Genomic DNA, 275,646 nt, shown 5'->3' on the forward strand with positions numbered 1-275,646 from the left:
ATTTGAAAACATCTAAGATTATCTAGTACAATTTTTTTTACATATTCTCCTACTTATGGCCCCCTATATGTTTGCCGTATAAAAAACGTTACTGTTAAAAGGAGTTGGAAATTACAATCTACAACCATAAATTTTACGCTCATACTCAACTTTGAAATTTCAAAATCTTGTTATTATTATTATGGCCATCTCATATATGAAATCATGCTTCCGTCCCTGGGCATCATATCTCTTATTCTTGGAAGTTTACACACTTTTTTTTTTGACATTCTAAAAACTGAAGAGTGGAGAAGCTGTATGGCATGAAAGAGAGTGATATTATCAAATCAAAAGGAGTTTGTGATCTGGAGTTCGTAATTCATCCACAAATAATCCGGTTCGGTTAATATTCCTATCGCGAGGTAATCCGAGCCATCGCTTCCGCATTCGTTATTGAAAGTTTACATTACCAAACCAAAAGGCACAATTGATAAAGGTCGGTTTGAGATTCTCATCTAACATGTAACACATATACAGTAAAGAGCACTACATTTTTGCTTTAGAGCACTACATCACGTTGTCCATCATGGTCCACAGATTTGGTGTGTTGTAGCTATATATATAATGAACAGTTCTTATCTTATGAGGGATTTCTTACTTTGTTAAAATGCGGACCTTTCATTTTTCAATCAAATTTCGATGATCCAAACCGTTTAATGTGTTCAGTATGTGATTTTAAGGGTTTTCGCAAAAAATCAGTTTCCTCTTAGTGTGGCAACCCTTCTCCACCACTTCCATTGGATCGCTTGATGCATATATACGTTAAAGGATAAGCAAAAAAATTCAATTAAAATACCCCCAAAGTGATACTCCGTACTACTAAAGTGTGTTGCTTGTGGCCGGTCAAATATTTATTTATTTAGCCTCATCCACAAAGCTTTATCTCTCATAATTAAATAATTAGCTCCCCAATATATACCATGATAGGCGTACAACGTTTGTAAGTACTTAATTTCTTAATAATTTATTGTACGACATGCAAGGCTAGCTAGAAGGGATCAATATTAGAAAAGAAGGAAAATTAGTGTTGTAATACAAACTTCACATTTAGATTTATGGTACGAATACTCAATACGAAATGGAATTTTAATTACCTTAGTTTGTACGTGATCATTGTCTCAAAAATATATATAAATCGCCACTTCTTTTTTTCTTTTCAAAACGATAACATATGATATTATAGACCAAAAAAACAATACTTCCATCCCTAAATAAGGATCAAGAAACCAAACAGGAGGAGACTCAGTCCAAAGACTACTCCCAACTCCAACTAAACCCATCTCTCCAAAAAGATGGAGCACTGCAGAAAACAATCAAAATCATCCACACAAGGGCAAAAGAAGCCCCACAAATGGGGAGAATCCCACATAAGGGACACCAAAAAAGATAACTAGAAAAAAAGAAAAACCGGTACCACTACAAGAAATTACACAATTGCCGACTAAAATTCCCGACTAAACTAAATTTAGTCGCCAATTATTGAACAATTGCCGACTAAAATTATTTAGTCGGGAAATAATTACGTTTGCCGACTAAAATTAGTTTTAGTCGGGAAATAATAATGTTTGCCGACTAGTAAATAAATTTAGTCGGAGAATATCAATTTTCTCCCCGAATTTAAAAACCAATTCATGAAAACAATTTCCCGACTAAACCATTTAGTAGGGAATATTAATATTTGCCGACTAACATTATATTTAGTCGGCGAATATCTATTTTTTTCTAAAATTTAAAAATTTAAAGAACGAAAAACATTTGCCGACTAAATTATTTAGTAGGGAATATTAATATTTACCGACTAAAATACATTTAGTCGGCGAATATCTATTTTTTCCTAAATTTAAAAAATTAATGAATGAAAAAACATTTCCCGACTAAATAATTTAGTAGGGAATATTAATATTTGCCGACTAAAATTACATTTAGTCGGCGAATATCTATTTTTTTTGCAAATTTTAAAAATTAATAAATGAAAAACATTTTCAAACTAAATAATTTAAATAATTTAGTAGGGAATAGAAATATTTGCTGACTAAAATCACATTTGGTTGGGGAACATCAATTTTTCCTCTCTTTGAAACAAAATTTCAAGAAAATCAATATTTGTTTCGACGACATCGATCACACGATGAAACCTTCCCGATCGAAACCGTTCAATTTTTTTTCCTTCTTAATCATAAGATTTCTGTAAATTTTTTGCTCGATTGGGTTAAGGAAAGCTGTTTATCGGCACACAAATTGTTAATTAAAAAGAATATTATTGTCTGATCAAATATCTATTCAAATAGAGTTAACTTCATTCTTGGTATGAATGATTAACTTCATTCTTGGTACAAATGATCTAATTTGTATTACGTAAAAGATAGATGATTTGGATTGCCAAATAAGGCCTCAGGCGGGGCTCGGTTAGTGCACTATAACACTTAAACGTCTCCGAACGCATTAAATATGTTTTTGATTATGTGGTCGCTAATATCGAATGGTCTTTGATTTTGGTGACAATGCTATAATTGGTAAGACGTGAAATCCTAACGGTTCAGATCGAGTATTACAAAAAATTACTCGGCAGTTATGTTTACAATCTATGCTTTTTTTTATTTACTTGATGATAGTCAACTAAGTCTTATAGAAAAAGAAAAAAAACTCTTTATTGAGACACGAACTCATTAGAATAAATAGTATTTTCATGCAATCAATTGTCTAATAAAAAACAATCAACTATAATCTCGGTAAGAATTATCGTTTAAACCATATTTAATAAAAACAAAAGATAAGATGGTTTTAACCGGGGAAAAAAAGACCTCAAAGTGGGGTTTGGGTGATAATGTTCAAATTTGTGCATTGAAGAAATAGGTTCTGTTTGTGAATGTGTGATTGAAATAATTCTCTTTTAGTGTGTGTAAGTTTTAAAAAAGATTATGAACTGCAGTAATGAGTTTTTTTTTTTTGTAAGAAAGTAAATTTAAAGAAAAGATAAAAAAAAAAGTAAATTTAAAAGCTTATCAAAGAAAAAAAATAAAGGTAAAACAGACGAAATCAAATAGTATAAATATTTTTATTATTGAAAAGTAAACCAAGTATAGCAGTGGTCGAGTGGTCAGGCGCGTGTGTGATGAAGGCGGAGGTCTCAGGTTCGTGACCTGGAAGTGCCATATTCCCCATCAAATGAATTGGGTGGGAAAGGCAAATACATCTCAGAAATGGAAATGAAAATTTTCCACTTTGGTCCCCTCCCTGATTTTTTCGTAATGACATTTGATGCCACAATAATTATTATTGCCGACTAAATATTTAGTCGGCAAAAGTTAATTATAATTGCCAACTAAATATTTAGTCGGCAAAAAGTTAACTTTTGCCGACTAAAATAGAAACCCCGACCAAGTTTTTTAGTCGCTAAAACCATACATTAGCCGACTAAACCTTATTTAGTCGGCAATTACATTTGCCGACTGTCATTCTCCGACTAATTTGCCGACTAAATTATTTAGTCGGGAAAACCCTTTGGCGACTAAAAAGTGGACATTTGGCGACTAAAACGTTAGTCGGGAATGGTGTAATTTGTTGAAGTGACACTAACAAAACTGGACGAAGTCTGACGTGTCGGAGTAGACTTCATCCACCAACTTAGATCTCCCACTTTGGCAGGAGGAGGACGCCTCCAACGACCACGATCTACAATGCACTACCTTGAACAGCCATCGGACGCACGATGGAAGAGGTTGAGGAGGAGCGGTAGATGGTGGTTAATTTGAGACAACCGGATTGAATCGCCACCTTGTATGACTTAAAAATTGGAAATGTTATTACAGGTGGATTAATTTGTTGCTGTATAAAAAGTCGATGCATTGGGCCAGACACGAAATTATTCTTAAGAAAAAGAGACCAACTTCTTGTTTTTATGCTTCAAATTGCTGAAAACAACTTAAATTATCGAATTATTAATGCAACAAGATGTGTATGGCTTTTGAGATTGTGGAGAGGAAATATCAGTACTGGAGTAGCTAGTGTCTTCCACTAGTCGTGGTGGTGGCGGCCGCGGCCCCATTACACGTGCTGGCCCATTGTCCGTAAATAGTTGGCAGTATAGAAATTTAAGGAAAAATTAAAGTACTCCAATATGGTATGGTACGAAAGAGTGGAGAAAAGAGAAAACAATTTAATTACCCAGCTCATCCCCATTTACCTTTTTTTTACCGAGCCAGCACTAATCCCTACAGTCTCTTCCACAGCCGTTTCACACGCTTACGCGTGGGGTGAGGTGGCCCCAAAAGTTGCTGGCAAAGAAAATCGAACAGGAGATTTTAGGATGGAGCAGACACGTAAGTCCCAAGTCAAGACCACCAGGCCAACCCCTCTTGGGGTTCCCCCATTTACAACATATTACCTGACTCAAATGAATATAGGAAAAATTATTGTTAATAGAGAGATGTGGATCAGATTAAAAAAAATAAAAAATACTATTCAAATGTTTATTATCTATCGAACCCCATCCTAATCATCCAATCCCAACACATAAGACATTAATATATGCCGGAAAGGCAAATCACAAAACAGTTTTTAGGTTTGCAAAAGTCTACACTGGCAAATGGTTCCAATCTTAAGGCTGCGCCTATTGTTATATTGTATACCATACTCGCTTTTGAGGTCAGGATTAAATGATTAATTGATATGTGTCGGATGGAAAGATGGTATGTAACCGAAAGATTAGTCAGGACGAAGTTTCGAACGTTGTTATGAAATAAGTTACTATTACGTACAAACACGTGCAATGTTGAAAATTAATACACTTTGGTTTGATTTAGGGGCTGTTTGATAAAACTGAAAACTGAAACTGAAAGCTGAAAAATTAAGTACTGGAAACTGAATGCTGAAATTTTTAAGCTGAAAAGCTGTTTGATAAATATATTAAGTACTGAATTAAAAAAATGATGAATTAATTTTGTTCCAATTCTATCTTAATTTATTAACGGTCACAATATACTTTTGGTAATGGTGGTGGAGTGGTGGTGGGGGAGTGGTGGAGGTAGTAGGAGTGCTGGTAGTGGTGGTGGTGGAGTGGTGGTGGTGGTGTAGTGATGGTAGTGGTGGTGGAGTGGCGGTGGTGGTGATGGTGGTGGAGGTGGTGGTAGGAGCAGTGGTGTGTGGTGGTGTAATGATGGTAGTGGTGGAGTGGTGGTGGTGGTGGTGATGTGGTGGTGGTGGTGGTGGTGGTGGTGGTGGTAGTGGAGGAAGTGGTGGTGGTGGTGGTGGAGTGGTGGAGCGGTGGTGGTGGTGGCAGGAGCGGTGGAGGCGGTGGTGTAGTGATGGTAGTGGTGGTGGAGTTGTGGTGGTGGTGGAGTGGTGGAGCTGGTGGTGGTGATGTGGTGGTGGTGGTGGTGGTGGTGGTAGTGGAGTTGGTGGTGGTGATGTGGTGGTGGTGGTGGTGGTGGTAGTGGGGGGAGTGGTGGTGGTGGTGATATGGTGGAGGAGGAGTGGTGGTAGTGGAGGTGGTGGAGGAGTGGTGGAGGTGTTGGTGGAAGTGGTTGTGGTGGTGGTATGACATAAGTACACAAAAATTCAGCCAGAATTAAGTAGCTCAAAGCTACTTAATTTTTTTCAACTTTTTAGCCTATATTTTAAGTGGTACTTAATTTGTTAAGTAATATGAAATGTGGTTATCAAACCTACTGAATCACTTATTACTTAATTGATTCAGTATTAAGTGCTGAATTTAGGTTATCAAACAAGCCCTTACTATACCACAAAGAAAATTAAGTTGTTAAAAAGTGTCGGATGAAAACTTACGAGGTATGAGATTTGAGAATGGATATTTAAAAACTCCTTGTTCTTAGCTAGAGAAATTAAGCATCTCTACTTCATTAAGCAAGTTTGTCATTTGTTTATTTTTCGATCTCTTTTGTTCGAAGCTGGCTATTATGCTTTAAGAGATATGTATTAACCTTAACCACATTAGACTTCCAGGGTTACAGCTAATTTATGTCATTTGTAATATCAGTTAGGGCAATAATTTTGGTACTCTATTTTTTTGCTAACTGGGCGCACTCCACTCTTTGTTTTTTTCGTGCCCTTGTTATATGTATTTTAAACACTAAAAAATAGGAAATATTTGAGTGTGATTATTAAAAAATAACGTGCCAAAATGTCGTCATTTCTGACCAAGCGCTTATAAAAATGTCCAAAAGAATAACACAACCAAAGTTACTGTTGATTCAAACCTTAAATAGTACTAGTAGTATAATCTGACAGTTTAACTTCCCCTCCCTTCCGCTTCTGATTCCCCATGCGTACATTGTTGATCTATATACTACACATACTCCAGTAGTACGGAGCATTATTTGGTGAAGAGTCATAATTTTGATTCCTAGTAACTTGGAATGCTAAAACGGTCAGATTTGACATGCATAAAAGAAGCACAAATATACGGGCTAGTTATTGACTACTCTTCGAGTACCACGTCGATGACAGAACATAGAAACAGCCACAAGCAGCAACCAAAATACAATTTAACCCAACAAATCAAAACAAAAACCCAACGAAATAGAACCAAACAAACAAGGCTAAACAAAACATCTCCCAAAATCAAAAAAAAAAAACCCAAGCGCACCCTCAACGCCGATCCTCTTAGCCTGCAAATTCCTAGCGCCATAGAAATCTCCTCCAAACTGTCTCACATCCTATTTGACGAAGACTCAACATTGCTAAGCTAATGATGTTTAGGTGTTGGTGGAGCAGACTCACAAACCGACAACAGGTTGGGAGGAATCACATGCATCTTCCATTTGGGAAGGAGTAAGACCGTACGAGGTTCAGGCGAACCATCCATAAAGACGTCAACTACCTAACATTAGGACTAACCTCTCGAGGCATATAGCTATCAGGTTGCTCACCGATGTAACAACAGAACATGGATTCTTGACCTTAACCACCACAGACAAAAAACTAACTAGGCCTATGAAAAAATTGAAAATTCCTACTGAAGTCCTAGGCTTATAATGTACTCCTTCTGTTACTAATTTGAAAGATCATTATTTCATTTTGGGTTGTTTCAATATGATGGTCCTTTTTCAAAAAAAGGAGAAATTTGGGGATTTTCCAAAATGTCCCTCACAAGTGAATATAAGTGTTATAAAGTAGGTAAAATATAAGAGTAATGATGGAAATAATAGGCATTAAATTTGAATGTAGGTGCAATCATTGCATATCCCCTTAAATAGTTGAAATTTTCAAAATGGACTCGCAATTAGGAACTGAGGGAGTAAGTTATTCCTTATTTCTCAAACACTCAATAAAAGTGAATAATAGTATCCTTACCGCATAAATCATAACATGTCGCTACGTAAATGGTTGAGAGTACCACATAGACAACGATGCCATGTGGTACTCGGCCAGAAACGTTGAATATTAGTATTCGTACCACTTTAATCATAATTGTCGCTATGTAAATGGATGGCAATACCACATAGGCAACGATGCCGCGTGGTACTAGGCCCGGATCGATCCGCTTTTATGAGACAGTTTTATGAGACGATTTTTCTGCAATTTCCTATTTTTAATTTGAATTTAGTATAACCAACTCTTTTTTTTCTTTCTAATATTGTATATATTAGCAGGAGTTAACAAGAAATGTTAGAACTAGCACAAGGAGATTCAGAGATTATCTAGAGCACTAGCAGTGGTTTGTGTTAACCGACCCTTGATATATACTCCCAAAAATAGGTACTATCCAATTAATTGATGGTTGGCCTTTGGAGCAATGGAAAGCTAAAGCCGGTCGAAGAAGATATTTTTGCCTCCTCCTCGTCCAACTAAATGGACCCCATCAAAGGGGGAAGGTGTAAACTACGAGGCAGTGTCAAAGACTCCACAATTGGAATAATACTATGTTGCCACCCCTTCCTTCTCCTCGATCTTTCTTAGCAATAAAGTCTCGAGATCGATCTATCGGGTAGCTTTTAAGAGACTGACGCACGGCACCTCTATAATTAACCAACATGTGATTTGTTGACCTTAGGGCATCCGCATTTGCCTCGCTGAGCCCCTTGTTAAACGGTGTAAATAAAGAGTAAAATTGAAAAATTCACCTGCATCAGCCTCACTTCAACTCTCGCCACTTTGCAATTGGTTAACATTGGCTACGGTGGCTCGTTTGTTACCACGAGTCACTATTCATCACATTACAATTATTTTACTATTTTATCTGTACCCAGTATTTTGCAATTCTATTATTATATTTTCATAAACGGATGTTAATAACTAAATATATGCTCTCCATTTGGTTTTATGATTCTCCTATTGAAAGCTCTAGAGGCAAAAATTAACTATGACCATTTAGAATAAAATATTTAGAAAAATAAGTTTTTCACACCAGTTCAGACAGATTGAAAATTGAAGGACTTAATTTTTAACTATTTTTTAATCCGTCTAAAAAATATATACTCCAATTTTTAATCTGTTTGAACCGGTGCGAAGAACTTATTTTTTTGATAATTTTATCCTAAATGACCGTAATTAATATTTGATTCTAGGGCTCTCATAATCAAGTTTCTGCTCTACATGGTTCCAAATAAAGATCAAATACTTAATTATGAGGGCACTAGAGACAAAATTTAATTATTACCCTTTAGAATAATATGATCAGAAAAATAAAATTTCTACAGTATTTGAAATTGATTAAAAATTGGAAGAAAATTGCTTGTGAACAGTTGTTCGTCATTAAATAACGATTAAAAAATAAAAAATAATATTTAAATTGAAAAGTATAAGTATAAAAGAAGAGTAGTTTAATAAAATAAAGTTAGAATAAAGAGTCTAATACAGTGTGCTTTTAAAAAAATGAGTAGTTAAAATAGAAAAGTGACTTTTAAGATGTAATATATTTGGTCCAAAATTTGTTGAGTCTGATGCGGTTGCTCTAATATAACACCCCCTCCCTCTCTCCCATTGATACGTAATGCATGTCCATACAACTACAAGTACCGGAGGGTGCCACGCACAACCTGGCTTACCATTTTTTCATTTTTCATTTTTTGTAGAACGCAGGAGATAATCTAGAGACACAATTAGTCCAATCCATTCCATAAGACAATCAGAATATATTGTATAATGAGAAAACAGCATTTATTTTGGATGAGATTCATTTGGGTCAGCAACGACCGTGGTGTCGGTTCAGGTTATATTCGCAAACAAATGCACACACAACTGCACAAATACATTCACACTGCATATTATGAGAGTAGTGTACTATACGTACGTTGTGTGTGCGCAAGAATTTGTGGTTCTATACTATTCTAATGGTATTTTTGTATAAAGTACTGCTATGTGTATATATGCAATGTACATACAATGTACATATAGGTTTTGTGGGATCCACCTCCGGTCCCTCAAAGATGATTCAAACCGTCAATTATTTTTAAAACATTTTTTATGGATTCCTGTAAAAAAAATCAACTCAACCCAATATTGGTAAGGATTTTTTCTGAATTTGTAGGCGCGAAACTGAGCAGTTAAGTAGTTTTGCCCCACAAATTCAGAAAAAATCCTTACCGATATCGGGTTGAGCTAATTTTTTACAGAGCTTTATAATAAAATGTTTTAAAAATAATGGGCGGTTCGAATCATCTTTTTGGGATTCAAAGTGGGCCACACAAAACTCATATGTACATGGTATGTACAAGTGTCATATGTACACAGTACACATAGCTTTTTCCTTTTGTATAATATTCTTATCGTGTAATCTCGTATGTAAATACACTTATACAAGGCCCTCTAACTAAACGTATCGCGTTCATATTCACATTTTGCTCGCACAACCTGACCTATTAATAACCTTGTCAAGCACAAAAAATACGTTGAATCTTGCAAGGAAGGATAATTTATGAACGTTGAATCTTGCAAGGAAGGATAATTTATGCACATGCATGGAAGAGCCGATATAGGCCCAATAAGACGGACTGGATATTTCAGTTCTTTTTGAACGACCGGACAATAAAGGTTGATAAACAAGCCGAGCAACTAATAGGTCCGATACGAAAATGAAGAGCAAGCCTTTAGAGTTACTACTATTATGTAGGATCTTATATATCTTATTTTTTATTGAGAGGTAGGGGTCATTTGTTTGAACTCATGACCTCTAAGTTGGTAATTGCTAGATAACGCTACACCGCGCAAAACAATTAAATGATCTATCAAATCTAAGTGAAGTATAGCATACATACATGTAGAACTAATAATCGATTAAGAAAATGCAGTAACATAGAAATAGGTCTTCTCATAATCTCAAATTGCGCAGATCACTAACCGAAAAGATAGGGAAGAAGAAACAAGCCGATCGAATCATCGAAAGCTAGCTAGCATGTAGAAGTACGTATATCCAAAACCAGCTCTCCGGCCCAGATCTCTGATTTGATCCCACAAATCTCACACATGGGTAGGTTTTAATTAATCCCACTTGACCAATCATGGATGGGAAAATTGCAGCCGCGCGCGGACTGGGGGGGGACATGGAAACACTTCCTCGAGAGAATGCTTTCAATCCAGCATGCATAGTTACACAAAGTGATCACCCACTTGGTTTTATTTATTTTAAAGCCAAACTTAGTAGTACTTCGCAAATATATATATATACATTGGCATGGCATGTATTTCTCTACCATGCACATATAGCAGCAGACGCCACTCACCATGTTTAGGCATGGTTCAGACAGGAAATGACAATTAGATTGAGCAATGGGTCCACTGCTCAATACCCATGCCAATTTGCGCACTCAGCGACTCATTTATTCAGTAGGTAGATCCAGCTAGAATCAATACCAAAAGCTTCAGACATAAGAACATGACATATCACCTCTTATACATAAACATATTGCAAACTAGTACCTCAAAATCGAATTACCAGCTGCCACATGCATCATGTTTTCCACATGGGTGCAAAGGCAGCGAAACCAAAAAGAAATTAACGCGGGCCGGATTGCTCTCCTGGAATCTTGGAAATCATATATGTGTTGGGTGGTTCCTCTCGATTGGATGTGGCCGGCATGCTTTGTGTAGTCCTTCCACAATGGTGGTGTTTTTCTGTCTTGTTTGCTAATTACCCTTGTTTCCATCGGTTTGTATTGTTTGTCTCTGATCGGGTTCCTACTCCAGGCCGGGGCGGCTAGTGGATAAATTGTTGGCCCCTCGTGTCCCGATCCTTTGTGGTGGTGAGTCGTGCTTAGGTCTAGACACTAGTTTTGCGATTCTTTGTCGTTGTCCCTTTGTCACTTGTTATCTTGTTTTTCCTTTGGTGATAGTTTGCTACAGGTTCCCTTTCTCTATTCTTGGATGGATTCGTTGTATTAGACTATTTTGGCTTTTATAAAATGGGTTTTGGATAAAAAGGAAAAATCCTTGTATTAAGGAAATGTAGTCTCATATTACTTGGGAGTGAAATATTGGGTGATCTCTTACATCTGTGTGGAACCGGAAACACAACGAACTCACATGAATACTTGATCAAATCGAGATATATATATATATATATATATATATATATATATATATATATGTATATATATATATATATATGATTTTTGTTACGGCCTAGAATTTTTATTTATTTAATTAATTATGTTGCCATTTATTAATTGAGTATATTGGTTGAGTCCTAATTAATTATTTTGTGAGCACTATGGGTATTGTTGTCACGATTGTAATCTTTGGAGTATGAGATTGATTTTGGATTAAATAGTGGTACCGGATGGTAACTTTATAAATTGTCTTACATTCTATCTAATTCTAATTAACTAATTAGCTATAATTTAGGAGAGAACGTGGGTTTTACATATATACCTGTACGTAGAAATATAAGCTAGGGTTCTGGGTCTTGGAGGAGAGAGAGAGAGAGAGAGAGAGAGAGAGAGAGAGAGAGAGAGAGAGAGAGAGAGAGAGAGAGAGAGAGAGAGAGAGAGAGAGACGTAGTCAAGGATTCGGTTCATTGGTGATCAATCGGGTAAGCGATTCTTGTCCCCTTTATTCCTGTTTCTCTTTCCATTCGTTACATGGGGTGGAGTAAAGTTAGACTTTTACTTGGTGGTATATAAAAGTGGAGTTACTGAGAGGTTATGTGGGTTCCCATTCTTTTGGCACCGATTGTTTTCTTTTAATGCCATTGATATATGAGGAGTGGAGGTGATTTGTGTGATGTGGGTGTGGGACCAAGTGTCAAGATTTGTGCACGGTGGTGTGCGTGTGTGAGTTTGATGTCACGAGGTTTATAACGGTGATTTTCCTTGAGGTGTGAGCAAGGGTCGCATATCCTTTGGCAATTGTATTTTATGATTAGTATTGGAAGTTTGGAGGGTTGTGCTTTTCGATAGTTTGGGTATGGTTTTACTCAATTGGGATTATTCTCGGAGGAGATTTTGTTGGCTACTGATGAGTTGGTAAATTAGGCTAGCATTGGGTATTTTAATAGTAAATGTTATTTCCTAGTTTACTTAGTTTATATCTGAACTAGTTAGTTATTTTGCATGTTGTATTTTGGTACATGCTAGTCTCTTTTGTGCGATTGATTGCATTATCCTCGGATCCAGGTGAGTGGTTAAGCATGTTACGTATTTGCGAACTTCCCCGTATCCCTTAAATTATTGTTTTAGAAAATTAATGATTGAAATTGGGAACATTTATTTGTTTTATTTGGTTCTTGAAATTGGCATGCGGACTGTAACAACCCAAATCCTCAAGCACCATAATTGTAACACAATCACCCTCAAGTCAAATTTAAATCCTTAAGACAAAACCCAATACCAAAATATTGTGATTAACACCCGAATAATTATGTTGAGTAAAACCCCCAACAAAATTACCAACACCTCAACCCCGTATAATTCCCCTGAAACTTCCTCTCAACCATCGATCCCTTTGTTCCACAATAAACAAATTTGGAAAAGAGTTTTCAAAACTCACTTCTGACTCTCAGATAAAAAGAAAACTGAGATAGGGAGCCTCCCTTTTAGTTTGGTACACTAAATTCCCATTTCCCTTTTTCCAGTCTTTCCCTTCTGTCTCTCCTAGACAGCCCCCGAGCCACCACTAATTCCCCCTTCATAAGTTCTCCCTTTTTTTTCCCCCCAAAATTAAGACCATATATACCTATGATATATAAGATACCTGTGCATGTACTCCACATATGCACACACCTCACACCATCACGTGCACACACCTTCAAATAAAGACACGCCACACTTGCATGCAAATTTCATTATTTTTAATATACGGGGTATTACAATATCTCCTCCTTTGAAAATTTCGTCCCCGAAATTTATCTATTAAAAGTATGTAATTTAATTCCACGCTTTCGCTGTGCACTCTGATTGCATCTCCCAATTTCACTATACCTCCATCCTCCCATTTCTAGTGTACTTGAACATCACAAGTGTCATCATACTAAAACATCATAAGTGTCATCAAACATAGACAACTTTGGCGATAATTTTTTTTATCCCTTCCACGTGCTCACTACAGGCCATCTCCATAATTTTCTTGCCACAAACAACTCTATATAAAGAGTATTTTCATCACAAAATTCTATACCGGTGTAAATCTGAGTTATAAAAGCAACATCAATAACACATAAATTCCCTACTACAAAGATTACATCTATACGCGCGGCATAAGAAAAGAAAGTATCACACCACTAACGCATAAGAACATCGTCATTAAGGCATATATATATCACCACACATGCATAGATATATCGCCACACAGGCCGCGCCACAAAGGCATAAGTATATCGCCACACAGGCCACACCACACAAGCACAAGTATATCGCCACACAGGCCACGCCACACGGGCACAAGTATATCGCCACACAGGCTGTAAACCACGCCACTAAGGCAATAATCATACCGCTACTAAGGCTAAATCCATAACGCCACTAAGGCAATAATCATACCGCCACTAAGGCCACACCACTAAGGCTAAATCCATAACGCCACTAAGGCAATAATCATACCGCCACTAAGGCCACGCCACTAAGGCTAAATCCATAACGCCACTAAGGCTAAATAAATAAATTGGCACCAAGCCAAGCACAATATCGCTACTTATCACAACTTCCCACTTTCGTCATAGTAATCACAAACCACCCTGGAATCGTGCCATTGTCCCTTAATGATCGATACATTCCATAGTACAACAAAATCATAGGAAAACAAAATTAGAAGTGCAGAGAATTCCCACTTTTCCCTCTTCTCCTTAAGCTGTGAGTAATAGTCCACCCATTGCAATGCCATGGTAATAACACAAGATTATGCTAACCCACAAGTCATTAACTGTCCTGCTAAGAATGTACAAGCATTAGTGTAAAACAATTCATAGAAGAACAATAACCACACTACCACCTAACAAAAAGCCAACACAAGTCTTTCTGATACTTGAATACACATAACTAATCTCAAGCATAAACCGTCAATTTTAATTTGCTTTGCACTAGAAATTATATCAGCTAAAAGGGAGAAATGTCTCTGGTCGCAAGAGAAATCAACACCGACCAACCACCCCAAACTCAATTGAGAAACAGAATAGCTACTACCATACACATAATTAGGAATCTCTACAAAAATATCCTTCATAGCTAGTATTATACGTGGATCACACACACCATTTTCTTCTTCTTTTTTTGTTATATATCCTCCAAAACAGCTATCGCACAACAAAACATATTTTGTATATAACAAAAACATCAACTTGTCAATAGAATTCCAAACCCACTTACCAATTCTCCTGACCCACACAATCCCATGTAAGACTTACCGCCTGTGCTCTGATACCAACTGTAACAACCCAAATCCTCAAGCACCATAATTGTAACACAATCACCCTCAAGTCAAATTTAAATCCTTAAGACAGAACCCAATACCAAAATATTGTGATTAACACCCGAATAATTATGTTGAGTAAAACCCCCAACAAAATTACCAACACCTCAACCCCGTATAATTCCCTTGAAACTTCCTCTCAACCATCGATCCCTTTGTTCCACAATAAACAAATTTGGAAAAGAGTTTTCAAAACTCACTTCTGACTCTCAGATAAAACGAAAACTGAGATAGGGAGCCTCCCTCTTAGTTTGGTACACTAAATTCCCATTTCCCTTTTTCCAGTCTTTCCCTTCTGTCTCTCCTAGACAGCCCCCGAGCCACCACTAATTCCCCCTTCATAAGTTCTCCCTTTTTTTTCCCCCCAAAATTTAGACCATATATACCTATGATATATAAGATACCTGTGCATGTACTCCACATATGCACACACCTCACACCATCACGTGCACACACCTTCAAATAAAGACACGCCACACTTGCATGCAAATTTCATTATTTTTAATATACGGGGTATTACATGCGGATTGGTGAAACCATTTGTTGATCGAATAATCTTTTGGTGAGAACTTTGTGGATATTGATGGGAACATATTTTGGAAGTCCAGGGAAATTAATCCTCTGTGTGCGGGTGACTCTGGCCATTAGGGAAGAATCCGAATTAGGCCGGTGACCCTAATGCTCAACGGTTGTTATTGACCGGATCATTCTTAGGGAAAAGTTCTACGGGTTGCCTACTCGTGGTGACTCTAAGTTTTGATATTGGATCCAATTTTGAGATATTTGTTCACTGGCACTTGGTACTATTGATTTTGGTTGTGGTTCCCCATTGTTATTGGAGATTGGATTGTGATCGCCATTGAGACTTATTTCAGATGAATCGTTAATTGGATTAATTGATTATTTTGTTGTTCACCTGTATGCCAAATTTATATTGACATGGTAAATTATTTTGATCCCTATTTCAGAACTTTATTCTAATATACATGCTTTGCCATTCACTGAGCTCGTCAGCTGACGGATTTATTCCAACTTCTTTTTTAGACTAGTCGAGGATTTAGACAAAGACTCTGGCAGTATCTCGGGGACTTCTTTTAGTTTGATCTCCTTAGAGTGTCTCATTATATTTTTATTTTATTAATCGCTTCCGCATTTGAAACATTTTGTCAGATGTTTGGATCTTTTTGAGATTGTATGGTTCTTGGGATGTTTGTGTCCCATGCTTATGATTGGGATTTATTTAATAACAAAAAAAATATTTATTGTTCAATGACTTATTTTATATTAGGTTGCGTGTTCCATGAGTTGGCCTTGTGGTTCATGGCCGGTCACTTCTCATTTTGAGGTCTGACAATTTTAGTGCATGCAACAGAATAATTAATATTGGATTGGTGGTAAGAAATGACTACATTATGGTCTATTTGGCTAGTAAGAAATGATTACATTTTCAACAACTCTACAACATAGGCGTGGGAGGTGGGGGAATTGGTCAAAACTAGGGTCGCGATGTGGATGAAGGCGAAGTTCGACATTAAAGTCTACTTAGTGGAGGATTTTAAGCTTTTTCTTGATGGTATTCGAAAAGTAAGATTGTAATGTAGTTGTGTTTTCTTGATAGTATTCAAAAAGTAAGATTGTAATGTAGTTGAGGTGTGTTATCCAATTGTCTATTGGATGCATTTTCTTTCTATTGCATCTAAGCGCCTTGTTGATAAGCACCCAATTGTGTAGATATTTGGTGCACCTAGTCCCGTCTTACGTCATTTAATCTATGTTTATTTACTGTTTTAAGTGATTTTGCGCGTAAGGTTTTCTGTTGAGCGTTTTAGGCAATACGCATTTAAGGGCCATGTTTTGATGTGTTGAACAATCTTTGAGAGGAACCAAGTGGCGATGCCTTATGAAGCGTAGCCGTCGGCCTACGGGAATGAACAAACGGAAGGTCGGGAAGATTAAAGGGCCATCGGGTGTTGAGTCGGGGCATGAGGGGTTTGATTCTACCAGCAAACAGCACGGTATCGATACGGTTATTGGAGTATCGATACTTCATTAGAACAAAAGGAAATCCAACTCTTAGCGTATCGATACGGGTATCTGCGTATCGATACGGTTCCTTTACGGGAAATTTTGGAATTAAAGCAAGGCTGCACGGTATCGATACGGTATTAGAGTATCGATACGGATGACTCACCGACATGCTTTTTGGTCAGATTTTAACTTTCCATTTGTGGCATGTTTCCACTTTTTGGATATTTTCTGATATTTTTTGAAGAGAGAGAGTGTATTCTTGTATAAATTCTTGTATACATAGCCATCACACTCTCTCCCTCCTTGATCACCTAGGTCTTTAGACTTTTAGTTTTTACCCCATTAATATTTTTGGAGCTTTCTTAAGTTATTTCCCAAGAACACATTAAGGTATTTACGTTACGTTAATTTCTCGTGTATTAAAGTTGTTCGTATGCTTTGGATCCTTTATTATATCAAGTTTATTTCCGGTTCTATTGGTAAAAATGTTTGTCAAGTCTAGCATGCTTTCTAGTCTTCTTAATATGCATGAGTAGTTGATTAGGCTTGGCCACGGAGTGATTAACGTCATGCGACTTATGTCAATCTTACCTTTCTCAACTAAATACTTGAGGTTCGGTAGGGAAAATGAGCGTGGTTCACTTTTTAAGTAACAAAACTTGTCGATGTTAACCTCCGGTGACCATATGCTTGCACATATGGTTCCGAGAGCTATGTCTCGCCCCGTGTTTGCCAAGAGAATAAAAGATCTCGCTTGTTCTCCATACTTAATTTCTAGTCTTTAATGGTTTCATAGCAAAATCTTCCGGTTGATAGCCTATGTCGTGCGATTCAACCGTGTTTTCGTTGAGAATGGTTAGTTGGCCTAAGTTACGGGCGTTTTGAACTCCAACGCCTTGCCGCTTGTTTAATCTAGTTAAAACTCTTTTCTAGTCTTTTTCATAAGAGCATTTTTCACCTTTCAAAGAAAAACCAAAAGTTGGCCGTCTAAACGCCGCAAACCCTTACATCTAAAATCCTAGTAAGCTATAAAGACCATCTCTGTGGGAACGATTCTGGACTTCTGGTTATTATGCTGACAATGACCTAGCCCTACGCTCGGGGTAATTTAACCTATTTCGTCGGTTAGGTTGGGATGAAGCATATTTTGGCGCCGTTACCGGGGATCTTTCTTATATAGCTTATTAGGAGGTTCGACAAACTATTGTAAGTATTCCATTAAATTTTCCTTTGTGCATTGTATACTAATTCTAGTGGATACCTCTAACCGATCACACTATCAACTTGAGGTGTAACGAAGCTAGTGTTGGTATCTATTGCCCTTTGTTTTCTTTTCTTGCATACATATATATATATATATATATATATATATATATATATATATATATATATATATATATATATATATATATATATATTGAAGAGGCGGCATAGCCCCTCAGATTTGTCTTGAGAGAGAGGCGGCGGTATAGCCCCTCCAGTCTGTTTTTCTTATTGCAGAGCGGTTCCATAGCTCTTAATCGGTCAAAGAGAAGGTTCATGCTTGTGGTTTATCGTAGTCCTCGCTCAAACCGACTGCATCGCTCTAGCTCGCCACCTCGCGTAAGAAACAGAAATCTCCGAGCTTACTCTCCACCAAGTAGATATTCTCGGCCGTATTCTCCATTAAGAACATCAATGGCAGATGAGGAAGCTGCTCCGGTTAGGACTCTTCAGGACTATTTGAATCCGGAACGGGTCACTCAATTGTCACCGATAGTTTTTCCACGGCCCACAACTGTTGCAAACACATTCGTGTTAAAATCAGACTATCATCGTTGCATTCCATTCTTCCACGGTATGGAGCCCGAGAATCCGTACCAACATATTCGGGAATTTGAGGAAGTTCTCCAATCGTTCGTTAGCGGGGAGGTGCTTCTCAACCAAGCAAGATTGAGGCTTTTCCCTTTCACTTTGAAGGATAAGGCTAAGACATGGTTTCACTCTTTGAAGCCTCAATCTTTGAACACATGGGGGGAAGTGCAAGATGTTTTTCACAAGAAATTCTTCCCAGCGAGCCGAACAAAGCTCTTGATGGATCAAATCCAGGGTTTCAAGCAACGTGAGGGAGAAGCTTTCCACCAGTATTGGGAGCGTTACAAGGATTTGCTTTCTGCGGTTCCTCACCACAACTTTGCCTTGTATCAACTGATTCACTACTTCCATATGGGCTGCACGCAACAAAGCAAGCAACTGCTCGACACCATGTGCTCCGGAGGATTCATGAATAAATCACCCGATGATGGTTGGGATTACTTAGATGAGTTGGCCAAGAAGTTTTTGACTTGGAATTATGAGGATGCTGGTGATAGAGCTATGGCTAGCCAAGGTCCTGGTGGCTCCGGAAAGTTCTCCATAAATGAGCACAATGCTATCGAAACACGGATGGAGCAACTAGCACAAAAGTTGGAGAAGTTGGAGTTGAAAGGGATAGAGGAAGTTAAGGCAGTGCGAGCGGTAGAGGAGATGTGTGCTATATGTGAAACATCGGGCCATTCCACCAACAATTGCTTGTCTATTCCCACTCTCAGGCAACATTACAGTAACCTCAACCTCCCGCTCGAAGAAGTTAGTGCGGTGAACCAACGATTTGAATCTTTTCCCCAAAACTTCAACCAAAGTCAACAACAACATCCGGGATTCCGTTTGAACAATCAGATTGAAGGCGGACCATCTCAAGCACCTCCCGGGTCTCAAATGCAACCATGGCGGCCTACTCAAGGCCAAGTGCAGCCTCGTTTTCCACAAGGACCGCCAGGTTTCGCACCGTCCGGCCCTTTTCAAGGATCTAACCAATATCAACCCCTGCCAAGGCGATCTTTGGAGGATACTCTCCAATCCTTCATGCAAGCTCAATCGAATTACAACGAGAATAACACTCAAATGATGGGGGAGTTGAAGAACCAAATAGGAAAGATAACCACATCTATAGGGCTTCTTCAGCAAGAAAGGGGCAAGTTTCCTACTCAGCCACAAGCTAACCCACAAGGCCAACTCCTCATTGGTAGTTCTTCCATACCACCGCTCGAGCAAGCTCAAGCAATTATCACTTTAAGGAGTGGCAAGGCGGTTGACAATCTCGTTGTCAATCCGTCGGCTACACATATCTTAGAACCAGCTTCGACATCAACAAGTTCTACAACGCTTGGAGAATCTCCCAAGTCATCTTCGGAAGAAGACGGGGAATCTCCCGTGCAAGGTTCAAAGGAAGCTGAGGCCACTCCAAGCCCACAGGATTCTCCCGTTCCGGCACCCTATCCTTCTCGACTAAAAAAGCCGGCTCACCCATCCAAGGATGCCGATATACTTGACGTGTTCAAAAAGGTCAATATGAACATTCCTTTAATGGATGCCATTAAGCAAATTCCTTTATACGCTAAGTTCTTGAAGGATTTGTGCACCCAAAAACGCAAGCTTAATGTGCACAAGAAGGTGCTTCTTACTGAGCAAGTTAGCCAAATTTTCCAAACGAATCTTGCACCTAAATACAAAGACCCCGGATGTCTTACAATTTCAATTACTATTGGGGGTAAGAGAGTAGAGCAAGCTCTTTTGGATTTGGGTGCGAGTGTAAATTTGCTACCTTATTCGGTGTATCAAGAGTTGGGTTTGGGGGAGATGAAGCCTACGCGGGTTACTCTTCAATTGGCGGATATGAGTTTCCAAATTCCTCGTGGTATGGTGGAAGATGTATTGGTCCAAGTTGATCAATTTGTATATCCGGTGGATTTTGTTGTCTTGGATACTTGTCCGTCGTCGTCTTCATCACCATTGTCTACTCCCGTTATCCTTGGACGGCCGTTTCTAGCAACCTCGGATGCCGTAATCAACTGTCGGAATGGACTATTGAACATGTCTTTTGGTAACATGAAGATGGAGGTTAATATGTTCAACGTTGGAGTTCAAATGGGTGACGATGATGATTGCCAGAATGTCCATCTTGTGGATACCTTGGTTCAAGAGCATGTAGATGAATTCTTTTTTAAAGACTCTTTGGAGGTGGCTCTTACCTCCGAAGAGACCGCTTTTCTTGAATCCGATGGGATGGAATCCCTCTTTTCCTTACTGAACGAAGAAGATGGCGATGAGGAAATTTGTGGAGCTGCACCGTGGTTCCCAAAGTTTGAGGAGTTACCCCCCTCTTGAGCGGAAAATAGTTTCGTCCAGTGTTGAGCCGCCTACTCTTGAGTTGAAAGCACTACCGGACACTATGAAATATGCGTTCCTTTGCAAGAGCAATACCTTTCCGGTGGTAATATCGTCTTCCCTTGAGACTCTAAGAAGAGAAATTGTTGGTAGTTTTGCGGAGGCATACAAAGGCAATAGGTTGGACTGTCGCGGATATTCAAGGCATCTTTCCTTCTCTATGCTCTCATCACATTTACTTGGAGGAGGATGTCAAACCATCGCGCCAACCTCAACGCCGGCTCAATCCAATTATGAAAGATGTTGTCAGGGCGGAGATTCTTAAATTGCTTGACGTTGGGATTATCTATCCCATCGCCGATTCTAAATGGGTGAGCCCCATTCAAGTTGTTCCTAAAAAGGCGGGGGTGACCGTGGTGCCGAATGACAAAGGTGAACTCGTTCCGACCCGTGTCACTACCGGGTGGCGAGTGTGCATAGACTACCGCAAGTTAAATGCAAGCACACGCAAGGATCACTTTCCTCTTCCCTTCATTGATCAAATCTTGGAGAGAATCGCCGGTCATGCCTTTTACTGCTTCCTTGATGGTTATTCAGGCTATAACCAAATAGAAGTGGCCTTGTCCGACCAAGAGAAAACGACGTTCACATGCCCATTCGGGACCTTTGCTTATAGACGCATGCCATTCGGCTTGTGTAATGCTCCCGGCACCTTTTCAAGATGTATGATGGGAATTTTCAGCGATATGGTTGAGAAAATTGTTGAAGTCTTCATGGATGACTTCTCCGTGTTTGGCGACTCTTTTGAGTCATGTCTTGCCAACTTGGAGAAGGTCTTAAAAAGATGCGAGGAGAAAATTTTGGTTCTCAACTGGGAGAAGTGCCATTTTATGGTCACTCAGGGGATTGTGCTCGGGCATATCGTATCGGCCAAGGGTATCGAGGTAGACAAAGCCAAGATTGACCTTATTTCCAATCTCCCTACTCCAAAGTGCATTAAAGACATTCGCTCCTTCCTTGGCCATGCCGGTTTCTATCGGCGCTTCATCAAAGACTTTAGCGCAATCTCAAGACCGCTTTGCCACCTTTTATCCAAAGATGTTCCCTTTGAATGGACTACTGCATGTGAGCTAGCGTTCAATAAGCTCAAAGCTAGTCTCACCACGCCGCCCATTGTTCAAACGCCCGATTGGAATCTTCCATTTGAATTGATGTGCGACGTAAGTGATTATGCCGTCGGGGCCGTTCTTGGCCAAAGGAAGGACAAGCATCCGTGGGTGATTTATTATGCAAGCAAGACACTGAATGATGCTCAAATGAACTACTCCACTACGGAGAAGGAACTTCTTGCCATAGTGTTTGCCTTGGATAAATTCCATTCTTACTTAGTTGGTGGCCCAATCACAATTTACACTGACCACTTGGCACTGAAATACTTGTTCACTAAGCAGGATGCAAAGGCACGTTTGATTCGATGGATCCTTTTTTTGCAAGAATTTGACATCACCATTAAAGATAAGAAAGGGGTAGAAAACGTGGTGGCCGATCATTTGTCACGCTTGGATTTTGAAGACCGTACTTCTCACATACCCATTGGAGACACTTTTCCTGATGAGCAACTTTTCAGTGTATCCCAAGCCCCGTGGTTTGCTGACATTGTCAATTACTTGGTTACGGGTTTGATTCCACCCCATTGGTCCTCTCATGAGCGCCGACGATTCCTTGCCCAAGTGAAACACTTTTCTTATGATGATCCATATTTGTTCAAGTACTGTCCCGACCAGATCATCCGCTAGTGTGTTCCTGATTCTGACCAACGTGGAATCCTACAATTTTGCCATACCGAAGCATGTGGAGGGCATTTCTCTGCAAGGAAGACCACCGCCAAGATCCAACATTGTGGTTTTTACTGGCCAACTTTGAACCAAGATGATTATGCCTTCTGCAAATTGTGTGACCGTTGCCAAATGCCCCAAGCCAAGTTTCTTGTTGTAGAGGTATTTGACTGTTGGGGTATCGACTTCATGGGGCCGTTTCCGATGTCTTTTGGCCACTTGTATATTCTCTTGGCGGTGGATTATGTGTCACGATGGGTTGAGGCCATTGCAACTCGTACCAATGATCACAAAGTAGTGCTTGAGTTTCTTAAGGAGCATATCCTGTCTCGGTTTAGGGTCCCTCGTGCCATTATTAGCGACCAAGGTTCTCATTTTTGCAACCGGCCATTCGCCGCCTTGATGATGAAATATGATATAACGCACAAGGTCTCCCTCACATATCACCCTCAAACCAACGGTCAAGCCGAGCTCGCCAACCGTGAGGTAAAACGTATTCTTGAGAAAACGGTAAATCCCAATCGGAAGGATTGGTCTTTAAGATTGACTGATGCTCTTTGGGCGTACCGTACCGCATACAAGACTGTTTTGGGCGCTTCGCCCTATCGGCTTGTATATGGTAAGGCATGCCACCTTCCGGTGGAATTAGAGCATAAGGTATATTGGGCAATTAAGCAATTAAATTATCGTTTGCCCGACGCCGGAGTTCACCGTAAACTCCAATTGAATGAGCTTGAGGAAATCCGTAGAGATGCATATGATAACACTAATGTTTACAAGTCTAAGGTAAAGGATTTTCATGATAAGCACATTCAACGGAAAAATTTTGAAGTTGGCCAAAAAGTCCTTTTGTATAATTCAAAACTTCATCTTTTTCCGGGCAAGTTGCGTTCCCGTTGGATTGGCCCGTACATTGTGCATCACATTTTTCCGCATGGGGCCATTGAAGTTGTTAATCCCGTGAATGGGAATATTTTTAAGGTCAATGGGCAAAGGCTTAAGCCATTTTTGGAAAACTTTCCGGTGGCGGAAATTGAGGAAGAATTGGTCGCACCGGTGTATCCGGTTGACCTTGTTGTTTGATTTGGCTGTTTTATTTATGTTTGCACGGGGAGCGAAAACGTAACCGCTGAACTTAACTGTTTGTCGGACCCGGCCCCCAGGTAGGGGGTACCCTCCATTGACTTGGGTATATGTAGCTTTGCACGCCGCTACTGAAAAAAGGATCGTATGCCCAGCTCCGGTTAGTAAGGGCAATGTTTCGTTTGTTGTACATATTTGCATGCTTGTTTAGTTTTGGGATTTTCACACCAAGAGATTTCACTAATGCATCATTGTATCGGGCTTTCGTTAGTTCTTCTTTGTTGTAGTTCGCCGTTAATGATCCATGCTCACCAGATATGTCTCTATCGGGGGCAATTTAGGTCTTTGGGTGGGGCTTGATATTCCCGTACTTTGGCGCTAGGCTCTGTCTTGTCTCACTTTGTTTCGATCATAGGGAACGCTGGGCTTAATTGCTTGGCGAGGTCAGGCGGTGAATTTTACTTCGGGCATGATGTAACAAGTTTCGACGGTCTAGTATAGCCACTTGTGTTTTGTCTACTCGGTGAGACACGGGAAGAAAAGTATGACTCGTGAGATTGCGTGAAAATCGGGTGGTGTTCTCTGTTTGCTTTCCTTTGTTTACCTGTTATTGGCGCCCGGATAACACGAGCCGGGCGGTTCTAATGTCATTTGTTCCTTAGTAGGTAGTTCGAACTTCAGTCTTTTACAGGGTGTACGTGCTACCACACCAGCCTTGGTGGTTTGGATCTAACGTCGGAGTGATTGAGGCATTCAGGAGCCCTAAGCAGGGGTGCGTTACGCGTCGCGGTTGTTAGTCCAATAAAGCTTTGGCCATGATCCTGTGTGACTAGCTATGGTTCCGTTGGAAGAGCCGAAGGAGTTGACCTTGGAAGTAGTTCGGATGACGAAAGGAGGCAGTGACGCAAAAGCCTCCAACTTGGTTGAGGTATAAGGGGGTTGACATTCCCCCGTTGGTACACTCTTTTGTTCCTTTTTCCCTGTTGTTGCTCTCTATGCTATGAGGGCATAGCATATTTCAAGTTGGGGGAGGGATGTATATTTATATATATATTTTTCGGTTAAAATTTTCATTTTTAGTAGTGCAATCCTTCCGTTATTACAGCATTAGTGGATTAAACCAACTTGGCTCATGCTCATGAATATTATTCGTAAGAGTTCGTTAACACAAATTTTGTATACTGCAACTTGCATGAATGGACTAAGGTGGAATTCACGACGTTTGAGTATGTTTTGGTCAAGTTTTACCCACATCCCGCTTTTGCTCTCTTTACATTCGTAGATGTGGAGATCGCCATACTTATCAGCCAGGGTTTTGGTCACCTTGTATGACCCTCCATAATGACCCACATCTTCACCCACTACACACACGGTGGGATCTCTTTCCATTTCTTCCTCCAGGCCTTCAAGGAGGGCTTCATACAATAAAAGCTCATGCCTGAAGATATAAGGTTAATAAATTAACTGTATCCTTAACTAACAAGCAATAGCAATAGCAATAGCAATAACAGATAGTAACGCAGAAACCAGGGTGTAGTTCATTGCTATTACTTTGGCTGCCTTTTAGCCATGTACATGTACTAAGAACCAAAACAAGGTATTTATAGCATTCATCTGTAGTAGATTTAAACGAAAAGACAAATGCAGACAAATGATACAGATTTGGTATTATACAATGCAGCATATACTCTAATAAAGACAGTAGAGCATTACTATTACACAGATGCGGCACACAGCATGTATGCTTACAATAGAGATACTAGTGCACAAAAGGTAACTCCCAGATTAAGAGTCATCACATGTAGACAAACAAGAACATGCGGGTGTGAAAGCACATTGTACTCGAAGTATGTGTACTGCAACAAACCCCTGAGGTAGCACATCCATGTCATTGTAAGGGGGTTTCGATAAAATAAGTACCTCTTACTCTTTTCTTTTTTTTGTCAACACAAATTTCACTCAAAAAAAGTTTAGTGGCACTGACAAAAAGATTTCATCACAAATATTGTAAATAATACAAACCACCATCTCCTAGATGTGAGCCTGATGCTCTATTAACACATTCTACTAAGAAGACCGAAATCAAGTTCGGGGGTAGAGCCATTCAAAGGTGAGATGGTAGAGAACCCCAAAAATGGAAAGCTCAAACCACAAAAATACAATACAAGGCATTACTTTGTTTTTTGGATGGCCATCAAAGAAGGCTTAAGAACCAAAAGATAAGCTCATGAAGTGGGGCTTCCATCCTCCCCTATTTGCTCCCTACGCAATCAAGCTAATGAAACTCTCTCACATTTACTTGAAGTACCCTTTCTCAAGAACAGTTTGGAAGCAAGTGTGTGCAATTTCTAAAGCCAACCATACCTGGGACACTAAAATTAATTGGATCACAAGGAAACTTTTCTAGGAAGACTTTCCCCACCATAAGTAGGAAGATTGCCAGAGCAGCTATGGTTTACTAAATTTGGCTAGAAACGAATCGCAGGATTTTCCAAGCTAGGTGTCCGAAGACCAACTTCAACAGTCCTTTACAAGATCAGGAATGATGTTAGAAACAAAGGTTCCCATATGGATAATGTCAAGCCCTGTCCCATTATGTTGTTTGCCAATCTTGGCAGATTCCTATAAGATGTCTCGCTAATTCTTTGTATTTGGAGGGTATGAACTTCTTGTTCTTCTAATGTTTTCTCTTTCAATAGAATTCTCAATTACCAAAAAAGAAAAATATAGTACAAATTGGTATTTATCATGTGGCTTAGCTGTCTCAGGAAGCTCTGTACAGAGGATAGATTAAGGCAGTGGCACTTGCAGTCAATCCTATCTGTGTTGTCTACAATCGTGCCACTGATACGAATGATCACTTGATCATTAAATAGCTTTCTCGTACTTGGGCTACCCTTCTGAGAAATAGGCAAATTTGAAATTACTAGTTACGTTGGTTCTTGGAACAATGAATTGGACCGGGCTATTACTAGTGATATGAGAGACAATCAGCTCTTAGAAGAATGTAGATGATTCATAGGTGAATTGGATTCTCTTACCCTCTTGGAACATATCAACTACATAGGGGTGGGGTGGAGGTTTGTCGCTGTAATATGTTGTTTGCTGACTGCTAAGTCCTTTTGTGGTTATTTCTTGTTTTACACTCCCTCAGTTGGGTACATAGTGGTGGTGTTTCCTGCGGGTATTCCCCCTTGGCTTTTTTATATTGTGTTGTTGGTTTTGCTAAACAAAACAGAAACCCAAGAACAGAAGTAAAAAATTCAACCAAGACTCCATTAACACCCTATGTGATTGCCAAGGACTTGGTTGAAAAGAGGCATTTCAAACCCACATTTTCTATTTTGGGGGGAGGGGAAGATCTACAGAGTACTTATTTATTTGGCCACCACAAATCCACAATTAGCCACATTAAGATTTCTTTTTGCCCAGTGATTTTGTTCAATGAGTATTTTTGTGTGTGTGTGTGTTTTTAAATAACACCTCAATATGCAGGCTTGATACTTATGAGTTTTGCCCATTTTAGATCATACCCATGATTCTTATTGTCAGGACCCGTCGAACTTACATTCTACCAAGAAAAACCAATCAAGTGGTTAAATAAATGAAATCTACCGCGAATGACATTGGAGTGTCCCGACGCATCGCTTCAAAATAGTTGCAAATTGAATACAACAAGGATTAATATGAAAATAAGTGTCGTCAATATCTTTAGTGAGTTTTTAGCTGTGTCTTTTCATTCCTCTAGAAGTCTTTTTTTAGTTTCCTAACTGTCTTTTAATTTCATAAGAGTCACCCTAGTTTTTAATAGTCAAAGTCTTGGTCTTATTAATGATCATCTTGGAAATGTTATTTGTTTTCTTTTCCTATTCTTGGAGGGTTGTTCCAAGTAGTCTATAAATTCTATTGTTATGAATGAAATGGAAGTTTAGAGTATGTTTGAAATAAAATAGCCTTTGGCTTGTGAGAAGATAATTCTTCTTGTAACTCTTATCCTTCGGTAGATTCCGATAGGTAGCGAGTTCCCTGTTTCTGTATCTCTTAGGTGGATTTCCTTCGAGTTGTGAGCGGATCCCTACACCCTGTATCCCTAGTTAAATCCTCGGGTGGTGATATCTTATCCCATTGGTTACCTAACTTGGGTGGTGAGCGACTATCCCTTTATCCCTTTTTACCTTACTTCTGTCCCGCTTGAAAAACTGTAGACACCCTGTTTTGGACTGTCCAAACCGGTACACTTACGGGTTTTGATTCCCCAATGTTGATTACGGTCAAGAACACCCCGAGGCTAATAGTGTGTTTGAGCTTTGAGTGTCCTGAACCTCATTCAAAACATTTGTCAAGCCCTGCCCAGACCCTTCAAGCCAGAACCAAAAGGCCTCAGCAAAACCATACTTGCTTACGCCGATACTTTTCTGGCGTGTGCCGGTCAACTGCCACGTGTCAGTCATCGACCGTTGACTCAGTTCTCACCAGCGCACGCAAGTACTGTTTCGGCGTACGCCAGTCAAACCCGGTCAAATATCACTATTCAACCACGTGCTCGAGACTTTTGTGGCCACCTTGACGTAGTCTACAGTCCCTTGATGATTACCCTTGTGCAGCCGGCTCCCTCTCTCTCCTACACCACCTTTCAACCCAAGTCCCATGCATTTAATGCATGGGAGGCTCACTCACTAACCAAACCAGCCCTTAACCCAACTGATCAGCCCTCTCCTCAGTCCACTCCTGGCCTATAAATACCCCCCTTGCATTTATATACAAGGGGTTCACAAGGTTAAGACTCTTAAAGAGCATTCAAGCCCTCTCTCTCCTTCTTCTTGCACTCTTTCTTCTCCCATCAGTTGAAAGAGAAAGCCAACCCTCTTCCATACACTCATCACACCCCCATACTCATCATCCATCCTTCAAACATCAAGTTCAAAGCTCAAACCTTCCATCAAAGGCCCATAAAAAGGTATATCACATTTTGTTTTGTAACCTGTTCTAACCCCTGAGGGGTACCAGCAGGGTCAAGACTGGTAATCAATACCAGTCCTGACCCTAAAGTTGGTAGCATTTCAAGGATCGCGTATGGTAGTCAATGGCACACGCTGGTAGTGATAAGCCGTACGCCAGTAATGGTGATACGTGCAGCACTGGCGTGGGGATCATCGATCATCCATCTTTCTATTTTCATTTTACTTTATCACCTTTCAGCATGATAAGAACCAGTCTATTGCTTTCTATATCTTAGAACTGTGTAGCTTCTTATCTGTTATTTCTATTTTAAGGCCTATGGGATCCTTCTGGTTATGCTCCAGAGCCCAGATCATGTAAAGCCAAGCACTGACCAAGTAGTGTAACTGGCGTACGGGGTCTATGGACTGGCGTACGACAATTTCAACGAATCCAGTGGCTGGCCCTTGCATGGCAGTTAAGCCTTGGCCTTTGTTTATGTTCCCCACGCTGTTTATGGGGTGTTCTATTCATTTCGTTGCTCTAAAAGTCATCTCTGCTGTCTGTAACTATATTTATTCTGCCATATTGACTGCGTGGTTTGTCCTAGGTGTGCACTGGTCCTTCCAGAGCCCAAAGGGTTGAGAAATAGGAGCTGTGAGTTTAGATTTACCGGCGCACGCAAGTCGTCTTTGCATGCAGTGGCCTGGCCAATGCATACAGCTTCCTCTTACGTGCCTCGTTCTGGGACAGCATGTTCTAGTTTGTTTAAAATGCTCACAGGTACTTGTTCTCAATCTATTATACCTGTTTAGATCAAGCATCCATCACATGTTGTCACATAAATGCGACTTGTTACAGTTTCAATCCCCTTTAACTGTTCCCCCGCCCTAACTGGCTAAAAAATGATTAAAGAGAGAAAAACGCAAATGTTTTACAAAAATGTCCGAGTAGAGACCGATCTCTGGATTGGGCGAGAGGGATGCCATAAAACCCTCCCCCTCTCGTAACCTGGCTCCCGAACCTCAGATATCGAAGGTGATGACGGACCGGTCTACGCCTTTTCAAAATCAAACAACGTGGCAAGCATTTCAAGTTCGGTTCCTTGGGTGTTTCACCGCTAAAAACCCAAGTGGCAACTCTGAATTGTAAGCGTTTCGCCGCGCTTCCCAAAAAGGACGCACCCAATTTTTCTAAAGACGGAAATTGAAAATTTTGGGGTGTGTGCCCACAGTGGCGACTCCGCTGGGGACTCTTTGCATTGATTATCATTTGGCAATTAATACATAAATGAACAATTTTTCAAAAGTCTGTCAAAATAGTACGCTCTGCGCTGCTGAAAAACGGAATGGTAACGTAACAGGATCTCAGTATCCGAGCAATCCGAACTGGGGCTTTTACTATTGTTTACTTGTGTAGTTTTTCTCCAAGTGTTAATCAATAAAAGTGAGCCAAACTTCAAAAGTCATTTGTTCGAACGTTGCATTTCTCTCTCCTTAGATCATCCTTTGGCATTCTTCCATTCGTATCGATGTTAGTCAGCCCCGTTGAGGTGTTTTGGGTAACCGGCACAATTTATTGGAGCCCGAGGTCCTCGAACGCCTAACAACCTTGGACGATGATGAGTCGTACTACCGTTCGACCATTGCTTTGCTCCACGCATTGCAATGGGAGGTATATCGCGGCTCTAGTCAGAGGAACCCCTTTAAGCCAAAATCGGCCTCTACATGCGTACAAAGCACTAGAACCTTTCAACATAGGATAGGAACCCGTAGGGTAGGATTGTTTGCATCTAACCCGCATATACTGTCTATGTGTTACTGCTTTCCCTATCGCATGCCTGTACATACATTCATACCGTCTCGAGTAGGAGCATGCTAGGGCGGCTTTTTAGGATGTCTTTTGTCGAGTCTGTCTTGTGCCTGTTTGACGTTGCCTTGGACCGATGACGAGTCATGCATCCCGATGTTACATGTTACCAGTTCTTCTAAGTCCTTGGGTCGGCAAGGCTTTGGGAAATCAAAATCTTCTAAGTCCTTGTCTAAAAGCACAATCGAATTTTCAAACAGGAAACTAGGAACAACGGAGACGATGTCATGATACTTACACCGTCCAGGTTAGAAGTGCTAATCATTTACACCGCTCAGGCTCTGGCACAATGCTGCTTACGCCACGTCAGTTAAAAGTATCACGTCATCTGTACCAAGTTGTGCCAATTCCAGAAGTTAAAACTTTGAAAACGGAATCGTCGAAAGCTTAGTCTATTTTTGACATCTCTTAGCACGAGTCAATTCAAATAAGGACACATTATCAAAAAAGATTATCCGAGGATTCTCGGCAACGTCAGAATGTCATGAGATGGACTCTCTTTAGTTATAGGGTTTAGGAGGACACCGACGACGTTGACACGAGCATTTTCCATTCCGTCAATTCTTTTGAGATAAATTGCTGCCGGCTATCACTGAGCTCTTATACTTTGCTGTCTAGCCATGCCGATGTCAAAGCAAAGGTCCGAAATCAAGAGCCAAACCTACTTGGGATCGTCCGCCGGGTCCGTTTGAAGGTTCGATTTGGGGTTCGTCTCTCAATCAGTCACAACGGAAGCTTTGGTTTGCACTTTGTCAAGGGAGGATTTGCCACTGACTACTCCACACAAGTCCCTCCCCCCCATTTATTCCATCTCTGCCGGCATCACCGAAACTTGTCAAGACAGAAGCTCTAGCCATGGCTGATGTTCCGCCTCCGAATCTCGCTACTATATTGGCTGATCTCCAGCACAACCTAGCCATCATGCAGCAAAGGGCCGACCAGGCCGATGCCTCTATGGCCAATCTTCGCACCCTAATGCAAGATTGCCCGAAAGGTTTAAAATGCTCGACTTCGCGAAGTTCGACGTGACCGGAGATCCGAAAACTCACCTGCTGGCTTATCATGGTGCAATGAAACTACATGGTGTCAAGGAAGACGCAATGGCTCAGTTGTTCCCACAAACTCTTGCCAGTCCCGCTTTCCAATGGTTCTTATCACTCGACATTGCCAAAAGAAGGACATGGGAAGATATTGGCACTGCTTTCAACGCTCAGTATAGCTACAATACCCAGCTCAAGATGACCACCCGGAATTGGAATCAACTAAGATGAGTGCAAAGGAGTCTTTTACGGACTTTATCTAGAGGTGGAGGGCCAAGGCAGCTCTCAAGTCCGATCGCTCGAGCGAGAAGGACCAAATCCGCATCATTTCCTGCAACCTGCAGCCGGACTTTGCTAAGAACCTTGTGTTGGTTCAAGGAGCGAACTTCGAGACTTTCTATGATTCCGGCCTAGCCATCGAAGAGGCTCTCCAAACGGGTGTTCTACCCAGAAGTGACGCCTCCTCCTCTACCTCGGCCTCAAAGTCGAAACCCCGTTCCTACACTGGAAACAGCACTGCTCTGTTTGGAGATAACAATTATGCCAACGCAACTTTTGCCAACAACGCCACAACGGAAGCTTTGGTTTGCACTTTGTCAAGGGAGGATTGCCACCGACTACTCCACACGAGTCCCCCCCGTCTATTCCATCTCCGCCGACATCACCGAAACTTGTCAAGACAGAAGCTCTAGCCATGGCCGATGTTCCGCCTCAGAATCTCGCTATTGTATTGGCAGATCTCCAGCACAACCTAGCCATCATGCAGCAAAGGGCCGACCAGGCCGATGCCTCTATGGCCAATCTTCGCACCCTAATCGAGGAGCGATTTCCTCTTGCAGCAGGAGGGGAAGGCGATGAAAGGCGAGAGTGGGAAGCCGTTGCTGAAGAGATCCCTTTGGTCGAAAACCCAGCTCCGAGCCCAGAAATGGCTGAGTTGATTGCCAAAATGTCAAAATTGGAAGAAGCAGTCTCTAAATCCGAAAGGAGGAGCAGAAGTGCTAGACATGGATCGCCTTTGCCCATTCCCTAAGGAAAGATTGCCCGAAAGGTTAAAATGCCCGACTTCGCGAAGTTCGACGTTACCGGAGATCCGAAAACTCACCTGCTGGCTTATCATGGTGCAATGAAACTACATGGTGTCAAGGAAGACGCAATGGCTCAGTTGTTCCCACAAACTCTTGCCAGTCCCACTTTCCAATGGTTCTTATCACTCGACATTGCCAAAAGAAGGACATGGGAAGATATTGGCACTGCTTTCAACGCTCAGTATAGCTACAATGCCCAGCTCAAGATGACCACCCGGAATTGGAATCAACTAAGATGAGTGCAAATGAATCTTTTACGGACTTTATCTAGAGGTGGAGGGCCAAGGCAGCTCTCAAGTCCAATCGCTCGAGCGAGAAGGACCAAATCCGCATCATTTCCCGCAACCTGCAGCCGGACTTTGCTAAGAACCTTGTGTTGGTTCAAGGAGCGAACTTCGAGACTTTCTATGATTCCGGCCTAGCCATCGAAGAGGCTCTTCAAACGGGTGTTCTACCCAGAAGTGACGCCTCCTCCTCTACCTCAGCCTCAAAGTCAAAACCCCGTTTGTACACTGGAAACAGCACTACTCTGTTTGGAGATAACAATTATGCCAACGCAACTTCTGCCAACAACGCCACAACGGAAGCTTTGGTTTGCACTTTGTCAAGGGAGGATTTGCCACCGACTACTCCACACGAGTCCCACCCGTCTATTCCATCTCCGCCGGCATCACTGAAACATGTCAAGACAGAAGCTCTAGCCATGGCCGATGTTCCGCCTCAGAATCTCGCTACTGTATTGGCAGATCTTCAGCACAACCTAGCCATCATGCAGCAAAGGGCCGACCAGGCCGATGCCTCTATGGCCAATCTTCGCACCCTAATCGAGGAGCGACTTCCTCTTGCAGCAGGAGGGGAAGGCAATGAAAGGCGAGAGTGGGAAGTCGCTGCCGAAGAGATCCCTCTGGTCGAAAACCCAGCTCCGAGCCCAAAAATGGCTGAGTTGATCGCCAAAATGTCAAAACTGGAAGAAGCAGTCTCTAAATCCGAAAGGAAAGGAGCAGGAGTGCTAGACATGGATCGCCTTTGCCCATTCCCTAATGCAAGATTGCCCAAAAGGTTTAAAATGCCCGACTTCGCGAAGTTCGACGTTACCGGAGATCCGAAAACTCACCTGCTGGCTTATCATGGTGCAATGAAACTACATGGTGTCAAGGAAGACGCAATGGCTCAGTTGTTCCCAGAAACTCTTGCCAGTCCCGTTTTCCAATGGTTCTTATCACTCGACATTGCCAAAAGAAGGACATGGGAAGATATTTGCACTGCCTTCAACGCTCAGTATAGCTACAATGCCCAGCTCAAGATGACCACCCGGAATTGGAATCAACTAAGATGAGTGCAAAGGAATCTTTTACGGACTTTATCTAGAGGTGGAGGGCCAAGGCAGCTCTCAAGTCCGATCGCTCGAGCGAGAAGGACCAAATCCGCATCATTTCCCGCAACCTGCAGCCGGACTTTGCTAAGAACCTTGTGTTGGTTCAAGGAGCGAACTTCGAGACTTTCTATGATTCCGGCCTAGCCATCGAAGAGGCTCTTCAAACGGGTGTTCTACCCAGAAGTGACGCCTCCTCCTCTACCTCAGCCTCAAAGTCGAAACCCCGTTCCTACACTGGAAACAGCACTGCTCTGTTTGGAGATAACAATTATGCCAACGCAACTTTTGCCAACAACGCCACAACGGAAGCTTTGGTTTGCACTTTGTCAAGGGAGGATTTGCCACCGACTACTCCACACGAGTCCCCCCCATCTATTCCATCTCCGCCGGCAACACCGAAACTTGTCAAGACAGAAGCTCTAGCCATGGCCGATGTTCCGCCTCAGAATCTCGCTACTGTATTGGCAGATCTCCAGCACAACCTAGCCATCATGCAGCAAAGGGCCGACCAGGCCTATGCCTCTATGGCCAATCTTCGCACCCTAATCGAGGAGCGACTTCCTCTTGCAGCAGGAGGGGAAGGCGATGAAAGGTGCGAGTGAGAAGTCGCTGCCGAAGAGATCCCTCTGGTCGAAAACCCAGCTCCGAGCCCAGAAATGGCTGAGTTGATCGCCAAAATGTCAAAACTGGAAGAAGCAGTCTCTAAATCCGAAAGGAAAGGAGCAGAAGTGCTAGACATGGATCGCCTTTGCCCATTCCCTAATGCAAGATTGCCCGAAAGGTTTAAAATGCCCGACTTCGCGAAGTTCGACGTTACCGGAAATCCGAAAACTCACCTGCTGGCTTATCATGGTGCTATGAAACTACATGGTGTCAAGGAAGACACAATGGCTCAGTTGTTCCCACAAACTCTTGCCAGTCCCGCTTTCTAATTGTTCTTATCACTCGACATTGCCAAAAGAAGGACATGGGAAGATATTGACACTGCTTTCAACGCTTATTATAGCTACAATGCCCAGCTCAAGATGACCACCCGGAATTGGAATCAACTAAGATGAGTGCAAAGGAGTTTTTTACGGACTTTATCTAGAGGAGGAGGGCCAAGGCAGCTCTCAAGTTCGATCGCCCGAGCGAGAAGGACCAAATCCGCATCATTTCCCGCAACCTGCAGCCGGACTTTGCTAAGAACCTTGTGTTGGTTCAAGGAGCGAACTTCGAGACTTTCTATGATTCCGGCCTAGCCATCGAAGAGGCTCTCCAAACGGGTGTTCTACCCAGAAGTGACGCCTCCTCCTCTACCTCAGCCTCAAAGTCGAAACCCCGTGCATACACTGGAAACAGCACTGCTCTGTTTGGCGATAACAATTATGCCAACGCAACTTCTGCCAACAACGCCTCTGCCCAAAGCTCCAATCACATCGCCGATGTCAACCAAGTTCAAACCCCTCAAAGACCCCGAAACCGCAACTAACCCCGTAGCTTCGCCAATTTCGAGGCACCGCTCTCCTCAGTGTTAGAGAAGTTAGTCAAGACCGGTCACCTCAGGCCTCTGGCCCCAACTCCACTTCCTCAAAATCCACCCCCCAGCCATAACCCCAATGATTTCTGTGCATATCACCAGATGCCCGACCATTACACTGATTCTTGCTACCACCTCCGACATGCGATACAAAATTTGGTGGACAATGGTACCCTTCCAACTCCACCTACTAAACCCAATGTCATTACCAACTCCTTGCCCAAACACGACTCCAACCCTCAAGTAAACCAGATAACTCTCAGTTCCACCATATTCAACCCCACCGACCATATTACCTCAGCCAACAACCCTAGACCAGTCGTACCCTTTCCTTCTGAGCCAAGTGTGAACATGATGGCAGCCGGATGGGCCATGGAGGACAAGGCTAAGGAATGGGAGGAACTTTGTACAGATTGGATCGAGCAATACAGCATGGGATTTCTCGCACACCCTCAGGTCAATCAGATATGGCTAAACCAGTGGGAAAGTGAATGGAATGCGACGTAGGTTGACCCTCTGGACGGACTCTCTTTATTCGCACTCTTCTACCAGCCTGAACTAGACCAAGTCGAGTCAGAAGATGAAGAATATGTATGGGATCCACAATCTGATGGATGGCAAATAGGTCAAGGGCTCAAGGCTGATTTGGACCAGAGTGATATCAGTGAAGAGTTTTGGGGATACTATCAAGAAGGGGAAGTCGTGCCCAACGTCTGTCGCCCGCTCGATGCCATGCTACCTCTGGTAAATTCAATTGCAGGCACGGTTGATCGCCGCATCCATGAATTTGACCCTACTCTCGACATCATTTCTATGGAACAACCTCGCCCTGTCGTTTCTGCTCCTGGGCATAACTGCTCGATCATGGTCTTGGATGCACTTCCCATCGACCTTTGGGATGCAAATGAAACCGTCAAAACTCTGCCGCCTGCTGATATTTGGGATGTGGGCAACATTGTCGATTTGAACATGGGAAGCGAAATGTGGACTGTCAACACCGCCCTTGTCGATGGAGGATTTTGGGACATTCCGTTTGTCACCAATCCAAAGGCACCCTTTGAGGAAGATGCTGCACAAGATCCCGTTTTTTGGGAAGGATTAGTGATGAAGGATTTGGAATGGGACTCAGCTCTAGGACCAGACTCGACCGCAACAGTTGCATCAATGGACAAAGGAAAGCGCAAGTTGGAAGATGTGCCGGCTGATCTATGGGATTTTGTTGACTCGTCTTCCTGGTGGGATGTTGCCAACGTCACAAGGAGCTGCCGAGTGTTCCAGCCGTCTAATCTGCAGGCCGGAAGCTCGTCCAACCCGCTTGCTCAGAAGACCACCGCTCCCGCCGCTCAGAGGAATGATCTGGTTGTTCCAAGTGGGATTCTCGCAGAAGACGCTATTCTGAAACAGCTCGAACAGATCCCTGCCGCTGTGTCTATCTGGGGTTTGTTATCGTCATCAAAGGAGTATCGCGAAAAGCTGTCCTCGGCATTGGCCCGGCTCACGGTACCAACTGACATTATCCCCAAAGCCATGATCGCCCTTGTACTGCCGCTTCTCTCTAAACACTCCGTCACGTTTATCGAGAAAGACCTGCCCGTCGAAGGAACCGCTCATAACCGCCCGTTGCACATCAATGTCAAGTGCCGGGGACATTGGGTGCCAAATGTGCTAATCGACAATGGTTCTGCCATTAATGTTTGCCCAATGAGGGTTGCCTTCCGCTTAGGGCTCACAAAGAATGACTTAATGCCTTCCAATCTGGCCGTCAAAGCATATGACAGCACTCGCCGTGTGGTGGAAAGAACTCTGATTCTGAAACTAGATGCTAAAGGTTTTGAAATGGATGTAGAATTCCACGTGGTCGATGTCCCTGCTACCTTCAACCTACTGCTGGGCAGGCCATGGCTTCATAGGGCTGATATCATGGCGGTACCTTCGACTCTACATCAAAAGGTTATGCTAGAGCTCCTTACCAGAACTTTGACGATTTGTGGGAATTCTGGGATCCGCCCGCTCACGGATGATGGGACGCCTGTTTTGGGGATCATGCACGGGGAAGAAGACTTGGATTTTGGAGGTTTCTCTATTGACACATCGGGCTCAGTCCTCGCCATTGCCATGGATGATGATTTTATCATAAGTTCAACTGTTCTCGAGATGATGAGAAAAATGTCATTCATGCCTGGCCTAGGACTCGAGATCAACCAACAAGGGATCGCTGAGTTCCCTGTCTTTCCTTTCACCGAAGGCCACTTTGGTTTGGGTTACACTCCACCGGCCAAAGATGCCAAAAAGAGGAAAGATACGAGAAAACCCCGAACCCTTTTTGGTAACCCTGACAGCTATTTTGTTCGAGAAGGAGGAGGCTCTGCTTACTCGGGACAGATAGAGCCTTTTTGGGATCCAGAGACGTGCACTTGGCTACCAGGTTTCGAAATCTTTGCTGCAGACACCTGGTCTGATGATGAGGAAGAGATAGCCAAAAAGGAGCTCGCTAAAAGGGAATTCGATAAGCAGCTGGCTCAGATCAAGGAAAAGGCTGATGTAAGAGGAAAAAATCCGCTTATTATTCTTTCAACATCTCCTGAGATCAACGTGCATGCCTTCTTGCCGGAATCCTAGTTCGTCGTCGGAACCCTAATCTACAAAACAGGCAATGGGTGAGTACACATTTGCCTCTCGTGGCAAAGGCCCTCCGATGCTTAAGTTAGTATCACTTACTAGCAGAGAAACCCTAATTATCAGTTGGAAATATCGAATAATGCAACGTATTGCGTACCTCGCTTCGTGGGTGTTACTTCTTATTTATAGATGTAGACTTACTTGTCCTCCAAGTCTCCTTTTCTGCCTAAGATTCCAACATCATTAGGAACCCTGGCCCATATGGAATTCCCTCCCATATGGTAACTCAATTATAATCCCTTTATTCATGGGACACTTGCCTATCACGTAGGATTTCCTTTCTAGATCCTTCTGGAACAGCGATCTAGATAGAGTTGGTCCAATGTACATCGGCGGTGTACAATTACTATGGTGCACCTGTACCACGTGTTAGGCTAACTCATTGAACAATATCATGTGTTCGGCCATACCAACAAGCACCTTTATGTGGTGCAGCCGACACTATTCTGTGTCACTGCCTAGCAACCTCAGGTGTTGCGCACCTGTTCGGCATCATTGCCGAACACCCTCTGCCTACCAGCGCACCTGTTAGGCATTATTACCAAGCACCTTCACATGGGGCCGCCTACCAGCGCACCTGTTAGGCATTATCACCTAGCACCTTCACATGGTGCCACCTACCAGCACACCTGTTAGGCATCATTGCCGAACACCCTCTGCCTACCAGTGCACCTGTTAGGCATTATTACCAAGCACCTTCATATGGGGCTGCCTACCAGCGCACTTGTTAGGCATTATCACCTAGCACCTTCACATGGTGCCGCCTACCAGCACACCTGTTAGGCATCATTGCCGAACACCCTCTGCCTACCAGCGCACCTGTTAGGCATTATTACCAAGCACCTTCACATGGGGCCGCCTACCAGCGCACCTGTTAGGCATCATTGCCGAACAGACTACCTGGACCAGGGACTTCACATGTCACTGGTCCCTGTCAATCACTTGGACCAATGGCTTCACATATCACTGGTCCATATCGCCGAACAGAATACTTGGACCAGTAACTCCGTGTGTTACTGCTCCTTTAACAATCTCCTGGTCCAATAACTTCTCATGTTTTACTGAATCTTGACTCTATACAGTCTTTCTGGACCAATGGCTTCTCATGTCATTGGTCCATATTGCCGACCACCGTCTTGCACGGCGACTGTCTCTATTGTACTTATACCATGGTCCTACGTACCACGTGTTCAAGCCTGTACGGGAAGAACCCCCTACAGCTGACTAGCTGAAGACTTTCGATCAGGGAAATCTGGAGATGCTGTTCTCCCAAGTGGGTTTGGTTGGCAAGAGCGAAGAAGCTGAAGTGCTGATGCTTGGGCCTGACTCATCGAATATTCTCGAGGATCCTACCTCTCTCATCGTGGAGGCGAAGGGAAGTATTAATAACTGCATTTTCACCCCATGCCTGACATGCATTGACGATGTATCTGAATCTGACACAGAGTCTGTCAAGTCTAGGTCTAGCTCAGAGTCGGAGTTTGTGCCTCTCGGCCCTTCACGTCGTAGCTTTTACTTTGAGTTCGAGTCATTTGTACTTGGCAACCCTGTTGGGCTTTATGAAATGCATGATCCTGCTTCTGATTACTTTGCTAGCTTCTATATAAACTGTGTCGACCCTGACGATGAAAGAACAAACTTCGACGGGAACATCCCGGCTGAGTTGCGTTCCCTCATCAAAAGGGAAGACGAAAGGCGTGCTCAGCCTCTAAAAGAAGAAGTAATTTTTATAAACTTGAAAGACGAGGATGACCCCCGCATGATGCAAATTGGTGCAAATCTGTCTCCGAAAAATCACGCTGGAACAATCGAGCTACTCAAAGAATTTCTCGAGGTGTTCACATGATATCACAAGGATATGCCCGGCATCAATCCCGAAATAGTACAAGATCGAATCCCGTTAGAGCCCGGGGCTGTCCCTGTCAAGCAGAAACTTCGTAGGATGAGGTCAAATTGGGTTCAAAAAATCAAAGAAGAGGTCACCAAGCAGATTGACGCAGAATTCTTAAGGGTTGTAGAGTACCCCAAGTGGGTCGCCAACATCGTGCCCGTTCCTAAAAAGGATGGAAGAATCCGAGTCTGCATCAACTTCAGGGATTTGAACAAGGTAAGCCCCAAAGACAGTTTTCCCTTGCCACATATCGACGTGCTTGTGGACAACACGGCAGGGCATGCCTTGCTCTCTTTCGTCGACGGATTCTCAAGATACAACTAGATCTCTGTGGCAATCGAGGATCAAGAGAAAACGACGTTTGTCACAGAATGGGGCACTTATTGCTATGTGAAGAAGCCAGTTGGGCTAAAGAACACCGGTTGTACTTTTCAAAGGGCCCAGACGACCTTATTTCATGACTTTATCCATAAGACCGTTGAGATCTACGTCGACAACATGATTGTGAAGGAAAAGGAGGAAAAGGACTATCTTCTTTCACTCAGGCAGTTTCTTGAAAGGCTTCACAAGTACAACGTGCGTTTGAACCGGCAAAAGTGCACATTTAGGGTCATGGCAGGTAAAATGTTGGGATTTCTGATCACTACGAGGGGAATCGAAGTGGATCCTTCCAAAATCAAGGCGATTCTTGAGATGGAGCCACCGAATTTCGAGAAAGGTGTGCGAAGCTTTCTGGGGAAGGTCCAGTTTATCAGCAGATTCATCGCCAAGCTAACCTTAACTTGCGAACTGCTTTTTCGCTTGCTCAAAAAGGGGGTCCCGTTCGAATGGACAGATAAATGCCAAGCCGCCTTCGAATCTATTCAGAGGTATTTGCAGAACCCGCCAGTATTGATGCCGCCTACACCGGGTCAACCGTTGATTCTTTACCTGTCGGTCACTCCAACGGCCATGGGATGTCTACTGGCGCAAGAAGGGAGCAATGGGGTCAAAAAAGCTATTTACTATCTGAGCAAGAAAATGGTGGGGTCTGAAGAGCGCTATACCCCTCTGGAAAAGACATGTTGGGCGCTGGTTTGGGCAACTAAAAAGCTTAGACACTACATGCTAGCCTATTCGGTGAGACTGATTTCTCAGATGGATCCTATCAAGTATTTGTTCGAGAAGCCCGCACTCACCCATAAGCTAGCACGTTGGTTGCTTCTGCTGGCTGAGTTCGAACTCCAACACGTCACGAGAAAGTCTGTAAAAGGGCGTGCTGTGGCCAAATTCTTGGCTGATCACCCAATCGACGGCCCGGAAGATATGGACTTCACTTTCCCTGATGAGGAGGTGCTGACAGTGGTCGAAGAAGTATGGACGCTCTATTTCGATGGAGCTGCTAACCAAAAGGGGTTCGGGATTGGAGTGTTATTGATCACACCCGCCGGCGCTCACATTCCGCTTATTATTTACTGATCACACCAAACTGGCGCACGCCAGTTATTTACTGGCGTATTCGTGTCCCTCGATCTTGGCGTACGCCATTCCAATCGTGGCGCATGCCAGTCAAAGTACCAGAAACAGGTTCTGCAGCTGCTACTGTTGTCGAGTGTGCATTTTCGATCTCGTAGCCTGTTTTGCAAGTTTGGTGGTTCACACAAGTCATAAAAGGTATATGGGACTGTGTCAAAGCGCCGGATACCAATCGTCGCACTTAACGAAGATTTCGGACGTTCGATGGCTCGTTTTAAGTTCAAATCAAGGTTTCGGGAGTCAAAATCCGTTCCATGGACTTTTACCAAGTTTTGTCATACCGTGCACGTCATGTGAGCCTAATGTGACTGTACAGGTGTGTCGGTTTTGGTCCGGGACTAAATCGAGTCATCCTTTGTGTCTTATGTCCGTTTTTGTGACATTTTTAGCATTTTTTGGTGTATTCCTCGCCTCGGAGCGTCTTTGCCGGTTTTGTCAATTCGTACAAATCATGGAGCACCTATGGGGTCTTGTCAAAGTGTCAGTTGCCCTCGTTCAGGAGAATTTTGAGTTTTTGCCTATCTATGCCCAAAATTTCATTATTTTTCCGCGTGTCTTAGGGCACGTATCGTATCCTGGGGCTCTCCTACTTTTCTATCGAGCTAGGTCAGTCGTGCACATATGAGAATGTCTATTTGTCGATTCAGATCATTTATCAATGCATGTTAGGTATTAGTGGGTGGTTTATTCTTTTTCTACTACCAAATGCCCATCAAGAGAAGATCAATAAGCGGAAAATGTAATTATTATATACTAGTAAGTCGATGTCTATAAAGCAAATGGTGGGAACTAAAGCGGTACAACGGTCCGAGCAAAGCAAGACTAATATGTACTAGGCACATCCGTCCAAAAGTCAAAAGGCATATAGGCCCCCATCTCCAAAATAAAGTATCAAAATATCAAAGTCAAAAGACAGCAAAGTAACTGAAGCTCAGTGGTAGCCCTCAGTCGTCAAAAAGGTCCTCGTCGTCGTCGTCCTCCTCGTCGTCATCTCTCTCCCTCGGGTCTATCCTAAACCTAGGATCGTCGGCGGTGTCGGCGGAGCCGCTGCTGAAGGGCAACTGTACCTCCTCCTTTTCCTCTTTCTCCTCCTCTTCCTCCTCTTCTCTTCTCTTCTTCTAAGATGGCCCCTCAGCTGGCCTCTTCTCTGCATGCCTCTTCCTCAGCTCTCTGTGGAACTGTGGCTCGTCGCTCCCGGAAGCGATCTCGACTCCTCTAGTCCCTGGCCGTGTAGAGCTGGCCTGCCTCAGTGCAGTGGCCGAAGCGTAAGAGGGTCCAGCTGTCTTCTTCTGTGGAAGAGGCCGCACGCTCTTTCTCCTAGGAGCCACCCTAGCCTGTCCCCGCATGGCCATAGTCATTAAATGTTTAGCATACTTTGTGCATATTGTATATACTGGAATGCTGAACGCAGGAAATGTCAAAAAAAGTTATATCAAGCATGTTATCTATCTAAGTATTGAAAGCCATACAAAGCTGAATTTGGGATATACCATGGGCTGTACAGCAGGAGCCGGATCCGCCGGTGGGTAGTGCAGCTGCAGAGAAGCGCCGCCTGCTATCTTGTGGAATTCCTTCTCCATGGCCAGCATCAGGCGAACGGCCTCTCACACCCATTCCATTGGCGCCTGTGTTTCATTTTTAGGGATCAAGATCAAGTCGGTTTCAAAAGCAGTTCAAGCATAGTATGAGGATAATAAGCATAACAGAAAGCAAATCATACCGGTCCTGTGATAGCCGCTGGCTCTGTCCTGGCAGGCTCAAACTGAACTGTGGCAGCTTCCCCCTGCACGTCCCGCACTGCTAGGGTCCAAGAAAGCTGAGGTAGCCCAGTCGCTATGGCGTAGCCGCTCCTCTCTCTCGAGCGAGCTGCCCTGCTCCCCTATCTCCGCCTCTCCTCGCCAGCCTCCAGCGCCTCGCCCTGCACGGCAATGTGCTCTAACACCCCAAGTGGCCTCGTTAGGCGTTGCCTCCGGCAAATGGTGTAGTCACGCTTAGGCCTCAAGAAAGCAGCAAGGCCATCCGAAACAGTGAAGCGTCGCAGCTCAGCCAGAGTGTACCTGTCCGTATGTGAAGCATGGGGCCGAAGTGGCCCAGGAACCTGAACTCAAGAAAGCCAAGTGACTGTCGCGTCACCCGGTCACCTAAGTACCACCGCCACCCAAAGGTCGACTCTAGTAGCACCCAGCTTGCTGTCACCACCCTGCTCCTCGCTAAGTACTCAGGCTTAGGTTCTGCATTACTCCATGGGTCCCACTCCACCTGTGAAACAAACACAAAGGTTCAGAGTCAGATGGGCATCAGCGACGGCATTAAAGCAATTCTAAAGGCAAGGTGATTGATTGAAGTGTTGTTTACCTGAGCACCCAACAGCTCGTTGAGGTACGACCTGAAAGCTAGGAGGCTCTCTCTCGACTTCTTCTTTCCTCTATGCAAAGGCCCCTAAATCTTGGCACGCGGGAGCATCCTCAAGTTCGGACACTTATTCTCCGGTGGGTACATCTTCAGCACTTCGTAGGCCCACAGCTGCAAGTGTTCAGACAATCAAAGCATCAAAATACAATTCATATGCAAATCAAGGACAAGCGCAAGAAAGGAAATAGGGAACGAATTACAAAGTCTTATTTCTCACCTCCCACACTCTCCAAAAACCAGCAGTCGCCTTCTTCCCTCGTGAGAACTACCCCATAAAGCTGAAACAGGTTCCCAGAGCTGCTCCTCCCCAGTCAAAGCGCAAAGCTGCGCGTAGGTCGCGCAGAGCCGGCAGTAGGACAGGTGCACTGTAGCTCGCTTGTTCGGGTACAGTGTAGCCCCAAACAAGTACAACAAGTAGGCCCTCGCCATCTGCTCCACCTCCTGCTCTGAGTCTGGCACCCTCCCCTGCAAATACCTCCTAAATTGGTCGTAGTGAATGGTCTCCGCTTCACCTGCCGGTGCCTGCCCCAAGAACCACTCCAGTGCCCCGGTATCTCTATGGATCTCTGAGTCAAAAGGGATAGGCTCTCCTCCTACCCTCAAATCAGTGAGAGCTGCAAAGTCTGACGGAGTCACCGTCATTTCCCCGATCGAAAAGTGGAAGGTATTTAAGGAATCCCACCACCTCTCAGCCAGTGCAATAGGTAGGGCATGGTCACTCTTCACTGCCATCAAAGTGAGGGTGAACAGCCGGAACCCCGCAGCGTCCACCAAAGCCCTGACTCGCTCCGATAGCCCTCTGTACAACTCAAGCGAGCTCGCAGGACCGCCGTGACCCCAAATGCTGACTGCTCTTCTCTGCATACAAAGACAAGCAACAAAAAGAGGTTCATCAGCAAACGCAATTCAAGTCCAATAGTCAGTCGAATTCAGAATCCTAAAAGTAGTTCTACGGTCGAGACAAGCATTATAGGAGTCGATCAAAGCTACAAGGTGCTCATGTTATTTTATCCAATTCTGTTATCGATCGAATCAAATCAAAGGCATCTCTCAGGCAGGTTCTGAACTACAAGGCATTATTTTCATCAGGGTACCCTTTTCAGTCGATTTCAAAGGTGTTTCGTTCATCACGTCATGGCAATCTACCTAGTCGAATTCAAGTTCAAAGGATTATGTCATTGGTCGAGGCAGCCTACGATTGGTTCAAGCTTGGCCTTAGCAATTTTCGTCGAAGTTATTAATGCTCTATGCTCTAAATTCACTATACGACAAGTGTTTTATCAGTCGAATCAAGTTCCAAGGTCGAGGTATACTATCAAATTCTACTTACTAAGTCGAGCTATAGTTCAAGGTTTTAACCTACATGCATCGCAAGCTATGCTACGCCAACTCAAGCTACGAATATCAAAGCAAGTCCAAAAATATACCTGAGCCCAAGCCACGGATAGGTGCTTCTCCGAATCCTTCAGTATGAGCTCTGCGTCATAACTATCCCGCAGAGGCGTGAAGCTCTCAACCCTAGACAGTATGAACAAGTGTGGCTTTGGCAAAACATACGTGTTTGCAACGAACCTAGCACAGGGTGCCTACCGTAAGGACTCAACAAGTGTCACTACGCGCTCGAACGACCATACCTCCCCCTGAGCCTCCTCGGCTAACTCGGTCTCATGCGCAAAGGCCTCTTCCTCGGCCCTGGCTCTCTCAGTCTCTGCTCTCAAGCGCTCCTCCTCCCGAGCTCTCTCAACCTGCCTTTGCCGATCCTCCCGCGCTGCTATCACTGCAGCCACCACCATAAGGTTCTCTCGAAGCAATCGGCCAAGCTCCTCCTCTGTCACGAACTCAGCAAAGTCTCCGTGCATAATAGGAACATGCGCCAAAGACCCCACTGCAGGCCTAAACTCAACCTCCTCTACAGGTACCTCCTCGGATACCCCCTCCTCAACCATCGGATCTTTACCCCTTGCCGGGTCTCTCGATGGCATTTTCGGTCGATCATTACCACCCCCACTGCTGCTGCCGCTGCCGTCGGCTCCAACCAAGCCCAGGCTGGTGATCACTAACCATTCTACACCACTCCTTGAATCTAGCCGACGGACCCGAGGACCCCCTGCACCAATCGTCACAAGCGTATGCCCCATACCTCCTGGCGTACGCCCATCATCACCGCAACCTACCTCCGTTGCATGGCCACCATCGCCGCCGCCGCTGCCTGAAACCCCTGCACCAGCGATCGACGACACTCTTAGAGTCGTTTGATCGTCGATTTGAGACCCCAAAGCCTCGATTTCACCCCTCGGATGGTTCTCCTTGTCTCCGACGCTGCCATTGCCGCTACCACTACCGGGTTCAACCATGGATAAATTGGTTGAGTAGATATTGGGAGAAAATGGAAGAACGAGAGTGGGATTGAAGGATTTGAGAGAGTTTTTAGAGTATTTGGAGTTCAAAAACCGAAGGAATGGCGGTTTTACGTTGCCTACAGAAGTTTAAACGACATGGAGTAGCATTAGGCCGGGTTTGGGCCGGATTTGGGCTGGGTCTGTTGAGATTTCCGGCATATGCCAGTGTTATGGTACCGTACACCAGTATAACCTGGGCCTTAGGCCCAAATCACTCCCCGAGTTGAAATCCGTTCACAACTGGAAGCCCAGGTGGCCCTATGTCACACTGAAGCTCGAAGCAAAATTTTCCCCGAGCAAAGACCCGTCCAATTTCAAATCAACGACGATCCATTCGTCCGATTTCAAGTCAACGACGATCCATCCATCCAATTTCAAATCAACGACGATCCATCCGTCCAATTTCAACTCAACGACGATCCATCCGTCCAATTTCAAATCAACGACGATCCATCCGTCCAATTTCAACTCAACGACGATCCATCTGTCCAATTTCAACTCAACGACGATCCATCCGTCCAATTTCAAATCAACGACGATCCATCCGTCCAATTATCTTCCTTCCCCCCCCCCCCCCCCCCCCCCCCCTCCCAACAGAGTCAGTGCTTTTGTAGAAGGTCATTCCCCAGTATAACCTGGGCCTTAAGCCCAAATCACTCCCCGAGTTGAAATCCGATAACAACTGAAAGCCCAGGTGGCCCTATGTCACACTGAAGCCTGAAGCAAAATTTTCCCCGAGCAAAGACCCGTCCAATTTCAAATCAATGACGATCCATTCGTCCGATTTCAAGTCAACGACGATCCATTCGTCCAATTTCAAATCAACGACGATCCATCCGTCCAATTTCAACTCAACGACGATCCATCCATCCAATTTCAAATCAACGACGATCCATCCGTCCAATTTCAAATCAACGACGATCCATCCGTCCAATTATCTTCCTTTCCCCCCCCCCCCCCCCCCAACAGCGTCAGTGCTTTTGCAGAAGGTCATTCCCTAGGAGAGTCCGCCTCTTTATGGCACCCTGTACTGCCTTCCCAACACAATCCAGCGGCGGTCTACCCGTCTATATTATCCAGCAACGGCGATTTTTCTCAATGATTCGCTCGGCCGGTATTAATCACTCAGGTTCTTTAAAGTTCATGTCTTCTTTGGCTTATGTTCTGGATAGCCTAGAAGGGGTGTTTAGAAAACGTTTGACGTTACTTATACCAAATCAATGGTGTTTCAAGTGTCATCAAAGGGGGGCTACTGTAGACACCCTGTTTTGAACTGTCCAAACCGGTACACTTAAACTGTCCAAACCGGTACACTTACGGGTTTTGATTCCCCAATGATGATTACGGTCAAGAATACCCCGAGGCTAATGGTGTGTTTGAGCTTTGAGCATCCTGAACCTCATTCAAAACCTTTGTCAAGCCCTGCCCAGACCCTTCAAGCCAGAACCAAAAGGCCTCAGCAAAATCATACTTACTTATGCCAGTACTTTTCTAACGTGCGCCGGTCGACTGCCACGTGTCAGTCATTGACCACTGACTCAGTTCTCACCAGCGCACGCAAGTACTGTTTCGGCGTACGCCAGTCAAACCCGGTCAAATATCACTATTCAACCACATGCTTGAGACTTTTGTGGCCACCCTGACGTAGTCTACAGTCCCCTGATGATTACCCTTGTGTAGCCGGCTCCCCCTCTCTCCTACACCACCTTTCAACCCAAGTCCCATGCATTTAATGCATGGGAGGCTCACTCACTAACCAAACCAGCCCTTAACCCAACTAATCAGCCCTCTCCTCAGTCCACTCCTGGCCTATAAATACCCCCCTTGCATTTATATGCAAGGGGTTCACAAGGTTAAGACTCTTAAAGAGCATTCAAGCCCTCTCTCTCCTTCTTCTTGCTCTCTTTCTTCTCCCATCAGTTGAAAGAGAAAGCCAACCCTCTTCCATAAACTCATCACACCCCCATACTTATCATCCATCCTTCAAACATCAAGTTCAAAGCTCAAACTTTCCATCAAAGGCCCATAAAAAGGTATATCACATTTTGTTTTGTAACCTGTTCTGACCCCTGAGGGGTACCACCAGGGTCAAGGCTGGTAATCAATACCAGTCCTGACCCTAAAGTTGGTAGCATTTCAAGGATCGCGTATGGTAGTCAATGGCGCATGCTGGTAGTGATAAGCCGTACGCCAGTAATGGTGATACGTGCAGCACTGGCGTAGGGATCATCGATCATCCATCTTTTTGTTTTCATTTTACTTTATCACCTTTCAGCATGATAAGAACCAGTCTATTGCTTTCTATATCTTAGAACTGTGTAACTTCTTATCTGTTATTTCTATTTTAAGGCCTCTGGGATCTTTCTGGTTATGCTCCAGAGCCCAGATCATGTAAAGCCAAGCACTGACCAAGTAGTGTAACTGGCGTACGGGGTCTATAGACTGGCGTACGACAGTTTCAACGGATCCAGTGGCTGGCCCTTGCATGGCAGTTAAGCCTTGGCCTTTGTTTATGTTCCCCACACTGTTTATGGGGTGTTCTATTCATTTCATTGCTCTAAAAGTCATCTCTGCTGTCTGTAACTGTATTTATTCTGTCATATTGACTGCGTGGTTTGTTCTGGGTGTGCACTGGTCCTTCTAGAGCCCAGAGGGTTGAGAAATAGGAGCTGTGAGTTTAGATTTACCGGCGCACGCCAGTATACCGGTGGCGCACGCAAGTCATCTTTGCATGCAATGGCCTGGCCAATGCATACAGCTTCCTTTTACGTGCCTCGTTCTGGGACAGCGTGTTCCAGTTTATTTAAAATGCTCACAAGTGCTTGTTCTCAATCTATTATACCTGTTTAGATCAAACATCCATCACATGTGTCACGTAAATGCGACTTGTTACAGTTTCAATCCCCTTTAACTGTTCCCCCGCCCTAACTGGCTAAAAATTGATTAAAGAGAGAAAAACTCAAATATTTTACAAAAATGTCTGAGTAGAGACCGATTTATGGATTGGGCGAGAGGGGTGCCATAAAACCCCTCCCCCTCTCGTAACCTTGCTCCCGAACCTCAGATATTGAAGGTGACGACGGACCGGTCTACGCCTTTTCGAAATCAAACAACGTGGCAAGCGTTTCAAGTTCGGTTCCTTGGGTGTTCTACCGCTAAAAACCCGAGTGGCGACTCTGAATTGTAAGCGTTTTGTCGCGCTTCCCAAAAAGGGTGCACCCGATTTTTCTAAAGACGAAAATTGAAAATTTTGAGGCGTGTGCCCACAAAATTCGCCGTCAATTTGGTATCAGAGATCTTGGGTTGTCATGGCCGGAGTGTTTCAACATCAGCAACAAGAACAACAACGATCATTTTAGAATCCACATCGTGGGAAGGACAAGGATAGTTTCAAAGTGGACGATGCTACTCTTGAATGGCCTTTTACAACAAAAATTATTCCAGATCCAATTGTGGATTGGGGTAAGCCGCCAATCTACGATGAATATACCGAAGATGGGCTCCTGATTGTTCCAAAGAAGAATGGTTCTATCAATAATTCTCACAACCCAATGGACATTGTTTCTGTATCAGGAGGGATCTTTGAGAAAGAGTATGCATTCCTAGATTCAATACTAAATGTCTCTTGATTCAGGTTACAAATGAAGATATTGGCAACGTTTGGGATGATGAAGGATGCGGCAAGAATGACATAATGGCAATAGTTGAGTGTTTTAAACCTCTTATCTATGATGAATATCCAGAAGAGGATGTTGTATCGGAGGACTTGAAGTTGTTAATTGCTCGCAACGTCCCCCAATTTCACCCATCAAACCCAACTGTGAACTCAAATAAACGGAAGATTGATGACTGGGACTGGCTCGATGAATTGGTCCAAAAACAGCGCACAAAAATTTTTGAGACTTACGGAGTCATTCGAGAATCTGAATGTAGCTTTGTCATGGACTCGGGAAGTGCAACTAATTAAGTGTCCGAAAATCTGGTTTCAATTTTTAATCTCCCAACGAAAGATCTTGCTAGTCCTTATCATGTGCATTTGGTGAATCACGAGGCAAGAACTATGGTGACTAAGCGATATTTAGTTGAATTCTCTATTGGGCACCAATATGAGGACAAGATCTGGTGCGATATGATGCGAATGGACTCATGTCATATTTTGTTGGGGCGACCATGGCAATGGGACCGCAATGTTTATTATCGTGACCGCGAGAATGTGTATGAGTTAAAGGTGAACAGAAAACCTATAAAATTATTTCCAAAAGTTGAGAAAATGAAACGAGAGAGATTTTTGCTGATCGAGGAGAAAGCATTTGCAAGAAAGAAGAGGGGAAATTTTGAAGTCAGTGCTAAAGATTCGAGGGCGAATCTTTTCCAACCAGTGGAGTATGACACTGGAGTGTCCCCACGCATCGCTTCAAAATAGTTGCAAATTGAATACAACAAGAATTAATATGAAAATAAGTGTCGTCAATATCGTTTATGAGTTTTTAGCTGTGTGTTTTCATTCCTCTAGAAGTCTTTTTTTAGTTTCCTAACTGTCTTTTAATTTCATAAGAGTCACCCTAGTTTTTAGTAGTCAAAGTCTTAGTTTATTAATGATCATCTTGGAAATGTTATTTGTTTTCTTTTCCTATTCTTGGAGGGTTGTTCCAAGTAGTCTATAAATTCTTTTGTTATGAATGAAATGGAAGTTTAGAGTGTGTTTGAATTAAAATAGCCTTTGGCTTGTGGCAAGATAATTTTTCTTGTAACTCTTATCCTACGGTGGATTTTGATAGAAGGCGAGTTCCCCGTTTCTGTATCTCTTAAGTGGATTCCTTCGATTGGTGACCGGATCCCCACACCCCGTATCCCTAGTTAAATCCTCGGGTGATGATATCTTATCCCGTTGGTTACCTAACTTTGGTGGTGAGCGACTATCCCTTTTTACCTTACTTCTGTCGCGCTTGAAAAATCCACCGTCAATTTGGTATCAGAGCTCTTGGGTTGTCACGGCTGGAGTGTTTCAACATCAGCAACAATAACAACAACGATCATTTCAGAATCCACATTGTGGGAAGAACAAGGATAGTTTCAAAGTGGACGATGCTACTCTTGAATGGCACTTTACAACAAAAATTATTCCAGATCCAATTGTGGATTGGACTAAGCCGCCAATCTACAATGAATATACCGAAGATGGGCTCCTGATTGTTCCAAAGAAGAATGGTTCTATCAATAATTCTCACAAGCCAATGGACATTGTTTCTGTATAAGGAGAGATTTTTGAGAAAGAGGTATGCATTCCTAGTTTCAATACTAAATGTCTCCCGATTCAGCATGTCATGGTTCCAAATGAAGATATTGGCAATGTTTGGGATGATGAAGGATGCGGCAAGAATGACATGACAATAGTTGAGTGTTTTAAACCTTCTATCTATGATGAATATCCAGAAGAGGACGTTGTCTCGGAAGAACTAAAATTGTTAATTGCTCGCAACGTCCCCCAATTTCACCCATCAAACTCAACTGTGAACTCAAATAAACGGAAGATTGATGACTGGGATTGGCTCGATGAATCAGTCCTAAAATAGCGCACTAAAATTTTTGAGACTTACGGAGTCAATCGAGGATCTGAATGTAGATTTGTCATGGACTCGGGAAGTGCAAGTAATTAAGTGTCCGAAAATCTGGTTTCAATTTTTATCTCCCAACGGAAGATCTTGCTAGTCCTTATCATGTGCGTTGGGTGAATCACGAGGCCAGAACATTGGTGACTAAGCGATGTTTAGTTGAATTCTCTATTGGGCACCAGTATGAGGACAAAATCTGGTGCGATGTGATGCGAATGGACTCATGTCATATTTTGTTGGGGCGACCATGGCAATGGGACCGCAATGTTTATTATCGTGGGCGCGAGAATGTGTATGAGTTAAAGGTGAACGGAGAACCTCTAAAATTATTTCCAAAAGTTGAGAAAATGAAACGAGAGAGATTTTCGCTGATCGAGGAGAAAGCATTTGCAAGAAAGAAGAGGGGAAATTTTGAAGTCAGTGCTGAAGATTCGAGGGCGAATCTTTTCCGACCAGTGGAGTATGACACCGGAGTGTCCCGACGCATCGCTTCAAAATAGTTGCAAGTTGAATACAACAAGGATTAATATGAAAATAAGTGTCATCAATATCTTTTAAGAGTTTTCCGCTGTGTCTTTTCATTCCTCTAGAAGTCTTTTTTTAGTTTCCTAACTGTCTTTTAATTTCATAAGAGTCACCCTAGTTGTTAGTAGTCAAAGTCTTAGTTTATTAATGATAATCTTGGAAATGTTATTTGTTTTCTTTTCCTATTCTTGGATGGTTGTTCCAAGTAGTCTATAAATTCTATTGTTATGAATGAAATGGAAGTTTAGAGTGTGTTTGAATTTTAAATAGCCTTTGGCTTGTGATAAGATAATTTTTCTTGTAACTCTTATCCTGCGGTGAATTCCGATACAAGGCGAGTTCCCCGTTTCTATATTTCTTAAGTGGATTCCTTCGAGTGGTGAGCGGATCCCTATGCCCTGTATTCCTAGTTAAATCCTCGGGTGGTGATATCTTATCTCGTTGGTTACCTAACTTGGGTGCTGAGCGACTATCCCATTATCCCTTTTTACCTTACTTCCGTCCCGTTTGAAAAATCCATCGTCAATTTGGTATCAGAGCTCTTAGGTTGTCACAGCTGGAGTGTTTCAACATCAGCAATAAGTACAACAATGATCATTTCAAAATCCACATCGTGGGAAGGACAAGGTTACTTTCAAAGTTGACGATGCTACTTTTGAATGGCCCTTTACAACAAAAATTATTCCAGATCCAATTGTGGATTGGACTAAGCCGCCAATCTACGATGAATATACCGAAGATGGGCTCCTGATTGTTCCAAAGAAGAATGGTTCTATCAATAATTCTCACAAGCCAATGGACATTGTTTCTGTATCTGGAGGGATCTTTGATAAAGAGGTATCCATTCCTAGTATCAATACTAAATGTCTCCCGATTCAGCATGTCATGGTTACAAATGAAGATATTGGCAATGTTTGGGATGATGAAGGATGCGGCAAGAATGACATGACAATAGTTGAGTGTTTTAAACCTTCTATCTATGATGAATATCCAGAAGAGGACGTTGTCTCGGAAGAACTAAAATTGTTAATTGCTCGCAACGTCCCCCAATTTCACCCATCAAACCCAACTGTGAACTCAAATAAACAAAAGATTGATGACTGGGATTGGCTCGATGAATCGGTCCTAAAACAGCGCACTAAAATTTTTGAGACTTACGGAGTCATTCGAGGATCTGAATGTAGCTTTGTCATGGACTCGGGAAGTGCAAGTAATTATGTGTCCGAAAATCTGGTTTCATTTTTTAATCTCCCAATGGAAGATCTTGCTAGTCCTTATCATGTGCGTTGGGTGAATCACGAGGCCAGAACATTGGTGACTAAGCGATGTTTAGTTGAATTCTCTATTGGGCACCAATATGAGGACAAGATCTGGTGCGATGTGATGCGAATGGACTCATGTCATATTTTGTTAGAGCAACCATGGCAATGGGACCGCAATGTTTATTATTGTGGGCGTGAGAATGTGTATGAGTTAAAGGTGAACGGAGAACCTATAAAATTATTTCCAAAAGTTTAGAAAATGAAACGAGAGAGATTTTTGCTGATCAAGGAGAAAGCATTTGCAAGAAAGAAGAGGGGAAATTTTGAAGTCAGTGCTGAAGATTCGAGGGCGAATCTTTTCCGACCAGTGGAGTATGACATCAGAGTGTCCCGACCCATCGCTTCAAAATAGTTGCAAATTGAATACAACAAGGATTAATATGAAAATAAGTGTCGTCAATATCTTTTAAGAGTTTTTAGCTGTGTCTTTTCATTCCTCTAGAAGTCTTTTTTTAGTTTCCTAACTGTCTTTTAATTTCATAAGAGTCACCCTAGTTTTTAGTAGTCAAAGTCTTAGTTTATTAATGATCTCTTGGAAATGTTATTTGTTTTCTTTTCCTATTCTTGGATGGTTGTTCCAAGTAGTCTATAAATTCTATTGTTATGAATGAAATGAAAGTTTAGAGTGTGTTTGAATTAATATAGCATTTGGCTTGTGATAAGATAATTTTTCTTGTAACTCTTATCTTGCGGTGTATTCCGATAGAAGGCGAGTTCCCCGTTTCTGTATCTCTTAAGTGGATTCCTTCGAGTGGTGAGCGGATCTCTATGCCCTGTATCCCTAGTTAAATCCTAGGGTGGTGATATCTTATCCCGTTGGTTACCTAACTTGGGTGGTGAGTGACTATCCCATTATCCCTTTTTACCTTACTTCCATCCCGCTTGAAAAATTCGCCGTCAATTTGGTATCAGAGCTCTTGGGTTGTCACGGCTTGAGTGTTTCAACATTAGCAACAAGAACGACATCGATCATTTCAGAATCCACATCGTGGGAAGGACAAGGATAGTTTCAAAGTGGACGATGCTACTCTTGAATGGCCCTTTACAACAAAAATTATTCTAGATCCAATTGTAGATTGGAGTAAGCCTCCAATCTACGATGAATATACCGAAGATGGGCTCCTGATTGTTCTAAAGAAGAATGGTTCTATCAATAATTCTCACAAGCCTATGGACATTGTTTTTGTATCAGGAAGGATCTTTGAGAAAGAGGTATGCATTCCTAGTTTCAATACTAAATGTCTCCCGATTCAGCATGTCATGGTTACAAATGAAGACATTGGCAATGTTTGGGACGATGAAGGATGCGGCAAGAGTGACATGACAATAGTTGAGTGTTTTAAACCTTCTATCTATGATGAATATCCAGAAGAGGACGTTGTCTCGGAAGAACTAAAATTGTTAATTGCTCGCAACGTCCTCCAATTTCACCCATCAAACCCAACTGTGAACTCAAATAAACGGAAGATTGATGACTGGGATTGGCTCGATGAATCGGTCCTAAAACAGCGCACTAAAATTTTTGAGACTTACGGAGTCATTCGAGGATCTGAATGTAGCTTTGTCATGGACTCGGGAAGTGCAAGTAATTATGTGTCCGAAATTCTGGTTTCATTTTTTAATCTCCCAACGGAAGATCTTGCTAGTCCTTATCATGTGCATTGGGTGAATCACGAGGCCAAAACATTGGTGACTAAGCGATGTTTAGTTGAATTCTCTATTGGGCACCAATATGAGTACAAGATCTGGTGCGATGTGATGCGAATGGACTCATGTCATATTTTGTTGGGGTGACCATGGCAATGGGACTGCAATGTTTATTATCGTTGGCGCGAGAATGTGTATGAGTTAAAGGTGAACGGAGAACCTATAAAATTATTTCCAAAAGGTGAGAAAATGAAACGAGAGAGATTTTTGCTGATCGAGGAGAAAGCATTTGCAAGAAAGAAGAGGGGAAATTTTGAAGTCAGTGCTGAAGATTCAAGGGCGAATCTTTTCCAACCAGTGGAGTATGACACCAGAGTGTCCCGAAGCATCGCTTCAAAATAGTTGCAAATTGAATACAATAAGGATTAATATGAAGAAAGTGTCGTCAATATCTTTTAAGATTTTTCAGCTGTGTCTTTTCATTCCTCTAGAAGTCTTTTTTTAGTTTCCTAACCGTCTTTTAATTTCATAAGAGTCACCCTTGTTTTTAGTAGTCAAAGTCTTAGTCTTATTAATGATCATCTTGGAAATGTTATTTGTTTTCTTTTCCTATTCTTGGAGGGTTGTTCCAAGTAGTCTATAAAATTCTATTGTTATGAATGAAATGGAAGTTTAGAGTGTGTTTGAATTAAAATAGCATTTGGCTTGTGAGAAGATAATTCTTCTTGTAACTCTTATCCTTCGGTGGATTCCGATAGGTGGCGAGTTTCCCGTTTCTGTATCTCTTTGGTGGATTCCTTCGAGTGGTGAGTGGATCCTGCGCCCTGTATCCCTAGTTAAATCCTCAGGTGGTGATATTTTATTCCGTTGGTTACCTAACTTGGGTGGTGAGCGACTATCCCTTTATCTCTTTTTACCTTACTTCCATCCCGCTTGAAAAATCCACCATCAGCGGACCTTTTTTTTTTTGGAGATGTATTATTGTAAATTCTTTGGAAATTCATTTTGAAAGGAGCCCGCACTATTTCAGATGAATTTGGTGATAACAACACTGCAATCTTCAATTCATATTGTCACTTGTTCATTATCCGCGTAAATTTTTATTTAACTTATTAAAGAGATAATAAGAAAAGGAATACTAGGCTCAAATGAAAACACATTGAGCTAAACAGCAAGACATGATAAAAGTTGCATATGAACCCACAAAATTAAGTGGAAAAAAAAAATTGAGCACACCCAGGTTTGGATGCCGCTAACGCCGTTGAACTCTCAGCTTTTGTCTACAAAATTTTCGGAACTAATCAAATTCCAGCATAAAAAGAACAATAAAACTTTGGGTACGCCATTTGGGTGTACACCAAATGCACACAGGTTGTGTGGGATCCATTTCGAGTCCCAAACAAATGATCGGAACCGCTCAGTTTATTTAGAATGTTTTTTAAGGATCCCTATAATAACACAGCATAAAAAACCACTCTTATGATGAGCCTTTACACAACGATTTACAAATGTTTGTAATCGACTTACTGCAATAGCATTGGCAATCAATGGCTCGGCTTTCCGACCTCTGGGACTCGAAACAGAGTACAACCTCCCATCAGATCTTATAGCACAACAGATTGTCTTCCTCTCTGCGGAAACCAAAACCGATAAATCAGAACAAGAAACGAAAAATCCCCGAAATTGAAGCCGATTCATTCAGAATCTGTCAAACGAATAAAGAACCGGAGTGAATGAGACAACCAAATGCACCGAACCCGATAGGGAGTACTTAACTGTGTACCTTTTGAGAGTACAAATATACATATAAGTCATATTTTTCTATTGTCAAATGTGAAGAACGGGTAGTGACCAAAAAAATGGCGCAGGACTAAATGCATTTACAACCCACCTTTCCCTATATTTCATTCCCATTACTTGAGGGGGCTGCTCACAATATTATTTTTGTAACCAATATTTTCGCCTATTCAATTATTAATAGGAAAATCGAAGGCAAGGAGAAATGACACAACAAAGACAAAGAGCAACCACAAAGGGAAAGGAAAACGAGCAGCCAAGTGGTTCCAATGGAAAAGAAAAAAACAAAGTATGATGCTTATAACTTCTTTTTTCTTTCCCTTCGACATTTTAAAGATAATTTGTTTATACGCATGCAAGTTGGTGTTCTTTTTTTAAAAAAAAAAAATCTTGAAATGCAAGATATGATTTATGAAGAGGCTGAACCAGAACGTGATTATGAACACCTTCTCTTTTACCCCTACAGAGATTCTAAATAAGTTTTTAAACTTGCATAGGTCGTAAATTGTTTCGCTTGAGAACTTTTAGGTTCAAACAATTGTATATATAACATTTTATGCAGGTTTTCATGAGGCCTCCTCCATGTTTGCGTCGTAGTGATCATTTAGATGTGTTGAATGCAGTATACGATTTTGAAACTAAACGTCAGAGGTAGGGCTTTCCAGTTGAAAATTTTGTTCGACGAAAAATAGAGGCATGTCGAGCCTTGCAAAATTTTGGAGAAAATATAAGTGAACAATACCTTATAGGAAAAATAGTAGACCTTCTATCACCAAGCTGGATGCATGTGAAGCGAACAATATTTCAAAGACATGTTATAGAAAATGCTACACATTTGATGAATGCTTTGATGGAAGACGAGCATAATGTCCACTATTTGTGGATGGAATTTGAGCAAGGGCCAATGATGCCAAACTCAACTATGAGAGAACACATTCTAAATAAAGAAAACCAATTTCATAGTCTAAGGAAAAAAGGCTGCAAGGCAAACATTGAGAATTTAGTTCAGGCTATAGTTAATAACCTCTCACCCACATGGCCTAAAGCAACAATCTTCAAAAAGTTGAAACTAAATTTCATGGATATGAGAGCATTGGAAGCTATGCTTGAGGAGATCGAGACTGATATCATATGTTCGGAAGCTTTGGACGAAGTGGAGCAATAATTTACCAAACAAGAGAAGAAGCAGGTAAAAAAATCTCGGCAAAAGGTAATAATATATATTTTTTAAGAAAAAATTATTTGTTACCCATTCAGTTAATTTTTACTTCAATACAAATCATATACTAACAAACGATTAAATGCTCTTATGTGTTCCTTTTGCAAGTAGTGAATCGAAGATTGGAATTTGATGAACTATAGCTCTACAATATTTGGAGTAATTGCATGCTATCCAAGTATTTGAATTTGTCAATTTATTTTGCTTTAGGAGTTCATCATGCTTTAATAGTTTAGATATGAGTATGAGCCTGTCATCATAACTCATTTTCAAAATTTAGTATTATCGTACCAAAAGTTGTTTCTTTTTTTGTTACTATTCAGGTTTGGATATTTTTTTTCCATATTTATTGCTACCATTATGTATGTTTTCTTTTAGTTATGTTGATAGATTATGTTAATTTCACCGGTGCATAATAAGAAAAACTAATTACAAGACATGATAATTAAGGCAAAACCGTTGTTTAATGAAGGCAAAATATTAGTGTACAATCTTTAAATCGTTGAACCTGTTCTTACTTTGGAATGATGTCTTCTACCTAACGTGCGTATTTGCTAATAACAAATACTAGAGGCCGGGGCACATACAATGCGTGTGCATGTCGGATTTTCACAACGTTTGTGAAAATTTTATCAAACAATAAGTGAAAAGCATTTTTACCAAAACGTTGGGAAATTCCGACTTGCACACGCATCGCGTGTGCCCCGGCCTCTAGTCCCTATAATAACACAGCATAAGAAAACACTCTTATGATGAGCCTTTACACAACGATTTACAAATGTTTGTAATCGACTTACTGCAATAGCATTGGCAATCAATGGCTCGGCTTTTCGACCTCTGGGACTCGAAACAGAGTACAACCTCCCATCAGATCTTATAGCACAACAGATTGTCTTCCTCTCTGCAGAAACCAAAACCGATAAATTAGAACAAGAAACGAAAAATCCCCGAAATTGAAGCCGATTCATTCAGAATCTGTCAAACGAATAAAGAACCGGAGTGAATGAGACAACCAAATGCACCGAACCCAATAGGGATCTGAGATGTGAGAACTCAATCCGCTTCGAATCGAAGATTGTTGTAGATGAGGGAGCCGTAGCTGCTCCGGTTGCTTGGAAAACCACGGCCATCGCGCCAAAAAGAAAAGGCTGTGATTGCGAATGGGTAAGGTAGAGAGAGAGAGAGAGAAGAGTCATACCTAGGGAGGAAAGGAGGTTGGGGGTTGTAGAGAGAGATTGGACGGAGAGATTCTCGGGAGGGTGATGCTAATGCGACGATACAGCCTACAGGCTTTGAGAGAGAGAAAGAGTGCGCGCGCCATTGCCATGCACACAAGGCCCAACTTTTTCGTTTTCATCTCCCAGGGTGGGTTTGGGTTTTGTGCAACCGTTTCCTCAAGGGGCCGGATCCCGTCCATTTGGTACCTATCAGTTCGGTTCATTTGGTGAATTCGAGCCGTTCAATATACTTTTGAACGGCTCAGATTTAAAGGGGTATTTTTTTACACCCAGATGGACCGAACTGGTCCGAAGCAAATGGACTGAATCCAATCCCTTTTCCTCACCGCTTGATTCTATTGAACAAATGGAAACATGCCACGTTTTTATTGAATGGTCCAATAAAAATTGCTCATATCGAATATTTTTTGGTCATATTTTTTCCTGATTTCTCGCGAAGAGACCCTTAAATCATATTCTGAAAATATTGAACATTTCGGACAATCGATAATGGAGTGGACCATTCAAAATAAGGAATCCCTCTAAGAATAAGGGAAATGATTTTGCCACTCTTTTTTTTGTTAACGCCACTCTGCTGCAAGTGTATTTTTGCACCAAAAATACACTTGCAGGAAAGTGGCATTAACAAAAAAAGAAGTAGCAAAATCAGCAGCTTAGGATAAGGACTATACACACACACACACACACACACACACACACACATATCAAGCTTCTACTAATGGCGCCTTTAACTTGTTAAGTTAAGAATTTTTCCTTTCTCGATCAAATTTTGATTATCTAAACCAAACCAAACCGAGCCTTACGTCCCAATCACTTGGGGTTGGCTGCATGAATCTGTTTTCTCTATTGAGCTCTATCAAGAACCACTTATTCACACAAATCTATTATACTCATATTTTTGCGCACAATAGTATCTAATGTCAATTTAGGTCTACCCCTCCCCTTAGCATTGCTATCTAAAGCTATCATATCCGCTCTCTTAACTACTGAATCTTTTAGTCTATGGTAGACATATCCAAAGCACCTTATCCTATTTTTCCTCAACTTTTCCTCTATAAGTGTTACATTTACCATCTCACGAACTGTTTCATTTCTAATTCTGTCTCGTCTAGTCTTACCACACATCCACCTCAACATTCTTATTTCTACTACACTCATCTTGCTCACATGTTGTTTCTTAATAGTCCAACGTTCTGATAAAGCATCGCTAGTCTTGATGATTCGAATCATTCAATATGTGCAGAACGTGATTTTAAGGGTACGCGCGAGAAATCGGCAAAAAATGCGACCTGAAAGGGTTTGATCCGAACAATTTTTCATAAAAATGCATTTATAGTGTTTTTATGGAAAACTACTCGGATCAAGCCCTTCCCGGTTATATATTTTTGCCGATTTCACACGTGTGCCCTTAAAATCACGTTTTAAACATATTGAATAGTTCGGATCATCAAAATTTGATCGAAAGCAATGTCAAACTCATAAGGTTCTTAACTTAGCAAATTAAGGGCGCCCTTAGTAGAAGGAGACTATTGATAAGTACGTAAATGTTCACATAAAGACCCCTTAATTTATCCTTACTAAGTTCGTTTATATTATTATTCGGAGCTTAATAGTTGATTGTTGTGCTTGTAAGCATTTGGAGGCTTAACATTCGAATGGGCTGTAGTAGTGCAAAGATATATTAATCGACAAGTTTGGAGATTGTTTTGCAACCCACGGCAAATCAACTGGAGTAAATTAAATGGCGGGCCAATTGTATGTTATGGGGCCAATGTTAAATGCTTGAAGAATTTGATTCTCTTTGACTGTGCAGAAGTGCAACGTGTACTGATGAAGTAAAAAGGGAATTGGGTCAAGCCCCAATTGGGTAGAAATTAGTTGTTCAATTATCGAAGGAAATAATCGAAGGAAAATAAGGGGCTGCTATCATAGATACATTGTCGGCTACATGGCTTATAAAAGGAAAGCAGCACGAAAGAAAGGACTGAGGCGAAACAGAATAGGAAGAACGGGGGCTACCGACTGCGTGACGAAGAACGGGCTGCCATCAGGAAAATTCTTTCGTTCTGAATATTGTTAAGTTTTCTTTTGAGTTCTTTTTTTATTTTCCTTCAAATTTTGAAGTTTTGTTCAATTACTTGCACTCCGGTAACTTATTTTAATTTCTATTCTTAATTTAAGTTGTTCATTGATATTCAATTAGTTGTTATCTCTTATTTATTTTTCATCTCGCGCAATGGAAGTAAAATTCAAACTAGGGTTTATTCTGTCTGTCACTTGATAATAAGTAAGTAGTTGTTTAGGTAGGGTCGCGGGGTGATTAGTACTCCGTGATCAGTTCGGGCATTGCTTCTATTTTCAAATAATAAAAAAAGGCAATTTTAGGTTAATAAAGAACATCCGTTAGACGAATCCGGACATCGTCGGAGCCCATGTGAATGGGGGACCAAAATTCATTCTTTGCTGCACATGAGTAAACGGCGACCATAAAAGTTCACATCTTTCGGGGTATCTTTTTCTCTCTAAAATCGAACATTTTCAAGAACAACGAATAGAACAGATAAGTCCGGACTGGTTGTGAGCACTATGAACCCTACGACCGTACCTTCTTTTTAATTATTTTAAAAATCAAACAATTTCTAGTTTGAGTTAATCGCAGCATCAAATTATAAGAGATGGATACTTAAGAGCCTGTTTAAATTTTAACAACTCAAGTTTTTAAGTCAGCACACATCATTGTCTTTATGGATTCGATTTTGGTCTTACCGGATATTGTGCTACGTCGGTCTCCACCCAACTCTTGGGGCAACCCATTAATTTAGGATTAGAAAATCGTCAAGCAACTCTATGTGTGTGTGTGTGTGTGTGTGTGTATATATATATATATATAATCATCTTCAAATAAGGAGGTCCTTATTTTAGTTAAAATAATGACCTCTCCATTTCTCCCATTTTCTGTTCGAATTTCGATGATCCGAGCCGCTCAATGTATTCGGAACGTGATTTTAAGAGTACCTTGAAGGAATTAGCAAAAAAAAATGACCGGGAAGGGTTTTATCCGAGCAGTTTTTATTTGAACCATTTGATAAAAAACAAACAAAAACTACTCAGATGAAGCCTTTCCGGTCATTTTTTTTTTTTTGCTGATTTCTCGTGAGTACCCTTAAAATGATGTTCTGAACACATTGAGCGGCTTGGATCATCGAAATTCTATCAGAAAAAGGGAGGTCCTCATTTTATTAAGTTGAGGTGGTTCTTAGGAGAAGGAAACTATATATATATATATATATATTGTAAAATAAAATACAGCGGTTTTCTTTAAAAATGTATGGGCATACAAATATAGATTCTTCTACAGCCGTTCAATCGTACTTAGTGATAAGGTTATAGCAGTTGGATCGAAAGAATGAAGTGCTCTCTCTCTCTCTCTCTCTCTCTCTCTCTCTCTCTCTCTCTCTCTCTCTCTCTCTCTCTCTCTCTCTCTCTCTCTCTCTCATAAATTACTCTCATTGAGGCATTGTATTCAAAACCACCCATTAAGGTATTATTCAAATGAAAACCAAAATCATATATAACATTTGTACAAAATTGAAATCAAAGCTGATCACCGAAATCAAAACCAACATTCCTTTTCCTATTCGAAAACTCTATGGATACCGACCCGAGCACACCGACCATGGCCACCGACGATACACGGTGCCCACTTCGGGCCCCGCACGGATGATTTGACCTGTTCAATAATTTAAAAAAATAACAACTAGTGGGCCCGTAAAAAATTAGCTTCATCCAATATGTTTAAGTGTTTGATCAAATCTTTCAATTTTTGAAAAATTGAAAAAAAAAATGGAAAGATTGGATGAAAAATGAGAAGATTGGATTGAGCACTTATACATATCTGATGGAGCTGATTTTTTACATACCCACTTGGTTTTTATTTTAAAATTATTGAACGGCTCGGATCATCCATGCGAGTCCAGAGTGGGCCCCGCGAATGGTCGGTACATAAGATTTGTGTATTTGGGTCAGTATCCGTAGCATTCTTCTTTCTTATTTCTAGGCTATCAAACATACATCATGGGAAATCACCGAAAATAAAATTTTCTATACATCGGTTATATGATTTTCACATTCTTCTTCTTTACTTTCCTCTCTCTCTCTCTCTCGGGAAGTTCAATACCACCAAAATCTACTTCACCGAAACCACCGAGGTGAGTTCTTCCATTATTTTTTGTATATCTACTACCCATTTCATTTTCATTAAGATTATGATGTTTATCAATGGATATGTTGCATTATTGTTTATAGCATAGTTAAATTTGTTGGACACGGGTTGGTATATTGCACGCAAGTTTAGTATTAATTTGCGTGTTGTGATTGTTTGAGCCGTATATTGCACGTGAGTTCAGTATTTATTTTTCTGATTGTTCGAATCGTGCCTTTAAGCACGGACATACGCTAGTGTGTGTGTGTGTATATATAGTCATCTTCAAATGAGGAGGTCTTTATTTTAGTTAAAATAAGGACCTTCCATTTCTCTCATTTTTCGTTTGAATTTCGATGATCCGAGCCGCTCAATGTGTTCAGAACGTGATTTTAAGAGTACCCGTGAGGAATCAGCAAAAAAAATGACCGGAAAGGATTTCACCCGAGCAGTTTTTATTTGAACCGTTCGATAAAAAACAAATAAAAACTGCTCGGATGAAGCCTTTCCGGACATTTTTTTTTGCTGATTTCTCGCGAGTAACCTTAATTTCACGTTCTGAACACATTGAGCGGCTTGGATCATCGAAATTCTATCGAAAAAGGAAGGTCCTCATTTTATTAAGTTAAGGTGGTCCTTAGGAGAAGGGGACTCTATATATATATATATATATATATATATATATATATATATATATATATCGAAAAAGTTTCAAATGAGAACCTTTTAAAATGCAGACTATCCTTTCCTGATCGAATTTCGATGATACGAGCTGCTCAATATGTTTCAGAATGTGATTTTAAGAGTACCTGTGAGAAATTGGCAAAAAAAAAAATGACCGGGAAGAGTTTGATTTGAACATTTTTTTTAAACAGTTTAATAAAAAACTTTTCGGATGAAGCCCTTCTCGGTCATTTTTTTTGCTAATTTCTTATAGATACCCTTAAAATCACGTTCTGATCACATTGAGTGGCTCGGATCATCGAAGTTCGATTGGAAATGGGGAGAAATGGGGAGGTTTGCATTTTAACTAAAATGATGACCCCCTTAGGAGAGAATATATATATATATATATATATATATATATATATATATATATATGCATACATACACACACACACACACTCATACAACAATTCAAACACAACTTCTCACATACATGTGGGCCCCACACACATACTTTGTGTGGTCCCACATGTATGTGAGAGTTGTGTTTGGATTGTTGGAATTGAGGGATGGTGCTGTGTAGTGGTGTATGCAGCACCGTGCTGCGCACCACCAAGCCATCGAACCATGCATCTCACGGTTCGGAACTCATCTCGGTAATGAACGGCTCTCAATCGTTGGTTGCTAAGATGAGATCCAAGCCGTCGGATACACGATCCAACGGCTCGAAGATGCGCAGCACAGTGTTGTGTAGCTCACTGCACAACACCAACCCGAAGTCCAGATTGCTGTGTGTGTAGCATTGTTGATATATATACATGTATAGAGTAAACTTCCACTAGGAGATCCATTAACTTAGTTAAATGCGGACTTTTAACATGAGCCGTTGGATTGTGTTTTCAATGGTCTGCATCCGCTCAAAGATTGTGTTAGCCCCAAGGTTCTTGATTTTGATGATAACAAACACGACCTCGTTAGAAGTACATTAGTCAAATTGGGTTTCATTGGAATAGTATATTATTGTTGGGCTAATTTGGTTACTAATTATCAATGTAGGGACTTATAAGTAGAGGTGTAATATGGGCCGTGTCGGCACGGGCACGGCACGGCACGGCACGTTTGAAGGCGGCACGGCACGGGCACGGGCACGGAATAATCCTGGCACGGCACGGGAACGGCACGGTTTTAGTGGGCACGTGGCACGGCACGGGCACGGAAGTGAGCAGGAACGACACGGGCACGGCACGGAAGTTGATTTGGCACGGCACGGCACGGCACGGTCTTAGACGGGCACGACACTGGCACGGCACAGAAGTGGGATGGGGCACGAGTCACGACATGGCACGACACGGTTCTAGCACGGCACGGCACGGCACGGCACGGGCACGCGACACGGCACGGACACGGAAAGTTGACTTGGCACGGCACGGCACGGCACGACACGGGCACGCGACACGGCACGGGCACGAAAAGTTGACTTGGCACGGCACGGCACGGCACGGGCATGCGACACGGCACGGGCATGGAAAGTTTGACTTGGCAGGGCACGGCACGGCACGATCTTAGACAGGCACGACACTAGCACGACACGGAAGTGGAATAGGGCACGAGTCACGACACGGCACGACACGGTTCTAGCCAGACACGGGGCACGGCACGGGCACGCGGCACGGTTTGGGCACGGAAGTGAGGAAAAACGACACGGGCACGATACGAAAGTTGGCTTGGCACGGGACGGCACGACACGGGCACGGGCACGCAGGGCCGATCTTGAGATTTTCGAGGCATAAAGCGAATTTAAAAAATGAGGCTCTATATTTTTAACAAAAAAAATCAATGTATGTCAGTATGTGTCTAATATGAGGAAATGAGGTTAAGAGATTAAACTTTTAGCTTCATAATTTAACTAAAATAAAATTTTAAAACGATTTATACCATTAGAAAAAAAAATGAATCAAACGTATCAGTATCGCTCGATTATGTTTTTTTTTTTACTAATGAACTTTAATTGTAAGAATGTTATTTTTAATAATAAGAGAATTAATTGTTTTAAACAACTTTTATCAAATTTTGTTGAGTTCGAAGTAAATATTATGCTTTTATATAGTCAAAAGTATTTTTTTTTCCCTGTGATGTGAACTACATATTAAAAGTTAAAAATTAAATTAAAAAGAAAACTTATCCAAACAATTATATTAATATTATATAATTCTATTTTTAAAAAATGGCCTCTTGTACGCTAGGTCGCTAGCCACATGATTGCAATACAAATATGACGATCCATACCGTTCATTTCGTTGCTTTTGGTGGTTTAATCGCTCTCGCACATTTTCGGGTCTATCGGGTTTTTGAAACCCTTTTATCGGGACGTAGATTTATTGATAGTGGATTTTTTTTTATGTGCGATCGAGTATATAACGATAACCTTTTTTTTTTTTTTTTGCACAAATGATATAAATAGTCCCACATAAAAGGTAGACAGTTCCGATTTTCAAAAAACAACTCGGGCGGGCCTAAAGTGGTGCATTATAGGACTTTTACGTCGTTGGAAGCACCGAATATGTTCTGATCACATGTTCTCCGATATCCAATTATCTCCTATTTTGGGGAGGATGATAAATCTGATAAGATCTTAAATCGTAACGGTTTAGATCGAATATTTGAAATAATGAGTCTGCAGCTACCGTTTAAATCTATACATCTAACTTATCTAGTTCTAAACTAATGTATTCCGCTATAGTCCAATGTACGCTAGCCACACGATTGCGACACAAGTATGATGATCCATACCGTTCATTTCGTTGTTATTGGTGTTTTAATCACTTTGGCAAAAATTCGGGTCTATCGGGTTTTGGACACCCTTTCATCGAAACATAGATTCATTAATAGGAATTTTTTGTCATGTGCGATGTAACATATAACGATAGCCAATTTGCTTCATTTTTTGCATGAATGATATAGTCACTCTCACATAAAAGGTAGACGGTTCGGATTTTCAATAACCAGCTCAAGATGCCCTCGAGTGATGCATTATAGGACTCTACGAGAATTTTCGATAAGTTGGTGCACATGCATTATGGTGTATCGTATGCACATGATCACACACATCATATAAAAGGAATGAGATGCTGCCCTAGCAGACATCTCATTCAGTCATTCTCCGATCTCACTCTCTCAGACTTCTGTCACTCCTCTCAACTCTCAAGTTCTCAACGTCTCTCTGTCTCTCTCCAGTCTCAACGTCTCTCTGTGAGCAACGTTCGGATTCTGGGCCTCTTGCACGCCTTATTTCTTTGGATCCATTCACCGAGTGATTCACCTCTCTCTGTCTCTCACTCTCTCAGAGACTCGGACTCACATACACAGATACACTCTCTCTCTCTCTCTCTCTCTCTCTCTCTCTCTCTCTCTCTCTCTCTCTTTCTCTCTCTCTCTCGCTGCTCACGGTCAGACTCTCTCATCACCTCAGGCTCAGCCGCTCAGGTACTGAGCAGTGAGCTCACCGACTCACTCACGTGACTCACCAGTCACCGTATCTCTCTGAGCACAGTTGCACAGGTACCTCTCTCACTTCCCTCTTCAGTTTCCCCTTATCTACTGTAAATAGGGTTTCTGAAAATAGGGTTTAACCTGGTTTCCCCTTATCTACTGACGAAGTTTCACTTTTGTTACGAAATTAGGGTTTTTGTTTCTAATTTCTCAAATTTGTAACAACAAATTAGGGCTTTTCAATTTTGTTACTAATTTCTGAAATTAGGGTTACGGAATTAGGATTTTTGTTGCTAATTTCTGAAATTAGGGTTACGTAATTAGGGTTTTTGTTGCTAATTTCTGAAATTAGTAACAAGAAATTAGGGCTTTTGTTACTAACTTGAGTGATTTCGTATATTAGTATATTTTCGACAAATTTGTCGAAACTGATTTTGTACACACACGGACACGGGACACACCTACACTAATTTCGTATATTAGTACACACATGCACAGATGCACTGTTGATATTTTGTATATTCTAGAAATGACCAGATCTGTGGATTTTGTTATAGATATGCACTGTTGTCTGTTGATACTTCATACTTGATATGGATTAGTTTATTTTTGCATTACTTGAATATTGCATTTGGGGTTACAAAATTAGGGCTTTCGTGTTTCCCACTAACCCCTGTTATATTATTTTTTTTGTAGATGGATGCTGGAAATGGGGAGGATCGTGACCCCCACTCAGGTTCTGAAGAACTACCACGAAACCCTATTGGACCACAGCGTGTGGGTTCTATAGGTGAGGAGGCTGCTTCAAACATTGTTGGTGGTGGAAGTGGTCCAAGTGGAACAGGCCTTCTAGGTTCCACTGGTACTCCGACAAATTCTACTCATGCAGCTGCAAATTCAGGCCTTAGTGGTTCAAAAAGGTCACGACGCCACTCATGGGTATGGAATCATTTCTCTATAAATGAAAACTTCAAAAATGAAAATGGTGTTGACATAGGAGCTAGGGCAGTATGCCATTATTGTGACACATATTATAAATGCAAAAGTAATAACGGTGTAGGGCCACATGGTAGACATCTAAGGAGTAAACATGCTGATAAAATTGGTGATGCATCTGATAGTAGTAATTTTGTTTATTCAAAAGAAAAAATGAGACATGGACTGGCCCTTTATGTAGCTGCAGCAGAACAACCATTTACTTTTGGTGATGATATTAGATTTGAATATTTTGTCAAAAATTGTCTGAATCCTTCATTTGCTAAAGTTTCTAGAAATTCAACCCGTAGTGATACGAAGAAAGCTTATAGTGAAGTTAAAAAAGATTTGATTAGTGAACTTGCAACTGTTGGTGCTATAGGTTTTACTTCTGATATGTGCTCTGGTATAAATAATCGTGGTTATATTTGTGTGACTGCTCATTATATAGACTCTAGTTGGACTTTGCAAAAAAAAATTATTGCTTTCCGTTTAGTGGAGTTTCCTCATGATGCTGAACAGATTTATGAAAGTATTATGGGTGTTTTTAGGGATTTTGAAGTTGTTGATAGAGTTTATAGCATTACTTTTGACAACCATAGTGCTAATAGTGCTACACTTCCATTGTTTATAAGAAATTTGATGACTCCTTATTTTGGTGAATTATTGCATTTGCGATGTGTATGTCATGTCATTAATTTAGTTGTGCAAGATGGTTTAAAACATATAGCACCACAGATTAAAAAAATTAGAGATGCTGTTCTTTTTATTGCTACTTCCCCATCTAGGCAACAAGAATTTGATAAATTGTGCACATCACTTTACAGTCTTAAACCCAAAAATATGAACTCTGATGTTCAAAATCGTTGGAATTCGACCTACCTTATGTTAAAGTCTTGTCAAAAATATAGTGATGCAATATCTGCTTATGTTAATCAGAGGTATCGACCGTGTCGTGGTAATCCTTTAACTATAGCTGATTGGGAAATTGGTTTTGAGTTCATGAAATTTTTGAAAGTGTTTTATGCTGCTACCGTAGCTTGTTCGGGTGTTCGTTATCCTACTTCTTGTATTGTGCTTCATCATCTTTTCAATATCAGTGTCAATTTTCGTAAACATAGGGAACATCCAAATTTTGCACATGCTTGTATAGATATGGAAGGAAAATTCAGAAAATATTATGAGGAAATGCCACCAATATTTATGTTAGCTGCAATAATGGACCCTAGGATGAAGTTACAAGGTGTTAGCTTGCTCTTAAGAGAGATTGGTACGAATTTGGGGATTACCGCTTTACCTTCTTCTGCTAATGTGAATGATTTACTGAATATCATGTATGCCAAATATGAATCTAAGTTTCGTTCTAATGCTTCATGTACTACTGCTCCTTTAACATCTTCTACAAGTACCAATGATGAATTTTGGGATTTTGTTAGTTCAAATTTAGGAATAGGAAGTAGCACTGGAACTTCACGCATTGAACTCGAGAAATATTTGGACCTAGAATCTATTAACGTGAATGACAGGCGTGATTTTGATGTCTTAGCTTGGTGGAAAAAAAATGAAGATAAATATCACGTTCTTTCAATCATGGCACGTGATCTACTTACCCCTCCTGTGTCTACAGTGGCATCCGAATCTGCTTTTAGTGCAGGTAAAAGAGTGTTGGATGAGAGGAGGAGCAGACTTGCTCCAGACATTTTGGATTGTCTCATATGTTTGAAAGATTGGGAGGATGCATGCCTTGGAATTCAAAAAAGATCGGCTAAAGATGAATTCAGAGGCTATTTTGCAGATTCTGATATAGACAGTGATTAGGGGGACCTGCTGTCATTTGGTTTGAATCTATTATTCATTTTATGTTGGGGTTGTGTCTGTGGCTTATTCATTTCAGCATTGTGTATGGCTTATTCATTTCAGTAAGTGGGCTGAAGTGGATATTGTGGCAACTTATGAAGGCCTTAAATGGTAACATGATGTTGCCCCCGCTTCAATTTTTGGCTATGATGTATTTTGTTAACTAACATGCTGAGCCTAAGGCCCTAAGTTATGCTGCATGCCTTGTGGTCTGTTTAGCTTCACTTAACTGAAGTGGATGTTGCCTGCATGCGTTGTGGTGTGTGTGGACAGTGTGGCAGTGTGGGGTGTGTGTGTGTGTGTGTCTCCTTTTAGTCTGAAATGAATAAGCCACAGACATAACCCCAGTTTTTGGCAAAGCGAAGTGTGATTGTGTTGCAACTTATGAAGGCCTTTAAGGCAACTTAACGTTGCCGCATCCATTTCAGTTTCCGGCTATGATGATAAAAAAACACTTATGTCTGAGCCGTAGTTGTGTTGTTATGAACTATGAAGTGGTGTTGCAACTTATGAAGGCCATAATGGCAACTTAACGTTGCATCCATTTCAATTTTCTGCTATGATGATAAAAGGAACTAATATCTGAGCAGAATTCAATTTTCTTATTCAATTTCCTTGTTCATTTGGCTTTTATATACCTGTTTTCTGCTGCTGCTGCTGCTGGTTCTTGTTTTGTAGGACCAATGTAGACCATAGACGCCAAGAACCAAACCACGTGAAGGCTGGAGCAAATTAATACCAACAAAATGTTGAAGGTGGATTTTCTTACTTATTTTTGTATCTATAGTTGTTTTATGATTTCCTCAATTAAAGTAAATGGTGCTTACTGCTTAGTCTGCTTATGTGTTGGAAATAGTGCATACAACATATGCAGTTTGATCTGTTTGAATACCAAAAGTAAATACGTTAAATAGTAAGGATTGGAGCATTTTCAATCTCTAGACTCTAGTAGTTTATGTGTTAGTATCTCATATTTAGCTTGGTGGATACCTCTAACCTGTTTTTATGCTAACCTGAGGTGTAACGAAGCCAGGCTAAATATTGAGTTGTTTTTAGTTAGTATAGTTACTTTTATTTGATTGCATTTCTTAGCCGAGGTGGTGGCATAACCCCTCGCATATTCTGTTTGCTGAGTTGAGGTGGCGGCCTAGCCCCTCCAGTCTGTTAGTTTGTTAGTCTGTTAGCTGTTTATTTGATTGCATGCCTTGTGGTCTGTTTAGCTTCACTTAACTGAAGTGGATGATGCCTGCATGCGTTCTGGACAATGTGGGGTGTGTGTGTCTCCTTTTAGTCTGAAATGAATAAGCCACGGACAAAACCATGCATATTCATGTCATGAGCTTACCAGCATATTTTGGCTTGGCTTAGTAAGTCTAAGAATTGCTTTGAAACTGTAATCAGGAGTTGTTAATACCAGTTTAGTGCGAAACAAAACCTTGAAACAGTAGTTTGTCTTCTCCTTTTGGAATGTTATTGTATGTACTTGACAGAGTCAAATGGTTTAATGAACAGCCAAGAAGTTTAGAAAATCACAAACATACATCATATGCTAATTTTTGAAACACAACCTGCTGAGAATAGAACTGTTCTGGTTCAGTTCTTTTATTATACGAGCTATTAAATGAAGCTCGGGCTTAGCTCATCGAATAACAAATGACCCTGCTAATTTTTGAAACACAACCTGCTGAGAATAGGACTGTTCTGGTTCAGTTCTCTGGAACAATTCTGTTGAGTTGAGTCCTAAATGGTGGATGACGATTCCATTTGCATTCTGTTCTCTTCGAATGGTAAGAAAAAGCATTGCAAGAGATTGCCCAATATATTCCTGCATTCATTCCAATAACCAACAACTACTTTGCCTAGAATTGAACCTTGAGGTTTTTTTTTTTACCATTCAGCTTTCAGCCGTAGTTGAGTTAACACTAAATATGTATATGTATGAATCGAATTGAATCTATTCGAAAACGAAAAGCCCTAAACTTATGTGTATGTATGCATCTGTACATATGTACGTCTGTTGATAGCCCTAACTTATGTGTAGTTTTTTTTCAGATCACTGTTTGCCCTAACTTGTGGTTGTTTGGACTTGTAAATCAATTGATTTGCTGCTTGTATTCTATTACTAAAAAGGGATCAATTGGTTGCTTCCCCTTTCCATTTGCTAATGGCTCTTTCTTGTCTGATTTTAGTGTTCAACACAAATTGAGCTCTTTCCCGTAGTCTCTCCTTTGTCTTTCTGACTTTCCTGGAGTAGGACTCAAAGTATATACACTATGCCTTGCCATTAGTTAGCTTCTTATCATTTAGCCGAGACGTTGATTTAAGTTCCTTTGGCTAATGAATGGTTGGATTATCAAGACTTCGTTTGAATTTTGTTTGGACACTTATTTTTCTGTTTTTTCATGTCTCCCACATTTTAACAGGCTCTTTATATTTTATTTGATGCAAGCTTTTTTTGGTCAGAGTAGTAGCTGCTTCAACTGTTATGATTGTTTTATTTTCTTAATCTTGTAGTCCGTTCTGTCCTTGAGCTTAATTGAACAAGAGTTGTTACATAAACTAGGATGATTTTGGTTGTATCATGTTTTCAAAGATTGATTGATTTAATAATATAAGACTTGAACTTGCGTCTCACGCAGCCTGTTTTTGTTTTTAGAAATAGTGGAAGCTCAGTTTTGCTACTTCTCCAATTTTCAAAATTTTTTAAAGTCATTCTCTCTTTTTGCAAATGAAAATAGACATGCAAACATACTTCCAAGTGGACCATGTCCAGTTTTTTAAAATTCAGGTAAAAAAAACAGAAAACTGAAAGTGAAAGCGCTACCAAACATAGCCGTAGTGTTCCAACTTCCAAACACATGTATGAACCAGATTGATTATCTAGAACTTGTATGGATGCGGTTTTTTTGAGTGAGAATGGTTTTCCATGGAGAGGAAACGGAGGTGGTAGGATAGAAGGTTTGCCTCCTGTTTGGTGAAATTGTATAATTTGTATGTCTGCAATTTTTTTATTTGGAGAACTTTAATTTTACGTATCAAAGAAGATATCCTTCTTTTTTTCACCATATAATTGATAATTATTCCCAATTGTTTGATGGATATGAACAAAATATAGTTTGAAGGAAGGAGATGAGCTATTCATAAACTAATCCAAACTCTCCGCCGATCTTGTACACAAGTGGTTCGTCTTCTCTTGTTAAACTATACCATAAGTTGCCTTCTCCTGATTATTTAAGCATTTGCCAGTGCCTGATGTTACTGGATGACCCAGAGGGTGTTTTCAGCATCTTGGAAAAACTTCTACCATCTGAAAATAAGGAATCAGCTTTGCTCGCATTTCAAATAGCTTTTGATCTGGTCGAGAATGAGCACCAAGCTTTTCTATTGAATGTCAAAAATCTGTGTTTTTTGGGCACCAGAATGTGTTTTATAGGAAGATTTTTTTTTAGACGAAAATCAATTGCCGGTTGGCAATGTGTATATGAAAATCGATGGCACAACATGGCACGGCACGACACACGATTAAGGGCCGCACGGGATGACACGAACCGACAAAAAAGGCACGGCATGACACGAGTCACACGACCCGACAAAAAAAAAGCACGGCACGACACACACAACCCGACAAAAAAAGGCACGGCACGACACGACCCGACAAAAAAAAGGCACGGCACGGCACGACCCGACACGACCCGACAAAAAAAAGTACGGCACGATCCAGCACGATTAATTAATCGGGTACGGCACGACATGACACGATTTAAAAAGGCACGGCCCGACACGGCCCGACAAAGCAAAATGGCCCACCACGGCACGGCACGGGCACGGTATGGCTCGGCACGCCATGGCACAATGAAGTAAACGGGTACGGTACGGCACGACACGAAGCACGGTTGGCACAGAAGAAAATGGCACGGCACGGCACGACTGGCACGTTTGACACCTCTACTTATAAGCAAGTTCTCTTAAGCCTAAGAAAAAATCTGAAATTCTCTTAAAAGTCCTAATTTCTACATCAGGTGTTGGGTACACGATATTATTTTTCCTAAACCTAAAAGAGCAACTTCTGACGATGAAAACAAGAGATGCAGTGGAAGCCATGAAAGGAAAGAGAAATTGCTGGTAAAGAATCTAGGGGTTCTTCGGCTTAATCAAAGATTCAATTGAAATGGGATTTTCGAAATTGAAGAATCGAATAAGGCAACGGCTGATCAATTCATTCTGACCATGGAAATCAACCTTTCAATGACAGGAAAGAATATTTGACGGGATTAATTTGAAGATCCAAATAGTAGAGTTCAACATATATATGAAGCAAGAGAAATATATCTTCCTCCATGGAAAAGGACCTTCCTGTGAGGGAAAGATCCATTATCTCCAATAGTCAAAGAGCTTTCACATACAAATTCAAGATTATGGAAATACGGACCAGATTCTATTTTGGTAAGCCTCTGTCTCTATATTCACTAACGGTAGAAAGGGCTTCATTAAGGAAAGAAGAAATTTAATTGCTGGGAGATTGAAGGAGGAAGCAAGGCAAGGGCTGATTTTTTGCAACGGCTAGAAGAAATCCTTCACCGTTCGATTGGGTTTCAAGAATATAAAGCAGAGAAGAACAAGTGCAGAATACTACTCCGACTGTTGAAGAAAAATCCAGTGAGCTTTTACTTGAAAAATCAGTCAGTCATCTCTACGCTTACATCTTGATTATTTTACACTAGCTTAAGTGTTATCTTTGAACCATATTGTAAAAGGGATTTCACACCCTTGTCTGAGATTGAACCGTTTTTATGAGTGGTTTTTGGGTAGACAAATCATTTGGGATTTAGGTGTGACTAGCGCCGAAGTCTTAGCTAGTTGGGAGTGGATTCGGAGTAATCGCTCGTTGCAAGGTTCTCTAGCACCCGCAAAGCTAGAGGTTTGTAACAACTATTGGAGATAGTGCAGCAATTTCCGAGTACGATACTTGGGGAGTGGAGTAGGTCATGAAATTGCAGACCGAACCACTATAATATCCTCGTGTTTGATTTCTCTTTACCTTGCTCTTTTACTTTCCATTTTGCTTATCTTTATTGCTTGAATAAACTGAAAAATCTGTGTAATTAGACTTGGGATAAATTAGCCTGCATAATTAATTGATTTCGTGCTTATATTGCAGTCTTAGAATCTGTTGAATTGCTCTCTCCATCTGTTGTGTTTCTGGTCTTTGAGCTAGCTCAATCTATTAGACTTGTTAGTATACTTACTAGTTGAGTTGACTCAATTGTGTTACTGCATTGATTTATTCACTCACCCCCCAACACCACACCACCCCACCCCCCCCCCCCCCCTTTTGGACCAACAGATCGTACGTGGATCCGAACTATTGAAAGCACAATCCAACAGCTCATGTTAAAAGTTCGCATTTAACTCTTTGTGCGGGATCCCCTAGTGGAAGGGTCGTATACACGTATATATGGTAAAATGGGTCATTTACCTTATTTTTCATGCGGTGTATACATAGATAATCACCTGAATAAATCACATTTGCCTGTATAGAGTTATAAAAAATGTAGAAGTATGAACAATGACCATTTCAATTTGAACGGTCTATTTGTCTCAAGAAAACATAATTCGACAAGACACTTGGTGATATTTGATTAAGCTTGGTGTGGTTGGCACCCACAAAATGAACTTCTAATTATCAAAATGGGAATGTGGTAAGTGTTTATATGAGAAGATCAAATCTATGACACACACACACAAAAAGCATTATTATATTTACTTCTTCCCATAATAACCATGTTCACTTCAGAAGGCTAACTAAAGTACCATGATTGTTCAACTATAAGCACTAACACACTCCGCCATGTATATATACAAAGTAGCATTTTTGCACTTCAGTCGTTGCATCAACACAAATCGCATATCTCTAACATAAGATTAAGATTAGCATTTACACCTGGGTTTGACTCATCATTCAATTTGTGTGATCTAATTAATATATGTAATTCAAAAATTGTTAATGGATCAAATGCGTCTTATAAAAAGAAATTTTTGTTTTTAGGACGGGGGAAACGAGCCTTAACACTTTGTTTGAAAAGAATGGAAAGAAAGGGGGGGGGGGGGGGGGGGGTGAAAGAGAAAAAAATGTAGTTAATTGAGCACTTAAAAATAGGGCATCGCTATTCGCAGCCCTTTATTTTCTCCCATAGCCTACTACATTTCGGTAAATGGTTGTTGAAAATCATAAATAACATTTCGGTAAATTGCTGTTGAAAACAAGATTATATTTCGGTAACTACATGTCGAAAATATGTTCAACTTTCGGTAAACAACTGCCGAACATACATTTTCGGTAAATATCTGTTGAAAAAAATATTATATTTCGGTAATTGGATGCTGAAAATATATCTCAATTTCGGTAACTAACTGTCGAGTATAATTGAAAATTTTTAACGGGCTATGGGAGAAAATAGAAGGCTGCGAATAGCGGCGCCCTAAAAATATTCTATATACACATATTACCCCTTACTATTATGTTTTCCTTTTTATTCCTTCTTTTTTGTTTTCTTAAGGTTCGAAGCAAATTCTTACTTTGTGCTGGATGGTCGATAAGGAATAAGGGCTTCCGTCAACACTGTGCGTGCATGAACTTGAACAGAAGTGAAAACGAGAGATAGCAAAAATTAAGAGTACAAGTCAAGGATCTTGTAGCATTGTAGCTTGCGGATTCAAGACTCAAGCAATGGCAGTGGTAAGTGACTTATGAGCGGTAGAGTTAAGTTATGGCCGGAACAGACAATTTTTTTTGGATTATTGTTGTGATTTATTCAAAAGAAATTATTTCCGATAATAATTTTTAGTTTTTGGATTCATTTTGTCAAGAGAATCAATAATCCAAAAAAAATTAACGCAAAACAAAAAAATGCGAAAAAGATTTGAATAAACTTTATAGAAAAAGAGTAGGGGCTTAATTGATATGCAGTTATAAATCTTACGGGTGATAGTTGTAATTATCCAATCATTTTGACGGAAAGAGGCCACGGAGTTATCGGTAGGGACCTTTTAAACGCAAAATTGAAACGTTGGGGACCAATTTCGCGCAATTGATAGGTTGGGGACTAAAACGGAAGGCGAGTAATACTTTGAGAACCAAAAATGTCAATAAGCTAGAAAATAATGGGTTGATCTCAATCAACCAAATATGAATTTGCAGCTCCCATCATCAGTGCCATGGAAGTAAAACAATTCAACAATCAGAAATTCTGTAGAAGAAAGAAGTTGTAAATTGTCCATACGCCATGCTTAAAACAGCAAAGAACATAGCGTATGTTTGTAAATTGTCCATACGCCATGCTTAAAACAGCAAAGAACATAGCGTATGCAAACATAACAGATATGCATTAGTATACCCACCAAGGTCGAGAGACGTGCACAAGGGCTGAAGCCTGAACAAGACATTCCTGATGCAGAATTATGGAAAATCCTCAAGAAGTGAAAATTACTTCAAATCCTAAGGGACTTAGAGAGAGCAAGAAAATTAAGGGTTCAATATTCACAAATAGACGTGGAATCGGGCAATAGTCAATAGAACACATTAAGATTGTACATATACCAATACAAAACATGCACATCTGACATCTCCGTGGAAGAGGAGCTGATTCTCCTGTACCCAAAGAACAAAACATCTGAAAATTCGATATGGAAACACCAACGATATAAGTTACATAGTACAACACCAACACCAATACAAAACATGCACATCTCCGTGGAAGATGACCTGATTCTCCTGTACCCAAAGAACAAAACGTCTGGAAATTCGATATGGAAACACCAATGATATAAGTTACATAACCATTACACTGAGATACATATTTCCCAATTCTGATTACTTCGACATCAATACAGTGGCAGTTTTGGTTGATACAATCAAGAGGAAGCACGTGCACAAACAAAAAACTAAAAAGGATTCACACCAAAGCTTAACAAATTTTAGAAATGGGATCATTTCCAAGAACATTTCTGCTTATTGGTTACTGTATGGATGGATCACAAATGTAATCCTCGCATCCAACCTGTATTAGATCTCTTAACAAGGTCCCAACCACCACTGGAAATGAAGCAAACAAGATAACACTAACACATCAAATAAACAAACACTTGCCAAGTTCTTTAACTAGAAATCCCCTCTCAAAATCTCGTGGCGGTGCAAGCAAAGCTATAAACTATATAGGAACATGACAGCAATACCAGGATCTGAAATTCCGTCACGACTATTTATGCTGCAACTACCGGCAGAGCTGCTCAACTGCAGCAACAATCTGGGGTGGCTGAACCACTGTCCATTCCTCCAACGTTCCAGCATACGGCGTAGGCACGTCTTGTGATGACAAACACACAATTGGGGCGTCCAAATAATCGTTGAAATTCTCATTAATAGCTGCTGTCAAACTAGCTCCAATCCCACCTGTCCTCATGCACTCCTCAACAATCAGCACCCGATGTGTCTTTTTCACTGAATTCCCAATTGTGTAAAGATCAAATGGCTTTAGAGACCGAATATCAATAACTTCGGGATCATAACCCTTGTTCACCAAAGTCTTTGCAGCCTGCATCACATGATACCTCATCCTGGAGTAGGTTAAAATAGTGACATGCTCCCCAGGCCTTACCATCTCTGCTTCCTCAAGATTACACACATACTCTTCATCTGGAATCCTCTCTTTGAGATTATAAAGCAAAACATGCTCAAAAAGTATCACCGGGTTCTCGCTTCGTATTGCAGCTTTCATTAACCCCTTTGCATTATAAGGGGTTGAGCACGCCACCAATTGGATACCGGGGATCGATTGAAAATAAGACTCCAGGCGTTGTGAGTGCTCAGCCCCGAGCTGGCGGCCGACTCCACCAGGTCCCCTAATAACCACCGGTATTTTGAACTGGCCACCAGATGTGTAGTGGAGCATTCCACAGTTGTTGGATATCTGGTTGAAAGCGAGAAGGAGAAAACCCATATTCATTCCCTCGACAATTGGTCGTAGACCAGTCATGGCAGCTCCAATGGCCATGCCAGTGAAAGAATTCTCAGCAATGGGCGTGTCAAGAACCCTGAGATCGCCATACTTATCAGCCAGGCCTCTGGTCACCTTGTATGACCCTCCATAATGACCCACATCTTCACCCATTACACACACAGTGGCATCTCTTTCCATTTCTTCCTCTAGGCCTTCACGGAGGGCTTCATACAGTAAAAGCTCATGCCTGAAGATATAAGGTTAATAAATTGACTGTATCCTCAACTAACAAGCAATAGCAATAACAGAAATTAACGCAGAAACAAGGGTGTAGTTCATTGCTATTACTTTGGCTGTGTTTTAGCCATGTCCATGTATTAAGAGGAAAAACAAAGAATTTATAGCATTCGTCCTCAGTAGATTTAAACGTAAAGACAAATGCAGACAAAGGATACAGATTTGGTATTATACAATGCAGCATATACTCTAATAAAGATAGTAGAGCATTTACTCTTACAGGGATGCGGCACGCCGCATGTATGCTTACAATAGAGGTAGTAATGCACAAAAGGTAACTCCCAGATTAAGAGTCATCACATGTAGACAAACAATAACAACATAGGTAACTCCCAGATTAAGAGTCATCACATGTAGACAAACAATAACAACATGCGAGTGTGAAAGCACATTGTACCCGAAGTATGTGACCTGCAACAAACCCCTGAGGTAGCACATCCATGTCATTGTAGGGGGTTTTGATGAAATAAGTACCTCTTGGTTCTTACTCTTTTCTTCTTCTTTTTTATCAACAGAAATTTCACTCAAAAAAGTTTAGTGGCACGGACAAAGATTTCATCACAAATATTGAAAATAACCGAAATCACCATGTCCTAGATGTAAGCCTGATGCTCTATTAACACATTCTGCTAAGAAGACCGAAATCAAGTTCAGGGGTAGAGTCATTCAAAGGTAAGACGGTAGAGAACCCAAAAAATGGAAAGCTCAAACCACAAAAATACAATACAAGGCATTGCTATGTTTTTTGGATGGCCATCAAAGCAGGCTTAAGAACCAAAAGATAAGCTCATGAAGTGGGGTCTTCTCTCCTCCCCTATTTTTGCTCCCTATGCAATCAAGCTAATGAAACTCTCTCACATAGTCACATCTATTTGAAGTACCCTTTCTCTAGAGCAGTTTGGAAGCAAGTGTGTGCAATTTCTAAAGCCAACCATACCTGCGACACTAAAATTAATCGGATCACAAGGAAACTTTTCTGGGAAGACTTTTCCCACCATAAGTAGGAATTGCCAGAGCAGCTATGGTTTACTACATTTGGCTAGAAACGAATCGCAGGATTTTCCAAGGTGTCCGAAGACCAACTTCTACAGTCCTTTACAAGATCAGGAATGATGTTAGGATCAAAGGTTCCCATACGGATAATGTCAAGCCCTGTCCCATTATGCTTTTTGCCAATCTTGGCAGATTCCTATAAGATTCTCGCTAATTCTTTGTATTTGGAGGGTATGAAATTCTTGTTCTTGTATTTTTTTCTCTTTCAATGAATTTCTCAATTACCAAAATAGAAAAATATAGTACAAATTGTTATTTATCATGTGGCTGAGCTGTCTCAGGAAGCTCTGTGCAGAGGTTAGATTAAGCAGTGGCACTTTGTGGTCAATCCTATCTGTGTTGTCTGCAATCTTGCCACTGAAACAAATGATCACTTTACATTCAATATAGCTTCCTTGTACTTGGGCTACCCTTCTGAGAAACAAGCAAATTACTAGTTACGTTGGTTCTTGGAACAATAAATTGGACTGGGCTATTACTAGTGATGTGAGAGACAATCAGATCTTAGAAGAAGGTAGATAATTCATAGGCGAATTAGATGCTCTGTCTCTCTTGGAACATATCAACTAGATCCTGATGCCTCACAATCCATGGAGATCTCATGCCAAGAATATGGGAGTGGGGTGGATGACTGCTAAGTCTTTCTTTTCTGGTTATTTCCTGTTGTTTTACACTTACCTCAGTCGGGTACATAGTGGTGGTGTCTCCTGCAGGTGTTCACCCTTGGCTTGTTTATACTGTGTTGCAGGTTTTGCAAGACAAAACAAAAACCCAAGAACAGAAGGAAAAAATTTAACCAAGACTCCATCAACACCCTATGCGATTGCCAAGGACTTGGATGAAAAGAGGCATTCCAAACCCCACATTTTCTATTTTGTGGGGAGGGGAAGATCTATGCGGTACTGATTTATTTGGCCACTACAAATCCGCAAATAGCCACGCTAAGATTTCTTTTTGCCCAGTCATTTGTTCAACTATAGTATTCTTTTTGTGTTTTTAAATAACACCACAATATGCAGGGTTGATACTTATGAAATTTGCACATTTTAGATCATACCCAAGATTCTTATCGTCCTACCCGTTGAACTTACATTCTACAAAGAATAACAAATCAAGTGGTTAGATAAATGAATTATAACACAGACCTTCTTCTTTTTTGGAGATGTATTACAATAATTCTACGGAAATTCATTTTGAAAGGAGCCTACACTATTTCAGATGAATTTAGTGATACCGACACTGGAATCTTCAATTCATGATGTCGTTTGTTCATTATCTGCATAAATTCCCTCCGTCGCATTTTAAGTGTCCACATTTCTATTTTCGGAATCTACCGAGAATAACAAATCAAGTGGTTAAATAAATGAATTCTAACGCGGACCTTTTTTTGTGGAGATGGATTACAGTAATTCTACGGAAATTCATTTTGAAAGGAGCCCACACTATTTCAGATGAATTAAGTGATACCACCACTGTAATCTTCAATTCATGATGTCGTTTGTTCATTATCCACATAAATTCCCTCCGTCCCATTTTAAGTGTCCACATTTCTATTTTGGGATGTCCCAAAATAAGTGTCCACTTTCTAAAAATAACCATCAAAACATATCAAACTTCCAATTTTACCCCTAAAAAGTATCTTCCCTTCCTAATTGATTTGACAGTTTTTGATATTCATGCCATTTTTAAATTGACAATATCTTTCAATTTATAATATTTTTCATGATTTTGAAAACTTTGTATAATAAAACTAATTGAGACGAGATCTATAAACAAGATCCATGGTACATATTTTTTGAGATACGTATTGAAATATATAAGCTATTTAAATACATATAATTCACTTCACAATTTTTAAGATTAATTTTGGAAATTTAGAGTAACAATTTTTGACTTCTTAAAAAGATCAAATTACCGTAGAGGACGCTTAAATTGGGACGAATCCGGAGGGAGTAATAAACTCATTAAAGAGATAGTAAGAAAAGGAATACTAGGCTAGAATGAAAACACATTGAGCTAAACAGCAAGACATGACAAAAGTAGCATATGCACACACAAAATTGAGAAGGAAAAAAAATCTGAGCATACCCAGGTTTGGATGCCGCTGAAGCCGTCGAACTCTCAGCTTTTGTCTACAAAAATTTCGGAACTAATTAAATTCCAGCGTAAAAAGAACAATAAAACTTTGGGTGCACTATTTGGGTGTACACCAAATGCAGCACACCGGGTTGTGTGGAACCCATCTCGGGGTCCCAAACAAATGATATGAGGAGCTCAATTTATTTAGAATGTATTTTTAAGGATCCCTGTATAATAATTCAGCCTAAAAAAACCACTTCATGATTAGCCTTTACACAACGATTTACAAATGCTTGTAATCGACTTACTGCAACAGCATTGGCAATCAATGGCTCGGCTTTGCGACCTCTGGGACTCGAACCAGAGTACAACCTCCCATCAGATTTTACAGCGCAACAGATTGTCTTCCTCCCTGCGGAAACCAAAACCGATAAATCAGAACAAGAAACAAAAAAACCCCGAAATTGAAGCCGATTCATTTAGAATCAGTCAACCCAATACAGAACGGGAGCGAAATGAGACAACAAAATGCACCGAACCCGACAGGGATCTGAGATGTGAGAACTGAATCCGCTTCGAATCGAAGATAATTGTAGACGAGAGAGCTGTAGCTGCTCCGGTTGCTTGGAAAACCACGGCCATCGCGCCAAAAAGAAAAGGCTGTGATTGCAAATGGGTAATGTAGAGAGCGGGGATGAAGAAAGCTAGAGAGAGAGAGAGAGAGAGAGAGAGAGAGAGACGGTGAAGAGTTATATCTAGGGAGGAAAGGAGGTTGGGGGTTGTAGAGAGAGATTGGGCGGAGAGATTGAGGGAGATGCCGATGCGGCGATACAATTGAGAGGCTTCCCGTCAGAGAGAGAGCGAGAGAGAGAGCGCCAGTGCCACACAAGCCCCAACTTCGTTTTCATCGCCCAGGGTGGGTTTGTGCAACCGTTTCCTCACCGCGTGATTTTGTTGAACGAATGGAAACCTGCCACGTATTTGAAAAGGGGTAATTACTACAAGCTTTGTTCGTTTGTCATTTTAGTTTTGTTTTCCAATTATTACCCTACTTTTTTCTCCAATCATTATCCTATTTTTCCAATTATTACTTTCGCATCTCTCTCTATCTCTCTCTAATCATTACCCCTATCTTCAATCATTACTCTATTTCTCTTTCCACCAATTACCTAAACTAAACTAAACTCTCAACCAAATACAACCTTGTGATCTCCTACTCGTGTCGACGTTTTGAGTCGATGAGCTTATATTCATTGGTGTCGTCCGTGATTGGGATTGCTGAAATATAGTATGTGACTAGGCTCGGTTACAGGATATCATAGCTTGGCTGACCACCTCCCTTGATTACCAACCAACACCTCGTTAATGTCGTTTCAAGAGGCAAACTTGTGGGGAAAATTCAATATGTTCATAATCATACACAAACATTTATAAATGTATACACAATCAAAGTGGGCAGCACACAAACAAACATTTGAGGTATGTGGTGTGTGAGGGTCCACCCAATTTTGAGAACGTATGTAAGTACTTTTGTATGGTTACAGCATTGTTGGGGGAAATTATACCACTCGGTCCTCATTTTCAGTATTAACAAATATTCTTAATTTGTTCTTGACGGGTATTAATTATCAAAACATGTACTGGGCCGTCAATTTCCCTTATATTTTGGGAAAATGACGGCTAAGGACGTGTTTTGATAATTAATACCCATCAAGAACATTTTCAGCATTAACAAATGTTCTTAACTTGTTCTTGACAGGTATTAATTATCAAAACATTTACTGGGCCGTCATTTTCCCTTATATTTTTTCATCTTGTAATACTTTTTGGCTAATAATTATGTTACTCTCCTATTTGTTAACACCACTCCTCTTTTGTTTTTATTATGGTGAATTTACTGAAACACCTTTATACTTTATGATGCTAGGCTTTTTTTCATTTTCCAAAATACAGGGGTGTTTTAGTAAATTCACTCTAATAAAAAAATGAGAGTTTCATTAACAAATAGGGGAGTGACAAAATCAGCTGCCTAGCACTTTTATATAATACTAGTAAATGTACACGTGCGATGCACGTGAGTAATTTGTTATGACAATATTTTTGGAATGTACTCAAACATGAAAATTATATCAAATATTGTTTGTGAATATTTTCTTCATAGTCAGGCAAGTCATGTTAGTATTTGATATTTCATCGAGCATATACTTAGCTGTATTGTTCGACTGTTTATATCATTGAACAAAAAATGGAAGGAAATTAGTTAAAGAAGTCCTTTAGCTCTTTGGCATATCTCAATCCTCTATATCCCATGAAATCTGTATTCTTTTTTGCTCAAACCCAAATCTGAAATGACTATTCAAATAGTTTATCTTGTAGCCCTCAAGGCCTCACACTACATTGATAGGTATATGAATTGAATATATATTATTTTTTAATCAAAACTAAAAATGAATATTAGTGCAACGATGTTTTTTCTACAAGACCTTCGAGCACAGTCAAACCATCCTCATGGCCCAAAGAAGTGGGGTCTGATGGCATATGAATAACTTTATCCCTCCAAATAAAATTTCAGATAAAATTTCTACCGTACAAAGCTTTGCTACCCACTCTAGATAAAAAATTTATCATACAAAGCTTTGGTAACTGCGAGCAATGATATTTTACTTGGAAATGTGCACAAGCATGTGACAACACCATTGTCATATAAACTCTTGCCTTGCGTCTATGGTAACCTATCAAAATTAAGAAAAGACATACATCATATGTATCCGAAAAAAAGAATCTTCGATCTAAACAGAAATAGAGTGAAGTACAGGCCATTGTAAGCCGGATATGCAACATGTATCGAGTTAAGCCCTTTCCGAGAAAAGGTCTCCAAGATGCCTGCCAACAAGGTACATAACAAACTAAAAATTCATTAGAGTTATTACCGGTACGATCTCTGGTTTCAGCACGCATGACCAAATAGAGATCTTAATCTGCTCATGTAAATTACATATTCTTATGAATGTCTCTGAGTCTATGGTAAAAAATAATTTCACAACTTCAAATGAAAGATCACAAAACCAAAATAGTAGCAAGTGCTCAAGTCACTTATTTTCTTGTACGCAATTGTAAAAAAAAAAGGACGACAAAATAAACAAGCTCTTGAGGGGCAACACGAGTTATGTCAGCTTCTTACTTAGTTACAATTTCATTTGGTGGCTCTTGCAGGACTCTAATTTCTACAAGGCTTGTGCTTCGAGTTTAGGTAAGTTGTCAGCACATCCAGCAGCTTATCTGAGTATGTCGGTGATGGACCTTTTCAGCTTCAGTTCACAGTCATATATCAAAAATCTATACTTCTGAGTTGCATGACCATTCTTCGTGATTGGCTTGAGACTGTATTGCTGAGTTTAACTCCTTTGAATATACTCACAACGAAATGATAGAAAATTGAACTCCGTTTGGGGCATTTGTGAGTATACTCCAAAGGACACACCTCTCTGGGCAGGGAAAATGATTTGTTCAAGGCCCATCACCGAGATGTATACTCCAAAGGAGTGTCCTATAAATTTAGACATAATTTAGGCAGGGAAAATGGAGAGATTATTCCATGCCCCTGGGACATGGCCATGTGGTGCCCCAGGGGCTCTCTGCACCACACAAACATGTGGCCCGCACATAATTGTGTGGTGCAGAGAGCCCCTGGGGCACCACATGGCCATGCCCCAAGGGCATAGTATAATTTTTCGGGAAAATGAGAGGTGTGTTCTTTGTTCTGTTGCAATCATTTGTCCTTTGGAGTATTCTTCAAGGCCCACGTCTATTTGTGAGTATTCTTCAAGGCCCCAAACACTTGCAATCATTTGTTCTGTTGTTTTGTATCATTTCGTTGCAGCCCTTGTATTGTGTGTCGGTTGGGAAGAGATGTAGGATAAGATAGGTATTAATTGCAAGTGTTTGGGGCATTTGTGGAAAACAAAATGTAGAAAACACCTTCGTACATTTAAAAGATGTAGTATAGATTTTTAAAATCATCTAGAAGATTATCGATTACAAGATATTATCAATTAAAAAGTGGTACGAACTTTTAAAAAAAAAATTACATAATGGGTACTAATCTCATGTAAAAGATGTTTCTATTTGTTTTATTTGATTACTCATGTAAAGGGAAACTAAGTCATTTTATGGTCTCATTTAAAGATTTGAATTGTTAATTTTGTAAATCTTGATTTGTAAGTCACTTGTTAAAAAAACAAGTTTAATATGACATTTGTTAAAATTTGTTAAAAAATAGACGGTTAGACTACTCTTAAGACAAATTTGACTCGTTTAAATGGATTGTCAAACAAGACTGTAATATATTCTAATTTGCGTCACATGATTACACCCACCGCATATTGATGTGACATTGTACTACTTTGGATTTGATACGTATGCTATATCACAATGGTTAGGGTTATCTAAGTAAACTTTTATTGTATAAAATAAAATGATCTTCATTTTGCATAATTGGGGTGAAGTTGACCTAATAAATCAATAGTTTTGTAACCAAATATGTCAACTCGATTCTTGTGGAAATCATATACCAAGAAAATACATTGGATAGTACGCTTATTCATTGGATTAGGAAGTGGTGGAGTGATGGTGTAAGAGGTCATATGGGCCAACTGTTAATTAACACTATTAATTGTGGTGTGAATTTATATGAAAATTAACATTGTTAATTTAGACAAAAAATTAAGACTGTTAATTGTGGTGGTAGTGGTTGCGGCGACGGCGTGGTGGTGATTTTTGTGGTGGCAGCGTTGTGGTGATGGTGGAGTGATGGTGGTGGTTGTGGTGGCGGCATTATGGTGGTGGTGGCGCGTTGTGGTGGTGGTGACATGGTGGTGGCGGCGGCGTGGTGGTGGTGGAGAGGTGGTGGTGGCGGCGTGGTGGTGGTCATTGTGGTGGTGGGAGCGTTGTGGTGGTAATGGCGGCGGCGGCGGTAGTGGTGGCTGTGGTGGCAACTGCTGTGGTGGTGGCGTGGTGGTGGTGGCGGCGGTGAGGGGGGCGTGGTGGTGGTGGTCATGGTGGTGGCGTGATGGTGGTGGTGGTGGCAGCAGCAGTGGTGGTGGCGTGGTGGGGGGTGAGCTGCATTCATTTGAAATCCTAAATGATGGGCTTTGTTCATTTGTTGCTATTTAAAGTAGGGTAAAAAAGTAAAATTACCCTCACAGGACTTAGTGAGCATTGCACTTTTACCCCATAACATTTGGTGGGCTATGGAATCCAATATTAGAACCGACCCAGAATTAACTCTTATTGTGGGGCATGTGATTAGATTGTGAAGCCCATGGGCCACCAATAACTCTGTTTGTTTGCGTTTTCTGAGGTAGGGAATAATAGTACAGGCCCAAAAGAAAAAGTTTCGGCTAGTATTTCAATTGAGCGGTGACCAAATCACCCATGCTATATTAAGAACACTCCCCCCTCCCCAGTGATGGAGCCAGGATTCGGACGTGGGAGTGATACCATTTAATGAAAATCTAGTTACATATTGTGTGAAAAAATATGAGAAAGAAATTAAGTGTAAGGTCATATAATTAGGTTTTGTCGTGAATATTTTTTTTTGAAAAAGATTTATAGGCTTGCTTCAACTCTTATGGTATGTAAATACAAGAAACTACGGTATCAATTTTTCTTGATCTGAACCGACCATTCTCTAAATTGCAATCTATACAGTATTTGTACAAAAGTTTTAATTTTAAAAAAATTGTAAATACCTATTCGAACCACGTAAGTCTATAAATAAATTATGTGTTCGAATGGGTCACGTTAAAATTCAATGTCCAAATGGGTGATATTCCTTTCCAATTAGGAAAAAAATACAAATCTTGAGGAAATTTATGCCAAAATTTAGAGAGAGAAAGAGAGAGAGTGACTCCTACATGGAAATTATTATTATTTTTTTATCAAAAACCTACATAGAAAAAATAAAACGCTCACGCCAAAGGGAATCGAACCTTACATAAAGTATTCTTTATTCTTACACGCTTGACCAACTTGCCAAAGCAGGCTTTTATGCAGACTTCTACACATTTATATATCACCTTTCTATATGTAATTTTTTTTGGGTATTTTTGGAACGGGGGTGGCACGTGCCACCTCCCCCTATACTACCTCCACCCCTGCTCCTCCCTCCTCTCTACACAACCACAATCAGTATTCAGATTAAATAGTTTGATTACTATAGCTAGCTGCTGGAACATCCATGTACGAATGATAGTGGTGAAGAGTTGAATTTCAGTGAATATACTGTATGAGTATGCAAAGATATTCGAGTTCAAATTTCAATGCGGGATTCTATCTTCCACATCCTAATTAAATTTGTTACTTTTCTTAGGAAAGCCAAGAAATTCATTCCTACTATATAAATTTAAATTCACCCGGCAAAGCTTGAGAATATACTTTGGCTTTTCTAAGTATGAGGGAGTATGGGTGTGACTTGTGAGCGTATGATGTAGGTTTTGAGAGGACAGAGAGTGAATTCTTTGGAAGAATTTCCTGTGTATTTGAAGGAGTGAGTTTCTCCTATTAATAGGAGAGGGTGGAGCACGGCTAAAAGGGGCTACCACGCTCTAGGGAATCAATAAGGCCGAAAATGGAAAGGCAATCCAGGATTTCGGGCGCGCGCACCATTATTCTCACGGCCGTGGAATCAAATAGACGGCAGTTGGTTTTGTAACACGTCCGTAGTTATATGATGTGCTTTCTATCTTCAAGATACAGTCGAGGCGCACATGGGAAGAGGAACAGACGGCCATAACACTCATGTTTAAATGATGCAACGGCCACTCGAATGATTGAGAGGCCACGGTTAAGAAAAGACGGTCGAGACTGTATATTTGTATTTGGAAGGAAATCTTGTACCTTAGAGTGGCCTAGCTAGGTCATTCTTTGGCTTTGCTTGAGCGATTTGTTGACTATCAAGGACTAGCTTCGTCATTGGACTCAAGATGGAGACTTAGTTAATTTACATAACCAAATTGGGATGTCTACAGAAAACAATCATACATCTATTGAACTTCAAACCTAAACACAAAACCCACAACTGCAAAACAAAACCAATAAATCTATTGAACTTCAAACCTAAACACAAAACCCACAATTGCAAAACAAAACCAAAACCAAAACAAATAGAAAGGCCAAAATAAACCGAAAAGCTAACAAACAGCACCACCGAAACCTAACAAAACCCGCAAGCATGTACCCACAAAGGACCACGGAAAACACTAGCAGGAATGGCAAGAATCAAAAACACTAAAAAACCTTGGGACAAAACACAGGAAACTAGAACTCTGACGAAAGAGAAAATATCATCCTCCCTATCATAAATTCCTCTCTTCTAACTCCGCATATTTCTTTAAAGCTTCCTCCCTATCAACGATTTCCTCTTCCATTGATTGGTAGGAGTTTTTAGCACAATCTTGCGGCTGAATTGCAAGTAATAGAAACTAGTGACCTGGTGGGAAAAAGGGGTTAACTACTTGTACTTTTTTTGGAATATTAGAGGTAGAGGAGGGGAACTCCTTGAGGGGCGCGCGGACCCGGTGGGGCCTGGGCCCCCAACTTCCCAAAAAAAAAAAAAAAAGGGGGGGCCCGGTGAACTCAAACTCATGTACATGAGTAAGATACACTGAAGTATCCCGTTCTTTCTGAATTTTGGGTCTAGTATTTTCCGTTGTTTTTTTTGTTTTTGTATTTTTTGTCTAGCTTTTCGTCGTACTTTTGAAAATTTATCATTCGTTGCAATGAGAGAAATCAGAAAGTACAAAAATGTGGACCAAAATTGAAAAAAATTCATATAAGACGACACTGAGCTAAAGAAAAATACCAGTTGTTTGATATTTTTTGATCTTTAGTGAACTTTTTTTTTTACTTTCGATCATGATTTTTAATTTGTTAGACTTCTCTTGTCGAGAAGAATGACTAATCCAAAACATACAATTAATAAGAATCTAACAAAAAATTAAAAAATGATGAACAAAAATGCCAAACCCAAAAAGTTAAGAATAACTAGTGTGCCCCTGGAGTTTAAATTATATCCACCTTCGGTGGAAACCCCAAGTTTTCCATCACCACCAATTGTGGGTCCCACCGTGCGTACACTGCAATAATCTGAACGATGCATTCATCTTGTAGAGCTTGCATGGTAGGATAGCTTCACAAAAAATTAGTTTTATCGGACATGGATATGTATATAAAAAATTAGTTCGGTTTATAAAATCGACGGTAGATGAGTTTAAAGTTAAATTATTCATGACTGTCTATTTTGTAAACTAAAATTAAATTTTGGATGTACCTATCGATATCCAATAAATATGATTTTTTGCGTGAATATACTATTCTGCGAGCCCTATAAAATGAATGGTTCAGATTACTGGAAAAAACATATAGTGGACCTGCAATGGGCGGTGGAAACCCCATAATTTCCACCTAAAGTGGAAAGAATTTAAACACAGAAATATCAAAGTTATATCAAACTGGAAATAAGTCCATAATCATTGTCCAACCCATCTAATAAGCCCTTGATCAAGGGGATAAAATAATCTCAACAAATGTGAGGAGACTAACAAAATCTCAACAAGCACATTCGCACTTCTGCTTTTCCAGTGAGAGGAAGGGGTCTTTGACGAACTCAGATAGCCATATCAAAATTTATTGATTACTTGATTGATTGAGAGAGAGAGAGAGAGAGAGAGAGAGAGAGAGAGAGAGATGTAAAAGCAGAAATAATTTTGTTGCGTCCGGCCGTTTACAATTTGCACGAGGAACCACGTTGCGCATCAAGTATATATGGATGATGCATGATTCATGATCGAATAACCTAGAAATAGTTGTACCCCACTTCCTCATTTGTATCAAACAAATTTTCCACATTACACAAGCTATGACATGTGATCATCTTTTTGCTTGACTGGACAGTCTTAGAGAAAAAATTGGCGTGAAACATGTGTTGAATATGTATATATTGAAACCCTAGACGCAATTTTCGTACCGTTGAGGGATGATTAAGCTGACTTGGTGGGGCTAGTTGGATGTAACCATCAGATGTCTGGTTTTGAATTGATGACAAGATGTTACGTTATCGATTGATAAGAGATATAAACAAATTAAAGAATTCAATCGACGAGAATACTGCTATGGTCTTCGTATTTGTGAGTATTATTTAAGCGTCATACGATATGACAACTAGGATAGTCCAACTACATTTATTTATTTAAGCGTCGGGACCATCTGGTGATATATATGATGGGGACAATCCATATGTACATGTGACAGATATATACTTTATTGTGGACAAATGTGATGCAAAGACGTTTCATCTTTTGGAATGTGCAAAAATCCTACTAACCTAGACTAATCCGCATCTTCGCGACCCAAGGCATGAGAAGATCATGCATGAGTAGAGTTGAGCGGGTGAGAGGCGAGTTTTTGCGACAAAATTTGATTGATCGCGTGATAAATTTTTTTTTTTTTTGGGTGCAACGGAAATATTATAAATTAGCTAGCAAAACAGCCGCAAACAAATAGTTCCAAAAGGTAATGCTACCATATTGAAAATGAAAAAAACCAATAGTCCAAGCATTAGCAACATGCTAAATGTGTAAATGTCCAACACCTAGGCGATCTACTATAAATCAAATTCCGTCACAGCAAAGGGAACACAATCCATGACAACTAGAATTTCATCTTGCTCTGCACCCATGCGGGCAAGGCAGTCTGTTGTTTGATTAGCTTGACGATATGTATGTCCGATCGTGGTGTGAGCTCTGATTGCCAACATCTTTGCATCTTCGACCAATTAATGGACCTTGGGGGTGGTCCATGGGAGCTCCTTTGTTGATCATGAGTTTCAATCAGATTCGATTTTGGCGTTTGACATTTCCTTTCTCAAGAATGATCGTCAGCCCTCGATAAATAGCCCAAATTTCAGCCACCACCTGTATAACTCTTTGTTAAAAGTCATAGATGCTAACATACCCTATTGATCCCTGGCCTGTATCTAAATCACAAATAGTATTAGTATTACATGTGTGGCTCGTGATCTCTGGTCCGAGTCCTTCCTCCGTTGGTTCAGTGGCTTCCTAGCCTTCTCCACGCAGCCTGCACAGTGAGCACACGACTAAGACCTGGCCGGGGGTTGCCCGGCAAGGCCCTCCGGCGAGAGGATAAGTATGTGCAGGAAGATAGGGAAGAGACTAGGGTTTGAGTGGGTAATCGCGTATATGAGTGCGTACCTTTCCAGAGGCGTTATCCTTTGGTATTTATAGAGCTCCCTGACTTGCTCTCCAAGCACGGGCACGTGCCAGGCGACGTTACCGTGACGTCACCAGACAGATCTGGTAACCGCTTTTGGGGGTGAGCTGGCACTCCCATGTGTGCTCATGATTATCTTTTGGCATAACCGCCTCCGCACGTGGGTGGAAGTGCAGTCGAGCCCGGAAGGACCTGCCGGTTGCCAAGCTTGAGGGGAAGCCGAGTCTGAAGGGAATTCGGGCTAGGCGACACAATCCATGGGTCCGCCCCCAAAAGGTGGCCGATCTTGGCGTGGATCATCTCCGTCGCCGAACGCAAGGCAAAAGCAGAGCCAACAACTGGTATACCTCGGCTCATGCCGAGCCTAAAAGGAATGGGTAAGCTCCCCTTGCGGCGGTTGGCGGTGGCAGCGGGGTATAGGTGGTTCGTGGTGGAATCACAATTGAGCTCGGCCTGCTACAATAGCCCCTCAATCTCAGCCGTCGCCGAGCGCGTGGTTGGGATTGATTTCAAACTTTGGCCGAGTCTGACGAACGCCGAACATGAATAGCGGCTACTGGGCAAATTTTAGCCGAGCCCAAATCACTTTCAACTATCCGCCACGGACAAGAACCAATGGAGGTGCGACAGGTGTCTATTACTGGTGACAGGGGACGGCTGGCACGCGTGCAGCTCTACAAAGCTAACCTGTCATCGCCACGTGTCGAGCGCTTACTGGCTACTGGTTCGACTGTGTAATGATGGGCGGGAAATTCGAACTCCCAACCCTAGCCTTTTATAAAGGACGACGTGGGGAGAGAGAGAAGTTACAAACTCTCTCTCTCTAGAACTCCATAGCCAAAGCTCCATTTCACGCCCTTTCAACCTCCAGCTTCGATCTAGCTCCAAATTTCCCAAAAACTTCAGGTATATGTTCGTCTCTTATTTCTCTTCACCTTTCTGTAGTTTTTATGCGCTTTCTCCTTCGTTTTTGGGATTTTTTGTGCTGTGTGAATAGTGCCACGCTGGGGATGAACAACCTGTTCATCTTCCAGATTCAACCTGTTCTTCCGAGCTTCAATAGAGGCAATGGTTGGTTTGGCCGACGATAGGATTGGCCGAACCTAAGCCTTGGGCTCAGCCGACGTGGCGTTGGCCGAGCCCCACTTGTTTATAGGTGGGTTTGGCCGACGATGGGGTTGGCCGAACCCTTTATCTTTAGTGTTAGAAATTCCCAAGTTTGAGTTTTTGTAGAGTGATATCAGGTGAGCCAGTAGGGTAGCCGAACGTAGTGAGATCCTTGCCTTTTGCCGACGACGAGGTTCCTCATCAATTTCTTTGTGTTAATAGGTCTGGCTCACCCAATCGTAGTCATTTCTTCCGACTCTGAAAGCTCGGGGGGAGATTCTGGAGATTCGTTTTTCCACGAGTGGTTGGAAAAACATAGACGCCGACACCAAATATCATCCATTGCCTCAAACATGTCTTCCGATTCCAATGACTCGAATGCCGAACGTGTTTTTGAGTACGGTGCCGACGAGTTCGTAACCGAGCCTGAGATCTCATTTACAACATCAACGCACTCTGAGGCCGAGCCTCACCTGGGGCCAGAGGCCGAATCCAGATTCGTCCCTCAGGCCGACGCCCCCACCTCTGTACGTTCCGAGTATAGCGAATCCCAATCCGAGGGTAGAGGACTCGCCGATCTCTATGAGAGGGGCCAAGTTTGCCCTCATGCCCATTTTTTCAGCGGAAACGCTAGGGAGTACCAAGATTTTTGCCGAGAATACAGCATCCCCGATGACGTTGTAATTAGTCAAGTGGCGAGCAACAGAATAAAAGATACGAAGGGGGACCATCCCGAGCACATCACTGTCCCTTTGATGTCGATATGTGAGGCTGGGTTAAGGTTCCCTCTCCATCCCTTCTTGAGGGAACTTCTTGCTCGGTTCAGCATCGTCCCACACTATTTTGCCATCAACAGCTACCGAATAGTAATGTCGGTAATTAAGTTGAAGGAGCTCCACGACCTCGAGTTCACCGTCGCCGACCTTTCCCATACCTACATTATGTCTAGGCACGGCCAGACCGAGCGTCGATACCTGTCGACACGTAGCAAGAAGCAACCCATAGTGGATGGCTTGCCCGATACTAACAAATGGGCCAATTTTTATGTCAAAGTGAGCGATAATTTTGAGTTCGGCAACCAGTCTAACCGTAGATTCATCGTTCCAAAGGTCAAAGAATTCAGAGGTAGCTTGGTCATCTTTGTTGTAGCCGAGCCTGGATATTTGTAAAATTTCTTCGTTTGTTGACTGTTATTATTTTGCAGATCACCGAGCCATCACAAAGACTCAACAATCCCTGTCCGTCGAGGCGCACGTCGATATCCTCTTGTCACAAGCCTGTAGAGACGCGCCGACGCTACTAGGTTACGAGCCATCCTACAAGGGAAAGCTCAGGAGAAAGGGAAGGGAAGCGGCGCCGAGCACAGAAGGTCAAAGCCGAGGAAGAAGGCGGGGCCGTCAGGAGGCAGTAAGCAGCCGAGGGTGAAGTTGCCAATGTTCAGGAAGCCAGCAGAGTTCTGGTTCCAAGAGAGTCGACAAGCCGAGCAGCCTGGTATTCATACCCCGCTTCAAACACTCGTGCCAGAACATCCCAACGAGATGGGTCAACGTAATGTTATCCGTGTGAACATTAGGGACGGCAAAACCGTCCGTCAGGAGTCTGGTTTAGCCGAGCCTGCTGAGAAGAGGCAGAAGCTCACCCATGACTTCTTCCCGATAAAGCCACCGACTCCCCGACCGAGCGTGCAGGAGAAGACAGAGTCGTCGGCTGCCGGTGGCTCAAAGGCAGCTCAGATACCTCTAGGTTCGGCTGACGCCGTCGCCGTTCAGGAGTTCGCTCCCTCTTACGCCTTGGCCAAAGGCAGGGTCGTCACCGTGGAAGATTCCGTTAAGGTTGAGCCAGGGCTTGCCACTACGGTGCTTCAAGGTTTAGCTTTGCCGAAGGATATGGAGAAAATCCCGAAGGCCTTCAGCCGAGCATAGTTCATGCAAGTGCTTACCTTGTTCAGGTTTGATCCGAACCCGGCCCTCTTTATTTTCCATCATTTTGCCGTTAAGTAAACTCACGTTCTTACTTCTTAATAGGCCGGACAAGCCTTGCTCCGCACATCCAAAAATGCCGAGCTTGTCCTTGCCGAGCGCGCTCGCTTTCATGAGGACTTGAAGGTCGAGCGTGAGAAGGTGAGAAGCTACAAAGGAAGCCTCAAAATGGCGAAAACTCAGATCGCCGAGCTGGAGAAGGAGAGAGATGGGATGGAGGAGAGGATGAATAAGGCCAAGCGTGAGGTGGCTAAGGTTCTGAGAAGGGAGAAGCGGAAAATGAAAGAGGTAGACAGTGCAGCGTATCAAGCTGGTTTTGACAGAGCTGGGGCCGAGTACATGCGTGAGGCTTGGTCCATGGTGAACGACGCCATAAGGATGAGGGTGCCCATCGCCTACCGAATGGGGTATAAGGACGGCGTGAAGGCCGCATGTGGAGTTATGCAACTGGATGCCGATATGAATTTGACAAAGTCAATTCCAGCTCCTGTTACACCTGAGCTCGTCCTTCCGTACACCAAAGAAGAGTGCGAACCCCTTCCACCTGAGGAGTTCCCCGAGAGCGAAGATGATGTGGAAGACCTTACTGAAGCCGACGGCATTGCAGAAGACTTGCCAAGCTTGGAGAAAGATGGTGATGGTGGAAAGCAAGCTGCCGCTTATGCCGAGCAGGAGCCCGTGAATGCTGGTAAGGATGCTCGGGCCGAAGATGCCACTGCCAGTGGTGGTGCCGATGCCGACGCAAACGCAGCTGGAACTGGAGTTAATGTGCAAGAGGCTGCCCAAGGTTGAAGAAAGAGGCTGCCCAAGGTTGAAGAAAGTTGTTCGCAAGTGCCGGCTTTGGGGAAGATGGTTGCCGTAGCTAACTACCTTTTATTTTTCGTACTTGTTAATTTTGCGTTTTGTTGAACTTTTGGACTGGGCGGATCCGAGTTCGGATTTTATCGTTCCAGATGTAATAGTCGTCGGCTATGAACTTTTTGCCGAGCTTGCATACTTGATCTCTTTTTAGTGAATGACTTTGGCTTCTGTGTTTGCAATGTATTTTTGCCGAACTTTGATTGATGTTCTGTATGACCTTTGATTTGAATAGGGCTTGTTTGGTTTGAATGGTAGATAGAATAGTGGTTTTTCTTTAGCCCCTTCTTTGGCTTTAGGGTCGGCTGAGTTAGGTTGTCATGGAGCGAAGTAAAAGCTGCTTCATTAAGTTGTTGGGTTTTTGCAACGCATAGTTATATGACAGCCGAGCCTGGGCTGTAATAGAGACGTTGATGTGATAGGTTGCCGAGCCCTGGTTAATGGAATAGTAGTTATCCTGTAGCCCCCACTTTGGTTTGGGTTCGGCCTAGTGGTAGGAATGTTTGTCCAATTGTTGAAGTTGCTAGCTGTAGGTATTGCCGAGCCTGAACCAAAGTAGAGTAGTAGAATGGAGTGGAGATTGTGCCGAGCGTGGTGTTGTGCTCGGTCATTTTGCTTGTTTAGCTGACGATACTTAGGTTAGTCGCCAAAGTTTTTTGTGCTCGGTCGAGGTGCCAGCCTCTAGCCAAGGTTGTGAAGTGTTGTAATGTTTGTGGGTGGTTTGCTCACCAAAATGTGAGTGTAACCAGGCTGTGGCCGACCTCAGAGTTTTGCCAAGCCGAACCGGAGCCCAAATTCCAGCTATATTGTGTGTCTTTGGGCTCGGTGGACCTGATGTCCGTTTTACTTCTTTGGGCAGTAATAGTGGCCGAAGCAGGGGCATAGGAGCCGTTTGTGGGTGTGATCGAGGTCAACGTTTGTGGTTGGCCAATTGAGCCGAGGTTAAACAACAATAAGCCAGTTGAAATATAAAGTAAGAAAAAGGATTTTTGGAATTGCAAATGATAACTGCCATATAATTTCTTTGACTCCTCAAACATGAAGTACAAGTTGAAATGTAAAGACTTGGGCCGAAGCCAACAAAGAAAAATAGGATAGGCAGTGGCCGAACATGAGGCACACTGTAAGGGTTTTGGCTACATGTATGCCTTCTTGAGGTTCTGTGCATTCCATGGGTTAGTTAGAACTTTCCCATTCATGTCCTCCAGCACGTAGGCACCTTCACCAGCAATCTTGACGATACGAAAAGGTCCCTCCCAGTTGGGCTTGAATTTTGTTTTCTTGCTGGCATGCACAACCTTTCGCCAGACCAAATCGTCTGGTTTGAACTTTTTGACTCGCACACTGCGGTTGTATCCCTTGGCCACCTGCTACTGGTATTCAGCGAGGTGCAGGCGAGCGTCATCACGCTTCTCTTCTGCCAAAATTAGCTCTTGTGCCATAGCGTCGTCGTTTGTTTTGGGGTCAAATGTTTCTGTTCTGAGAGTTGGGAATTTTGACTCCAATGGGATCACGGCTTCCATGCCGAACGCCATTGAAAATGGAGTCTGGCCCGTTGAACGCCTTGGTGTAGACCTGTAGGCCCATAGAACGCGTATCAATTCTTCAGCCCATTTTCCTCTTTTTGAGTTTAGCCGACGCTTGATGCCGGCGCAGACGGTTTTGTTTGTGGCCTCTGCCTGGCCATTTCCCTGGGGGTAGGCTGGTGTGGAGTTGAAGAAACGTATCCCAAACTCGACACAAAGGTTGGTGAGGTCCTTGCCGACAAACTGAGTTCCGTTGTCAGAGACAATGGCGTATGGGACGCCGAACCTAGTAACAATGTTTCGCCATACGAATCTTCGGACATCAGCCTCGGTAGTCGTTACGAGGGGTTCAGCTTCAACCCATTTGGAGAAGTAGTCCGTTGCTGTAATCAAAAACTTGAAGCCTCCAGGAGCTGTTGGCAGCTTTCCCACGATATCAAGCCCCCATTGGGCAAAGGGCCAGGGTCTAGTGATGGGGGAAAGGTTCTGGGTAGGCTATTTCGAGATGGGTGAAAACAGCTGGCACGGTCGGCCTTTGCGGACAACTTCTTCGCAGTCTTTCTTCATGTTCTTCCAGAAGTAGCCTTGGCTCATGGCACGTTGGCAAAGGGAGCGCCCGCCAGAGTGGCAGCCGCAGCTGCCTGAATGAAGTTCCGTCAGAATTTCAGGCACTTGGGTGGAGTGGACAACGAGGAGATACGGTCCGGAGATGGATTTCCTGTATAGTTGGTCGCTTTCAGAAAGTCAGTAGTAAGCGGCCTTGTTTCTCACATGGTAAGCCTCCTTCTTGTCTGTGGGCAGGGTATCGTGCTTTAGGAACGCAACGATCTCATCCATCTAGCTGGGACCGAGTTCGATAGTAAGTACCTCTGGAATGGGTTCAAAAGACGGGCGGTCAATGCTGCCGAAGTTGATGGTTCTAAATTCTGAGGCTGTGGATGCTGAGGCGAGGCCTGCAAGTGCATCCGCGTGCTCGTTGTGTTCACGGTTGATCTGTTCGATGCCGAAATTTTTAAACTGAGAGATGAGCTTTGCTGTCGTTGCTTGGTATTTCAACATTCGAGGGTCCCGAGCTTCATAGTCACCGAGTACTTGGTTGACGATGAGTTGAGAGTCGCAGTAGACAACGAGGTTGGTGACTTTCATCGCGATGGCTGAGCGTAAACCTGCAAGGAGGGCTTCATATTCAGCTTTGTTGTTGGTGGCTGGGAAGTCGATGGTGATGGAGCTTTCATGAAGTGTTCCACAGGGTGAGACTAAGACTACTCCCGCTCCTGCTCCGTTGCTATTGGAAGCCCCGTCGACATTAAGTCGCCAAGTCTCGCCTTGAAAAAGGTGCCATGGAATGGTCACGGAGCTATGTTCGGCAACGTCTGGTGGGGTTGGAGTATTGAGTGCCGCTGTGTCTGCTGGAGTGAGTTCCGCTATGAAGTCGGCCAAAACCTGGCCCTTAATTGCCGTTCGTGGCACAAAGCTAATGTCGAAGTTGGCAAGTTCAACGGCCCATTTCGAGACCCGGTTGGAGAGATCTGCTTTCCGAATGAGAGCTTTGAGGAGGTGTTCTGTTAAGACGACGATAGGGTGTGGTTGGAAGTAGAGTAGGAGTGTCCTAGCCGCTGAAACAAGAGCAAAGGCTAACTTTTCAAGCGGTAGGTAGCGAGTTTGAGCTGGGAGGAGTGTCTTGCTTGTGAAATAGATGGGCTTATCATCGGCGCCTTCCCGACGTACAAGTGCAGAACTGGTTGCGTGGGCGGACACGGCGAGATAGAGATATAGAGTTTCAAACTCTTTAGGTTTTACCAGCAGCGGGGATGAATTTAAGTAGTCTTTTAGTTAGGCCAAAGCGGAGTCACAATCCGAGGTCCATTCAAAGCTGCGTCGACTTTTTCCCTTCAAGGCATTGAAGAATGCGTGGCACTTGTCTGAGGATTTGCTAATGAATCGGTTTAGAGCTGCTGCCATCCCAGTGAGCCTTTGTACTTCCTTGATTGTCCTTGGTGGGCGCAAATCTTTAACAGCCTTGATTTGGTTGGGATCGGCCTCAATACCTCTTCGTGTGACCAGGTGTCAGAGGAATTTCCCAGCGCTCACCCCGAACGCGCATTTTTCGGGATTCAGCCGTAGCTTGAGGATTTCAAAAACTTCGGCCCAGTCTCGCAGGTGGTTGGATTCCTTCTTGCTTTTGATGACCAGGTCATCAATGTAAGCCTCCACGGTGTGGCTGATTTGTTCTTCTAACATCTTCAATATTGCTCTGTTGAACGTTGCCCCTGAATTCTTGAGTCCAAAGGGCATGACGCGGTAGCAAAAGATGCCATATGGCGTGATGAAAGCAGTTTTCTCCATGTCGTCGGGGTCCATGGCAATTTGGTGGTAGCCACGGTAGGCGTCCAGAAAGCTTAGCCGAGCATGGCCTGCCGTTGCGTCCACAAGTTGATCAATCTTCGGCAGTGGGAACCAATCCTCTAGACAAGCATCGTTGAGATTGGTATAATCCACACAAACTCGCCATTTGTCGTTTTTCTTTTTAACGACCACAGTGTTGGATAGCCATGTCGAGTATTGTACTTCTTGGATTGCATTGGCCTCCAGCAGACGCTTGACTTCTTCGATGACGGCGTCGGCGTGTTCGGCTGCAGAACGCCGTGCCTTCTGGATGACAAGTTTAGCGTCTTTCTTGATGTTGAGGGAATGACTGATGAAATTGGGATCGACCCCCGGCATTTCGTTGGGGGTCCAGGCAAAGACTTCTATATTTTTCTTGAGGTATTGGAACATTTCTTCGCGGTCAGCCTCGCTGATGGAAGAGCTGATGAGAAAGAATCGGGAGCCATCCTCGTTGATTGGCATTTGGACGAGGTCCTCCTCTGCTTTGTCTTCGGCTTTCTGGCCGACGTCGTCGATTACGGCCATGTCGGGGACTTTAACCCATTGTACTTGTTTGGCTTTGGCGGAGTTGTGGACGGCAGAGACGTAGCATTTTTTGGAGGCCACTTGGTCACCTCGCAAATCTTCCTGTCTTCCTGTGGCACCGATGAAGCGGACGACCTGGTGGTAGGTAGAAGCAATGGCTTGCATTCCGTGGAGCCAAGTTCGGCCAAGGATGGCATTGTATGGGCTTGGTACGTTGACGACGATGAATTCGACGGTCAGAGTTTTTGAGCCGACGACGACTGGTAGGAAGATTCGGCCAAGTGGCTAGACTGGTGCACCGTTGAAGCCGATGAGGGGTACTTCTGTCGGTTGTAGGGCTGACTCTGGTAGATCCAACTTCTTGAAAAAGTCGTAATACATGACCTCTGCTGAACTTCCTTGATCGATGAGGACGCGCTTTACGTCGTGGACGCCGATTTGTATGGTGACGACGAGGGCGTCCGAATGTGGAGTTTGAACATGTTCAAGGTCACGCTCAGTAAAGCTTATCGTCCACTTGGGTACGTCCTGTGGTCGTTGACGCTTGGATCCGCAACCAACTGAGAGTATCTGTTTGGATGTTGAAGCATGATCGATGTCAGCCTTGAGGGCGGTTTCGGATGCCTTCGTCACTGGACTGTGGATGACGTGTATCAGTGGCCGCTGTTCGTTGGGGTTGGGATTTGTCTGCCGGGCGGGCGTTTTTGATCGATCGATGTATTGATCGAGGTGACCTTGAGTTGCGAGTTTTTCCAGGAGGGCTTTGTATGGTGCGCAGGCAGTCGTGTAGTGGCCGAGCTCGTTGTGGTAGGAACACTTTTTCCTCGGGTTCTGATCCGCTTGGCCGTTGTCTGTGCCGAGCTTGCCTTGCGGCCACTCGAACCATGGTTGCCTCATGATTTCTTTTAGGAAGGACCAGATGGGTTCTTTGAAATGGGTGGTTTCGGCCAATTAGTCGTGCTCTTTGGGCTGGCGTTTCTTCCCTTCTTTGATGTTGTTGACGTGTTTCTTTGGCTGGGATTATTGAGTTACGACTGGTGTCTGCAGCTGAGGGGCCGTCGTCGCCGTTGGATTGGATGGATTACATCCAATGACTGTGGAAATAAAAGGGAAATAAAAGGGGATTTCCACTCCAGCCCCATTTCGTCGTTCCGTTCTAGAGTGAGAGAGAGAAAGAGAACGGATGCAACTATATACGAATAACCCACGCTGAGATCGAAGACGACGAACATCAGCGTTAAGCTCTCTCTCTCTCTCTCTCTCTCTCTCTCTCTCTCTCTCTCTCTCTCATGTGATTTTCGAACTGATTTTTGTGATTTTTTTATGGTTTCGATCGATCTCGGTATGGCCGACGATGAATGATCAGAGCTATGATCGGAGCTACGATAAGCCCTAAGGTCTCTCACTCACTCACACTCTCACTCTCACTCTCTCTCTCTCTCTCTCTCTCTCTCTCTCTCTCTCTCTCTCTCTCTCTCTCTCTCTCTCTCTCGTTCTCTATTAGAAACCCTAACAGTATATCTTCGATTTTCGAAACCCTAAATGAAGAATCGGGGTTGATTTTTGTGATTTGTTTGTGTGGTGATTTTTTTCGATCTCGGGATGGCTGATTTCTACTGATTGAATGATTTTCGAAACCCTAACAGTATGATATCCGATTTGGGGCATTTATGGTCCGGATTTGTGTCTGAGCCTTTGGATTTTCTTATGATCAGTTGCTATTTGGATTGGTTTTCGTGTGTGACTTATGTTGATTTTGGCCAGAGAATTTTGAAGTGGGGTTTGGTTGGTGTTATCAATGTATCATTTAGAACTGTGATCTGTATATCAGTTCTTTTCAGGTCCAGTCGCCCGGATTTTGTTGTGGTCTGGATTTTCTATGAGTTTGCCCCTATTTTCAGATTTGTTTGCCCCTATTTGTTGGCTATGATGATTAATTAAATGGAAGGTATACTTAGGCCTGGAAATATTAGATGGTCAATTGGCAACTAATGTTGCCGCCTTTGTGCCTAAAAAATGTGGTATCATGAACATTTCATTTATTTGAGCCACTTTATTTGGCTATGATGAAAATTTTCTGAGCCATTGGGAGAGTTTGCCCCTATTTTCAGATTTGTTTGCCCCTATTTGTTGGCTATGATGATAGATTAACATGGAATGTGTACTTAGGCATGGAAACATTAGATGGTCAATTGGCAACTAATGTTGCCGCCTTTGTGCCTAAAAAATGTGGTGTCGTGAACATTTCATCTATTTGGCTATGATGAAAATTTTCTGAGCCAAAACCACCTATCTAAATTGAAAAAATATGAGTTACTTGTAGTTGTAGCTATGTTGGACATTAGGGCTGATCGTAGCTCTGATTGTTCGTTGTCTTTGTTCTCAGCCTGAGATTGGGTCGTTCGTATACAGTCGCCTCCGTTTCTCTTTCTCCCTCACTCTCTGGCAGTGGAGCGAAACGCAGAAATGGGGCTGGAGGGGTGGGAAATCCCTTTTATTTCCACAGCCGTTGGATCTCCTTCATCCAATCCAACGGCAAAGACACAAATCCGGACCATAAGAAAATCCCGGCGACTGGACCTGAAAAGAACTGTATATATAATGTGTAATAAGGCTTGGAAACATTAGATGGTCAGCTTGGCAACTAATGTTGCCGCCTTAGTGCCTTAAAAAAGTGGTGTCTTGAACATTTGATTTATTTGAGCCACTTTATTTGGCTATGATGAAAATTTTCTGAGCTAAACACTACCTCCCTCAATTTTTTATATTACTTCTAGCTTTTATCTGTATTGGACATTTGTGTGAGTGTGTGTAGACATTATGTGAGTGTCTGTAGTAATCGTTAAAAAATAGTCATGTCCAGTTCAAGCAACAGGAGTACTATTCAATCTCGTCACCCTACATTTCAAAACCAGACATGTTGGTGTGGGTTGAGAGCTGCTGTGCATATTTCAAAGTCAGGAAAGAATCCTGGAAGGCTCTACTATAAGTGTCCAAAGGATAAACAAAAATGCGAGTACTGGGAGTGGTGCTATCAAATTGGGTATCATGAACCCAGGCCACAGGTTGCACCAGAGGAGAAAGTAGCAAAGGATGATGTACGTGTTGAAGTCATGGAAGTCACCGTTGCTAATTTAAAGCACATGCTGCTTGTCTTTCAATTCTTAAGTGGGCTATCCTTGCTAGTGGCTATCATTGCACTTCTTAAATGAATGTAATTTATGTTCGTTCGTATTTGTTGTAACCGGTGGTTTAAAACTGCAGTTCTCAAAATGTATTTACGTTTTGAATGTGATGGCAGATATTGTATTTGTTGTAGTCGTTGGTTTTTTTTTCTTTTTGGGTTGGTAAATGAGTTGCGCGCTGTATTTTTAAATTCAGATATGGCAAGGAATTGACAACATTCTATTTATTCTAACAGAAACATTTGATTTTGTGTTGGCACTATTACAGAATTTTGTAAGTCACCAGCAAAATGACATTACATAATGAAACTACTCCCTCTCTGACCTTTTATACTGTAGATGGTATATTTTTAAACCCAGTTTGAACTCACTCTCTCTCTCTCTCTCTCTCTCTCTCTCTCTCTCTCTCTCTCTCTCTCTCTCAATTTCTTGGTATGAATTTCAGCTTCCTCATTGTACGTGTGTTACTTTTATTGCATCGAACTCTCCAGGTGTTTCAGAATTCCATATACATTTCTTCAACTCATCATAATGTTCCTTATATAAAAGTCCACCCAATTTTTCAGAAAATTTGCTCACAATGTGCCAAATACAATATCAATGAAACGTATTCGGAAGAGCAGAAGCAATTGCTCTTGTCATTGCCGGATCTTGATCAGTTATGATCATTTTGGGTGGTCCACCTGGCATCGCTTTTAACCATTCATTGAAGAGCCACACAAACGAATCAGTTTTTTCGTCACTCAAGAACGCACACCCAAGAAGTGTTGTCTGCCTGTGGTGGTTGACCCCCATATAGGTGCAAATATCAAAGAATATTTGTTTGTATAGTACGTAGTATCAAACACTACCACGTCCCCAAAATATTGATATGACTTTCTAGAGGTCGCATCCGCCCAAAAACAATGAGTCATTCTATCCTTGTCATCTCTCTCGAATGTGAACCTGAAACCTGGATTCTTTTGTTGTTCAATCTCGAAATGCTCATATAATATGTTTGCGTCATGACCATGTACTACATTCTTCCTATCTCTTTTATCATTGTAAAGATCTCATGGTAAAAATCCTACATTTTCAATATCCTCGCTTGCAACTCAAAAATACTCATTTGTTGGTAAGTTGGCACATTAGCAGCAGATAATTGTTGCGTTAAAGCTTTTTGTGCGGCTGACACTCGACGATGAGATTTTAACAAATGCACCTTTCTTGGCGTTGTAAGCTCATGGTTATAACCCTCGACAAATTTTGATACAACAAACACTTCACCTTTTCTCACAACAGCAAGTTTTGCACCACAACGCTCTCTTGTTAAACCCCGACGTAGTGAAGTGCCCTTAGAATTTCTCCTCTCCCCTTCTTTAAAACAAACGTACTCCTTCCTTATTACTTTACCATTCTCAACCAACCTACTATAATTGATTCGCACACTAAATCCACCTTCTCTAGCATAATCGTTGTAAAATTTCATAACGTCGTCTAAGTTGACAAATTCTTGGTCAATTTTCGGTATCACGTCATTTTTAACTTGAGAAGTGTAAATTTCTTGACAAGAATTCACAGATGATTGACACGGTTGGGATGGTGAAGGTGATACTGCTATGTCTTCCAAAGATTGCATTCTAAAAATCAAAATAGAAAACAATTACTAACATGCAAAAAACATTTAAGACAAAAACATTTCAGACAAACATTTAAGGTGATACTACTATAATATGCAACAAATTTTTTAGAAAGGAGGAGAGATACCTCGGTGGTGGTGCTCGAAACAAAGGGGTTGGATCAATGTTGGATCAATCTTGTTCTTCCATTTTATCAAATTGTGAGCTACTTATGGGTAACCTACCAATGGCAGACATTATCTCAGCTTGTTCTTCTTTTCAATCAGAGATTACAAAAAAAAAAAAAAAAAACAGCATAAGTCACACAATATTAAGCTGATTTTATTCATTCCTAACCAATCCATAACAAAGAACTGGTTTTTATAACTATACTTCAGCTTCCGTATTGTCAATCGTGTTGGAAATCAACCAAGAGACAAATGCAGCTGGAATTCCAATGTCAAACAAGAGAACATCAATGCAATGCCACCGCCCAATGACAGACAAAATATGGAAAAACACTCTTCCCGAGTCAAGAAAAACTCACAAATCCATATTAATTGAGAATATCTCGGAAGCAATATCTCAGAAGCAACTGAAACATTTATACAATAGTTGCACTTGAATCACATATCCAGAGTACCAATTTTAAGTATTCAACACATACACTACAGCACTGTTATCAGGAGCTACTAACAAATTTGCAGATGATATTAATTAGACATCCAAGGAAACAGATAAAGCAAAAGCCCACATCCCAGCTCGAAACAACAAAACTATACAACTTGGCAAACATTTTGTTTTCTATTCCATCTTAAACGAACTTTCTTCAACAAAATAAGGGGTAAATAGCCCCACTAAATCTATGCAGATATGGAATTAAACGCCCCAAATCGGACACCCAAGAACGCCCCAAATCGGATATCATAGATACAAGCCCCAAATCAAATATCATAGATACAAGCCCAATATACTGTTAGGGTTTCGAATATCAGTCAATCAGTAGAAATCAGTCATCCCTCGACGAAAACCACACAAAAAAATCACGAAGAACGAGAACGAGAAAGAGAGACCTTGGGGCTGATCGTAGCTCTGATGTTCGTCGTCTTCGATCGCAGCTTTGGTTCTTCGTATATCGTCGCCTCCTCTCTGTGTGTGTGTAGGGATATCGATATCCTCTCTATGTCTGGAATGAAAAAATCAAAGAAATTAACCCCTAAATCACAGTTAGGGTTTCGAAAATCATAGAAAACGAGAGAGAGAGAACGAGAGAGAGAGAGACCTTGGCTTGGATCGTCGTTCGTCGTCTTCGATCGTATCTTGGTCGCCTCCTTTTCTCTCTCTCTCTCTCACTCTCGAGCGGGAACGATTGAATGGGGCTGGAGTGGAAATCCCCTTTTATTTCCCTTTTATTTCCACAGCCATTGGATGTAATCCATCCAATCCAACGGCTCAGACAGAAATCCGGACTACAACAAAATCCGGGCGACTGGATCTGTATATATATATATATATACGGGATGGTTCGAGGGACATCCAAAAAAACACCTAAAAAAACACCCCAAATCTCAATCTCATAATTCCCGATCAAATTTTTATGATCCGAACCGTTCAATGTATGCAGAATGTGATTTTAAGGGTGCCCGCGAGAAATTAGCAAAAAAACTGATCGGGAAAGGCTTGATTTGAGCAGTTTTTATTTAAACCGTTCAATAAAAAACTGTTTGAAACTGTTCGGATCAAGACCTTTCCGGTCATTTTTTTTGCTGATTTCTCGCGGGTACCCTTAAAATCACGTTCTGGTCACATTGAGCGGCTTGGATCATCAAAATTTGATCGGAAACTATGAGGTGTTTTTTTAGATGTTTTTTTGGGTGTCCCTGGAACCGCCCCGATATATAAGCTTAAATTCTAGTTTGTTGAATAAAATTTCCGATTGACAAAAAAAAAAGTATATAAGCTTAAACATACTCCATGGACGAAAAGCAAAAGTGAATTCACTATTAACAAGGAGAGTTTATAAAAACCGGCTATGTCCTCCATTGTCAAAGAAGCAACCAACAATATTAGGGAGAAAACACTACTCGAAACAGAATGGTAACAAAACCCTACTGGAACCCAACAAGAAAATCCAAAACCCTAATATCTCACCTAAAGGACTCAATCTCCACAGTGATACCGAAAGAAAACTCTTCAAAAATAGTGACTTAAAAGGTTCAAAACCTTGGAACTCCCCGAAGCCCCAACTTTTAAGAAAAGCCTAAAAAAGTAGTCAAGGCCGACTTAAAGAAACTTTCTTCTATTGTCTACACGCAAAGTCAGGACGGATCCCGTCCGTTCGCTCGTCACCAAGACAATCTCAACAAAAAATAATAATTCAATCAATAGGAGAACTACATTTAAATATGCACAATAACAGGTCACTACATCAATTATTGAGACCCACAACAATTATACCAAGTTTATAAAAATAAATAAATAATAATAATTGATCAACAACAAAAAAAAAACTCTTATACATGAGACCTAATAATCGAACAATTAAATTTGACCTCTTAATGTTTTAATAACATAACCCAAATGGATTGGCATGATGCGCGGCAGTCCAAGGTTTGGTACTTGTGATTTGTTCTCTATATAAGATCTCTGTAAGTTTGTAACATCTTTCCTAGATATTAATATCAACTTCTATTGGGTTAGTCCATATGCAATTTTGATCCAACTTTAGTTGGGTCCGTGGTAATGAACGATGAAGTTGATCCTCAAATTTAATGGGAAAATGACAACCAATGACGTATTTTGATAAATAATACCTGTCAATGATATTTTTAGCATTAACAAATATTCTTAGCTTGTCATTTGAGGGTATTAATTATCAAAATACGTCATGGACCGTCATTTTTCCAAATTTAATTGAGATGCACGTAAACTGGCACCGGACACCTCAACTATCAACAAATTTGTTTTTTGTAACAAGGGTGCTCATTTAGACATTAATTAGTATAATGAGTGTTGAGTAAACCAAGTAAGTAGACTTTTAAAAAAGCAAGTAGACTTTTATTTCCACGTTAGGTGGTTTAGGGCTGCTCGAGATATTTTTGGGACAACGAAAAACAGGTGGGAAATAAATTGAACAAAGGGATAAGGATGGGGAACATAAAGTGATGGATCACATCATGCGGTCACACAGGCTAGCGAGGCTACTTTCAAAAGTGGTTTTCCAAGTAGGAATTCAGGACAAGTAATTGGCTATGGGAAGAAAAGAAACACGAGTTTAGGAGAATCTGTATGCAGTTTTTGTGTTTTTTTTTTTTATAACTGAGGTGTTCTAATTTAAGCATATCTTGATTAATTCTAAGAATCCTTTTTACCCGTTCATTTGTGGGAACCCCAATTAAAGTCGAACCAAAGTTCCGTATAGAATGATTCTACAAGAGCTTGACCGCACTTGAGAGGTTTCAAATCTAATATCCTTAGAGAAAGCAAATCCTAAGATAGATTTTCCAAATATTAACATCAACAAAAATTGAAAAAATATCGCATATTTTATAAATTTAGAAATGTTATATCTCCCCTTTCAAATTTTAATCTCATCCTTCAATTTGAAGGATGCTACCCACCTTTCAAATCCCAGACTGTACTACTTTCTTGCCTAATCTGTTACTTTTTTGTTTTGCTTTTTGAGTTAATTTTTAATCTTTTTAAAAGCGTTATGAATTCTTATTGAGAAAATTGTGTCTGAAGTGTCATGTTTGAAAGATCAACATGCAACATCAAAAAGTTTACTCTTCGAATTTTAATATGAGGTACAAAAGTACAATTTTGACTTAAAATTGGAAGGATCCTGCTCTAATGTCTTACAATCTTATTCAATAATGATTTCCCCCAAACCAACAATTTGTGAACCACACTTTTTGCTTTTGTATTTGTTCAAAAAAAATTACGCATTTGTTAATTTTACCTCAATTTATGTATTATTATTTCATCTCAACTAGAAGAATCAAAAAAGTAAAAACTTATGACTTTTACACAAGTAATTTTGAAAATATCCATGAAAAAGTCCAAAAATTTGACTTTTCGAGCTTTTGCTTGAATATTTTTCAAAATGCATGTGTAAAGTTCATAATTTTTACTTTTTAAATTTCTCTTGTCGAGACGAACCAATATTACAAAAAAATTTGACACAAAACTTAACAAATGGAACAAATAATAATAATAATAATTAAATGAGAACAAAATAAAAAAGTTGTGCCCCATAACTTGTTGATTAATGGAACAGAAAGTCTATTCACACAAACTACTAGTGCACAGATTTTATTATAGGTTCCACCACGAATTACACACAAATAATTCGAGTCGATTATTAAATATAAAATATTTTTTTAAAAATTCTTGCGAAGAATCAACTCAATATACTTATGTGCATCCTTTGTTCGGAATCCCGAAGCAGGGCTCTTATTTTTATCCTGTTCTTCTACAGTATTTTCTCAGCTTCTTGCCGGACACTTTCTAGAAGTTGGGGCAAGAAAGATCCGTCAAACTCGGATTAAAGAAAGAACTGAAACGTAGTTCACAGCAACATTTGCCAAAAACAAACATGGTACCTATCTTTGACCCATTCTTATGTCCCTGTCCTGTCCCTACGGAAAAAGTAGGGTAAATTTCACTAACCTTCCCTTGAGTTTCTCACAAATGCAGAGACCCTCCCTCAAGTTATCAAAATACGAAAATTCTAACTCCACACTCCCTTACTTTTGAAACCATAACCAATATTTCCTCTACTGTTAACTAATTCACTAATGGTGTTAAATTTGACGATGCCCTTCAAATTACATTATGCTCCAAGTGTTTTGATTATGTCTTCTTTTCTAGTAGTTCTTTTTTATTTTTACTACAAATATTAAGTATTTTCTCATTAGTTGAGTTAGGGATGCTTTAGCCTAGTCCTTTTTTGTGTTGTTTATATAGGAGTATTATATTTACTTGATCTTTTTTTTCAATTGTTTTGAATTACTTAATTGTCTTGATTAGATGATTCTAAAAGGTGCAAAACTATGACGAAAGCTTACACAAATTTTCTAAGAGGATTATTTTTGAAAATTCCTCATCTGACCAAAACACCTTAAATCATGGATTTTTAACACGATTTGAAAAAGAAGCTCAAATTGTACTTTTATGTCACATGATAGAAGAATTCATATTATTCCCAACCCAGTAAGTTAAAAAGTTCCACATCAAAAAATATTAGGTTTGGGTATACAAAATTATAAATTTTCGAGATTTTGGGTTTAAAAAAAATATTAGTTTTGAGATTCTGAAAATTAATATGATACGTAATATGGTATCACTCAATGGTTGGTTCGAAATATAAAAACCAACAAATTAAATTCCAATTTATATGAGCTTTTTATTGTTGAGACAAATGCTTAATCCCAAATAATTTGATCGAAAGCTTAAGAAAAGAAATTACTGACAATTAGAATAAGCCAGTGTTCATGGAATAACTAATTTGGTCCAAATATCTTCTAGTAGTTACCCCTTCGGCCAGCAGGCTCCCCAAATCCATTACGAACACGCTTAATAGGTATATACTGTATACACATTTGATCTCGTGGCAGTTTGTTTTATTTCGACAAATACAATACTTGAACATTTCCCAAAATTATAGTATTGATTTGAAAATATCCTGAAAATTGAACAAGAAATGAAATTAAGAATATATATAGCCAACGAAAGCGAAATCAACTACGTAAAATTCACATTTAACTTCTCTTTTTTGCATCAATCAATAGGAGCGATTATTTACATCATGTGTACATACAAATTACAAACTCGAGAGTCGATAAACTATATCAATTGTGAGAACCCACGAGATAATTAAGCCTAACAATTCAACCAATACAATAAATAAGCGTATCATAGGGAAGAACAAAAAGAATAATTTAAGTTAAAAATTAAACAGTTGTATAATAAAATAGGCTATGAAAAAAAAATTGTAAAAAAAAACTGTTTTTATAAAAGAAAATCAAAAATAGTGTTTTTAAAAAGTTTCTAAAAAAAATAGTTTCTTAAAATTATTTTTTGAAAACATTGTTGAGAGAGAGAGAGAGAGAGAGAGAGAGATAAGATTTTTGTATAATAATGAGTGTACTTGATTGAAAAAATATAGGAATCATTAAATTTGGTTATTGGCAAAAGATTGCTAGTTTTAATTATTCAAAGGCCAAAATTTGATGAGTTGTTAAGTTTAGTTATTCCAATGTGAACACTTTTTTTAACAAACATTGTTAACTTTACCAATCTTTTAATTTTACTTATTCCACTGTGGATGCTCTAAGAGTATCCACAATGCTATAATCAAAAGTAAAATGTTTTTAAAGTTAACAGTATTGGTGCAAAATATGACTTACAATGTTATAATCAAACTTAACAACCTTCTTAAAAATATGTCACGTTAACATTCGATTATCCATTTAGTTCATAATCAAACTTAACACACTTTACCTTCACATTGATTATTTTTGCATCCCTATAAAAAAAACCCCACAATACGCAATACACCTATGTCCAATTGCAAAAGAGTTTTAATCACACACTCGACCACACCAAATTATGCGTCTCGATGAGACGTTTCTAATGTGTGGTGTTTTTTAGTTTTTGAGTTTTGAGTTTGGTTATTGAGTTTTGGTTATTGGTAAAAGTTGTTAAATTTGGTTATAGAATGGATGGAATTTGATTATTTGCTAAAAAACTTGTAACTTTGTTTATGTAACGACCCGGAATTTTTTTCCTAAATATAATATTATTAGAATTATTTTCCTTAATGTAATTCTTTTTTTTAAAATACAATTATGCATGCTGTAACGCCTCGATTTTTGAAAATAAAATCGGAGGTTTTAATATTAATTTCTAAAAATTTATTAAATTAAAATTCGAAATCCAAACCGGATAATTCACCCTAAAGTTTCGTCTATTTCAAATTATCGTAGAAATACTGAAAATAGTCTTTGTGGTAATAAACTAACAAAATAACAGAGCCGTCCTCTAAGTTTGATACGGGTCCCAAGCATATTCTGGCTCGGCTTCCACCTCTGGGTTCTCTTCAGCATAAAATTGTTCACCTTCGGGATTTGGTGTCTCTTCTTGATTATCTGCAAAATCTGGCACGGAAGCCAGGCAATCCGTACCTGAGTGAACAAGTTCACCCCGAAATATAATCCAACCCAACTACCCTTCTTACTTTACAGTTAGCAAGCAGCAGGAATAATAATAGTGCGAAAAAGTAATACAGAGTTTGTTCCACATAAATCAGTTCATTACTATCCATTAACTTGACGTGAAATCTAAGATCTCCTCCGCGGGATCTTTCCTCCCTCAACCGCTAGCCATGCTCGGTCCCATGAGGTCACTTCCCTTTGCTGTCGCAGATGCATCTAAGTTATGTACCGAGTATGCATCCCAATAACTACAACAAGGGGAAAGTTTATCATGCCTGAATCATAACTAGGGTTCGCCTATCTTATATACCACTTCACCATCATCTCTGGACGCACGCCAGTTTATCAAATCATCACTGGACACACGCCAGTTTATCAACTCATCACTGGACACACACCAGTTTCAATCTCATCACAAATCTCAGCATCACGCCTGCAGGCAATCTAGAAATAAAACTTTCCAATTCATCCATTATCTAGTATCGTCTAGGTGAACTCTACTCGCATACCACCCCATGTCTCTAGGGTCCAAATCTATCACTCAAATCGATGCAATATACAACAAATCAATAATAATTAAAACAATTAATAAACAACGTAATCACGCAACTTCTTATGAACGGGCCGTTGCCCTTAATCTTGTATAGTCACAATGTCAACAATAAAGTAAGAGTTTTAAAAGGAATTTAAAAGGAAAATTTTCTAGGCTTTTATTAATTAATTCTAAGATAATAGATTAATTAAAAACTAATTAAATACATTAATTGGATAAAAATATTTAAACATTTATCATGACCTAAATAAGAGTCCTACAGGTCCTATACAACTAGTCGAGTGTCAAAAGTTGGGTCCGGAAGGTCACGGGATTAATTTAAATAAAGACGTTTAAATAAAGTGGCAGAAAGTGAAGTAAATAGATAATAAATAATTTGCAAATTAAAATATGCTACTGTTAACAAGATTTCATCTTCAGAATATAGAGAGTCTAAATAAAATTATTCGGGCATTTATAATAAGGTTATAAGGTCGTAAAGAATTTTTGATTGAAAACGCTATAGAAATAACAATAAATAGTAAATTAAATAAAAAAAATATTATCTTAACAAGATATCATCTTTGAGATGCAAGAAGTCTAAAAAAAATTAGTTTGGGTGTTAAAACGTTGTTTGGAAGGTCGCAAATATTTTTCGTTTGTAAACTTTGATAGATAACGAACAAATAATTTAATAAATAGATAATTAAATAAAAAAAATATGATCTTAACAAGTTATGATCTTTGGAGTGTGAAAAGTCTAGAAAAAATAGTTCGGGGGTCGAAAACGATGTTCGGAAGGTCGAAAAGTCTATTCGAAACGAAATAGGTCAAACCGCAAGGTCTGACCGGTCAAAGGTTGCGGTGGGAAGCCCAGCCGCGAACTCGCGACTGGTTCTTGCGGTCCGCAGGTTGCGGCCGCAAGGTTCGGGTCAGATTCGATTTTTTTGGTTTTTGGTCACGGTTTTAATGCATGGGTTCGTTCGGGCTATTGGGTTACGCATAAAAACAATAAATATACTTAGAGGAGTGTTTGGAATGGATTATAATACCTTGGTTCGGGCCGAATTGATTTTAAAACGAATTTTGAAACTTTGGAGAAGACAACTTCGATTTTGGCGATCGGGGGACCTTGGGCTCGAATTGACCGACGATTGGCGATGTTAGGAGTGGTAGGAACATATTGGAATGGTCGGATTGGGTTTCGATTGGTTTTGGAATGCAAACCCACTTTTCTCTCTCTTTCTTTCTCTCTCTAGAACTCCATGGATTGGAGTTCGATTTTTCTTCGATTTCTCTCTCTCTCTGGACTGGTGGGGCGTGGGGAATTTTGTGTATGCCCTAGGGTCGGATTAATGGGGTATATATAAGAGAATTTTTTTATAAAAGTTGATAAAATTGAGTTTAAAGAGGAATCAAACTCTAGGGCCTGAGATGGACGAAAAATAGGGTTAGGGAGGAAGTAGAGATTGAGTAGGAGAAGGAGAGAGGGAAGGAATTTTGTAATTATGCATGCATGCAATTAAAAGAAATTAAAATAGGATAATTAGAATAGGATAATTATAATAGGAAAATTCTTATTTGTATTAATCTTTAAAAAAAATTAATTCCCTTATTAATAACACTAATTATATGTCATTATTATTAATTAAAATTTTCGGGTTGTTACACATGCAATATATATATATATATATATATATATATGCATTCTTTTTAAATTTTTCCTACATACACATGCTTGCATGCACACTCCTTCTCCTCCCTCACCTCAAACTCCTTCCGTTTCTCCGTCTCCTACTCAGTCTCTACTTTCTTCCTAATCCTAAAACCAAGCCAAATTTGTCCATTCCAAATTTCATGAGCCCAACTCCATTAAATTCACTCTTATCCAACCTCTTCCAAATTCACCTATATAACCCCTCCCCATTGACCCTCGAAATTTACATCACAATATTCCCCACGCCCCACCAGTTCAAAAGAGAGAGAAAACCAAGTTCCAATCCATGGAGTTTTAGAGAGAGAAAGAAAGAGAGAGAAAAGTGGGTTTCGTACCAAGACCCAACCGAAACTCAATCCGACCATTCCAATCTCTTCCTACTACTCCTAGCATCACCAAGCATCGTCCAATTTTGTTCCAAAATCTCCCGATCAAAGAACTCGAAGTTGTCTTCTCCAAATTCTAAGTTTCGGTTTAAAATCAATTCGATCTAATTCAAGGTATTATAATCCTATCCAACCTCTTTTCTAAGTATATTCAGTATTTATATGTTTAACCCTATGTCCCGAACGAAAAAAATATAGTTCAATGTGCGTTTTCTGCCGTATTCACCAATTTGATATTATTTTTGAGTTTGACACTTTATTTGTAATTATTTACTGAGAAGATGACCCTTCTGATATTTATTTTACAACCTGTCTGATATTAATATTATAAAAAACTACTAATGTGATATTATTTTCTTACAATATAATATCATCGTAGTATAAAACGTATTAATTATATCAATTTAATTTATCTGGTAGATTGAGTTGGTTTTAAATGTTTCGAAACAACTTTGCGACCTTCCAAACCTCATTTTTGACTCCCGGAATATTTTTCCTAGACTTTTCACACCTGAAATATCATAACTTGTTAAAATCATATTTTTTTTATTTAATTATCTATTTATTGAATTATTTATTAGTTATCTATCAAGTTACTAACGAAAAATCTTTACGACCTTCCAAACAACGTTTTAACACCCAAACTAATTTTTCCTAGACTCCTTGCATCTCAAAGATGATATCTTGTTAAATTAATATATTTTTATTTAATTTACCATTTATTATTATTTCTATAGCGTTTCCAATCAAAAATTCCTTACGACCTTATAAACATTATTATTAATGCCCGAGTAATTTTATTTAGACTCCCTACATTCCGAAGATGAAACTTTGTTAATCTCAACATATTTTAATTAGTAAATTATTTATTATCTATTTACTTCACTTTCGGCCACTTTATTTACAGAAATCCTATTGGTACCGACGGGTACCATAGGGAAAATGTACCGACGGCCGCCGGACGGCCGTCTCCGGCCACCGGACGGCCGATCCGAGCCGTCCAAAAATTTTAAAAAATAAAATCGAGTGGGCCTACGCGAGAATCAATGGCATCCGAGGTGTGTAGGGTACTTGATCCGAGCACCCATTTTTCGTGTATATTTGTATATACGTGTATATACACGAAAAAGGGGTGCTCGGATCAAGTACTCTACACACCTCGGATGCCATTGATTCCCGCGTAGGCCCACTCGGTTTTATTTTTTAAAATTTTTGGACGGCTCGGATCGGCCGTCCGGTGGCCGGAGACGGCCGTCCGGTGGCCGTCGGTACATTTTCCCTATGGTACCGTCGGTACCAATAGCACTACTCCTTTATTTAACATCTTCATTTAAAATAATCCCACAACCCTCCGAACCCAACTTTTGATACTCAACTGGTTGCATAAAACCTCTCAGACTCTTAATCAGGTCACGTTAATTATTTTAATATTTTTACCTAATTAATGCATTAAATTAGTTTTTAATTAATCTAATTACTTAAAAATAATTAATGAGAGCCTAGAAAAATATTTTTTTTAAAATTCTTTTAAAAAGCTCTTACTTATTATCATCTTGGCCATACGAGACTAAGGGCAACGACCCATTCATAAAAGGTTATGTGATTGTTTTGCTTGTAGTTTGTTTCAATTATTATTCGTTTTAATTGTATATTGCACTATTACTTGATTGGAATGCTAGATTGGACCCTAGAGACATGGGGTGTATTGTGAAATAGAACTCTTCTAGACGATGCTAGATAATGGATAAATTGAAAGTTTTATTTTCAGATTGCCTACAGGCGGGATTTTGAGATGTGATGAGTTGGATGTGATGGTTTGAAACTGGCAAAGTAAGCCCAGTGTTGATTGATGAATTAAAACTGGTGGGTATCCAGTGATAAATTGATACTGGCAAAGTAAGCCCAGTGATGATTGTGGTGATTGTAAAGTGGTGCATAAGATAGGCGAACCCTAGTTATGATTCGGGCATGATAAACTTCCTTTTGTTGTAATAAGAGGGATACACGCTAGGTACATAATTGAGGTGCAATCTATGACAACAAAAGAAAGTGATCTCATGGGACAGGGCATGGCTAGCGGTTGGGGAGGAAAGATCTCGCGGAGAGATCTTAGATTTCACATTAGGTTATGGATAGTAATGAATTGGCTTATGTGGAGAATATTTGTTTGGTTTCTTCGATTCAATATTATCTTGTTACCTGCTAATTGTAAAGTAAGAGGGGTGGTTGGGTTGGATTATTCTACTGGGTGATTTATCACTCACGGATACGTCTGTATCCTGGCAAATCGTTTGCTTCGGCGATCAATTTGCCAGTGGGCGCAGGATTCAATGGAGAGGATTCAAAGATGTTGCAATTCAACACGGAAAGAATATCAGGAACGAAAATCGAGTATGTTTCAGATTTGTATCAAGCCTAGAGTCAGCTCTGAAATTAATGTATTTTGAATCAGTAAATTTATCTTATGACTGTAATAGTTAAACTTTATTTTGAAAAATTATATTTATTTAGCAAATTTTCTTAAGATTTTATTTTATATTGCTTCCGGAAAGTCGGGGCGTTACAGCTTATTACAATGTGGGGTGTTTTTTTAGCATTGTTGTTAAGTTTGCTTATCCATGCCAATTTGCTTATTACAATGTGGATGCTCTTAGTTTTATCGGCTATTCCATAAAATATGTTACCATATAAATTCTTTCTACGGCGTTGAAACTGAACATCTGAATAAAGTCTAGCTAGTTAATCAATTATTTTTATTGTTTCTTGAATTCTTTCGCCAATTATGAATGTTATATCACAACCCATTTAGGATCCATTCTCCCTAACGTTTTTACTTTCCCATTTTGTGTGCTGTGTTTGTTTTTTCTAAAAAAATTTAGATTCGCGTCATATTTTTTGGATTAATTATCTTTCACAACAATAGGAATCTAAAAAATAAAAAAAAATTGACTAAAAGCAAAGTTCACTATAGACGAAAAATACCAAACAATTTTTTTTGGGGTTAATTTTAGAAATAGTCCCTCTAGTTTCCGTGTAATCTCAATTTCATCCCTATAGAATTAATTGTGTCATTTTTAACCCTATAATTTATATTTTATCTCAATTTGGTCCCTCTCACTGACGGCGTTAGTAAAACTAACGGAACTCATGAGTAAAATTGACATTTCGCTCTTAGAGGGACGAAATTGAGACAAAATATAAACAAGAGGGACTATTTTAGAAAATTTACATTTTTTTATTTTGCAAAGACAAACTCACACCTAAAATCTTTCTCTAATTGAATAATCAAAATGTATTGAGGAAATTAAAAAATTTATTTTCAAATATATTATTGATAATATTATAAAATTCGATAACCATCCCTTAGTTAAATATCTTTGCATCGATTTTTTTCCACTGGATTTATCTTAATTTTTACAATCCCGTTACATATGTTATTTTCTATGCGATTACAAAAAAAAAAAAAAAAGTTATGAAACACTTTGTTAATCCCTGTATGAAACATTTTTCTTTCTTTCTAATAGCGAAAATAAAGATTTTTTTTTTTGGTGAATAAGGAAAAAGTTGTGATGAAACATTTTGTTACGAAACATTTTTCTTTTTTCTAATAGAGTGAAAAAGAACATAATGGGATTGTACAAATCAAGATAAATCCATTGAAAGAAAAAACTCAATGTAAAGTTATTTAACTAAGGGATTCTTTTCAAATTTCATAATATTATCTGTTTTATATTTTAAAATAATATTTTTTTATTTCCCCAAATATATTTTGATTATTCAATCAAAGAAAAATAATTAAGGTGAGAAATATATTAAGTACCAGTTTGTCTTTGCAAAATCAAAAATAAAATGTAAAATTTTTAAAACAGTCCCTCTAGCTTACATTTTATCTCAATTTCGTCCCTCTACGAGTGAAATATCAATTTTCCCCAGAGTTCCGTTAGTTCTAATAACACTGTCAATGAGAGGGACCAAATTGAGACAAAATATAAACTACAGGGTTAAAAATGACACAATTAATACTATAGGGACGAAATTGAGATTGCATACAAACTAGAGGGACTATTTCTTAAATTAACCCTTTTTTTGTCTAAAATATTGTCTTATATGAAATTTGTTTAACATCGGTCCACATATTTATATTTTTCTGTTTCCTCTCATCGAGGCGAATAATTGATCCAAAAAATTAAAGTGAAACAATTTTCTAGACGAATTATCAAGAAAAGTATAAAAATACAAAAAAAAAAAAAAATTTGGACGATAATTCCAAAATTTAAATGAAAAGTTATATGATTGAATCGAGCACCGATAGATATCGGATTTATCTGATTTTCTGCGGCAGCCCTTGAAAAAATATTGTACATTTAATGAACGGCTCGCATCATTTGTGTGAGACCCATAGTGAACCCCACACAAAAATCTATGCACAATCTTTTTTTTTTTTAAAATATCTGTGTGAACAAAATTACTGTTTTGCTTATCTGATATATGTAATGTTAACTAAAGCGGGAATTTGGATGTATCTGGACTTGTGAATGATTTGTCAATTCAAATTGCCATGGTTATGTTTTTCTTTCTCTTTTATTAGTGGACATACGTATTATCTTGCACTTAGCAAAATTTATGTGGTTAAAATAATTCTAGACAGATAAACCAATAATATTGGAATTAATGTAATCTCTCACACTGAAACTGTGAGGGAGCAGTTGTATTTATACTTGTAAGGATACAAGATTGTGATATACATGACCACCAATTTGGTGTATCAATACAAACTAATAGATTAGGATCATTATCTAATATAAACGTTTATTTTATCCATTTAAGATTAGGACCATTATATTATCTAATATAAATGTTTATTTTATCCATTTAAGATTCTAATTTCAATGAATGCATCTCTTATTAAAGATTTACTTTAAAAAATAAAAAAAAAGATTTGCTTTGGGCCTGGAAACTTCAAGGCCGGACTTGAAATGATCAGGATAATTGTCGAAATATATGTGGAGTATTTTATTCTCCAACTTGTATGGATCCACGTTACGCTCAATTTTTTTGGCCATCCACAAAAATTATTTTGCAAGAAGAAAACATTTCACATATACATGTTGTTCAACCAAGCAATGGGCTGTTTAAAAAAAAAAACACATTAAGCGGTGAAACAATATGGAGCATATTCCATATTCCTACATACAGTAAGTTTTTGGGTGCCAAGCGTGATGGTATCCATTGACGATCTGGACCTTTCAAACTTGTTTCGAAGAGCCCAAATTTATTCTCTTCTCTCCCCTAGCCTCACCCAACCACTCTCTCTACTCTTTTCCTCTTCCTAAAATTTGAATTATCGAAAACGTATTTAAACGGTCCAGATTGCCGACCAGATATACCGTACCGGCGCGCAAAAATTCCTGGCGAAGTAGAGGCAGTTAAAAAGGGAGCGGTTTTCGTTGGTGGCCAGTGGGGGCGGGTGCGTGGGGAAATCGTGTTCCACGTGCTCTGAATTTCCTCACGTTCCATTCATGTAATTTCCCTTCCCTTGTTGTTTTTCTTGGGTAGGGGGGGCGTTGAACGAACACAATTTCCTTACCCGCCGATTTCTCCTTTTTGCGTGCGTTGCGTACTTCACGAAGGAAAACGTTTTTTTAAAATAAAAAAAAAATCATGAGGGACCCATGTGATCACCGCACAAACCACCTTCCCTATATATATATTAACGGCCAGCAGACGTATACCTATACATCTCTCTCTCTCTCTCTCTCTCTCTCTCTCTCTCATAGCTGTTGGGCTTCTTCATCCACGTCGTCCGTTCGTTTTCAAAACCTCGTTTTTGTTGAATTTCTTTTTTTAATTCCTCGGGTCTTGTTTGAAAAATGAAGAGGAATTGTAACTTGGGCCTCCGCCTCGTACCGCCTTCCGCGGCTCTCCGTTTCCCGGATTCCGACGACAACCGCCACCAGGAGGAGGAGGTGGAGAGAGAAGAACAACGGCCGCTGACTATATTCTATAACGGAAGGGTCTGCGTTTGTGACGTCACAGAGCTTCAGGTATGTCTCTCTCTCTCTCTCTCTCTCTCTCTCTCTCTCTCTCTCTCTGTAGCTAACTTGTCATATTTGAGTCCTAAACTATTCAGGAATCCTTATTGTTTGCTTATTTCTCAAACTAAGGCAAAACACCAAATTAAGTTTGTTTTGTTGTTCTTTAGCTTATTTGCTCATTGTTACGCAGGGTGATGTAAAAATATAAGCAAATCACCATGATGAGTTTTCAGAAAATCATGTTATGTGGTTTTTTTTTTTTTTTAAAGTAAAATGCGATGGATTATCACACGGAACTTTAGTTTAATTGAGCATGTCCAAATACTCTGAAATATTATTCAGTGGTTGTGGAGATCGGATACTGGGACTCCTGTTGGATCTAATCTCGGATCTAGGAGACTGATTCGACTCATTCATTTTGTTTGGCTAATCGAGTTTTTTTCCGTCCATATCAGAAATATGAGATTTTTTTTATTATCAAAGGCAAAAATTATCTTCATTGTGTATCAGTATCAAAACGAACAAAGTATGTTTTGCTTAAAAATAACTGACGGCTATGATTTTAAATTAAAGAACTCGAAGAAAATTATGTTTCGTTCATATGGATGTCCATTGTCCAGTGTCCTATAAATGAACACGCCTATTATTTTTGGCATTTACAACAAACTTGACAAGCAAAACAAAATGAATAATTTAATTAACTCATATATAGGTCCGAGACACGATCCATCCAAAGGGCACACCACCCTACTTGACGCCAAGGAGACCCTCACCTTCCAATATAGCAATTGGGTTGATGCGTAGAGCCCAAGAGTCAGGGAGAGAAAATAAAATCTTTCTTAGCTTTTGAGATCCACCTCTTTCGAGTTTCGATCACATGAGTGTTGACTGTTTTTTTTTTTTTATCTTTGAGCAGCAAAGAAATAGTATTTTTCATTAAAAGAACGATCACATGAGTTTTGGTTGTCTAAACATATCAACAACAATTGTTTAATTTTATTTTTGTCAGCAATATTACCAATAACTTGTTCAATCATAGTATCATTTATGTTTGGGCGCAGGCGAGAGCGATCATGATGCTTGCAAGTCAAGAAATGGAAGAAAAGGTGAAGAGCTTGCTTGGTTCAGAGCTCCCATCACCATTGCTTCAGTCTCCGGTGTGTAGCCCTACCACAGGTCTCTCTATGAAGAGATCACTGCAACGGTTCCTCCAAAAGAGAAGGAACCGATTTCAAGCAACATCTCCTTACTGATCGATCACTTGTTATTATATATATATATTTGCTAGTGATCCACTTTGAGTTGAGAGATCGAGTTTAATTTGATTTAGTAGTAATTTAGGCCAAGAGATCAAGAGCTTTTGTAGAGATTGTTGTTCAGTTCTGGATCCTTGATTAGGAATTAAAGTAAAATCCATGGCCCACGGGGCACGCATGTAATTTTATTTTGTTATCGGAAAAGAAAATTGTCATTAATATTGATGAATGAACAAAATTTGAGGTCTGTAAAAAATGAAAAATACATGAGTCACGAGCTTCAGAAAGAAAATATCAACTACGGTCACTTCCGAAATCTCAACTTAGCCCTCGGCTCAATTTTTTAGTATTTTTTATAAGAAAAAAAAACAACTAACCAATTAACTGCAACAAAACAACAGAAAAAAGCAACAAAAAAAAAAAGGGAGAAAAACAAATCTATTGTAGATTTTTTTGATTGACATGAGTTGTGTTGCCTAGGAGTAGCATATATAATAGAACTCAACTATGGGTACCGAAATATTATGTGTATTGAAAATTTACAACGGCGTGTGCCATGCCACAAGAATAATCTAAACCGTTTATTAATTTTTACATAATTTTTTGAGTGGTCTTGCATAAAATCAGATCAATTGGAAATGTGTGAGTGGTTGATTCAATTTTCCAAACTCTTAAGTTTCGTTGGATCTTAAATTCTAAATGAAAACTTGAAAGATTGTGTCAACCATTTAGATATATCCAATTGAGCTAATTTTTTACAAAGGTCACTCGAAAAATTATTTTAAAGTTAATAAACGGTTTGAATGACCAATCCCACTGTCTACTAATTAGGAGTGTATGGCCCCAAAAGAGCTAATATGACCTAGAAGGTTTCAAACCCAAGATCTTAAGAGGGAGCAAACCTTTTTCCTAATGATAAATCATGCGGCTAGGGTATCTTCGGGGGGAGAGGGATGCCTCCTCCACCGCCCTCCCTCCCCTAGTCCTCCTCCTCCTCCCCTCCCCTCTCCCCTCCTCTGCTTCCCTCCGCTCTCCACTTGGGTTATCTCATCGATCTCCATTTTGGTATTGTCCAAGCGTTGCAAAGCTACAATAAGGTCTCCGACCGTTGGTGGGTGTACTGGTTTGGTTCGTCTCCTCGGCTTCCCAAATTTGGTAGATTGAGGCCGGTGATGAGGTAGTAAAGATGAGGTTGGGTTTGGGGTTTTGTTTTCTTTTCCAATTGTTTTTGTTCGATTTTCTCCCAGCTGGTTTCCTCAGTCCGGCGACTATACTGGTCGGGTCCGGTGGGTGCTAGTGATGGGTGAATAAGTTTTTTCCTTTCGGTTGTGTGGTTTGGGTCTCGAAAATGGAAACCAGTGGCTGCGTATGTCGCCGGCTTTTGCCTTCCCGCGCGCCGGAGCCTGCTGTGATAGTGGGGGCTTGAACCGGAGTGGCGTCCATGCTCGAGACGATGAAGGCTTGCTGGCATTCCGTTGGCACTATTTTCCTCTCAATAGCTGACCGGCATGCATAGCTTTGGTTTGCGTTTCTGTCTGTTGATTCCATCTACGCTACCTGAAAATGGTTTGAGCTAGAGTTCCCTTAGGATCCTCTACGACTAAATAGTGGACGGGACCCTATGCCGACACCTCATGTTGGTCTGCTTTGGAAGTACGCGTCATAGAACATACAAGAGTATTAGTGTTTGGGCTCGTGTCTTTACATTTTGGTAATTTTGATTCACTCCCGTATTTTGTGATAGAATCTTTACTTGCCTACACGTTTTTGTAAGTGCCAGATGGCTTTGATATTGAAAGGAATTTTCCTCCGATCAAAAAATATAAGTATGGATCTTGTCAAACAAACGGGCCTTAGCATATGCACTCAATCCAACCCTGATCCAAGAAATGGGTTGGGAAAACTTTTACTAGCTTTCAGCTCGAGCATCTCTTTCTGTGCGAGAAAGGTTGATATTCATATGAATGCAACAAAGAGGAAGTGGAAAATGATGAGTATGATTTCGCACACCAGTAGATTCAAGTCACATTATCAACTTTAACAACGATCAGTGGAATGCGCTTCAGAATATATTCCCCTTTTATTATTGCCATGTAGTAATAAGAGCCGTGTATCCTACAAAATGTTTCAAATCGACATTTATTACGCAACACAACTGTTTATGGTTCAGAAAGAGTACATACATAAACGGCAGCATCAACCACCGCTCATTCATATCATTCAGTTCTGAGAGGACCATTTCGCAAACCTTGCTTCAGATCAGTGCTGCTTATCTTACAATTTTGGCACAACACGAGGAGCATCCCACGGGGTCACTATGTGATCACGAGTAATGTCCTTGAGCGAACGGCAACCACTTAACGCCATAGTTAGCTCAAACTCATCGCGAAGCATTTGAAGCACTTTTCGCACACCGGCCTCGCCATGAGCTGCCAAGGCAAACAGCACCGGTCTCCCAATCTAGAATTAGTCGTAAGATTAGTAGTAAAAAGACGTGCATAAAAAATACATCTGGAATTGTTACGTGCTCCATCTAGAAACACCATAAAAAGGTTAAGTCATTTAGTAGTGGATGTTAGGGGTGGACACACAACTTTTTGATTTTTTGAACAGCGGGTGGACACATAAAACTAGTGATGAAAAAAAAAAACCTAGACATTGGGAACACTCTTCATTCATGGCTCTTACTAGAATTTCTAGGAGCGTGATTGTGTTCATTCCAACTTATTGTCGAGGATAGGTAACTACATAATTCCATGCTCTGATCATCGGAGCCATTAGTATTGAATTTGCTACGAAGGTGTAAGACATGCTATTCCACTTACAAATATTCCTGACGCTCCAAGAGCCAATGCTTTGAAGACATCTGTACCACGCCGAACCCCACCATCTAGGAAAACGGGAACTCGGCCTTGTGCAGCTTTAACAACCTGTAAATTAACCCCAACAACCACAATATATCAATATGACAAACATGGCGTTGACAAGTTGAATACCAATTACTCTTTTTTCAATGAAGAGAGAAGTATAAGATTTGGAAACCATTCCCAAAAAAAATTGAGGCCATGCTGTTAGAGAGATCAATAGGAAAGTGATTACAACCCTAATGAGAAATAAAAATAGGAACAGAGATAGGATGAAGAGTTAAAGAATGAATAATTCTTCAAAGAAAATCACAGGAAAGAGAAAGGGGTCTCTTTTTTCTTACAGAACTAAACTACTTGGTTACCCACGCCTACTAACAACACCACGTGTAACTCAAAACTCTGGAATTTGTGGTACATTTCAAAGAAAACAGATATACCTCCTCCAAAGCCATAATCGTTGCAGGGACATAATCAAGTTGGCGAGCTCCATGATTTGAAACAATGATTCCTGCTGCTCCAGCTTGCACTGATAGCCTTGCTACATGATTTTCCAAAGAAGTGCATTACATGACAAGAATATTACCAAATTAACAAGAACTTCAAGAGTGTGAAGAAAAAACTTCCATTTTCAACATACTTACCATCCTCTGCGGTCAAGACACCCTTCACTAGGATAGGTAAATGGGTGATTGTTTGAAGCCACTCCACATCCTGTCCAAAACGCAAAGCAAGTTATTTGAATAATAATTTCCAGCTGCGGCACGCAAAATCTCATGCTGTGAAAGCCACCTCACCTTCCAGTTAAGAGACTGGTCCATTTGGCTGGAAACATATGAAGCCAATCCGGAATCATCTGTCTGCATGGTCACCCGGAAAATTATCATGAGAAAACACAGCAGATAAATGAAAACCAGTGGTCAATACGTGAAGTAAATCATTCATGTCATTCACCTTATCTATATTCCCGAGATCCAATCCCTCAAAATTCTTCAGTGTCAAATGTGGTGGCAAAGTAAATCTTCAGACGAATCCACCAAAATATTAGGACATAGGTAACCTCATCCAGTTCAATCAGTTAAGCAATAGCTAATACAGAAGAAAAACTCAACCAAGAAAATTTTAAAAACGCAATTAGAGGTGATTGTTTTTTTGGTGTGTGTGAATAATAAGAGGTGATTGTTGCAATTCACCTATTCTTAATATCAGCTTCTCTACGGCCGAGCCTCGGGGTATCCACAGTTAGTGCAATCGCCTTGAAACCTGCCCTTTCAGCTCTTCTAACAAGCTGGGCAACCACATTCCTGTCTTTGAGCACCTGAAGGATAAGCAGACAGAGAGTTAATAAAGCAATGCAAATAGAGCAAAGATACTGAAAACATCAAACACTAGCTAAGATTCAAGCGTTTAGAATGAGCCTATGGGTACACTGCTGATTGGGTGGCAATGCATGTGTCATTTTAGAATCTGTGGTAGAACCCGTAAATTCACAAATGATTCAGAGTTAAGAGATAAAACTACATTAGAAAGGCCTATAACTTTACAGCCCAATTGGATGTTGCCAAAGGCAGGGGGATAATCTCATCTGGGCGGATGAGGGAACGTTTTTTGCTTGATTTGGCTGAAAACTTTTTACCAGGATATACTCATCCCCCTCCCATTTTAATCCCGCCGAAGCAGGATTTGGGGCCAAAAAATTTGGACTGCTCTCGACCAGGGCATAAGTTATCCGGCCTAATCCCCCTGGTTTTTTTTTTACCTTTTCACCACTCCTCATCCACCCTATTCCATCCAAACCGAGCTAAAAACGTCCCCTCATTTCCTCATCCGCCCAGGTGAGCTTGTCCCCCTACCTTTGGCAGCATCCAATCGGACCATAAAGGGATAAGTTATTAACCAATGGATTACTGCAGCGAATTACTCAACTTTTCCCAGAAGGAATAATAGAAACAAGATCAGAAAAAAGACAAGATGAACTCTCAAACTCACATATAGCTGGAAAAAGCGAATGCCAGGTCCTGTAGAGGCAACCTCTTCAACACTAGAAGTAGCCCATGAGGACAGAGTCTGGACAACCAACCAATCATTAGTAACTTAAGAGGCAAAATCATGTTTAATGCAATTAAACTTTCTGAGCCAAGGTACAACTGGTCCATAAAGAAAAGCCAGTATTATGGAACAAAGTGAAACCGAAACAATGAGGAGAGAAACTGGACCATAATTGTGTCAGCAGCAGATGCTGCTCTTGCAGTGGCATACTCTCCTGCAACAAAGAGTTAAAAGCGCCCCCATCAATCTGCCTTGAATTTCATTCCAATAATGCAATATTAAAACATGCCCTCAGAAGGTGTGTTTGTTGTATTCACTCTGAATATATCTTCATTCATGCAGGACTCTATACATTTATGAGTACCCAATACATTTCCATCCATACTTGTGCGTTAAAAATTTTACTCAGTAAAAGAAGCGCGAGCTTCGGAAATGTTAGATACCTTCGGGATGGGCCATTTTCTGCATAGCTGTTGGAGCAATCATGATGGGCATTGAAATGTTGAAGCCCAGGAAAGTTGTGGTAATGTCTATCTTGCTAACATCAATGAGAATACGAGGTCGAAACCTATTTTTTGAACAAGAAAATAGAGCTTAAATAGAAGCACCATTCAAACCTGAAATACAATGTGCAGGAGTGTGGTAGGAACGTTTCTTGACATGGTTTATTCCTCATCTTTTTGCCAATAGTAAAAACTAATCCCATAAATCACTAGATAAGGAAACAAAGGGAAGAGAGAGAGGGGTTTACATTCATCAAGATAAGAACTTACAAAATCTTTGAGAATGCATTGCGGTTCTCTTGGAGAGTCCATTGGTCCTCTGCACCAGATGCATAATAGTCATAAACCATCTTTGGCAGCTTCTCCTTTGCAATGGCTTGATACTCCATAACATTGGTTATCTGATCCATCTTTCCAGTGCACAATTTATGCTATACAACGAAGTCCTGAAATAATATCAGTAAGGATCAAGCTAAGTTCGTTTCAAACAATTTTGACATTCATAATTTTCAAACACTTAATTCAACAATATACCAATGAATCCACATGTATATCTGCGGCACACAAAAGGAAAGAACATTTTCAGATTAAAATATACCCAAGAAAGAAGTAGTACTTCAAGAGGAAAGCCTGAAGCAACAAAGAAGGTGAAGAATGAAACAGTGGAAGTGCTGCAAGAGCAAACCCTGAAGAAGGTCCCAAAACATACCCAATAAGGCGCCCCAGCCCCGAAATCACATGCTACCCATTTTGGCTCAATCAGGGGCTTGATATGGAATGCAGAGCGCTATTGTGGCTGATATTATCAGCCAAAGTTATTTTACTCCTAAAGTTTTACCCCGAGTATCATGTAGATAAGTGGGAAGCTCATGAACTCCAGATTACACAGTCGAAAAAGCTCTTCGTCAAATGTACTTCTGATAGATATAACCCGCAATTCATCTGTATTGCTTACCACTGAAGATTTTCTTTGTCAGGTATGTTCATTCTCCAGTCCATTAAGAAATCAATCAAACCTTTTTGTTTTCTGACTTAAGGAAGACAGAAAGAACTTATGGAACCATGATTTCAGTTTTTCAATGAATATTGCCAGATTGAATCATAGACTAATACAATCAGTTGAACATCCATCCATATAAACAATAACCACTGAGAAGGACTAACTCTTACACAACTCCAAATCTTGTTTTCCTGCATTTGAAAAGCAATTTTCTGACCTTATTGAGTTTTCTCAATCAAGTATAGCTATTAATCCATTTTTTTCCTAAATACATGTGAATGTTCACCAATTATGATACTTACTAATTCTTTGTTTCCTCCATCAGTCAACATCCAAATTCAAAGAGAGAATTCCTGTGAAACACAACCAGCTGAAACATGCACCTAAATTGTACTAAATTTGGTTAAGACTCAAACTCTTACTCAAATTTTTGTTGGCAAATTTTAAACCTTTAAATTTACAATATTGCCATTAATGGAGTTTTTACTCAAATTTGTGCATATTTGTGCTTGGATTTGAGTTTACCCATTGCAACACACAATACCAAATTAAGTTTTTACTCAAATTTATGTAAAAATCTGAGTAAGGAGTGGAGATACTCTAACGTCTCATGTTCGATTCTCTTAGGCAACAATTCTCGAGGCAACCTCACTCCGCGTGTGAAATGGGTATGGGAGGGGCTACAAGGATTCGTTTGAGGTCCGCGCAAGCTGGCCCAGTATTCATCCGAGGTGGCTGTAAGCATTTGACAGAGATTTTTGAGAATAATAAATAAAGAGAGATACATACACACACAAAAATTAAGGACCGTGTCCAGAGTTTTGAGACCAAAGGTATCAAGGCCCCAACATTAAGAAAAAGAAAGAGTGTATGATGCAGAAGAACAGACCTTGGCCTCCTTTGCGGAACTTAAGTATCTCGTGGAAAGATGACAATGAATCTTGAAATACGGAGTACCTCCCAGAGAAGGTGTGTCGATAACTGTATCTATATATATATAGATGAAAGAACGAAGAAGTTCCGAGGTGATACAGAGCAAAAGCTGTTGCAATTATTTTTTATTAGTTTAAGAAGAGAGAGAATTCGGGAGAAGAGCAGGGACAAAAGATTTGCTTTTTTCAATTTTGTGCAACTAAGAGGGCAAATTTCACTGACCTCCCCTGTGGTTTCTAAAATGACTCTGCCTTCCCTTCCTTTTACTGAAAATATACATGTTCCCCCCTCCATCCAAGTAACGTTAGAAATTTGACGGAAAGTTCCAAGACATGTTGATGTCTTGGTGTCCTTACTTTGAATATACCAACAATGCCCCCAACCCTTCAATAGTCTTCATTCTCATAAGCATAAGTCCTTGTAATAGTAATTCATATATTTTCAACCAACTATGTATAGTACATTAAAAGTAACTCTTCTCTCTAAATTTTTAAGTGTTTTCTGCATGCCAAAATTGAATTTCTCCTTCTTCTTCTTCTTTTTGAAATTGAACCAAATTTAGTTAAAGTTCAATGAAAGATTTGAAAGTTTTATGTTTTTATGTGATCATAACATCAAAAAGAAAGTCTGAATTTTTCACGGAAGTTGGCTCGAAATATTTTGATTTTAGGTGCATTTTCCTCTATGAACCTTGTCAATGATCGAACTTAAAGATTGAACTAAGGGTCATTTGATGAGTAATTGAGACCAAAGGAGAGGAATATGGAAAGAATGAAGTAATGAGAATTTATTCTTCTTTTTGTTTTTTGAAAAATGGCCTTCAACGTAACAATCTGAACCACATAACACTAAAAAGTTTTTTTTTTAACATTGTAGTACATAGACATCTAGCTTACAGTGGTTTTGAATTTTGTTTTATCAACTTTTCTAAGTGAATTTGATTCACATGCTCTCAGATCAAGAAAACTCAATAAAATTAAAATAAAATTAAAAAAATGCATCAATTTTCAAAAGTAAAATCACTAAGGTCTCAGATTTGTGATTTTCATAGTATCGGTAAATTATTTTGATAAATCGGTAAATTATTGATAGAAAAAACACGTTGAAAGAACACCAAGTTTCATTTTTTATAAATTGGTAAATTATTTTTGTTACATGTTGATGGATGATTAACGTTAGAACATGTGAATTACTAGTTTTCATCCCTTTTAGTCCGGGATATTATGGGTTTCAAGAGATGGTTGGGTCTAAAATTTTATTAAAAAAAAATTAGTTTCACGTCAAATTTTTATAGATTATTGATTTATCTCGTCGAGAGAAATAAAAAAATTTAGAAAAACACATGAACCAAAATTGGAAATAGTTAGAAAAGATGATTTTATTTTATTTTTACAGAATGTACATATTTCGAATTGCTTTTGTCATTATTATGTATGAGGCAGCGGCAGCGGCAGCGGCGGCATGATAGCAAAAAAAGAATTTTTAAAAATTAAACCACAAAAGATGGAGCGCCTTCATGCCTTTTTGTAAACAAAGACAATTTAATTCACAAGCACAAATTTTCTTTGCCTTTTTTTGTTTAAAACGACATTGAGAAAAAATGAAGGAAAAGATGTATTAGAATCAACAAAAAGTAGAATCCTAGAAAGCCCAAACAAGCCGAGTAATGTATTTTTTTTTTTTCCATAGTTTTGGCTTTAAGATAAACTTGATTCATTTTTTTTTTAATTTCATTGATCATTTTGTTTGAGAAAAATAGAAGAAACAAAAAAAAAAAAAGACAAAATAACAACAATAACAAGAAGAATACGCCAAATGATTTTCAAGTGGATTCAAATCACAAAATGAAATAGATGGATTGTGATTTCAAGAACCAAGTCGGTGCAATTTATTTACTTTGTTAGAAGGGTATTTGGTAATTTTGTTGCAAATGTTAACGCCATCCATGACAAACTAACAGCAAGAGTGCTTGATGATAATGTCAGTTAAAGTAGAGGAGGACGGTGTTATTTCAGAAACCTCAAAGAAGATATCTGTCTATGTCAGAAACCTCAGGGGAGGTCAGCGAAAATTTTCTCAACAAGAACTTATGATCAATTTTGTACTACTCCAGATTAGTTTTCTCTTTTCCAAGAAGTCGGGCTGCTGCTGAGAAGTCCCGAACTCCCACGTCTGCATAATTAGGGGGAAAATGGCCGCGGGGTTTTGTGGTTGCGTCACATCATCAGAGTGCAGTCCGCGTACGTCTTTCATGTATGGAGTGATCAATCCTTCTACGACCACAACCACTTGTATAAATATTTAAACAAATCTGTTTATATTCACATTGAAGTCCAGACATATTATATCTCAAATCTGTATGGACCCCAGCAAAATATGTAAGTATGTGTAAAGTGTTTTTGTATGTGTTTGTAATTGTATAATGGAGTGATTATCTGGTGCTCTTGGATACCACCTCATAAGGCTTCAAATGGCTCTATCACGATATATTCACTTTAGGTCATTTTCTGCTAACTCAAGTAAGTACTTTGCGTTAATCTATCTATAGCATATAAATATAGATTACCAAGATGATAAAACTAGACAATTCTCTCCTCTACAAATTAATTCTACTTCCTTTAGGCCTCGTTCTACAAACTCAAAATAAGTACATATTGAAAATTAAATACTTATTTTTGAAATTAAAGGTGATGTAAATTCTCTTCAGTACAAATTAATTCTACTTCCTTTAGGCCTTGTACCTAGCATACGTTGATAGGGTTGTTATTAAGTAATTGTTCGCTTGGGGGCTCTAAAATTTCTGCGCACAATTCTCTATATATTTTTTCTATCTATCTATTTCCACTCAAGTCTCTTACAAAACCCAAAAAGAACAACTTTTGATGACAAATACTCCACTAAAATAAAAGGAATATCTTGCTTTGAGGATGACAACATAGAGAGACGTCCAAAGTAGTAGGTTTGGTGGTACTCGCTATTATTAACTCCAAATTACAGTAACTTGGCATCATCCCCTTATTATAATGAGAGATAAATTTGCTACAGTACTATATTTTGTTCTCGTGACTTACGCCGACGAACCATTCAACATGAAAATGGGGAAAAAGATAAGGTTCAGCCTTCAGCAGCGGACTTTAGAATTTTTGTGCAGTGAGGTCATTAAACAAAATTTGTCTACAAGTTATACAAGATCAAATTAAACTCTACTAAACAAAATTTTATGCCAGTTCGGGGGGAAAAAAAGTTGTATGCATATAAATGTTTACTTTTAAATCGACTCTAGTTTTCTGGTTTGTGAATCATCTCCAAAATGGTAGTAAATATTAAGGCGATGTTTGGTTCAATGGAATCAAAGTTGAAATTGAATGGTCACTCTAATGGCATACTTATTCTTATGTTTTGGTTCACCATTAAATGATAAAATGATCATTTCAAATGGAATCATTATTCACCTTAGTCAAAGAATCGTCATTCCACTAAAACAACAAAGAAATTGCCATTTCATTTCATTTCTTTTTTTTGAACCAAACTCAAGAAATTTCAATTACTGAAAATCCGCCCAAAGGGCTACAAACCCCAAACTGGAGCCCGATGATTGGAACAAACCATGATAATCAGGTTATCCATATGGTTTGGATGGGAATACACCGAGTACAGTGTAAAGCTACTCAAAAAGGGTGAGAACAGTTCCACGTGGGGAGAAGACTGAAACGGAGTTGAGGACGGCATCAATAATTTGACCAACCTCACTGTCCTCCCCTCCAAGCAACTCACACCAGGAACGAAAACAGCCACAGAGGGTAGAAAAGGTTCCACGCAAGGAAAGGAAAAACACCAACAAAAAAGAATAAAACTAAACCTTCGCCCACTAGACCTGATGCCGAAGCCGCTGCAACGAATCCGGCCACTTATTCGCTAGAGGGACACCAAACCCCCCCAAACCTTCGCGAGCTCCACAGATCTGACCCTCTTGAAGTGTGGAACTGTTTACACCATATATTCACCGCATGTCGATAATCAACCGAAAAGTGAAGATTATGAAAATGCAACCTATTTTATTATTATTATTAAATATCCATATTAATATAACAACTAGTATTAGTATTTCTTTTATTATTATTATTTGCATATAGGACACTTGGCATACTTATACACCTTTGGAAGGACACTTGGCATATTCCTACACACTTTGAAGTTGAAGGGAAGTTATTTTGACACTTGGAATCAAATTAGAAGAATGAAGAGTAGTGGAAGTTAGGAAGTTATTTTCTACACATTTGTTATTTCCTATAAATAGTTTTTTAAGACTTCATTGTAAATCCTCTCCAACAAATCAAAATCTATCTTTATTTGTCTTAATTTTTGTCTTACTAACCCGTTCTCGGGTTATAATTAGTAGTAGGAGTAGGATTTCATATGCTAAGCTTAACTTAGGATCTCCGATGTATCGCTCACAACGATAGATCTATCGTTGAAGATTGATGGAAGAATCTCTTCCATTCGTCTTCTTTCTTACCGCCAATCTCATATTTGACTCGACTACCATTTCTCTTCCTGTGAAGTCCTGAAATACGGCGTGAAACCACGGACCCATCTTTTGGAGACATGACCGCATTGCCCTTTATTTTGTTGTTAACTTTGTTTCCCGAAATCTCTGTCGAGTTTCAATTAGGAAAAAAATAGGTAAACAGGAACAAAGCCGATGACGGTGGAGCAGGTCCTCCATCGCTGTCAACGATGGAGGTTGGGAGATGGAGGCAACAGAGGGCTTCAAAGCTGCAGAATCGCCACTAGATTTGAAAACGAGAATGGTGAGAGCATCATTCCATTTATTTGTCATACCAAAATTACTAGTGCTACTCTAAGATTCATAAAGTGTCACACTAAAAAATTAATATTACCACTCAAAAAATTACTATTGCCACACCATTCTATTGGTGGATGAGAACAATTATTCCAAAGCACAACCAAATTTGAGAATGAAAATGAATATTCCAATCTCATTTCATCCAATTCTATTCAAATCTCAATTCCATTCCATCAAACTAAACGTACCATGAGTATCTTGTTGTTTCTTTGGTTATTTGACCCATGACCAATAGGTCCAATACATTGGCCTCGCCTTTGTCATCAATTATTGCCTTCCTTCCCAACTTATTGCTTCCCCTTTTTCCTATTGCCCGGTTCTGTGTACTACATTAGTGCAATTTTTTAGTTTCCTAATTCTAAAATATGTTCAGTGAAAAAAAAAATATTCTAAAGTATGTTCCACTGACACTGAGTGGTTAAAATTTTAAAAGAACTTGTTCCATCATAACTAAAGAACGTTCAACTGATCAACTAAAAAAAACTTTTTTCTAGTTAAAATATTAGTTGTATATGACAAATTGTGAATACTAATTTGGTAAGAATGAATCAGATTGAAGCTCTAGTGTCGTCGTTCGCTGATATCAAATTTAACAAAACCCATAATTTTCTTTTGCATTCTCTGTGAGAGCATAATTTGTTTTCGGGTCCACCTGGAGGATGAGTTTATGTTTCTATTCCGTTAAAATTAGGGCCTAGGGGGACTTGGAGACCAAGTTGATAGCACTCAGCAGGATCGGTGAGGCGAGTCCTCATGCATGGGCCTTAGCCCGGCGTGTTGTAAAGCTAAATCCAGCCCATTATTCCAGGCGAGTCCTCAATCCTCATGCATTAGTATTGTTTTAATTTTTTTTTTTGTGAATTATTAATTTGTCTTGATGAGAGGAAACGAAAAAGTAAAAAATTATATTCAAGACTAATTATTTTAATAAAAAAATTAATCCAAAAATCAATCTGTTTGACCAAAAAAATTTACATATAGATTTCTTTTGTTGAGATGAACCAATAATCCAAAAAACATTGACGTAAATTTAACAAATGCAAAATGTTTATAAATTAATAATGCGAAAAAAAATAATCCTGGAGAATTATTTAGCCAAAATAGTCTTGAATTTTTTATAATAGCTTATAATAAGTTTTACCAAGCGTCATCAACTTATTTTAAGTTTCTTAAGTGAATAATCAAAATAATCATAATCTAATAGTTTAACCTATGCGTGATAAGTGTGTGGCCCGTGATCCTCAATCCTTCTCCTCCGTTGGTGGCTTGATGGTTGGGTCTTCTCCTAGCCTGCACAGTGAGCGCACGACTAAAGACCAGGCCGGGGGTTGTCCCGGCAAGGCCCTCCGGCGTGAGGATAAGTAATGTGCAGAGCAAGTAGGCAGAAGATTATGAGAGTGAGTATGTAGTAGCATGTACCTCTTTAGGGTTTCCATTGCTAGGTATTTATAGAGCTCCTTCACTTGCTCTCCAAGCACCAGCACGTGCCTTGCGCGGGTCAGGCAGTGTCATCATGACGTCACCAAATAGATCTGGTAACCGTTTTTAGGGCTGAGCTGGCACACCCATGTGCGCTCATGATCATCTTCTGTTATAACCGCTTTTACACGTGGAATGACATGCAAATCAGCGGCTAGCCGTGGTCGGCAGTGGCCTTGCTCTGCGGGTGGCCGAACACGCCTTTGCCGATCGGGCACATGATTGACAGGAGAGGACAGTCACAAGTGACCCGCCGTGGAAGGTGGCCGAGAACGAGCTGACCTGCCGACGAGTCCGTGGCAAAAGAAATGGTCGACGTAGAACAGGGACGGGAGCCGTGCTCAAGGTTCGAGCTCGGCACGGTACGGGCTCGGTCGTTACATAGAGAACTCACGTTCGGCCTGCTACAATAAGAAAATGGGCCATAGGAGGAGTTAGAGAAAATGACGGCCAATGACGTGTTTTGATAATTAATACCTGCCAAAGACATTTTCAACATTAACAAATATTCTTAGCATGTCCTTGGCAGATATTAATTATCAAAACACGTCATGGGCCGACATTTTCCTGAGGAGTTAGGCTAGCTCCAAGAGAAAAAGATTAATGGTAGACCTAAAATTGCCATTTTTGTGAATCTTACACAGTGTTTGGTAGTAGTGACACAGTATGTTTTCAGGCTAGAGCGGTCATAATGCTTGCAAATTGCAAGTCAAGAGAAATGGAAGAAAAAGTGAAGCTCACCATTGCTTCAATCTCCCGAGTGTAGCTAGCCCTGCGACGGGCCTTCCTATGAAGAGATCATTGCAACAATTCGATTTCTTCAACAGAGAAGGAACCGGATTCAAGCAACATCTCCTAGCTAGCAATCAACTTTGAGTTTCAGAGAGTTGGATTGATCAGTTATTGAGATCAAAAGCTTTTGTAGAGATTGTTTTCGTTGATCGTTCGTTAGGATTAATTTAAACCAAAAGTCATGGGGGCATCCGCGTAATTTTATTTTTCTATGGGAATAGGAAAATTCATTAGAACAACAAAAAATGTGACATTGGCTGTGGCTTTTGAACTAATCTTTGGTCTAATGAGAGATAGAAGGCTTGGAACAATTATGAAAGAGTTGGAAGGCCTTCTCATAGCCTCTTTTTTTTTTTTTGAAAATGCCTTCTCATAGCCTTTGAATCGGAAGCGATATAGTTCTCGTGATTGAGTTCTTTGCCAAAACTAACAGTTCTCCTACCTTCTCTTAGTAGTTAGGCCCCGTTCCGCTTTCTTTCTAAACTTTCTTTTTCAAAAATAATATAATTTCAAACTAAAATATAACAAAAATAAAAAATAATATTTCAATTTTTTTTTGCACTGTTTAAAATATCTCAATGAGATCTATCAAACAAGATCCATATTTGTAGAAAAATTATTTACATAAACACATAATTTTTGAACTTAAAATTACTTTCTTTTTCTAAAAGTTCTTTTTTTGGGAAACTGGAACGGGTATAGTATTGTTAAGCTCTAACTGCGCTGTTTTGCAAGTTGTGAAGACTGGGATGAATCTCACTCATTTATAACTGTTATCAAACGAGGCCTTATTTTGTAGCTAACCGTATGTAAATCATCAATGTGAAAATTAGCTCGATTGAACAACCGTATCTATTTAAGAGAACAATTTTTTCTTAAAAAGCAATGCATGTATGGAATCTGACCATCTATTGTTCAAAATTACTAAATATAATTTGACCAAGCCTTTGTATTAAAAAATTGGCATATGGTCCACTATAGCATGTTTCTAACCCAGTAGGTCCACTGATCAAGTTTCTAACTCATTAGGTCCACTAATATGTATTTGATAAGGCATAAAGTCCACTACATTTAAAAAGGGAAATAGTACTTGACAAAATTACCCTTTCCATTCAAATCTCATATTTTTAGCCCATTATCCGTTTTACGTTTGAAATCCCGACAGTTACGTTGGAATAAAGCGACAGAAGATTCTCATTTTCTGATACACTGTATATAACGTTATTGTACATATATAACGTTATATACTCGTTCATCAGTTCACATTTAACTTAAGATACTTACATTTTACGTTATATACTCATTCATCGGCTCGCATTTAACGTTATATGAGTTTCTGAAATCTTTTTTTATTATAATATAAGAACATATAACATTCCACATTTACATCTGAATGTATATATATTAACATAAAATGGTATATGTTCTATAATTTTTTAGGAGTTTCGCTGCACAAAAACTCCCATATAACATTATATTTTTACTTTATTGAATTGGTCCGTGCAGCGGCCTCAATGATTTGCTTCGAGTAACAATATATGTTTTTTTTTTTGTTGTGAGGTACACAAGTCAGGAACTTTCATATAATGTTATATGTTCTATTTTTTTAGAGTTTCACCGCACATAAACTCACATATAACGTTATATGTTCTTGTAACGATCCGGATTTTTGACCCAATTTTTTTCTAAATATAATATTATTAGAATTATTTTTCTTAATGCAATTCTTTTTTTTTAAAATACAATTATGCATGCAATATATACATGCATTCTTTTTAAATTTTTTCTACACACATATGCGTGTATGCACACTCTTTCTCCTCCCTCACCTCAAACTCCTTCCGTCTTTCCGTCTCTTACTCAGTCTCTACTTTCTCCCTAACCCTAAAACCAAGCCCAATTCGTCCATTCAAAATCCCATGAACCCAACCCTATTAAATTCACTCTTATCCTCTTCCACCAAAATTCTTCTATAAATACCCCACCCCATTGACCCACGAAAATAGCACAATATTTTCCACGCCCCACCAGTCCGGAAAAGAAGAGAAAAACAGAAGAAACCCAAGCTTCAATCAATGGAGTTTTAGAGAGAGAAAAGTGGGTTTCATAGCTATGCCCAACCGAAACTCAATTCAACCATCCCGATCACCTCCTACAACCCAGAGCATCCTCAAACAAGCCTCAATCCGATCCCAAAGTCTCCCGATCAAAGAACCCGAAGTTTTCTTTCCCAAAATTCAAGATTTGTTTTTAAATCAATTCGATCAGATTCAAGGTATTATAATCTTATCCAACCTCTTCTCCAAGTATATTAAGTGTTTATATGTTTAATTCTATGTCCCGAACGAAAAAAATATAGTTCACTACGCGTTTTCTGCTGTATTTACCAATTTGATATTATTTTTGAACCCGACACTTTATTTGTAAATATTTACGAAGAAGATTACCCTTATGATATTTATTTTACAATCTTTTTGATATTAATATTATAAAAAACTACTGATCTGATATTATTTTCATACAGTGTAATACCATATTAGTATAAATTATATTAGTTATATCAGTTTAATTTATCTGGTAGATTGAGTTGGTTTTAAACGTTTCGAAACAATTTTGCAACCTTCTGAACATCATTTTTGATACCCGGACTATTTTTTATAGACTTTTCACACCTCAAAGATCATAACTTATTAAGATCATATTTTTTTATTTAATTATCTATTTATTAAATTATTTATTAGTTATCTATCAAAGTTTACAAACGAAAAATCTTTGCGACCTTCCAAACAACGTTTTAACACCCAAAATAATTTTTCCTAGACTCCTTGCATCTCAAAGATGATATCTTTTTAAATTAATATTTTTTATTTAATTTACTATTTATTGTTATTTCTATAGCGTTTCCAATCAAAAATTATTTACGACCTTATAAACCTTATTATTAATGCCCGAGTAATTTTATTTAGACTCCCTATATTCCGAAGATGAAATTTTGTTAACCTCAATATATTTTAATTAGTAAATTATTTATTATCTATTTACTTCACTTTCGGCCACTTTATTTAACGTTTTTATTTAAATTAATTCCGTGACTCTCCGAACCCAACTTTTGACACTCAACTGATTGCATAGGACCTCTAGGACTCTTATTCCAGTCATGTTAAATTATTTTAATATTTTTACCTAATTAACGCATTTAATTTGTTTTTTATTAATATAATTACTTAGAAATAATTAATGAGAACCTAGAAAAATATTTCTTTTAAAATTCTTTTAAAAAGGTTCTTACTTCATATCATCATGGCCATACAAGACTAAGAGCAACGGCCCATTCATAAAAGGTTGAGTGATTGCTTTACTTGTAGTTTGTTTGAATTATTATTCGTTTTAATTGCATATTGCCCGATACTTGATTTGAAATGCTAGATTAGACCCTAGAGACATGGGGTGGTATGCGAATAGAACTCACCTAGTCGATGCTAGGTAATGGATGAATTGGAAAGTTTTATTTTTAAATTGCCTGCAAGCGTGATTTTGAGATGTGATGAGATTGAAACTGGCGGGAGTCCAGTGATGAATTGATAGACTGGCGGGAGTCCAGTGATGATCCTGAAGTGATTGTGAAGTGGTATATAAGATAGGCGAACCCTAGTTGTGATTTAGGCATGATAAGCTTTCCCCTTGTTGTAGCTATTGGGGTGCACACTCGGTATATAATTTAGGTGTATCTGCGACAGCAAAGGAAAGTGACCTCATGGGACCGAGCATGGCTAGCGGTTGGGGGAGGAAAGATCTCGCGGAGGGATCTTAGATTTCACATTAGAATAATGAATAGTTATTAATTGGTGTTTGTAAATCCTTATTCTGCTTCTCTCATTATTATTATCCTGTTGCTTGTTAACTGTAAAGTAAGGGGGATAGTTGGGTTGGATTATTTTACTGGGTGATTTATCACTCACGGAGACGTCTGTATCTTGGCAAATCGTTTGCTTCAGCGATCAATTTGCCAGTGGGCGCAGGATTCAATGGAGAGGATTCAAAGATGTTGTAGTTCAACACGGAAAGAATATTAAGAACGAAGATCGAGTATGCTTCGGATTTGTATCAAGTCTAGAGTCAGCTCTAAAATTAATGTATTTTGAATCAGTAAATTTATCTTGTGACTGTAATAACTAAACTTTATTTTGAAAAATTATATTTATTTAGCAAATTTTCTTAAGATTTTAATTTTATCTTGCTTCCGAAAAATTGGGGCGTTACAGTTCTACTTTATTGAATTGGTCCGCGTAGAGGCCTCATTGACTTGCTTCTAATAACTGTATATGTATGAGCTTCTGGAATCTTTTTTATTATAATGCAAGAACATATAAATAATCTTATATATGTTTACAATGCAAAAACAAACAAAGAACCTTATATGTATTACTTTGCCACATAAATAAATACACAAAAAAAAATGTAATACATGAGATTCTATCCTTTCTAACTCTAAAAAAAAAAGGAAAAAAAAGAAGAGGAGATATCGTAATTTCTTTCCCTTTGTCGCCGTCGCCTTCTTCACAGTCGACTTCACAGGTAACTACCACTTGAACAACTGCACAAATAATAAGTCAGTAAGGCCGCTGCGTGGACCAATTCAATAAAATGAAACATATAATGACCCGAGTTTGATATAACCATATCTACTCGCAATCAAAACCCTAACTTAATCTAGCCAAACCATTCATATAATCATATATGAATTGGTCCGCGTAGCGGCCTAACGGATCTGAGCATATAACCATATATATGTTACCTAACAGCGGCTAACAAAAGTACAAAAAATAAAACCCTAACAAATCTTAACATATAACCATATATGTTTCCAACAGTAGCTAAACAAAAGTACAACATACAAAACCCTAACAGATAGGCAAAGAGTAGACATGGGATTGGACTGCAAATCCTACGAGAGGTCACTTTAACCATTTGAATACAACAATCGGTTGACAGGGTACAACACATCCTTTCGAAGACCCAAAATTCGTATATAACCAACATTGATATAACCATATATACTATCAATAACTTCATATTAGCACATTGAATCCCTAACTTAATTCAACCATACCATACCAGATCAAAAATTGATATAAGTACATACCCATGTCTGTTACACAATCAAAGCCCTAACTTTACCAAACACCAACCTAGCAAATATATATATCCATATATACCCCAAGTTCACTTTTAGTTTTTCTAAGAAACATACCGAATGGATCGAAGCAAACGGAGGAGATTGACGGCAATGGGGATGAACCGAAGGGTACAGAACGACGGAGATGAATTGAAAGAAATCGGAGATTGATTGACGGCGACGAGGATGTGAAACAAAGGTGAACAACTGGGACGAGGATTTGACGGTTACGGCGACTAGGGCGATTGTGGGACGAGGATTTGAAGGCGACGGCGACTGTTGGTGAACGAGCGCCATTGTTGGAGGACGACGGAGATCGGCTGACAACGACGACAAAGAACGCTGACGACAAATGGTAGGCGATCGAGGAATGGAGTCTTGGTTTTTTCTCCCTGGTTCGTTTTGAAAAAGTCTGGTTCGTTTGTTTTTCTCTCTGTTTGGGGGAGGGGGGGGAGGGGTTTTGTAATGGGGAAGAATTTTTCGGATAGGGTTTTTTTGAAATGGCTGAAAAAATGGGGCAAAACATTTTTAAAAAAGCAGGAGTATATTAGACTAATCGGGATAATTATATCCTTACTAATAGGTTAATGGACTTAGGGGGTTATAGCATTTAGAAGTGGACTTGTGGGGTTTGGAAAGTGATACCTTTGTATATGTACCTCGATCATAAACCAGATTTTTGTGTGGAAGCTCTATTTATGTAAATTAAACTACAAGATCGAATGATCGAGATTACGAAAATAGGACCCTAATGAATCACATTTTCACACACATTTTATCGTCACGTTAGAGTAAGATCGAAGATGGATCATCACATGATAAGAATAGAGGATCTGTTTCTCTTCTACTGTTTTATTGGACCTCCATTTTTTTCCCCAGTGATGAAAAAATCAGCACTATATTCCACCCAAGTAAAACCTAGTTTTACCCTCCCCTCCCCCTGCCCAAAACCATGCCATCTGAGCCCGTTCCAAAACACCTTCTTAAAAAATAAGTACTTATTTCACATTTTCAAACTAAAAAATAATGTAAATGAAAATTAATTTTTTGATTTTTTTTACACCGTATTAAAGATCTCAATAAGATCTTTCAAACAATATCCATATTGCATATTTTTAAATTTCAATGAGCTTATCATTTTTGAGCTTCAAATTGCCTTTTTAAAAAATAAGTATTTATTTCACATTCCGGAACGGAGCCTGATTTCTCTCTCTCTCTCTCTCTCTCTCTCTCTCTCTCTCTCTCTCTCTCTCGTTCGAATCTTTTCTCTTGTCAAAGTTGAAACACTCTCCTTTATTAATGTGGGACTTCTGCTTAGAGTCTCTGAAAGGCCTGAAAAAGACAAAAAAAAAAAAACACACACACACACTAGATGGGACAAAAGGTACAGCCTATTCAGTACTGTGTTGAATTCAGAATGGGAAGGAACACCGAATTAGCCAAAGGTAAAAAATTTCCTCCTACTGTACGTTTTCACTTCCGCTTCTGTTGTAGTACAAAAACTTGCTATCGATCAAAATCATCTTCATTGCATGTCCTGAGCAAGAAATTGACCCTTGAATCCTTCCTGACTCTGGTAGATAGTGCATCTATTTCCAAGAAAGTTTCGCCATTTCCAAGACCAAAATGAAGAACGTGGAATTACTACTCTAGTCCCCATAGTCCTAGCACCATTACACGTAACGCACTGAAAATTTTCAAATTTTAAGACATTAATGCCCTCATTAGTACTATTATTACTACTAAATATAATCCACCACACCCCATACAACCCATCTTCTTCTTCCTCCCTCTTCCTACACGCATCCCTCGTCTTCTTTCTCCTAAAACCCTTTCTATGGTGTCACTCGGGAATATTTCTATTTTCAAACGAAACAAAGACATACGCAAAGTTAGAAGTATCCATTTGACCTCTACTTTTGTGTGTGCCTTTGTTCAATTTGAAAATAGAGACTTGGGAGTGGTGCGAGCCCGTAGCCGAGCTACAGACTCTTCCACACCGCGGGGGCTCAGACGAGTCGAATCTGTTGCTTGAAGCAAGGCCCCACTCAAACCATTAATGGTCACGCACGTCCAAGTGGGCTCTTGGTTGGCAGCCAAAGGGCTAGTTCATTTGGTTGGTGAGTTTGTTTCTAACTTGATTAACCATTGATTCAATTCCTAGAGTTAGTCCGCAAGAATGTTATTTTTTTCTAATTTCCCTCGTCCTGGGGTGGATTGCTTTAAGCGACCGAGGAGGGGATTATAGTTGAGGTATGCATAAATTGGTCCGGATCGTCAAACCAAAAAAAGAAAAGTATCAAATGGATCACTAAGAAAATGTAACAGTTTTCTTTCTAAGGTGTAGTCGTGAGAAGATCAATTCACCAAATTGATCATGTTTTATCACTTGAAATACCAAGAAAAAGGTGACAATATTGAAATAGAAACTTAGAAGAGTATACATACCATCTTTACTGGTAAAAAAAACTCTTCAACTTCAATGTAAAATCTCGCTAAAACTACTTGAATCGATCGATGGTGTAATTATCCCAGAAAAGAGTGTGGGGTTTGTCAAGTGACAATCACACAATGAACCAAACGACAAAACAAAGAAAACAAAGATTTTGATCAAGCCCAATTGGATGGCTTGAACTTCCCCTCTCGCCGTCCCAAAATGGCTTCAATGTGCTGCTATCGCCTGGATTATGATCTTCTTCCCAAGTCCTACTACTGTTGATATTTGCACTTGTGCCCAAACATGGTGGGGTTTCTAGATAGGTAGTAGAAACATTTCTGTTCTTGAAGAGCTCTTGACTTAAGCATAGCCCAGTATTGCCCCTAACGTCTAATCTCTTTCCAATCCTAATGATGAACTCTTGTGGGAAGATTAGCTCCCCACTAAACTGATTGTGGCTCAAATTTAGGTGATCCAAATTTGGAAGTGCCCCTAAGTTTGGCGGGACTGTCCCATTGAGGCTGTTGTTGTCTAGAAATAAGGTAGACAGATTTTGCAACGAAGATAAGGTGTTTGACAAAATGCCTCTTAGACCACAACATGAAAAACTCAGCACTATGATCTTCCTTAAGCTCCCTAAAAACAAGGGTATCTCTGAATTCAAAGGGTTGTCTTCAATCATTAAGTACTCTAATTGCTGCAAACCTGATAGGGTTTCTGGGATGGGCCCAATAAGTAAGTTATGACTCAAGTCTAATAAGACCAACCTGTTTAACTGCCCCAAACTCTGAGGCACCTTCCCTTGAAGCTTGTTTGAGCGGAAATCCATCTTTTGAAGAAATTGAAGCTGACCCAATGAAGAAGGAACCTCATTTTCCAGCCCATTCCAACTGAGGTCCAAAATGGTTAAGCTCTTTAAATCTCCTATTTCTTCAGGGACTGAACCACTTAGGTTATTGGAACTGAGGTCAAGTTGCTCCAAACTCACTAACCCACCAAATGTGTTTGGAATTTCTCCTTGTAGATTGTTTTGTGCAAGGCATAAGACCCTTAAGGTACCAACCACTGCCAAACTTGGGGGAATTTCCCCTGTTAGGCTTGGGTTGGACTCAATGGCTAGATGCTCTAAGGAAGACAGTGTCGTGCCAAAGAGAGTCGGAGAGAGAGAGACTGGTGATGAAGTGAAGCAGTTGAAGAGAGAGAGGACCTTGAGGTAAGGGAGTTTGAGTAGGGAATGTGAGAGTTTGGCTGTGGTTTTACAAGGTGGGTTGAGAATATCAGGGCCAATGTGGATCCTTGTGACATGAAAGCGTGGAGGGTTTTCTTGTCCAGTGCTCTCACATTCAACACCAGGCCATGGAGTGTCACTGCATGGTTGTGGGTAGGTTTGGTCCCAAGTGGGGTCCTCAAGAAGTGAACCCATGAACTCAAAGAGACCAGAGAGCTCCTCTTGGTCCATCTCTGTTTCTTGTTGGCAAATCACCTCATGAGCCAACAAGACAAGGAGAAGTACAGAGAGAGGAGAGAGAGAAGCCATGAAAGGGGTGGAAAAAGAGATGCTGGTCCACACAAGAATCCTCTTGGTGAAAGTGTGGACTTGTGACAGAAACCAAGACGGATGTTTTTATATGCATAAATGCTTAATGTTTGGATGATAAGAGACTATGGAGTATCAAAACTCATGGTCGGTGTGCAGAAGCTTATCTCTCTATCCCGTTTGACCAAAAAAAAAAAGGAAGAAGCTCATCTCTAATAGAAGAAAAATATTTGCATGCTATTGGTACCGCTACGTGATACCTGAATTTCCTCCATAATGATACATTTATGGATTGTTAAAGTTTAAATATATAAATCTCACATGAACGTGCGGTAATGGAGGGTGCAATATGACAATGTGAATGTGCACAAAAACCATTGAACAATTACTCTGAGTGGATGGAGCAGTTCTTGTTTGTGGGCTCCATCGTAAATCTTGAGTTCATTTGTCCATGTTTTAGATCTTTTTTAGTAGTAATATATTACTAAAAAAAATCTAAATTATTCCAGGATCATCTCAACAGAAGTTCATCTATAAGGTTTTGAAGAGCCATCCATGCTTTTGAAACAATTAAGTCGAAATTATACGGTTCAATTTTTTTTTTCGAACATTACCGACGAGTCGTGTTTTCACGGTTCAATTATTAAATCAACTTGATTGTTCTAGTGTATTATTTTCAGCTAAGATTATCATAGCAACTTGATTGTTCTAATTATTTTCACATGAATTTTATAAGATCAACAATTGGGTTAATCTTCTCGACAACACTCTCCCGTGCAAGGAAACGAGTCCAACTAATGTGTACACCATGTGTGGGACCCAAGGATTCGTGTATAAAATTAGCTCAGTCGGATATCAGTAAGGTCCTTCGCTCAATTTCTTGTCACAAATTGATCAAAAACTGATTAAACTTCTATCAATATTAGAGTTAGCTTGCCGATCAAAAACTTCTACCAATATCCGAGTTAGCTTGCCGATCAAAAAAATAATTATCCAAGGTAGCTTATTTTTTTACAAGGATCATTAAAAAATATATTTTAAACAAATTGAATGGCTCTAATCATTTGTGTAGAACCTATCTCGGAATCTCACAAAACGGTGTATGCATTTGGTGTGCAACAAATGGTGCATTCATTATTAAAATTGGCAAGGAAACTTGTGTATTCTCCAAGGGGCATATACGTGTATGATCTCAATTGGATGCCTGTACATGGCTTCATTGGAACCTGCCTCCATGTTCGGTTTTTGGTCTCTTAACCCAATTTTTTCTACCCACGCATAGTTCCTAATAAATTTTATTTTCAATTAGGATTTTGATTTTGAGACTCCACTTGTTGAAGCGACGGCACTACATAGTTTCTAATAAATTTTATTTTCAATTAGGATTTTAATTTTGAGACTCCACTTGTTGAAGCGACGGCACTAATTTTGGAGCGCTAAAATTAATATTCTTCTAGTTATTACTTTTATTTCTCTATCTTAACTCTCTCCACTCATTATTTCAAAAAATTTCCTCAAGTCTCAAACCAAACAAGACGACTCGAGTGAGTAGAAAAATTATTCAATACCTAGAAATACCCAAACTCTTTTTTATCACACATTGTGGTTACGCTCGTGACCACTCAAAGCAAAGTGTAGAAATCCCACCTCAAAGGGTGATTGGAGAAGAGGCAAGCTAGCATCCAAAGGGAGGGAGGGAGGGGTGAGGGAAAGGAAAACAATTGCATTAAAACGGAAACATTTGTCAGAAGAGTCAAAATGGGCTTTCATCAAACAGGGATAAAGTAGCCACTCTACTCCACACTGCTACAGTGTGACAGGACGTAACTCTAACGTCAGTCAGTAGGCAGACTCTCTGGAACACTGATGCCGACATTACCAAAGGATTTCAGATATGATCATCTTCGGTTCCAAGAGACTATTCACTGCCACATGCAGGATTCTATCTCTTCCCCCCTAGGAGATTATTTGTGCCCCCACCACCAAAGTGCCCAAGCCTCTTTCTCATCACATACTCATTATAGGACTTGTATATTTAAGGCCTGTTTGGGAGCCAAATTGTGCATTTTTCTGTTAGGGAGCCAAATTGTGAGAATTGATTCTCTCACAATACATTATGAAAACTACATTTTATGGGCATAATTTGAGAATTAATTTTGGATGAGCTTTTATATTCTCATATTGGATTATCTTTCCAAATTCACAATCTATATTGAGCATATCCTCAAAATACTCATTCATATAAATTATTCTGAGCATTATCTCTCAAACACTACTTTGTTACAAAATTTATTATGTCATACTATCTCGCAAACATTCTACCACATTCATAATCTATTCTGGCCACAATTCGAGACCAATAACTCACAATCCAAAATGCAAAAATAATTAGGCTCCCCTACAAGCCCTTAATTTTGGACTTTCATATTTATGTAGAATTCATATACTTTGTTTGGATTCTGTATAAATGCTTGGTGAGGACTGAGGAGGAGGCCTAAGGAACCCGTCTAAGTAAATAATTTTTCCGGTTGGACAAGATGGTCGTATTTGTAAACGTTACATACACCTCTATTCCATTTTTTTCCACGAAAATGAACAAAGAAATGACAATCCAGAAATGAGAATCATAGAGAGACATTGGCGGTCCTTTTAGTTCGGGTCAATTATGATTTAAAAGGTTTTGTACGGTGCCATATTGCATGATTTGTTACATAGCTTTAGTCAACAATTTTTAATTAGTCAAAGAATTAGAAATTACTAAATCATGAAAATCCATTATAAATGAAAAGATGTAGACAATTAAAACATGACACGAATGCCAAAGATGGACAAAAAAAAAATCATGGACGGAGAGAGTAAAATGTCGATCAAATTCAGCCAATTTCTATATGGTATCACAGTCGTACTTATTGATCGACAAACACCTACAGATTGTGATCATCCTAGTCTACTCTCATTTCTTCGTTTGTCTTCCCACATTTCCAAGGTCTATGAATGGCGATTGAAGAAACAGAATCTACATGCATCTACAACAGTGAAACTTCCTTTTTCCCTAGTACACATATTTGATCGATGTGATTCTGGAAATCGGATTGTAAATCCTATATACATACACTTTGGAAAATGTTGATGCACAGTGGCTCGATCTCGTGTATGACTGCTATAAATCTCTGTATCTACTTTTCCTCACATTTTTGGTTTAAATCATATATATATATATATATATATATATATATATATATATATATATATATATATATGCACATCAAGTGCGGATTGCATTGGAACAATTAATCGATCATTTTAGTTCTCTTTCTAGGTAGAACTCATGCATGTGCATGGTCTCAAACATCAACTCTTCAGTCTTGAGAAAATAATTACCTCCATGGAGACATATATTAATTGATCATGCGAGGAGCGGAGTATCTCTTTTACATTAGCTGCTAGGTACTGGTGCAATAGTTGCAAAAGATTGAGTTAGTTTAGTTTCCATACTTTACTCGATCTGCCTTCTAAATATTGTCCTCTGCAAACTGCTAGCTGTTAGGACAAGAGTTGAACAAATGAAATTTGAAGAATCGATTACTCTGTCGAATGCTGAAGAAATAAATCGATCTCTATATATAGAAGAGATCCTCTACTTTGGATACCACATCTAAACCTAGTTCTTCTACATCTCTACAATTGGTTCTACTTCTTCAGTAGGACCTTCTCGGTTTGATAATATTCGACAGCCATTTTGGTGTTTCACAATTTGGAGTACTTCCATAGTTTGGGGTTCACAGTTTGGTGTGTCACATGCAGTTTGGTAGTAATTCTTAGGTTGTTCATCTGGCCACAACCACAGTTCATGAATGTACTTACCACCACAATCTTTTCAATTTGGGCAAATGTTTAATAATGGCAAAGGTTTCGGTACGAAAGACCAAGAAGTGAGTGATAGAAATTCTATCAGAGGTTAATTTAGTGCTATATAGTATAGAATTTCATAAAACCAAACCAGAGAAAGAGGAGAGAGAGAGAGAGAGAGAGAGAGGAAAGTAAACTTGGAATGCCAGCTCATCTTTTACACGATATCTATCAACTAGTTCTGCTTAACAACTCACTAACAAACTAACTAATTAATGACCCTTGCTTACACACCCCTGCAAACTAATGGGTGTGTTAACAACCATTAGTTTGTCTTTAAGAAAAATAAAACGAGCTATAGAAAGGGACTTTGTAAAAATGTCTGCTACTTGGTCCAAAGTTCCAACATGTTGAATGACAATCTGCTTGTTCAGGACCTTTTCTCTGATAAAATGATAGTCAATTTCTACATGCTTGGTCCTAGCATGGAAATGGGATTAGAAGCCAGGGCTATGGCAGAAAGATTATCACACCAGATGATAGGAGGCAATGTAGAAGGCAAACAAAGCTCCACAAGCAATTGTTGAACCCATGTAACATCTGCTGCCGTTTGTGCCAATGATCTGTATCCAGCCTCTGTGGATGACCTTGCAACAGTATGCTGCTTCTTGGCACACCATGATATGAGATTAGATCCAAGAAACAAACAGAAACCTGTAGTTGATCTTCTATCTACTGGATTACCAGCTCAGTCAGCATCCGAGAAGGCAGTTAAATACAATGGACCAGGAGTGAAAGCAAAGCCTTGATTAAGACTACCTTTAATGTACATAGTATACGTTTTACAGCAACAAAATGACTATGTTTTGGGTTATGCATGTGCTGACAAGCAAGGTTAACAGCAAAGGATATCTCAGGTTTGGTAAGAGTGAGATATTGAAGGGACCCCACTATAGTTCTAAACCAACGCACATCATCAAAATCAGCATCAGGAGTAAACTGAGCAGGCTTAGTAGAAGAAGGAGAATTACTTGGTTTACAGTCAAACATTCCTGCCTTAAGTAAGAGATCAGTTGCATACTTAGTTTGAGAAAGGATAATAGAAGATCCATGATACAATACTTCAATACCCAGAAAGTAGCTCAAAGAACCAAGGTCTTTCATCACAAATTTGGAACTTAGAACAGAAATCAAGTCTGCAATGTAGGAAGAGCTGCTACCAGTAATTAAAATGTCATCCACATAGACTAATACCAAAGTAATATCTGCAGCAGTTTTCTTGATAAACAGAGAAGAATCAGCTTTGCTTTGAACAAACTCTTGTTGAAGCAGAAACCCAGAAAATACAGAAAACCATGCCCTAGGGGCTTGCCGTAACCCATAAAGAGCTTTAGTCAGTTTACACACAAAAGAAGGATGAACAGGGTCTTTATAACCTTGTGGTTGTCTCATGTAAACCTCTTCATCAATTACCCCATGTAAAAACGCATTGGACACATCCAATTGTTTGATGGACACTCGAACCGTGGGTTGTTTAATGACAGGACTGAAAGTTTCTGTAAAATCCAACCCCTCAGTCTGTTGATTTCCATTTGCAACTAAATGAGCTTTATATCTGGCCACACTTCCATCAGAATTACGTTTGATTTTATAGATCCACTGACAACCAATAACATTGGCTCCCAGAGGAGGTGGAACAAGTGTCAATGTCCCTTGTTTGACTAAGGCTTGATATTCTTCATTCATGGCTTGATGCCACACTGGATACTTAATGGCTTCAGAGTAATAAACAGGTTCTTTTTTTGGCAAAGTTAAGTCAGAACCAACAACATTCAAACTAAAAACAGTTTTAGGTTTGACAATCCCATGCTTGGCTCTAGTAACCATGGAATGTGTGTTCAGAGAAGAGGAAGAATTGGAAGTTTGAACAGGAGAAAGAGAAGAGGAATGAGGAATATGAGAAGAGGAATGAGGAATATTAGGAACAAAACTTTCAGTGGGAACATCATGAGTGACAGGAGAAGAGGGAGAAGAGACAGGGAAAGGAAAAGAATTGAGATCAGAAACAGAAGGAGACACTGGTGTGACAATAGTTTGATTGGAATCAGCAGAATTAGGAATAACAGACAGAGAGGAAGAGTGAATAGGTATGGCAGAAATCTCATTCATGGTATTATGACCAGAAGGGTGATGATTTGTGAAGACAAAAGTTGCAGAAAAGGGAATAGTAATAGCAAGATCCTCAAATTTAGTTAGAGGAACACTAAAAGAAGTAGGAGAAGAAGATGACAAAATTGAAACAGATTGAACTAAGTCAGGATAAGGAAATTCTGTTTCAACAAACTTAACATGTCTAGAAATGAAAACTTTATTGGTACTGGGATCATAACATCTGTACCCCTTTGTTTGAGGACAATAACCCAAGAAAACACAAGGAGAAGATTTTGGAGACAATTTATTTAAGGTATACGGTTTCAGCCAAGGATAACAACTACAACCAAAAGGCTTGAGAAATAAATAATCAGGTGAAGTCTGAAACAACAAGGTATAAGGAACTTGGAACTTGGAACTTGAGACTAGTATGAGGTAGTCTGTTTGTAAGACACACCGCAGTACTCAAGGCTTCAAGCCAGAAATTGGTAGGTAATCGAGATTGCAAGAGAAGTGTAATAGTAGTTTCAATAAGATGTCTGTGTTTCCTTTCAGCTAGACCATTTTGTTCTGGTGTGTGAGGACATGAGGTTTGATGAATCATACCATTAGTGAGAAAAAGAGTTAAAAGAAAATGATTTATGAACTCACCCCCATTGTTACTTCTCATAGTTTGAATGGTGGTGTGAAACTGAGTTGACACATAGGCTTTAAACTGACTTATAACATGCTTAACTTCTGACTTATAATGAAGTGGAAATAGCCAAGTAAATCTAGAGAAATCATCAATCATCAACAAGTAGTATCTAAAGCCCTTATGAGATGGGAGTATAAAATTAAGAAAACTCCTTGTCAGATTTGTGGCAAAACAAACCATAGAGCCAATTAAGAACTGTTACTACAAGGCTAGCTAATAAGAGTATGAGTTATCATCGACCTTCAATACTTAACCTCAACCAAATTTCCCTCTACTAACGTATGTCCCCTTTTTCCCACGTGGTGCTTCAAGGCACTCTAAGACCGCACATTCTCATTCTTGTTGGCTCTACAACTAAATGTATTGACTCCACACAAATCTAAAGTATTGGAGTACTGCACAACGTGCATGGCCATGCTAGATAACTTATTGGCCTAGTAGAACACACGAATTATATATCCCGATGTTTCTGGAGACTTCCATATCAATCTGAACAAACTTGTCCTGCGCACATCTAGGTCAATTGTTTAGGACACACGTAAGAGAGGGCAGGACACATACGTAATAGATGCTCTGGCGTTCATTCATTGTCTAAAAAGTCCCTATTAGGTGATCGGTTGTCCCTCAATGGCTCACCAATCTGACCCTTCAGGATATTCGTTTCATGGACCCTTATCTGTCTTAATAAAACATGATCTATTTTTCGTTTAAAAAAACAAAAAAATGTACATTCGCTCAGAGCATAACCGTGTGCATCGAGTTTGAACTGTGTTATATTCTAATAGAAACCTACCAAAAACAAATAAATTAAGTGATAAACAAACATGAGAATTGAGACCATAAGAACATAAATAATCAAAAAAAAAAAAAAACAAATGTATAAGAACAAATATCTAACAATTTTATAATCGTAACTAATATGCAGAGGTACTGACTGTGTTTTATTTTATTTTTTCTGAAAGGGATTTTATTGTTTATTTTTTTTGTGAAGTTGAAAGGGATTTAATTGAAATATTAAGTTTGAGCAATTTTTTGTCCCCTAGCATAGTGGCAACATGGTCGGACACTTGAATAGGGAAGAGGGAGGGAAGAGGTGACAAGGGTCCCAATTAGTGTATTAAATTAGAATGGTACATGTGTAAGACCACGTATTAAAAATTAGAGGAAACATTGAATAATTTGGTCTACACCATAATTATTTGCATAAGATCAGGATTGTTGTGCAGAATTTGGAACATAATTATATGGTTCAAAATGCGCTATGACCTCCGGGCCTGGGGATCCTGTAATAAACAAAGTCACTATAAGGTTGTAATGAGTATCTAAGTCATCTATCTCAACAATCAACGGTCTGAATTTAAAAAAAAAAACTCTTTCAAGAAAAAGTTATTTTCTTCCATGGAAGAGTTTTTTTTTTAATCCAAACCATTCAAAAACTTTTGAACGACTAAAATTGCTCACTACAATCTTGTAGTAACTTTGCTCACTATAGGTCTCCGAATCCGAAAGTTCTTATGAGTTATGATAAAAGGGACACTTGTATTTATCAAAAAGTACACGTAGAAGCCATTGTGACCATCTCCCCTTTCCTTCCCACAAAAAATCAAGTGTTTATCGTCCACAAAAAATCAGATAGTGCAACTATGCATTAGAACTTACCGTTCAAACAAAAAGATGCAGTAGAACTTGAGGTGCAATTCTGATAATCCACCGTAGAATGTGTTCGTTTAGGGCTCCGCTTTGATAATCAAATATTGTTCATTTTTTTTTTTTTAAGATTGGAAGGAAAATAAAGAGTTGAAAAGAACGATAGGGATCGGCACAACGGAGAGTGAGAGAGTTGAGAAATCACGAAAAATATTCATTTGGAGTTCAACTACTAGCTTGGAAATAGAAATCACTGAGGAAAGCAGATTGAAAAACTAATTAACCTACGTTCTGAAAATATAATATCTGGAAAAATTAGCAAACAACAAATAAAAAGTCATAGCTCATATTAATAGAGTTTTTTAAGAGTCGTTGGATGTGGTCGTTCATAATATATCTTTTTCGAAAATAGAAAAAAATATATACAATTAAATCTCGAGCTATGCTACTAGCATATACACATACAAAAACACTTGCATGTGCACTCATACAGTGTGTATAGTTTTTACTTTTCTTAAATGACACATTTGTTTTTGTAAGGATATAAGTACATTTCCAAAAGAACAAAAAATTTATGACCACACACAAGCACTTAAATACTTACAGACACGATCATATATATATATATTACATTAACCTTGCACAAAATTGCACACATATATATACATGTACACATTGACTTATAAGATGGGGCCCACAAACAGTGCATGCGAATGTGTTTGTAAGTCTGGTGAATCGTAGCCAACAAACAAGAGAGAGACAGGTGTGAGGTGTTTGATTTGGAAGGCTAATTTTGAATCAACTAATTAATCATGGTTAAAATGGGAATTAGGCGCACAGTATGTACAGTATGAGTTATTGTTGGGGAATGGATAGAGATTCGAGAAGTTCATTGAACAGTACTTGTGCAACGTATCTGCCAGTCTGTAATATATAAAAAGAATAAATAAAGAGGTTAAGGGTTTGGAAAATGCCACTCAAGGGGTTTACAGTCTCGGTGTTTTGTTGAGGTGGCTTTTATTTTGGAGTTGCCTACAACTTTAGCCAAGTTTGCTGGCAGTACTTTACTTCTAAAGTCTGTAAACAAATGATTAGGTTAAGAACTTAAGAGTATGATGTGGCAACCAAAAATTTGGGAAAATTTGAAAATTTTTTTTTTTTGAAGAATTATCACTTTAATTTCTTCATTGGCTAAAGCTATAAAGATTAAAAGAGAAGCAAAATTATCATACTAACTTTGGTGTTATTTTCTAAATCAGTTTCCTCCGTGTGGTTAAGAAAAGAGGGTCTTGGGTGGTTAGGCCGGTGTACCGAAACCCCTATTATCTCTATACTTCGTGTTATGAGTTAATGAAATTTTTTTTGCTGATAAAAAAAAAACTTGGTGTTATTTTTTGTGGCACATAAAATTAAACTTTCTTTTTGCTCGGCATACATAAAATTAAACTTAGTGTTATTAATATGAGGTCTAAAGAGGGAAAATGTTTTTTTTTTTTTCAATCCACATTATCTCTATAATTTTCTGGATGTTAGTATGTATATCATTTAGGGGGGGGAAAAAAACAAGCTAATTGAAAAGTCGTTATATATGATGTCATTTAAACGCGTTTGTCTTGAAGAAAATGCATAAATGTAATTGTAAAGTAAAGTAAGATTTTGTCAATATAAGTCTACTCTTTTGAAGACAACTGTAAAGGAAATCACATGGCTACGATATATAGATGGATCTAATTATTTAAAAATGTATTTCTAAATAATGAAACTGTAATAAAATCATCTTCTTCTTTTTTCTCGGCAAAAGAAACTTTTATAAATCTTGAAAGGTTACATCGAGGGAAACATCGAAAGCACACGACGCTTATAAGATCAGACAAAGAAGAAAAAAGAGAGAAACACCAAAAATAAGCATCCAACAGAGAGTTTGACGGATCACCTGACACACTTCAAACACAAATTACAATTTCACCTTTTTAACTCCATCAAGAAAACCTTTAATCCTCCACAGTGTATACCTTAATATCGAACTTCACTTTAATCCACATCGCGACTCTGATGTTGATCACCTCACCCACTTGCCCTACTCCTGTTGAAGCATTATTGAACACGTAGTCATTCCTCGCCAACCATAATAACCAAATTGTAGCAAAGAATGTCGTTTCCCACAAATGATTCTCCAAAATTCTAAATCTATTGTCAAACCACCAAGTAAAGAGAGCTTCCAAAGATCGAGGACACACCCATCTCACATGCCACCAATCCAGAATCAAAGACCAAACATTCCATGAGAATTTGCAATGTAGAAAAAGGTGTTGGGGTGTCTCCAAATGTAATAAAATCATCTTATAGATGGATTCTACGAAAACTAATTGCGCAATGGAATTCACATAATGGACCTTCAAGTAGTATGATCATATAAGTATTTTCCGAAGCACTCACTATTTTTTTTTTCCAACCGATAACAGATGATATTATATCTCCAATCAAAAAGTACATTAAGATGAAAACTCGTCCTTAGACAAATGATCAAATAATCACGACAGAGAGGATTCATCCAACAAACTATACCCCAAACCAACTAACATTTTCTCGTAGAAACAAGAAACAACCCAAGACAACCATGGGAGAAAATCGTACTAACCACTCTATAGAATTACAGAAAAACTATGAGTACCGACCATTGGGAAGGAAAATCGTACCGACGGCCGTCGGCAGGCCATCTCAGGCCACCGGACGGCCGATCCGAGCCGTCCAAAAATTCTATTAAAAAAAACTGATGGGGCCCCTGCAAAAATAACTGCAGCCGAGGTGTGTAGGGTGCTTAATCTAAGCACCCTTTTTTCGTGTATATATGTATATACGTGTATATACACGAAAAAGGGGTGCTCGGATCAAGCACCCTACACACCTCGGATGCCGTTGATTCCTGCGCCGGCCCCATCGGTTTTTTTTTTTAGAATTTTTGGACGGCTCGGATCGGCCGTCCGGTGGCCGGAGATAGCCCGCCGGCGGCCGGCGGTACGATTTCTCTCCTCCTTGGTCGGTACATATAGCAACTCTCATAGAATTAATTGAGAAACTAAACAGACATTTTTCCTCTGAAAATGATGACAAGGGGGCTCCTTGTAATTTCATGGGCTCAATTATTTGCCAACCCCTGGATGTGGATTCATTCAAGCCGGTCCAGTCCTTTTCAATTCACTCGGAAACGCCTATAAATACCCGGCCTCTTCATTTACAACTTCGACCAACTCAATTTTGAAAACCAAAAGTACTCCCTTCCAAAACTCTCAAACGTACCATTCCCCCAACAATCCCTCCCTCTCAACCTCTATTTTCTCCTCTGAAAAATGGCAATCCACCAGCTAAATCTAGCACATGAAAATCAACTGAAACCCCTCAAACTCCAAGGTTTCAAACAAAAGGATCAAATGGCAAATGGGATATCCTCCTTTTGGGCTTTGCTTTTCTCCATTTTCGTCTTTGTTTCTGTCTTCTACATCTTCAGCCTCTCCCCTTCCTCTCTCCTCAACACAACCAAATTCTGGTTCTTCATTTCCAACACTCTCATTCTCATCATTGCTGTTGATTTTGGTGCATCGAAAAAACGAGCCGAAATCTACGAAGAGTGCGTGGAAGAAAGCATGGGTAATATTAATAGGTTTCCATCGTTCGAGTGTCCATACCCGGAAAAGGAAATTGCTGAGACAAACAATCCACAGCACCCGGAAAAGAAAATTGCCAAGACAAACATTCCAGCCCAAAAGGAAAAGAATTTACAAGAAACTCTAGAAGAAGTAAAAGAAGTTGTCGTTGATGTTGTTAGTAAGAGAGAATCCAGGGAAAATAAAATGCAAGTCGTTGCAAAAGTTGATTTGAAAATGTGTATTGAGGAACCCGAAGAAAAGATGGTAGAATTCCCTCCAAAAGTTGATCATGAGAAAGTTCATGAGGAAGAAAAGGAAAGAGAAACAAGCATTGGAAATGAGCGGCCAAACGAAAAAGAAGAAGAAGGAAGACAAGAAGAAGAAGATGATGACGATGATGATGAGTTTTCAAAAATGTCAAATGAAGAATTGAACAGAAGAGTTGAGGAGTTCATTCAAAGATTTAACAGGCAAATTCGGCTTCAAGCAGCTCAAAACAGAATCCAGCAAACGCAGGGATGTAATTAAAAGTCCACCAAACGTCACTGGAAAATGGAGGGGGGGGGGAAAGCTTGCATATATTCCTTGTGCTTTTGTAAATTGTTACACGTGCTTTGACCCCTTTTTTTGTACCGGGTCGGTTTGGTTAGGGAAATAATGGTAGAAATTGTAAGAAATAGGTAATATAGACCTTTTGATGTTATATAGTAAGAATGTCCTAGAAAGTAATGAAAAGTAAAGATTCCCGCACAATTCTCTTAAGCCATTGAATTTGCCTTACTTTTCTCACAAATGGTACAAGGAAATCTATTTTCTGGTGAGAATCAACAATAACTAACATGATTTTTGTAATTATCTTCCGTCCACTTTTTTTCTTAATTTGGACAACTTTCTTGCAATTTTCTTCCTTTTTAAACAAGACTATTTTGTTTTTTCTACTATTTTCTTCAAAAACTTTCATCCTAAACAAATGGATGCATGCAATTTTCGGATAATTTTGTATAGAGGATTCTCTTCCTTGATAATTTTCCCCTTTGCCTTTTCTATCTTTCTAGAAGTTACAAGACTTGTCCAGATTAAATTTGAGAGCATTGAACAAATGAAACTAAATATGGATGAAGGTTAAGATAAAAAAGTGAATAATTGGCCACTAAAAATTTTCAATTATTATACGACCACAAACACTTTACACATACCTCATACTGGAGGTGTAGTGCGTGTGATCTCTAATGTAAATGTGAGTGAATTTGTTGTTGTAGAATGATTAGCCACCAGACGTGCGTATATGAGAATTGAATGGCAGGAAGCCGGGAAAGCATCTGATGATAGGTGAGTGACTTTCATGTGATGGGCAATTGTAGTATGAAACAAGTGAATTGAATGGCAGGAAGCCGGGAAAGCATCTGATGATAGGTGAGTGACTTTCATGTGATGGGCAATTGTAGTATGAAACAAGTGGAGTAAAACATCTTTTTCTTAGTTCCTCTAGTTTTGCGGAGTTAGTATAATATTCTTGCATTTATCAGAAATTGTTTCTGTTTCCGGATTTCAGGTTGCGAATATACGAAACCGCAAACTTGTGTATGGTGTTTTGTACAAAATTGTCTCTAGCTAGGATATCCTTACACATTTATTTTTGAGTACTGCTAGGTGTACCGACCATTTTTGGACCGAAACCGTACCGACGGCCGCGCGCGGCCGTCTCCGGCCACCGGACGGCCGATCCGAGCCGTCCAAAAATTTTAAAAAAAAAAACCGAGGGGCCCCACGCGGGAATTAACGTCATCCGATGTGTGTAGGGTGCTTGATCTAAACACCCTATTTTTCGTGTATACATATATACACGAAAAATAGGGTGTTTAGATCAAGCACCTTACACACATCGGATGACGTTAATTCCCGCGGGGGGCCCCTCGGTTTTTTTTTTTAAAATTTTTGGACGGCTCGGATCGGCCGTCCAGTGGCCGGAGACGGCCGCGCGCGGCCATCGGTACGGTTTCGGTCCAAAAATGGTCGGTACACATAGGATTTTCGTTTATTTTTTGAGGATTCAAATCCTCCCTCGGTCCAGAGGTTGGAAGTCATTTTTTTGTGGGTCTTAATTTTTTAGTCCCATTTTAATGATTATATTTTATTTTGAGATTTTAGCAAGTGGACGATTGGATTGGTTATCATAATTAATTGAGGTGGACATAAGCTGTTTGGATGCTTGAGTTATAAAAAAAACAAATAAGGTGAGAAAAACAAAACGAGAATTTTAGAGCATAAGAACAAAAACAATGATAGAATAAAAGCCAAATGTATAAGAACAACTACTATCTAACAAATTTATAATCGTAAGTAATATGCAACGGTACCGATCGACGGTGATATATAATTTAGGCGTAAGTCTGTTGACACAGACAAAGCGTGCACAAATTGTGCACAGATCCCAATGTGGGGCCCACTATAGGTCCCATACGAAAAATCCTAGCCGTTCATTAGATTTAAAACATTTTTTCAAAGATTCCCGTGAAAAAAATCATTTTGATTCGATATCTATAAGTACTTGATCTAATCATATAAGTTTTCATTCAGTTCAAAGTTGAATGAAAAGTTAGATGATTAGATCAAGTATTTATAGGTATCGGATTAATCTGATTTTTTGTGGGGACCCTTGAAAAAATATTTCAAATTTAATGAATGACTCGAATTATTTGTGTGGGATCCATAGTGGACCCCACATCAAAATCTGTGCACAATCTGTACCCCCTTTGTCTGTGTGAATAGTAGGGGTGGCAAATTGAACCCAGACCCATTAACAAACCCAGACCCATCAACTAGAAAATAGACCCAACTCAACCCAATCTCTCTCCCTCCCCCGCTGGTCCGAATTAAAAATCAATTGTGACCGGTAACAATTATTTTGACCAGTCAAAATTGAAAACACATCTCATCCATTAATTGCGCGAATGGACCCTTGAAATTGTGCTCCGCCGTCAATAAATTTCTCTCATGGTAGTCCCGCAAAGGATTTGGATTAAAAAATTGACTTATTTTTTTGTCCTTATTCAATTTTTTTTTTCATTTTTTTGGTTTTTTGTCATCTTTTTGTGACTTATTAATTTGTTTTGATGAGAGGAATCGGAAAAGTAAAAAAAATTGATCGAAATTTAAAATTTTTTGAATAAAGACAAAAAAAAATCAATAAGACAAAAAACATTACTTATTCTCGTCTTTTTGAAAAAATTTATGAGTTTCGATCATAATTTTTTTTTACTTTTTTAATTTTCGATCATAATTTTTAGTATATATGTAATTGGGTTAATGAGCGGATCGGGTTTGCTTTAAAATAAATGGGTCGGGTTGGGTATGGGTAATTAGACTCATAGTTAATGGGTCTAAATGGGTCAATGACCCATTAAAGACCCAACCCACTAACAACTTACCCAATTTGACCCAAACCCGCCCGTTTGCCACCCCTAGTGACTAGCACCTCTCAGGGCATCTCCAATCCAATACTCTATTTAGAGTATCAAAATACTCTATTTTATTCATAAAGTGATTTTAGAGGAAATTACTATTCATATTTACTCCAACCACAAACCCTCTATTTATTCATAAAGTAATTTTAGAGGAGATCCTCCATATTTTCTCTCATCCTCTAAATATGGAGGATCAAAATCTCATCCTCTCAAATAGAGGAAGCTTGAGAGGATGGATTGGAAGAATTCCATACTCTCAAATAGAAGAATAGAGTATGGGTTGGAGATGCTCTCATAATTTAGTTCTTGTGAAAGGGATTTAAGTTGAGCAATTTTTTGTCCCCTAGCATCTAGTGGCAGGCAGGATCTGGGAGGAGAGTGAATACGGGGAGTGACAGGACAAGTGGCACAACTACGGTCACATATCAGAGAATTTGGCGGCTTGTGGGTCCCAATAATTAAATTAATTCAAAAATGCTACTAACACAACATCTCTCACACAACAACTCACATAATCGCTGACGTCAGCGTGACCTTGGTACAAAACGACGTCGTTTTGTAAAAAAAAAAAAAAAAACAGGTCGCGAGGAACTATGCACTGAACTCCAACAGCGACAACACAAGTAGTATACGTTCCAACAAATCAAGACCAAAAGATCAGAATGTTAATGGAAGTCCACCAGCATCGAGAAACAAGCATAATAGTGTATCGCTTGAGGGAAAATCGAACTCTTGTTTCTTTTGACTATTGAAGTCAGGTCAGACCTAAATATGTTCATTTGAATTAGGGGTTTCTCAATTTTTTTTTCGAATTAGGTTTTTTTTTTTTTTTTTTTTTCCAGCACATCAGGTTATGGTTTCTCAAATTGAAACCCTCTAATTGATGAGAATGAGGAGTAAATAGTGGAGGTAATCTATGGATCTGAAACAAGGAGAGAGAGAGAGAGAGAGAGAGAGAGAGAGAGAGAGAGAGAGAGAGAGACCTCCAAGAGACAGATGAGAGAGACCTTCGAGAGACAGACGTGGAGGATGTAACAGCGTCGGGGTTGCCGGAGGTGGTAGCGTCCACCGGAGATGGGGGATCGCGGTGTTCGGTTGTGGTGTCACCGATGGTGGCGGGGGCCCTCTCTCGCTCCTCTTGTCTATGTTTTGATGGTGAAAAGGAAAAGGGAAAAGAAGCTGGGTTGGTTTTTGTTTTTTTTGTTTTTTTTTTTACAAAACGACGTCGTTTTGTGACGAGGTCATGATGATGTCAGCGGTTGTGTGAATTGTTGTGTGGGAGATGTTGTGTTAGTAGCATTTTCCAAATTATTATTGTACAGCCGTATAACCATGGATTTAAAATTAGAGGAAAGGAAAAACGTTGAATAATTTGGTCAGCTAGAAACCATTAACCTCCCAATTCCTTGCCTAAAAAGCCGCCAAAAAAAACCTTGCCAAAAAAATGGAAAAAAAATCACCTCCCAATTCTGAAAAATTATTGTGTACTGTGGTGGTAGCCCACTACCCTTCTCTCATCATATATTCATATGGGCCCTGAACAAAGTATATGGGCCATTTGTTGATCGATTGTGTGGTGAGAAAATATGTTGGGAGAGTAAATTGAAAACTAAATTAAACCCACATTTGGGGAAATAACAAGTGGAAAAATTAGCACACTTCAAATAAAAATTATCGCACAAATGGCGAATTTCAACAGTGGCTGAAGGTGTGTGTGCGTGTATATTTATTTATTTATTTATTTATGTTATGCGAGTAATCAAAATTTACAAAATCTATCTACTCATGTGTTTTTGCTACCGTTGAGTAATATAAAGAGCCAGGCTTGAAACGTGAATTATTTCTTTTAAAAAATAAAAAAAAACTATACGAGTAAATGTTACATATTTTTTGCAAGGCGATAAAGTTGCATTTTCCAAAATGAGAATAGTAGTCAACAAACAAGAGAGACAGGTGTGAGGTGTTGATTAATTTGGAGGGCTAAAACGGGAATTTAGGCGCACAGTGTATGAATTATGGGGAAGTAGATAGAGATTAGAGAGCTGATCGATCAAATTAAAAAAAAAATAGATAGAGATTAGAGAAGTTGATTGAACGCTTAATTAATTATATTGTGACGCAACTGTAAGAAGAGAAATACTACTGGTCTTCTACTACTATAAAAAGAGCTAGGTTAAGAAAACGCCACTTGGGTTTTCACAGGATCGTGTTTTGATGATATGGCTTTCATTTTGGAGTTGCCTCCAACTTCACCCAAGTTTGCTGGCACATATGACATCTCTATCTATCTCAGGTCTATAAACAAATTAATGATTAGGTTAAGAGCATGATGCATGTGGCACCCAAAATTGGAAAATAAAAAAAAATAAAAAACTTGCAATTTGTTCAAGACAATTATTAGTAGTATCAGTTTTCTCTCTTGGCTAAAGCTATTTTATAAAAATAAAAAGAGAAACTAAATTGTCATACAAATTACATAACGTGGTTTGATTTAATTTTAATAATTTGAGGCTTAAAAACAGAACAAGCATTTTTTGCAATCCAGCCACGTGATCTTGAAAGAGATGAGTCATGTGGATTTTATCGATATCAAACTTGTTACAACGTCATAGTCTTATAGTTTTGTAGACTTTGGTATGTGGATCATTTGAAAAACAAGCTAAATTGACCCAACATGTTTTTCTCGGAAAAAATAAATAAATGACAAAATATGATTTTAGAAATATGCATCTATTCTGTTCAAAACGAATGTAATGAAATCTTGTGGTTACGATTATCGCGGTCAATTTTCTTTTTCTTTTTATTGAAAAACAATCTAAAAATTCAGATCATCAAAATTAATGTTGTCGAGGTGAGTTGCATGTGGCCAACTGCACAATGCTATTCACATAATGACTTTAGAAATTAAAGCTTGATCGTATTACATTAAATTCATCGATCGAGGTGGTTCCTACTGTGCATTACACATATGGCTAGGTGTATCATGTACTATGTAGTTATAAATCTTGAATATTCATGAGTGTTTTCCTTTCACTGGGAGTACTAGCTAGCAAGAAAATCTAATTAATCTCATTACCTAAAAGCTTAATAAACATTTGCGAAAACAGCCATTTAAGCAAACAAATCTAGTTTTAGAGAACCAATAAACAATGCCAAGTGGCAAGTGGGAAATAAAGACAATGGGGTTCCTTGCAATTTCATGGGCTCAATTATTTGCCAACCCCTTGGATATGGATTCAAGCCAGTCCAGTCCTTTTCAATTCAATTGGAAATACCTATAAATACCCCCTCTTCATTTGCAACTTCTACCAACTCCAATATTGAAAACCAAAAGTCCCTTCCAAAACTCTCAACCTCTTTTTCCCCCTCTGGAAAATGGCAATCCACCAGCTAAATCTAGCCCATGAAAATGATCAACTGAAATCCCTCAAATTCCAAGGTTACAATCAAAAGGGAAATGGGATATCCTTTTGGGCTTTCCTTTTCTCCATTTTCATTTTCATTTCTGTCTTCTACATCTTCAACCTCTCCCCTTCTTCCCTCCTCAACACCACCAAATTCTGGTTCTTCATTTCCAACACTCTGATTCTCATCATTGCTGCTGATTTTGGTGCATCGAAAAAACAAGCCCAAGTCTACGATGAATACGTCGAGAAAAGCGGGGGCAATATTAGCTTTCCATCGTTCCAATCTCGATACCCGGAAAGGGAAATTGTTAAAACAAGCATTCCACCTCAAAAAGTGAAGAATTTCCAGGAAACTCAAGAAGAAGTAAAAGAAGATGTTGTTCGTGAGAGCGAATCCACGGTAAATGAAATGCAAGTTGTTGTAAAAGATGATGTAAAAGAATCAACAGAGGAATCCCAAGGGAAGATGGTGGAATTCCCTCCAAATGTTGCTAATGAAGCTCATGAGGAGGAAAAGGAAAGCGAAACAAGCATTGGATATGAGCCAGATGGAGAAGAAGAAGAAGAAGAAGTAGAGGAGGAAGAACAAGAACAAGAAAATGAGTATTCAAAATTGTCAAATGAAGAATTGAACAGAAGAGTTGAGGAGTTCATTCAAAGATTTAACAGGCAAATTCGGCTTCAAGCAGCTCAAAACAGAACCCAGCAAATGCAGAGAGGAAATTTTGTCCACCAGACCTCATTGGTAAAATGAAGAGAGAGGAATTTCCGACGTACCAAAAAAAATGGAGAGAGAGAGAGAGAGAAGAAATTGTCGGAAATTTTCATTTCTTATGTTATTGTTAATTGTTACTTGTGTTTGTGTTTGTTCCCCTTCTATCTATCTATAGTGAGTTGATGCCAGGGGATTAATTGGGCTAGTACCACACCCAAACTCACACCCAAATACACACCCATACTCACATGAGTAGTGGGCCCCATACACACACTAGAGTCTAGTGTGTGTATGGGGCCCACTACTCATGTGAGTATGGGTGTGTATTTGGAAATTAAAAAATGGGTTGACTGGTATAATAAGAAGGGAATAATTAACTACTAACATGTTGACACACTGGAACCGTAACATAACATTTAGGATTGTGATTTTGGCACTCCAAAAATTGATAGAGAGGTTCCAAAACTGAACTGTTTTGATAGACAAAACGACTTCGTTTTGGAGCCCCTCCGTTAATTTTTGGAGTGCTAAAATCAATTTCCTAACATTTAGGCTATGTTTGAATGACAGACATTTTAGGGAGGAATGAGAATGTGATTCCATAATTCTAACAGCCCATTTGGATGGTAAGAAAGGATGTAATAAGAAAGGGGAGTCTTTTCTTACAAAATCTCACCATTTTTTATGAGATTGGATGAGAAATGGGAGAAGCCAGTCAAAACATTTCATTTTTGTAATTTTCTCTCAATTTCTCAACAAAATAGTCAATCCAAATGAGTAATTTGGCTAGAAATCAAAACCCTTATGTTTCTTTTCTCTTGAAATTACTTCATCCAAAGAGGTTGTAAAATTCCTATGTTTGGAAAGAGCTTGAATGGAAATATGATTACCAAAACAAAGTTGAAAGAGTTAATTGCATTTTCATCGACACAACTAATTTCATTTTGAACATCTCTTCGGTGTGTAGATATTTTGAACTCCATAAACAATTGTAGTCTTTGGTTCTTTCTAAGTACACACTTGGTTCAGGCCCACCAATAAAGGGTATGGATATGTTGTCAAATATGGTTTTTTTTTTGGGTTCAAAAAGAACATGAAACATGTTTCCTTTGTGTCTGGGGAACATGTTCATTAAATAGACTGTCTCTTTTTTTTTAATCATAAATAGATTGTATCTTGATCAACATGATTTTTGACTTTAATTATTGTTCTCGACGAACTTCTCACATATTCAATTTTTGGTTTTATCATCAAAGTAAACCTAGAAAATGCTTACAAAGGGCCATAACAACAATGTCCAGTCCCAAAATGAGAACAGAATCCTCATAGAATAATTTTTTTTAAAAATGAATTAATGAAACTTATTAAGGAAAGAAATACAGGAAACTAGAAAGGCATGAAAAAATTCTTCTCTCTTTTTTTGTCAGTATAATTCTTCTCTTTGAATTGTTTGGTCCTTACTACCTAGCTAGTACTCCTAGCATAAGGAGAATATTAAAAATATTTCAAAGAATCGAAAATGAAGACCTCCATAAATCCGGAAATTGATGGGAGGAAACAAAAATTCTATCACCAAACACAAACACGAAAGATAATATTCTCTCTGTTGTGGAGAAATTTTTCAGTGCTGGGTGAGTATCACGTGGTGGCCCCTTGATGCATTCGGGCTGTCCATTTCAGTTTTGGACAGCTCGGATTTGGAGAGAGAAAAAGGAGAGAGAAAGAGGGGAGAGAGAGTTTTAATCTAGGCCAACGCACTTTTGGACAGCCTGGATAGGATCCAGATCCTCTACCCACATTTCTCTCCACACATCTTCCGCACCTTTTGTAGAAACCCATAATTATTTTCTCAAATTTTAAATGTTTAATATGTATTTGGATTATCGAAGTACGTATAATGCAGAAGATATGAGTTGGGTCAATGTGAAATGACTTGTAATTCGTGGGAGTTGACGCGATACAATAGGAGTGAAAGGGTGAAAGTGTTATTTGTGCTATATAAGTCAAAAAAAAAAGAGAGAGCAGGAGATTTTTTCTCTTTTCCTTTCCTTTCTTTTCTTCTTCTCCGGTGTCTCTCTCGGCTCTCACCCCTCTCACCTTCTCTCTTCGATTTCATCGACCACGAGTGAGGCTTTTGAAAAATCCCAAGTACTAAAGTTGTTCTACGCGACGAGAGCTTCCTATCCATCGAAGAAAATTCACGATCGGAGCACTTCGAAGTTTCCTCAATGTTCGGGCTTGCTTCTAACCCTCGAGGTAGGGATCTCCTACCTTCTTTACATGTTTAAGTGTTGGTTAGATGTACAAGAATCAAGTTTGATCATCTATTTGAGTCTTGAACAAATCTGGTATATGCTGAAAATTTCGTGGGTTCTGCTGATCTGTCTTTTTGGAGCCTTTTTGCTAGGAATTAATTTTTGGTGTCTTCATAACAGTTAAAGTACGTTTCAATACGAAGATTTCGGTACCAAGATCATGCAAAACCGATAATCACACAATTAGTTATGAATTTTTGAATACTGGCTGTTTGCTGGATGTGCGAATCTGTGCATGGCTGTCTTCTTTTAACTCTCTGGGCATGACGAACATTTTGGGTTGCTTTGGGTCTTTTACAGGAGGTGCATATTTAAGTTAAGAAGAGATTGACATTGGAATCAATTAATTTGGTTAAGTATACAATTTTTGGTGAATTTCTAAAGCTGGGTTGGTTGATAGGTGCGAAAATGGTTGCGAAACTGTTTTTCTTTTGATTGTTGGGTTAATTTCCTCTCGTTTCTGAACCTGGGATTTTTACTGAGTGTAGGGCTTGTCGTAGTGCAACTTTTGGCTTTGGTTTCACTATTTTTGGGTTTAAGATGAGAGAGTTATGATTTTTCAATCAATTTTACTTATTTTCGCGTAGAATCTGACAGCACCGGCGGACTTTGGTAAAATAGCCATAACTTCTAGCTTGGGACTCGAAATGATGCACCATTTGTTTTGTTAGAAACTAGACATATAAAGCTTTCCAACGATACATCCCATGCATCATGGGTATGTCCGAGCGATAACAGATTTGCACACAAAACTGACCCAAATTCTGCTTTGCACCAGTTTCACTGCTACGCTGAGCTATAATCGCAAAGCCATAGTAAGGTTATCCGAACTCCGTTTTTTATGTATGACCTATGGATCGAAGAAAAAGAAGTATACTTTTCAATGGTTCAAGTGTCGTCCTTGAATTAGCGTGTTTAATTGGATATAGTCTAATGTAAAGGATTAACTTTGCCAATTTGACATGTGGGGATACAATGGATTGATTTAGATGATTAGGTGTTGGATTAAAGAGAACTTGTGGTGTATAAGAGTTATGCATTGTTGGTGTATTGACGTTGATGTTGTTTGATGCTTAGAGAAAAATAAACACTTTTAGGGCATTGTATTGAGTATAAATAGAATCATTGAGTATTGTCTAAACATGTTTCCATTTGATTGAATGTTCTAGGAAGTTCGAGTCGTCACGTGGATCGAGGTGAGTGATTTAATACTTAAACACATGGTTTTGAACTTATTTTCCTTATCGAGCTTATTTGAACATGTTTTATAAATTATGTACTCCATGGATAACAATGAAAGGTGGACTTATTTGTGAAATATTTGCGAATCTATTTAATGGCATTCCCAACGTCCGGTCATGCTAGGGGACGGCTTAATGGCTAGCAAGGGTGTTTGAGGTTGGTATTTGTTTTGGGATAATGCGTAGACGTCTGGCTTATCCACTACTGGGGACGCCCGGTAGCTTTGAATTTTGAATAGCGGAATGTGCATTATATTTGGCTTATAGTTTTGAGTTCTTTGTTTTGAAATATTATCAAATTATTTTGCATTGTCCATGGAAAGCAAGTGAGTTAAGTATTAATCATTCACACGAGCTTTGGCTTATGTATTTTCTTTTCCACCTTTCAGGAAGCGACGCGTAGTGTGGCAGAGTGTTTACTTTTGAGATGTGTTGTATATGTGGAAAAGGAAGTTATGCTACATGGTCACTTAGCTTTGTGTATGATTTGTTTAGTTTGTAAATTTGTAGGTAAGCACAGCTCTGAGAGGTTTATCCTTTTGGTTTGTAAACCTATGTGAGACTTTGGTTTGTTATTAATAAAAGTTAACTTTTGCTTCCGCTGTTATGTTTAGCCCCTTTTGATTATCGCTTGCTTAGATGAGATTTGATTTGTGATTTGGCCTTAGTGAGAAATCACTGGCATTTGTCATGATTAAGACTTAAGGGGCGGGTCAGGGTCGTGACACCTTTTGACTAGATGTTGACAACGCATTAATGAGCCCATCTGACGGCTCAAGTGAAGCCAGTTCTGCTACTCCCAAATTCTTTAGAGACACGATGACGTTTTGTTCCTGCTGCAAACGGCAGCTTAACCCCTGCCCTCTTTTCTGTTTCCAGCTCCATTGTTTTCTGATCTTAATCCCAAGTTCCCAACTTCCTCCCCCCCCCCCCCCCCCCTCTCTCTCTCTCTCTCTCTCTCAATTCCAACTCCTCATTCCCTTACCAAATTTTCGCTGTACTGTTTCAGTGTAGAGAGAGAGAGAATCAGCAATGGGTCACGAAGAAGAAGAACCAATTCTGCCGTTGCCAGATGACGTTGAACTCCATAATCTCGTTCCCTTCCCTTTTTCGTGATTGAATCCTTCACTCAATCAGTCCGCCAATTTTGACTCCGATGATTCATCTCCCATCCTTATCTCCATGTGGAAAGCTACTCATCTCCCCAATCTCTACTTGATTTAGGTTTTCTTTTTCGCTCAAGGAAAAAAGGACAGGGTTTTACTTATTGCGTAAGCAAATTGATTTGCTTTTTTTTTTGTGTTTTTGTAAATTGATTCAAGGATTTTGTTTTTGTTTTTTCGTTGACAAAAAGTGCAAGATTTGTTTTAGGAAAGGAGAAAGTCAGAGCTTGAATTTGTTGGGGAATGGGAATCAGAGGTTGATCAATTTGCTGGGGATTTGAATCCATCAAGGTTGATTATTTAGGAAAAGAGAAATTCAGAGCTATGAAGAGAAGATTTGGCAAGGAAGGGAGGAGTTGGGAGGGGGTGGTAGTGGTGGTCAGGAGTTGGGAACTTAAGAAAACGGTGGAGCTAGAAACGGAAAAGAGGGCAGGGGTTAAGCTGCAGTTTGCAGCAAGAACAAAATGTCATCGTGTCTCTAAAGAATTTGGGAGTAGCAGAACTGGCTTCACCTGAGTCGTCAGATGGGCTCATTAATGCGTTGTCAACATCTAGTCAAAAGGTGCGGAAGATGTGTGGAGAGAAACGTGGGGAGAGGATCCGGATCCGCCTGGATAGGCTCCTCACGCACCACGTGGGCACAAATTGGGGGATGGTGTTGTGTAGTGGTATGCGCAATACCGTGTTACGCACCTCCAAACCGTCGGATAGTAAATCCGATGGCTCGAATCTCATCTCGGTAATAAATAGCTCTCGATCGTTGATTGCCGAGATGAGAGCCAAGCCATCGGATGCACAATCCGACGGCTCGGAGGTGCGCAGCATGGTGAACAACACCAACCCGAAATCCTGTGGGCACAGCCACGTGGTACTTACTCAACACTGAAAAATTTCTTATGTGTTTAGGTGTGGTGGTAGCAAAGTTGGGGAGGAAATTGGTGAGAAAAAGAGGCGCCTAAGATTTAAAGATAAACCAAGAGGAAATTAGATACTCCCTCTGTCCCAATTTACTTGTCATTTTTTGGAGTTTGTGCCACTTTTCAATTAATTATACTATCTTGTAATTTATAATGTTTTAGGTGATTTCAAAAGCATTGAATTATAGAATAAATCGAGATCTATCAAATAAGATTTATATTGGATATAAAATTTATTACCACTTTAGAGATATAACTAATTTTTTAATCCAGTTAGAATAGAATTGGAACAAGTAAATTGAGACGGAGGGAGTATATAATTATCTATTTTTGTTTTCTTTGTAAAACAACAAAGTGAAAGTTCTTTTCCTTCTCTTTTCTTGTTTTTCCTTCATTTTTCCTAGTAAATGAAACAGACACTCAACTTTCTTCTCGATTATACCCCACCCCAAAATAAAAAAATGTTCTTTAAAAAAGGTGGTTGATAATGCCACGACAACTCTTTTTAAGGCCATGACTGTTCCTATTTTCTGACAACATTATCCCTTTGATATTTGTTCCAGGATAATGCTAGGCACACAACGTACGGACGCCACAACATTTACACAACGTGCTGACGTCATCAAAACGACGTCGTTTTGATTATAAAAAAAAAAAACCCTGGTTCCAGGTCTTGAAACGAAACTCTCTTTCCCTTCCATCCCCACCTTCACGATGAGAAGAGAATCGAGAGAGAGGGTTGCGCCGACCACCACCACCACCACCACCACCGGCGAAGACGACGCTTCCACCTCCACCGGTGATACGCTTCCCACCTCCACCACCAGTCCCCAACCCCAAGTCTTCTGTTCTCAAATCCCCTCTCCCTATCTCGAGCTGATTCTCCTGGTCACCGCAGACGATGGAAGCGCTCCCCACCGCCGGCGACCGCCACCACAACCGGCTTCTGGCAGTCCGACGTTACCCCCACCACGAAGGTCTCTCTCTCTCCTTGAACTAATTGCTGAGTTGCTAGGAAAAAAAACCCTAAAGTGAGTTTCTTGAAAAAAAAAACCCTAATCAGAAAGTTTTCAATGTTCTCGACAACCATCTCGCTAGAAAATGAAGATGATATGGAAAGGATGAGTGTTCATTCTACAGAAAATAAAGACAGTTTGCTGAAAGTTGCTCGTGAAAATTGCAGCCAAAGTAATTGTTTTTTCTTACTTGAACTAATCAATTTTTAGAACAAAACATAAACAAAGCCTATAATCCTGCACTTGATTATCGTTTTTTGGAATATATGTCTTGAAATGCACCTACACATTGGTAATTCCTTATTTTTGTTGTGCTTCATAATTTACGAATTTCTAGAGATGATGTGCATGATAGTATATTTTGTTGACCGTTCTTATTCGATTCGATTTTGGGAGTAATGTTATTGCGTAATGAACTAGGTCAAATATGTATTTTTCTCATTCCTGCACTGAATTGTAGGTTGGAGATGTTAGTGAAATAATTGAAGAACCGCAAATCAGTCAAAACCAGAAGAAACAAATTCTGTCCTTATAGATACCCTCAACAACAAGTGAGGGTTCTACGGAGGATTTTATCAGAATAACTATGCCCCCAACACCTAATCGGACTCCTAAAAGAGTGAACTTTTCACCAAGGCCCAGCCCTTGTTTTTACGGATTCAATGATTCTCCAAGTCCATTGTCATCAAGACGTAAATCATCAATGAAAAATCTCCTTCCAAAACTGAGCTTCAAATTTTGGAATAGTAACTCAGAGATAGAGAAGGCTGCTATCCTAGCTTTGGGGGATTCACCAATTGGGTCACAAGAGAAGCCCATTCAAAGGACAATCTCACAACTTTTTGCACCCAAAATGAAAATGACTTCGTCTTTACCTGTTACCCCAATTGAACATTCGAATCCGGAATCTACGCATAGAGGGAACACAATCAATTGTTATGCTGTAAGTATCTCATACTTTGCTCTGAATCTTTGGTGACTGTAATAGCGTAATGCGTTTACTTAGTATTGCTTGATGATGATTTGGGGCAGATTCTAAGTCCAAGTGTTCATTGGTGTTTCTTACCCGTTATTAGGTTAAATACTTTCTAAAGATCAGCAGTTTGCCTTGCAAAATTGGGTCTTGGTTTAGTTTTGTAATACCAACTACCAAGTAAGCAGTGCAAAAGCTGGATGCTTGATTTCTTTTTCCACTTTCATAGCTTAGTTAGAGCATATTTACATGAAAATTCTTGGGCATTTCTTAGTGAATGATGGGAATTTGTTGCAAAGTGAAACTTTATGTGATTTTCTATGTTGTTTAGGTGCATGAACTTGTGTTTGGGGGCTGAAAAACTTGACGATAGAAGTATTTAAACTTATGGTACTTAGAATCCTTTGTTCAAAACTAGCAGTCCACACATGGTCCAACAGCGAACATGACTAACAAGATTGCCATGGCTCAACAACACACTGAGTTGGACTGACTGTACAGCAGCAGAGAATGAGCAGCAACAGCTGCTTTGACTATAGGATACCTTCTTCCCTTCTCAAATGGTTGGACTGACTGATCATTGCTTCCAGGACCCAGCATTCCATAGTTCCATATGATAATTCACGAAGCTTGAGAATTCTTGTAGGATACACATTGGACACAAACTGGACACACCACCAAAACAATCCACCAATATGAACACTTATAACCTTGTTCAAAACCGGGACTTAGTTAATGGCTTGACCATCTTTAGATGAATCTGTTTACCATCTTTTATTTTTTATGGCTTGCTACTCTATCTCCAATTTAAATTGGTCGCATAATGCTCAACTTTGTAATGTTATTCTTCTCATTAATGTAGATGTTTGTTGGTGGAGTTCAAGCGGAGTAAAAATATGGCGCGGCCAATGGAGAGAGCCATCTATTAAATCTAGAGGATGGGAAAAGAAATCATGTAATCGTGCAACGGTAAAGGATAGCTCAGCTGCTGCGAAAGTTAGCTATGGGACCAATAGCTTTGCAAAAACTAGTGGAGACTTGAAAAGGCAGTGAAAGAGATTGAAGCCATTCAAGTGAATCAAAGGCCAAGGAAAATGATCAATTTGTTGTAGTTTGGAATATCAATATGTACTAAGTTTTGTAATATCAACTTGTAATATTGCGAAACCTAACTTCGTATGTAATTGTTATTTTGATGAGAACAGCCCGGCATGGGTTTTAAATTTATTGTATTATGGTTTTCGTTGTCAAATGATAATTTGGCAATAGGTTTTGGCTATGAATGTGACTTGTGAATGGTGATTTAGAATGAGAAATGCCCGGTGTGGGCTTGTGCATAACTTCATGTTGTTTCTATTGTTGTTATTGATGTACTGACTGAGACGCTAGACGTCGGGCTAGGACCAAAAAATAGGGGAGACCATGCTGAAATTTTTCAAGAACCAAATACAGTAGCATGATAATGTCGAATAGAAGTGGTCCAAACTATCAATCTCATGTTCTATAATAATAATAATATCATGATCTCAACATAAAACCGGAGCAACAAGAATACAGACAACCAATTTGACATTCTAACATGTCTATGTCCATTTCCATTAATCAAAAAGAATAAAGTAGAATGCATTTCATTACAGAAGTCAACAAGAAACAAAAATCTCCAAACCATCTACCTCATGAAAGGTCATTACATGCAAGGACACGAAAAGGGATACAGGACACAAAAGGGGACACAGACATAGGACACGATATAAAACAATACAAGCAAGTGAACTACTCTTCAACATTATCCGGCGCATTCATCATTTGCATATAACTTTGTTGTCCTCCGCATCCTTGCCATTGACTTTTTAGCATACTTGGTTGTGGTCCTCTCCAATATTGACCTTGAGCTTCCAAAATACCTGATTGTCCTCCTCCCCAACCTTCACTACCCGCAATAATTGATTGACCCATCCAAACTTGACCATTTAATAAGCTTTGTGAACTTGGAAAATAAGGCATAAATTGGTTCAAACTTGTTTCGGTGGGGCATAAAGTTGGGGAAAATGGGAAGATGCTTCCACCTTGTGCCATATTTGGTCGCATGGGATGGGGCATCATGTTTGGCCACATTGAGTGTCCCATGTAGCTTGGGTGGCCCTGCCCATAAAAAAAAAAGTATTTTGAATAACAATTACATGACACATGAAATTATGCAAGAAGTCAATAAAATTTCTTACATTTACATTTACGATACTCTCTTGTGTCCCGATATGGTGGCTAACCGCAATCTCCTCAACCTCCTGAAATTAGCAAATTATATAACTATTACACATTCATCGAACAAATCTATATGTCCATATTAACTAGTAAGCAACGAATCGTAAAAAACTTATACCTTGGATTTTTCGTTGGACAATGGCTTCTTAGACGTTTGTCTTTTCTTCGTAACAGCTTTTTCCACAGCACCGATCTTTCTTTTGCACGGCGGTCTCCCTTTTCGTCGAAGACCTTCCGGGTCAAGTATGTCCGTGCTCTGTTTAGGAGGTATAACCCCATCTACAAGTGAAAAAGAACTTTTACGAGTTCCCGTGTCATCACCAAGTGAAACCACATTACTTTCACAAACAACAGAAGCTTCCATCAGCTCTCGTTTTAGCTCGTGTACCCGTTTCATCACCATATCATACTTTTCTTGAGATTCTTCCGCTAAATCAGCAACTTCATTAAAGATATTGCACATGTTGTCATGCCGACGTGCTTCAATTGACGTTGACGACTTATCGTAACAGATTCGAACTTTTGTGTGGATCCTTTTCACATTTTTACACCATCTTCTCAACACATACTTGTCAAGCACTCTTTCAATTCCCTTTTGATGCCACACAAATAGTTGATGTTTACACACCATTCCTCTAGACTCGAACAATCGACAATTACAATGTGTTTCATTGGTTTCAGCATTGAAATTAACAGTAAATGCCACTTGAATTCTCTTTTTCTCTTCTCCTTCGCCATATGTAACCCACTCATTTATCTCATGTTCAGACCCGATATCATCAACTTTAGCCGGCTTATCACAAAAACAGTGAATTTTATTGAAAAATTGTTTCTGAAACTCCTTAACCTTTGCATGGGTGTAAACACTTTGAAATTGCTTCTCCAACTCATCTTCGGTCATTAACGGGATGAAAGTGTTCCAACTTTTCGCATCTGCATGATTTTCACTTTCCACCTTGTTCCCCAATGCATTTTCATACTGTCCTACAAATTGTTTCAGGGTCGTTTTTGAATGAACATAACCATTAAAATACGCATTTATATTCTCACTTCTTTGTGTGGATGACATCCCCGCCCAAAAAACATCGTTCAAATAAGCAGGCACCCACCTTTTCTTCTCCAAATACAACCCCTCTAACCATGTGTTACTTTGAAGCTCGTACTTCTTAATGAACACATTCTAAGCATCCTCAAATTGTTTTATGGTAAGTGAAGCATAAACTGCCCTATGCATACACCAACTACTATTCTCATAGGCATTGCACCCATTCAACTTTTCTGGGATCTTTTTCATAATATGCCATATGCACCATCGATGTCGGGTGTTAGGGAATATATCTTCTATGGCATTCTTCATGGCCATACATTGGTCGGTAATAATTGCTTTCGGAGCACAATCCCACATGCATGTCTTCCAAGTCTCAAATAACCACGAAAATGACTCCGTGTCTTCGTGAAAGATGAGCCCGCATCCCAATAAAACAGACTGGCCATGATGATTCACGCCTACAAACGGAGCAAAAGGCATGTCATGCCTGTTTACCAAGTAAGTTGTGTCAAAGGTCACAACATCACCGAATTCCTTACAAGCTGCCCTACTCCTTGCATCAGCCTAGAAGACATTCCTTAATCGACCCTCATCATCCAAATCCATTGCAAAAAAGAAGTCTGAATTATCGGCTTTCATCTTCATGAAATAATTGTGCATCGCTTGAGCATCTCCTTCCACAAGTAGTGAACGACGCACTTTATCCACATGATTCCGGCAATCTTTCTGGATATATGGAAGCTTACCAGGTCCCCCAGCCTCAATCTGAAGTGAGGTATAAGTTTGGTTCAGATTGATCCCAGCTTTATCATTCAATTCAAGTTTTCTTTTCACGTGTTCATCGAGTGCCCTATTGCTCCTCAAATACCTTGCCTTTCCCGGGCTCTGTTCATGATTGTGAACTAAAGCAACCCGGTTTAACCTCCACTTTCCATTCGGGTGCAACACAATGGTAACATGAGCTTGACAATCAATTTTTGATTGTGGCCGTGGTTTGACCGGATTGCTTGTTGTCACCCTTGCCTTTCCAGCACGACTGCATGCTATAGTTAAATCCTTCAACTTTCCATCTTTTCCCTTTCTCGATGTTCTTTTTGCCACAGCAAACCCTTTTTCTTTAGCATATCTTGAGTAATATGAATAAGCTTCCTCCGATGTGTCAAAGGTCATTCCCTCTTTCAGTTCTTCAACTTCATCTTCACAATTTTCTGTTGCCTCCTTCCCAACTCTGCTAGTATCTATTTCACCACACTTTTTGTTTGAAGGACTACTCCATACCTCTTGTTCGTCTTCATGGTCTCCACTCCATACATCTTCTTCTTCTACACACTCTTTGTTTGGAGGCATTGCCGATGGAACAGAATCCGACGACATCATCTAGTGGTTAAAAAAATGAGACAATTATATAGAGATATAATCAACTGACAATGCAATAAATAGATTGAACAACAATATAAGATACAAGAAGACTAAGCCGAAATTTTGTATATAATATAACATTATTCGCAATTGCAAATCAATTTGAACATGCATGTAGTCGAAACCAAAACCACTTATATGTCATGCACATACACATACTTTTACTTTAAACGGTCCTTTCAATATTCTAAACTGAAACCACTTATAGCTTCTCTACTTAATACTAAAATGAGACCAGGATAACCTTTGACAAGTAGATACGGCTTCTCCATTTTCTCATGTGAGCAAGAGATGTACCAAAATATGTAAACATGTATTATAGCATGCAAAGTGAAATCTGTACTGAAATTTTAATTGTTGTGGCTTTGTTCTCAACTTACCACCAGAAGCTGTGTCAACTACATACCAGTGTAAACAACTCGAACAATCTAAGGTTTCTTGAATTGTATTTTCATCCTCTATATTCAGGCTAAAATTCCATTCTAGTAAGAAAAAAATACACATTATTCTATATTCAGGCTAGGGTTTCTTGAATTGTATCTAAAATTCCATTCTATATGTACCAGTAAAGTCCTGATCTAGTAAGAATCAAAACGCATAATTACAAAAATATATATATATATATATACACATTCGAATTTTCTGCAATCCAGAAAAAATACAGAGAGAGAGATACCTTCAGTAGTTATCTTCTTTGTCCTCGTCAGCAAATAATCCCTAAGAAAACGAGTCAGGGAGGGAGAGATTCAGCTCAACTCTCAAACAAATCCTAACTCCAATAAAATCAACCCAAAATCAAACTCATGGTGGGTGTAACAACGTTGGAGTTCTCAGAAATCCGTGGTGGTGGTGGTCGCCGGTGGTCGTGGGAAGAATACCGTGGTCGTCAATGGTGGTGGGAGCCCCTTTGAATGTTTTGAGCATAAAAAATGGAGGGAACGAGAAAGGGAAAGGGAAAGGGAAAGGGAAAAGGGGGGTTTCTCTGTTCCGAGAAATTTTTTTTTTTTTTAAATTATCAAAACGACGTCGTTTTGCGCTGACGTCAGCGGTTGTTTGAGTTGTTGTGTGGGAGTGGTTGTGTGTCTAGCATTTTCGTTTGTTCCATTAATCCATTAATTATCTTCTTTTCACCGCTATATTTCTCACCACTTCCTCTCTCTTTATCGCCGACCGGCCACTTTCTCTCTTTAACCCCGTTCATCGGAGGCCACTGATCCAAGGTGAGGATGCAAGATGTTCTCTTTCATCAGTTTCAGAACTCACGTTTCCGTAGAAAATACAAATCATAGCCAACGGTAATCCTTGAGTCAGAACAGATGAAACAAATTAAATGGAATGATAATCTTTGAATCAAGCAATACCTCAATCAATTTATTGTACTTAATCTCAAAAGAATCACAAAGGCTTGGTTTGTAAAATGAACGTAATTTGAAGACATAGGATTCAGAGAAAAATTTCACAAAAGGGTTTGCTTTTACTTTCGTCTTCATCCTCTCCGCAATGGAGAATCGGTTCAGATTTGGAGAAAAAGAGAACACATGTTAATTTCACTCCATACTGAGGAGAGATGATCAGCGAAAATAGACAGAATATGGTGTGAAGGAGTAGAGTTGGATCTTGTGGTAGTTTCATATTTTGGAATTGACAGTGGATCGATCATCAATAAAGACGGCTAAAGACAGTCGGAGAAGAAACAGAGGAGATGGAAGTGGGTTTCTTGCCGATAAGTTGAAGAGAGAGAAGGAGAGAGGGGTAAAGTTGTAAAGGACAGTCTATTAGTCGTGGCATTAAAAAAAAGGCTCGTGGCATTAACGGTACCCTTAAAAAATTTACCCTGTTTCCATTTCTCTCCACGAACACCAAACAGTGAAACAGAGCTTTGAAGGTGAAAATAACACACGGAACGGAACACCAACCAGGTTCAGCAGCTGTACGGGTAATGAGTGGACCAGTTTTATCCACAGGTAAGCTCTTCACATCTTGATTATTCAGATTTTTGTGACAAGAACAGAGTCATAATGGTGGCGGTTGTGAATTCTCTGCAATTCGTCCCTACACCAATCCCACCTCAAATCTCTTCATCTTCTTCTTCTTCCTCGAATAAGGGTATCCTCACCAGACGCAGTACAATTCTCTTCACTGCGGCATCGGTATTGGCTCCTTATCTCCAATTACTACATCCAAACTCAAAACCATCTCTTTCTTCTCATTCTGCCATTGCCCAGCAACAAGATGAGCTTGACCCAGATGAAGATCGCGTTGTCCACCTCTTCCAGGTCTCTCTCTCTCTCTCTCTCTCTCTCTCTCTCTCTCTCTCTCTCTCTCTCTCTCTCTCTATGTGCGTTAAACTTTTTTATGGCGTGAATGCTCCTTAATTTGGTATGTAATTCCTTAATTCTGAATGTATATCCGTGTAGTTTTTTACCAACTACTAACATAGCTGTTGGTTATGGTTGTAGGATAATTCACCGTCAGTCGTCTTCATCAAGGACCTTGAATTAGCGAAAACCCCCAAGAGCAGCTCGGAGGAGGTCATGCTAATCGAAGATGAAAATGTGAAAGTGGAAGGGACTGGTTCTGGCTTCATTTGGGACAAATTTGGACATATTGTAGGCATTCCCTCTTTGGCTTATCATGCAATGTAATTACAGATGTGTCTTTCTAATGTGCCTTTCTTTCTGAATTAGTATTGACGGTATCATGTTTTCTTTCCCAATTTTTGTCTTTGAAAACATTGCGTAGTGTTTTTTTTTATCCCATTTTAATCATAATAACTCGAGAAAAAAAATAATCATAGTAACTCTCCGCTCTTGTTTTGGTTGTGCAAAAAGCAATGATGTGAGGAATTTTTACTTTGTTCTTATCGACTTTTCCTTGGGATTTAATTGTAACCATAGGCATTCTCTCCAAGTAACCACTGGCGTTCTTCTTCTTCTTTTTGTCCTGCGAGTGTCTACCCATTTAGTGTTTTTATTTTGTTTGTTCAGCGTGTGTCCCAAACATTTTGATGCCTACAAACCTTGTTTTTACTTCATGAACTCTACGGATGATAATGTTTTTTCTTTCCATTATGAGGTGTCACTTCACTATTAAACGGTTAGCCTTCTGTGTATGCCAGGTAACTAATTATCATGTTGTGGAGAAGTTGGCAACAGATAGAAGTGGACTACAACGCTGTAAGGTTTTGTTCGTAATTGTCATTCATTTACTTTTTCATTATGGTTTCTCAGATCAGTGAATAATTCATATCATCATTATTGATTCAGCTTAGCACGTCTTTTCTTGGCACATTGGAATTGGCATGCTGGTGTTTCTTCTACAGGTGTTTTTAGTTGACGCCAAAGGCAATAACTTCTCACGAGAAGCCAAGATTGTTGGTTTTGATCCGGCTTATGATCTTGCTGTCCTGAAGGTTTTCTATTTGAACTCCCTCTAACTTTCATCTTTTGTCTTTTATTCATCTAGGGTAGAGCATACTTCCCCTTTGCTCTCAGCATTTAATTAACAATATTAGGTCCTTCTGCATAGGCTTTGATTTGTAGTTGCGCACCAAGTTTCTACATTAGTGAATGGGTAATCGTTATTGTGAAAGGTGACCTTATACACATCATAAAACCTTTACATCGTTGTAATAAAAGGCAAATGTTTTGGCACCAATACAAAGTCTTCACTGCTTGGATAATGATGTGGAATTTTATGTCCACCATTAGCTTCTTATCAATTCATTTACGCTTTGCTATTTCATATCTCCATCTATCTGCACCATATTTGTTTTCTCTGAGCCTCTGACATAATATTATTTGCAGGTTGATGTTGAAGGCAGTGAATTAAAACCAGTTATACTTGGTACATCTCGTGATTTGCATGTGGGTCAGAGCTGCTTTGCCATTGGAAATCCATATGGATACGAAGACACTTTAACAACAGGGGTATTTACATTCTGCAATTACACCCTTATAGACCAAGTGCCTTTTTTATATTATCAAAGATCGATCAACATTAGTAAACTTAGGGTAACAGGGCAAGGTTGTCAATTTTGCGAATGAACTATATGTCATCATGCAAGAAATTAATTCATAAGTACTTATTTAGTGATCATGGCTTAATAGTTATATGTGGGGGGGATAGCGGTTACATACTTGAGTAAATTTTATTTTTTCCCTTTGCCCAAAAACTGGGTCAGCTGTAGCTTGACTTGTAGCTCTATTTGGACCACTTATCTTTGTATGGCATGGACAGAGTACTTGCTTCAATATGGATCTATGTTTACCGATACTCAGATTATGGTTGTTTGCTGATAATTACTTAGCACAGGTAGTTAGTGGGTTGGGAAGGGAGATACCTTCACCAAATGGACAAGCCATCCGAGGAGCTATACAAACAGATGCTGCTATTAATTCAGGTAAATCAGGCGAAGCTGTTTTGTTTCTTTTGTATAGCATCAATAGTCTTTGGTTAGAGATGCCACTCTTGGTTGTAGTTAGGTGATTTTGGAAGTTCAGATTATCAAACCTATAAAATGCCGTTGGGCTTCAGTGCTTAGTAACTGTAGTAGTTTTTTTCTTTTGAAAAAAGAAAAGAAAAAATGGACTATGTTGTTTGAGTTCTTAGTTCACTGTAGTAGTGATTTTAATGTCTTGCTACAAATAATGCTTTGAAGTCTTTTCCAAATGGACTATGTTGTTTGAGTTCTTAGTTCAGTTCCTTGATCATCCTTTAAGTTTATGATCTCAATGCTGCCATTTATTTGGTTTTGATGCACAAGAAACTGCACAGGAAATTCAGGTGGGCCATTAATTGATTCATATGGGCACGTTATTGGAGTCAATACCGCTACATTCACTCGCAGAGGTGAGAATTTTTTTCCATTGTAATAATACTTTTGCAGCAATGTAGTGGAAATAAATGCGGACAAATAAGTTTTGCATGTTCGGACCGCCTTGGATTGTTTATGTAGTTTCTGGGAAGATGACCTTTGGGCAACAGTTTGAATGTTTTGGGTCCCATTGGAGTTTTGTATCAATTGGAGAAAGATCTCATTTTAGTATATCATACATCATAGAAGTTGGGCCTCTTTGGTTTCAGAAGACATGTCTTGATAAAATTCATTTAAAGGGGCTTAGTTTGCAAAAAGGGAAAATTATTTCTGCATTGGTGAAAAGTATTGTACCTATGCCTCAAGGTCATACTGTAACTAGCATGATTTTCCTCAAAACTGTTCCAACAAAAATGAACCAAAACAAAAGGGGAAAACGAAAGAGAAACCAGCAGCTATATCTCTCAATCTTGTGTTTACCATTATTCTCGAAATCAATAACCTAAGTCATCAGGACATTCAGTATAAAAGACCTCTCTTTGTAAGGAATGAAAAGGGGCTTAGTTCGGAGTTTGAATGATGGTTTTCTATGTAAATTCAGGGACAGGAGTGTCCTCCGGAGTCAACTTTGCTATTCCTATTGACACAGTTGTCCGGACTATACCTTCACTAATAGTATATGGAACACCTTACAAAGACAGGTATTGATCATTTTGCTCAGTTAGATTGAAGAGCTGCTGCTCTTGGTCCTCCTCTTCGATATATCGTGCAAATCACCGGTGGTAGAGCTGATAGCCTCAGATGATAGGCTTATTTTTCGAGTTACAAAATCTCCTTTCTGTGCTGTTGTTAGACAGAACTCGAGAATTTATTATTTGAGGAAGTTTTTTCGGGGTACTGTTGTAATCTCAGAAGAACATTTGTATGCTATGGTAAGGTCTTATTATTTGAGTTGATGTGCAAGTGTGCTTTTGATGACTCCCATTCTTGACCTGTATGATGTTTAGCAAGCAAGTGAACAGATAATTCTGTTGGGTGCTTCTGTGAGATAATTCTGGTAGAATGAAAATGGAATCATGCCGATTTCCGTTTCCTGTAAATTTTTCTTTTCATTCCTGTGTCTTTTGGTGCTACTTGTTGCTTTCTTTCCACAAGTTCCCTGGATCCCTATCCTTTGTATGCCTCCTGCCTTCCTATTTATTTCTCCACTTTAACATATGACCTTTATTGAACATACAGACACTAGGTCAATACGCTCCAAATGACTAATTTGGACTGCGTTTTACTGTCTTTTATCTCTCCCATACTTCTATGCCAGCTCTTAAACTGAAATTATAAACTTTGCGCTTCTCTAATTGTCAAATGAGGGTCTAGATATACGACTCTACTGTTGGAAATTTTAGCTCCGCCTCTAATGAAGGCTCAAAACTCGAAAAGAAAACAATAAATGAAACAATCTGAACCACATCTTGACTACGGCTACTCCAGTTTACTCAATCCGATAGAATCTTTTGTGCACTTCATACATCTCTAAAGGATCAGGAAGAACACTGGACACACTTTCTCTTGTTGCACATCTTATCACCCAAGCTGATAGTTTTGGGCACTCTTCCTCAAATTTGAAGTTTCCATGAGTCTCGTACCCGTAAAACATGCTAGAGAAGGGGATGAAGGCTATGTCCAGAAATCCAAAATTATCTCCTCCAAAGTACAATTTGTCTCCCAAAACCTCTTCAAGTTGCTTGAACTCTGCTATTAACTCTTTCTTGCATTCTTCTTTGGCTTCTCCCTTGCTCTTCAAGAACTTTGTTTGGGAGCTAAAAAGCTGCACAGTCGAACCCGTTAGTTTTCTAACCACTAACTCAGCTAAATGTTCACACTTTGGTGAAGAAAAGAGTATTTCGTTCATCTATAGTCTCCACATGTCCTCTCCTATCTTATGTATTCAGTTTATTTCATACTCAGGATCAAGCATTTGACGCGTAGGTAGGCAGGGGGGGTTGAGCACAAGATTTCAATATCTACTACGTGCTCTAATACCATGTGAAATCTTATCACGCTTATTTATCTAAAATGTAAATTTTGTTACATTTATTTTCAGTGAAAGAACCACTGATCCTTAACTTATTGCTAGTCGGGGCAGAAAATGTAATTAACCGATGGTTTTCGAATGAAGCTGGACACCAAATGACACCATTTTGGCTGACAACCAGTTTTAAGCTTGTCGATTGATGTTTTATTCATGTTTGTGTCTCTTGTTTTGGCATGATGATCTCTTTTTGTTATTAATATGTTGTTCTCTTTATGCAAAAAGAAAAAGAAGATCGAACATGACAATCGTATTGTTGCCTAATGGCGTCACCAACATTTGCATAGAAAAGACGGGTTCAAGTCTATGAAACAAAGTGTCATTTTCTTCTTAAGAGGGCCTTTTGATTTGTGCGGAAAGAATTTTACATGGACATTAATAAATAGAAGGAAAAAAAAAAAAAACTCACCTTGTTGTCAATGAAATGAACCCAGAACCTAGAAAAGGCTCTCTCACTAGGATCATGAGGAAGCAAGTTAGGAACACCATCTCCCTTCCACATTTCATCAATATACTCAAGTATGTTGACAGATTCGCAAATGGGTCTTCCTTGATGGATCAAGATGGGCACGGATCTTCGAACCGGGTTCATTTCCAGAACCAGCTGGCTTCTTTGAATAGCAGTGAGATCTATTTCTTTGTGCTCATATTTAGTAACCCCTTTCTCTTCTAAAGCTATCCGCACTCTCATGCCAAATCCATTTCCCCAGAAATTAACCACCACAACATCATCACTCTCTGTTGTCATTTTTCTTCTGTGTAGACCAAAAGGACTTGACGCTTAAAAAGGCTTGTCTGACTTCTGTTCATTTCGGGAGCCCAACGAAGGATTTTATAGGCTTTAAGGAGGGAAGCTTCATTTCAACTCTCTCCTCTTTTTTCCAATGTAGTGGCTCATCATGTCATGGCTTACGGGTGGGCGCTTAGTATAGACTTTTTCTATATCTACTAGATGCCTGCCTATCGTCATCACTCGTGTCAAGATTTTTGACCTTCTATTATTTTCATTTCTTTTTTTATGGGTACTACAGGGATAAGGAAAAGCTCAGGCGGCTGATTTTGTGACTCTCTTTTTTTGTTAACGTCACTCCCCTGCAAGTGTATAGGTACTACAGGGATAAGGAAAAGCTCAGGCGGCTGATTTTGTCACTCTCTTTTTTTGTTAACGTCATTCCTCCGCAAGTGTATACACTCAGGGGAATGACGTTAACAAAAAAGAGAATGACAAAATCATTTTCCAAAGCTTATCTCATCCCAATCTATATCTATCAGGGTTTGGTAGAACCAATTGGCCCAAATTGCTTATCCAGGTAGGAGAAGCAAGACCTCTACGAGAAGGGATAAGTGAAACCCAACCCACCCCACCCCACCCGATCTTTAGTTTATCCAAGTTTCTAAAATTCGCCGCGCGTCCCTCCCTCCACCAAGTCCCCTATTTCTCTTTTATAAACATGCCGTTAAAGGAACAAGATTTTAGGGACTTGTTAAAGGCACTTGTGGGTCATTAGCCAGAAACTATTTTTTTTTTAAAGAAATACTATAATAGAAAAAATTGATCATGAAAGAAATCACGTTGATCAAATATTGGTTGGTATATTTTTGAAATTCAATTATGTAGTTTAAAAACTCAATTGGAATTCATTTTCACAATACAATTGTGGTCGGAAAACATGTCAATCGACTTTTAAGAAACATGAATTTTTGGATTAAGCATTCTATCTTGACAAGATAAATTTTAAAATTAGAAATTATGATCAAAAGTTATAAAATTCACTAAAGCTAAGAGTAATTCATAGTTGACAGATTTTTTTATACTTAATTTTTTTCTTAAATTATTGATAGTTTTTAGTACTTTTTTATTCCTCCCGTTAATAGAGATCTACAAATTTACATATGTTGAGGTAAAAATAAAATAAAATAAATTATTAGCACCAAAAATAAGTCATTAATTATCTCTGTTTGTTCAAACTTCACCAACCATGCCGATTCCATCAAAGAAGATTCACTCCAGCGGTTACTCTCTTCGGCGAGAAATTTGGTCGTTCGATTCTCTCTCTCTCTCTCTCTCTCTCTCTGGCAAGAAGGAAAGCCCAAACCACTGGTTGTTCTCTTTCCTGTCACTAAGGGTGTCAAATGGGCGGGTTTGGGTCAAAATGGGCAAGTTATAAGTGGGTTGGGTCTTTAATGGGTCATTGACTCATTTAGACCCATTAATTATGAGTTCAATTACCCATACTCAACTCGACCCATTTATTTAAAATCAAACCCGACCCGCCCATTAACCCAATTACTCACCACCACCACAACGCCGCCGCCACCACGCCACCCTCACCGCCGCCGCCGCCGCCACCACCACGGCCACCGCCGCCACCACCACACCGCCGCCACCACCACCACCACGCCACCCTCACCACCACACCGCCGCCACCACCACCACAACGCCGCCGCTGCCACCACCTCCACACCACCCTCACCGCCGCCGCCACCATCGCTGCCACCACCACCACCACAACGCCGCCGCCACCATGCCACCCTCACCGACGCCACCCTCACCGCCACTACGGCCGCCACCGCCACGCCACCCTCGCCACCCCCACCACCATCGCCACCACCACGACCACCGCCGCCGCTGCCACCACCGCGCCACCACCACCATGGTGGCGGCGTGGTGGTGGAGGTGGCGGCGGTGGTGGCGGCGGCGCGGTGGTGGTGGTGGTCGTCGTGGCGGTGGTGGTCGTCGCGGCGGTGGTGGTGGGGGTGGCGCGGCGGCGATGGCCGTAGTGGTGGTGGTGGTGGCGGCGGTGAGGGTGGCGTGGTGGCGATGGTGGTGGTGGCGTTGTGGTGGTGGTGGTGGCAGCGATGGTGGTGGCGGCGTGGCGATAGTGGCGTGGTGGTGGTGGCGGCGGCGATGGTGGCCGTAGTGGTGGTGGTGGCGGCGGTGTTGTGGTGAGGGTGGCGTCGTGGTGGTGGTGGTGGTGGTGGTGGTGGCGATGGTGGCATTGTGGTGGGGGTGGTGAGGGTGGCGTGGTGGTGGTGGTGGTGGTGGTGGCGGCGGCGGCGGCGGTGGCATTGTGGTGAGGGTGGCGTGGTAGTGGTGGCGGTGTCGTGGTGGTGGTCGCAGCGGCGGCGGTGGTGGCAGCGCGGTGGTGGTGGTGGTGGTGGTGGCGTGGCGATGGTGGCGTGGTAGGGGTGGTGGTGGTGGCGGTGGGTGTGGCGCGGTGGTTGAGGTGGCGGCGGCGGCGGCGACATTATGGTGGTGGTGGCGGCGGTGGTGGTGGCGCAGTGGTGGTGGTAACGGAGACGGCGGTGGCGGCAGCGGTGGTGGTGGCGTGGTGGTGGGGGTGGTGAGGGTGGCGTGGTGGTGGCGGCGGTGGTGGTGGCGCGGTGGTGGTGGTAACGGAGACGGCGGTGGCGGCAGCGGTGGTGGTGGCGTGGTGGTGAGGGTGGCGTGGTGGTGGCGGCGGTGGCGGCGTGGTAGAGGGTGGGCTGCATTCATTGGGAATCTGGTAAAAGATGAAAATTTTTCATGGGTTACTTTCATGCCCATTGGGTCATTTTAGTTGACCCAATTAATACCCAATTAAGACCCAATTAATAATGGGTTAGTTGGGTTTGGACCCATTCTTACCCAGTTAATAAATGGGTTGGGTTGGGTCTATTTTTTAGTTGATGGGTCTGGGTTTGTTAATGGGTCTGGGTTCAATTTGTCACCCCTACCTGTCACCGTAGCTCCCATTGAACGGCTTGAAGTTCTTATTAGGGCTTTTCAACTATAAAAAACTATCACACCAGAGGAAGGTACAAAAATTTATGGATTCCTAAATTTGCACTTAGTTTTTGGCCTCCACTGTAAACTGTTGTGCATGCTTGTACCATGTGCAAAATACAAGACTCTTGCGCACAATAATTTTGACATTAACAAAAACAGTTTTGGCAATATCATTTCTCTTAAATTTACTCTTTGTTGGTACTTCTTTTTCATTGCGTGCTTCGGAGTTTTTCTTGTGTTGTCGAAATCTGGATTTGAGGTTTTGGTTGCTCTTATTAGTATCGTATTGCTCTTCTTAATCTCCAATTTGTGGCCCATAAATACAGCCAAGCTCACAGTTTGTCTGTGTGGTATATTCTTCACGGGGATTGATCTAAGTCACATAAGTCGCATGCGCGTGTTTGAGCGAAAGCGCGAGCGTCAAAGCGTCAACACATTCCAAACTAAAACTACTAAAGTCCGTGAGAGGGAGGATTGAAAGCGTGAGCTGGGATTGAGAGCGGGAGCGCAGAGCATTTGGAAGGATTATGTGACTACGGGATTGATTACTTGTTTGCTTGTTTAAAAATTTTGGTCCTCCAGCATCAATCAAATTAACTTTTTATATTTTTACGTACCCTAATTATGGATAATAATTATGAGCAAAAAATTATGGATAATAATCCCCACGAAGATCTTACTGAAGATTAAATCCTCTATACGTATGTGTGCGCGCGCGCGCATGCGCAGAGTGACAACCGTACACAAGGTTATTCCAAGCAAAGTTCTCTCTGTTATTATCTGGGAGGTTCGTCTTGGGTTTGTTGGTTTCTTGGGGGTGGGATCATAAAGACATTGTGTGTTTTAATATCATGAATTTATTATTTATTATAGAATTTGTATGATTGTAGCCTTTGTAGGTCACATGCAACTCACTGCTAAGGCATATAATGTGTATATATAGATGTGTATTACATGCTTATGTATTTGGAGGTCAATCCTACAATTACTGCAAGATAATGTGCCTACTGTGGGTTGTAGCGCGCTGATAGGAATTTCATTCAGTGGGGTCCTTCGTAAATTTCATTCAGTGGGGTCCTTCGTAAAGTCATTTGTAGTGTCTGATTTCTAATTCTACAAAGCTAATTATTAAGAAAACCAACTTTACCATGCAATGTTGCATTTCATTAATTATCAAGGTTCAATGGAGCCAACAGAACTCTACTCAAACAGTCAAATTATATGCATGAATCAAATGGACGGTCATCTCTTTTTTTTTTTCGTGATTCTAAAAACCTTTGCCAACTAAGCCATACCCCCCCCGAGCCAAGTGGAGCAAACATGAAGGAGTGCAATTAATGCATGCTTCTTAGTAATAGTATCTACTGTTCATTTTCTCTAAGTTTTAGTGGCCGTGTTCAGTTGAACCCTCTCAAGTCCATTCCACAACTCCACATAGCTCCAATCTTTCTAAAGTACAAAATTTGATGCTAAATGAGTTCTTTACATCTGTTGCACCTTATGATCAATCGAACATGCAGGATTAGCCATTCATGAGCATATTTTTTTATTGTTCCAATAGTTTGTCCCTTCTTTAAAAATGTTACTACTTACTATAATCAGCATTTACTATTCAATTTGGACATGGTAGATGGATATGCAGAGTTTGTCTGTGGAAAACCAACTGTTAGTTGTTCACAATTTTAAAACCGGGTTATGTTATTTCCCCTTCTTTTCAACAAGACAATAGCCTTATGTCTACCTGATTACTTATTCATTGCTTCCACTTTTTTACTCTCCCACGTACATGCCTTTATAGGGCCAATGCTGCATAGGTTTGACTTGAATAAAATCTTACGTTTATACTTTAGCACCGAGTGACCGACAGAAACCATCTCCTACCAGGTCAAACAGATAAGTTTTGGGGGGTCAAATCTATTTTGGTTCTAGTGTATTTATTTGCGAAGAATACATGCATCCAGTGCACTAGGTAGAACTGTAGAAGCCATATGATTGTCCAGAAACTTTAAGAAAATGGTGTCTTCTCTTAAACACCATGCAGCAGTCAGCAAGAGGGCGTGCACAAGGGCGCAGGTAGCTTTGTTAGAAATTTAAGAAGATTCACAGTGTTTTTCTCAAAATCTAAGAAGTGTATAAGACCGTTCTCTACTCCGTTCATACTTTCTAGTATCCTTTACTCTGCAGATTATGTGTTTTTTAGCGTTTCTATGTATTTTTGTTTATGCATATGCAGTTATACAATAACAAATTAATAATAACTACATGAGATCCAACACCATTCTTCTTCAGATTTTTTGCTGGAAATTGTTAAATCTTTCCTTCTTAGGAAGAATGACAGTAGGAAGTTAACAGAAATGCTAGGGAAGGAGAACCCTAAATTGTCATGAGATGTTTTTATGTTTTATAAAAGGAGTTGTTGCGGTGGAAAAATATATGAATGGACTATACTTGATTGAACACATAACCTTTTATTGGGCTTTAGAGTGCAATTTGTTCACCCTCCTTAAAAGAGGTTGAACATTACCCTTCTTTCTATTGGTTGAAATGATGTGGATCCCACTACAAAGTGATGTCATGCTTATCATGCAATACACTTTTTTGATAACCATGACATCATTTTGTGGTGGGATTTACACCATTTCAATTAATAAGAAAGAGGGTAATGTTCACCCTCTTAAGTGGAGGGTGAACAAAACCCAACTCCTTTATTGGGCATAGTGGCAAAAACAGATTCACATTGCCAATTCGAATTTATTTGGACACAAGACTTATTCTGGTTTTTTTGCCTGTTGTTGATATTTTTCACTTGTAATGCTGTTTATTTACAAGCTTCAGTGTTCTTGACCGATAAAATAAGAATAACTGACATAATCAATGGGTTTGATTTGGAGAATATTTTGTTTAGTAAAGTAACTTTAATGTCTCGTAGTTATTTTCTTTTAGAATTCATGTAAATCTTGATGATTTGTTTCCGGTTTTAATAACCATGCTCTGATTGACACGGATTTGCTTTTTTATTTGCACATGTTTTGCTTAGCTTCTCCTCCTTTTATCTATGGAGTTCTGAGATTGGTGACATTTTCTTGCTCTTTTCTTTCTTTAATTCAACTGTGTACTAAGAACTTGAAAAGCAGTGGAGATAGAATTCAGTATATAGATGATGAAAAAGTCACAGGAAAATGGTGTATGGGCATCACATACACCTGCAAAATCCATCTCGCTAAGGAAGTGGCCTGTTTCATTGGAAAGAAAATGGAAAAGTCATGTGGGTGAACAAAGTCTGTGACAGAGGCAAAAGGTAATTCACTGCTTCAAGGGTTTTCAACAACATCAGAAACTAGCAATACTAGGGAAAGTCACGAAGATTGTGTAGACTCGAAGAAGCAGCCATAGAAGAAACACAAAAGCAAGAAATATTGCCCTAGGGTATTGGTTGAAGTCAAACCAAAGAAGAATCCAAAACCTTCAACTCCCAAACGATGCACTCCAAAGTCTATGACAGAGGTAAGAGGTAATTCACTGCTTCTAAAGTTTTCAACTACATCAGAAACTAACAATACCAGGGGAAGTCACAAAGATGATGTAGACTCGAAGAAGGACAGTTAAGAAACCCAAAAGCAGGAAGAAATATTGGCTTAGGGTATTGGTTGAAGTCAATCCAAAGAAGAATCCAAAACCTTCAACTACCAAACGATGCATTCCAAAGCCTTCCAAGAGATTTTCAGATGAGAAGAGGAGGGATGTTGTAGAGGATTGTCTCCCTTCTGCCTCCACTAAACCCTCAAAACGTTTACAGGTTGATGGGAATGGAATTGATGCAACTTATGTCCCAGCATCAGCCAAACAAGCGATCAATTTCGACGAGCAAAATCATAAGAGAGATTCTAGGAAAGCTGCTAGAATCATTATTCATAAATATCAACTACTAAAAAGGAAAGTCGATGGGTCATCATGCGGGCGCCAAAGCAATTGAACAGTCAAAAGAAGGCAATTTAATGATGAAGACTCCACGGGCATGACATTTGGCTTTACCCCAACTGAGGTGTGGATTCAGTCTACCCAGATAGAGGGAGGGGCTGCTAATGACCCTCATTATATAAATTAGACACGTTGCTGCAACCAAAACTCCTTAAAAGTCTACCAAAGGAAATTCTGGGCCAACCAATGCCTGAGCAAAGGCAGAAACTTGGACCCAATTTTTCCAGAAGAAAAGAAGGATGACAAGACGAAAGACAACCATGTATGACACTTTAAAGTCTGTGATAGCTGCAGAAGATAGCCATAAGACACCTAAGAAGGGAATGATCAGAAGACACCTAAGTTAGTTGCCTTATGTCTTCTGATCGTTCTCTTCTTAGGTGTCTTCTGGCTATCTTCTGCAGCTACCACAAACTTTAAAGTGTCATACATGGTTGTTTTTTGTCTCGTCATCCTTCTTTTCTTCCACACCCCGGAAAAATTGGGTCTAAGTTTGGCAGCTATTACTCAGGCATTGATTGGCCCAGAATTTGCTTTGGTAGACTTTTAAGGAGTTTTGGTTGCAGCAACCAGTTTGATTTATATTATGAGGGTCATTAGCAGCCCCTCCTTTGTCTCAGACAACTGGGTAGACTAAATCCACGCTTCAGTTGGGGTAAAGCCAAATGTCATGCCCGTGGAGTCTTTAACTATTAAATCGCCTTCTTTTGACTATTCAAGTGTCCCGGTTAGCAATTATATCTTGAGATAAAGCTTTCAAAAGTTATATTACTGCCAAACGGGACACTTGAAATTTGGCCCCTCCTGGTTCTGCACCTGATGAAGATTGAAAAATGGCAAAGAAATACTCCAATTTTCTGAATCCCAAGGAATCTCTTCTGCACTTCATGCATCTCCAAAGAATCAAGTAAAACAGTGGACACACTTTCTCTTGTTGCACATCCTTTCCCCCAAGCTCAAAGTTTTGGATACACTTTTTGTTGCTGCACTCGTCTCTTTCCTTTTGACATTGGATAGATGTCTTCAACCGGAGTTCTTGTTTAGTATTGTTGTATGTTTTAGCCAATTGTGTCTTTTCGATTCCAGTGCCTTAGCTTGGTCTTTTATTTTTCGGGACTGTAAAACTTTATGCATTTTGTATATATATACATGATTTTCACTCTGCAATAAGTCCAAAGTACAATTTGTCTCCCAACACCCCATCATTTTTTTTCCTGCTTTCCTCCCAACACATCTTCATGTAGCTTGAACTATGCTGGTAACTCTTTCTTGCATACTTCTTTGGCTTCTCCCTTGCTCTTCAACAACTTTGTTTGGGAATGAAAAGAGCAACATAGTCAAAGTCGTTAAAAATTTAAGCAAATCACATAATTTCATCAAGTGATAGGCCTAACTTTGTCATTTACACACTCAGCCGTCCTCTCATATGCGGTCACTTTCATTAGATATAGAAGTTGAGCACAAGTTTTACTGCATAGTCTGATACCATATGAAATCCTATACCTTTGACTTATCTAAAATCTCAATTTCCTCTTGAAAGGGTCTTCATATTTTTATTGATTTCGTCTTAAATTTTGAAAATGTAGATTGAAAGTGACGAAATGGCTCAAATGGTGTCACGCAACATTTCCATAGAAAATACGGGTTCAAGACTACGACTGAATTGAGATTTTACAAGTGGTCATATTAATTCCTGAAAAAGAAGTTCTAAAATTGGTATTAATAACGTAGGGATTCGGGGAAGCTGACCAATGAACCCAGAACTTGAGAACATAGAAATGGATCTGTCACTAGGATCATCAGGAACACCATCTTCCTTCCACATATTATCAATATACTCTAAGTATGTTGATAGATTCACAAACGGGTCTTCCCTTATGGATCAAGATGGGCACCGATCTACACCCGGATTCATTTCCCGAACCAGCAGGCTTCTTATATTATAAAAGAAAAATGCAACAGTGAGGGGTCTCCCTCGAATTAACCACCACCACATCTCTATGTTTCTCACTCAAAAGTCTCTAAATTATGTTCATTTTGTAACCCGAACAAAATTTATAGGCTTAAGGAAGCTTCATCTATGTATCAAAAACAAAATTTATAGGCTTAAGGAAGCTTCATCTATGTGTCAAAAAAAAAGGAAGCTTCATCTCAAATCTCATCTTTTTGAATGCGGTATCTCATGTCATAGCTTAGACTTTTTCTACCTCTAAATGCAACCTATCGGCATCACTTCTGTCAAGATTTTTAACCTTTAGATATTTTCTTTGGTTTTTAACCGGGATGGGGAGGGGTAAGCGGATAGTGATAGACCAGAATATACTAAATTGTCTTCCATTCCAAAAATTGTCTAATGTAATAAAAAAAATAAGTGTCATACAACAAGGGGATAAGAATGAGCACTTCGCAATAAAAAGAACAAAAAAAGTGCCATGCAAATTCATTCCATGGTCCAAGTTCAAGCACAAAACAAATGCAAAGCCTGCTGAAGAGTGCATGAATAAAACTCAGAAATGATTGGTCATATAAATTGGATTCATACAAAGTCGATAAGCGTCTTTGTTGGCTCTTGAAAAAGTAGAAAAAAATAATAATAAAAGGAATAGGAAGAAATCCAAACACAACCTTAACACGCAGAAAATGTATGATAGCTGAAGCATTTTCCTCTATTCCTTCAGTGAAAGTAGCGACAATTGTTCTTCAATGGAGCAATCGACATGACAAGATTTTCGGCAAGAGAAGGGGATAAGAATGAGGCCAAGGCACCGTTGTTCCATTGGAGAAGGGGAAGAATGTCTGGTGTTTCGATACTCCACTGCATCTTGGAGAATAATGTTTCCTTGCTTATCAATGCAGTAGAATGTGCCCAAGAAAAAGCGCCCGTCACTTACCCCCACTAGCATTTGCCGAAATAGCAGTTTCTTCACTGTACCCACTAGACTGGAGCCATTTGTTTCAGAAGTTCCTACTTGATTTAAAGATGTCTGCGTGCGTTGTTCAGTTTCCATCCTACTGAGGAATTTGTTTTGAAACTCACAAATACTTCAAGAAACCAAATCCACCAAGAAACCAAATCCGCCAACTTTATGTGTTCTGTTGATCCTGCAAATCATAATTTACCCCAGTATCAGTCAAGGACATATGTTACTCTGTTAGAGAAGGAAAGGAAACCATCAACGTAAACGGATGAGCATAAAAAAGAATTTTTGCATTTACTATGAAGTTAGCTTTACTTGTAAAAAAGGATATGAAAGGAGGCTCGTATTTAGTCGCTAAGATAATATTATCCTTTTCTGGCCCTTGATATCAAAGTTGCACTAATCTTTTAGGGTTATTTCCAAGGACACCCCTTCAACTATCATATTTTGTCAACATAACCCCCTCATGTTTAAAATTTATTAACCTCACCCCCTCATCTATCAAAACTCATCAACTACACCCCTTCCATCCAATTTTGTTAAGAAATGTTAGCAAAAACCATTAACTTGTAAGGAATAAACATTTTGAAGCCTAAAATGCCCATCAACAGAAAAACCCAGAAAATCACACTCCATCTTCTTCTCCTCAACCCTACGGCTCTCTCTCTCTCTCTCTCTCTCTCTCTCTCTCTCTCAACAAAAAAACCAAACTCCCTCAACTCCAAAAAATCAAAACCCAAACTCAGAAATATCAAGACTGTACTTACAATAGTCTCAATTATCTTCTCAAAACGAATATCAATTCAGCTAACCTTACCACAAACTTCATAAATGCAAAATTCTTTACTTTGATTTTTTTACTTCAACTAGGTTCTTTTTCGTGCAAGGCACGAATATTATGCCCGTTGAAGTGAATATTTTATGATTTGGGGTAGTGTTTTGTTGGCATTAGCTATAGAGTTTAAATAAGAAGAGCAACGAATTTAAAGATCGATTGCATATAGTGTTCTGGTATGAATACAGTAATTTTGTTTAAGTTGTGGGCAAATTAGTCTTTTCGTTTTGTTTGATTGGAGAGGCTTTTTTTGGTCACCCGATGGTGATGAATGCCGGAAGCAGAAGTAATATTATTATTTGCAGATTGGGGAAAAATTGTTCAACTGCAGAACTAATTACCACCGCTGTAGATCGCTAGATCTGAGGGAGAATCTGACCAGACTGGTACACCAAGCTCGACTACCACTTATCTTCAACTACCATTACGTTGCCACCTAATTTAAGTCCACTCCCAGTTTCTAATTCTCCTTTTTCTTCCAAATAGTTCCCTTTAATCCTATTAGAGTTCTAAAAGGCACGCCCTAGAGGCAAGACACAGCCAAAACGCCACGAACACCTTGAGTGCAGTCCATAACGCACGACTTGGGCTCCTGAGGTGCAAGGCACATGAAGCGTGCACCTCAAATGTACAATATAATGCCAATATGGCACAAATCGCACCTTTGTCTCACCAAAATATTAATGCATAATTGTACAAATAAACTACTCAATAAATTTTCCCCAATTGAAAACTTTGATTATTGGAAAACAAAAATACAAAAACCAACTACAATTAAGATAATTGCACAATCTTGACTTGAGAATACATGTTCCGAGAGAAGCTTCCAACTACAAATCTGCGATCGTATCATAAACAATTCTTTGTTTACCAACTCATCTAGCCCGATATAGCTTGCCTGTGCATCTTACCTTATTTCAGTGCATCAACAAGATTTATTCTCTTATGCTCCTACAATTGCTATAACTCCCTGCTCTATACAGACAGATCTATTGGTTCACTGAATCCGAGATGTGCGGGACTTAAATATGCTCAAAGTCTCAGACACACTTAGCAAAGCCCCACTGTGTCCGATTTTTAGTGTTTTTACTTCACTCAGACATATTGGGGCACTTTAGAGGTCAGGATGATCTTTAGAAAATTAGTAAGTACAGGAGGGATCAAAATTGTTGTGGAGTATCAGTTCTTGAACACTTATTGAGTGACTTTGTTATTACTATCATTATATCTCCATAATGTCAGTATTACTTGTCGTTTCTTATCCCTAACTTGATAGAAACAATAATTATGTTTCACGCCTTCTTTTTTCTTCTTATCCCTAACTTGAGGTCATATATTGCTTTTAGACCAAACTTATGTGTGGGCAACGGTATCATAACATGTTGTCGTGCCATGTCGTGTCCATGTTAATGTTTATGAGCATAATACTAAATTGTGACCTCACAAGTCCAAAACTCTAAATATTGGGCCAGCTACAGAAAAGCACCTGGAAACTAAGCCAAGGACAATATGACCCAACACATCAAAAAGATCCTAGGCTCTATTACTATGTCAATAATCAATGATGGCCTTCCTTCACTTCACTTGCTCAACTAAAAGGTTGGTTTATCTTCATTCTTCAAATATAATTACATAGATAGGAAACTGACAAGTAGTTGAAGTCAGGTACTTGTATCCCAAAATAATAGATGGATGGAATCCCCTCCTATTTCAAAAATATGTATATGACATCACGTGTATTATTAGCTATCACATCAATGTGTAGCGTATGGATAAGTCATAAGCACAGCTAAGAAGAAGCAAAAATAAACTTGAAGGTGCACAAAAACAAGTAAACAAGAGTTTCTTGTTTTAAAACAATGCACTACAAGACCTGTTGAGATTTATATTCCATTAATCATAAATTTAATATCATGTGCACCCCTAAGCACACCCAAGCAACAAGCAAGTAAACCAAACAAAAAAAAAAAAAGCAAAATTTAGAATCCAAAAGCATTACATATCATATCATAGTCATTACCCCTATTAGTTTAAAATTTTGCAAGTGATTGTATTAGTTATCAATGAAAACAACCACAACAAACAAGCATAAAATCCAACATGTGGGCATTGAACAGTAATACATACATAAATTGTAGCCTACCTCATTTGCGACCGGAGAAGTCTGGTCATCTTTGTCAAAGATCAAGGCGAGAAAAACATGCTTAAATTCTTCATAAGCTTCCTTCAAAAGAAACAAAAAAGTAAAAAATGAATCAGAAGAAAGAGAAACATATGCATTAAATTATTTACAAGCGATCCAAATAGTTGATTGACAATTTGACACGCACAAAAGAGTTGGTCCAAACTAACAGGATAAGGTGACAAATCAAAATGCCATATCAACACTTGGCATTTACAGCTCTGAAGCATTTATTTACATCTGAACACCACTTCTTTTTTTTTTTTTTGATAAGTACTTCTGAACACCACATATGGCACATCGTCGATAGTTGACACACATACACACACAAAAAAAAACAAAAAATCCCTCTTTGCCAAGGAGGGAACATCACAAGGGCACCGGGTTATAAACTTCGCCTCCGAATAAGTTTCAATTTAGTTCAAGCAAAAAACATTCAACAAAACCATTTCTTCCCCTTTATTCATGTAAAACACAATCCGATGATCATTATGACCAGTTTTTGTACATTTTGTCTAGCTAAAGGCCCGTTGCTTCTAATTCTTGAGCTCATCACATTTGTTTGTTTTCTTCTAAGCAAAATGATGAGCAAATAAGTAACAGATTAACATTGGAATTTGTTTAATCGATAAGCTCCCTGTTGTGGAACTAAGGTGTATAATGTTTACGAAAGCAACGTTCTGACATGTAATTGCTCGGTTATTACAGTTTCCGGTAATGCAAGTATTAACCTAAAGTAGGCAAATCCCAGGTCACATAGTTAAATCCAGCCCAATATTACAACCCAAGTCAAAAAATGGGGAAAAGAAAGTTGTTAGCATACCGGATAGGCATCGAGGGCACAAGGCGCCACCGCTGTCCGCAAGCATTTGATTGCAGAATCACGACCCTCGGCAGTTCCTCTCCTCAGCAGCTCAAAAAAATTCTATGAAAACATAACAAATCCAGTTCAATAAGTAAAATAATAACAAAATTGGACAAAAAAGTTCACCGCTAAACTAATCTTTGGATGCCGTGGTACGAAATTGGTCCGAAATTGAAAATTGTCCTTTGGAAACCCATTCTTTTTATTTAGAAGGAGGATATAAGGCTCTTGGATATCTACTGAAACCGAAGCTTCGTTTAGATTTACGAATTAACCATACCAGCTGAAAAAATTTATACATTATATCACGGTTCAAAAAGATAGGGTCTTCTCGATCCTTTTCGGACTTACCACCATTATGAGAAGAGAAGACGAAAAGTAAATAATCAATGACAAACACACGAACCAGCAAGCCGACGACAAAACCCCAAACCCACAACCCTTTCGAGCAGATGACCAACAAATCGATGACCAAACCCAAAACCCAAAACCCACAACCCAAAACCCTAACATAGCCTAACATGCACAGAGCACGCACACGAACCAAACCAAAAAACAAACAATAATGACCCACTAAAATGGCGGCAATGCATTAAGCGAACGGGCAAACAACATCAACAAATCGACGGAACCCGGAAGCAAAACCCACCCCCAAAAAAAAAAGAAAAAAAAAGATGGATAAAGCGGGGGAAGAGAGAAGCAGAAAGACAAATACCCGATGGCGATGCCGTTAACGGAGTAGAGAGGCAGTGTGGTGGTGCGATGCAGTGGCGCTGGATCGGAGGGCCAGAGAGCAAGTGAACAGAGAGAGAACAGAGAGGGAGGCGAGAGAGAGGTATTGTGAATGGAGATGAGCACAACACGCAATACCCTGGGCAATCCGTAAAATGGGCAAAATTAAAGTGGTGGGCGCTACTGGGAGCGGTGGTGGTCGTCGCTAGCAGTGGGTGGCTCGGTGGTGGTCGGCGATCGTTCCTCCTCCTCCTCCTCCTCTCTCTCTCTCTCTCTCGTCGAAGCTGCCGTATGTATGAGCGCGTGGGTTGTGACGTTGTGTAAGGAAGAGATAGGGAAACCTAATCTGGTTACGTGGCAGCATGTAATCCACGTGTGGTCCTCACGACGAAAAGACCCTTTTGCCCCACACGTTTGGGCAATTGATAAAATGCCAAAAATTAAAGGGCAAAATTGTCCCTCACAAAACCGGTTCTTTTTATTTAGGACTAGGTTTTCCTTCGTGCAAGGCACAAATGTTATGCCCGTTGAAGAAAACATTTTATGGTTTGGGGTAGTATTTTGTTGGTGTTAACTGTAGAGTTTAAACAAGAAGAAGAACAATTAACCAACAAACCGATTGCACACAGTGTTGTGGAGTAGTGGTTCATTATTGGCCCGTGCCTCTGCCAACGCTTCAGCTTCCTTGGCTGCATTCAATGCATTTGTATAGAATTCTTTTTGAGCTGCAAGTTCTGCTTGGTGTTTTTCTATTGTTTCTTGGAGCAATTTCTCAGTTGCTGCGTTATCACTCTTTATACTATCTACTTTATTCTCCTCTACCTAGACGTGGAACAAGGACATGGCACCAATTATGTTTTCAGAAAGAAAAAAGAGTGACGTAATACCAAGGTTGGATGTTTCAACCGGGATGAGCCTTACATACAAACAAATTTCATCAAAGCATAACGACCAACTTTGGAATGGAGTAAATAATGAGATAAAATACCAATTAGGAATCAACAATTCAAGTTAGCATGTGTCTCTCCACTTACCGAAGGGGGTTATCAAACTCGAAAGACACAGGTACGACATTCAAAGTTCTCGATGGAAATGTTCAGCTAAATTTTGAATGGCAAGTTTTTACATGGGTAATGACAAGCATTCGGAGCCTTACATGGCAACTTTTTGGCCAAGCAAAGCAAATATAGAGACGATCAATTCTACTACATTTTTTTTTTTTTTTGACAAGGGAAGCTGAGTGCATAAATGACCAATGCAGTAAGTGTACACACTACACATCATTCACAGTACAAAAAGACAGAACCAACATTTTCTGTTCAATAATTCCATGGCACAAATTAATAGCTTGAAAGAAGGCATATTGATATAACAAATTTACCTGTAGCTTTGTAGTAAGTCCTTTCTTCTCCTCTTCAAGCTCTCTAATCTAGCTTCTACAAAACACGATTTGCAATAAATTAGCGAAAGTGGTTACAGAAACAGATAACCAATGAGAAAGTCAATAGACCAGGTTGCATACCTGTGCCCTCAATTTCCTCATTGTAGATTCTTGAGCAGCTTGCTTCTTTGAGAGCTCTTCACCAGAAATGAATATTGAATGTTACCTAACATGGTTAGCATCCAAGGAAGTCCCTATTAGTGTTACAGTAGAGTAGAGAACATTCTACATCTTTGTAAGCAGTTCAACTTTTGATAATCTCTCACAAGGTAAGTAGAAACAAATATGAAATCAGAGCACATTAACATATCTCAAAATCTGGATATAGAAACAAATATCCCAGTCCAATTCAATTCTGTGCTTTATGTTAGCTGAATGTTAGAATGACAACCATCTTTCTCAAGCTCACTGAATCTTCTTCTCCTAAACAAACTAGGCATTCCAAAGTTCACCCTAATTCCTGACACTGTAGCCTGACACAATTAGAATTTAGAAATATAAGTCAGAGAAGGAAACCCATAAAAGAAAATTCGAACAACATTCAATATTAACGGTATATGTACCTGGACAATTGATGGAACAGAGTTGCCTTCCCTCATCCAAACAGAACTAAATGTAAGGATTTAGTTCGGAAAACCTGAAGATGGTACCGTGGTGCTATGGGTTCCATGGGAGACCAAGGGAGAAGGGGGGGTTTGAGAGAGGGATAGAGAGAGAGAGAGAGAGCAAATAAATTATTTTATTACTCGTGGCCGTGGGTTTTGATTTGAAATTTGAAAGCATGATCCTGTTTCAGGATAAACAGATTTGTACGCGTGAATCTCCACGGTTGAAACGTATTGGATGACTTGGGTCTGCTCTTTAGATGAGAAGGAGCAAATAAATGGCCAAGATTTATAGAGACCATCTCAACCAATAAGAGAGTGACACATACACACTTTAGGAAAATAAAATGTGCTGTTTTATTATAGAGATGTAGAAGACATTTGAAAAAGTGACTTGCTTATGATGAAAAGTAAGTTTTTCTCCCAAATTTAGTTCAAAATTAAGGAAGACTGGTGTGGATGCTCTTTTTTTCTTTTTTGCATAAAAAAAAGAGCTTCATAGATGTATAAAAGAGTCAACACATGAAATAACTGAGCACAGACCCAAATACTAAATACAAAGCAAACAAGAACAAGAAAAATTACAAGTTAAATAAGGGAAATACTGCAAATGTGGACTGATTGAGCAAGAAAGCAGAAATCAAACAACAAGGGGGCTGCAGTTGCTGAGAATTCCTTAATGCTTTCTCAAAACTCAGTTAAGTCCAATACGGGCTGAGATGACCTAGGCCACTGTGGAAATAATCGTCCCACTAACTCCACGACCTTGGAAATCATTTAAGATCAACATGACCACGGCCACCGCATTCTAAACACAAAATATTACCAATTCCACCACAACCTAAGCATCGGACTTTGACAACGATGCCCTGGCTTTCCAATATAGAGTCAACACATAAGCCAGAACCAGAGCAAGTGCGGCAAAGGACAGCCCCTTTGGCTTGGCAATCAGGGCAACTGGGGTTATCTCCATTTACTTTCTTTGCTAAAGATAAACCTACTGGCGTCTCAATTATCTCCTCCAGTATAGCCTTATTATCATAACAAAACAGCGATTCAAGACTACTTCTTCGCCTGTGAGCATCTTCAACTGCATTACACGAAGCCGCGCCACGAGAAACGGCGCCGTTGTTGGAAAGGGCATCGATTGTGGTACTGATGGGTTGTCTCCCTTTGAAACCAAACAACGAACACCTTTGAAGATGAGGCATAATGGGTGGAGACAACATGGTGAACACTGATGATGAAATTGTCCTCATCGTTGAATCAATTTTCAAAGCTGCTTTTCCAGATTGGAGGGGAAACAATTTCCGTGCAATAGTTGATCAGGTGCAATTTTTTTGTGAAGAAATTAAAAGGGTTCGTTCGAAACACAGTTGCAAGAGTTGCGGAGGAATCGATGGTTTTATATGTATAGAAATGGCAACGGGGCGAATTGGGCGGATATGGGCATTTTCGTACCCGATATGACTACCCTAGCCGAATCCACCCCGATAACCGGACGGGGGAGGGGACTTCTCCCATACCTGAACCAAACAGGGTTCGAGTATTCCCCGAACCGAACGGGTAACCGATTCTCTCCCTTAAGCGGTCCAGTCAAGACCAATCAAGCAACAAAAAATTGATAGACCAAACCAAAATAGACCCATTTGAACTACGTTATTGATTATTACTTTTTATTGGCAACTACGTTATTGATTGTCCAAATTCACAAGCCAGCCAATTCAAAACAACCAACTAACAATACATCTAGAGAACTAAATCCCATCTACACAACAGTTTCATCTCAAACTGAAAAACAGAGAGAAAAAATCTAAGATGAACCAAAATTTCAACAAATACTGTTAGGGAAGCACAATCAGATTAAGAAAAAGGTCTAAAGCAAACCCTACTTCTTCTTAGTTCAAAACAACCAACTGATTATCTACAAAAAGAAACGAATCCCATTTATACAACAGTTATTGCTAACGTAGAGAGAGAGAGAGAGAGAGAGAGAGAGAGAGAGAGAGAGAGAGGGGGGGAGATGAGAGAGACTTACGACCGGAAAACCCAGCAGAGGGAGATCGACGACGACAGACGGAGTGGTGATGTTCGGCGGCGATGGCGGACGGAGAAGACGATGGGGTTGGGTACGGGCGTGGGTGAGAGTTGAATTATAGGAGTAGCGTATAAAACCGATTCAAGGATTTCCGGAGGAATCGATGGTTATTCTGTAAAATACCAGAAATTAAAGGGCAAATTGGTTCGAAATTGAAAATTGTCCTTTGGAAACCGGTTCTTTTTATTTAGGAGGAGGAGAGAGATTAGGAGGAGAGGAGATAGGAAGGAAATTTTAGAATTGAACATGAAAAGAACACAGCAAAAAACTAACCGGGTAAAAGATAAATAAAGAACAACGAACGAAGCAAACAAACGCAATACACAAAAAAATGAAGCAAACAAACGCAATTTTGAAACCCTAGTCGATAGTTGACTGAAAAGAACCCCAAGATGCATACGTCTATGAATAGAGAGAATAACATAGATTGGAACCTAATATGGAATAGAATGATTGAAAGTTGGAACCCTAGATAACGAGCGTACTTGAGAAGAAGAAGAAGAGCCGATTGACTGAAAATTCTAGGGTTTTACGGAAAGATTGGAAGAGAGAATTGATTCCTCCTTGTAAGATTGCGGAAGCAAACGTAGTACGAGAGTATGAGAGGTTGATGTATATATCAGTATCTAGGGCTTGGGATAACCCAACCGGGTTTCGGGTTATTTTTCTGAAGAGTAAATTACATTGAACCCCCCTTAGGTTTCTACTAATTAGATGTCTCCCCTCAAGTCTCCGAAAGAGTAACTGACAACAAAAACGTTAACGGAAAACCTAGTTTTACTATTTTACCCTCGAACATGTTTTTCTGTAAGTTCAAATTTTACGAGATTTTTTATGCTGGGATTCGGTGGAGTTTAGAATAACTTAATTTATATTTTTTGTTCAATGGGTTTTTTTTTTTATTAGTAGTGAGTATTCTTTATCTTTCAACCAAAACATTTAAGATTTTAACTTCGTCTCAATGGAAGAAATAAAAACGATAAAAAAGTGTGAATTGATTTTCAAAATTATAAAAGAAAAAATTAATTAAAAATATATCTTTGTTTTAATTTATTTTTATCTTTAATAAATTCTTATAAATATTTTGATCATAAATTCTTTACTTCTATTGATAACTTATCGAAATATAAATTTATTTTAAATAAAATGTTTATCAAAACGAATGCTATACAATATATGTAATGATCTAAATCACGTATGTATTTGTACAATGGGTTAAATTAACCTAAGGGTTCTAATTTTTTAAGAAAATAATTGATCAATGAAAATTTTGACGAATGTTTTTGTATTATCCCTATTATTATAGATGGAAAACTCAAATATGTAATGATCAATATATGAAAATTTATCGAAAATGATTAATCAATGAAAATTTATCGTAAAATTTGAACTTTCAGAAAAACATGTTCGAGGGTAAAATAGTAAAACTAGGTTTTCCATTAACATTTTTGTTGTCAGTTACTCTTTCGGAGACTTGAGGGGAGACATATGTAATTAGTAGAAACCTAAGGGGGGTTCAATGTAATTTTCTCTTAAAAAAACAAACCAAAACCCTGTTGGGTTATCCCAAGCCATAGATACTTTTATATATATATATATATATATATATATATATATATATATATATATATATATATATATATAATATACAGTCCTTATCCAATGAGGGATCCCGCACGGTTTTACCGTGTAGACCTCGCTTTTCCGATCAAATTTCGATGATCCGAACTGCTCAAAGTGATCAGAACGTGATTTTAAGGGTACCCATGAGAAATCAGCAAAAAAAATGACCAAAGAGGGCTCGATCGGAGCAATTTTCATTGAACGGTTCAGTAAAAAACTGCTCAAATCAAGCCCTTTCCGATCATTTTTTTTGCTGATTTCTCGCGGATACTCTTAAAATCACGTTCTGCACACTTTGAGCGGCTCAGATCATTGAAATTTGCTCGAGAAATGAGAGGTCCGCACGATAAACCGGTAAGGGATCCCTCATTGGATCCGTGGTGTGTGTGTGTATGTATATATAAACCTCTCGTACTCTCGTACTACGTTTGCTTCCGCAATCTTATAAGGAGGAATCAATTCCCTCTTTCAAACTCTCCGTAAAACCCTAGAGTTTTCAGTCAATTGGCTCTTCTTCTTCTTCTCAGGTACTAGGGGTGTGCAAAAAAAACTGAGAACCGACGAACCCGACCCAACCCGAAGGGTTTCGGGCGGGGCCGAACATGTGGTTCGGTCGGGTTACGGGTATATGTTTTCAAAAAAATCAGTTTTCGGTTCGGGGCTCGGGGGGGGGGGCTGTTTTTTCTTACCCGACCCGACCAACCCGACCAAAAAGGTAACGAATTCATATAGTTTACTTCGGTTTTGGTTGGACCCGCCCGACCCTACCAAAAAAATCGGTTACACGGCCAGGTATCCCCCCCTCCTTCGGTTCGGGTCCAAAAAAAAAGCGATAACCGACCAGTCGGGGCGGGGTCGGGGCCGAACCCGACCAGTCCGACCCGTGCACACCCCTATCAGGTACGCTAGTTACCTAGGGTTCCAACTTTCAATCATTCTATTCCATATCAGGTTCCAATATACGTCATTCCCTTTCTATTCGTAGACGTGTGCATCTTGGGGTTCTTTTCGGTCAACTATCGACTAGGTTTTCGAAATTGCGTTTGTTTGCTTCATTTGTTGTGTATTGCATTTGTTTGCTTCGTTCGTTGTTCTTTATTTGTCTTTTACACTGTTAGTTTGTATGAAGTCTTCTTTTTTTGCTTTGTTCTTTTCATGTTCAATTCTAAGATTTTGAAGTAAAACAATCAAAGTAAAGAACGGTCTTGCTATTATCAGCTCACTGAGCTGACGACGATAAGTACAAGTCAAGAAAAACACATATTTTTATGTATTTTTTATACCCTTCAATACATATTCACACACTTATTATTATTGTCAGCTCATTTAACTTATTTTAAAATTTTCCTTGTACCTAAGCAAGAAAGTGAAAGAGTGGTGTTTCTTTTTCTTTTTTTTCCCATCGATTTCCCTAAGAAACTGAAGGAGAGTTTAAATTGGTTTTAATCGTGTGGGTTGAATCTTATTTTGGTTTCTGTAGGACTTAAGCGATAGATATAGAAGAATGGGCGAGAATGGGAAGCGATCACGTCCCAGGAGGGAACGCGACGGCGATAGCAAACATCAGAAGAGGCGGGTAAATGATAGAGACAGAGACAGAGACAGAGACGAGAAAGCGGGTGACGATGAACTGATTGTTTACAGGATACTGTGCCCTGATGGGTTCATTGGTAGTGTGATTGGAAAGAGTGGGAAAGTGATAAACTCGATACGGCAGGAGACAAGGGCCCGGGTTAAGGTTGTGGATCCGTTCCCGGGGGCAAAGGATAGAGTTATAACTATCTATTGCTATGTCAGGGACAAAGATAATGTGGAAATCGACGAGGAATTTGATGACGGCGAGCCACTTTGCCCCGCCCAAGATGCGCTTATCAAAGTGCACAACGCTATTGCGGAGGCGATTGATTCCTTTGGAGATTCTGATAAGAAGTGGAAAGACAAGGAAGAGTGCAAAATTCTTGTTCCTTCTAGCCAGTCCGCAAATATTATTGGGAAGTCTGGGGCAACTATAAAGAGATTGAGGAGCAAAACAAGGGCAAACATTAAGGTTACTCCAAAGGATGCTAGTGACCCCATTCATTCTTGTGCAATGGAGTTCGACAACTTTCTTGTGGTTAGTAATTTGTTGAATTTAAATTTATGTGGTCATAGATGTGTGTTTTGGTTGATGTTAATGTTATGGGCTTGAAAAGTAGACTGCCGAATTTGGACAGGTCCATTTTAAGTATAGAACACTTACATATGCGTCTGTTTTTTTGTGCAACCAGCTGTTTGTATCATAAGAATCAAAACTGCTGCTCCTTTCTCTTTCTTTCCCTGGACATTTTTTTCATTCAATCTTACGTTTGGTGTAAAATGCAAGTCAATCCAAATGGATATTTTTTGAAAGGACATCGCAAACTGGAACACGGAGATATTGGATATATCTCTGAGTGGAAAAGCTTCTGTAAGAGTTGGGGATTTTCTAGTAGATCTTTAAAAAATTAGACGATACCTATGGTTTGGCCCAGGAATACCCAACCGCCCAAATGGTTCAAAACAAGAAACATTACCTCCTTGTTTTTTAGACTAAAGTTTTTTTTTTTTGATAAGTATAATTATATTAGAGATAAGGCATTTAGGGAATGCCACCATATACAAAATAAGGCCACAAAACAAAAAGGCCCTATACATTGCCACCGGAATGGAAAAGCGCAAACCAGTCTAGAAATTGCTCAAGGGATGGAAAACAATCTCTCTTGTCCCAACTTTACAAGCTATTCACCAAGAAAGATTTTATCCTAGCTAGAGGTTTTTCCACCCCATCAAAAACTCTCAAATTTCTCTCATGCCATAAGACCCACATCAAACAAAGCGGGATCAAGAAAGATTTTGTTTGTTTTTAGACTAAAGTTCAAGACTGCTGATAAAAAAAAGTTTTAGCTGAAATGTAAAATGGACAAAATTCTAGAGACTTAGCTGCACGGATGCCTATATAGCCGTGGGCAATTACTTTGTCCGACAAAATACACCAGCTCAAATGGTTGGAGGTTCCCTTAGTGATGAGTAACTTAAATGAAATTTCCTTAGTATGTGCTTACATTCCTGTCATGTTGCTCATGTACAGTTGTGTTTGCAACATAGGCGTGTTGTTTAATATCACATTTGTACTGTTGTGTTTTTGTTATATTCATTTGCCTTAAGAGACTTTCTTTTCCTTTGGAAATAGATAACTGGTGATCCAGATGCAGTGAAGAAAGCGTTGTTCGCAATTTCAGCAATTATGTACAAGTTCGGTCCAAAGGAAGAGATTCCTCTTGACACTAACGTGCCTGAAGCTCTTCCAAACATTATTATCCCTTCAGATGTTCCTATTTTCCCTTCCGGTGGGCTCTATACGGGTGTAGATCCCCGATCTGTTCCTCCTATGCTAGGTGCAGCAGGTATACCGGAACTGCAAGGCTACCCTGATGCAGGGAGTACTTGGCCTGTTTATTCAAATGCCCTTCCTTTAGTTTCTGGTTATGGTGGAACATCTAGATCAGGGGAATTAGTTGTAAGAGTTCTGTGTCCCTCTAACACGATTGGCCGCGTAATTGGCAAGGGAGGGAGTTCCATTAAAAGTGTGAGGCAGGCCAGCGGTGCTTGTGTTGATGTAGACGATACAAAAGCGAATCGTGGCGAATGTATCATCACTGTCACCTCAACAGAGGTGTGCCTTTTCTTTGTGCTTCACTTGTACATTCAATCTTTTTTCTTGTATTTGCACTTAAACGGTGGTAGCAGGACACTGAATCCAAGATGCCCAATCCTCTGTTAAAGTAGAAGTGAAAGTTAAAGAACGAGTCAACAGGGAAAAGTAAAACATGAAAGGAAAACAGAAAAGCTATGAGTACCGACCGTGGGGGAGGGAAATCATACAGCCGGCCGCCGGCGGGCCGTCTCCGGCCACCAGATGGCAGGTGCTCAGATCAAGCACCCTACACATCTCGGATGCTGTTGATTCCCGCAGTGGCCCCATCGGTTTTTTTTTTAGAATTTTTGGACGGCTCGGATCGGCCGTCCGGTGGCCGGAGACGGCCGTCGGTACAATTTCCCTCCCCATGGTCGGTACATATAGCACAACTCAAAGGAAAAGCAGACATATACTTTTGCGCGTACTGTGAACTGGTATTCGGGGTTTTCAGTAGTGTACATGTTCCTGTAAAAGGCAAGTGTGCTTCTAACGGTGTTCAACACGTTGACGGAGGTTGTCAACTTTTCACAACTTCTTTACCTTACTGGTAAAAGAGCTCGTGTTTCTAAAAAATATTGGTTGTCTAATGCAAAACAGCATTTTCCCATTCTTTAAACATTTTTTGTCACCCCTTCAATGCTTATCATTATGACTGTAAGTAACGGCACCCATACCATTTCTGATTCACATCCGGTTTTCTGATGCCAAATCATGTGACTCATGTCAAAGTTTGTCTATCGTGGATATTCCTTGTTTCCATTTTCAGTTTTTCCACGTCTTCATTTTTTTGGCAGTCAACAGACGATTTGAAATCCATAGCTGTTGAAGCTGTTCTGTTGCTGCAAGGTAAGATAAATGATGAAGATGATGACGACGTCACTATCCGGCTTCTTGTTCCATCTAAAGTTATTGGCTGTATTATTGGAAAAAGTGGTTCAATCGTAAATGAGATTAGGAAGAGAACTAAGGCTGATGTCCATATCTCCAAAGGTGAGAAGCCCAAGTGTGCTGATGCCAATGATGAACTTGTTGAGGTCAGTTTCAAGCTATCTTCATGGTTTTGTTGTCTTAATTAGCAGTTCTTTATAATCTGTTTTACTGTTCACATGTAGGTTGTCGGGAAAGTTGGGAGTGTGAGGGATGCACTTGTACAGATTGTTCTGAGGCTTCGAGATGATGTCTTAAAAGATAGGGAACGTGGTCATAACCAGTCTGCTGGTGCTGATTCTTACTACTCTGGTGGCACTGGCTTTTCAGCACACTCAGTTTTGCCTAGTGTCCCCCCTGTTGCTCCAGTGGGTTATGAGCAGAGAGATGAAGCTGGGAGTGGGTTGGGCATGCGTTCTTCAAGCAGTCTCTACGGATATGGATCTCTACCGGTATGCCAGTGTTTTGCCCTTTATTGCTATGGGCGTCTTGGTATTTTTGTTGTTTTTTCACTTTATTGTCGTCGGTGTCCTGATATTTTTTCTACATTTCTGGATTTGTATTTCTAGTGATATTTTTTTTCTGCAGTTAAGGAGGTGCTCATTTTTCTTTTTGGTAATATAGCTGTGGTGACTGGGGAGGGATTTCTTTGAACCTTTTGGTGGATGTTCGGTATTGATTATTATTATTGTCAAATTCCCTGAACTGTGAATTTGTGATAGTTCTGAATTTTCCTGTTTCAACATTTTCCTAAATTTTATATGTTTCAGAATTTATTGCTGCGCTTTTATGATCATACGGACCTTATTACATTGTCCTATGTTAACTAATAGGCGACCAATGTGTGGCTATAATAGCACGTTTTAAACTCAACGCGATGAGTTTGTAACATAATCAAGAGGAGCTCACACAACTTGTCAGGAAGAAAAGGAGCGCTTGGCATGCTTTTTCTTGCCTTGTAGGATTTCCTGGGGAGAACATCTCTTTATGTATACCGCGCAAGTCTGGAAAACTGTACATAAGCATGTTTCTTTGATTGAGCTTGTATAAAATTTAATTTAATTTCTCCCTGCCTGTCTGGTCAGTATTCTTGATTGTCTGGAAGACATGAATCCTGTAACCTTTATTGTGTGGCAAGTTTGAATTATTTTTAACAATATGGTTGAACCCCCAAAGTTTTGGGATTTCAATACCCTTGACAAAGCTCAATGGAGGAAAAAGATTCATGTAGCCGACCCCAAGTGACTGGGACACAAGGCTTGGTTTGGTTTAGGGCTTTTAACTTTTAAGATAAATATACTTAGAGAGAGCAGGGTACGGCACCGACTATATGTTGTCTATGTCGAAGCGTGAGTTCTTGGAGTTCATTAAATGCTTAGTGTGATGACATATATGAGTCATCACTAAACTAATACAACTGTTGAATTAGGATTTGAATACTGGAGGACAGCTATGATAGAAATGGATTCGTGGTGGCATGTTTTGGTTTTTCCTCAAGTTAAGGATGGTATTTACGTTTTTGGAGCTAATCAAGGGCCTTGTACTGTAGTTTGTAACTCTTCAACCGGTCGATGCACTATAACCTATTAATTATAAGGTGCACTGCGTCCAAGCGTCTGCAAGATTATCTCTTCCTTATCTTCTCTTTTTTGATTCTTCGGAATAAGTCTCATTTCTTTATGTTTTATGGACAACTCTTAGTTACACGAAGCAGGAGCGGGGACAGGGGAGCGGATGATCATAGAAGTGTGGGAGCGCCATTGGGAGCGGTTAGGAAAAATTATTAAAATTATAAATATATTTTGAAATTTTATATTGTTAAATGTCAATATAAAAATATTATTCTACCACATAAAATTTTACTATTAAAATTATAAGTTTCTAGTTATATTTCAACATTTTTATTGTAGCACATGATTACACAATAGAGCTCTTGTGCATATTAAGTAGGCGTAAAAGTTAAAGGCATTAGTATAACTCTAGAACGTTAATATCAAATGTGCACACCAACAAGAACAAAACAACTTTAAATGTACCAATTGCAGCTTGAATCGTAAGTCTCTCAACTGTTTTTTGGGTGTAAGTTCCCGTATAGGTAAGGAACGAGTTCCCGTCGTCATTGGGACGAGTTTCTTGGAGTTTCCTTCGACGGGAACACGGAAACGCGTTTCCATCGAAAACGTGGGCATAGTTGATGGTTCCTGCAACTAAGGGACAACTTAGTGGTACAGTTTTAAGTGTTTCTTAACTACTAACTTAGTTTGATGCAACATATTGGATGTTATTTCATCAACTTCCCCGTTCTCCCTTGTTGTCAAGTTTTAAGATGATAGTGTATTCTTTCGACCATGTCTTATCTGCTCTGTGTCCTGTATTTGTGCTATCCTTTTCTTTTCACTTTTTTTGTTCACTGGATTTTGTTTTTGAAATCCTATCATGCCAATTCTGGTTTTTATGTGAGTTTTTTTTCCTGATTAGGTGGGGGATGATGGCTATGGCTCTTTGCCTTCGTACTCATCCAAGCTGTATGGAGGGTCAGTATTTTGAGCCCACAATTTTTTACTTGATTTTACATCAATGATTTGATCCATGTCCTTATTCATGTCATGTGCACAGATTGCCGCCTCCATCAACCCTTGAGATGGTGGTTCCTGGACATGCAGTGGGTAAAGTGATGGGCAAAGGTGGGGCGAACATAGGAAACATTCGCAAGGTAGGCCCTCTTTTCTTCGTCTCGTATTTCTGCTTTGATAAGTAATTCTCAAGGAAGATGCCATACAGTTTCTTATTTCAATTGCTAAGTTTTGGAGACTTGAATTTGTGCCTCCTAGGCCGCAGGGTGTCCCCTAGGGATACAAATTCTATTCAATCTGATGGTCTTGCATTAACATTAACAAGGAGAGGTTTACTTATCAAAAAAATTGGTTGATTTAGGCCATAAAGTTATGCATCGGACCCTATAAATGCCTCAGCCCTTTTCTTGTTTGATGCCAATACTTTTGTCCTCTTCAACTCTCCAGTATACCACAATCTGAGATAATTGCCGAAGGCTGTGACTTGTGAGCATAAGCCTCCATGTCTCACCTTGAACTCAAGATTTTGATCAAATGACATTCTGACTTGAACTTTTTTCTCTTCCAGATATCTGGAGCAGTTGTAGAGATCTCTGAATCCAAATCTTCCCGGGGTGATCGTGTGGCTCTAATATCCGGCACACCCGAGCAGAAGCGTGCTGCTGAAAACTTGATTCAGGCATTTATAATGGCCACCTAACCTGTGAGGATGCGTCTTTGTATTCAATCGTGAATTTTGGTTTTTTCTTGGAGCGTTCCCCTAAGAATGTTTACTCTCTTCTTCCTTTAGGTCTTGTCCGGGAAAGACCTTTATTTCTAGGTTGTCTGTTAGACTTCTGTTTCTTCCATTGCAAAGCCTACAAAGATTTTGCAGGAAGATTCATTGCGTGCTCATTCTACGTGATATAGGTTCTGTGACTCCTGTCTGTGCTGTTACTCTATTCATGATCTGCGGCAGTCTTAGAACTTATATAGGATATACTCCCTCCTTTTGCTGTATTTTATTTGTTCTTATCGTTGGTTACTATGTCTTTCATCTTATCTCAAATATTGGTTCTCTATAAAGTTGATGTTCGTGCTGGAGTGCCTTCAACAATGGCCGTAATTTTAAAACTCAGTGAATGGATGTTTCTACTTTCACTTACTTTTTCCATGTGATCCTCGTGTTCCAGCTTCTTCAGGATAATTTTCTTTCTCTGTGGTGTACAACAGAATGAATTTGGTTATTAACTCCTTTTCTTCCACTGACTTAGCTGAAATCTTATAAAGCAAGGGACCTCAATGTCTCTAATTCCGTAAGTTCTGTATTTAATGTTACTGAATCACGTATTCAAAGCCAGTGACTTTTCCCCCTTTTCCCACCTGTTTATACGAAGAATCGACAGCTAAGACGTATGTCCTGAGAATAACAATTTCTTCAAATAGCAGTTGATACTTTGCCTGCCTTGGATTCCATGTCAACTTTTACTACTACAGATATGATCGTGTACCTCATACAAAATTTGATTCGTGCTTCTCACTTTAGAAACCATTCAATGCTTTGGAGCTATCATTTTGAATCTGTCTTATGTTCGTGCTAACCTTCACTGCCACAACAATCATTTACTTAGTTGCAACCATCTTCTGCTAAGGAACTTTCCATCTGTTATTACTTGTTTATTTTGTCTGAGGTTACCTCACTGGTGCCTTCTAGCTTCAGAAAAAATGTCATATTTTTGCTTAGAAACAACAATGGCAGTTGTTTACGGTCACTACCCATGTATTTTGAAAGACGGGCCATTAATGCCTGTCGTATAGCTCAGTTCCATAAATCTTTTGCTATCATAATGTTCTTACGTTGTTCTCGAGCCATTTGTTATGAAAACAATTCCTGGGTACCAAGGATATGCTGCTGCTTCTCCTTGAGTTTCTTAATTATTTGATAATATAGAATAATACCCACCTTTCCTATTTTTGTTTGGTATTTTGTGCACATCAAGTGGTTCTGCAAACTGCATATACAGTTTCAGATGGACTAATCTATGACCAATGTATCTTGTCATGGTGACCTATCGATGTATCTGTACTCTAGACTCGTATCTGCTCTGTTTCCTGCGTTTTAGGAAACTGTTTCGTTGCTGTCATTATTTAGGTCCATCCTTAGATAAGGGAACAACCTATCTCGATTTTACTGCTTCATCCAATGGCTCTCTCTTAAGTCTGTTGAACTGCGATGGACCTTCAATCGTGAATGTCTGTTGCCAAGTGCGAATATGAGATTATGGAGGGTTTTTTTTGTGTGTAATCTGCTTGCTGCCTTTAGCTGAAGGTTCCTTATTCTGGATGATTCTCTTGTGCAGAGTACACTGATTCTTTTTACCATTGTATGACCTACCATAATACGAATAGTATCTCTAAATTTAACTCTCATCACATTCCATTTCATAGCGAACAGCAATTAGAAAAATTAGTTGTTTCCTTACCCCATACTTCATGGAATTACGTCTCCAGTTGGTAGTGTAAGTCTACTTAGGCATGTAGGCTTTGTTTGCGGGCGAGAGCAAACTGTTTTCACCTACGACATCAAATGATAATGGTGCAGGCACCACCTTATTCTGTTTCGATCTACTTCAGAATCCTTCTATTGCTTCCTGCAGCTTCATGTTGCCCTTGTTTCCTTGGTGACTGTGCCTGTAGCAGTTAATCATTTTAGGTGGGTGCCTGGCAAAACGTTGCTTTGGTATACTAACAATGTTTGGTGGTTCTCTCTCTGGGTTTTCCATTTACCTTTGCTTAACTTATTAGCCCGTGTAGTGGTTTATGGATGAGGTAGTATCATCGGCATCTTTTGGAAAACCGATTGTGAAGCTTGATTTGGTGTACTGGTGTATCGGATTTGCATAGAGCATTTTTGGTCTCTTGGGTTTCATTGATTTCTAGTTTTCTTATGTCTAAATTTAGGCTCGATGTTGAGTGATGCAGTATTAAGGTTTGAAGGTGTATTTATTTTGTGTTAAAAGGCAATTTTGAATCTTGTCCTCCCCAGGCTAAGGTCTCCAATGTAAGGAAACAAAAGAAGACAATTTTGTAGGGTTTTTTTTTTGTGTGTGTGTATTCGCATATGAGGATATATTCAAGGGGATGGTTCAATGTAATGAGCTATGTAGAATATGAGAGATGTTAACATTATGACGGGCAAATTGCCACTTATCAAGGAAAACATGATCACTCTGTTTATTAATTTTTTTGTATCATTTTGTGGTGGAAGTGTTTCTTAGTTTATGTGTTAATGTAAGACAGTCCAACGTGCACCAAAATGCTAATGGACGGACGGGGAAAAAAGTATTGCCTTTCTTGGCACCATTAGGAATCACTCTTCAAATTTGTTTTTTTAAACCAAAGTAAGCGAAATGGAAGTTTGTGTATTGCATTGTTTATCACTTAAGAGTAGGGATGAAAATTTTAACCGAATCAACCGATTGAACTGAACAATTTTTAGTGGATTTGTCATAATCGAAAATTGATACACTCCTTTTTTTGTTTTTTAGTATTGAAAGTGTGATTTTTTTTTTGTTAAAAGACAAAAAAAGAAAAGGGATTGCGAATATAAAAAAATGGAGTATGAATATCAATTTCCATTGAAAATAGAAGCTGAGGTATTAAATGGAGGGGAAAATTTCAAAATACCCCTTAATTTTGACCTCAATGTCTAATACACACCTAAACATTCTCAAATTTTAATTTTACACCTAAATTATTGCTCCGTTAGTCAATTAGACTCCTACCGTGTAAATCCAACAAATTAAAGACAGATTTTGCTGAATTGGATTAGTTTCTCTGTTAGCAGGGCCATTGGAAGGTAACTTGGCCTTGTTTGGGGAAAAACTCATTCAACTGAAAGAAAACGAAACTAAACCACATCCAAGAAACAAATTAAATGCGGGGTTTTTTTTTTTTTTCCTGTTTTTCTTTCTGTTTTTATTTTATTTTCTTTTGTTAGTTTTGTATTTTGGGACCGGTAGTGTCCCCTTATTGTACTGTGTATGTTTTGGTTGGGTTTGATATAATATTGGGATGATTTGGTTTGCTCGAAAAAAAAAAAATTAAAGATTAAACACACCTAATTTTGGTAAACACATCGAAGAGAGAAGGGGGAGAAATGGTGGGAGGAGCCAAGAGGGGCAAGAGAGAGATGCAGTATTGTTTCATGTTTTATATTTTAGTTATTTATTTCCCCCATCTTTTCTTTTCCCTTTTTGTTTTGTATAGGCTTATTTTAAGTCAAAAGGGGTGGACTATTAGTATACATGTGGCGCCATGTGTCGAAAATAAAGAGCCACATGTTTGTTTTGACGGAGTTGTTAGTATACCTCAGCACAATTCATCATTGATTTGATGGATTTACACGGCAGGAGTCTAATTTCCTAACAAATTAATAGTTTCGGAGTAAAATTGAAGAATAAGAAAATTTGGGTGTCTATTAGACATTGAGGTCAAAGTTTGGGGGCTATTCTGAATTTTTTTCCTAAATGGAGAGAGAGTGATTGTAGGGTTTAGGTACAAATAAGGGTAATGTTGGATTTTTCAAGTTTCAAGATGGCAATTTAGGTGCGGATCAAAAAAAAAAAGATGGCAATTTAGGCTCCGTTCCAGAACACCTTTTTAAAAAATAAGTACTTATTTCACATATTCAAATTCAAAAATAATGTAAATGGAAAATAATTTTTAAATTTTTTTTGCACCGTATAAAAGATCTCAAACTAGATCCATATTGGTAGAAAAATTATTTGCGTAAACACATTATTTTTGAGATTGAAATTACCTTCTTAAAAAATAAGTACTTATATTGAGTTCCGGAACGGGGCCTTAATGATTCAAATCAACCAAGATGAGGACTTAAAGCATCCCCATTGTAATAATCAAATTGATATGGATAAGCAAACTTAACAACAATGCTAAAAAAACACCTCACATTGTAATAAGCAAAGTTACAAGTCTTTTAGCAAATAACCAAATTCGACTCATTCCATAACCAAACTTAACAACTTTTACCAATAATCAAACCCACTAACTAAACTCAATAACTAAAAAATACCCCACATTAGAATCGTCTCATCGAGACGAATAATTTGGTGTGGTCGGGTGCGTGATTGGAACTCGTTTGCTATTGGACATAGGTGCATTGCGTATTGTGGGGGTTTTTTTTTATAGGGATGCAACAATAACCAATATGGAGGTAAATGTTGTTAAGTTTGATTATGAACTTAATGGATAATCAAATGCTAACGTGACACATTTTGATTATTGATTTTGATTATTCTCATTGCGGATGCTCTTAGGCCATCCACAGTGGTATAATTAAAAATGGATAACCAAAAGTTGACACATCAGCTTTTGATTATTCACTTAAGAGATTGCTAAACTTAACAATGTTGAGGTTCACAATGGTTACTTCTAGTCCATAACCAAAATAAAAGGTCCACTACAATTTCACACAATCTCTCTCTCCCCTTTTGTTTTCCGCCATTCACTTCCCTCCATTATGTTTTTTTTTTCGGCAAAAATATATCGAATATATGGTATTCTTCCTAATGTTATCTATCAAAACAACACCGATTTTTTTTGTCTTTCTATTCCTATAGCCTATATCACAAATCCACCACTCTCTTAATCTTTCCAAAAAAAAAATCAGATGTGTTCTTAAATTTGGAAAAGAATGCAAGGTTCTTCCTCTTTTTTTTTTGCAAGGTTCTTTGTTTACTCAACCATAGGGGGAGGAACAAAAAATTGAATAACCACTTTTTAGTCCAAAAAATCAATTTTTTTGGGCTAAAAAGTGATTATTTATCAAAATACTTGGGTAAAAGTAAAAAAAAAAAAAAACACTTTTCACGATTCTTCTCGTTGAGATCAATAACCTATAAAAGTTTGGCGCAAAACTAAAAAATGCGAAAAAAATTCAAATAAAGACAATTTTCAGATTTAAGTTAAGTTTAAGTTAAATTCATAAGAATGCAGCCTAAAATAGAAACGTAAAAGAAGAGTAAAATACCTTAATCTAGCAACGATGAGTTAAATTATAGATGATCGAGAAATATGAGCTTCACTTTTGGAGGAAAAGAAAGAAAAACAGTTTATGGTTGAAGTGAAGAAGATATAAAGCAAGTGAAGAAGAGAAGAATAAAATAGTAGTTGAAATACGTGTGTATATAAATTTTGAAACTAGTTAACTTATATAGTGTGGAGCTCACAAATTTTGATTATTGAAAAAGGTTGCTAGTTTTGGTTATCCAAAACCTAAAATTTGATTATTTCTAAGGATGTTGCTAAGTTTGATTATACCATTGTGAGCCATTTTTTGCACAAATATTCTCAACTTTAACAACAATTGTCTTTTGGTTATACCACTGTGGATGACCTTAGGCTCCATTCTTTTAGCCTTAACTTAAACTTAAACTTAATTTGAGAATTTTGTCTTTATTTGAATTTTTTTCGCATTTGTTAGTTTGTGTCAAATTTTTGTGAGTTATCAATTCGTCTTGACGAGACGAATGAGAGAAGTAAAAAAATTTCACTTTTAGCCAAGTATTTTGAGAAATAACCATTTTTTAGTGCAAAAGTGGTTATTTTTCAAAATATTTGGGTAAAAGTAAAGAAATTTTACTTTTCCGACTCCTTTCGTTGAGACGAATCAATAGCCGACAAAAGTTTGGCACAAAATTAACAAATGCGAAAAAAATTCAAATAAGGACAAAATTCTCAAATTAAGTTTAAGTTTAAGTTAAGGTTAAAAGAATGGAGCCTTAATTGTGTCGATGTTACATGACTAATATTTTAAGTTCCTCTTATTTATAAAACATTGTCATAGTTTTGGAATTTTGTAGGATATTGGGTTTTAAATGCTCTAAGAGCATCTCCTCTCAAGTTCTATATTTCTATATTTTGGGAGATATAGAGATCAAACAAACTCTAACCAAGCTCTATTTTATAGAGCTCTAAAATAGAGACCTCATTTTGGATCTCTAAATATAGAGACTCAACACCCAAATAGAGATTCATCTTGTACTTTTCACTTCTAACATGGGATAACTTTCAAATTATATATCTTATCTTATTTCTATAAAGTTTGTACTATTGAAAAGATAATGAAAATGTCATTAATTTGACACCAATATTAGATATATTTGGTGAGAATTTCAAAAAATAGGAATTTGAATTTTGAAAGAATGTTGGTAGGCTTTGGGGGGAAATTGAAGAAATTATGAGTTTTTTTTAATATAGATATAGAGATGGAAATGAAGATTTGTGGTCGGAGTATGCATGAATAGTAATAAGCTCTAAATTTATTTTTTGATTTAAAAATAGTATTTTGAGTCTCTAAAATAGAGTTATAGAGACTCATGGATTGGAGATGCTCTAAGAATGGGCTAATTGTTGGGTACTCTCAAATTACCATATAAAATTGGGTACTCTCAAATTTCCAAGTGATATTGCTATGTGATACTTCTAGCAAATAAAATATCTTTACCACATAATATGAGTCACTCCCTATCTTCTAGCCATTGGGGAAAAAAAAATTGATAATGTCATTTCGGTATAGTTTATCAACTCTTGATGCTATCTCACTCCACGTGTAAGCATGTGAAACGGTTGCCCATGTGTAAGCATGTGAAACGGTTGTGAGAGGGATTATATGGATTAACCCGAGGTGCACATAAGCTGACCTAAAAAATCTTGCATTAAAAAAAAAAAAAACTCTGTGCGTTTTCCGGTAATTCTTTGAGTACTGCTATTGGTAACGATGGTACTGTAGAGAAAATGCACCGATGGCCACCAGACGGCCGATCCGAGCCGTCCAAAAATTTTAAAAAACAAAACCGAGTGGGCTTTCGCGAGAATCAATGGCATCCGAGGTGTGTAGGGTACTTGATCCGAGCATCCCTTTTTCGTCTATATTTGTATATACGTGTATATACACGAAAAGGGATGCTCGGATCAAGTACTCTACACACCTTGGATGCCATTGATTCTCGTGTAAGCCCACTCGATTTTGTTTTTTAAAATTTTTAGACAGCTCGAATCGGCTGTCCGGTGGTCGGAGACTGCCTTCCGGTGGCCGTCGGTGCATTCTCCGTACGGTACCATCGGTACCAATAGGATTTTCGAATTCTCAATAATGAGTGCTGAGAACGTTACAAATAACATTCCGATAAGTTTTTTTTTTTAAAATGATGTCCATTTGGATATGTTCGTCCGCCGCACTTTTTCCGTGCACATTGGGCCGCGTATTTACTTTGGGAAATGTATATATATAGTATCCACCATTGCAGTCCATCGCTTCACAACAAACAATCTGAACAGAGAGAGAGAGAGAGAGAGAGAGAGAGAGAGATTTTGTAAATCCACGCATCTTTCTATCTTCATTATTTCCTTTGGGTGCTCTCCGAAAAAGGGTGTGAAGAAAGTTGATCCATTGAATGTACAGGAGTAGCAGTTGCTAAGGAAATATAATCAGGATACATCCATGGCTGCCAAGAGACCCTTGCAGATTATCTTCAACAGAATTTACAGGGGTAATAGCTGTAGGAGCTTCGGCGCTCTATCTGAAAACACCATGCCTTCCTCCTCATCTCTGAACCTCATCGACTTGGAATATCAACGCAGTGCCCACAAGTACTCTCTCTCTCTCGCGTTTTTGTTTCCAGGTTGTGTTTTTGTTTTGCTACGTGTAGAAATTTGTGGGTAGTATGTACAATTCACGATTCTCATGGAAATGTTTTCAATTTCGAGAATTGTTTTTTTTTTTTTTTTTAACTCAGGTGTCGGACCAATCTTTTGTGCGCCTTAACTAATCCTGGACAATCTCATCACTCACTTGTGGGGGTCTTAATTAAAATTAGAGTGGAGCAAAACTTTGTATGGACGGTCTCAAATGAGTTGATAGCACTTCAGAGTTAGAGGAGCAAACTTTTAAGTCTCAAGCCTTGACCACTAGGCAAGTCCCTTGGGGTCCCAATTTCAAGAATGGGTTTTGTTACCACTTGGCAGCAAGCAGTGTATCTGGATAGGATGCTAATAATAACGAGTTAGAATTTCAATACACATCTCACGAATATCAAAATACTTGACGGATATTAGTACACTTTGATCTTGTGTTGAATTATCGATACACCTTTTACACATCATCCACTGCCGTGGTTAGCATTTTCCTTCATGAATTGGTTGGTCGATGTAAATAGGTTGAGAGCAAACAGACTAAGTATTGGTCACAAAGATTAAAAGATCCAATAGTAAAGAGAAGCCATAGCTTCATTTAAAATTGAAATAGTGTAGGGAAGGGGAGGACCTAAACTAATCTTTGATACTGGGGTAAAAAATTAAAAGATCAGTAGATGCAATAGTAAAGAGAAGCCATAGCTTCATTGAAAATTGAAATGGTAGGGAAGGGGAGGACCTAAACTAATCTTTGATACTGCGGTAAAAAATTAAAAGATCAGTAGATGCAATAGTAAAGAGAAGCCATAGCTTCATTGAAAATTGAAATGGTAGGGAAGGGGAGGGGAGGGGAGGACCTAAACTAATCTTTGATACTGGGGTAAAAATTGGATATGATTATATGTATAAAAAAATTGGATATGATTGTAACGTTTAACTCAAGATACCTCCGTGTACAGCGTGGAATGGGCTGGAATTGAATGAGGAACTTAGACTGGTTTGGTTTATATTCTGTTCTTGATTGAAGTTGTTCTCTTCTTTCTGGGATTGGTTTCATTGAATGTATTAGGTGTACTTTCTATGTTTTTATTTGTTCAGGAGTTTTCAAAGACTTATTTTTTAAGATAGTTGACATGCAGATATGAGTATCGAAAGACAAAAACTTCTCTTTTTTCGTTTCCATTTAATTTCTCTTGTTGACGAATTACTCCTTGCAAATGTATTTTGGGAAGCTGGAACCATAAAGAATCATTTGACAATTAGATGAATAGAAAATTTTGACCATTTGATATTTGTAAAAATTATTTCCAGCAATTAGAAATACCCAGTGATGGAACTCTGAAGGATTTTTTAAGAGGGTAGTAGAAGAAGTCGAAGTGTGTAGATTGCTCAAAGTTGCAAACAATATCGGCTATTGTTGCGCATTAGGCCCTTCCTCTTTTAACTTTAAAGTTCAAATGTAATGTTATTGTAAAACTTCTGCCAAATTGGTTGGTACTTCCCAGTCCAGCTAAGTTAAATCTGCAGTTAGGGAAGAAAGAAAGTTGAAACAGGAAACTTCAAGGTTGGAGGTAGAAAACATTCCCACGAGAGAATTACGAAAATCATTTAAATTTCTTACCGCTGCAAATAATGAAGAAAAGACGTACATGAGAAGGCTTTATTGCTATAGATACGGCAAGCATGGGTCTTAAAGATATTCTACGCATTGTTTTTTGAATATATGTAGGTTGTTAGGGTGTCTTGGTAAATTCATCCTTGCCTAAGTAATCATCTTTTGGTTGAATTGCAGCTACCACCTGATTCCTGTAGTATTCTCTAAAGCAAAGGGGTCATCCATATGGGATCCGGAAGGCAACAAGTACCTTGATTTCCTATCAGCGTACTCTGCAGTTAATCAGGTCAGGTGCCCTTGGCAGAGGAAAAATAAACTTGCTTTCCCTACTTCATACTTCGACTTCACTAGATCATTTCTTCTGCCAAAATGTAATGTTATTTAATCATTACTGTAGTGGTCCGAATATTCTGGTTCGGCCACAGTCGCTACGTTCGATGGAAGGCCAAGATGCTACCCTCCACGATCCATCTCGGCTCGGCCCAGAGCTAGGCAACTGGGCTCGGCCATGTCTCCCACGATGCTCCCTTGAAGCTCAGGCTCGGCCATGTCTCCCTCGATGCTCCCTTGAAGCTCAGGCTCGGTGCTCCCTTGAAGCTCAGGCTCGGCCATGTCTCCCACGATGCTCCCTTGAAGCTCAGGCTCGGCCATGTCTCCCTCGATGCTCCCTTGAAGCTCAGGCTCGGTGCTCCCTTGAAGCTCAGGCTCGGCCATGTCTCCCTCGATGCTCCCTTGAAGCTCAGGCTCGGTGCTCCCTTGAAGCTCAAGCTCGGCCATGTCTCCCTCGATGCTCCCTTGAAGCTCAGGCTCGGTGCTCCCTTGAAGCTCAGGCTCGGCCATGTCTCCCTTGATGCTAACTTGAAGTTTAGGCTCGGCCATGTCTCCCTCGGTGCTCCCTTGAAGCTCAGGCTCGGCCATGTCTCCCTCGATGCTAACTTGAAGTTTAGGCTCGGCCATGTCTCCCTCGATGCTCCCTTGAAGCTCAGGCTCGGTGCTCCCTTGAAGCTCAGGCTCGGCCATGTCTCCCTTGGTGCTCCCTTGAAGCTCAGGCTCGGCCATGTCTCCTTCGATGCTCCCTTGAAGCTCAGGATCGGTGCTCCCTTGAAGCTCAGGCTTGGCCATGTCTCCCTCGATGCTAACTTGAAGTTTGGGCTCGGCCATGTCTCCCTCGATGCTCCCTTGAAGCTCAGGCTCGGTGCTCCCTTGAAGCTCAGGCTCGGCCATGTCTCCCTCGATGCTCCCTTGAAGTTTTAGGCTCGGCCAGGTCTCCCTCGATGCTCCCTTGAAGTTTTAGGCTCGGCCATGTCTCCCTCGATGCTCCCTTGAAGCTCAAGCTCGGCCATGTCTCCCTCGATGCTCCCTTGAAGTTTAGGCTCGGCCATGTCTCCTTCAATGCTCCCTCGAAGCTCAGGCTCGGCCCAGAGTTAAGCAACTGGGCTCGGCCACCATTTGGGGGCTGCTGCGCAGACGACGTTCGCCTAGCCCGAATTCCCTTCGGGCTCGGCTACCCTTCATGCTCGGCTACCCCCGCGATCTTACGGGCTCGGCCACCTGCACACTCACGTGTCGCCCCGCGTGCTGAGGCGGTTACACCAAAGGATAATCATGAGCGCACATGGAATGTGCCAGCTCACACCAAAACGGTTACCAGATTCATCCGGTGACGTCATGACGACGCCGCCTGGCCGAGCAAGGCACGTGCCCGTGCTTGGAGAGCAAGTCAGGGAGGCTCTATAAGTACCAAAGGATAACGCCTCTGGGAAGGGACGCACTCATATACACGAATACCCACTAAAAACCCTAGTCTCTTCCCTTTCTCTCTGCACAATACTTATCCTCTCGCCGGAGGGCCTTGCAGGGGCAACCCCCGGCCAGGTCTTAGTCATGCGCTCCCTGTGCAGGCTAGGAGAAGACTCAATAAACTATCAAGCCACCAGCGGAGGAGAAGATCGAGGAGCACGGGCCACACAATTGGTGAACCCGACGTGAAACGCTTCTGATTCAAACGGCTCTCACATCCTCCAAACCCCCCCACTCCTCCGTGAAACGACGACCAAACTACTCACCATGGGCGGAGATTAGACGGATATAGCCATCTCAGGGACCAAAGACGCTAGCGGAAATGTCATCCCCACAACACCCCATGAGAGGCGGAAATGTCATCCCCACAACACCCCATGAGAGGCACATGTCCATATCCCTTGCCCCAGGATCCGGTCTCTCACCAGTTGCGGACGATGTAACGGCGGCCTATATCCGTTTGCTACAGCGTCGCGACGACGAACGCGATAACGAGTTGGCTGTGCTAAGGGCGGAGGTGGCCCAAATGAAACAGTATATGCAGCAAGACACCACCCCCGCCGCATCCAGATCTGGTGGAAGAGGGGGTAGGGGAAGACAAACACCACCTCCACCACCACCACATGGGCGTCAGAATGAGGGAGGCCAACGCGGATCCGTAAAAGATCGCCTAGGCTTCACCCCAGCACCGGGCGACGCCAGAGAAATAATCCTCTACAAGCAACCCACCGCATCTGAAACACACCGTTCTATAAGCCATCACGAGCGGACCAGGACGAGGGATACCAAGTCATTTACAAGTACGTACTCAACTGGTCGTGCGGAGTTCTCTCGCACAACGGTTTCGCACCACGGCCGAGATTCCGCACGGACCAGACCCCATGTCTCTGAACGTCTAGGGAGCATTCCGCCTGAGAATCTAGATGAAGAACACCATGCACGGCGAAACGGGAAGGCCCTACGCACCGAGGGTGCGAACGAAGACAATAGAACCCTCCGAAACAAGGACAAAACCGTTGACGGCCCACGCCGAACAACGACGGACCTTCGAGACAAGCTTCGGCGCAGGGACGCCGAGAAGGCGTCAGCAAAGGAGAACCAGGAAAGGGTTTCAAAGAGAACAAAGACGGACGAGCACGGCAAACCGCCGCGCTCAGGATTTGAAAGACAACTGAAGGACCTCGGCATCTCTCCCTTCACCTCCCACATCATCAACACGGCGCCGGAATCAACTTTCCATCTGCCCAAATTCACTAAGTTCGACCCAGCAACCTGCGAGGCCTACACTCACCTAATCCACTTCCGGCAGACAATTGAGCTCTGCACACTAAAGGATGAAGTAAAATGTAAGGCGTTCCCGTCCAGCCTCGGCTCCCTAGGACTCCAGTGGTTCAACAAGTTGCCCGCTGAATCCATACGGAACCTGGCCGACCTTGAACGTGCCTTCAACACACGCTTCATCACGAGCAGCAAAACGGCCAAAGAGCCTGAGTCCTTATCTCAGATGAGGAAACTCCCATCCAAAACTCTCAGGCAATATGCCGAGCGCTATTGGCAGCTGTTCAACGAAATTCCAGGAATCGATGAATATTGGGTTGCGCGCACTTTCAAAAACGGTCTGGAAACCGGCAGCAAGATCCTAGACGAACTCGCCATCCGCCCACCGCACGGCATGGGAGAGTTGATGCGCGTCGTGGAGAGATTCTGTGCTCTTGAAGAGTTTTATGCTGACCGTGCGGCCCAGGGAATCCCGAGCTTGACAGCATCCTTCACCTCGGCCGTACCCCAACTGCCGGCACCAGTAATCACCCAGCACTTGCAAACCAAGAAGCACCCCAAGACATACAATTATGCCGAACCTAAACCCCACACTACGGTTGGGGCTTATGCTTTGGCTCGGATTGAGCAGTTTGACGTTAGAACCTACGATCCGGAATCAACACGAAGGTTGATCCAACGGTTGGCACTTTCTCCATCAAAAGCCTTCATATCCGTCCGCCAACTCTCTGTGTTCAAGGCTACCGCACTTCGGCGACATAACCGTTAGGTCCACAAGAGCAACTAAGTTTTATCTGACACGATCAAGGCACTGACCGAGTTTGCCAGGTTTGGTCATGTTTGGTTCGGCGCAGACGACGTTCATACAAATGGTTACAAGCAATCGACCTATGCTGAAGTTGACGTTCCTCTCTACGGCTGAGTACAACCACAATTTCAATCCAAGTATTCCTCCACACCGGCATAGGCCGAGCATCTAAACGATGACTTCGGTCACACCTATACAAACGGCGTTTGCGCCATCAACGGCCTTCGGCCAACCCTCAACCGTCGGGGGTTTTTAGAGTCCAATCGACTGTTCGGTGCTTGCGCCATCAACGGCCTTCGGCTAACTCTCAACCGTCGGGGCTTTTTAGAGTCTAATCGACTGTTCGGTGCTTGCGCCATCAACGGCCTTCGGCCAACTCTCAACCGTCGGGGCTTTTTAGAGTCCAATCGACTGTTCGGCGCTTGCGCCATCAACGGCCTTCGGCCAACCCTCAACCGTCGGGGCTTTTTAGAGTCCAATTGACTGTTCGGCGCTTGCGCCATCAACGGCCTTCGGCCAACCCTCAACCGTCGGGGCATTTTAGAGTCCAATCGACTGTTCGGTGCTTGCGCCATCAACGGCCTTCGGCCAACACTCAACCGTCGGGGCATTTTAGAGGCTTATGCCATCAACGACCTTCGTATCAAGTTGGCCAACTCTCAAAACCGTTAGGGCTTTTTATATTCCACATGACATTCGGCGCTTGCCCCTTCGAAGACCTCATAGCGGTCGGCCAACTTTCTCACGCCAAGTGGCTTTCTAGAGTCCGCACGACATTTGGCCCTTGCACCAGCAAAGGCTCTCATCACGGTTCGGCCACTGATATTCGGCCAGACTCATTGTCAACTTCTCCTGTACTCTTTGTAGCAGAAGAAGTTGAGGGGCTATTGTAGTGGTCCGAATATTCTGGTTCGGCCACAGTCGCTACGTTCGATGGAAGGCCACGATGCTACCCTCCACAATCCATCTCGGCTCGGCCCAGAGCTAGGCAACTGGGCTCGGCCATGTCTCCCACGATGCTCTCTTGAAGCTCAGGCTCGGCCATGTCTCCCTCGATGCTCCCTTGAAGCTCATGCTCGGCCATGTCTCCCTCGATGCTCCCTTGAAGCTCAGGCTCGGTGCTCCCTTGAAGCTCAGGCTCGGCCATGTCTCCCTCGATGCTCCCTTGAAGCTCAGGCTCGGCCATGTCTCCCTCGATGCTAACTTGAAGTTTAGGCTTGGCCATGTCTCCCTCGGTGCTCCCTTGAAGCTCAGGCTCGGCCATGTCTCCCTCGATGCTAACTTGAAGTTTAGGCTCGGCCATGTCTCCCTCGATGCTCCCTTGAAGCTCAGGCTCGGTGCTCCCTTGAAGCTCAGGCTCGGCCATGTCTCCTTCGGTGCTCCCTTGAAGCTCAGGCTCGGCCATGTCTCCCTCGATGCTCCCTTAAAGCTCAGGCTCGGTGCTCCCTTGAAGCTCAGGCTCGGCCATGGCTCCTTCGATGCTAACTTGAAGTTTAGGCTCGGCCATGTCTCCCTCGATGCTCCCTTGAAGCTCAGGCTCGGCCATGTCTCCCTCGATGCTCCCTTGAAGTTTTAGGCTCGGCCAGGTCTCCCTCGATGCTCCCTTGAAGTTTTAGGCTCGGCCATGTCTCCCTCGATGCTCCCTTGAAGCTCAGGCTCGGCCATGTCTCCCTCGATGCCCCCTTGAAGTTTAGGCTCGGCCATGTCTCCCTCGATGCTCCCTCGAAGCTCAGGCTCGGCTCAGAGCTAAGCAACTGGGCTCGGCCACCATTTGAGGGCTGCTACGCAGACGACGTTCGCCTAGCCCGAATTCCCTTCGGGCTCGGCTTCCCTTTAGGCTCAGCTACCCTTCAGGCTCGGCTACCCCCGCGATCTTACGGGCTCGGCCACTTGCACACTCACGTGTTGCCCCGCGTGCTGAGGCGGTTACACCAAAGGATAATCATGAGCGCACATGGAATGTGCCAGCTCACACCAAAACGGTTACCAGATTCATCCGGTGACGTCACGACGACGCCGCCTGGCCCGCGCAAGGCACGTGCCCGTGCTTGGAGAGCAAGTCAGGGAGGCTCTATAAGTACCAAAAGATAACGCCTCTGGGAAGGGACGCACTCATATACGCGAATACCCACTCAAAACCCTAGTCTCTTCCTTTTCTCTCTGCACAATACTTATCCTCTCGCCGGAGGGCCTTGCCGGGGCAACCCCCGGCCAGGTCTTAGTCGTGCGCTCCCTGTGCAGGCTAGGAGAAGACTCAATAAACTATCAAGCCACCAGCGGAGGAGAAGATCGAGGATCACGGGCCACACAATTACGAAGTTATGAAAAGTTTTGCTAACCAACTGCTATTGATGAGTGACTACAATCTGTAGGTTCTGTACCTAATGGCTAACTCTCAGGTTAACCTTTTCCTAGGAATATCTTTTGATTTACTTCTTTATTTTCCCTTAGACTTGTCAAAGAAGAGCCAAAAGAACTGAAGGAGTGTTTGTGTAGGTTGTATCTGTATCATATGAGTTGTATTGTATGTTTCATTTCACACGCTTACTATTTATGCCGAGTTCCTCTCAAGGGATCATTTTGTTGTGTTACATGGTTTATAGGAAGATGCTGTCAGGAATTGGCAGGGCCGATAGACGTATACATATATATATATAATTTGTTTCATGTGTTAGCAAATGTTGAGTTCTAGCATTCATGGTCTTTGTGGTGTCTTGTAATCCAGGAGCATCTTGGTTCCACTCCCGGGAGGCCCCTTTTTCTTTTGGCAAACTAACTCTTTTTCTGTTAGATCTAGGTAGGTAAAGATAATTCTTGCATTACTTGTATTCAAAATTAGTTATGCTTAAGTGGTTCTAAATGTTACTCAAGACCAAGATTCAAATCTTTTGCACACCATAAATGTTTTGATAAGTTTTTTCTTTTTTCTTTCCTATCATTTATTTTAAATTTATTTTCAACTTTTAATGTCAAATTCACAAAACATTTTTGACTATAAATAAACCAAAATAATTTATTTCCACTCAACAAAATTTGATAAAAAGGTTTAAAATAAATAATTCTCTCATTGTTAAAATTAGCATTGTTACGGTTAAAGTTAATAACATGATTAGTTAGAGAAAACGCAGTGTATAAGCGGACGGTACTTCGTTTGGTATGATTTTTTTTCTCTAACAGTATAAAATATTTTAAAATTTTATTTTACTTAAATTACGAAACTAAAGTACCATGTTTAATTTTTTACCTCATATTAACCACCTATATTGAATTCTTTTTTGTTAGAAAGCCTAGGGCCCCATTTTAAAAAGTTGCTTTAAGCCTCCAAAATCTCAAGGCCGGCCCTGGGAATTGGTGGGACCTTTCGGTTTGTGAGCAAGTTAAGGGGGGCAGCTTGTGATTTCTGCGAAGTTTGTTGTAATGTTGGTCTTGATATCATTGCCAATTTGCCATGGATGTATGTTCGTATTCTATATTATTTTGGATTGATGACTGGCCTTAGCCACCTTCCTTCAATCCTTCCAGTGGCAGCAATCGACTGCAGTGGCAATGGATTGGAGACAGCTACTTATAGCCATTTGCAGCCTTGCCGGATAGAGCAACTGTTTGGCTCATTCCTCGTAGTCAATACATTTTCTGCATTGTGTAGCAGGTGGAGATTGAATTTTGACTTCATAGCTTCTTGCTGCAGGGACATTGCCATCTAATGTGCTTAAAGCATTAACAGAACAAGCAGAAAGGCTAACTCTTAGCTTCAGAGCCTTCTATAATGACAGATTTCCGCTGTTTGCGGACCATCTAACAAGCATGTTTGGATATGAAATGGTCCTACCCATGAATACTGGTGCCGAAGGTGTAGAAATAGCTTTGAAGTTAGCAAGAAAATGGGGCTATGAGAAGAAAAAAATCCCCAAATATGAGGTAAAAAAATTATGCTTATCTTGGTGATCTTCTTAAGGATTTGTGGTCATCTTGCTTCAAGAATTTTGGTTTGTGGTTTTTGAAAGTTCCAATGCTTGCATGACTACCTTAAAGCTTTAATTTTAGTCAATTCGCTATTGTAATACTTTTTATGGATAGTAGTCTTTGCCACTTTTATACTTGTTTCCAATTTGTGCTTTCAGTTTTTTCTTAATTCTTTTTAATGTAGTTTTTTCTTAATTCAAATTCTGTCTTGTAGGCTATCATTGTTTCATGTTGTGGCTGCTTTCATGGCCGTACATTGGCTGTTATTTGTATGAGCTGTGACAATGAGGCTACTCGTGGTTTTGGGCCCTTGTTACCTGGTCACCTTAAAGTTGATTTAGGTGATGAAGTTGCTCTTGAGAAGATCTTTAAAGGTTTGTCATGATGGGTATTTCTATTACGGTACCGCTGCTTGTGATCAACATTTTGCATGACTCGTGGGGGCTAAGAAACCTGATTCCTGCGAAAGTATTACATTATCTCACCATATTTTTGCATCCATTTCTCCTTCAACTTGGGTGGATCATAGTATATACTAAATCATCTTATTGCTCTCTTCCCGTATGCAGTACATGGCGATCGGATAGCTGGATTTCTATTTGAACCTATCCAGGGAGAGGCAGGGGTACGTGCATTTGGCAAATAGTATGATCATGAATTTTCATTTTATTGCTTTTGTTGTTTTTGCCTCCCCCATTAGTTTCACTTTATGAAACAACATTCAAACTAGCCAATCATGTACTAAAAGTTTAAAACTATTGGTTTCTGGACTATAACCCAACTGGCTCCTCTTCTTGTTGTACCAATGCGTTATTTGAGACCCTATGTGGAACAGTATCAGTAATGAGAGAGAGAGAGAGAGAGAGAGAGAGAGAGAGAGAGAGAGAGAGAGAGAGAGAGAACTATTTTAGCTTTCTTTCTTCCCTCCCTTATTATGGTTAATTGTGTTGTCAGGTTATTATTCCTCCAGACGGTTATCTAAAAGCTGTGAGAGATCTTTGCTCAAAGTATAACATACTAATGGTCGCTGATGAGATTCAAACTGGATTGGCGAGGACTGGAAGAATGCTAGCTTGCGATTGGGAAGAAGTTCGTCCAGATGTCGTAGTAAGGCCTCTTATTTTGTTTGATTGTATGACCAAATAATTGGTATGAATGTGGCACAATTTGACCGAATGTTGAAATTGGAAATCGTGTCCTGGTTCACCCAAAAGGCGTGTCTCCCGAGAAAGATAATCTGCCGTTTATAATTGGAATTTTCTTAAGCAAGACATTTGCTTCATGAAAAATGGGTTGTAAGTTGATTTCTTCTATCTAGCTGTTCAATGTTTCCATTTCTATCTAGATCGTTGAACCTTCCCTTGTAGAGGCTACCATTCCAAGGGTTGTGATGAATTCTGCCAATTACTAGGCCTCTTTAGATATGAAAGTTTACACTACTCTCTCTCTCTCTCTCTCTCGATGAGGATGTAGGGTGTCATACAGGAGTGGTTTCAAGTGGTTGAGCTGAGTTTTACGAGCAGCTTCCTTCAAAATGTTAAAGCTTTTATGCATTGGCTTGTTCCCTGTACTGGAAGGGGTAAGACCCAAAATCAGATGTCCATGTGTGGCTTGAGTTGAGCATAGTGACGAGATTTGATTTGTCTCAAATGATCCTTACTAGGTTTCATAGGGCTTATGCATGTAAGATTGGTGCGGTGTCTATCCAAGGTTCCAAGAATACTCGCTGTCCATCTTGTTCTGTTCTTTGTCTTGATGTTGCGATTTTTGGATACAAATCAAGCCTTTGTAGTTTTTTACCCTGGAATCTTGGTTTGTGACTGTTCATGATCAAGGAACCACATCGGACTGGATGAAGCACTATGGACCGGCGGACATCCAAATTCTATTTGGTTTCCATCCCCGAAAAAGATGAACCCAACTCCTTAGAAGCTTTCGTATTCGATATTCTACACACTCTTTGTGGGTTGGTGGTTTGAGGTCTCTCCTTGGGTAGATTCAAATCCTCCCTCTCGAGCAAACCTGCAAAAGGAACAACTGTTAGTGCCAACTGGCTGTTGTCATTCAGAAGGCACTCTGGTGCTTAAGTCAGTAATTGTGAGAGGAGAGAGTAAAATAGATCTCAAATTAGGAATGGCGTACCTCTCTTAGAGTTTATCCCTTTGTTTATGTAGACTGTTTATACTTGCTCTCCAAGCTACTCGTGCACGGCACGCGCCTAACGTTATGCGTAACCGCCTTGGTTAGTGACATCAGGGTGACGTTCGGCCAGCACGTGGCTGGACCCACGTGCCCGGAACGTGACACCATAAATATCTCCAACTGACTACCGGGTCTTCATTTGGGTCGAGCATACCGTCGGTCAAGACCGACTCCATCAGTTCGGAGTTCTAGGCTCTCTCTTGGACCATATGGAATAGGTGGGCCGTCGGCTCAGCCCACTACCATTCGGTCATCTCGCTTCCAAGGGTTCGGGCTGCCTGCCTTGGCACCCATGGTGGTACGGCGGTTCGGCCAAGTAGACTAACCGGGTTCGGCCCACTACACTCTTTAATACTTTCATATAGAGGTAAAATACTTGGATTGGGCGTAATTTAAGAAAGGGAAGTTTTCAAGTGGCTTGAATAGACGTTTTTTTTCTTTTTCTTTCTTGTGTGTTCTTTCCATTTTCTGGTTTCAGTGAACGATTCAAATAGTTGTCTTTTATTTGTTTATTTTTTATCTCTGGCGCACCGGGAGGGTATAAAACTTGCTGCGGCAATTAAGAAACTTTATGCCACCAAGTTCTGAAATGCATCTAGTAGAAATTATGTGAAGTTGGGCTTGCCAATTAGTAACTTGATGACGTATTATTATTCATTCTTTTTTGACATCTGAAGAATACACCACTCTCCATGGTGTAGATGAGGCAACGCTCCTTCCAGCTTTGATATGAAATCCTGGAATGTTGAAGTAACTCAAACTGCCCAATTACCAGCTCAATAGGATATCATGGTTTAAGATAACTTTTATATGGTTGCATTTTCAGATTCTAGGAAAGGCATTAGGTGGAGGAGTGATACCTGTCAGTGCAGTGCTAGCAGACAAAGATGTTATGCTTTGCATTCGGCCGGGAGAGCATGGAAGGTTTGCACTTATAACTGCCCCTATTTATAATGAGAATATCTTTTAGGCCATTGCTTCTTTTAAAATGCCAAATCTGCTAACAGGCTAGAACATGAATTTACGAAGACCTGTAACTTTAGCTCTCCGCAAATAAAGTTCAGTCAGAGCATGCACTAGTAGGTTGCCAATGGGTTAATCTGCCTAACTTTAACGGTACTAAACCACAGTCTAATCATAGATTGGCTGGTAATGGCTGTTGTTTGAGAGGGCTTTGTACTCTAACGCAGTTCCACCAGAACTTTGTAGTTAAGTGTACTTAGTCGAGAGTAGTACTAAGTGGTGAGTCGGTGACCCTTGGGATGACGTTGTAGTGCACCCCTTATTTTAATTTCTACCAAAAACGAAAAAGTTTGGGTTAATGAAGCAGTGGAGAGTGAAGCTAAGTAGTAAATACTAAGTAGAAGCTTAGAGATAGTCAAACAAGGTCTCCATCGGTTTCATTCCTTTGCAGGATGGGATTGACTGCTTCAATGTTATTCCGTCTCATTACCTTTCCAAAAAAAAAAAAAACATTACCCAAAAAAATGTACTTGCCATCTGGAACATAACATCGTGGGTCGTTGATCGGATCTACTTTGCTGCTCAAAAAACTAATCTTCAAACAAATTGATGAGAACCGGAGAATGAAACAGTTTATGGTTCGAAGCACCTGCTTGTTAAGTTCTCCAGTTGAAAGAAATGGCGGTTTTGATCTAAACACATTCCTTAAATTAGCTTAAGAGAAGACGATAAGGAAAATATTACTTTATATATGCATAACTGTTTCTGACCCACCTTTTAAATGTAATATTTAGCTGTTGAGAAGGTGTCATTGCTATATTCAGCTTCCTGTGATTGCTAATACTGCTATGAGGCGGCATTTTTCCGGAGCTAACACCCTATTGATTTGGTTCGATTCCCCGCACCTTTGGCGGAAATCCTTTGGCCAGTGCAGTTGTTGTTGCCTCATTAGATGTGGTCAGGGAGGAGGGACTTGCCGAGAGGTATACAATGTATTCCTTGTTAGACTAGAAAGTCTATGTTAAACATACATCCCACGAATAAAAAATCTAGAAACCAGACAAAACCTTCATTTCTTCCTGCTGTTTGAAACAATTTGCGTTTGCTAGTTTCAAGCTACAGCAACCGATTTTTAGAATCTTCCCTTAGGAGAATTTTAGTTGGAAGGTAAAGATTCGTACTATTTGGCCTTGGGCTCCATGCAACTTGATTTGTTGTTTTTGAACATATATTATTTGCATCACAATCATTCAAATCATCTACTGGAAACCGTCTAAATGGCTTGCTCCCCTTCTCTCCCATAATTCTCTGAAACGTTTCTTAAAGTAAAGTTTACATGGCTAAGTCAAACCGTTTTAAAAAAGGGTATGGAGTTGCATTTTTTTCCCCACGTGAATAGAGTTCCAGACTAGAATTAGGTCTGATATAACATGCATTAAGCATTTCCTACAATAAGTTTGTGGATGGGTGTTCTTTATGTGCATCTCTTGTAACTGTTTTTGCGGGGGTAAAAGCTATTTTGTAACTTTTGTTACTTTGCAGATCTGCTCAAATGGGACAGGAGCTTAGGCAGCTCCTTATAAAGGTTCAGTAGCAATTTCCCAATGTAATAAAGGAAGTCCGTGGAAAAGGTTTATTCAATGCTGTGGAGCTGAACAGACAGACTTTGTCCTCTGTCTCGGCTTATGATATATTTATAAAGTTAAAGGAAAGAGGAGTTCTGGCAAAGCCTACTCATGATACCATTATCCGACTGACTCCTCCCCTTTGTATGAAGTAAGAGTGTTTAACTAAGATTTACACTTTGTATCATTTAACCCATACATTGTGTTAGTTATGTCACCACTAAATGGGAGTAAGTATGTTTAAGCCTTTAGGCAACCAATTGAAACAAAAAGATATATGTGATTGTGTCTGTAGCAGCTTCTATGGCGATAAATACAACAGAGGATATCCTCGTATGGATATCCTTAACTGCATATGCTAACTAGACCCCAAAACAAAAAGTAACTTTGTTTGTGGAGTATTATGTCACGTGAAACGTGAAACATCCGTTACACGAAATAATGTGGATACATGTGGCAACTGGATACATGTGGATACACGAAATAATGTGGATACATGTGCCATTCAAATTTGAGTCGAAATAGCATTCAAAACTTGAACCTCGTAAGTTATAATATTCAAAGGAGACGCGTGGGTGGTCAATGGATCAGAAGTAATTTCTTAGGTTGTGTTTGGATCAAACATTTAACGAGAGGATAAAAAAAAACATTTAACAACGCATTTGTGGTGTGAAAATTATACTATATGAATTAATGTTTCTCCACAATCAATGTGTGTTTCGCTTTTACTTTCTCTTTCACGTTTTCTTCTAGTTACTTAGCGGATATCTTCACAAATTCTTGATCAATGCATAACCTTAGTAGATGTGTGGAGTGGACCCATTTTTGAATTGAGATGTCACGAAATTGAAATTAAAAGGGAAATGAAATTACTTAAAATGTTAATCGTATTTTTATGGACCCAAACAACAGAAAAAATAAGATAGTTTGGAAAATGCATTTTTATTTTCTTCATATTCTCCAAACTCCACCTAATACAACAAAGGAATTCTGTTTCCTCACTTCATCTATTTTTTCCCATCATTTCCCCTTTTTTTTCTGGTCAACAATTAGAAATTGAAGATGGCAACCATGCATGAAGCCCTAAAAATGTTGGTCTTGTGTAGATTCTGAAGCTAGCTAGCTAGGTTGGAATTTACTACTTTCTCCATCCGCGTTTGTTGGTCCACAAACATACTTTTTTAAGTCCTATAAAGGTTGTCCATGTAGTCATATCAATGTGCAAAAGAAAGTAGGTTTCCTTTCTTGCCCTTTCTTTTTTTGTGTAGTCATTTCAATATTTAAAATTTCACTTTTGAGCCAAATTTTAGATTGAAGGCCAAAAAAGGAAATTCATCTTACAAAAAGCAACATTATTTTGTCCCCTAAATAAGTTGGATTCCCTAAAATGGACCAACAAATGCGGGCGGAGGGAGTATTTTGTTTTGGTTTGCCTTTTAGAAGTTTTTTTTTTTTTCAAAAGTAATTGAGAGATAGTATTCATCAAAAGATCCCAATGGGGGAAGGTTAGGAGTTTAGAGATCGGACACTCCAATAGAATGAGCGTATAAGTGCATAAATGAGAAGAAACTCCTCAAAGGAGGACAAACCCTCCCGAAGGAAGACAAAGCCCCTGAAGGAGGACATTATTAAAGCAAATAACAAAATAAAAGCACCACCGAGACATCTGCCACCACTCTTTCGGAACCACCTTAATAGACTCTTAACCACCACCTCTGCTTCACAAAATAGGAACACATCGTTGGGAGGTAGTTGCCCGGCAAACGCGGTAGATGGCGTCAGGTCACAGATCTGAGAAGATGGAGGTTGAGAATGGTGGTGTAGACACCCCAATCTGGTTTCCCAATTGTTTTGCTTTGTTTTTCGGTTTCTTGTTTCCCCGATGATGAATCAGATCAAAAACAGTCTCGAGAGTGAAATGGTTTCAGCTTGGAGTGAGTGGAACCCATCCTAAACCCAAAACCTTAAATCAAAACCCTGACCTCAGGTTTTGACCGTCGTGTGATTAATTGAATCTCTCGCACGATGATTTGCCTGCCAGGTATTGGTCAAAGTCAAAGCCTTGACTGTTGACCATCGCGGGGGCTGGTTTAACCATCGCGCGATGGTCAACATCCGTCACTTTCACCTTTTTCCAGCTGGATTTTGTGATGATCAGGGGGCTACTGATCTGTAGAACCCCGTTTTCGTCGACTGTACAACGTTTTGCAGGTGCATGGGTTGCACCACCCTCACAACCACTCCCATCACCTTGTTGGCCTCTTTCTCCACCAAGGAAGGCTGACCAGCCTTGTTGGCTGGTTGCTAGGCCAAGTCCTCCACCCACCATACACCTCCTCTTATCCTATAAGTACCCTCCATGGTTCTTCTTCCAAAGGGTTACAAGAAATCAAGTAAGAAAGGCTTCATAAACTCAAATACTCTTGACATTTCCTAAAAAAACCCATCTTCATACACTTATTTCACAAGTTCTATCACTTTCTTCAAGCTATTTCCCTATCACTCAAGCAAAGGTATAAATTTACTGCCTATTTACTGTTTTGGTCCCTAAGGGGGGCTGGTAGGATCAAGGCTGGTAATCAATACCAGTTCTGGTCCTAAAGTTAGTAGAGTTACAAGAACTGTCCACTGGCACTCCCACGCGTGATGGACCCACTCTCACTCACGACTGTCCTAGTTAGCGCGTGATGGTCCTCGTGGGGATGGGATGCTGGTTATTTCTTGTTTTATAGTATTATAAATCACTGTCTACTGCCTCTCATGTTAAAATTTGTAGGTTAGCTTAGATTACTTACTTGCTCACTTTGGAATGCCCTTGGGTTGCTTCTGAATATGTCTCAGAGCCCAGGCATGCAAAGCAATTCCTGGAAGTCCAGTTAGTACACTCGCGCGACGAACTGGCTTCATCACGCGATGGTCAGCCTGTTTCCAGCAATTGCTGTTGCATGGGCAACTTGGTCTATGGCCTTTGCTTTGGTACCCCCACTGTTAGGTGTCATATTTTATTCCTGTTATCCCTCTTTGTAATAATTATTTATTTTCAGTATATATAAACTGCTTGGTTCCCCCCCCCCCCCGCCCCCGCGGGTGTGCACTGGTCCTTCCAGAGCCCAGAAGTAGATAAAATTCAACCTGTTTAAAGGATGTCAACCCTCGCGCGATGGAGTGGGTTCGACGCGCGATGGTTTATTTGCATGCTGGAAGTTTCATGCATGTAAGTTGGCCACTGCTCGTGTCAAACTCACACCAACGCACTATTTGATATCCAGTCACATGGTGGGGTTTTATCTCAGTTATTTTCTAGCACATCTTCCATCCATGCTATTTTTCGATCACATCCTGCAAAGTGTTATGGTTTTAATCCCCAATTAATTGCTTTCCCGCCCTAATTGGCTAAAAATTGGTTAAATAAAAGAAGAATCGCAAATATTTTCACAAAATGCCTAAATAGAGACCGATCTCCGGATTGGGCGAGAGGGGTGCCTTAAAACCCTTCCCCTCTCTTAACCTGGCTCTCGAACCCAAATATGGTTATAACGGACTGGTTCCTTAACTTTTTCAAATCAAATAGCGCGGCAGGTGCTTCGAAATACGGTTCCTTGGGTGTCGAATCTTCAAAACCCGAGTGGCGACTCTCTATTTTGCGAGTGCTTGCCGTCCGCGCTCGTGCTCCCTCGATTCCGGGCTCTCGCGTTTGGAAATCCAGAAATTTCCGAAGGGCATGCTGCCCATAGTGGCGACTCTACTGGGGAACGAACCAATATTAATCCATGCTTGAAAGTTTAATACACTTATGAACAATCCTTTAAAAGTTTGTCAAAACGATGAACTTCGCGTTGCTGAAGGTCGGAATGGTGATTTAACAGGACCTCGTGTCCGGCCAATCCAATTTGGGACTTTTTCGATTGATCACTTGTGTAATTTCCTTTTAAAATGGACTAAATAAAGTGAGCCAAATTTGAAAAGACATTTTGCGATGTGATTCTTCTTTTCTTAAATCAATTTTCAGCATTCTTCATTTGCATCAATATGGGATAAGCTTCGTTGGATCGTTTTGGCAATCCGGAACGGTTTACCGGAGCTCGGGGACCCCGAATGACCAACTTCTTTCGATGATGATGAGTCATTCTACCGTTTGACTGTTGCTCTGCGATTACGCGGGCAGCGGGAGGTATATCTTGGCTCTAGTCTGAGGAACCCGTTACAAGCCAAAACCAGCCTTTGCATATACAAAGCATTAGCACTTCTCAAACTAGGACAGGTACCTACAGAGTAAGATCTACTTGCATCTAACCCCCATAAACTATCTATGTGTTACTGTTTTCCCTATCGCATGCTCTGTACATACATACCGTTTGCATAGGAGCATGTTTAGGGCGGCTTTTAGGTTTTCGATTCTTTGAGTTTGTCTTAAAGTATTAGGACACTGCTTCGGGCCCGATGAAGAGTCATGCATCTCGATAGTGCATGTTGTCAATTTTCAAAGTCCTTGGATTAACAAGACTTTGGAAAATCAAGCCTTTCTAGGTCCTTGTCTACATACCCAATCGAGGTTTCAAACAGAAAACAAGGAATAACGGAGAGAATGCCGTGATGCTTATACCACCTTGGTTATCGTGCGCATCACGTACACTGTTTAGGCTATGGCGCTGTGTTGCCTACGCTGCCTCGGTTCCGGTATCACGTCATCTACACCAAGTTGTTCTAAATTCAAAGTTGAAATTTCGAGAATGGAATAGTCAAAGGCTTAGGCTATTTTGACATCTCTTAGTGTTCGTCGATCTATTCAAAGGATACACCCTCGAAAGGATTTCCGAGGACTCTGGCAGTGTCCAAACATCTGAAGACAGACTTGTCTTCTAGATCTAAAGTCTAGAACGACACTGACGACAGTGATTGCGCTTCCGCTTTTGTCTTTTATTTAGATTAAAGTTATTGCAGGACCCTATTGAACCTTTTCTTACTTTACTGCAAGCAAAGTTATGAATCATTGCACCACCACGGAGAGTATCGAAGCAGAAAGGCAAACCCACTTGGGAACGTCTGCATCAGAATCCGGTTCAAAGGCTTGTCAGGTTACAATCCCAGTCAGTCACAACGGAAAACTCTCCGCGTTCTCTGTTGGCTACTCTTCAATCAGGCTCGTCTTCAGTTATTCAGGAAGTTGAACCTCCGACATCACCAACTATTTCATCTTCATCAAGTTCCTCTGAAATACCAATCATGGCAGATTAACCCCAACCACTCACTGTGGAAGCAATGTTCCACAAGCCTTAAGAATAGCATCGCCACCATGCAACAGAGGCTGCTCAGACAGATGCCAATGTTACTCGTTTGAACGACCTCTTTAACACTCATCTTTCGCCAGTAGCAGAAGGGGGAGGTGAGGTCGATGAGGATGTTCATGCAAAACCTATCTTTGTCGAGGACCCGAATCATGCAGGGTGACTCATAGTTCAGCCCAATCCGAGAGAAGCTCGCGCAATAGCCACTAGCCTGAACCCTGCTGTCATTAGGCCTGCTCAAAATCCTGATTTGGCTGCTCTTATGGCCAAGATCACCAAGCTGGAGGAATCTGTCTCTAAATCTGAAAAGATCAGTGCTTGGGGAATCGACTTGGACCGTCTCTGTTTGTATCCCAATGCCAAGCTTCCCGACAAGTTCAAAATACTAGACCTAGCCAAGTTTGATGGCAGTGGTGACCCTAAGACTCATCTCTATAGTTATCACGCTACCATGAAGCTCTTATCAGTCGAGCCCGAAGCCATGTCGCAACTGTTCCCTCAAACTCTCTCTAGTCCGGCTTTTCATTGGTTCTTGTCGCTTGACATTGCTAAGAGGAGGACTTGGGAAGATATTGCTGCTGCGTTTATTTCACAATACAGTTATAACTCTCTGTTGAAAATGACGACACGGGAACTTGAATCCACCAAAATGGAAGCCAAGGAGTCCTTCGCAGACTTTGTCAAGAGGTGGGGGGCCAAAGCCGCTCTAATGACTGAGCGTCCCAGAGGGATCAACTCCGCATCATTTCCCGCAATTTTCAGCCAGATTATGCTAAACATTTGGTTCTTGTTCAAGCGTCGGCAAACTTTGAAACCTTCTTCGACTCTGGCCTGGCCATCGAGGATGCGCTGCAAAGTGGTATTCTATCAAGAGGGGAATCCTCTAACCCTCCAAAATAAAAACCTCGGGCATACTCTGGCAACACCAATGCACTGTTTGGGGGTGGGACTTTCTCCAACGCAGCAACTAGTGGCACTAACGCCTCCTCCAACACTATCAATCACATTGCCGACGTCAATCAAATGCAGACTCCACAGAACAACCGGCCTCGTAATCAATCCCGCAGTTTCTCCGCATTCGAGGCTCCATTATCCTCTGTTATGGAAAAGTTGATCAAATCAGGTCATTTGAAGCCCCTTGATCCAAGTCCTCTACCCAAAAATCCTTCACTCAATTTTAAAGCCAATCTCTACTGCGCCTATCACCAAGGGGCTGGTCGTCTTATAAACTCCTGCTTTCATCTCCGTCATGCGATTCAGGACCTTATAGATGAAGGGACCTTTCAAGCTCCACCTCCACCATCTCCAAAACTAAACATCCTTTCCAATTCCATGCCAAAGCACAATGCTGCTCCACATATCAGCCACATATCTTTCAGCTCTGCTCAAATCAACCCTTGCTCCACCATATTCAACCCCACCGACCATATAATCCCAATGAATCAGCCGAAACCGGTCGTAACTATACCATTGGAGCCAGAAGTAGAACTCATGTTCATTGGAGAACCTTTTCATCCTAACCTAACTCTTCAACTCCTGCAGACAGGCCTCGATCTCTTCAACGAAATCATTGGTGATCTCCATGATGACCCTATTCAGCTTATACGACTTGGTCCTACCTCGACTCGTCGTGATCCTATCCCAGTCATAACGGATCCTAGTTCTTCTCGGAACTTTGAAAGCCAATTCAGGGCTGCACTACCAGCATTCTTTGAGCAAGAGCCTGAACTTAGCATGCAGGCCGTGGGTTAGTCTATAGCCGACGGTGATGATTATGCCGCTCCTTTAATCCAATAGTGGAACCAACTTGAGCTAGAAGGTTTCCCATTACACCCCGAGTATCTTCCGCTCCCTCAGCATGACCAGGCCTGGAATGAAGAATGACAGGTCGGACACAACCAGGCGATGCTCGATCCTTTGGATGGTATCTCCTTGTATATGCTATTCCAACAGCCCGAACCTTTGCTTCCCGAAGAGGAATACTATTGGGATCCTGAACCCACTTGGCAATTTCCGTTGGATTTTGACATTAATCCTCTTCAAGGCTACGCTTTGCCAGATCACATGACTCACTTTGTCGAGGATGATTTCGTTCAAGAAGAACCTCGTTTCTTAGGGGAATGCTTTTTCCCCTCTACCGTCTATAGGCTTGTCAACTCAGTATCTAATGTCGAGCATGACCCCACTTTCTACATCGTTGATGAAGGACTTCCACGCCCTACAGTTCCTTTTCCGACTAGGGAAGACTACAGTATCATGGTAACGGACCTTATCCCGCTAGCCGATCTTTGGGACATCGATGATGTAGTCAATATCCAAGTTGGGGCAAAAGTTTGGACTGTCAATTGCTCTTTAGCCGATGGTGGACTTTGGGATGTTCCTTTCATTGCCAACTCAGAACCTGTTGCAAAGATCGCGGCGGTCAAGGATTTGGACTTCTAGGACACACTGTTGGTAAAAGACTTGGCTGAAGATTTGGGTTTAGACTTGGAAGTGCCTACGATAGCACCAGCAACCAACGAAGGGAAGTACAAACTGGGTGAGATCCCTGCTGACCTCTAGGATATTGATCAAGACCCTCAGGTCGTGCCCTCTTTGGGAAACGTTCACAATGTTACGAGGAGTGGACGGATTTTTCAGCCTGCTAATCTGCAGGCTGGAAGTTCGTCCAACCCTTCTAACCAAAGGAACGAGCCCTCTACCTTCCCAAGGTCTGCACCACTTGAGGTACCTGTTGGCACCCCGGATACGGACATGATTCAGAAACAACTTGAGCGGATTCCCGCTGCTATATCGATTTGGGGACTGATTTGTTCCTCCCATGAGCATCGACGAAAACTTTGCCACACTATCTCCCGTCTTGAAATTCAAGCTGACATCACTCCCGAAGCGATGATATCTCTTATCCTCCCACCTACTTCCAAGCACACCATGATCTTCACTGATAAAGACTTGCTAGTTGAAGGGGTCGACCACAATCGCCCCTTGCACATCACCGTCAAATGCCGAGGGCTCTGGGTTCCGACTGTTCTCATCGACAACGGTTCAACAATCAATGTTTGCCCTTTAAGGGTGGCTTACTGTCTGGGATTGACTAAAAAGGACTTTGCACCTTCCAATCTGGCCGTTAAGGCATACGACAGCACTCGTCGTGTAGTCGAGGGCACGCTGATGCCTAAGCTCGATGTTGAGGGCTTTGAAATGGATGTTGAATTCCATGTTGTCGACATCCCTGCCACTTTCAACCTCCTGCTTGGCAGGCCGTGGCTCCATAGATCTAATATTATGGTTGTGCCATCTACTCTCCACCAAAAAGTCATGCTAGGACTTCTTACTGGCACGTTAACAATTTGTGGGTACTCAGGCATTCGCCCGCTCAAGGAGGATGGTACTCTGATTCTGGGAATTATGCATGGTGAAGAAGACGTGGATCTCGGAGGTTTCTCTTCGATACATCCGGCTCTATTTTGGCCATCAACGTGGATGGGGACTTAATCATAAGCTCTGTTGCTTTGGATATTATGATAAGGATGTCCTATATACCTGGGCTGGGCTTAGGGATTCACCAACAATGGATCTCGGAATTCTCTAACTTTCCTTCCTGCGAGGGCCGCTTTAGTTTGGGGTACATCGCCTCAGCCAATGATGCCAAAAGAAGGAAATGTGTGGGAAAACCTCGAACCCTCTATGGTGATCCTGACAGCTACTTCGTCTACGAGAAGGGAAACACTGTTTACACAGGGCAGGCTAAGCCCTTTATTGATTCAGAGACTGGGGAGCTGCTATCGGGTTTTGAGATTTTCGCTAACGACACCTGGTCGGATAGCGATGAGGAGCCAGCAAGGATGGAATTCAAGAAGAAGCTTAACTAGCCGAAGGTCAAGACTGACTGGCTGGGATCTTTCAATCAGGGAAACTTGGAGCAGCTGTTTCATGAGTTCTCTCGAGTGGGTTTGGCCGAGGAAGCTGAAGAAGCCGAAGTGCTCATGCTCAGGCCCGATGCCCTTGAGGATCCCACCTCTCTTATTACAAAAGCCAAGGGTAGCCTTAAAAATTGCATTTTCAAACTGCGCTTAACTTGCATTGATGATGTGTTTGAGTCTGAGTCTGAGTCTGACACGGAGTCTTCTGAGTTTAGCTTTGAGTCGGAGTTTGTGCCTCTTGACCCTCCACGTCATAGCTTTTATTTTGAGTTTGATTCTGCTGTACTTGGTAGCCCTGAGGGGCCTTTTGGAATGAAAGAACCAACTTTTGACTACTTTGATGATTTATACATAAACTGTGTCGACCCTGATGATGAAGAGATAGATTTCGATGGGGATATTCCCAAGGAAGTCCATGCCTTCATCGAAAGGGAAGATCAAAGGCATGCTCAGCCGTTAAAAGAAGAAGTAGTTACGTTAAATTTGAAAGATGAGAGCGATCCCCGAATGGTTCAAGTGGGCTCCACTTTGTCCCCAGAGGAATATCAGGATTTCAAAGAACTACTTACGGAGTTTGGTGATATTTTTGCATGGTCTCATCAAGACATGCTCGGTATTGACCCAGAGATAGTGGAGCATCGAATTCCTCTACTACCACATGCTAAACCCGTAAAATAGAAACTAAGGCGGATGAGGCTGGATTGGGTGCAGAAGATCAAAGATGAGGTCACTAAGCAGATCGATGTTGGTTTTCTTATGGTTTCCCAATACCCTACTTGGGTCGCCAACATTGTACCAGTTCCTAAGAAAACCGGACAAATCCGGGTATGCGTCGATTTCAGGGATTTGAACAGGGCGAGCCCTAAAGATGATTTCCCCCTGTCGCATATCGATGTGCTCGTTGACAATACGGCGGGACATGCCATGCTCTCATTCATGGATGGTTTCTCAGGTTATAATCAAATTCTTATGGCACCAGAAGACCGTGAGAAAATGTCACGTCCTCGAATTTTTAACATAATTATAAATGATTTTCAAAAAAAAATACTCACAAATATCCGTACGGTACCCAAAAGGTCACTGTGTTCCCATTCCCTCAATTAAACTCCCTAGTCCATAAGGTTCCAAAATATTACAACATTGGCTCGACGGCCCCAAATTATCATAAGTAGCGAAGTTCAAAAAAAAGAATTAGTGGTTACAATATTCTGAGTCAAAAGAATTACAATTTTAGTTGCAAATACATCTTTCAAAATAAATTTACAAAGATGAATAGGTAACTCCTTCGGTTAACTTTCAAAGAATAATGTCCACACTCCAAGCACGCCAAGCAATGCAAGCTATGGTTCCGGGTTAGCACCTGAAATAATATAAGGCTTGAGCTACACTAGCCCAGTAGAAAAGTCTACGCAAACTCTATATGCAAATGAGATAAAAGATGCCGATGAAACATAGACTTTCGGATAACAAAGGAGCATGGATAAGACATAAGTACTATATTAGAAATTTAGAACGTAAACGAACACTTCACTCTTGTCAATTAACCTATCTTTGTCCTTTGAATTCATTTTTACTCATCTTTCGATCTTCACACATCCACCTCATATGGTTACGTTCCAACCGCTTAGTATCTCAGAAGTTCCCTATGGATCCTTGATGGGCACACAAGAAATCCTTCACATCGTCACATCACGATATCAATCAAAAGACATTCCGGGCATTAGGACCCCGTATACCCAATTTACATTCCGGGTGATCATGACCCCGTACATCCAATTCTCATTCCGGGTTCTCGGGACCCCGTATATCCGATTCTCATTCCGGGTTCTTAAGACCCCGTACATCCAATCCATGTTCCGGGTGCTCGGGACCCCGTACATCCAAATCACACATTTGGTTCCCAGCTTCAGGTTCAACAGAAATCAACCCTTACATTACATGTTTCTCGTTTCATTGAATAGCTACCCTTTATGTCCTCTTATCATTCACCTGTTCTGAAACCGTCATTAATTCCCCTTTAAGCAATCTACTAACCTTTTACTTCAAGTTAAACCCATGACCCACGCATCAACTACTCACTGCGGTTTCCAGTTCAATTAAGGCGGTAACATAACACATTTTATCCGTAATCCATTAACGTCAATCCGTCGATCCTAGTTTCCGTGATAATTAACCCATTAAGTTCATTCAAGTCCATCGGACACGATTTTAGGTATGAAATATGTATTATCCTCTAAACACTAGAAATAATGCGCAAGCGAACCCAATAGAGTCGATGAAAGGCTCCAAAAAGTGGTTTGAAAGAACGTATGAAAAGCTGCTGAAAGACACTGTAGCAGCTCAATCACCTACCGGTAGGTGCTTGAATTCTACCGGTAGAAGAGAAGAATTCGACACCTGACCTACCGGTAGGTAAAGAAACCCTACCGGTAGAAACTGCGAACAGAAGAGCCAACATTTTGAATGAAACGACTTTGTACTTGGCCTACCGGTAGGCAAACAAGTTCTACCGGTAGGTGAATGAATACGTTAAGCAGCTTGAGCAGCTTGACCTACCGGTAGGTAGGAAGTTCCTACCGGTAGAAACTCGATACGTTGAGCAGCTTTTGAGCTGCTGCAGTACGTTTGAGCTGGTTGAGGGAAAAAGTTCTTACTTGTCCTACCGGTAGGCAAGAAGTTTCTACCGGTAGGGAGAGTGTTTTCCAGACGATTTTTGACAGAATTTTCCGATTTCGATCCAATCTCAATAACTAACAACACAAGCTCAAAAATGGTACAAGAACACTCAAATAACATATAAAGAGAGGTAGAATTCCCTACCTCGAGTATCCAAGCCGAAACCAAAGAGATTGAACAAGCCCTAGAACTTCAAACTCCAAACCAAGCCAACTACGGGTCACCGAGCTCCTACCAACGCGATTCAAGCTCCAATACGCATAGAGGTGAAGGATTTAAGGTTGATTGATGAAGGGTTGAAGTTGATTTGTTGGGTTTTGAGTGAGAGTGAGAGAGAGATGGAGAAGGTGCCGAGAGAGAGAGATCGGGAGAGAGACTGAGAGACTGAGAGGTGGAGAGGGGAAATAAATCCCCTGCCACACACACACACACACATATACACCAAATTGCACTAACACCCACATCTCCCAAATCCTTGCACATGAACCCACAACCATTATTTTCACATTAAACCATCACTTATCCCTTTATAAAACATAAAAATTTAACAAAGAAATTTACAGGTCTCTACATCCTACCCTCCTTAAAGAAATTTCGTCCCGAAATTTGTTAAACCGGGTCCAACGCTACCAAGTATCATATAGATACGCAAAATCACAACAACTTACGTATGCAACGGTTCAATAATCATGAAAGTGCTACGTCATACTCACATCAATCAACTAAAATGAAGGTGGATATCTCCTTTGAACTTCGTCCCCCCTTTCCCCATGTAAACCCATATTAATCGTATCGTATTGCCTCTCAAAACTTGGCTACACAAATCTAGGATACGTGTCGGATTCTCACCTTAGGACACGTCGGCTTTTAACTCAACTTCGGACCTCTCTAACACATGCAACGGATTCGTTTCATACTTCTTCAATACCTATGTATTAAAATGCCTCAAGAATACCCGATAGTCCAATTGACTTCCCGAGACTTCCATCTGGAATGGGCGGTGATCAATCGCCTCTTCCAACTGGATTTCGTCGGTTGTCGCCTGGGTATCCGAAAGACACGCACCGTATCCGATACATAACGCATTCTTCAAACTATAAAAGCTCCTCCTTTTTCTGCCTCAACGAAACTAACCTCAATGCGGCGATACTTTACGAAATATGTCCTCCCACTTCGAATGACAAATGGGTATCAACAACGGTCAACATCGTCCTTCGGTTATCTCAAACGAAACAGTGAGCTTCAAGACTCAGACAACACTAATCAAGGACTTAAAGAATGGGGACGAGGCATCCGGAATCCAAGGAACACATGAAATCTTTAAATTCGCTAAACAACCAACTCAACGTACCGAGGAACATAGAAATAACCGATCATGACCTTCTTATTGCTCTACAAGCCAAATGAGTTTGTGAACAATCTCTTGTAAATGATAGATTTCAATACTGAGGACAAACACATAGCAACAGGACATCTCACTAAGTAAACGAACTGATGCAAGATCGACAATGTGTCCAATACCAAGGATAAGCAAAACTTCTAACAGAGTGAAATTGAGCAATATAGAATGAGTTTTATACTTTCAGAGTCAAGGGACTACCACGAAGGCTACAAGTTTGAACATCACAGAGACCAACTACAACAAGTGAATTTGAATCGAACAACAACTATAAATCAATATTAACCAATAGGTCACCAAAAAAAAATTGTCTCCAATAAGTGAGTGTTAAGACACAAGAACTTGAATAGAGTAGCAGTTTTCAATAAATAGACCAGAGGCTGCAATGACGGAATTTAGACCAATCGATAAAGTCTAAATGAGCAAGCCGATATGAAGCAAAAGTAAGTTCAAATCAAGTAACTTCAACGTTGAGGAGTCACAACAAACTGTGATGCTAAAGTAGGCAAAAATGGCAAGTCCGCATCTAACGGCACCAATGAATTTGTATTATATGGAATATGGGAAATCTTTAAAGCGGCCACAAACTCAATGCACCAACTCATAACAAACCCAAGAATCTAGGAAAAGTAACTTCATCTGCCCCACTAGTCCACGAGTCTAGGAAACGAGTACATATGCCTTGGCAAATGAGTATCCTGATACCAATGATGAGCACAATATGAAAGATAGGGCCAAAACTAACAAAAGATGCGCAACCATAATTAGACTAATACCGAAAGGTGCATAACTCTTGATAAGCCAGAACGAAACAGTATAGAACAAACCATGTACCTCCAAGGCTGAGGACTATATCAGATTTTTTTTTTTTTTTTTTTTTTTTTTTTTTTTTTTTTTTTTAAACGCCCGAGAGAGGCCACAATCACAACAAGATTTGAATTTGACAACACAAAAAGATGCGATGTCGTTGAAGACATCACTACTAACTTAGCTTTGATAGATAGAGGTTGTAACAACAGAGATCAAGTGAATAGCAACTGCAAACTAAGAAACTTGTTACCATGGCAACAGAATTCCAATTCGACTAACGAGATTTTATACCATGAATCGTAACATAAGGAGTAGAATGAGAATAATAGGCGAGAAGTACTCATAGATATCAACAATAGTTACTTCAAAATCAATAGTAGGTACACCACATGGTATTTCATGACAAGGGTTCGTACAGCACATAGTAGCACTAGAAAGGATCGTGTGGTAATTGATGCAGATGTCAAAATCTATTCAAGCTAATGAACAAACGACTTCATGGATAACTTGCTCATATACAATTTCAACCAAGGTTCAACTAAACCATAGAGAAAAGAGCGGTAAAAGAAAAACTCGGATGAAGACACGTTCGACATATAGCAAACAACACTGGCATAACCAATCTTTTCTCAAGACCAGACCAAACCTCACCTCACGTAAGACACTGAGATCACAGACAAAATGACAACCTGAAACAACCAACTCATAGTCTCGGCTAATACTATCTGGAGGTGTTACTCAACAATGAGAATGGTCTAGGAATCCTCGGTATTCAAATTCAAGTCAAAGAAAAGATGCAAACCACGGAAAGATGATATGTTCCCAAATTGAAAGAATCCTAGCAAAGGATTAAACGAGAGAGGAGAAATTACCCCACACATCTGGTGTCTCTGGAGTTTGAGAAATGGTAAGACTCGCTCCTCGCTCAACTCGTGACCCTTGACCTGAAGCAGACTGGAATTGGGAATGATGTCGAACAAGACTCTGCCCTGGTCTCACTGAACTAGGCCCACTACGCTCTCCTACTTTTTGAGGGCATCTTCTCGCAAGATGATCAGGTGCACCGCAAATGAAACATGTCTTCTGTTGTTGCGAACACTGAGCACGAAAGTGACCTGACTGACCACACCGATGGCACACTATTTGCGGTTTGATAGAAACTCCATGACTTCCCGATGAAGTAAGTGGTCCAAAACTCTGCTGAACGTGAAATGATTGAGGTGGTTCCCGTTGTCTCTTCCTCCCTTGGCTCCCAGAACTTCCCGAAGGCAAACTTGCACTAGCGGTCGATTGCTTAGGTTCCCACACGTTCAATTCTCCTTGCACACCCACTGGATTCTCAACACTCCTTGCACATTCGACAATCTCAGAAAACCTTCCAATGCGCTGGCTCACCACCAACAACTTAATGTATGGGTGTAATCCCTTCTCAAAACGCCTACACTTCCTTTCCTCTGACGCCACTAATTCCGGCGCATAACGGGACAAAGACTGAAATTTCGTAGCATATTCGGAGACGGTCATATTACCTTGTTCTAGTTTCTCGAATTGTTCTCTAAGTTGGTCGCGATACGTTTCTGGAAAATATTGATTCTCAAAGAGTTCTTCAAACTCAGCCCAAGTCAGGTTCTCTACATCAGGTTCATTTATTCGATTAACCACCCTTGTCATTCTCCTAGCGTCTCTTCTTGCTCCTAAAACCGATTCCCACCACTCATTCGCCTCGCCAGTAAGTTGAATGGCCACAATACTCACTCGTAGGTCATCTTCAGTAATCCGAAGAGCGTTAAAAATTTTACAAACTTGTGCAAGCCAATGGTCAGCCACAAGAGGATCGCTACTCTCCCCATCAAACTCTGGTGGTTTCATACGGCGAAACGCCCTCATCGCTTCCATGGCACGGTTATTCGTGTTAGCCCTAAATGCTGAATTCAAAAGATTCGACTCCGCAAGTGCCGCTACAATCTCCCTAGCAAGGTTATTCTCACGTCTCGGAGGCATCGCGCTACAAGGATTGAAAACATAACACAATCAACGACAACAACCATCAACAATAACAACCACGACTCCATCGTGAGACTAAACGTTCGACTTTCCCAACACAAGCCAACCATGCTTTGACAATCTACATTATCGTAAATGCGATGTAATGCCAATGTACAGACTCCTTAATGCAAGCACACATATCATGTAAAAATTTTGCTATGATTTTGAACCCATGAGACTAAAGTCTCCCCACGGTCTCAAAGTATTCAAACCTAAACGCTTTGATACCAAGTTGTCACGTCCTCGAATTTTTAACATAATTATAAATGATTTTCAAAAAAAAATACTCACAAATATCCGTACGGTACCCAAAAGGTCACTGTGTTCCCATTCCCTCAATTAAACTCCCTAGTCCATAAGGTTCCAAAATATTACAACATTGGCTCGACGGCCCCAAATTATCATAAGTAGCGAAGTTCAAAAAAAAGAATTAGTGGTTACAATATTCTGAGTCAAAAGAATTACAATTTTAGTTGCAAATACATCTTTCAAAATAAATTTACAAAGATGAATAGGTAACTCCTTCGGTTAACTTTCAAAGAATAATGTCCACACTCCAAGCACGCCAAGCAATGCAAGCTATGGTTCCGGGTTAGCACCTGAAATAATATAAGGCTTGAGCTACACTAGCCCAGTAGAAAAGTCTACGCAAACTCTATATGCAAATGAGATAAAAGATGCCGATGAAACATAGACTTTCGGATAACAAAGGAGCATGGATAAGACATAAGTACTATATTAGAAATTTAGAACGTAAACGAACACTTCACTCTTGTCAATTAACCTATCTTTGTCCTTTGAATTCATTTTTACTCATCTTTCGATCTTCACACATCCACCTCATATGGTTACGTTCCAACCGCTTAGTATCTCAGAAGTTCCCTATGGATCCTTGATGGGCACACAAGAAATCCTTCACATCGTCACATCACGATATCAATCAAAAGACATTCCGGGCATTAGGACCCCGTATACCCAATTTACATTCCGGGTGATCATGACCCCGTACATCCAATTCTCATTCCGGGTTCTCGGGACCCCGTATATCCGATTCTCATTCCGGGTTCTTAAGACCCCGTACATCCAATCCATGTTCCGGGTGCTCGGGACCCCGTACATCCAAATCACACATTTGGTTCCCAGCTTCAGGTTCAACAGAAATCAACCCTTACATTACATGTTTCTCGTTTCATTGAATAGCTACCCTTTATGTCCTCTTATCATTCACCTGTTCTGAAACCGTCATTAATTCCCCTTTAAGCAATCTACTAACCTTTTACTTCAAGTTAAACCCATGACCCACGCATCAACTACTCACTGCGGTTTCCAGTTCAATTAAGGCGGTAACATAACACATTTTATCCGTAATCCATTAACGTCAATCCGTCGATCCTAGTTTCCGTGATAATTAACCCATTAAGTTCATTCAAGTCCATCGGACACGATTTTAGGTATGAAATATGTATTATCCTCTAAACACTAGAAATAATGCGCAAGCGAACCCAATAGAGTCGATGAAAGGCTCCAAAAAGTGGTTTGAAAGAACGTATGAAAAGCTGCTGAAAGACACTGTAGCAGCTCAATCACCTACCGGTAGGTGCTTGAATTCTACCGGTAGAAGAGAAGAATTCGACACCTGACCTACCGGTAGGTAAAGAAACCCTACCGGTAGAAACTGCGAACAGAAGAGCCAACATTTTGAATGAAACGACTTTGTACTTGGCCTACCGGTAGGCAAACAAGTTCTACCGGTAGGTGAATGAATACGTTAAGCAGCTTGAGCAGCTTGACCTACCGGTAGGTAGGAAGTTCCTACCGGTAGAAACTCGATACGTTGAGCAGCTTTTGAGCTGCTGCAGTACGTTTGAGCTGGTTGAGGGAAAAAGTTCTTACTTGTCCTACCGGTAGGCAAGAAGTTTCTACCGGTAGGGAGAGTGTTTTCCAGACGATTTTTGACAGAATTTTCCGATTTCGATCCAATCTCAATAACTAACAACACAAGCTCAAAAATGGTACAAGAACACTCAAATAACATATAAAGAGAGGTAGAATTCCCTACCTCGAGTATCCAAGCCGAAACCAAAGAGATTGAACAAGCCCTAGAACTTCAAACTCCAAACCAAGCCAACTACGGGTCACCGAGCTCCTACCAACGCGATTCAAGCTCCAATACGCATAGAGGTGAAGGATTTAAGGTTGATTGATGAAGGGTTGAAGTTGATTTGTTGGGTTTTGAGTGAGAGTGAGAGAGAGATGGAGAAGGTGCCGAGAGAGAGAGATCGGGAGAGAGACTGAGAGACTGAGAGGTGGAGAGGGGAAATAAATCCCCTGCCACACACACACACACACATATACACCAAATTGCACTAACACCCACATCTCCCAAATCCTTGCACATGAACCCACAACCATTATTTTCACATTAAACCATCACTTATCCCTTTATAAAACATAAAAATTTAACAAAGAAATTTACAGGTCTCTACAGAAAACGACATTCATCACTAAATTGGGGACTTACTGCTATTTGGTCATGCCGTTTAGTTTGAAGAATGCCGGTCCTACTTATCAGCGCGCTGCTACGACCATTTTGCACGACATGATGCACAAAGAAGTTGAGGTCTATGTAAATGACATGATTGCCAAGTCAAAAACTCGTGAGGGGCACGTCTCTGTTCTTCGAACGACTCCGTAAGTATAGAATGCGTCTCAATCCGCAGAAGTGTACTTTTGGAGTCACAACAGGTAAAATGCTTGGCTTTCTGATCACTACTCGTGGGATTGAAGTTGACCCGTCGAAGATTGAGGCTGTACTTGAAATGAAGCCACTAGAGTCTGAAAAGGGAGTGCAGAGCTTTTTGGGGAAGGTTCAATTCATCAGCAGATTCATCGCCAAGTTAACTTTGACTTGCGAGCCGATGCTTCGTCTTCTAAAGAAGAACACTCCAGTTGTATGGACAGACAAGTGTCAAGCGGCTTTCACATCCATTCAGAATTACTTGCAGAATCCGTCGGTCCTCATGCCGCCGGTTCCCGGGAAACCTTTGATACTTTATTTGTTTGTGAATCCTTCGTCTATGGGGTGTTTACTAGCTCAAGAAGGAGATAAGGGTGTCGAAAATGCCATTTATTACTTAAGTAAGAAGATGGTCGGATGTGAAGAACACTACATAGCTCTGGAAAAGACATGTTGGGCTCTTGTTTGGGCTTCTAAGAAGTTCAGACACTATATGCTGGCTTATCCAGTGAAATTGATTTCTCGAATGGATCCTCCCAAGTATCTATTTGAGAAGTAAGCACTTACTGGTAAGTTAGCATGTTGGTTGCTCTTATTGGCAGAGTTCGATCTTGAGTATGTTACGAGGAAATCCGTTAAGGGACGAGCAGTCACGAAATTTTTGGCCGATCACCCTGTTGATGGACCAGAAGACTCAAATTTCGTGTTCCCAGATGAGGAAGTGCTAACAGTTGTTGAAGACGCGTGGACACTCTACTTTGATGGAGCAGCCAACCAGAAGGGATCTAGGATTGGAGTACTGTTGATTACACCTGATGGCTCTCACATTCCGCTTGCGTTCAAACTCAATTTCGATGTCACAAACAACCAAGCTGAGTATGAGGCCTGTATTGTTGGTATGGAGGCCGCTCTCACCCTCGGTGTGGAAAAACTCGAGGTCATTGGTGATTCTAATCTTATTGTATCTCAAGCCAATGGAGACTGAAAAGTTGGTGAAGAGAAATTGAAATTTTATCATCAGGACTTGGAAGATCTTATTCCTCGTTTTAATAAGGTTACTTTTACTTACATTCCTCGCTTGAAGAATCAATTTGTCGATGCCTTGGCAACCTTGGCTTCCATGGTTGAACTTCCTTTGGGTGTCAAACTCCGCCCTATTCTGATCGAATAGCTGGATTGTCCCGCCTATTAGTATGTCAACGCCATCGATGATGTAGATGATGGCCTACCCTGGTACCACAACATATGGAATTTTGTTGAAAATGGGGAGTATCCGACTGAAGCTTCTAGGAAGGATCAACTCGCGTTACGAAGGATGGCTACCCAGTATATCCTTTGTGGAGGGAAGTTATACAAGAGATTCCATTGTGGGGTGCACAAACTTTGTGTCAATGGCTCTGAAGCCGCAAGGATCATGGAGGAAGTTCATGAAAGAGTTTGCGGTCCTCATATGAGTGGTGTCATGCTTGCTAGGAAAATCCTATGGCAGGGTTACTTCTGGTCCACGATGGAGTCTTAGTGTGTGGATTATGTACGGCGCTGTCATAAGTGCCAAATCCATGCCAACCTAATGCATGTTCCCCCTTCTAACCTCTTTGGCATGACTTCTCCTTGGCCTTTCTCTGTGTGGGGCATTGATGTCATCAGCATGATCAGATCGTCTGCTTCGAACGGTCACAGGTTCATTTTGGTAGCGATAGATTACTTTACCAAGTGGGTGGAAGCTGAATCCTACAAAACCCTAACTGCAGTTCAGGTTGCCCATTTTATCGGGAAGAACATCTATCGATACGGTGTACCTCAAGCGTTTATGTCAGATAATAGGACTCATTTCAAAGGCAGGGTTTTGGATTTGTTTGAAGAGCTCAAAATCCAGATCCATCACTCGACCGTTTATCGCCCTCAAACAAATGGAGCTGTCGAAACGGCAAATAAGAATATTGAGACGATTATCAAAAAGTCTGCTGAGTCTGCCCGGGACTGGCATGAGCAACTACCTCTAGCACTTTGGGGGTATCGGACGTCAATTCGAATATCGACAGGAGCGACACCCTATTCTTTAGTTTACGGGATGGAAGCAGTACTCCCTATCGAGCTTGAGGTACCGTCATTGAGAATCATGGCAGAGTGCAGACTCACGGAATCTGAATGGCTCAGCGAGAGGTTTGTGGAACTCATGCTTTTCGATGAGAGGAGACTCCTTGTCTTATACCATGTTCAGGGGTGTCAGCGAAGGATCGCACAGGCTTTCAACAAGAAGGTGAAGTCTAGGGACTTGGTTGAAGAATACATGGTTACAAAGGAGATTCAGGCGCCTGTATTCGATCCCCGTGGCAAGTTCCATCTGAAGCATTCAGGGCCTTACATTATCAAGACCATCCTTTCTGGGGGAGCAGCTCAACTCATAGACCTCGACTGCAACGAGTTCTCCACTTTGATAAACCTGGATCAACTCAAGCGTTACTACCCCTGAGAGAAGCTCGTTGGGCTGAAAACCACAAGGGTGGGCGGTTCCAAGCAAAAATTATAACAAGCCTGCTGGACCGAAAACCTAATAAGGCAGTTCAGGCAAAAATAAATAGGCAATATTCAAAAGTTCGCTAGGCCGAAAACCCGAAATGGCGGCACTAGGCAAAAGTTAGAGCGTAAAAGGAGAGTAAAAAATACTCGAGCAAACCTAAGCTTGAACTACGTTTTGAACTAAGGGTAGTCTCTTCGTGAGATTCGGTCACATTCCATCAATTCGATCCATGGTTTACCATTTTGGAGTTTTTCTTCAACATTCAAAGCGGCGTGGTGTTCAACATTTGGAATAAGAGGAGAAAGTTTTAAATCTTTCGATTTTATTCAAACTACTACTTCTATTACACAAGCTGAGCAAAGCCTTTAAAACAGTTAAGCATAAAAACAGAATAAAATGCTAGAGGCCTTAACAGTCTCACAGTTTATTCTAGATCATTAGAGTCTGTCGGGAGTCAGTCGTCACTTTGTCTTCTCGCGATTTCTCTTCTTAGTCACGCTTTGTATCGATGCATGAGCTTTGTGCTGAAATTTGGTTCTGCTCACCCAAGTTACCGTAGGCCCCAATTGTGCTCATATCCGGCCAAGTTCTGTGCAGTGAATGCAGGAATATTGAAAGTTTCAATTCCAGCTCGGTGCAGTCCTTGACCTATCCCTAACTGACGGAGAATGCGACCGAGAATGTAGAATGTGAAAGCGATCAGCTCGCGTATCACCATCCTCTCGAAACTAGCAGAATTAAGGGCCATGTCTGGAATGTTCAGGGCCTCATGCCTCCAGATGATCTCATTCGGTAGCATTTCCTTCATGAACGTGTACCACTGGTTCACGGACATCTCCGGATAGATCATCCCGCGTTGATGCATTCGACCGGGCAGATGGGGCCAGTTTGCCTCCGGTGCCGTGAGCAATCCCAATTTGTCTGATAGTCATAGCTGTATGAGTGGGTAAAAAAGAAAAAGTGAGGAGCCATATAAAACTTGAGCGAGAAAACAAGTGAAGGGCCCAATATAACCTAAGCCGAGAGATAAGGTAAAAGGCAAATGTGCGAAAACTGGAAAAATGTGAGCTGATTGAGAGTTTACCTGCAGTAAGAGTGGACTACCGCCGAATCTATTTGTTTGGCCAGTAGAAACCAAATCCAAGCCCACGAGTGTTTCTGCTAGAACCAGCGGCATCACATTCCTTCGAGCACCCATTTGGGCGGCAACGCTCACCAGCGAGGGGTTGACTCGCCCATTCGGAGATACTAGTAAATAAGCGGCCAGTACACTGATCGTCAGGGCAAATCGGCGTCGAGCCTGCAAGGCGGTGTCCTCTGTATTCTCTTCAGGCCCGTACCACTCCATCAAGCGCATGATGTTGATTTGCCCCTCAGTTAACAGACTTTCGGCTGCTCCCCTCGAAATGTCGAGACATGATTGTAAAAGTTTTGGCATGCTCTTCCTATAAGGTGGTATGACAATCACGCTCGAAGCAAACCCCTAGAGATATGCTTGGAATTCCTCCACGGTTGGGCACAGCTCGTTGTCCCCGAACCTAAAAACGTGAATCTCTGGGTCCCAGAATTGTAGAGCTGCCATCAGAATTTTGGGATGGACCCTCACACTTCGAAGGAAACGAAATGCGGCCAACCTGTGGAAACGAAATGAAAGCCAATCTCTGGCAACAAAGGCTGTTAACCATGGACTGATTAGCACTGGGAGATTGTTTGCCATTATGGGAATTCTGGAGATTTTAACTTCGGAAGGGGTTGCTTTACATCTGCAGGAGAACAACTCTTTTATAGCCAACACATGAAAATATCTCCCTTTTTCCAAGGCAAATATCTAGGCAAGGTGGCATTGCCCCTTCAATGTAAGGGTACATCTATAGACTGGCCCAGGGAGTTCCTGGACGACAAGGACAATGACAAGGCTTTCAACATCTCAGATTCAAGATGGGTCAAACAAAGACAGCTTAACAGCAAATCATCATCGCCCGACAGACTCACTTTATCGCGCGATCCTTCTGCCATTGCGCGATTGTCCCAGTAAATCACGCGATGGTTTAGCCTGCAATTTGACAGTTTGCAGCAGTTACTGACCAATTTTGGTAATTTTTCGTTCAAAAGGGTATTTGTACTTTTGATGCTTTCAGCAAGTCACTATTGGTATATATGACTGTGTTCAAGTGTCGGATTCAGAGTATCGCGATTAACGAAGATTTTGGACCCTCGATGGCCCATTTCAAGTTCAAATTAGGATTTCGACTGGTCAAAATTTTTTTTAGAGGCTTTCGCCCCATTCTCTCATGCCGTACAGGTCATATGAACCTAATATGACTGTACGGAGGTGTCGGTTTCAGTCTGGGACATAATCGAGTCGTGTTTTACATTTTATGTCCATTTTTGTGTCTTTTTTAGCACTTTTTGGTCTAAACTTTGCTTCGGGATATATTTTTCAGTTCCGTTGATTTGTACAAATCATGTTGTACATTTTTGACCTCATAGAGGTGTCGGTTTTATCAAAATTGAAGTATTTTGAGTTTTGGTTTGTTGTTACCCAAAATTTTATTTTATTTCTCGTATCCTCATATCTTGGTCGTGTCCTAGGGTGTATCCCTGAGTTTTCTTCTGAGCTAGTCACATCTGTACATTTTTATGTGTCTGTAAGCAGTCTCAGCATGTCTTCAATGCAAGTTTGGTATTAGTGATGAGTTTTATCTGCTCTAATCTATTGCAAGAGTAAGTAAACTGTGAAATTGCAAATTTTATAGCTAAACCATGATCTATCCATGTCAAAATGAAGAAAACTACTGCATGTTTGGCACTTCGGCCAATCAATATCATCATGTCTACTTGGGTGCATCCGCCCGCGAATCAAAAAGGCACGCAGACCTCAAAATAACTACCAAATGTCAGCTAGGGACTATTCGCCCGCTATCTACCTATCTACTTGGGCACACATGCCCGAAAGTAAAAGTCAAAAGTGCAGGAAGTAAAGGAGGCTTCGTAGTAGCCCTCAATCCTCTCCGAGCCAATCTCCGTCGTCGTCATCATCGTCTATCTCTCTAGGATCTTGCTTGTATCCAGGATCGTCTGTGGTGTCGTCAGAGCCGCTGCCGTCGGACGACCCCTCTTCTCCCTCTTCCTTCTCTTCCTTCTTTTTCCTCCTCTTTGTCCTCCTCCTCAGATACCTTAGGCAGGATTAGTTGCTTCTTGCGGACTGGCTCGTCTTGTGAGGGCTTCTAGCGCATCTTGATTTGGTACCGCTCCTCTGCGCGCGCCACGGCCTCTCGGGCTGCCTCCTCACTTGCGGCGGTTGGCTGCTTGCCTCTCATCTGTCGCCTAGTGGTAACCGGAGGAGTCGGAGCCCTCTCTGCCAATTTCTTCTGTGGCGGGTCTCTGGCGCTTTTTCTCCAATGAGTCGCCTGTCTTTGTGCTTGTATCGTAATTTTTGAGCATTAGTATACATTGTGCATATTGTATGTTTGGAAGCATGTATGGTCAATTTCAAATCAAAGGCTTTTTAAGGCGTATTATGTATCGAAAGGAGATGCATATATCAAGAATTGAAAGCAGGAGTGTATCGTTTTCTGAAAAGGGTACCTGAGATCTCCGGACCGCCGGTGGAGAAGTTGGTACTGGATAGCGCAGGTCCAACGGTAAACTGTTCGCCGCTCTTCTTACCGCATTCTCTAGTGCAAGCATGTGACGAACAGCTTCGTTCGCTCACTCAGTTGGTACCTGCAATAGTGATTTGGGAGTTATTAGGGCAATTCAGTGATAATTCAATTCTAGTGACATGCAATGAAAGGAAACGACAATGTCTTACTGGAACAGTAATCGGTGTAGGCTCAACTCTGACAGGGGCTAGGTGTAGCTCGGTTGGATTGCCTTGAGAATCTACCACTGCTATCTTCCACAGCAGCTCTAGTGGCCCACTTCTCACTGGTCCACTCAAGCCTCGTTTCACACGGCCTTCGCCACCATTCTATCTCTCTCCTGCAGCCCTCATTTCCTCAATAGCTCCATGAGCCTGACTCCGGACCTCTCTGAATTCCCGGACTCTCAGCGGCCCTGCCAAACGCTCCCTCTAGTATGTTGTATAGTCCATGTCAGTACGTAAGTGGCATGTTAGGTCGGTGTCAGGCTGCGTAAACGTTTCCAGCTCAGCAAGTGTGTACTCCCCTGTGTGTGAGGCCCGTGGTGGAAGTGGCCCTGGCACCTGGAATTCAGTAAAGTCGAGCGACTAGCGTGTCACCCGGTCTCCCAAGTACCACTGCCAACCAAAGGCTGACTCCAGCAACACTCTGCTAGTCGTCACAACCCTGCTCCTAGCCAGGTACTTGGGCTCTGGCCCTGCCACTCTCCAAGGATCCCACTCAATCTGCATACAAGATAGGGGAACAATGCAAGTATTGATTAACGACAGCATTAAAGCAATACAAAGGGATGTGTACTTTGTTCAGTCAAGTTTCGTGATTGTACCTGTGAGGGGCGGAGCTCGTCCAAGTATATCCAAAAGCCATTCAGATCACCCTTTCCTTTCTTCTCCCCCGTGTTCTTCTTGCTCCAAATGTGAGCACGCGGGAGAATTCCCAAGTCCAAGCTCTTGGATGCTGGGCGGCACATGTTCAAAACCTCATAGGCCCAGAGCTGCGTGGTTCATAAGCAAAGCAAATCATCAGTGCATACAATAATACAATCAAACAGGCCATACAATCAAATGGATATAAGTGTAATCTGCAATTGTGCTTTACTCTATTGAAATCATACCTCCCAGATCCTCCAATACCCAGTAGTACTCATCTCCGTCCTCAACGAGTCGCCCGAGAAACCATAGGTTGCGCCCAATGCCGCTCCACCCCAGTCACAGCGCGAAGCTATCCTCATGTCCCTCAATGCAGGTAGGTATGACAAATGGACTTTACTACGCCTATTCGGATACAAGGACGCGCCAAAGAGGTACAGTAGGTATGCCCGAGCCATTTGCTCCACTTCTTGTTCAGTTGTCACCTTTTTCTTGAGGTATTTGGTGAACTGCCCATACCTTGCCATCCCTTCCTCAATCTTGGGCGCTTCTCTCAAGAACCAATCCAGAGCCATTAGGTCTTCGTGAATGCCTGAATCAAACGGGATAGGCTCGCCCCCAACCTTTAAGTCGGTAATCGCTACAAAATCAGCAGGTGTTACTGTCATCTCCCCGGGCGGTAGGTGGAAGGTGTTGTTCGTGTCCCTCCACCTCTCTGCAATTGCCACCAAAACGGCATGGTCATTCCTGACCGAAGTAAGTGTTTGGATGAACTCTCTGAAGCTTGCTTCATCCACTAACTGCCTCACCCTGGCGGGCAAACCCTGGTATAATGCCAAAGAGCTACATGCGCCTTCGAAATCACGAATATCCCTCTGCCTCGCTCTCTCCTGTGTCAGGCACAAAAACAAGCAAAGAGAGGGCATGTCAGCATGACAAGGCTTTCATTCTCAAGTTTTAGGTAATCAATGCAACCTGGTAACGGATGGTTGGTTCAAGTTATTATATTGCATGCATGGCATTCGATATGAAGATCATGGTATCGCATTTCGGTCTTTTCTTTTAAGAGTTACCGTGTGTGTTTCGACATTCGAGTACAAGCAGGAAAATTCAAATTTGAAACTACAAAGGCAGATTTTGGAAATTTACCTCTGTCCAGCTGCTCGAAATATGAGTCTCGGGATCTCTCAGGACGAGCTCAGAGTCGTACTTTGTTTGCCGTGGCCTATATGCTGCAAAGCCTGACAGCACAAACAAGTGTGGTGTGAGTGACATGTACCCCTCTGCTGTGAAAGGGACACGAATCAAACTCTCCGCCTCTATCACTACCGTCACTCTGGGCCCATACACCATAGCTCCGGCCTTTTCCTCGGCCTCCATGCCTCTTAGGGCCTCCTCCTTCACGGCTTTCTCCCTCTCGACCCTGGCCGCTGTCTCTGCTGCCTCTATTACTCTTTGTCGCTCCTCCCAGGCCTTCAAGACTGCCACTCAACCCCGGGGTTCTCTTCAAGCAGCCTCGCTAGCCTCTCGTCACTCAAATACTCCACGAAATCCTCTCGGGTGATTGGCCGATGAGTGGATGACTGGGCTGTAGGATGAAACATGGCATCTTCAAGCTGTACATCTCTGGTCTCATCTCCCTCGGCCACAAGCGAATCTTTTCCCCGTGTCGGATCACGCACCGGAGAACCCATATTCAGCCCAAAATCATCTCCACCGGCACCACTGCTTTCAATGCCTCTAGAACTGCCACCGATCACCATCGAGCTGCCCACGGCCATGCTCGGGTCCAATGGCCAAACAACAGAACCCGTGGCCCCAGCTTCCTCCATCGCGCGACGCTCTGGCTCCGTCGCGCGATGGTCGCCTTCACCACCTACCTTCTGCTCGTGGCCTTATACGCCATCGCCGCCTCATGCTCTCATTGCACCTACATCTGCGACAATCCCCGCCGGCTGTTGCTCTGCTATTTCAACTTCCATGGGTCCTCCCTCATCCTCCGGATGATCAACTACCTCTCTTCCACCGCCACCATTGTCGTGATCCGCCATGGGTGTGTGTTTGCGCGTGGGTTTATTGATTTTCGTGGAGAAATCAAAGGTTTGGGAAGAAATCCTAGGGTTTGAGTTGGGATTTGGAGAGTTTGAGAGTTATGAGGAGTTTTGTAATTTCGAAACCACTGGGAACTAATTTCTGTAGCGTCCCCGGGAAGAAAACAGGTATGGGCCGGGTCTAGGCTCTTTCCAAACCCAAGCCCTAATAAGCTTCTCTTGCGCGACGGAGTGGCTCTGTCGCGCGATGGTCCAATTGGGCCTTCAGGCCCAATCCCGCTTCTGAACAGGCTCGATCATGTTCGTCTTTCTTACGAAGGCCCATGGTTTCTCGTTATGGCACCGCAGCAATTTTGATGGTCGCCATGAATTAAATGATCTTCAAATCCGGAGCACTTTGGTATCCCTAGCGGTAGTCTGCCTGCGCACATGTCCAATTTCAAATCAACGACGATCCATCCGTCCAATTTCAAGTCAACGATGATCTATCCGTCCAATTTCAATCAACGACGATCCATCCGTCCTGGACTGTCCAATTTCAACTTAGCGACGATCCATTCGTCCAATTTCAAATCAACGACGATTCATCCGTCCAAATATCATATCAACGACGATCCATCCATCCAATTTCAACTCAGCGACGATCCATCCGTCCAATTTCAAATCAACGACGATCCATCCGTCCAATTTCAAGTCACTGACGATCCATCCGTCCAATTTCAAGTCAACGACGATCTATCCGTCCAATTTCAATCAACGACGATCCATCCGTCCATCTTCAACTCAGCGACGATCCATCCGTCCAATTTCAACTCAGCGACGATCCATCCGTCCAATTTCAATCATTGACGATCCATCGGTCCAATTTTCAATCAACGACGATCCATCTGTCCAATTTTAAGTCAACGACGATCTATCCGTCCAATTTCAAGTCAACGACGATCCATCCGTCCAATTTCAATCAACGACGATCCATCCGTCCATCTTCAACTCAGTGACAAATCCATCCGTCCATCTTATTTATTCCCCAGGAGAGTTTTTTCAATGATTGATCAGCTCTTTGGACCATCGGTGCACAGTATTTCTATATATTTGTTTGCACTTTGCATTTAATCGGCTTTTGGGTAAATTTGATGGGTGTCTAGAAATCTTTGACGTTACCCATACCAGTCAATGGTGCTCCGCGTGCCGTCAAAGAGGAACTACTGTAGACACCCCAATCTGGTTTCCCAATTGTTTTATTTTGTTTTTCGATTTCTTGTTTCTCCGATGATGAATCAGATCAAAAACAGTCTTGAGAGTGAAATGGTTTGAGCTTGGAGTGAGTGGAACCTATCCTAAACCCAAAACCCTAAATCAAAACCCTAACCTCAGGTTTTGACCGTTGCGCGATTCATTGAATCTCCCGTGTGATGATTTGCCTGCCAGGTATTGGTCAAAGTCAAAGCCTTGACTGTTGACCATCGCGGGGGTTGGTTTAACCATCGCGCGATGGAGTCACTGTGTCGTGCGATGGTTAACATCTGTCACTTTCACCTTTTTTCCAGCTAAATTTTATGATGATCAGGGGGCTACTGATCTATAGTACCCCATTTTCGTCGACTGAACAACGTTTTGTAGGTGCATAGGTTGCACCACCCTCACAACCACTCCCATCACCTTGTTGGCCTCTTTCTCCACCAAGGAAGGCTGACCAGCCTTGTTGGCTGGTTGCTAGGCCAAGTCCTTCACCCACCATACACCTCCTTTTGCCCTATAAGTACCCCCCATGGTTCTTTTTCTAAAGGGTTACAAGAAATCAAGTAAGAAAGGCTTTATAAACCCAAATACTCTTGACATTTCCTCAAAAAACCCATTTTCATACACTTATTTCACAAGCTCTATCACCTTTTTCAAGCTATTTCTATATCACTCAAGCAAAGGTATAACTTTACTGCCTGTTTACTATTTTGGTCCCTGAAGGGGGCTGGCAGGATCAAGGCTGGTAATCAATACCAGTCCTGGTCCTAAAGTCAGCAGAGTTACAAGAACCGTCCACTGGCACTCTCACGCGCAATGGACTCACTCTCACGCGCGACTGTCCCAGTCAGCGCGCGATGGTCCTCATGGGGATGGGATGCTAGTTATTTCCTGTTTTATAGTATTATAAATCACTGTCTACTACCTCGCATGTTAAAATTTGTAGGTTAGCTTAGATTATTTACTTGCTCACTTTGGAATGCCCCTGGGTTGCTTCTGAATATGTCTCAGAGCCCAGGCATGCAAAGCAATTCCTGGAAGTCCAGTTAGTACACTCACGCGACGAACTGGCTTCATCGCGCGATCGTCAGCCTGTTTCCAGCAATTGCCCTTGCATGGGCAACTTGGTATATGGCCTCTGCTTTGGTACCCCCACTGTTTAGGGGTCGTATTTTATTCCTGTTATCCCTCTTTGTAATAATTATTTATTTTTAGTATATATAAACTACTTGGTTCCCCCCTCCGGGTGTGCACTGGTCCCCTTCCAGAGCCCAGAAGGAGATAAAATTCAACCTATTTGAAGGATGTCAACCCTCGCGCGATGGAGTGGGTTCGACGCGCAATGGTTTATTTGCATGCTGGAAGTTTCATGCATGCAAGTTGGCCACTGCTCGTGTCAAACTCACACCAACACACTGTTTGATATCCAGTCACAGGGTGGGGTTTTATCTCAGTTATTTTCTAGCACATCCTTCATCCATACCATTTTTTCGATCACATCCTGCAAAATGTTATGGTTTTAATCCCCGATTAACTACTTCCCCGCCCAAATTGGCTAAAAATTGGTAAAATAAAGAAGAATTGCAAATATTTTCACAAAATGCCTAAGTAGAGACTGATCTCCAGATTGGGCGAGAGGGGTGCCTTAAAACCCTTCCCCTCTGATAACCTGGCTCGCGAACCCAGATATGGTTATGACGGACTGGTTCCTTAACTTTTTTAAATCAAATAGCGCGGCAGGTGCTTCGAAATACGGTTCCTTGGGTGTCGGACCTTCAAAACCCGAGTGGCGACTCTGTATTTTTCGAGTGCTTGCCATCCGCGCTCGCGTTCCCTCAATTTCGGGCTTTTGCGTTTGGAAATCCGGAAATTTCCGAAGGGCATGCTGTCCACAAGTGGTGGACAACATCTTATCCGCAACCACAGAAATTGAAGTCCTGGAACGTCGCTGGAAAACGATCTGGCTGAAAAGTTCCCAATGGACGCCCGAACTTCAGTCGCGGGATTGAGAGAGAAGACGATTCGACGGTGAAAGGAAGAGAACAGAATGAAAGAAATTAGAGGGGAATGATCCCTCCCCTCCCACCGCCTGAGAAGGGGGGGAGGGAAAGGGCTGTTGGCGGCTAGGGTTTGGAGATTATTTGCCTTTTAGAAGATTAGAAAAAGGATATAGACATATAGTAGTTACTTGACTTGAAACCTGATGAGGTGTAACTTATGTACAAGAAATATAGCCGTTATCTGCAGTAATGTGGCAACCCAATCCACCCCACATCGATTAAATATGGAAAGTGACTTTGATATTTAAAGAAACACAAGCAGCTACTGTATCACTCGAGGTTAATTTTTTGAGTCACACGGTTAAGTTAAGGGTTAGTGTGGGAGAGCTTACACCACCCGAAAGTGTGGGGTGGACGGGCTTGGGTGGACCCGACAAAGGAGAAGCTTGAGGTCCTTTTATTGGGCTTTACAGTGCAATTTTGTTCACCCTCCTTAAAAGAGGGTGAACATTATCCTCCTTTCTATTGGTTGAAATGATGTGGATCCCACTATAAAGTGATGTCATGCTTATCACGCAATACACTTTTTTGGTAAGCATGACATCACTTTGTTGTGGGATTCACACCATTTCAACTAATATGAAGGAGGGTAATGTTCACCCTCTTAAGTGGAGGGTGAACAAAACCCAACTCCTTTATTGGCATAGTGGCAAAAACATATTCACATTGCCAATTCGAATTTATTTGGACATAAGACTTATTCTGGTTTTTTTTGCCTGTTGTTGATATTTTTCACTTGTAATGCTGTTTAGTTACAAGTTTCAATGTTCTTGACCGATAAAATAAGAATAACTAACAGAATCAATGAGTTTGATTTGGAGAATATTTTGTTTAGTAAAGTAACTTTAATGTCTCGTAGTTATTTTCTTTTAGAAGTCATGTAAATCTTGATGATTTGTTTCCGGTTTTAATAACCATTCTCTTATTGACACGGATTTGCTTTTTTATTTGCACATGTTTTGCTTAGCTTCTCCTCCTTTTATCTTTGGAGTTCTGAGATTGGTGACATTTTCTTGCTCTTTTCTTTCTTTAATTCAGCTATGTACTGAGAATTTGCAAAGCAGTGGAGATAGAATTCAGTATATAGATGATGAAAAAGTCACAGGAAAATGGTGTATGGGCATCACATACACCTGCAAAATCCATCTCGCTAAGGAAGTGGCATGTTTCATTGGAAAGAAAATGAAAAAGTCATGTGGGTGAACAAAGTCTGTAACAGAGGCAAGAGGTAATTCAATGCTTCAAGGGTTTTCAACAACATTAGAAACTAGCAATACTAGGGAAAGTCACGAAGATTATGTAGACTCGAAGAAGCAGCCACGGAAGAAACACAGAAGCAAGAAATATTGGCCTAGGGTATTGGTTGAAGTCAAACCAAAGAAGAATCCAAAACTTTCAACTCCCAAACGATACACTCCAAAGTCTGTGACAGAGGCAAGAGGTAATTCACTGCTTCTAGAGTTTTCAACTACATTAGAAACTAACAATACTAAGGAAGTCACGAAGATGATGTAGACTCGAAGAAGGACAGTTAAGAAACCCAGTTGCAGGAAGAAATATTGGCCTACGGTATTGGTTGAAGTCAATCCAAAGAAGAATCCAAAACCTTTAACTACCAAACGATGCACTCCAAAGCCTTCCAAGAGATTTTCAGATGAGAAGAGGAGGGATGTTGTAGAGGATTGTCTCCCTTCTGTCTCCACTAAACCCTCAAAACGTTTACAAGTTGATGGGAATGGAATTGATGCAACTTATGTCCCAGCATCAACCAAACAAGCGATCAGTTTCGACAAGCAAAATCATAAGAGAGATTCTAGGAAAGCTGCTAGAATCATTATTCATAAATATCAACTACTAAAAAGGAAAGTCGATGGGTCATCATGCGGCGCCAAAGCAATTGAACAGTCAAAAGAAGGTGATTTAATGATGAAGACTCCACGGGCATGACATTTGGCTTTACCCCAATTGAGGTGTGGATTCAGTCTACCCAGATAGAGGGAAGGGCTACTAATGACCTTCATTATATAAATTAGACACGTTGCTGCAACCAAAACTCCTTAAAAGTCTACCAAAGGAAATTTCGGGCCAACCAATGCCTGAGCAAAGGCAGAAAACTTGGACCCAATTTTCCCAAAAGAAAAGAAGGATGACAAGACGAAAGACAACCATGTATGACACTTTAAAGTCTGTGATAGCTGCAGAAGATAGCCAGAAGACACCATGTATGACACTTTAGGTGTCTTCTGATCGTTCCCTTCTTAGGTGTCTTTTGGCTATCTACTGTAGCTATCACAAACTTTAAAGTGTCATACATGGTTGCTTTTCGTCTTGTCATCCTTCTTTTCTTCCACACCCTAGGAAAATTGGGTCCAAGTTTGACAGCTATTACTCAGGCATTGATTGGCCCAGAATTTTCTTTGGTAAACTTTTAAGGAGTTTTGGTTGTAGCAACCTGTCTGATTTATAAAATGAGGGTCATTAGCAGCCCCTCCTCTGTCTCAGACAACTGGGTAGACTAAATCCACACCTCAGTTGGGGTAAAGCCAAATGTCATGCCCGTGGAGTCTTTAACCATTAAATCGTCTTCTTTTGACTATTCAAGTGTCCTGTTTGGCAGTTATATCTTGAGATGAAGCTTCCAAAAGTTATATTACTGCCAAACGGGACACTTGAAATTTGGCCCCTCTTGGTTTTGCGCTTGATGAATATTGAACAGAGAGGTGCTATTTGCACCGATCGGAGCATACCGACGGCCGTGCGCGGCGGTCTCCGGCCACCAAACGGCTGATCCGAGCCGTCCAAATTTTAAAAAAAAAAAATCGAGGGGCCCCACGCGAAAATCAACGGCATCCGATGTGTGTAGAGTGTTTGATCTAAACACCTTATTTTTCGTGTATATATGTATATACATATGTATGAAGTGCACAATAGCTACAGAGTCAAAGTCGTTAAAAATTTAAGCAAATCACATAATTTCGTCAGTGATAGGCCTAACTTTGTCATTTACACACTCAGTCGTCCTCTCATATGCGGTCACTTTCATTAGGCACAGAAGTTGAGCACAAGTTTTACTGCATAGTCTGATACCATATGAAATCCTATACCTTTGACTTATCTAAAATTTCAATTTCCTCTTGAAAGGGTCTTCATATTTTTATTGATTTCATCTTAAATTTTGAAAATGTAGATTGAAAATAACGAAATGGCTCAAATGGTGTCACACAACATTTCCATAGAAAGGACGGGTTCAAGACTATGACTGAATTAAGATTTTACCCAAGTGGTCATATTAATTCCTGAATAAGAAGTTCTAAAATTGGTATTAATAACGTGGGGATTCGGGGAAGCTGACCAATGAACCCAGAACCTGAGAACGTAGAATTGGATCTCTCACTAGCATTATCAGGAACACCATCTTCCTTCCACATTTTATCAATATACTCTAAATATGTTGATAGATTCGCAAACGGGTCTTCCCTTATGGATCAAGATGGGCACCGATCTGCACCCGGATTCATTTCCCGAACCAGCAAGCTTTTTATGTTATAAGAAAAATGCAGCAGTGAGGGGTCTCCCTTGAATTAACCACCACCACATCTCTCTGTGTTTCTCACTCAAAAGTTTCTCTAAATTATGTTCATTTTGTAACCCGAACAAAATTTATAGGCTTAAGGAAGCTTCATCTCAAATCTCATCGTTTTGAAGGCGGTGTCTCATGTCATAGCTTAGACTTTTTCTACCTCTAAACACAGCCTATCAACATCACTTCTGTCAACATTTTTAACCTTTAGATATTTTCTTTGGTTTTTAACCGGGATGGGGAGAGGTAAGCAGAAAGTGATAGACCTGAATATACTAAACTGTCTTCCATTCCAAAAATTGTCTAATGTAATAAAAAAATAAGTGTCATACAACAACGAGATGAGAATGAGCACTTCGCAACAAAAAGAACAAAAAGAGTGTCGTGCAAATTCATTCCAAGGTCCAAGTTCAAGCACAAAACAAATGCAAAGCCTGCTGAAGAGTGCATGAATAAAACTCAGAAATGATTGGTCACATAAGTTGGATTCAAACAAAGTCGATAAGCATCTTTGTTAGCTCTTGAAAAAGTAGAAAAAATAATAATAAAAGGAATAGGAAGAAATCCAAACACAACCTTAACACACAGAAAATGTATGGTAGCTAAAGCATTTTCCTCTATTCCTTCAGTGAAAGTAGCGACAATTGTTCTTCAATGGAGCAATCGACATGACAAGATTTTCGGCAAGAGAATGGGATGAGAATGAGGCCAAGGCACCGTTGTTCCATTGGAGAAGGGGAAGAATGTCTGGTGTTCCGATACTCCACTGCATCTTGGAGAATAATGTTTCCTTCCTTATCAATGCAGTAGAATGTGCCCAAGAAAAAGCGCCCGTCACTTACCCCCACCAGCATTTGCCGAAATAACAGTTTCTTCGCTGTACCCACTAAACTGGAGCTATTTGTTTCAGAAGTTCCTATTTGATTTAAAGATGTCTGTGTGCATTGTTCAGTTTCCATCCTATTGAGGAATTTGTTTTGAAACTCACGAATACTTCAAGAAACCAAATCCACCAACTTTATGTGTTCTGTTGATCCTGCAAATCATAATTTTCTCCAGTATCAGTCAATGACATATGTTACTCTGTTAGAGAAGGAAAGGAAACCATCAACGTAAACGGATGAGCATAATAAAGAATTTTGGCATTTACTATGAAGTTAGCTTTACTTGTAAAAACAGGATATGAAAGGAGGCTCGTATTTAGTTGCTAAGATAATATTATCCTTTTCTGGCCCTTGATATCAAAGTTGCACTAATCTTTTAGGGTTATTTTCAAGGACACCCCTTCAACTATCACATTTTGTCAACATAACCCCCTCGTGTTTAAAATTTATCAACCCCATCCCCTCATCTATCAAAACTCATCAACTACTCCCATTCCGTCCAATTCTGTTAAGAAATGTTAGCAAAAACCATTAACTTGGATGGAATAAACATTTTGAAGCCTAAATTGCCCATCAATAGAAAAACCCAGAAAATCACACTCTATCTTCTTCTCCTCAACCCCCCCTTTCTCTCTCTCTCTCTCTCTCTCTCTCTCTCTCTTCTCCCCAACCCTCTCTCTCAATAGAAAAACCAAACTCCCTCAACTCTAAAAAATCAAAACCCAAACTCAGAAATATCAAGACCGTACTTACAATAGTCCCAATTATCTTCTCAAAACGAATATCAATTCAGCAAACCTTACCACAAACTTCGTAAATGCAAAATTCTTTACTTCGATTGTTTTACTTCAAAATCTTAGAATTGAACATGAAAAAAACACAGCAAACAAAGAAATGACTTCACACAAACTAACAGTGTAAAAGACAAGTAAAGAACAACGAACGAAGCAAACAAACACAATACATAATAAACAAAGCAAACAAATGCAATACCGAAACCCTAGTCGATAGTTGACTGAAAAGAACCCCAAGATGCATACGTCTACGAATAGAGAGAATGACATAGATTGGAACCTGATATGAAATAGAATGATTGAAAATTGGAACCCTATGTAATGAGTGTACCTGAGAAGAAGAAGAAGAGCCGATTGACTGAAAATTCTAGGGTTTTACGGAGAGATTGGAAGAGAGAATTGATTCCTCCTTGTAAGATTGCATAAGCGAACGTAGTACGTGAGGTTGATATATCAGTATCTAGGGCTTGGGATAACCCAACCGGGTTTTGGGTTGTTTTTCTGAAGAGTAAATTACATTAAACCCCCCTTAGGTTTCTACTAATTACATATGTCTCCCCTCAAGTCTCCGAAGGAGTAACTGACAACAAAAACGTTAACAGAAAACCTAGTTTTACTATTTTACCCTTGAACATGTTTTTCTGTAAGTTCAAATTTTACGAGATTTTTTATGCTGGGATTCGGTGGAGTTTAGAGTAACTTAATTTATATTTTTTGTTCAATGGGTTTTTATTTTATCTTTCAACCAAAACATTTAAGATTTTAACTCCGTCTCAATGGAAGAAATAAAAACGATAAAAAAGTGTGAATTGATTTTCAAAATTATAAAAGAAAAAAATAATTAAAAATATATCTTTGTTTTAATTTATTTTTATCTTTAATAAATTCTTATAAATATTTTGATCATAAATTCTTTACTTCTATTGATAACTTATCAAAATATAAATTTATTTTAAATAAAATGTTTATCAAAACGAATGTTTATTTAGATATAATGATCTAAATCACGTATGTATTTGTACAATGGGTTAAATTAACCTAAGGTTTCTAATTTTTTAAGAAAATAATTAATCAATGAAAATTTTGACGAATGTTTTTGTATTATCCCTATTATTATAGATGGAAAACTCAA

General features: G+C 40.3%; 18 protein-coding genes, 1 long non-coding RNA gene and 1 pseudogene across 27 annotated transcripts; 8 read left to right on the forward strand and 12 right to left on the reverse strand.

Annotated features, from left to right (window-relative positions):
- The first annotated feature begins 18,600 nt into the window (after positions 1-18,600).
- On the forward strand, positions 18,601-21,108 carry LOC131313890 (uncharacterized). The gene has a single exon (XM_058342387.1). The coding sequence runs from the start codon at positions 18,601-18,603 to the stop codon at positions 21,106-21,108; it is 2,508 nt and encodes an 835-aa protein (XP_058198370.1).
- A 4,025-nt stretch (positions 21,109-25,133) lies between these two features.
- LOC131313891 (pyruvate dehydrogenase E1 component subunit beta-3, chloroplastic-like) lies at positions 25,134-57,669 on the reverse strand. Its single transcript, XM_058342388.1, has 4 exons — positions 57,612-57,669; positions 57,382-57,485; positions 57,091-57,134; positions 25,134-25,464 (listed from the first exon to the last, which is right to left on the reverse strand). The coding sequence occupies exons 1-4, from the start codon at positions 57,667-57,669 to the stop codon at positions 25,134-25,136; spliced, it is 537 nt and encodes a 178-aa protein (XP_058198371.1).
- A 21,427-nt stretch (positions 57,670-79,096) lies between these two features.
- Positions 79,097-84,672, reverse strand: LOC131312290 (pyruvate dehydrogenase E1 component subunit beta-3, chloroplastic-like). Its single transcript, XM_058339947.1, has 4 exons — positions 84,261-84,672; positions 84,030-84,133; positions 83,731-83,774; positions 79,097-80,539 (listed from the first exon to the last, which is right to left on the reverse strand). Exons 1-4 carry the CDS (start codon positions 84,361-84,363, stop codon positions 79,567-79,569), a joined length of 1,224 nt encoding a protein of 407 aa, XP_058195930.1. The 5' UTR covers positions 84,364-84,672; the 3' UTR covers positions 79,097-79,566.
- An 18,004-nt stretch (positions 84,673-102,676) lies between these two features.
- LOC131313892 (uncharacterized) lies at positions 102,677-103,288 on the reverse strand. Its single transcript, XM_058342389.1, has one exon. It carries the CDS (start codon positions 103,286-103,288, stop codon positions 102,677-102,679), a length of 612 nt encoding a protein of 203 aa, XP_058198372.1.
- A 19,454-nt stretch (positions 103,289-122,742) lies between these two features.
- On the forward strand, positions 122,743-124,536 carry LOC131313332 (protein TIFY 5B-like). Its single transcript, XM_058341587.1, has 2 exons — positions 122,743-123,070; positions 124,123-124,536. The coding sequence occupies exons 1-2, from the start codon at positions 122,897-122,899 to the stop codon at positions 124,312-124,314; spliced, it is 366 nt and encodes a 121-aa protein (XP_058197570.1). The 5' UTR covers positions 122,743-122,896; the 3' UTR covers positions 124,315-124,536.
- A 1,837-nt stretch (positions 124,537-126,373) lies between these two features.
- Positions 126,374-131,761, reverse strand: LOC131313754 (glycolate oxidase 1-like). Its single transcript, XM_058342251.1, has 12 exons — positions 131,623-131,761; positions 130,004-130,179; positions 129,674-129,798; positions 129,398-129,444; positions 129,171-129,248; positions 128,375-128,499; positions 128,136-128,202; positions 127,979-128,041; positions 127,826-127,895; positions 127,622-127,722; positions 127,143-127,247; positions 126,374-126,777 (listed from the first exon to the last, which is right to left on the reverse strand). Exons 2-12 carry the CDS (start codon positions 130,141-130,143, stop codon positions 126,592-126,594), a joined length of 1,107 nt encoding a protein of 368 aa, XP_058198234.1. The 5' UTR covers positions 130,144-130,179; positions 131,623-131,761; the 3' UTR covers positions 126,374-126,591.
- Positions 131,762-146,360: 14,599 nt separating this feature from the next.
- Positions 146,361-148,122, reverse strand: LOC131313418 (receptor like protein 29-like). The gene has a single exon (XM_058341709.1). The coding sequence runs from the start codon at positions 147,952-147,954 to the stop codon at positions 146,545-146,547; it is 1,410 nt and encodes a 469-aa protein (XP_058197692.1). The 5' UTR covers positions 147,955-148,122; the 3' UTR covers positions 146,361-146,544.
- Positions 148,123-159,550: 11,428 nt separating this feature from the next.
- LOC131313491 (uncharacterized) lies at positions 159,551-160,689 on the forward strand. The gene has a single exon (XM_058341815.1). It carries the CDS (start codon positions 159,646-159,648, stop codon positions 160,468-160,470), a length of 825 nt encoding a protein of 274 aa, XP_058197798.1. The 5' UTR covers positions 159,551-159,645; the 3' UTR covers positions 160,471-160,689.
- Positions 160,690-166,719: 6,030 nt separating this feature from the next.
- On the forward strand, positions 166,720-167,710 carry LOC131313492 (uncharacterized). Its single transcript, XM_058341816.1, has one exon. It carries the CDS (start codon positions 166,782-166,784, stop codon positions 167,565-167,567), a length of 786 nt encoding a protein of 261 aa, XP_058197799.1. The 5' UTR covers positions 166,720-166,781; the 3' UTR covers positions 167,568-167,710.
- A 1,658-nt stretch (positions 167,711-169,368) lies between these two features.
- LOC131314181 (uncharacterized) lies at positions 169,369-176,490 on the forward strand. Of its 4 annotated transcripts, none has more exons than XR_009196321.1 (3): positions 169,369-169,784; positions 171,013-171,039; positions 171,474-171,683. XR_009196321.1 is itself a non-coding variant. In XM_058342674.1 (3 exons), exons 1-3 carry the CDS (start codon positions 169,757-169,759, stop codon positions 176,204-176,206), a joined length of 246 nt encoding a protein of 81 aa, XP_058198657.1. In that variant the 5' UTR covers positions 169,369-169,756; the 3' UTR covers positions 176,207-176,490. The 4 variants fall into 4 exon arrangements, 2 of the variants coding, with proteins under 2 accessions (XP_058198657.1, XP_058198656.1); XM_058342674.1 differs by lacking the exon at positions 171,474-171,683 and adding an exon at positions 176,016-176,490; XR_009196322.1 differs by lacking the exons at positions 169,369-169,784; positions 171,013-171,039; positions 171,474-171,683 and adding exons at positions 173,728-174,141; positions 174,641-175,123; positions 176,016-176,490.
- A 385-nt stretch (positions 176,491-176,875) lies between these two features.
- Positions 176,876-178,508, reverse strand: LOC131313563 (protein FAR-RED ELONGATED HYPOCOTYL 3-like). Of its 2 annotated transcripts, none has more exons than XM_058341940.1 (3): positions 177,534-178,508; positions 177,382-177,438; positions 176,876-177,295 (listed from the first exon to the last, which is right to left on the reverse strand). In XM_058341940.1, exons 1-3 carry the CDS (start codon positions 178,482-178,484, stop codon positions 176,927-176,929), a joined length of 1,377 nt encoding a protein of 458 aa, XP_058197923.1. In that variant the 5' UTR covers positions 178,485-178,508; the 3' UTR covers positions 176,876-176,926. The 2 variants fall into 2 exon arrangements, with proteins under 2 accessions (XP_058197923.1, XP_058197922.1); XM_058341939.1 differs by having other exon boundaries at positions 177,376-177,438.
- Positions 178,509-178,595: 87 nt separating this feature from the next.
- LOC131313893 (protein FAR-RED IMPAIRED RESPONSE 1-like) lies at positions 178,596-179,837 on the reverse strand. The gene is made up of 2 exons (XM_058342391.1): positions 179,163-179,837; positions 178,596-179,027 (listed from the first exon to the last, which is right to left on the reverse strand). Exons 1-2 carry the CDS (start codon positions 179,835-179,837, stop codon positions 178,596-178,598), a joined length of 1,107 nt encoding a protein of 368 aa, XP_058198374.1.
- A 1,987-nt stretch (positions 179,838-181,824) lies between these two features.
- On the forward strand, positions 181,825-185,649 carry LOC131313663 (protease Do-like 5, chloroplastic). 2 transcript variants are annotated; one of them, XR_009196266.1, is made up of 8 exons: positions 181,825-182,158; positions 182,342-182,491; positions 183,001-183,063; positions 183,205-183,294; positions 183,689-183,811; positions 184,197-184,284; positions 184,648-184,733; positions 185,300-185,385. XR_009196266.1 is itself a non-coding variant. In XM_058342103.1 (8 exons), the coding sequence occupies exons 1-8, from the start codon at positions 181,901-181,903 to the stop codon at positions 185,404-185,406; spliced, it is 954 nt and encodes a 317-aa protein (XP_058198086.1). In that variant the 5' UTR covers positions 181,829-181,900; the 3' UTR covers positions 185,407-185,649. The 2 variants fall into 2 exon arrangements, 1 of the variants encoding a protein (XP_058198086.1); XM_058342103.1 differs by having other exon boundaries at positions 181,829-182,158; positions 184,659-184,733; positions 185,300-185,649.
- A 404-nt stretch (positions 185,650-186,053) lies between these two features.
- LOC131313664 (glutathione S-transferase 3-like) lies at positions 186,054-187,672 on the reverse strand. The gene is made up of 2 exons (XM_058342104.1): positions 187,197-187,672; positions 186,054-186,523 (listed from the first exon to the last, which is right to left on the reverse strand). Exons 1-2 carry the CDS (start codon positions 187,533-187,535, stop codon positions 186,188-186,190), a joined length of 675 nt encoding a protein of 224 aa, XP_058198087.1. The 5' UTR covers positions 187,536-187,672; the 3' UTR covers positions 186,054-186,187.
- A 9,250-nt stretch (positions 187,673-196,922) lies between these two features.
- On the reverse strand, positions 196,923-197,593 carry LOC131314194 (uncharacterized). The gene has a single exon (XM_058342694.1). It carries the CDS (start codon positions 197,540-197,542, stop codon positions 197,201-197,203), a length of 342 nt encoding a protein of 113 aa, XP_058198677.1. The 5' UTR covers positions 197,543-197,593; the 3' UTR covers positions 196,923-197,200.
- A 3,698-nt stretch (positions 197,594-201,291) lies between these two features.
- Positions 201,292-202,518, reverse strand: LOC131314195 (uncharacterized). The gene is made up of 2 exons (XR_009196326.1): positions 202,050-202,518; positions 201,292-201,394 (listed from the first exon to the last, which is right to left on the reverse strand). It is a non-coding gene; the product is annotated as an uncharacterized LOC131314195 (long non-coding RNA).
- Positions 202,519-202,542: 24 nt separating this feature from the next.
- Positions 202,543-206,404, reverse strand: LOC131314192 (uncharacterized). Of its 3 annotated transcripts, none has more exons than XR_009196324.1 (4): positions 206,151-206,404; positions 203,589-203,673; positions 203,448-203,499; positions 202,543-202,888 (listed from the first exon to the last, which is right to left on the reverse strand). XR_009196324.1 is itself a non-coding variant. In XM_058342692.1 (2 exons), the coding sequence occupies exon 2, from the start codon at positions 205,369-205,371 to the stop codon at positions 204,886-204,888; it is 486 nt and encodes a 161-aa protein (XP_058198675.1). In that variant the 5' UTR covers positions 205,372-205,391; positions 206,151-206,385; the 3' UTR covers positions 204,191-204,885. The 3 variants fall into 3 exon arrangements, 1 of the variants encoding a protein (XP_058198675.1); XR_009196323.1 differs by having other exon boundaries at positions 202,552-202,888; positions 203,448-203,502; XM_058342692.1 differs by lacking the exons at positions 202,543-202,888; positions 203,448-203,499; positions 203,589-203,673 and adding an exon at positions 204,191-205,391 and having other exon boundaries at positions 206,151-206,385.
- A 1,843-nt stretch (positions 206,405-208,247) lies between these two features.
- LOC131314188 (KH domain-containing protein At4g18375-like) lies at positions 208,248-216,192 on the forward strand. 2 transcript variants are annotated; one of them, XM_058342689.1, is made up of 9 exons: positions 208,248-208,360; positions 209,314-209,946; positions 211,042-211,524; positions 212,343-212,582; positions 212,661-212,927; positions 214,954-215,009; positions 215,092-215,188; positions 215,617-215,751; positions 215,839-216,192. In XM_058342689.1, the coding sequence occupies exons 2-8, from the start codon at positions 209,338-209,340 to the stop codon at positions 215,746-215,748; spliced, it is 1,884 nt and encodes a 627-aa protein (XP_058198672.1). In that variant the 5' UTR covers positions 208,248-208,360; positions 209,314-209,337; the 3' UTR covers positions 215,749-215,751; positions 215,839-216,192. The 2 variants fall into 2 exon arrangements, with proteins under 2 accessions (XP_058198672.1, XP_058198671.1); XM_058342688.1 differs by having other exon boundaries at positions 215,617-216,192.
- A 7,160-nt stretch (positions 216,193-223,352) lies between these two features.
- LOC131314190 (ornithine aminotransferase, mitochondrial-like) lies at positions 223,353-238,320 on the forward strand (annotated as a pseudogene).
- Positions 238,321-273,205: 34,885 nt separating this feature from the next.
- LOC131314193 (uncharacterized) lies at positions 273,206-273,996 on the reverse strand. The gene has a single exon (XM_058342693.1). It carries the CDS (start codon positions 273,793-273,795, stop codon positions 273,454-273,456), a length of 342 nt encoding a protein of 113 aa, XP_058198676.1. The 5' UTR covers positions 273,796-273,996; the 3' UTR covers positions 273,206-273,453.
- Between the last annotated feature and the right edge of the window lie 1,650 nt (positions 273,997-275,646).

Source organism: Rhododendron vialii, chromosome 13a (genome assembly GCF_030253575.1).
Source record: "Rhododendron vialii isolate Sample 1 chromosome 13a, ASM3025357v1".
In the NCBI taxonomy this organism is placed as follows: domain Eukaryota; kingdom Viridiplantae; phylum Streptophyta; class Magnoliopsida; order Ericales; family Ericaceae; genus Rhododendron; species Rhododendron vialii.

Bases quoted from the DNA above. Each gene is read 5' to 3' on its own strand.
- LOC131312290 (XM_058339947.1), bottom strand. From the start codon at position 84,363: ATGGCCGTGGTTTTCCAAGCAACCGGAGCAGCTACAGCTCTCTCGTCT. The intron at 84,134-84,260 runs GTTCGGTGCATT...TGGTTTCCGCAG, and splicing joins ACATCTCAGATCCCTGTCGG to GGAGGAAGACAATCTGTTGC. The intron at 83,775-84,029 runs GTAAGTCGATTA...AAATTTTTGTAG, and splicing joins TGATTGCCAATGCTGTTGCA to ACAAAAGCTGAGAGTTCGAC.
- LOC131314188 (XM_058342688.1), top strand. From the start codon at position 209,338: ATGGGCGAGAATGGGAAGCGATCACGTCCCAGGAGGGAACGCGACGGC. The intron at 211,525-212,342 runs GTGTGCCTTTTC...TTTTTTTGGCAG, and splicing joins TCACTGTCACCTCAACAGAG to TCAACAGACGATTTGAAATC. The intron at 215,189-215,616 runs GTAGGCCCTCTT...TTTCTCTTCCAG, and splicing joins ACATAGGAAACATTCGCAAG to ATATCTGGAGCAGTTGTAGA.
- LOC131314181 (XM_058342673.1), top strand. From the start codon at position 173,879: ATGAGAAGAGAATCGAGAGAGAGGGTTGCGCCGACCACCACCACCACC. The intron at 174,142-176,015 runs GTCTCTCTCTCT...TCATTAATGTAG, and splicing joins ACGTTACCCCCACCACGAAG to ATGTTTGTTGGTGGAGTTCA.
- LOC131313491 (XM_058341815.1), top strand. From the start codon at position 159,646: ATGGCAATCCACCAGCTAAATCTAGCACATGAAAATCAACTGAAACCC.
- LOC131313663 (XM_058342103.1), top strand. From the start codon at position 181,901: ATGGTGGCGGTTGTGAATTCTCTGCAATTCGTCCCTACACCAATCCCA. The intron at 182,159-182,341 runs GTCTCTCTCTCT...TTATGGTTGTAG, and splicing joins GCGTTGTCCACCTCTTCCAG to GATAATTCACCGTCAGTCGT. The intron at 183,064-183,204 runs GTTTTGTTCGTA...TTTCTTCTACAG, and splicing joins GTGGACTACAACGCTGTAAG to GTGTTTTTAGTTGACGCCAA.
- LOC131313418 (XM_058341709.1), bottom strand. From the start codon at position 147,954: ATGGCTTCTCTCTCTCCTCTCTCTGTACTTCTCCTTGTCTTGTTGGCT.
- LOC131314194 (XM_058342694.1), bottom strand. From the start codon at position 197,542: ATGGAAACTGAACAACGCACGCAGACATCTTTAAATCAAGTAGGAACT.
- LOC131313890 (XM_058342387.1), top strand. From the start codon at position 18,601: ATGGCAGATGAGGAAGCTGCTCCGGTTAGGACTCTTCAGGACTATTTG.
- LOC131313563 (XM_058341939.1), bottom strand. From the start codon at position 178,484: ATGTCATCCACACAAAGAAGTGAGAATATAAATGCGTATTTTAATGGT. The intron at 177,439-177,533 runs GTATAAGTTTTT...TGCTAATTTCAG, and splicing joins TGTCCAACGAAAAATCCAAG to GAGGTTGAGGAGATTGCGGT. The intron at 177,296-177,375 runs GTAAGAAATTTT...TTTTATGGGCAG, and splicing joins AGAGTATCGTAAATGTAAAT to GGCCACCCAAGCTACATGGG.
- LOC131313664 (XM_058342104.1), bottom strand. From the start codon at position 187,535: ATGACAACAGAGAGTGATGATGTTGTGGTGGTTAATTTCTGGGGAAAT. The intron at 186,524-187,196 runs GTGAGTTTTTTT...TCGACTGTGCAG, and splicing joins TTCATTTCATTGACAACAAG to CTTTTTAGCTCCCAAACAAA.
- LOC131313892 (XM_058342389.1), bottom strand. From the start codon at position 103,288: ATGAGGCAACCATGGTTCGAGTGGCCGCAAGGCAAGCTCGGCACAGAC.
- LOC131313893 (XM_058342391.1), bottom strand. From the start codon at position 179,837: ATGTCGTCGGATTCTGTTCCATCGGCAATGCCTCCAAACAAAGAGTGT. The intron at 179,028-179,162 runs GTGCGTCGTTCA...AATGTCTTCTAG, and splicing joins GCCGGAATCATGTGGATAAA to GCTGATGCAAGGAGTAGGGC.
- LOC131313492 (XM_058341816.1), top strand. From the start codon at position 166,782: ATGGCAATCCACCAGCTAAATCTAGCCCATGAAAATGATCAACTGAAA.
- LOC131314193 (XM_058342693.1), bottom strand. From the start codon at position 273,795: ATGGAAACTGAACAATGCACACAGACATCTTTAAATCAAATAGGAACT.
- LOC131314192 (XM_058342692.1), bottom strand. From the start codon at position 205,371: ATGAGGACAATTTCATCATCAGTGTTCACCATGTTGTCTCCACCCATT.
- LOC131313754 (XM_058342251.1), bottom strand. From the start codon at position 130,143: ATGGATCAGATAACCAATGTTATGGAGTATCAAGCCATTGCAAAGGAG. The intron at 129,799-130,003 runs GTAAGTTCTTAT...TTCAAAAAATAG, and splicing joins AATGCATTCTCAAAGATTTT to GTTTCGACCTCGTATTCTCA. The intron at 128,500-129,170 runs GTGAGTTTGAGA...CTTATCCTTCAG, and splicing joins TTCGCTTTTTCCAGCTATAT to GTGCTCAAAGACAGGAATGT.
- LOC131313891 (XM_058342388.1), bottom strand. From the start codon at position 57,669: ATGACTTATATGTATATTTGTACTCTCAAAAGGTACACAGTTAAGTAC. The intron at 57,486-57,611 runs GTTCGGTGCATT...TGGTTTCCGCAG, and splicing joins AGTTAAGTACTCCCTATCGG to AGAGGAAGACAATCTGTTGT. The intron at 25,465-57,090 runs GTGTGCTCAATT...TTATATCTTCAG, and splicing joins TTAGCGGCATCCAAACCTGG to GCATGAGCTTTTATTGTATG.
- LOC131313332 (XM_058341587.1), top strand. From the start codon at position 122,897: ATGAAGAGGAATTGTAACTTGGGCCTCCGCCTCGTACCGCCTTCCGCG. The intron at 123,071-124,122 runs GTATGTCTCTCT...GTTTGGGCGCAG, and splicing joins GTGACGTCACAGAGCTTCAG to GCGAGAGCGATCATGATGCT.